Source organism: Acinonyx jubatus, chromosome B3 (assembly GCF_027475565.1).
Source record: "Acinonyx jubatus isolate Ajub_Pintada_27869175 chromosome B3, VMU_Ajub_asm_v1.0, whole genome shotgun sequence".
Classification (NCBI taxonomy): Eukaryota; Metazoa; Chordata; class Mammalia; order Carnivora; family Felidae; genus Acinonyx; species Acinonyx jubatus.
Genome location: NC_069386.1, coordinates 113,272,015 through 113,560,372, shown reverse-complemented (window position 1 = coordinate 113,560,372; position 288,358 = coordinate 113,272,015). Strand labels below are relative to the sequence as shown.

Here is a 288,358-nt window from a genome sequence, read left to right as displayed (position 1 = left end):
TTTAAATGGTCACTGTTACTGCCATCATTCAAGTCCTTTGTGTTGGGGCTTAGACCTTAGCCGTGGTGTCTGAATGTCTTTCATATCTCCTTCTGCTAAGACCTTCCTCCATGCCAACCAAGCAAGGAAGCCAACAAACAAAAACCAAACCAGATGTGGTCTCACATAATTTAAAGGACAAGCTTTGGAGACAAGTGGACCTGTGTTTGAACCCTGACTCTGCAGCTCCTTAGCTGTGTATATAAGCTTTCTGTTGCTGCATAAGTAATTACCACAAACAACACTGATGTATTATCTCTCAATTTCCATGGATCAAAAATCTAGATACAGCTGAGTTGAAGTCAGGGTGTTGGCTGGGGCTTCTGTCTTACCTGAGGCTTGGATCCTTTTCCAATTCAAGTGGTTATTGGCGGCATTAATTTCCTTGCATGGCTTGCTTCTTCAAGGCCAGCTACAAAGAGACTCTCAGCTCTTTTAAAGGGCTCTCCTGATCAGGCCAGGCCCACCCTGTATCATTTCCCTTAAAATCAAGATTTAAAAGTTAACTGATTAGGGACCCTAATTATATCTGCAGAATGCCTTCACCTGTACCAAAACCTTTACCATGTTCACAGAACCCACTCACACTTGGGGGATTCTACAGGGCATGTGCGGAGGGAGCAGAAAGTATCTTAGGGCCACTTTAGGATTCTGCCTGCCATGCTACATGACCTTAGGTAAATTGCCTAACCTCTCTAAGATTCAGTTTCCTTACCTGGATAAAAAGGATGACAAAACCAGCCATATGGAGTTATTACAAGGACTAAGCGACGTATATTATGTTGTAAAAAGTGGCAGGCAGTAGACACAAGCACATGATTTCCTTCCTTTTGTTGTTCATCTGTCCTGGTGTCTCTGTGATTTGAAATGCTGTAGAAAACCATTTTGAGTAGTCAAAATTGTGCCAGAAAGTATAGCTGACTCTCGTTATTTGTAGTAGTTATATTCCATAAAGTCGTCGCACACACTGAATTAGCGAACACTAAAGCATCGCTCCAAATACAGTTCGTTCCTGTGAGCCTTTCTCTGATAACAACATTTTCATTAGCTGGTGGAACTTTATTTTAAGTGCGTTTCTGTTTACGGACACCTTCTTTAATGTGTAACAGGTGTGTGGTTTTTTTCATGGCTAGATGGAGGCGTGGGAGCCAAGGCCAGAAGCAAGCACCCTTCCCCCTCTTGCCTTGCTGGGCCTCTTTGGAGAGCATTCATCCCCTTAATACCTTTCACAGCTTTTCTCAGGTACCATTAAAAGAGGGAAACTGAGTCACTACTGATTAAAAAAACCCATTTGCCTGTCGCTCGGTAGTAAGAGGCGAAATGTGATTGGGTGGCCTTTTGAAGACAAGGAGTAGCCCCTAGGCTTTGCTGCAGACCCAGATTCCTGCCAAAGGAGCTTTGGCTTGGATTTCCTGGACACGGCACTCTGGGTGCTACAGATCTTGCACTGCCCAGGGTGGGGCAGCATCCACAGTGGCTGTTACATTTCCAAGAAGATTGAAGAGCCGAAGCCCAAGTGGCTAGGGCTGGGTGTGGGTTGGCCAAGCAAAATGCCATTTCTCTCTTTCTTTTGCACGTGGTGAAGGATTGTGAGCATCCCCGACTGGTGGTGGCTTTGAGACACCTGCATAGCGTGCCAGTGAAAATCTTACACTGAGCCTGCAGTTTGGATCCTTGGAACATACTGTCTTTCGGTTCTGCCTTCCTTCCTTATACTCATCAGCTTTGAAACCAGCTTTGCTGAGTGCCTGTCTCTGCACCTCTTCATTGGTGACATTGGAACCCTTCCCTTCTCGCTACCCTAACTGTGGCTTATTCGAAGCCAGTAGCCACAGCTGCATGAGCTGGGCAGCAACCGTTGTGGGGCCAAAAATGGGTCTGGGGATTCAGGGTGGTGCAGAGGTTTTCTGGGGCAGGTGAGCTCATTTGTTCCTTTTGTCCTTCTTCTGTTCTCCTTCCCCCACCCCTTTTACTAAACCTAAGGAAGACAGAAACCAATGATCTGTTTGGCAACGTGGCTATTTTTGGGTACCAGGCCTGCCATCTGCGGGGAACCCTTCTGTATCGTCAGTTGGCAGAACAGAGGAGAGCCCTGTGTTTTGCAGCTGATGGAGGGGAGCACCATCTCTGCTGAGGGGACCAGGGTATCCATTTCCTTCATTAAGAAATGAAACAGCAGACCTGATTCTATATTTAGAAATCACACGTAGGTGCAACTGTGGGTGTGCAGACACCAAGCAACCCAGCTGGCACCGCAAGCTTTCCTCCGGAGCGACTTGCTGAATTTAATAATGGGGAGGTATGAAATCCAGAGGGAGTCGAATTGAAGCTTTAGAGGCTTGGTGTAGAATTGATCAACGAGGGCTTTGGAAGCAGATGAGGGACTCTTCCCTGATACTTCTCATTCAGTTTGGGAGCCAGGTAATCAAGCACTTACCGAAAGCAAATGAGAAGTTGAAACAGGATTTAATCGGAGAATTTCCAGGCCTCATACGAACCACGTCTTACAATAAGAATTATGCTTTTCCTCTTCATGCCCAGTCAGCGAATATGATTAGTGGGAACCTAGTGAGTTCAGGGCATCGGGCTAAAAGGGGTTACCAATTGTCTTCATTTAACAAAGTCCCGCTAAGCCCTTAACCTGTGCCAGCTCGTTGCCAGGGCCCGCCCCCACGAAGAGTAATGTCAGAGAGTGTCAGGCCTCAAAGAGCGGACCGTTTGTCAGGAGACATCAAACAAGTGAGCCAACAAAATGGCTTACCGTTTTAGAGATAGTCCCTACATTCGCGGAATTTACACTCTTTTACAGGTAAAATACAAACCTGTGAGCTTTAAAAAAAAAACAAAACAAAACACAACCATTGAAGACAGTAACAGAGGAACGCAATTGACAACTGAATTATACAGACTCTAATGACTATAAAAATTCACTAAAAGAGATCATTATGAGCTGGGGACGATCCAAGAGACTTCGTTTTAGAAGTAGGTTTGGAGCCAAATCTTGAAGGGTGAGTTACTTTTGTTTTTTGCTTCCTCTAAAAAGTCTTAGTATCAAATGGAGGTGAATGGAAGGAGAGGCTGTGGCACCAGAAAGAGACAGATTTCTCTACAGATTTTTCCGGTATCAGGTCTGAATGTATTCTTTCAACCAGCCTCACTCGAGTCCATCGTCCATGCTCCGTCACACGGCAGGGGTACAGGGAGAGTCCAGACCCAGCCTCAGTCCCCGTGTGGTTCCCAGTCTGGTGGAGGGTGGACTTACAGATATTGACAGAACAGTGAGATGAGTCCTGTACGGGGTGGGTGATCATGGTGTTGTGGGAACTTCCAGGAGGGAATGGCCAACCATGGGCAAGGGACAGGGAGAGGGGCACGGGTGGGGGGAAGAATTCACAGGATAAGTAAGCACCTGGGTGCCGTGAAATGTGTGTACAGCTAACAACCATGTTACATTTCAGCACTCAGAAGGGCATAGGTAGGGCTGCTGGCTCTCTGGGGGTAGAGAGAGGTGTGGGATTCTAGAATAGCAGCAGCAAAACCACCAAGTTACTGCTGCTGTTAGAACTCAGATCAGCTCTGGGGTCTAGAATCAAAACACTTTCCTAGGCATGAACTCAGTCCTTTCCTGTGGGTGAGTGGATCTAAGCCTGGCTCCTCAGTAGAATTACCCAGGGAGCTTAAAAAAAATACCGAGAGCTGGGTCCTACCTCCAGAAATTCCGATTTCATTGGGCTGAGGTGGCGTTTGGGCATCAGTGTATTTTAAAAGCGTCCCAGAGGGTTCTAATATATAGCTGGGGTTGAGAACTGCTGCTCCAGATTACCTGTCCACACTCCAAAGGTGCTTTTAGACCCACCCCTTCGTGGGTGGACAGGTTTTTTGCAGTAGGAGATGGAGAGAGTTCTGTGCCAAGGCTCTGGAACCAAGCACACCTGGGCTTAAGACTCTATGCTACCACTTAATGGCTGCCACTTAGGCAAATTGCTCAACGGTCTTAAGTTTAAAACTCTTAATTTGTGAAATGAGGACAACGATAGCACCTCCTTGAGCGATTACTGTGAGCTTTACTGTGTTCATAAATAAGCACTCACGCAGGTCCTAGGGGCTAAGGCCCAAAACACTTAATGTTTGAAACCAGAGGGAACATCCAAGATGTAAGGAATTTATGCCACCAAGTCAAAATTCCATGACCGCTATTGAGAAGTAAAAGCTTGTCCCCAACAGCTCTTATCTAGGGGACATATGAGCTGCAGAAGGAAGGATGAGCCCCGTGGGGTTATGTGAAGGTACCTGGGAAATGAATGGAGTTCTTCAGGAAAACCCTAGAGTGTCACACATGACTGTGCTCGGTGGTGAATAATAAAATGAGTGCAGGCCCCAGACCAAAACTTTGTTGGTGAGGCAAAGGCAATGAGTTAATTTTGCATCCACTGAGGGATAATTCTAGAATTGTGACTTCTTTTTTTTAGCAGAAGAGACTAGGATACATTTAATCCAAATCAGTGCATCAGACAGAGTCTTACCCTCTAGACTAGATGGGGAAAAAAGTCAAATTAGAGAAAGAACAAAAGAATCCTCCACTGAAATGGTAACATTTAGCTAACTGCTTTTGAGTGGTGTTTTTTGGAGAGCAGGTTGCACTCAGAAATGAGTAGATTTCTATCCATTCAATCATTGGAAGTCAATACTGGACTTAAGTGTGATTCCCAAGAGAAGATCATTCCTGTTTGTCTTTGAGAAAAATCAACCAGCCTATGCAAGATTAGTTGGGTCTAAGAATGTAGCTTTACACTAATTCTAGCAAAAACAAAAGCCAAAAAAAACCCCAAATGCCTTATTTTACACACATTTGTGAACAGCTGATGGAAGCTAAATCATATTTTGGGGAGCCCTGTACTCAAATGAAGACTCTTTCAGATAAACTGATGATCGTCTGCGTTGCCACGCTTATCTATCCCACCTGACTTTTATGTGAATCCGGATGATCACAGTCAGCCAGAGTTTCTGAAGGTTTCTAGCTCTTTTTCCGGATTCTGCAAGAATAGGGTACAGCATCTCTCAAGAAAGCCCTGGCTGATTGTCCAGGAGAGATTGGAATCCTGTCTGCTCATAGCAGTAAGGCCAATCAGTTAAAAAGTCACCCTATACATCAGACCTGTTGTTTCTTGAGTAGGGTGTCTGACTCAGTCCAACTCAAGTGACTGGCCCTTCCAGTTTTTCGCTCTGGCTCACATGGGACTGCATTGGCCATTAGGTGCTGGGCTGGGCTCTGTGGAGCTGGGTTCTATGGCAGGACTCTTGTCATTGTTGAGAGAGAGGCCACTGGGACCCTTGGGCTAGATCTATAGATCCCAGGGGTGGCAGCTAGGTGAGCACCTTTTCAGAGAGAGTGGCTTACAAGATGAAAGAGGTCAGCCAGGGAGAAAGAGAGAGAACAGATCTCAGAAAGGGACTGAGTCTCTGGGAATGTTAGTGGAGGATATCAGAGATAGCCCTCTGGGATTGTAATATTCCTGTATTATAGCACTTAGGTTTTAGTGGGGCATTAATTGATTTCTGATCAGTTGAAAGTTGGGACTATTTCCTTGGGTGTCACATCCAAAGCCTTACCATTCCTCCCACTAGATCTGGGGAGAGCTTGTCCTGTTGACAATACAAGTGGTTAGAAGCGGGCCCCATGACATCTTGTCCTAGGGAAGGGCTCCACAGGTTGAAACAAACAAGTGCTGTGTTTATGAACTGCTGCTTGGAGTCCTGTTTCTGCTACCATGTATTGGAGCTGACTGAGCTCTAGAGCCAGAGGGATCCCGCCTCCGTATTGTCAATCGTTAGCTACATACTCTTTGGAAAGTCCCGTAACTTGTTAGCACTAAAGCACAAGGATTAAGACTGTGCTTTGGAGGCAAACTTCAAAGGTTTGAATCTTGGATCTGTCATTTTCTAGCTCTGTGACTTTAAACAATCTATGTAACCTATCTATGTCTCTACCTACAGAATGGGTATGCCAGTATCTATCATATAGCCTTTCAGTGAGGTCTGAATGAGATAATACATATTGAATACACTTTGAACAGTGTCCGTGCTTACTGTAAGCTCTTAATAACTCTTAATTAAGCCAACCAACTAACTGACCCAGCAACAAACAAAACCTTTTAGCCAGGGTTGATGGAAGGAGTCCCCAAGAGAATGCATTTGAAGCACCTAGTACCATGCCTGACAAACAGTAAGTGCTCAATAAATTAATTGTTTTTCTTTTCAGTATCATTGTCGTCATCTTTCTCTTCCATAGGCCTCAGGTCTCCCCAGCTGTTTAACAGGTGACTATGTCAGGGGCACCTGGGTGGCTCAGTTGGTTGAGCGTCCGACTTCAGCTCAGGTCATGATCTCATGGTTTGTGAGTTCAAGCCCCCTGTCAGGCTCTGTGTTGGGCAGTTCAGGGCCTGGAGCCTGCTTCCGATTCTGTGTCTCCCTCTCTCTCTTCCCCTCCCCTGTTTGTGCTCTGTCTCTCTCAAAAATAAATAAACATTGCAAAATTAAAAAAAACCCAGGTGATTATGTCAGCAGAGCATAGATTGAATTGCTTTAGGATTTAGCTCTTACAATGTGTGTGGCTAGATGCTTTAGAACACAGAGAAGAGTGGATTTGGTTTCACCCTTAAGTAGCTTAGAGTCTAATTAAGGAGAGATGTAATCCAATGGAAAGGGCACTAAACACATGCAGAGCAGGTCACGGGAAGTGCCAAGTGTTGCAGATAAAGGATTCCTTCGAGAAGGTCTTACTGGTGCCATGTGAGATCAAGGGAGAAGGGTGCACCTTGAGCTAGGCTTTCAAGGAAATGGCTGCAAGAATTAGTCAAATATACCTACGTTACCTGCCAGCCATATGCAAAAGTGTTCTTAAACCCTCATAGCACCTCAGCCCAGACTCATGAAGTCATTTGTCCTGAATCCCTAGGTGTGAGGCCGTGGTGCCATGACACAAATCTGTTGCTGTCTTGCCCCGAATCCATGCTCTAAATCCCCCATGGCTTCTGCCTGCAAACACGTCCAGGGCTCAGTGCACAGGGAGGAATGGGGGAGACAGTGTTCTGCAAAAGTTAAGAGCACTGATTCCTACTCCTGTGTGACTTCTTCTGGCAAGTTATTTTACCTTCTTAACCCTCAATTTCCTCATCTGTTCACTGGGGGTTGTGTATCACACCTTACAGGGCTGTCATAAGTATGCAGTGACATAACATACGTGCAACTAGTTCATTAGGCAGTCTGGACTCAGTATATGGGACAGTTTTATTGTTCTTGACTCACTGTCTCCAAAAGCCTTACACTGACTGCCCTCCCCTCTGGGGCATATGCCTTAAACTGATTGATGTCTTGAACAGAATCCATGATTTCCTGGCAGCCTCTATTGTTAAAGCTATTCTGTCCATCGAGTTGAAAGCACCAATCTCAAACTTCCACCGTGGTTCTTGGGGGTACCACTGGAGATGCGGGGCCTGCCTCTGGGACACCTCCACCCTGGCCCACTTCTACATTTCAACTCCTCTGATGTTTTGGGTCAGGGAGGATGAAGAGGAGAAGTGTCTGGGGTTGTCACTCACTCTATTGACATAGCCTGTAGTCACTGTGGACCCTCTGAGAGAGAGGCACTTATATTTCCCTTAGGCCAGGCCCATTTCTCCAGCCCCTCTCCCATCACCTTGCTTGATCCAGAAGCTGCCTGGGCACCTTATGGCTCATTCCTGCCCTCTACCTTTACATTCTCCTTTGTGTAGCCATGGGAGCCTCTGGGTTCCTCTTTGATACCCTTGGAGGCCCAGAGGTACCTGGAGGAAGGAGTGGGGCATTGGGACATTGCACTGCCATCCCTCTTCAGCTAGCTGGCTCTAGCCATCCAGCAGCCTCCTGCCTGGCAAGAAGCAGCAGACTTGAAGCCCTGTGTTCTCATATGCTCCCGAAATGTTGGGGTTTCACCCTGGCTCCCTTAAAGACTCTCTCAGTACTCTGCTCTGCTCATTTTGATGGCGGCACCAGGGAGGGTGCAGACTGTCATCTGGGAGTGGAATGCCAGTGGCCCTTCTCGGAGGCAGCCCCATGTTTCTGAGCAGTTGTCTTGGCTCCCCTTTCGCTTGGCTTGGTGGGGGTGAGAGAAAGGTCTTCTTTCCTTTATTTCATGAAAGGAGTGGGAAAGGCCAAAAATCCCACTCTTCAACAACTCAGGCACCCCTCCCTCTCTTCTTCTCTGTGTTAGGGACTGGGAAGGGGGGTTGCTGGAGCAAGGGGAGAGAGAAGGGGAAGGGGTGGGCAGAGCCAATTCAGTGGCCTTTTGCCAAGTCCTGAGGGAGGTGTCGGGTCAGCTGTGGGCTCTGTCTTTACGTCTGGGGAAACTTAAGACCTCTCTGCCTCAGCTCTGTGCTCCAGCTGCCAGTGTTGGGATAGCAGAGAAAGTTCTGTCCAACATCCTGTTAAATACGTAATGCACATTAGCGTAGTGCCTGGCACTGGGCGAGTGTTTTCTAAGTGGTAGCCAATGCAAGGTTTACTGTATTATTTTCCTCTTTGCTTAACCTCCGAGGTGGCTGTTTGCTTGTCCCCACATGGCAGACAAGCAGAGCACTGAGACTGTGGTGCTCTCTGCTCTGTGTCCTTATCCCACCCAGGAGTCTGGACACCCTCATTCTCAAGTGTTTACCGGAGCCTGCTCTATGCAAAGCACTGCACTGAGCCACAGAGCCCACTTTTTCTGAACTCCAATTCAGGGCATGTGGTTGGGTCGCTTCAATTTGGGGGATCAAGGAAAGAGATGGTTGTTGTAAGCGGAGCTCTAAGCCGCTACCTTCTGGCAGCTTCCAGCCAGTGAATGACAGGAGAGGTTTGAACCAAGATTCAACCTGCTTGATGTAGGTGGGTGATACGGTGGCCAGAGCTATGCGCTCAGAGCGGGAAGAAACCATTGGTTCAAGGAAGGGTTCGTCACATCGAAGCTGCTTTTTATGGTTGGTGGGAAGCATGGCCGGTCATTCATTCATTCTTTCCTTCAGTCAACAAAGATGCCTAAGCCCTACTATTCTAGGTACTGAAGATGCGACAGTGAACAAAGCGGGTAAAATCCCTGCTCCATGGAGTCTACAGCCTAGATATTGGAAGCCCCTTTCTCAGCAGCTGCTGTCTTTATTTGAGAAACCACAGGCTGTTCTCCTCTCAGCCTAGAGCTGATTATTTCACAGAGTCACACAGGCCATTGGAAGCCCTGCAGCCACAGGCTCCCTCAAGGGCAGGGACTGCAGCTATTGGCAGTGTGAGTAGGGCCGTCCCCACCCTGCCGCCTCCCCTCGCCTGAAAGCCACATCCCAGGGAACATCTGCCACTCATTTCTCCTCCCCCCCCACATCTGCACCAGGGAAGGCATATGAGGGGACTCAGAGGTGTGATGGATTGGGGCACCGTGGATGTGAATCATTGCCCAGCATGGAGAACGAGGACAGGCCATGCTAAGTCATCTGTCCTCTGCCCCTGTGGAGGTGAACTGAAGATCCCATTTTCCCCAGAGAATGAAATCGATGAGATGTGAGAGATTTCCAAATTGGCAAAAAAAAAAAAAAAAAAAAGAGAGAGAGAGAGAGAGAAAGAGAGAGAGAGAGAAGGGAGGGAGGAAGGGAAGGGGAGAGAGAGAGAGAGACATAGAGAGAGGAAAGAAGGAAAAAGAAAGAAAGAAAGAAAGAAAAAAAGAGAAGGAAGACAAAAGAAAAAGAGGAAGGAAGAAAGGAAGGAAGGAAGGAAGGAAGGAAGGAAGGAAGGAAGGAAGGAAGGAGATGCTGAGAGATTTCCAAATTGGCAAAAGAGGGAGGGAAGGAGAGAGAGAAAGGAAAGGAAGGAAGGAAAGAAGGAAGGAAGAAAGGAAGGAAGAAAGAAAGAAGAGAGAAAGAAAGAAGAGAAAGAAAGAAAAGAGAAAGAAAAAGAGAAAGAAAGAAAAAAAGAAGAGAAAGAAAAAGAAAGAAAAGAAAGAAAAGAAAGAAAGAAAGCTTTCAAACCAGACAGACTGGTGGGTTGTTTTGTGGAACAGATCATTGTATTTGGCATCCAACCCTGAAAGTGGACTGAAGGCAAGGAGTTTATATGAAAAATTCATCCACCTCTGAGCAGGTGGTACAGATAAGCACCATTGTGTCTCCAGAGGCAGGACCCGTGGGTGTGCCTCGACACCAGCCACCTCTTAAGCACAAAGCTGAATTTTCACAACTTACGACTTCGGGAGTTGTTGCGCATTTTGCGAATTAGTTTGCCTCAGGATTCCTTTTAAGTGGCCAGCCTGCTCGGTACTTTAAAAACGTGACTTGCTTGATAAAAACTTGACATATGAACAGATTTTCTTGCTAGTCTTAGCATGAGAGTGAAAAAAAAAGCATGAGTTTTAAGTCTTAGAGGCCTGGTTTCCGATTCTGTTCCTAATTCCAATGAAGGCCTGGAGTCACCTACGCTGAGTAGCCCTTCTGTGCTTCATAGTGGGTGCTCCTGGCTTCATTTAAGGGAGATGTGCCCTGAGTGTAGCATTCACTGAAAACATATTTATTGAGTACCTCCCATGTGCCAAGCACTGTGAGAAGGATGTATTGGTGAACTAACTCTTTCAAGACAATGACTGCGAGCTCGGCTTAATACAGCAATCCCATTTTTAACGGTCCATGCCCTGATACAGCCAATAGTCTAGTGGAAGAGTAAAGTAGCTAACAATATTAAATAATCTTAGGTTGAGATGGATGCTGTGAAGGAAAGAAGCAGGGTGCTCTGAACTTACGTAGGTTGGATGGTCTGGAAAGGTCTCTCTGAAGTGCGGACATTTAAAGCAAAACCAAAAGGAACAATTACGTGAAGAGGTAAAAGAGCAATGTCCCTGGCACAGGACTAGTGCACTCAAAGGCCCTAGAGGCAGTGTGGGCTTCCTGTGTTCTCGAACTTGAAGAAAAAGACAATGTGGACAGCTCATCAAATGAGCTCAGTGGAGGGGGCAGAGTCCTCCTCACGCAGGTTCTTAGAAGCCACGTGTCTTGGCTTCCTTGGGCTGCTGTAGCAAGTGCCACAAACCAGGTGGCTTCGAACAACTGAAATTTGCTGTCTCACAGCTGTGGAGGCCAGCCGTCTGAAATTAAGATGCCGGCCGAGCCAGGATCCCACTGTAGGGGATCCTTCTTTGCCTACTCCTAGCTTCTGGTGGGTTGCTGGCAATATTTGGTGTCACTTGGCTTGTGGCTGTGTCACTCCAACCTGCCTTCATCATCACGTGGCATTTTCCCTGTCTTCCCATGGCCGTCTTCTTATAAGGACACCAGCCATGTTGGATTGGGGGCCCAGCCTATTCCACAATGACCTCGTTATAACCTAACGAATTACACCTGCAGCAACCCTGTTACCAAATAAGGTCACATTCTGTGCCACCAGAGGCTAGGACTTCAACATCTAAATCTTAGCGGGGCACAGTTCAACCCATATCACCATAGTAAGAGGTTGGGATTTTATTCTGCATGCAAGGCCTGAGTGGTCTCATGCAAGTGGATGGCGTTACGTGACGGGTGTTTGAAAGGCTGCTGTGTGAGGGTGAGCTGCTCGTGGAATAAGGGCCAGTGCAGGTAAGAGTTGGTGACTAGTCAGTGACTTGTAAGAGCTGTTCCAGGTGAGAAGTGATGATGGCATGGACCAAGGTGACAGCAGTGATTGGAGCCTAGATATCAAAGAACAGGAAGAATGACAAGTTGGGCCTATGGCTTGGATGTGGGACGAGTAAAAAGGTCATGGGAAGGGTGTTCAGGCTTCTTACTTCATTGTAAGGGGACGATGATATTGTTCACTTTCTTCAGGCAAACGTGGGGAGGACCAGGTTTGGGGCCAGAAGTGGTTTGGATGGGGAATCACAGAACGGGAAAAAAAAATGCAGGGATGAAAATCAGAAAGCCTCGCCCACTCCCGGTCACCATCATCTTGCTTCTGTCTAAAATATCGTTAAGTAAGAAAGCTTTCTTTGTGAGAAGGCTCAATCCCTTGTTAAGATGCAAACATCCCTGGGAGAGGAAACACGGCCAGCCAGAGCACCTTTCCCAGAAGCACCTATTGATTGGGAGATGAGACAGGCAGCAAATAAGACAGCAGAGAGAACGTGTTCGGGAAAGAGAGTGATGGAGATCCAAGGCAAAGTGTCCCAGTGTCGCAGTTGCTCCTTAGACTGTAGGAGTGTGTGCTTAATTTAATTCCATCTCCGTGCTGGAGGAGAACCAAAAGGAGATAGCCAAAATGCCAGCAAAATGGGGTTAGGGAGTGGGAGTTGCAAGTTCCCTTCATAGGCACCAGCTGGAAGAAAGTAAGACAGAGGGGAATTCTGGGGGGGGGGGGGGTGTGGGGGGGACAATGGGGCAGTAAGAGAACTACATGAAACTGAGGACAGGATAGGGCTTGGAGTAAAACGTGGGCTAAATGCCAGCCTTTTAAAAGCGGACTGTTCCCTGAGCTTGACCCCCCCCCCGCCCCCGATCTCCATGGCCTTCTCTCCCCCTGATCATTTTCCATACCTCAGCTGCCTCTGCCTTCCCAGCAATAGTGCTTCCAAGCTCCAGAAGCTTTGTGTCTACCAGAGCTGTTTTCATCACAGCATCCCTTTAAGCTTGTATTCTCTTATCCCTTTTTGTTTGAATTCTTGACAGATCAGTGAAATTTGGGCATTTGGGATGCTAACCATCAAGAGTGGCATGCTGGCTTTGGGACCTGGCATGGTGGGCCCAGTGGTTCCCAGCGTCTGATGTGCTGCGGCCCCATCCTGGGTTCTCCCACCCATGCCTGGACTTCGCCAAAAGACATGCTCAGTGTCCACTCCTCTCCAGCCTCCAGGCACCTTGCTCTGAATAGGATATTACCACCCAAGGGCATATGAGGGCATTTGCCTTTGCCAAAAGGAGTCCCTAGCCCTTTTGCTGCTTTTTTTCTGAGTGACGGTGGAGGCAGGGTGGCCGCGGGTCTGCTATTTCAGAACCTGGCATCAGGACCACTTGTCCAGCCTGTTGAGTGGAGGTTACTCAGCCGGAGCTGGGAGCACAAAAGCATTTGAGGCATCACTTAACATCCTATTTCATTGTTTCTTTCCTCTCTTCCTTTAAGGTCTCATTGTTTTGAGCTTGAACAAATGGCAGAGGCAGCCATCAAAGGCACCAAGCCAACCTTGCCGCAGTTTTATTGCCATGCTGGTGGGGAAGGAAGCCCCCCTCCCCCTTGTATAACTTCAAAAGGCATCTATTTGGTTTGGGAGATTGGAGGAGGGGGCGGTGGCTAGAGGAAGGAAGGATTTCCTAGCTCGCGTTTTTGTGGCTTTTATTGAGCGGCAGATCCCGGCAATACATTAGAATCAGAAGACAGCAGCCAGTGGTAGGCAGGGCCAGAGATGTTGCCTGGGCCAGGTAGCAGAGAAAGGTGAGTTGCTGGCTGGCCCCACTAAAAGGATCTGAAGGTCTCATTGTGTCATGTGGTGAATCCCCGGATGCCCGAGGATGGGCCGTGGACTCCTGCAGCTCCTGTCTCCTCTCACCTCCCTGGGGAACTGACAAAGAGCACACACTTGCTCACAGAGGCCGGGTGTTCAGCAGCAAAGCAAAGAGCTGAATTTATCTGGTCAATCTAGATACCCCTCTCGGAACACCACACTGCCAGGACGGCCACCTCCAAAGGCTGCCCTGAGACGCAACAGGGGAATGGGACAAGGAGCTTCCTATCTCTTCCCCGTTTGCCTTCTGAGCTACTTAGAGCCACAAGTGAAAGCCGCCAGAGCCGCGCTTGCCCCTGCCGCTGGGAGTCCGAGCACTGCCGCTCTAGCCTCAGGTTGGCCATGGATTCCCTGCGTGCTTGGCAAACTGAGGTCTTCATCTGTAAAAGGAGTTGCTGTTCGGTAACTTATTGTTTTTGGTTTTGTTTTTGGTGCTGAGACACTAGGACTCTCGCTAATAAGCTCCAATAGTGTGTAGTACAAAAGGGTGGCCCCCTAAATATAACGGTGAAGCCTGCAGCATTTCCCAAATTTGCTACTTTCTCTGACCGGAGGCGTTTTGTTTCTCAGTTTGGCTTCCTCTTTCCAATTCAAGTCCATCAAGAAGTGATCACCATAAGGGGAACTCACCCAAACAAGACAAGCGAATTCTTCCATTTTTAACTCATTTCAACCCAACAGATGCCGTAGAAAGAGCCAAGGGATCCAGGTTCTAGCTCTAGGTCTACCATTAACTATATGTAGATCAGCCATTCCGCCCTCCAGCTCTTTCTTTGCACGGCCAACGGGCAACCCGGTGACGGCAGATCATTCCCTTGCCTCCCAGGGTGAGAATCTGCTCCCTCGGGAACTTTCCCAGGAGGCTGTGTGGGTGTCTCACGGCCCCTCGTGCTGTTTAGAGTCAGCCCTCGGCCTCAGCCTCTCCTTCCTTCCCCGGGACCTTGTTTCATGGTTGATCTTCTTTCCGTTTTTTCCATTGTTCTCTCACTGTACTTATCACTTCCAGACTATCGCTGTGACCTTTCCTCTCCACTGTCCCTGAACTTCCGCCTGATTTTCACACAGACACAGTGCCTTCCTAAATAAACAATTACGGACGCTGTCACATCCTGTAACCGACACATTTCCTGTCATCAAGTGCAAGGGCCTAGGAAACTCATGATTTCTCCCCGTTTCAGCAAGAGAAGTGAGCAGCCCTTGAATGACACCGTTTGATGATACTAGGGCTGGTGTCTGAATTTACCTATCCATCCCTATCACTTCTGGTCTACCTATCTTTGAAAAAAACCTTTCCTATGACCCTGCGTCCTCCTCCGGCTCCATTTATTGAGCACCTACTGTATGCCCTATGGTCTAGCTTTTATTATGTTCCCCTTACTGATGAAGAAACAGGCTTAGAGGTGAGATGATCTACTCTGGGCCACACAATTGAATGGAAGCTGAGCATCTAGTTAAGCCTTGTATGGCTCCAAAGCATGGAAGCCCCATCCTCTGCCTCCTCTCCTATATCACTTCAGCTCCTTCCCTCTTGCACCTCTAATTCCTGGACTTCACATCCAGACTTCTCAGGCGTCTCACCATCCCTGTGTCCCCGTGTACCTTCCCGCCTCGGCCCTCCGCAGTATGACTTCTCTGAGATCATGTGAGGCTTCTCTGCTGTATTCGATGGTGCTGATCACTAGTCTTCTGGAAGTTCTGTACCCCCATGCACTCCAGAACAGAGCACTCTCCTGGTTCTTCTGTTATGTCTCCATCTGTTTCACTGGTAGCTTTTTCTCCATCATACCCCATAAATATGGCCCTCCTCAGTGTCCCACCTTTGCTTCCTTGCTGTATAGTCTTCTTGATCTATTTCATTCACTCAGGTTTTGTCCACAATTTCTGGATCGATGAGACCCAGATCTACGCCTTTAGCCACGTATCCCATTGCCTGCTGGACATCTGTGCCCAAACGCCCCACCCGTGTGCCTCACGGTTACGCCCCCCAGGGAGCTGCCTCTTCCTCAGCTGCTAACACCACCGTTCACCTGAGTTTCTTTCAAGCCAAGCTTGCTCTGTTCTGCATTCCGTCCAACCCCACGCCCTTCTTCCTAACAACTTTTTCTCACAGAGGGGTCTGAGTAATCCACCCCTTCTTTTGGCCGTCTGCCTGTCGCCGCCCCTACATCAGGCCTTCACCATCTTCATTCTGTTGTACTGCCATCACTTCCTAAGTGGTCTGTGTCATTAGTCTTTCCCCCTCCAAGTCTATCCTCCACACGGTCACCAAAGTAAACCCTGCTCCTGAAGTTCTTTAGTCACTAACAGAACGAGACACAGGCTTCTCATCCGAAAGATGGTACTGTCTGTGACCTGGTCGTGTCTACCCTGCCCACCTCATCTCCCTCCACGCTGCTTCAGGCTTTATGTTTTAGCTGCACATGACAGCCTCTGGTCCCTGCCCATAACTGGCTGTTTCTCATCTCTGTGCCTTTGAGCCGGTCCATCTGCCTTAAATGCCCTCTCCCTTTTCTTGCCCAGGAAAATCCTACCTACCCTATAAAACTCAGCTGTAGGTCACCTCATCTGGGAAAACTCCATGTGCGCGCGCGCACACACACACACACACACACACACACACACACACTCCAGGCTGCTTTGGGTATCCTTTCTCAGTCTTCTCGAAAATTCTTTGTCCAAAAAATAAAAATAAAAAAATTTTTTGTACAAATCTCCACCCTCCCACTCACAGTCCTGTACAACTCTCTGTTCATGTGTCTCTCATCCTGATCAGAGTGTGAAGACAATGACTCGTTCACCCCGGGTGCCTGACCCAATGCCTGGAACCCAGCAGGCACTGAATAAATGCTCGGAGGATAAATGAGTGGACGCACCAAGTGCAGAGCAGATCTTTAACTCGGATATCTGGATAGGGTTTCCTTTTCCTCTCTCCTCTTTTAACCTTTGTCTCTCATTCCAATTAAACCAAAACGCTTGAGAAGACTAGACCAAACAATCTTGAGAGCCAGCCTAGAGACAGGTGAAGAGTACTTTGAAACACACTAGGGCCTGGTAAAATATGTCACCTGTTTTCTGTTAGTACGTGAGCAACATTTCTGGATCTTCGGCTTTCTCAAATTCATGTATACGCAGATGAGCCCCTCCTGAGAGGTGGCTTTGGAAAAGTGAGTTCAGCCAAGGGGCAGAGTAATCATGATAATAGATAACCTTTAATAATGATAATAGAAAGCCTTTAGATGTAGTGGTTACATGTGCCAGGCACTGTATCAAGCAAGTTACATAGTTAACATAATTTGCGTAATCTGCAGAATGACCAGGTGAGTGAGGTCCCTTTGCTCCCCCATTTTGCAGATGGGGAAACTGAGGTACAGAGAACTTGTGTAGCTTGTCCGAGGCAACATAACCAATAAGTGGCACATATAGATATTCGGATATTTAGATAGCGTTAATCGCTGACGAAGCCAATTCTGCAGGTAGATTTTCGTGAGCCAGTTAGCCTCGCTTTACTCAGAACCACGTTGCATCTTGAGAAGGAAGAAAGGAAAAGAAAAGGTAAGAATTGATACTTTTGGAGCACCTAGTATGTGTCAAGAAGTGCCTTAGGGATTTTATACAGATTGTCTCACTTGTCACAATAGCCTGACGAAATAGGTGTTCTTATCTTACAGATGGAGAAACCAAGACTCGGCAAGGCTGGGCTCCTTGTCTGAGATTGCCTAGCAAGTGGCAGAGCCAGAGTGGGACACAGGCCTGTCTGATGGCATTGACGTTGCCCACAGTCAGGCCTCAAGGCAGACAGGGCTAATGCGTGGTTGCGCAATGGGGGGTGAGGGGGATGAGCTTCCCTGTACCAGGAAATGCGATTCCGAGTATGAGCCCTTGAGATGCTGGCTGCGTTGGGCAGGCTAGTCTCGAGTGCACCTGCGGTAACCAAAAACCCCTGCACTCTCACTAGCTTCATACCATACAGTTTATCTCTTGTTCACTAGACCGCAACCCCCAAGGCGGGACATATTGCCCTCCCTCATCTGGCGACTCCTCCACTTGGAAAGATGGGGAGCGAGGACGGAGGGGGAGAAAGAGGGAGGGGTCACACAGGCTTTAGACAGCCTTCACCTTGAATGGACACATTGCGCTTTCAATTAGAGTCCATTGGCCCAAACGGGTCACGTGGCCTGCTGCAACTGCACGGGAACCTGGAAAATGTAGCGGAGGGTGTGGCTGCTGAGCGAGCACTAGCTTTACCATAGTGCTTCAGGGGTACCTGCCTCTTATCCCCACGGGCTGTTAAACGGTGTTGCTTTGTGAACAGATGTTGATGGTATGGACGTGGAGGTGTGGAATCGCTGCAGCACCGTTCTCAGACCTCTTTCCTCCTCTGTAAAAGCGAATCCTGTGTGAAAGGGAGACCAGGAAGTCCCAACCGGGCAAATTAGCAGATGCCCCTTGAACCCTGTGCCCTCTGGCTCCTGGTCTTGTGAAATTCAGCTCTATTCCTTTGCATACCCAGGAGAGAGGGTGCCTGCTATAAAAGCCACTATGAAACCCACTATGAAATGCACTGCCCTGATTGTCCAAAAGGCAGGAAGAAGTAGGCCTTCGGATGGAGCAGGGAAGTGTTGGAGGTGGGGGTGGGGATGTGAGGATGGGGGGACTCCAGTCACCCTCACTCCACACCAGAGAGCAATCCTCTTTTATGAAGGCATCGTGCCTCTTTCGAAAATAATTTACAGCACAAAACCAAGCCTGCTGTGCGGCATTTCAATTTGTCATTAAAACTCCATTCCTCTTGCCAGAGTAAATGAGCCATTTACAGCCAGGGCGCCAAGATGGACTGTTGTTATGTTTTCTGCCTTTGTTATTATGAATGTTCATGGCTCTTCTCAGACAAGCCCCTGAGGATCCCCAGAGGACTTGCCTTGCCATTCGGGTCAATTAGCTAGGCTTGCCAGTGTTTTCCTGGATATAGGTTTCATTACCCTTGCAGAGGGCCAGGGGAAGCCAGACCTGGGTGCTCGCAGTGTGGAGGGTGATCCTGAGAAGTATCGCTTGCACCTACCTGCGCACTGTCGATCTCTCTGTCTCTCTCTCTCACACACACACGCACACGCGCGCGTGCTCACACGTGCGCATGCTCACACGTGCACACCCTCAGGATGTGCACACACAGCACAGAAGCAAACGCAGGAACCCAGCATCTCTGACTTCCTAGTCATCAGCATTGTCGCACGTCCATTAAGGGTGGGCACATGTGGGGCAGCAGATAAACCTCAGGTGAGTTGAGTATCATTAAGGAAGTTTATTACATTTCCTCTGAAATGTGTGTGTAGACAGGCTGGGTAAGTGACCTTCATGTACGTTAGGCTGTGAAGCTCTTTCCCAGGGTCTTTCTGGTCTCAGAATTCCATCCCCAGATGCTGTTCTGGGTTGTCTGATCCAGAGGAAGCAGAAGACCATCAAAGAAGTCAGTCAAGTATTCATTGAGGGAGAGAGGGCAAGGGGATCCCAGGGGTGTCTAGAGGAAGGCATACTACTAGTGACTAAGGGGAGGTTTGCCCAGAGGTCTGAGGGCAACAGCTCTGTGTTGTTTCTCTCTCTATCCCCCCCTTCCGTATGGCAGATACATTGTACCCTGGCAGGTACATTGAAGGTGCTTGATAAATATCTCTGGCACTGAATTATAAACAGGAGATTAGATTCTGCCCTCAAGTAGTTTACAGTTCAGTTCAGTGTGCAGAAAGTACGCGCCCTCCTATCTCTGCCTTTGAAGTCTGACCTGTCTTGCAACTCCACTGGCCCAAATTCTTTTCTCTAATTAAGACCACCGAGTCACTGCCAACCTCACCATCTCCCTAACAAATCAGGCTTACTTGAATGCTTAAGTGTCTCTTCCACTGGCCTGTGAACTTCTTGGGTCAGGGAGGGTATTTGATTTATCCCTGTATCTCCCACAGTGTCTAGCATAGTGGCTGGAGCACAGCGTTCAATAAATGCATTAAAACATTAATGAAGCTTACTTAATGCTTTTAAAGTTTCCTAAACTTTGCTTTTCTTCTCTGTAAAATAAGGATGAATAATAATAATTATAATACCCACATAGGATTCCTGGGAGGATTAAGGGAGATGATGTTTATAAAGCTCTTAGCATAGACACCTGACTTAAGTGACACGGTAGTTATTATGTAATGGTAGCCTTTGGGAGGAAGTTTTCTCAGTATTGTTTACCCCTCCTAAAAAGGAGTCCAGAACAGAATGGTCAGATTCCAGAACACCATGTTTTCTATAGGCACTTCCCTAGGAGTCTAGATAAGGTTATTCAGGTTTGCCCCATCATCATCTGAACTCTCTTCCTCTCCTTACAGGCGTTGAGTGTGGCCTGCCCAGTCTCGAGCAGGGTACCATCTGAGATGAGTTTGAGTGTAGGGGGATTCTATTCGGGTCTACCCTGTAGAGGAAAATGTGCCTTCCCAAGGTCTGTTTGGCCTTCTGTGGAGGAGTCACGCATGGGCATTTAGGCCCAGAGCCCAAGCCAAAAGGGGTCTGCTTCATGCAGGCAACCGCATCCTACTAGCACCATAATGAGGACTATGCCCATAACTACAACAGAGGCTAATTAACCTGGTGATAACATTGACAAATGCCAAGGCACCCCAAGTTCAGACTCCTTGGTGCTCTGTATGAGCTCTAAACTGGGAAGGAAAACTCTTTGGCCAACACCTATCTTGAGAGATGGATAGTAAGAGCTAACATGGAGGTACGACGAGGTACAGTGACTGGAGGGAGAAGGATTTTAACAGCCTGAGGCCTGGACCTTGATTGGGAGAAATAAAACATGTTAAAAGGTGTCACCCCATAACTACTTCAGGTTTTCCACGGTTTTGCTTTTGTACAGGTTCTTCTCATATCTTCATATCAAAGTCAATAGCCAGCATGTCGTCAATTTCACCTTAAACTCTTAACGGTGCCACTCTGTGAGAATGTGTGGGATGGGGGGTGGCTTTGTTAAAGAAGTGAGTCCTAAAGAACAAGTAGCATTTTGTCAAGATAATATGGGAGGAAGAGTGTGTCTGTTCAAGAGAAGGAATCACAGGGCCTGTGGAAGGAGGAGCAGGGTGGAGTGGAGTATGGCCACATTGTAGAGAGCCTTGATGATATGTAGAAGGGTTTGGACATTACTCGCTAGACAATAAAGTGACCATAGGAGCTCATTTGAGTAAGAGAATGACAGGAAAGATCAGTGTTCTTAAAGAGTTAGTCTGGCAGGGATATGGAAGACTGCTAAGGGGCAGATGGGGAGAATCCAGAAAGAGGACCACCGATGAAGTAGCTGTCGCAGTAATGCAGGTGGCGGATGATGGGGCCTGGGTTGTGTCCACTGAAATAGACAGGAGGAGACGGGTAAGAAGGCATTCTATGGTGAGAACCAATAGATCTGGAGACTGAATGCCACTATGGAGGGAAAATAGAGTTAGCCAAGGATGACTGTCCAGTTTCAATTCTGCATGGCAGAATGGTTAGGACTGCCCCTCAAATAGGTTGGAGAACCTGCAAATGGGGAATAAGCTTGTGAGGTATTTGGGGGTGTCAGTGATGAATTCCACTTACAGCATGTTGTTTTGAGATGGTAATGGGACACCCATGTGAAAATGTTGTAGGCAAATGGCAATATGGTCCTGGAATTCAGGATAGGTTCAGGGCGAGGGACACAGATTAGAGGGAGGTGAGAGTGGAGATGAGACTGAAGACCTGGAGGTATATGAGATCACCAAACGGGAGAGTTTCGAATGAAGAAAACAAGTCCAAAGGCTAAGTGTGTAGTGTCTTTTCTCCTCATGGTACCCTTCAGACCTGAGTACTAACCATCAGAGTGTCATGATGCTTGACACCACCTAGTGGGTGGCCCTGGGCAAGTCCCTACTCTGGAAGGGCCTGGTTCCTCATCTGTAAAATCAGCGGTTGGACAGGATGGTCCATGTTCTGTGAAGCCATGTTTGGAGAGAACATAACAAACCAGCTGCTATCAGAGAAGGACATTCTGAGGCAGAACTAAGCCAAGAAAGCCCACCACAGGGGAAGACACTTTCTGGTGCTGGTCCCAGGGAGGCAGGACCCAGCATAATTCCTCACCATCACAATCAGCAGCCTTCGGCTACTACTGGTCACACTCACTGGAAGAGAAACAATTATAGTTGAGAGTTAACCCTTGGGAGATGGCCAAAGAACACTGGTCTGCAAGACCGGTCAATGAAATGCTACTGGACAAGTTCAAAATATCTGCCTTGCGGTGCACTTACCACACAATGCCCAGATGTCTGACCTATACCAGGTCCACGTTTACCACGTCCTCCATGAACCTAGTCTCTGCACCACTCAGACTCACTTTTCAATGAATCAGACATTTGGTCCTTAATTGTGTCTGGGATACAATTTACTCCCCCACCCCAATCCTTTCTGTGACCCTGTGATCTAATTTGCATGTAAATTACTTGGAAATGAATTTGGGGGGCCATTACTAGGGGAGTAGAAGGCAGAGATGATGGGAAGGGTAGTAGATGTTTCTTGCTACTTCCTGCTGTGCTCAGCAATTAGGAGGCATTCTGGGAACCCCCACCCATTGCCAGGAATTAGTCATGGCATGAATAAACTTGATAGTAGGTTTGGGATGATACCAGCACTCTAAGGTCAAAGAGGCCTTGCTGGAAATGGTGGGAAGAACATAGATCTTTCCCTCCCCTGGGTGCCATCTGAACACTGTTATGCTGGGGCCCTGTATTTAGTTCTAAATTGTGTGTGTATGTGTGTGCGTGCGTGGACGCACGTATGTGTTGATTTTCTTTCCTCAGTTATAGTCTAAGCTTCTCTGGACAAAGTTTTGTGCTGCTTTGTATTTCTCCAGACAGCTCCTTGCATAGTTCTAAACAAAAATAGGGATTCATTCAAGTCCTTAATTTCGGCAGCTCTAGGTGTTCTACATAGGAAGTCTTAGAGCCAACAACTTGGTTGCAAGAGAAGTTCAGGAATTTTTCTTAAAGCATTTTTCACAGATATGAGAAAATGTCAGTTGTGCACATCTAAGGGTGGGTGAGGTTTCATGTCCCCCAAGTTACTTATCATCATTAATAGAGTTGGTTGGTTGATTGATGTAAGAAGCAATCTTTCCAATGTCTAGAGCAGGCTGGAAAAATGGGGAAAAAAAGAATACATCAGGCTTTCCATTTCTTGTGACTCTAGGAGCATCTGATGGAGGCTTCTAGATCCCTAGTATAAGAGCTGGACTCTACTGGTAGAGAAATTCTTTAGGAAGTGGAAGAGAAAACTGGGAGAACTTGAACACGCCTTAGATATAACACAGTCGCACTACTTTATTTTCGAACAGATGAAATGGAGACCCAGTGATTAGTTCATGATCACATGCTATTCAGGAAAAGCAGGACTTCTGAGTGCTATTGCCCTTCCCTTCAACCAGTGGTTCCCAACCTTGGGGAGCTTTAAAAAACTACTAGTGCTGAATCCTTTCCAGACTAATTAAGTCAGAACCTATAAGGGTGAGGCCCAAACATCAGTTGTTTTTTTTGTTTTTGTTTTTTAATATGTAGCTCCCCAGGGTTGAGAACCACTGCTCTATCCTATGGGGCTTCTGCTTTATTGTAGGTCAAAATGAGTTCAGAAAAATTTATGAGTCCATTTAAAAATGTTTATTGAGTATCTACTGTGTGCAAGGTACTGTTAAGTGGCTGCAGGGAAAATTAGATTGGGGGAGAAAAGTAAAGTTATGGCCTAGATGAACTTCATTCTAATAGAAAAGACCAGGGATACAAATGAAATGCCACCTTCTTCCACCTCTCCTCCTTTTAACGGTGGCAGATATTGCTAATTGATTTTGGCACCCTTTTTCTCTGACCCAAATATGTTTATAATAAGCCTCTTTAACCCAGGGCTCTAGGCAGACATCACCTTTTGATCTCTTGGCATCCGAGAAGAAACCCATTTATCATTTTGGGGCAACTCATACGTATATGGTTAGAGTTGAATGACTGATTTGGGGGAATCATAAGGGTTAAACCAAGGATCCGTAGATTCAGGAGCTAGAGAAGGGTCTTGTCTGTCAGGCAGTGATTTTCAACTTCATTTTGTAGGCAATTCAGAGCTATTGAGGTTTTTGCACTAGAGACAGTAAATAAGATTAACCTGGTTACCACGAAGGACCCAGAGATTGGAGTTAGTGAGACCAACTGGAAGGCTATCGAATAGCTGGGTCCTCAGTGCATATATGGCGGCATCCAGGGCCAGCACGTGAGGGGTCACAGTGGAAATGGAGGGATGGGGACAACTTGAGAGACACTGAAAGAGAAGAAGTGCGAGGGCTCCATGACTGACAGAGTGAGGTGGCAGAGAAGAGCACGAGAGAAGTCAGACGAGTACCAGGTGAGTGGGGACATGGTAAGGCCATCATTACAGAGAGGCTGGAGGAGCCACCGGATATGGGGGAGAGGTAGGTAATCAGCGTGGCTGTCCAGGTGTTTTACTCTGGGAGAAACTTGTCCTGAAGTGGAATCAGCACCCCTGGATTCACACTTCTACTTCCCCCATTTATCTAGTGACTGAAATGGCAATGGAATATGTAAGCCTTCTAATTTGTCTTGGTTGTTTCTTCCGTAAAATGGGAGTGATGATATTCGTTTCCTTATCACAGGGTTATTTTGAGGATCAAGTGAGACCCATGTGGTAGGGCTCTGTAAACAGTAATAGATCATGAGCAGTTGATTAATTATGGATTCTTCTGGCTCATCCACATGCATGTATGCTGGCCCAGGGGGCCCAAAGTCTGGGAGGGAAGCCAGGCCTGGAGGTGGAGACTTGAAAATAAATTTGCTGTCGGAAAGATGATTAAAGTTAGGCGATGTTTAAGACCTCTTAAATAGATGGCGGAAAGAGAGGTGGAGTTTACATAGAATGTTGAATAACACCACTTTTAAAAATATTTTATCTTATCTCCATCACAAAAAAGTAAACCTCCATAGTCTCCTACCATCATATGCACTGTTCACATTTTGCTGTAGTTCCTTCTTCCATGTTTTTTTTTGTTTTCAACATAAATAAATATTAATAAAGGAGAATAAGAAAAGGAGAGGGGCACCTGGGTGGCTCAGTCAGTTGAGCGTCTGACTTCGGCTTAGGTAATGATCTCGTGGTTTGTGAATTTGAGCCCCACGTCGCGGTCTGTGCTGACATTTTGGAGCCTGGAGCCTGCTTCAGATTCTGTGTCTCCTTCCCTCTCTGCTCCTCCTTCTCTCTCTCTCTCTCTCTCTCTCTCTCTCTCTCTCTCAAAAATAAACATTTTAAAAAATTAAAAAAAAAAGAAAAGGAGAGAATGAATAAGACATTAAAAAAATAGTTGAAATAATCCTAACCATGAAGGGTAGTCATAATAATTTTTTTTTTTTTTTTTTTTTTTTTTTTTTTTTTAGAGAAGTGGGGAAAGAAATCAGTTTCCTGCAATTGGGAAAACTATAAAATTTATTTAGCCTAAACTTATTTTTTTGGCTAGGTCTACAGTTATTTGTTTTAATGTTTACTTATTTATTTTGAGAGAGAGAAAGAGAGATAGACAGCAAGCAGGAGAGGGGCAGAGAGAGAGGGGGAGAGAGAGAGAATCCCAAGCAGGCATCCTACTGCCAGCAAGGAACCCGACATGGGGCTCAAACCTACAGACCGTGAGATAATGCCCTGGGCCGAAATCAAGAGTCAGACACTTAACCAACTGAGCCACCCAGCTGCTGCTAAATCTACATTAATTAAATATGGGTTATACTCCAGGTTCTTGGCTAAAGGCTATCCATGCAATAGATACTATTCCCAGTAATCCTATGGATAGGTAGTATTATCATGCAATTTACAAATGAGGAAATCGAGACTCTGAGGCTTACTATCCTGACTGAGGTCAAAGAGTCCCAGGCCCATCAGACATAATCAGAGCCCCCTTCCTGCCCTTGGCCAGGAAAGCCGGAGCTCTTCATGAGGGTTGGACAGGGGATGAGCTCCCCAGGGGTGTGTCTGAGTCATAAACAGCTGGCAGTAGGCGGAGAAATGAGTCTTCTGTGAAACAGAGCAAAAGGAAATATGGGTCAGGAGACAATAATCAGTGTCAACCTTTGTGTGAATGTGTGGTGTGGTGTGGGAGTCACGAAGGATTCTAAAGTCGCACGGGAGGCTCGAGGCTGCCCACTGTCTCCATTTATGCCCCCCTCCCCCTGCTCCACCAAATTGTCTCTAACATGGTTCCCTTTCTGGTTATCTCTGGCTTCTTCAGATGAGAGGTGCTCAGTCACCCTGTGCTGGTGGGACAGGGATGCAGCTGTACCAGTGGAGATGAGGAAACATCTTCTCAGTGACTTTGAGTCTTTACACAGACAACCCTACTCCATAGTCATTTGAAGTGAGCCTTGGGTCCTGGCCCCTTTTCTTGCCAGATGGGTAATGCCATGTACGAAGATGCCCTAGGGCCAGAGGCTGGGGAACCACTCCCAGCACCCCCCACAAGATTAGGAGTGCTGACGGAATTGCTTTTTCACAAACAGCCTTCCTGGCTCTTTGGCAAGAAAGCCCTCTCCCCAGCTCTGCTCCACGGCGGCCTCCTGCAGAGCATCCATAACATTGCTGAACTGTTCCCATGGCAACAGAGGAAGGGGCTTTTTGTTTTCCTCAGAGGGTGGAATCTTTTCAACCAGAAGGTGACTGTTGGCTCTGGCTCACAATCTGCACTCCACCCCCTACCCTTGTTGGGCTGCAGGACGAGTTTTGCAGTTCTGGAGTTTTAAACATAATCAAAAGAGGTATAGTATGTGGGAACTGAGCCTGGGAGACTTAAGGAAGCAACTGGTCTCAAGTGTTCTCAGCGACCGTACATCAGAACTATGGGCGTCCATTAAAGAAATCCAGAGATTTTTCCAAGCAAGGGGTCTGGGTGGCATTGCAGCGGGAGACGCTCACCTGGACTCCCATGGGTGTAGAGCAGGGAAGCTTTTTCAAATTTCCCTTCTTTTCCAAGGCCATGATCAAGATGATGGGCGAAGAGAGCCTGGACCTGATCTCATTTTCAGGTAAATGGCCTCAGATGAGCTATTTAATCTCTCTAGGCCTTAGTTTTATTTGACGAGGGAGTATGAGATAAGGGGCTCCTTTGGGGGGGCGTCTAAAATGCAGTGCTCGGGAGTCGCTAGGGGGAAAAAAGAGACTTTTCTGAATTGTTGCCATGTTGCAGATTCTGGGCTGCTCCAGAATGAACACCTTTCTTAGGGTACTTGACTTGTAAATAGATCTTCTCCCCTTCTGCCTTTGTATTTTATATAAAGGTGGTAAACGAAGCTCGTAAGCAGCCACATGGGCAGAGAACACAGCATAAAGGCCACCTCCATCACGCCTGACCCCACGACAGGCACTGTGAACGGTGAACATTTTTGAACATCTTCTGGACTGTGAACATTTTGAGGTCAGAGACCGTATCTTAAAGATCTTTGTCCATCCAGCACCCAGCTCAGAGCTCAATACATGTTTGTTGAATGGGTGAACTTGTAAAAGTCCCAGATCATTAGAGCCGAAAGGATCCTTGGGCCTTCAGTGCCTCGTTTTACAGATGAGGAAACTGAGGCTCAATTATGTCGCTAAGCAAGCTCACGGTGAAGGGAAGACCGGGCTGTCTGAGTGCCTCTCTGTCGTTGCCCTTCCTGCGGTGTTTCTAATTCTTTTACCAGTTTTGCCAGGGGTTTTACAGGAGCGTACCGCCAGGGCTGAGATCATTTAGAATCCTCTTATCACTCACCAGGAACGCTGTCAGTCTCCGGGTAGGACGGAGCCAGACTGGACTCTGCCGCTTTGCCCTCTGCTATTTAATAGCAGGAGAATGTAGGCCCTTGAGCATGAGGATTAGTGTCAGTAGGGGTGTTGCAAATGTACACCTTTCCCACCCTTAGAAGTTAAAGGCAAGAGTCACACTGGTTAGACCCTCCAGTTGCCCTCTCATCTTCTGAGCATTTGTCTACTTTAGTGATCATAGCAATAGCATATTGGTCAGGGTGCTTCATGCTAGCTGCTCTAACAACGCCCGATCTCATTGGCTTACACAGTAAAAGTTTATTTTTCACTCAAGCCACGTCTCATGTCCTGGACGGGTAGTGCTCCTCCAAGCCACTACTCAGGGATGTCGGCTGCTTCCATCTCACAGCCTCCATTTTGGGGCTGCACGGTTGTTCTGGCATAATCCAACCCGTAGAGGCGGGCAGCCTGTGCACCTGTTGCTTACCCAGCTGGCCCAGCAGTGGCACACATCGCGTCTACCTGCACTCCTCTGGTGATCACGCAGTCCTGTGGCCCTCCCTAGAGGCAAGAGGGGCTGGGAAATGTAACTCCAGGCCGGTCAGCCGTGTTCCAGCAACAGCTCTACACTCCAGAAGGGGAGGCTGAGTCTTTACTGGTCTCTACCACATGTAGCTAGCCTTTATGTAACACTTACTATCTACCAGGCAGTGTGCTAAGTATTATTTCAGTTACTGTTCACAACAACCCATAAAGGGTGAAAAACCGATTGTGAGGCATAACATGGCTAATGCAAGCTTAACACAGCGGTGGGCGGCAAATCCAAAATTCAAGCTGTAACTCAAGAGCCCTCCGTTCATGATGGTTACATGCCACTGTTGGGAGCTTCTGTGTGGTTTTTTTTTTTTTTCAGCAGTTTACGTTTCCCTTCTACACCTTGGTTTCATCCTTCATAAAGTCCAACTGGATGAGATCTGAGGTAGTCTGTCAGCTAAGACGTTGTATGATTCTTGGGGTGAACAGATCAGATGCGTTCATGTCTTAGCTTGGGCTGCTAGAGCCGAGTACCCTAGACTGGATGGTTTAAACAATAGACATTTATTTCTCACGTTTCTGCAGGCTGGGAAGCCCGAGATGAAGGTGCTGACAGATTTGATGTCTGGAGGGAGCATGTTTCCAGAGGTGTAGACAGCCGCCTTCTCACTGTTTCCTTGCATGGTGGAGAAAGAAAGCTGTGGTGTCTCTTCCCCTTCTTATATGGGCACTGGTCCCATGATGGATGTTCCTCTCTCATCACCTCATCTAAACCCAGTTTACCACCCTCTCCCCCATCACACGCTTCCTAATATCACTTCGGGGAGTGTTAGGCCTTCAACATACGAATTTTGAGGGGGAACACAATCTAGTCCATAACAATGGGATCCCCAGTGTTGCTTGACTATAACAAGGCCCTCACAAAGTTCTCTAATTCCCTATAGAAACATGAAGACTTAGGGGATCCATATAGGGGACAGCAGGTCAAATTATTCCCATTTACCTAGTGAAGGAATCAATATTCAGAAAACTGACAGTGCTTTTACCCCTAAGGCATGAGTGACTTAAGGGCATCCTTGGAAATCGAGCTTTTTATCCAGTGCTCTTGTCGCTAGAGTGGAGGGAAGAACACTGGTTTTGTGCCCAGATTGCTGATTTCCCAAAAGCAAAATGTGTCACATGGAAACGATTCCCAACAAAAACCTTTGCACTTCCGTAAGAGAATGGAGCTTCAGGACTTTACTGAGCAGTGTCCTGTAGGATCCCTGCATTGACAGCTCTTGAATGTTCGAGATAGCATGAACTGCTCAGCATTCCTTTCCCTTAGAGGTTTCATATGGTAGGAAAGTAAGTCTAAACTCATTCCAGGTTCAAATATTTAAGGGAAGGATAATATTTGAATGGCTATATCCAATAAAGCTATATTTTACTGTGTGCCGAGAAGACCAGTTGTGTGTGTGTGTGTGTGTGTGTGTGTGTATCTGTGTACACGTGCATATGTTCTTTCTACTTGCATCGCCCTGTTGCTCCCACCCACATCATCTTTGCCCCAACCCAGTTTCCTCTTGAGAGCCCCAGACTTGAGGGCGGGAGAACCTTCAAAAAGGCCTCTTATGATGTCTTTTGGAGTCTTCTTTGGTGACATGTTGGAAAGGTTGTTAAGGAACAGGCATCCTTTCTTGAGAATGAATTGTGCCCCCAGAAGGATTATCCGCAAGAAGCTAGTGAGGAGAAAATAAAGACTTGAACGTAGAGCTTACCAGTGGCCAGAGTTGAGGGGACTGAGCTATAGGCAGGGAGGAGTCAAGAGCAACTTCGGAAGACCCCAGAACTTGTTTGGGTGGTTCCTCTGCAGTAAGCAGTTCTTGTCCATCCTTGTTCCAGAATAAGAGAAGAACATAAGGAGTCAAATGTCAGCGGAAGCAGGGTAGGAAGCAATGGGTACTTGTGATCTGCCTGTTGTAGGCTGGGCTACTGGGCAGCAGGCAGCTTGCTGGGGAATGACCAACCCTGATGTCTTCCTGAAGGCTCCTCCGTCTGTAAGGGCAGGATGTACACAGGGACTGAGACATTTCGCTGGCTTGGAGAAGCTTCTCTTCAATGCCTTGTTTTAAAATGTGATTTGTTTGAAGCCACACTTACTCTTCATCTGCAACCACCTGTCATTTTCATATTCTCTTGTAACACCCTTCCCTCCTCCTGCTGGAGTTCCTGATTGTTGCTCTTCTAGTCTCCCTCCTTCTCATGTCCGGGCTTAGTAGCAGTAAGAGCAGTGTGGCTTGGTCAGTACCACCCGTGTGCCAGGGATTGTGCCAAGTGCCTCACATGAGTTAATCCACCTACTCCTCATAAGAACTTTGTGAAGGAAGAGCATTATTGACCCTGTTCTGCAGATGGGAAGACTGAGGCACTGGGATTCAAATCAAAAGAATCCTTTTTTTTTTTTTTAAATCTATTTATTTGAGAGAGAGAGGAGGAGGAGAGGGGCAGAGAGAGAGGGAGAGACAGAATCCCAAGCAGACTGCACATTGTCAGTGCAGAGCCCAACGCAGGACTCAGACTCATGAAACTGAGATCATGACCTCAGCTGAAATCAAGAGTTGGATGCTTAACCGACTGAGCCACCCAGGTGCCCTGAAAGAATCCCTTCTTTTAACCAGCTCACTACCCCAGACAAGTGGCTAGCAATGAAAATGCTGGTGTCTGGATTACTTTTTGCAAAAGTTTATTGTTTAGCACCTTATTGGAGGAAGGGGCTCCTTTCTCAAATTTTGGTGGGGGAGGAGTGGGGAAAAAGATTACACATCCTGAAGCTTGGTATAAGGAAAGCACATTGGGCACGGAGTGAAGTGCCATGGTGTCTAGGCCTAACTCTTGCCTCTCTCTTGCTGTTTCCTGGATGTCACTTTATCCCATGGGGTCACGGGTCTTTCATCTGAGAAGAAAAGGGCAGAGGTCTACAGATAAGATCTTTGAATGTTCTTAGAGCACAAGCATCTCCAGAATCTGTGACTCCATCTTTCAGGTCATCTCCGTGTAGAGAATTCCTGGTCATATCCTGCAGGGAACCAGACCCTCGTTCATCAGCCCCCCATGGAGGCTGCAAAGTCCACTTCATATCAGCCCTGCCTGGCCATGACACATAGAGAGAGGCTGAAATTAGGAAGCTCCACCTCTTGGACTTTGGAACATCTCCACACACACACACACACACACACACACACGCATACACACACTCCTGCCTAGGTGAGGCGTCTGTAGGTCTGAGAAATCCTCATCGCATCTGCAGACCCAGCAGGGATTTTGGCTTTGGGCTCAGACAGCACAGCCCCACCATAGTCATCTGGGGTTTGCTTGGTATGATAATACGTTCAGTTGAGGGCTTATATAATTGCAGAGTGATGATCTCCAGGCCAATTTCAAGTCAAAGCTATTTTTAATGGAATTGCCAAAGGATGGTAGGGATGGGAGCAGGGAGAAGAGATGTTTAGAGAATGCTTTTTCAAGCCAATAAGTCTCACAAAATCTTAGCCTTTTGCATTATTGGGCCTGATTTTTCAGGTGGGGGACAGGGATTAGAGAATGCCAATTAAATCATAGCAGCTATATGTGAGAGTTGCGTTCACTTTTCTGCACCTACATTTTTCTTCTGGATGCTGTTGCACAGTGGAAAGGTGACTGGTGACAAGGGACCTGAGTCCATTCCCTGCTCAGCTAAAAGCGCTAAGTGTGTCCTTGAGTTAGTTCCTTCCCCCATCAGTTTCCTCATCTGCAAAATGAGAAGGTTGAACTAAATGTCTCTTCCAGCTCTCAAATCCTAGATGATCCTCAGATATTAGCAGTGCTAACGCCCCACAAGTGCAAAATGTCATCTGGTTCACAAAGGGTTAAGTTCTTCCTGCTTAAACTCTTTTGCCGCCCCCAAGACTTATCTTTGTTCATACAGCCTAGCCTGTCCTACCAAGTATCCAAGAACCTAGGGCTCTGTTTACAAACTCTCTTGGAGAAAAAGGTGTCAAAAGTTTAGGGGGGAGAAGAAAGCCGGAAGTAAAACCAGTGAATCACTGATGTAATAATTAGCATAAGTTTATTGCGCACACGCTGAAAAGACAGGAACACTCCAACCAAAACATGGAATGAGGCTCAGAGATGTATTGTTCTAGGCAGCTTCTGTATTATGGAGGCACTGAGTGTTTATTCTCCATAGTAATTGATTTATATGAGAATTTTCTTAAACGGGAGGGAACTGGTTAGTGGTTACCTCATGTCAATTTGGGGGAACAATTTAAATTCCACTTGCAAGAAGCACCCAGGTCAAGTTAGCCTCACTTGTCTTGCAAAATAAGCTAAATTAAGCTTGGCTTGTATGACTAAACTGGTTTTGTCTGCTCAGGAAATTTTTGTCTGGCCTCCGTTTGTGTTTGATTTCAACAAAGGTACAAGACTTCTCTGCGTTATGAGGACCATCTAGGAAGAGCATAGTTTGAGTTATTCTAGCGGTAGGAATTCATGAGTCTTCAGAGAGGAAAATGCCACCAACACCTAGGAACATCAGAAAAAGTAAGTGTCCCCTGTGCCACCGTCAGGTTAGGCTGCCGTATTCTGGTTTGACCTTGAACTTGTTACAACTGAACAAGATGGACAAGTGACCTAATGGCACGCTTTAAAATGTGTTGCTTCCCTTAGCACAGAGGTGGATTTTTGAACCAATTTTAAGCGATCCTGGTTCTGTCTGTGCATGTTGATTTAGCCTGTGGTTATAGTGCTAACAATTTACTAATTCACCTCATTTTTAATCTCCCTTTCCCTTTGGCAGGATCATTTTCTCTGTGTTGGGGGATTAACACTGACGTAAGAATGGCTAAATAACAGTCCTTTCTGGAATACAAATGACTTTATAAATATGAGAGTATAAAAGGAAGAAGCAGGCAGGGTCTGCTCTCTGTTGCAGTGAGCCAGTGCCTTAGGCTGTCCCCATCCGCCACACGAGTCATCACGGCTGCAGGAGTCCAGTTCTAGACACAACATTCCAACACGTCCCCATGCTCGAATCGCACTGAGCACAAAGACCAGCGTGCTCAGTTGGAGAGTGTTCCCCAAAAGTTTATGTTCCCTTCACAATGTAATCTTATTTAGAAATAGGGTCGTTGCAGATGCAGTAAGTTAGGATGAGGTTACACCAGAGTAGGGTGGGGCCTAAATCCAATCTGACTTACATCTTTACAAGAGGAAAAGAGACACGGACAGACGGGATGAGGTCATGTGATGACAGACGCAGAGACTGGAGTGATACATTAGCAACGTGGGGGCCACAGCCCCCAGAAGGTGGGAAGAGTCAAGGAAGTATACCTTCCTAGAGCCTCTGGAGGGATCCCAGCCCCGCCTCCCTTTGATCTCAAACTTTTGGTCTCCAGGACCACTGAGACAATAGATTTCTGTTTGTTTAAGCCACGCAATGTGTGGAAATTTATGATGCGGAATTTATGATGTGACATTTAGGATACGAATACAACCAGGCTTGAGAGGCCACATGAGAACAAACTGACAGAACCAGAAACCCCCAGCCTTGGCTTGTCCCCCACCCACTTCCTTAAGAATCATCTGTCTGTCAGTCACTGTGCTGCGTGACGAGAGTGCTAGGTGATAAAAATAAAGTTCCTCCCCTTGAGGACCTTCCGGCCCACCGGAAAAGGCTGCTTTAAGTAATAAATAAATAGGTGTAAAAATTGCGATTTGTGAAAAGTGCTATGAGGAAAATGAAAGGGTACTAAGATGACAATTATGGCACTTTATATTGAGAAGACCCTTCGAGAGCAGCTTATAAAGAGCAGAAGTTACACAGGCAGCTATTGAGGAAACAGCAATCCAGGCAGAAGAAACATCAAATGCAAAGGCCCCGAGGCAGAGAAGAGCCTGGAGAAGAAATTAAAATGAAGGAAGGCCAGTATGGCAGGACAAAGGTTTAGGTACAGACCTAGACAGAGCCTCTGAGATCACGGTAAGTAGTTCAGATTTTCTTCTCAATGCACTAGGAAACCAGGGAAAGTCATAAGGTAGTTAGACATTCTAAAATAATATGATTGGGGGTGCCTGGGTGACTCAGTTAAGTATCTGACGGCTCAGGTCATGATCTTGCCCCATGTCGGGCTCTGTGCTGACGGCTCAGAGCCTGGAGCCTGCTTCGGATCCTGTGTCTCCCTCTCTCTCTGCCCCTCCCCAGCTCACACTCTGTCTCTCTCTAAAAAATAAATAACATTAAAAAAAATTTTAAATAATATGATTGCTGTTTACAGGGCGATTCATCTAAGGATGGCAGCTTCTTAAATAAACTCTTTGGGGGGCGCCTGGGTGGCTCAGTCGGTTAAGCGTCCGACTTTGGCTCAGGGCATGATCTCACGGTCCGTGAGTTCGAGCCCCGTGTTGGGCTCTGTGCTGACAGCTCAGAGCCTGGAGCCTGCTTCGGATTCAGTGTCTCCCTCTCTCTCTGACCCTCCCCTGTTCATGCTCTGTCTCTCTCTTTCTCAAAAATAAATAAAACATTAAAAAAAACCCAAAACTCTTCAGGGGCGCCTAGGTGGCTCAGTTGCGTGTCTGACTTCAGCTCAGGTCATGATCTCTTTGAGCCCTGCGTGGGCTCTCTGCTGTCAGTGCGGAGCCTGCTTTGAATCCCCTGCCCTCCCCCTCTGCCCCACCTCCACTCACGCTCTCTCAGAAATAAACTTTAAAAAGTAAATAAACTCCTGTATAACTTGTACTATGCCAACATAAGCAGTAGCTGTTCTAATTCAGAGCGGGTCCTCCTGGCAAACACTGTGTGGGACAGACCTCTGGTTCATAACGGGGGCATTTCTTCCCTGGGAGGAACCCAGCGATCTGCCTACAGAGACAAGGCAGCAAGGGAAGACAACCTGTTGGGATAGGGGTTTGTAAGGGTGAAAACAGGAATGGAGGTGCTGAGCCCTTTTCCCTAATCCACAACCTTCAGTTGGGTCACACAGTGGAGCCTGTCTTCACTACGTCCATGTGATGGCTGGAGAGAACTGGAAAGGAATCTCAAAAACAACAGCCTGTTCATCCAGTTGTTCAGTGGATTTTTATTGAGTGTCTATTACATGCAAGGCTGTACCAGGCACTGAGGAGATGACAATGAACCTGACGGGCAAAGCTCTTGCCATCAGAGAGCCTCCGTAGCAGTGGACATTAGGGGGTGGAAGACAGACCTTTAGGAAGTCATTGTAAGCACAGCCAAGAAAAAAAAAAGGCTAAGGACAGACACATCCATTGATGCCAAACATCTATCAGAGGAGAGCGAGAGAGAGAGAGAGAGAGAGAATTTTAAGACCTGACCTGAATGAGGCAAAGGAGGTTTTTGGAAAGGAAAATAGAGAGGAAGAACAAGGGAAATTATCCTTGTCCACTATGGTCCCTCATCCTCTCTCTAATCCTTTTCCACTCCAGCCCCAAATCTGCAAGGATTGCCAGGTGGAGCTCTGCTGGACTCATTTCTGGAATAAACAAATGAGCAGAAATGATGACTTCTGCCCTGAGTTTGCAGACTTCCCCATCCTGCATCCCTGTTGTAGAAAGCAGCTTACATAAAAGGATGTGCTCTGGTTTTCTGAGCTGTTGTGAGAATGTTAGGACCCCACTGAACAGCATTGGCATGAATTAATCTACTGCAGTATCTCTACAAATCAAAAGGCTGACTTCTGCTGGAAATGTCCCAAGGCTTTATGCACTGGGCCAGCCAAATATCTCCCCACGCTGAGACTGAAAATGCCTTGGGTGCCCTTGCTGATAAGATCTGATGTATAGATGCATGTCTACAAGCACTCAGTGGCTGCTGGCAACGTTTATTACAACCTGAGTGTGAGACATTCTATTCTATTCAAGGATTCTGATAAAATTTGTCAGCCACAGTAGTGGATGTATAAGGTAGCTGGCTCCACTGTGACTGATTGGTTATCTTCTTTCCTATTTATATACCGCTTTTAGTCTGGGGAGGAAGCAAGAAGCTGCTCACCAAATGCGGTCCCTTTTCAGTCATCAGGGCGTGGTTATTTGGTTTTCTGTAGGAAGAGATACAAAACGATCAGATTGAATAGTGTTCTGTTGATGTCAGAACAGCTGGTCCCAACTTAAACTTTCCAGCCTCAGCTCCTACCTATTCTTTGTTATGCTTGCTCCTCCAAACCAAACTACTTGTGGCCTCTTGTCAACTTTGTCCTGTCTGGTCCTTTCACCAGGAAGGCTCTAGGCAATTTTCTCCTAACATTTATGACCCAGCTGAAATCTGTGTTGCTGACATTCTTGCTGTCCTACTGGAAATCTTTCTTCTGGGTGCTCATAGGTCAGGTCCTGTGCTTGGCACTGAGGATTCAAAGTCCAGTAAATCCTGGGGCGCCTGGATGGCTCAGTCAGTTGAGCGTCCGACTTCGGCTCAGGTCATGATCGCACAGCTCGCAAGTTCGAGCCTCATGTCAGGCTCTGTGCTGACAGCTTGGAGCCTGGAGCCTGCTTCGGATTCTGTGCCTCCCTCTCTCTCTGCCCCTAACCCGCTCGCCTTCTGTCTCTGTCTTTCTCAAAAGTAAATAAACATTAAAAAAAAAAATTTCAAAGTCAAGTAAATCCTCACAGTCTGATAGGGCTGCAGACACAAAGAGATATACAATGTGCAGCTTCCTATAACAGAGGTAGAAGAGAGATATCGAATAAAGAACTGAATCACATCAAACATAGGGATCGTCCATCATTATGAAATTCCCAGTTTGCTCCAGTGGTGTCATGATCTTACGCCAGCACACTCCAAGGCACATTGGCCACATTTCTACAAAGTAATCTCCATTCTCATTACGATCGCAGCAACCTGACCACCATCATGATTGTCAAATTACTAAAACAGGGTTAACAATACATGAATTTTCTTTTTTTTTTTTTTTAATATTTATTTATTTTTGAGACAGGGAGAGACAGCAGAACGGGGGAGGGTCAGAGAGAGAGGGAGACACAGAATCTGAAGCAGGCTCCAGGCTCTGAGCTGTCAGCACAGAGCCCGACGCGGGGCTCAAACTCACAGACCGCGAGATCATGACCTGAGCCGAAGTCGGATGCTTGCTTAACTGACTGAGCCACCCAAGTGCCCCAATACATGAATTTTCTAAATCAACAATGTATGGGATGATTATTTGTATTATAAAGATGATTATTTTCTAAAGGCATCTCTAAATACTCAAATTCCTTCTATGATAAAACTTGAGTTCAATTTACAGATACTGAAAACAGTCTGTTTTTCCATGGATATTTATTTCATAAAAGAAAATTGAAAATGCATGGGAGAGTATTAGCACAAAGGAGCTGCAAAATAAATTTGATTTAGTCAGATAGGAAATAAGATGCATATGTGTTAAGAGTAGAAAGAGTGATGGTCAATGTTATCCATACAATTGATAGTTCTCTTTCAGTGTTGCTGTTCTTTGTAGTATTAAGAGTTGCAATTAATTATTGCACAGAGTACAAACTGTTCACATGCATTTTCTTCTTGTATTCCAGGTAACCTAATTTTCTTAGAACAATTTTAGTTATGATCCCTTTTCTATCCATTTGTCCTCAGTGGAAATGAGAAACTCACAATTATGTTACATTGATCTGTCGTTTTGCCAGTATCACACTAGCTTAATTACTGTGGCCTTTTAGTAAGAAGTGTTAATCCCCCAATTTTATTCTTGTTCAAAGATTATTCTAGATTCTTTGCATCTCCATATACATGTTAGAATCAGCTTATCAGTTCTTTTAAAGTTTATTTATTTTGAGAGAGACGCAGAGCACAAGCATGGGAGGGGCATAAAGAGGATGAGAGAGAGAATCCCAAGTAGATACCGCACTGTCAGTGAGGAGCCCCACGCAGGGCTTGAACCCATGAACTGTGAACTCGCGACCTGAGCCGAAATCAAGAGACAGACGCTTAACCACCTGAGCCACCTAGGTGCCTCTCAGCTCATCAATTTTTATTAAAAAGTGGTTATGATTATAATTGGAAATGTGATGTTGAATGTATAGGTCCCTTTCAGAATTAAAATCTTAAAAAGATTGAGGCTTCTAATCTAGGAACATGATGTGTGTCTACATTAGTTTAGATCTTTAATTTCCCTCAGGAATGTTTTATAGTTTTCACTGGAGATGTATTACGTATATTTTCTTAAATTTATTCCAAAGTATTTTTGCTTTTGATACTGTGTTAAATAAAAATTTAAATTAAACAGATTTTCATTTTCCAATTTTTTGCTGCTAGTGTATACAAATACAATTGAATTTTGTCTATTGACCTTTTGTCCTATGACCTTTCTAAATTCTCTTATTAGCACCTGATAGTTGCTTTATATTTTTCCTAGGGTTTTTATATAAACAATTATGTTGTCTGCAAACAGTTTTACTTCTTTCCTATCTTCATGAATTTTATTTTTTTTCTTGTTTTGTTGCACCAGTTACAACTTTTAGTATAATGTTGAATAGGAGTGATAAGAATGAACATCCTAACTTTGTTCCCAGTCTCCTTCAATATGATGTCTTCTATAAGTTTTTCATAAATTCATCTTATTAAATTGAAGAATTTTCCTTCTATTTCTGTTGACTGATAATTCATTTTAACCACTTGCATTTTTAAAAATTTTATCAAATTTTTCCAGTATCTATTGAGATGATCATATGGTTTTGCTTTTTTTTTTTTTTTAAGAGAGAGAGAGTACATGAACAGGGGAGAGGGGCAGAGGGAGCGAGAGAGAGAGAGAGAGAGAGAGAGAGAGAGAAAGAGAATCTCAAGCAGGCTCTACACTCAGTGCAGAGCCCAATGCAGGGCTCAATCCCACAACCTTGGGGTCATGACCTGAGCCAAAATCAAGAGTTGAAGGCTCAACTGACTGAGCCACCCAGGCACCCTGGTTTTGCTTTTTAAAGCTGTTAATATCGTTTAATTACATTGATCGATTTTCACATGTACACTAACCTTATATTATGGGCATAAGTTGTACTTGGTCGTTGATATATTGTCCCTTTTAAATGCTGATGGATTCAGTCTAATACTGTTTTGTTAAGGATTTTCTTGTGTCTGTTTTCATGGTGGATATCAGTCTGCTGTTTTCTTGTAAAGTTTTTCAGGTGCTTAGAGTGTCAAGGTTATGCAGGCCTCACAAAAGAAGTCAAGAAGTACTCTTCCATTTTGTTTTCTGAAAGAATTTTTTTTGTCTAAAATTTATTTATTTTGAGAGACAGAGTGTGTGTGTGTGTGTGAGTGGGGTAGGGGCAGAGAGAGAGGGAGAGAGGGCATCCCAAGCAGGCCCTTCACTGTCAGTGAAGCCCGAGGTGGGATTTGAATTCACAAACCATGAGATCATAACCTGAGCCAAAATCAGGAGTCAGATATTTAACTGAGTAAGCCACCCAAGTGCCCCTTTCTGAAAGAATTTGTGTAGCATTTGAATTATTTTTTCCTTATATGGTTGCTAGAATATACCAGTGAAACCATTTGAACTTAGTTTCCTTATAGGAAGGCTTTTTATAAAGAATGCAATTTCTCTAATACATAGTACTTATGTTTTCTATATCATCTTGTAACAGTTTTTTTAATTGTGTTTTTCAAAGATTTTGTCCATGTCCTCTAAGTTGTTAAATTTATAATATTCCTACAGTATCCTTTGATTATCTGTAGGATCTGTAGTGATATCCCCTCATTTAGTTTCAAGAATTCTTGCTAGATAGAGGCTTATCAATTTTATTAATCTTTTCAAAGAAGTACCATTGGCTTTGTTCATTTTCCCTATTTGTCTATGTTATACTGATTTCTTATCTTTATTATTTTCTCCTTTCTACTTACTTTGGGTTTAATTTGTTCATCCTTTTCTAGCTTCTTGAGATGGAAGCTTACATCATTGGTTTTGAAACTTTATTTTCTAACAAGTACATTTGAAGCTTTTTTATAAGTATATTTAAACTGATAAATTTCCCTCTCACAAATTTTGACACTGTGTTTTCATTATCATTAAATTCAACATATTCTAATTTTCTTTATGATCCTCTTTTACCCATAGCTTATTTAGATTGTATGATATTAATTTCCAACTATTTGGGAGCTTTCACAGCTTATTATTATTGATACATAATTTATTTCTGCTATGGTCAGTGTACATATTCTATAACGTTTCATTCTTTTGAGGGTGCCTGGGTGGCTCAGTCAGTTAAGCATCTGATTTCAGCTTAGGTCATGATCTCACAGTTGGTGAATTTGAGTCCCAATTCAGGTGAGTTCAAGCCCCACTTTGGATGAGCTTGAGTGCCACTTCAAGTGAGCTCGAGGCCCGCCTAGGGTGAACAGAGCCCCGCTTCAGGTGAGCCCGGCTTCTCGTGAGCCCTGCTTCTCTCTCTCTTTCCCTCTCCCTCTCTCTGCCCCTTGTGAGACTCTTTCCTTCTTTCATGCCCCCTCTCTTCTCTCTCTCTCCCCCTTGATCACTCGAGCCCTCTCTATCTCAAAAAAAAAGTTTCATCCTTTTGAAATTTATTGAGAATTGGTTTTTGGCCTAGCAGATGGTTTATCTTGGTGAACATTTCATGTGCTCTTAAAAATAAAGTGTATTCCATAGTTATTGGGTATAGAATTCTATAAATGTCAATGAAATGATTGATAATCTATAGATCATCTATATCCTTATAGAATTTTGTTTGTTTCATGAATTACTAATATAAGTATGTTAAAAATCTACATCTATGATTATGGATTTGGCCATTCCTCCCTTTAGTGCTATCATTTTTATTTCATGTAATTTGAAATTCTGTTATTAGACACATATACATTTATGATTGCTGTATCTCCTGATGAATTTACTCTTTATTATTTATGAAATGTCCTTCTTTATCTCTGGTAATACCCTTTGTCTTGAAATCTTTGCCTGATATTAATATTGTCACTTCATCTTTCCTGTGCTTATTATTTGCATAGTTTGTATTTTCCATTATTTTACTTTCAAACTATTTCTGTCTTTGTATGTAAAGTGCTTGTCCTGTAAACGGTATATAGTTATTGCATCTTGATTATTTTTACTCCTGACAATTTCTGCTTTTTACTTAACATGCTTCTTAATATATTGGGTTTAAGTCTACTATTTTGTTATTTGTCCTTTCTCTCATCTTTTTCATTGCTCTGTTCTTCATTTATCGCCTTATTTTAACATTTTTAAGTATTCATTTTAGATACTTTGTTGGCTTTAAAGCTATAATTCTTTTTTTTTTTAATTTGTTTTTAAGGTTTATTTTTATTTTTGAGACAGAGAGAGACAGAGTATGAACGGGGGAGGGGCAGAGAGGGAGGGAGACACAGAATCGGAAGCAGACTCCAGGCTCTGAGCCATCAGCCCAGAGCCTGACGCGGGGCTCGAACTCACGGACCGCGGGATCGTGACCTGAGCTGAAGTCGGACGCTTAACCGACTGAGCCACCCAGGCGCCCCTAAAGCTATAATTCTATGCATTATTTTTAATTGGTTTCTCTGGGATAACAATATGCATCTTTAACTTATTATAGTCAACTTAGAGTTTACTGTACATTACTTTACCTGAAATGTAAAAATTTGCAGAAGTCTATGCGCTTTTACATCCCTCCATCCTTTGCGCTATTGTTGTGATACATATTATAGCCACATACTTTATAAAACCCACAATATGGTGTTGTAACTTTTGCTTTAAGCCCTCATGTGAGTTGTAAAGATTTTATGAGTAGAAAAAATATATAGTACTTTGTTCTTACCTACGTGTTTGCCATGTTTTTCACTCTTACTTGTAGACCTATTTCCACTTGGTATCATTTCTTTCAGTCTGAAAAACTTCCATTAGCATTTCTAGAGCAGGATCATTGGCAACATTTTCTGTTTTCATTTATCTTAAAAAGCCTTTATTTTGCCTTCATTTCTGAAATATATATTTATTGGGCATAGAAATCTAGGTTGTCAGTTTTGTTCCTTTCCTTTGAGTTCCATTGTTTTCTGAGTTCTGTTATTTATGAAGGAAGTTATCCATTATTTTCTGCTTCTCTGTGTATAACATGTTGCTTTTCTTTGGCTGGTATCAAGATTTTTCTCCTTTTCTATAGCTATCAGTGCATTGATATGCTTAAGTGTTGTTTTTTGCATTCATTTAACTTGGAGTCCACTGAACCGCTAGGCTCTGCAAGTTAATTTTTTTCAGTAGATTTGGGAAAGTTTAAACCATCATAAACAATTATTTTATGCTTTTTTCTTCCCAATTCCTATCCTCTCTTCCTGGGACTCCAATTACACATTGATTATACCACTTAATGTTGTCCCACAGATCACTGAAATCCATCCTTCCTTCCTTCCTTCCTTCCTTCCTTCCTTCCTTCCTTCCTTCCTTCCTTCCTTCCTTCCTTCCTTCCCTCTTATCTTACCTCCTTCAAGGTTTTTCTCTGTGTTCTTCAGACTGGGAAATTAACCTTGATCTGTCTCAAAGTTCACTTATCCTTTCTTATGCCATTTCCAATGTGATAGCAAAGCTATCCAGATCTAGAATTTCTATGTTCTTTTTTATAGTTTCCATTTTCCTGCTAAGATCCTTCATCTGTTGATTCATTATAATACATTTTTATTTAAGCTCTTAAACATATTTGTAATTGCTGTTCTCAAGTTCTTGTCAGCTAATTTGAACATCTATGTTATCTTGAGGGATTTTTTCTTATTTATTGGTTTCTTTGCATGTCTAGTAATCATTTATTGTATGCTAGACATTGGAAATGGGATATTGTAAACAGTTTGAATAATGCCATCTTTCTTTAAAGAGTATTGAATTTTGTTTGGAAAGTAGTTACATTCCTGTAACTTTTGTTCCTCTCAAGCTTAGTCTTATTTTTTTGTTAGGATGGGCCTCTTTTAGTTTTAAATTTAGCCCCAGGGTATGGCCCTTGATCTATGGTATGGTCCTTTCTTCTACCACACTTATTCCTAACGCCTGAGATGCTCAGTAGGGTCTTACCACTCTGGCTGGGCTGGAGCTGCAGTGTTTCCCAGTGTGGCCTGATCTCAGTTTTTGTTACTCAGCTCTCAGGCCTGCAGGAGAAGATCCCTTCAGGCCTTGTGGAATCTTGCACATACTTGTGCAGCCCAATTCTCTGCGAGGGACCTGCACAAAACCTCCACGGAGACTTCTGGGCCCTCGGCCTTTGTATAACTCCCCCTTTTCAGGGACTTTGCCCTGAGGAGTTCTGCCACCTCAGCAACCCAGAATTCTAATCTCTGCCTCCTTAGCTGAGCTAAACTACCACAGTTTTTGGGCTCCATCTTCTTGCTCCACAACAGGAGAGTAGTCCCAGAAAGGAAGGCTGGATGACTGTGGTGCTTGGTTCATGTATTTTCTTTCTTTCAAGGATCACAGTTCTGTACTGTTTGTCATTCAGTGTGTAAAGAGAGTTTCTTCAAATATTTTGTCCAGTTTTATGGTTGTTTTCAGTGGGAGTCAAGTCTGGTTGTTCCAGTTACTGTGTCATGGCCAGACACACAAATTTAACCTGAATCTTGTTTTACATACAAATTGGGCCATATCACTTCCTGCCCCAAACCCACTGGTAGCTTTCTACTGCTCTTAGGATACATTTGTGATCCATAACATCATCTTCAAGGCCCTACATGACATGGACTCCGCCTGCTTCTTTAGTTTCTTATTGCACCACTCTTCCCCCCATATACACTACCCTCTTGTTAGTCTTCTTGCTTTCCGTGAACTTCTACCCCAGGCACTTCTCACATGTTGTTCTTTCCACCTTAAAAATGTACTACTGGGGTGCCTGGGTGGCTCAGTCAGTTAAGTGTCCAACTCTTGATTTTGGCTCAGGTTATGATCTCATGGTTGTGAGATTGAGCCCTGTATCGGGCTCCACACTGGGCATGGAGCCTACTGAAGGTTCTGTCTCCCTCTCCCTCTCGCTCTGCTCCTCCCCCAACTCGTGCTTTCATGCAGGCACTCTCTCTAAAAAAAAAAAAATTAAAATTAAAAAAGAATGCTTTACCATCTTCTTGCCTTGGTCACTGCAACTCTTCCTCAGATTTCATCTGAGAGATGTCATTTCCTGAGGATGGCCATTTCTGACCCAGCCAGTCTAGGTTACATCCCTTGTTATATGCTCTTGTTTCACCCTGTATTTTTCCTTCAAAGCACTTATTAAAATTGTAATTATGTGGTTATTTGTATGATGTCCGTCTTTGCCTCTAGAATGCACAATCCAGCAGCACAGAGATCCCATATCCCTTATTTATTCCACATCCCCAGTATTTATTAGTGCCTGACACCCAGTAGGTACTTAATATACACTTGTTGAGTAAATGAATTTACCTCTGTCTTTGAAATCTTCTACTGGGTTCATCATTTATAATAAATATAACACCTTACATTCTTATAGTCTTTTTTTACTTTTCAGAGAAGGGGTTCCTGCATGACACCTCTGGGCCTCACAAAACCCAATAAGGAAGGTTTGTGACCATTATCAGATAAAGATTTTGAGACATGGAAAATCCATATAATATGCTAAGCTTATGCTGCCAGAGACAGAAAGCTGACTAGAAGAGCCTCCTGGCATCTAATTGGGAATTCTTCATAAGACCCCTTAGTCTCCCATTCTCCTAGGGTTCTTTCTAACTTCATAGGGGAAAATGTGTATAAAGTATAATCTTCTTTTGGAAATTGGCTTTTTAAGCCCTTCAAAACCATCAGTGAGGACAGAGGATGCTCTATGTAGGTTTGCAGTCATTGTGTTCCTGTCCATTCCCACACTGAGCAGTCTCTCTGTTCCCATTCTTGGCCTTATAGAGCTCTTTGCCATTCAGTTATGATTTAAAGTTGCTTGGGCCTTTTCATTGCAATTATGTATTTCAAAAATTCGAATGCCTCTTTTTAGAAAAGCGAACAAAGACTGTGCCAAAAGTCAACCATCCGTCTAGAGAAAGCCTGAAGTCATTTGTGTGTTGTCCTTGGGTAGAAGTGAACGTGTTGAGGTCTACATCCTCTATCTAGCCACTTTCTCTTTCCAGCGCGGGGGTTCACAGGACAGCTGGCTGGGAACACCATCTGAATTTTTGACCACACAAAGCTGGGTGGCTGCTCTAGGTTTAACCTTGACCTTATCAGCTCTACTTTCTCAGCACCACTTTGACTCAGCACCTTCATTATTTCTTCCAAGGAATGACTGAATGCAGCGCTAGTGTGTCTTCAAGGGTTTTGAACTCATTTACCTATTCAATCTCCTATAAAAGGCGAAGATGAGAAAAAGGTAGGCCCGAGAAGTTTTGCACTGTGAAAGATTGTCCGACTTCTCACTGCATGTTCTTTGCCGCTCTTCTCCCATTTCACAATTCCAAAGACCATAGGTAGGTCAACTCACGATTCTTAACATGACGACAGTGGCTTTAGTAGGTCTTGTGCATAATGGGACGGGACTTAGAGCACAGCTGGTAAGGTGGTGATTGGGTGAGCAGCAAGTTCTGGCTTTAAATGCGTATCATCAGAGCCTTTGTCAAACTCCTTGTAGCCCAGGATCCCTGCATACATGAAATACCCTAGAACTCTGGGAATTTGAATTCCTGAACCAATGATGAGGATGCATATCTGATACTTAGCGCAAACCAAGGGAGCATTATAAGCATTTATGCAACCAGCATTGTGCTAAGCTGGTACCTACATTCTCTGTAAGATAGGTACTTTTAGTCCATTTTACAACTGGGAAAACTGAGAGGCAAAGAGATAAAGTCCATAAATTCATTGAGCTAGTCCATAGGGGAGCTGGGATTTGAGCGTAAATCTGTTCGTCTGATTCCATAGTTTTTGCTCTTAACCAGGGATTGGCAAACTGTTTCTGTAGAGTATTGATAGTAAATATCTTAGTCTTTGCAGGGATTATATGGTGTCTGTCACATAGTCATCTCTCTTTCTTTTACAACCCTTAAAAACGTAAAAGTTATTTTGAAATCACAAGCCACACAAAAACAGGTCATGGGCCAAATTTGGCCCAGGTTTGGGCCACAGCCATAGTTTGCTGATCCTTGCTTTTCATCAGTGCACGCACTGCTTCTCAGGATATGAAACTCAGTGTTTCCAGTGGAAAATAGCGAGAAAATAGTAAGGGCCTAGGAGAGGTAGCAGGATTACAGTAGGTGCTACCCCTGCTCTGGAGAGATGAAGACAGGGGTCATTTAACCACCTGGCAGCTGTGCCCTGGATGGATTGAGCTTTCCCTTCTAGATTCTTCAGGAGCTTCATGCCTCCAGCAGCACAGAGACACGCAGGCTGGATGGCAATGCCTCCTCTTGGGAGAAGGAAATGTACAGGGAAGAAACTGTCTTCACATCTGACCCTTCTCAACTTTTCTCCTTTGTATTTTCTTGGTTATAATCAGAGCACTATCAGGAACCCTAGAGTCAGCAGCTTTTATTTTTATGTTTTATTTTTTTTTTCAGCTGCCAAGTGTTTGATTGCTTCAGGAACTCCCGTGGTAAATATTTAACTCCTGCCCAGAAGAGGCTGAGGTTCCCTTTGCTGAACTCACACAATGTGGCTCTTCCCCTACTGCTGATGGGGCAGCTGACCATCTCCAGTGGGTGCAGTCCCCAACTATGGGGCTGAACACCTTCCAGAAAAGGCTTCCAGAAAAGGCTTCAGGGCCAAGAGGTTTTCTTTGACTCCCCACTGTCCCATCTAACCAACATCTCTGTCTCCTCACAACAAGCTTCCCTGCCCACCCCTTTTCCCTGGCTCAGACACATTCTTCTGCCTGGCAAAAGGAACCTTGTTTCCATGGAAGCCTCATTAAATCTTCATCTTGCTCAGTTTGGGTTTGATCACGGCTGCCAGAAGTATTTTTAGTCCATGCAGTTGCGTAATGAGATAGGGATTGAGAGAGGGAGAGGGGACAGTATGGACAGAGAGAAGATTTAAAAAAAAAAAAAGCAGGAAGGGAAAGAAAACCTCAAGGAGGAGAGGGTTTCACCAAGGGTGGGAAGGATGGAACACTCCTCTTGGATGGCTGGGGCTACTGCTCCTGGCGAGCTCCATCCCACTGGAGGCCTGTGGACACTTGCCATGACAGCTGTACTGGTCACATGTCAGGGGAACCTCTGATCTCCCTTTCCATGAGCTCAGTTGGCCCCAGCCAGGGTGTCACTTAAACCAGGGTGGGGGGGGGGTAGTGATTGATTGAGATGCTGCTCATGGGATTCCCTACCAGGGAGGGGAGGGGGCAGGGAAGGAATAACAACAGAGGGGAGGGCTGGTGCCCTTGGGGTCTATAGTGTGGAATGGCCCCAGAGTGATAGCAGGCAGAGGGACATCTCAACTCATTGCAGGTTTCCACCCAAAGACAGGATTTGGGGGTGAGAGAGGGCATAGAGTGTGATGGGAACCTGAAACCAAGTCCATCCCTTGGCTGCTGAGGTTCTCAGAACTGTTGCTTCTGCTCTTTGGCTGTAATATGCCCTCAGCCTGCCCTTGCACTTGAGAGAGCTCTTAATAACTGTTTGGTTGTTTGCATTGGAGCTGTTGGTGTGTGTTGGTGTGTGTGTGTGTGTGTGTGTGTGTGTGTGAGAGAGAGAGAGAGAGAGAGAGAGAGAGAGAGAGAGAGAGAGAGAGAGAGGGAGATGCGAGGGAGATGTATGCATATCCATGTGTAGCATAGAGAGATAAACACCCAGGGAGAGATGGCAGCTGATGTTTACTGAGCCCTTACTATGTGGCTACATGCTGTTTTAGGCATTGTATACATGTTAACTCATTTTTCCTTTTCTTAGGCATTTCTAATGCCTAGACACTTCCCATCTCCATTCTATAGACAGGGAAACTGTGGCACAGAGTAGAGAAACTTACTCAAGTTCGTCCAGCTAATGAGTGGCAGAGCCAGGTTTTGTACCCAGGGAGACTGATTTGAGAGTCTGCAGTCCTAAATCAGTAACGTGTCATTGGCCTGTCATACATTTTCCACAACTCTCTGTGCACAGAACCATTTATAGCAACTTTGTATTGATGAGCTGGACGTAGTCTGCGGATGTGCTGCTGGGATTTCATTCATCCTCAAAGAGGTGTTGTTGTTTTTTTTTTTTCTCAAAGGTTTTCTGAGGGCGGTATCCAAATTCATAAAAATCTTTACGATCAAGATTTCCATGAGCTTCCTTCTGACTCTCCTGCATTGCCATTCTTCCTGAATTTCCAGCTGGTTTTATTGCATTATCTCTCCTGAGCCCTCATGGCTCTCTAAAGTTGCTTGTGTTACTGAGCCCTGCCTTCCTACTCCAGAAGTGGGGGTTCCTCTCTTCGTCTGGCCCCATGGTCCTGCTTCTCCTGTCTCAGGACAGCATTTCATTTCCCTTTTCTCTCCTTGTACTCCTCTCCCAGGGGAGAGCTCTGGGGTCCTGCCTTGAACTTGGCAAGCTGCTTCCCTTCTTAGCCAGCCAGTCTCTTTGAGTATCTCTTTTTCAACCTGCCCTCTTGGTCTTCTCTGCAGTTACCAGCTTCCCTCCTCAACCCTCATAAAACCAAAGTGGAGAAGATGAAACCAAAACCCGTTCATGGGCCACCTGCCACAGCCTCTCCTCCAAGTGCTTTCTGTCTTCTGTGTAGGACTTGAAAACCATAGGGGACCTGTACTGATGATTTATTGTGCACCTCAGTCTTTACAATATCCTTATGAGCTAAGTACCACAAATATTCTCCATCTTACAGATGAGTAAGCTGAGGCACAGAGAGATAGAGTAACTTGCTCAAGGTCACACAACCAGTAGGTGGTTGAAACCGTGATGCAACACTGGGCAGTGTGGCTCCAGAACATATGCTTTGTTTTTTTTTTTTGAGTTTGTTTATTTATTTTGGAGGGGGAGGGGCAGAGAGTTAGGGAGAGAATCTCAAGTGCAGAGCCCGACGTGGGGCTCAAACTCACGAACCATGAGATCATGACTTGAACCGAGATCAAGAGTCCGACACTTAATCGCCTGAGCCACCCAGGCACCCTGAGAACCTATGCTTTTAATCACCGCTCTGTATTGCCTCCCACTTGGAAATGCCCAAAGAAATGTTTGAGAGAGCTTAGCTTCAGTCTTCTTGCCCAATAAAGCAGAGGCCAACTGTCCAGGAGCTGCACTGGCCTCATTGTCCATTGTCAGTGGCTTGTGTTCAGCTGTAGCCCCTAAAGTCCAGGATTTTGCTCGGGTGCTGTGACAGCTGGGCACCGCCAAGAATAGCCGATGGCTATCATTTCATTAGCGATGTAGCCCTTCAAGGGCAAGGTGGGAAGAGCACACACATATTATCCTTGTTTGGTTATAAGAAGCAGGAATCCACCAAAGCTAGCTTACATTAAAAAAATAAGAAGTTGAGTGCCTAATAGATAAGGGAATCTTGCAGAACTCAAGTTAGGGCAAATGTGCCTCCTGAGGTACTGAAAATAGGAACTGAGATGTTGCCAGCACCTCCCTGTCTTTTTCTCTGGAACTCAATGGGTTCTCACCTGCTTCCCTACATCTCGCCTCCTTCCCTACATCTCGCCTCCTTTCTCTCCATGTCTGCAGACTATCTTTCATTGCTTCGTCTTGCACATGGAAAAACCTGCGTCAGCACTTCCAACTTGACATAGCCCCATTTCAGGCAGCCACAGTAGCCTTCAAACTCCACATTCGGTGGGTCGGGGGCCCAGCCGAAGGGCACGGAAACGGAAACAAAGACATGGTGGCCAGGCCTCTGGCAAACAGGGAGGCTGTCATGGGGTAAGTGATGGTTTAAAAGGTCCTTTTCACAGATGGAGAAACTGAGGTGCAGGACGAGCCTGGCTGGTGGTGGGGGAGGGGGGTAGATCTCTGGCCTTTCTCCCATGTGACAAACCCTCACGAACCTCGCAACAACCCTGTGAGACTGGTGCCTTCAGATCCATGTCACAGACGAGCAGTTGGGGTCAGCAGCGAGTTCAAGGTCGCACAGCTGAGCCAGGATGTGAGCAGGGCTCTGATTCCCAACAGCCACTTGTGATACTCTGCTCTCTGCTTCATTTCCTCATCTGTCAGATGGGAACGATAATGCCCATCTCACATGGATATTGTAGAGGAAAAACAGATGAAAGAAGAGAAAGTGCTCTGGAAAGTGTAAGCAGCCTGTGCAGATGGGAATTATTTTTGTTGTTGTCGCATACTGCCAGCCCCCAGGGCTGGGCTGAGCTGTACCTAGCTCAGATCTCCTCCCCACCAAAAGCAGCAGACTGTCTCCATCCCGAGCAATGCCAATCAAGTGAGCCTCACTACCCCTCCGGCCCCTTCCCATGCCTGGAAGGAGCATAGCTCATACTATCTGTTCTCTTATTACCACGGGAATGCAGAACATGGCTTTTGGGTCTCAGCAGGTTGAGGAAAATGGATTCCCACCCCCCAAATTTATTTCGAAGTATTTTTATTTGTGGATTCAGGTTTGCATGCAAGTTTCTGCAAGAGATAGAAGGTCTCTCAATGATGGGGGCTCTTATAATTGAAGGATGGAAAAAGAAACATCAGTTACTGAGCACCTACTGTATACTGGGCAGCTATGTGATGGCTGGTCATTCTTGCAGTGTAATACAGGCCTTATTATCCCCATTCTACAGACTGGGAATGTGACCCAGAAAGGTTGTATTCCATGTGCTAGTTCTCACGGTCATGGCAGGGCTAGGATTTAAACCCAAGTCTCCAGAGGCTCTGTCTTTCTACCACTGCGTCCTGTTGGAGGGGAGGCCATGGAATAGGTGTTGGCCATGGAATAGAGATGTCCCTTTCCAGTCAAGCAGACTGGGAAGCTGCTGGAAACTACTTTTGCAGAGGTCAGCAAGGAAGGAAGCAGAGTCAGAACTGGATGGGGCTCCCGGGCAGCTTGCCCATGCTGGCCCACACCGTCTGGCCAGCTGTCATTACCGGGTCTTAGACTGTGCTGGCTGTGTTCTGCAGAGGCATCCTGGACATTGCGTAGGCTGATGGGAGCCTGTGAAGAAACAGTCTGTCAGGTTTCACTGAGGTTCAGCCCAACTCAGATACCTACGAGTGTACTCCAAGGGACGGAACCTGGAGACAGGAGACTCAGCGTCCATTTTCATGGCCACAGGCTGAGCTGAGAGGCTTTCTGAGCAGTGGCAGAGTGGGAAGTGTGTAGAAGCTTTGTATGACCACTGAGCCAAGAGGAGAGGAAAGAAAGTGGATATGTTGGACATGGGATAGCTCACCTCAGCTCCTTGCTCTTGAAGCAGTGACCCTGCCTTAGGCCATATGTTTATCAAAGCAGCCCTGTCAGCCCTGCAGTGGCCTCTGTGTTTAGAGAAGGGCCTGACATGATTCCCGTCGAAAGGATTTGACAACAACAACAAAATGCCACCAGATGTGTGTTCTCGTTTCATCCTTTCAATAGTCCCACGAGGTATGTGAGGCAAGCCCCTCCACTTGGCAAATGGGGAAAGCAAGGCCCAGAGAATTAAAGTTGCTTTTCCAGAGCCCCACAGCTGGTAAACAGTGTCCATCTCAACTGTCTTCTCTCCCACCATGCAAATGGAAAGCCAACTGGGGAGCGCCTGGGTGGCTCAGTCGATTGAGCATCTGACTTGGGCTCAGGTCATGATCTCATAGCTCATGGGTTTGAGCCCCACATCGGGTTCCATGCTGATAGCTCAGAGCCTGGAGCCTGCTTTGGATTCTGTGTCTTCCTCTGTCTCTGCCCCTCCCCCAATCATGCTCGCTCTCTCTCTCTCTCTCTCAAAAATAAATAAATATTAAAAAAAATTAAAAAAGAAAAGAAGGCCATTTGAGCAGTCACGTAGCCCATTATTGTAAATGTATGCACGCAGTCTTCCTCATTTTGTCTTTCAGGGCTGTATCCTAGAAAAGCTGATTGTTCTTGCTTGGACAACAAATAAGCAGTCAACATTTCTTCAGGCCAGTTGATCAGATACCAATAGAACAAACTCAGACCCAAACAGATGCTTGGAATGTGTATGGAGTCATCACTATAGCTCTAAGGTGTGACCCCGATACACTATCATAATATGATGTGTGTTGACTCCTGCCTTAGTCTTTGATTTCACATGACAACGAACATGATTTCAGGCTTTAAACTTAACAAGAGCAAAGTTTATGGAGTCCCTTTTGAATGCCAAATCCTGAGTCGGCAACTGGAGATGAAGAGATGAAAAAGGCAGGGAATGTTACTTGGTTGCGAATAACAGAAACACAACTTGCTGTTCTGTTGTTGAGGAAGGGAGATTCATTGGCTCACATAAGCAAAGCATGAGAATGGCAGTCCCAGGGATGACCGCCACCAGGCATTCAGATGCCTCTGGAATTCTTTCTTTCTTCTCCATTCATGCCAGCTTTCTTCTTTCAGACTGGCTCCCTTCACTGAGTTGGAGACAGTTGCAAGCAGCCAGCAGGCTCACATCTTTAGCTTAAATATTGGAGACAGGCTGTCCCTCTTGTGTCAGAAACGACTTAGACCATTCACTCTGCCAGGGATGTAGGATATGTAAGAAGATGGCAGCTTCCATTTCAACTACATGGTTAGAAGTAGAGGAATGAGCATACCCCAAAGCAGAGGGTTGGAAGAAGGAGGTTGATACTCTAGGTGATGAATAATACCCAGTCCTTGACCTTAAGGAGCTCTTGCTCTAGTGGGGAGTGTGGTTCTGGACAAGTAAGTCAATAGCTATGACACAGCACCCTAAGCCCTAGGACATAAGAGCCTTGAGAGCCAGAGGAGGGACATCCATATGGGTCTCTGTTGGAGTGAGGAAGGACATCAGGAAAGCTGAGGGACACTTGATGACTGGGAATCACTCAGATGTACAAAGGAGGAAGAGAATTCCAGCCAGACACAAACACATTAGCAAAAATCCACAGAGGGAGGGTGGTAAAGCCCTGATGTTAAGGATTGAAGAATAAAGTTCTTCAAAAATATTTGTGGGATTAGGACCATAAGAACTCTGAAAAAATTTGCTTGGGAGTAGAATCAAAGACTAACCTGAACGAAGTATGAGGGCTGGGAGGTGTTGGGAAGCAAGCAACGTGGTGAGAAACGTTGGCTTGAAAACAGTCTAACCTGATGCTGTTTTAGATGATTGTCCTTTGGGAAGAGAGGGAAAAATCTCAAGTCATCCCAGTAACGAATGAATTTCCTTGTACATATAAAATCTTAGTAGATGCAGTTCTGAGGGTGATGGTGAGGTAGACAGACTAGATTATGGTGCAGTTTGCAACCGGTGGTTACTAAGTTGGTATGTCCTTCAGGTCACAGTTTTAAACATATTTTCAAAAATTAAAGGTCAGCTAAGATAAAAAAAAATATTGAAGGAGGGAGATTATGTTGTCTCAAGTTGGGAAGGAACATCGGAGATGTTGACTCGAATGATCAAAAGCACCAAGCTGCCGCTTAGGTTTCAAGGGAATGGTGTGCGGCTCAGAGATCAGATATGTGCCGAGCAATATGGAGTGAGATAAATACCAGACGTTCAGAAGATGGGCACTGATCTAGGATTTTCAGACACCATCCTCAAGAAAATGAAATGAGATCTAATAAAGGTGAATAGAAGTCAAGGGAGTGTAAGATATTAGAGAAAGTGAGGAGCTAGAGGTTTGTGGAGAGCAAGGGGGGGAGTGGCAGAAAGCACAGATGTCCTAACACAGGAGCCTCCTTTTCCCCTCCCCTCCCTCTTGCTATAAAGTGCATTTGTTTTAGCTGAAGTGGCTGGGAGGCAAATTTTTGTTTGAAAAAAAGGAGCTGTTTTGTGCTGACGCCATCATCAAATCAGAGCTCTGCTGCCATAAAATAAAACCTCATAATGGAATGAGTAGAGCGCTTGATGCCCTGAAGAAGGAAGCATGGCAGCTCACCCAATGCCATGCTGGGCATGACGGTACACAAGCCGTGCAGCTCCTGCTGGGACTTGTAGCTAACGCCCAGCCGTTCACATGTTCACTGCAGCTGTTTTCTGCACTTTCGGAGGTTACTGAAATCCTCACCCATCAGCAACTGAACTTTAGCCCTTAGTCTAGGAGTTATTAACTTGGAGCCCAGGGACCTTTAGGGGATCAGTGGCTGATTTTTCACAGGATCTCGTGAACCCCCTGAAATCATATACGGAACGTTGTGTGTAAGAGTGTACGTTTTTCTGGTAAAAGGCATCTGAATTAGCAACACGGTTCGTGACTCCCCAAGGGGCAAAGACTCATTCCCTGGAACGAAGGAAGTTTTTGCTACATGTAGGGACTTTCAGAATTGACCAGGGCAACTCAAGCAACTGAGATCAGCTTCACACTTCAATGGCAAATCTACTTCCAACTGTACAAATTCATCAGGGATGTATTGTAGTCATTCTCTCTCTTTTTAAAATATTTATTTATGTATTTTGAGAGACAGAGAGAGTGTGTGAGTGGGGGAAGGGCAGAGAGAGAAGCAGAGAGAGAATCCCAAGCAGGATCCGCACTGTCAACGCAGAACCCGATGTGGGGCTTGATCTCATTAACCACGAGATCATGACCTGATCTCGCTCAACCGACTGAGCCACCCAGGCACCCCTGTGGTAATTCCATAAGGAGCAAAAATTTAGTACAGGGGATATATTTAGAGTAAGGACCACTATATACAACACGTTCTTTCCAAAGACCAAAGACTCTGTCCTGAATAGGAAAGTACTTTCTGAGATTCACAAAGTGCTCATGCATTTATATTTCAACCCTGAAAAACAATTGCGATTTCACTAAATAAACCTTTACACTCCAGTTAAGAAAATATTGGCTGATTTTAGGTTCGAGGGGTAAAATGTAGTCCTTGTGAAGGGCCAGTGCTTTTGGACTCGACAAGCAGGTGTAAGGATGTGTCCATATTATGTAATATGTTTGAGGACTCACAAAGAGTCACTGGAAATGGAGGAGAAGAAAATTCAGAACACAGACTTTATATGGAAAATCAACTTACAGGAGGCAGGAGTGAGAGTAAGCAAGAATGTATCTGGTAAAATGTGGATGGATCAATAGCCAGTCAATGTGTTGGTCAAAGAAATGATCTTTTGGGGGAAAACAGTAGAAGCCAATAGAAAAATAAGCATCTTGCTGCATAAAGCAGCCTGCAGAAGTCACAATGGCCTGATTGTGTGATGAGGTAATTAACAGCTGGAGTTAGGAAAATATGCTCAAAAAAAGGAGAAATAGTCATTAGGAGAAGAAAAAAAAAACACACAGCAGATCTTCAAAGTCAGAAACAACGGAGACAATTATTCAGAAAATTAAGGGGGAAAAAACCTCGCTTAGACCTGAATTATCTGGATAATTGGGAAAACTTTCTACATGCAGAAGCCTCTGCCAGCTGCTCTTCTATCTAAATTCGATATTGAAGATGCCATCTATGCAGATGGCTTCAAAGATCTCTTCTTTGTGTGTAAATCCCAAATCTGTGACTCCTGGGCCCTGCTCTTTTATGGCTAACCATACAAGTCAGCAGGCCCACATTGAGAGCCTCATGTTTATTCACCAAAGCCAAGTTCTTCTCCTTTTCTGGAAGTTCCCTCTTTCTGTCTAGTGCGCCATCATCCCCCACCTCCATCATCTAGTGTGAAACCTTAAATTGATCTTTTATTTTGCCTTATCTTCCATTTCTGTATTCAAAATGTTTTTCTTGGGGCGCCTGGGTGGCTCAGTCGGTTAAGCTTCTGACTTCGGCTCGGGTCATGATCTCACAGTTCATGAGTTTGAGCCCCATGTGGACTCTGTGCTGACAGCTCAGAGCCTGGAGCCTGCTTCGGATTCTGTGTCTCCCTCTCTGTCTGCCCCTCCCCCGCTTGCTGTCTCTCTCTCTCTCTCTCTCTCTCTCTCTCAAAAATAAACATTAAAATTTTTTTAAAAATTTAGAGCAAAATGTTTTTCTCATATATCTCTTCTTCCATCATTGATTTGTTTATTTCACGAACATTCATGAGCTTCTGCTGTGTTCTGGAAACTGCTTGGTGCTGGGGACCGTCTATAAACAAGAAATGTCAACTGAGTGTGATTAAGTGTCATCAGAGGCAAGCACAAGGTGCTGTGGGACAGTGACCTGAGAAACACACCAAACCAGTCCAGGGAGGTTGGGAAAGCGTCTTAGAAAGCATGATATCTGAGGCTGGGGGGTGCGTGTAGGAATTGGGCGAGAAAGAAAGAAAGAATTGGGCGTAGCAGCAGTGGAGAAGAGGGCCTTTGAAAGCATGCTGAGAAGTTTGAGGACAGTGAAGAACCATTCAATAAAGAAGGGGGGGGTGGCCTAGTGAGATTTGCAGCTTGACAAGATGGCTGTATCTCGGTTGTGAGAATGACACCGAGTGGGCACAAATTGGGTCCCAGGGATGGGTTTGGGAGGCTGTTACTGGAATCCAGGCCAGAGGTGGCCAGTGAATAAGAGTTTGAGAAGAGAGTGGAAAGAAGACATTGTATTTGTGAGCTCGAAGAAGGCAGAAAGCACAGGATCTGGTGCCTGACCAGGAGTGAGGGTGGCCCGGAGAGGGAGCCAGGTGCAGGAATGAATGCACGGTGCTGTGATCTACTGGTGTGGGGATGAAAGTACGAGAAGCGGCGTTGGTAAAGAAGATGGTAAGTTCAGCTTTGGGGTGGGTGAACGCGTTCTTCCAGAGACGGAGCAATTCTAGAGGATGAGAAAAAGCTCAGGGCCTAGGCTTGAGAGTGGGTGGCTGAAGTAGTGGTGAAGGTCATTAAAGATGACAAGGTCCGTGGGTCGAGGGGCAAGGATTTTTGGATTAGTCATTTTGGGGGGCCACTACCATCGGCCGGGATGCCGGCGGGAAGATTGTGAGCCAGGTACCAAGGTCTTCAATGTTAAGGCAAGTGACCCACATATCAGCAAACAGGAGGGAGAAACAGCAGGAAAGGGGTTTGTGGCCTTGCTGGGGAAGGAACCACTACGTGAGGGCGGCAGGGAGGACGGAATTGTCCCAGCTGATGCAGCTCCGAGTGTTTGCGCCTCTCAGGCAGCCCTTGGGAAAGAAAGGGCAGTAGCCATAGGAGGTGGTAGGCACTGGCTTCCCCAGAAAACAAGCCCACACGGATTCTATTCCGAAGGGACTGCTGAACATCACCAACCGGATGTATAAGCCATCACTTACTGGCTCCCACAACCTTTGTGCTCTGGCCACATGGCCTGCTGAATGCACTTTGCATTTTCCTCTTTGAATGCCACACTGTTTGTTTTTTCTTCACTTCACCTACCCGAATCATATGTATTTCTTTCTTTTTTTTTTTTTCAACGTTTATTTATTTTTGAGACAGACAGAGACAGAGCATGAACGGGGGAGGGGCAGAGAGAGAGGGAGACACAGAATCGGAAGCGGGCTCCAGGCTCCGAGCCATCAGCCCAGAGCCCGACGCGGGGCTCGAACCCACAGATGGCGAGATCGTGACCTGAGTTGAAGTCGGACGCTTAACCGACTGAGCCACCCAGGCGCCCCAGGAATCATATGTATTTCTAACGAGCAGCTCCATCCCAGCTCTTCCAAGGACATTAAAAAAAATTTTTTTTAATTTTATGTTTTAAATTTACATCCAAATTAGCATATAGCGCAACAGTGATTTCAGGAGTAGGTTCCCTATAGTGCCCTCTACCCGTTTAGCCCATCTCCCTTCCCACAACCCCTCCAGTAACCTTCAGTTTGTTCTCCATATTTATGGGTCTCTTCTGTTTTGTCCCCCTCCCTGATTTTATATTATTTTTGTTTCCCTTCCCTTATGTTCATCTGTTTTGTCTCTTAAAGTCCTCATATGAGTGAAGTCATATGATTTTTGTCTTTCTCTGACTAATTTCACTTAGCATGATACCCTCCAGTTCCATCCACATAGTTGCAGATGGCAAGATTTCATTCTTTTTGATTGCCGAGTGATACTCCATTGTGTATATGTACCCCATCTTCTTTACCCATTCATCCATCGATGGACATTTGGGCTCTTTCCATACTTTGGCTATTGTTGATAGTGCTGCTATAAACATGGGGGTGCATGTGTCCCTTCAAAACAGCACCCCTGTGTCCCTTGGATAAATGCCTAGTGGTGCAACTTCTGGGTCGTAGGGTAGTTCTCCAAGAACATTTTCATACCTACCAAGTAAGCCTTCTCCGCACTGCCTGCACATTTCCTGCAGTAGCTGTTCTATAACTATCAAGTACTATATATACTGTAATCTCTTGGTGAGCATAAAATCTGACTTATACTCTGTCAGCTTCCAGCACACTTCCTTGCAAATGTAGATGAACCATGAATATTTGGAAGACTGGTTAGTTAATTTCCCACTTGGAAATCGCACGGGTTGCAAAGTTCTGACCCTTGTGTTTCTTGTATAAAGTGGGGATGACAGATAGCACATGGAGCTCAAGTTCCATGAAGCCAAAGCGTGTAAAAGTTGGTGCTGAATTATTTTTGCCTTTTAGCTCTTGTAGCAATTGTTTTGAATTTGTTTGATTTGCCTTAAGAGCTAAAATTGTGAATGGCAGCTCAAGTGATTTTTCTGTGCACCCAGAAAATGGAATTGAATATTTGATAAAGAGTAGCTGCTTAAGACGGGAAAGAGAGGAAATTGTAGCACTCAGGATATTTTTTTTTTTTTTTTGAGCAAAGCAATAAAAAAAAAGTGAAGATAAATGAGATCAAGTGGCAAGTGCCTGAACCTGTTGGACACAAGCCCCTATGGCCATTGATGGACAGCATTTACGTGACTGCTGGGCCATCGATAGATATCGTGCACCCATAGCCAGTGGTCCAGGAAGTTTCAGGAGATGAACGGGAGTTGCACAGCAACCCAAGAGCCTTCTTAGGAAGGCAGTACTCCTTCAGAGTATCATCTGCCTGTTGGCCGGCTCCTTATTCTTTATTAAACTATTTTCCTTTTCTCATTTTTATGATGGTTATCCTAATAATACTCTAGCTTGGACTTTGGCCAGGACATGTGGAGATAGGAATGATCCTGAATTTTTTCCCCTTGGGCAGTTGTAATGGCTTTAAAAACTTGTTAGGTGGCTAGCGATCCTTGGAGAATTTTTGTTTTCTTAAATAATGATCAAAGATGGTGGGTGAGGCCTGTGCATTGGACGGTGGGCACCTGTGGAAGGTGCCAGCAGCAACAGCCCCAGGCTCCAGTCACTCAGGACCTTGGGAACCACAAGGGACTCCAGCTCTCCTAACTCAGCACTGGCTCTGTGGAGTAGGGGGCCTGGGTTTTGCATTCTGAGTCAGTATCAGCAAGACGTGGATACAAACACATTCCCGGAGTGAAGAATGTGGTGTGGCTGGTCTTAAGCCAAGGAAACTGGAAGATCTTACCTTACTGTTCTTGAAACTCCAGAATTTTGCGGGGGTTGGGGGGAGACATATAAACGTTCAGTCTGTGACAAGGCATAGTGTTAGCACCTGCCTCACTCGGTTGTAATGAGGGTTAAGTGAGATGTGTTGAAAGCACTTAGCATGGTGCCTGGCACATCAGGAATGTTCGATAAATGTTGGTTGAAAAGAAGCCAGAGAAACCCAAAGGTGATCGCGGATGACAGAGGCCACTATCTCCTTCTGTCTCACTGGAGAGCAACTTTTATTATCTCATCAGTGTGGTATGGTTGTTAAGGGACTGTGGAGCTAGGCTATCTCAGTCCAAATTCCGTCTCTGTCATTTATTAGCTGTGCAACCTTAGGCAAGTGGCTTAACTGCCCTGTGCCTCCATTATTTCATCTCTGAAAGGATAGTGAATAAAATAATAGTTTCTACCTGGTTGGATTGTGGAGATTTGTTAAGTCAGCACATGTAAGGCATGTGAAACGATGCCTGGAAACTATTGAATGATATGTAAGTAATAGGTGTTACTATGAAATGATGTGTGGCTTGAGACCTATAGGAACTTCAGAGTCCTTCCCAGTTTCGTAATCAGACTGAGTTTGCAGTGTAAGTATCTGCTTACGTGTCTGCCTTCCCCATTCGACTGTGAATTCTCAAAGAACTCTTTTTATTTATCTCTACCATCATATTATGATGCTTGACTGGGTGTCAAACACAGTACTGGCCTTGTTGTAGGGATTCGGTTAATGTGGGTCAACGCAGGTGAGGAGTTGGGCAGGTTAAAGTTAAGAGAAGGGCCTCAGGGACATCACACTAAATAGTCACCAACACAAACTACAAATACCATTATGCAGGAGAAATCAGGTCCGTGTTTCATCTTCAGTGTCAACGCCAAAAAGAGCCTAGGAGAGTGGGTGGAAAGAAAGAGAAAATTATAATCTGCTTTTATGTGTTTTATTATTATTATTATTATTATTATTATTGTTACTATTACTACTACTCTGTGGTTTTGTGTATGGGTTGTATGTTTCATTTCACGCATGGAAAATGGGGTGCCAATCCATTCTCTTTCCTAAGATTAGAGCCTGGGTGAAATGGCCACAGACAGGAATCCGTAACTCTGAATTTGGCCGGATCTTCTAGGCCAGTTTCTCTACATTTGTGATCTGCTTCATGCCAAGCTCCTTGAGCTAAAAAACAATGTCTTACTTATGCTTGTAACTCCTTCAGCCCCTAACACCTATCACACTCTTTGCCTGTAACACGCTCATAGCCATGTGTAAATGGACTAAGTTTCTGGAGCCCAGGAAAGCACTCACTTTCCCCCATTTCCTCCACCCCAAGTTTGTCTAGTCATGTCTTCCCTTCTATTGTCCGCCTTATAAAGCATGTCAGTGCCTCTTCTTCCTCCATCGTTGTACTAACATGTCCACTGTTCTTTGTCTTCCATTTCAAATGTTTCAAGTGTCATTTGGGAAACAGAATTCTAGAACTCTGGAGATCGAGGGCTCTTTACACTGCGCAGTCCAGCTTCTGACCTGAGGCGGGTCCCTAATGTCTCTCCCCAACTCCATTTCTTGTCTTCCTCAGTGAATATTTGATGAATCCCAATTAGGCAATAGCAATTCCAGAAAATATTCCATGTTCCGCTCTCTTAATGCCACACTCCCGGATACCATATTTCCTCTAGAGACTGAACCCAGGAGAGAGATGGAAAAATACTTTGAAAGTGTGTGCATGTGAGGAAAATGCTAAGTGCTCTGTCTGATGGCTTCAATGACAAGTTTGCTTTTTTAGAAACTTGACTAGACAGAGTGTGTGTGTGTGTGTGTGTGTGTGTGTGTGTGTGTGTGTGTGTGGTGGGGGGGTGGGGAATGAAAAGGCAGAAATGTGTTAAGCTTGGCTGAATAATGACCAACAGGGTGAAAAGAAAAGATAACAACCCACCCACAGGATTTCTATCCTCCAGCCGGAGAAAGTTGGCAGCGAAAAGCATTGAAACTACTCTTAATGGAGGGTATGGTTAAAAAAAGGCAACTTTATAGCCACTTGTAGGAAGCAAGACAGGGAAGTTTGTGAAATAAAGAAGATGCCTAAGCATGTGGGATACCACCTCCATCTTGGAAAATAACCAAGATGAGATGATCTTATTCAGGATCATTTAATTAAAACAGATTCAGCGACTAATTGTCAGTGCTGCTGTCACTGCTTCTGTTACCTTCAGAATCCCCAGGTATGGCTTGGGTAGAGCTCTTCGGAGGAAGGAAGAATAGAGTATTGAAAAGATCCTTGGCTTGTCATCTGAAGATGTGAGCCTAATCCGAGCAGTGCCATTTATCAGTTGTGTGACCTCGGGTAAATCTCTTCATTCTTCCTGGTCTCAATTGCCACACCCCTCAAATGTGAGTGGTGGTAACTACACAGATGTCACTAGGTGGTTGTGAGGATAAAACGAAATAACTCTGTAAACAGAAGCACCCAGTGCAAATGCAAAGAATTACTGGCATTCCTTCCTTACTCTTCCTGTGTTGGAAGTTGGTACTTAGGCAGCTAGGAATACAAAACATGGTCAGTTGTCTGCTGTCTGATATTATCACTAACTTTGGCTCATCTCTTTCTCCCCAAATTAAGACATTCGCCAGCTGCCTTTCTAATAGGATTTCGTTTTCCTTTGGGAGAGAGGAAATAGACCCAAACTAACCCCACAATTCCATTTTCAGCAGTAAGCAGGGTGCGGTCCCTGATAACTGCCCTGCCTACCCCACAGGGTAGTTGGGAAACTCTTGAATGGTCATACATGAAAGAGCATTTCATAAACTGTGAAGGGCTATCCAGAGAGAAGAAATCTCAAGCAGAGGGCCGCATGCCTGAGGGATGAATTCTTGAAAAAATGAATTACTGTACGTATGTGGCCAGAATCTGAGGGACACGCTGGGATGAGGAACCAGGTCAGTTTCCAAAATGGCACAGTAGAAACCAGTCATGTTGCATCTGAATTTAGGAGTGCTTTATTTAATTTATTTTTTTAAATATAATGTATTGACAAAATGGTTTCCATACAACACGGATGCTGGCGAGGATGTGGAGAAACGGGAACCCTCTTGCACTGTTGGTGGGAATGCAAACTCGTGCAGCCGCTCTGGAAAACAGTGTGGAGGTTCCTTAAGAAATTAAAAATAGAATTACCCTACGACCCAGCAATAACACTGCTAGGAATTTACCCAGGGATACAGGAGGGCTGATGCCTAGGGGCACATGTACCCCAATGTTTATGGCAACACTTTCAACAATAGCTAAATTATGGAAAGAGCCTAAATGTCCATTAGCTGCCGAATGAATTTAGGAGTGCTTTAAAACTAGAATCAGCCAACTTCCTTTGGATCATAAGCTGGGATCATGATTTAAGTTTAGGTCATGTCTCCTTCAGTCCTTATCCTCCTTTCTCTCCTACTTATCCCTTCTTAACCCCAGGACAAGTGATAAGTAGAGGAGATTATGATCCCAGAGAATCATACAAATGGGAAAAGAAAGATGTATTCAAGAGTGTTTCCACCTATATTAAAATTGCACAGGAAGCGGGTGAATTCAGGTTACCCGTTCTCACCTCCCCTTATACCCATAATTCCTTGGCCTCCTTCAATTTTGGTTTCCCTTTGTTCAACTTCCTGTTCCTTTATGAATGCTCAGTGGCTCAAGTTAACCTCACTGTAACCAAGCGCTAGAGGAACAGAGATGTACAACCTGGCCATGCCCCCATGGAGCTCACAGGACAGTAAGGATGGGAGAAGAGAGGTTGTGGGTGTTGGATGCCAAGTGGTTGCTACAAACTAGAAATGGGAGGCGGTGTGTGGGCCAAGTCACTGGGGAAAGTTTCTGGGGCAGATGGGACAGTGGCTCTGCCTTAGAGGCAGGACTTATATAATAAATGTATTGTAGTCCTTAGTTGTTGGGGTTTTTTAAAACACATTTTTTAAAAGACAGCTTTAAAAATGCAATCTGCTGGGCCACCTGGGTTGGTCAGTCGGTTGAGTGTCCGACTTCGGCTCAGGTCGTGATCTCACGGTTTGTGAGTTCGAGCCCCACGTCAGGCTCTGTGCTGACAGCTCTGAGCCTTGAGCCTGCTTCGGATTCTGTGTCTCTGTCTCTCCCTACCCCTCCCCCACTTGTGCTTTGTCTCTCTCTCAAAAGTAAGTAAACATTAAAATTTTTTTTTAAATGCAATCTACTGAAAGATCAGGAAGCAGAAAGGGGGGAAAATTGGGAAAATAACCTTCTTGGAGACATTCCTTCACTTACCCAGTACAGGATTCCTCAAAAATATCAGCTAAATAGGGATCATCCCCCCCGCCCAAAAATTGGGGAAAAATTGAAATAATTTGAGATTGAAAAAACCCTCATCATGATAACTTAATTGGACTTACACTTATTTTATGGGCTAGTTTTGGGTAAGAGTATTCATAGGCCTTGGCATCAGACCACTGGGATCAAATCCTGGTTCTGTTACTTATGGCTGAATAACCTTGGGCAAAATTACTTAACTTCTAATAGTTTCAGTTTCCTCACCTGCAAACTAGAAACTCTAATAGTGCCTCATAGGACACTAGGAAGGATTAAATGACTTATTTGTGAAAATCACAGTGTCTGGAGCAGAGGAAGCCATTACTTATAGGGGAGGGGGGCATCATTAGGTCTTTAGAACACAGGAAAGCTAAAAACCTTAGCTTAATCTTGACTTCCTCCTTCAGCTGCATCATTAGAACTTCCTTCCTTTGTTGTACAGTTCTCTCAACCCTTCAGTGAGTGAAAAATCAACGAGTGAGCTTTCACATCCCTGTATATTTTTCCAGACTTTGCTCTTGGCCAGTAAGTATATTTTAGTCCAAATCTCACATGCTCCTTTGGGACTTTTCACCCGATAAACATTACTTGTGTGCTCCTGCGTGTGGTACCCATTCTTCCTACCCTGACCTAGAGCTTCTTTGGATGCATATCTGCTGTGTTAGGCACAATGATGACCCACCAAGGTCAGACAATGGCTATGATTTCATCTGGACCCTGATGACCAGCTTGTAGTCTAGAGCCCAGGGCTTAGCAACTGGCGGAGGCCCAAAGGGCAGTTGGAAACCAAAAAACAGTCCAGCCTGATTGTTTTGAGATGCCTCAGGCGAGGCTGCTATAAATGCACTTGCGAAATCAGATAGGAAAAGAGAAAGAGGTCATACAGTTATGTCCCATCTCCCAATTTTTTGGCTCAAGAGTTTGCTAGTCTACCTCCAGTTAAGTTAGTGTTTATAAGAATCTCCTGGGATGTTTGTCCAAATGTAGTTTCCTAGGCATCATCCCCAGATCTACTGAATCAGAATCTGGGATTGGGCTCTGGGAATTAGCATTTTAACAGTTACCCCAGACCTTTGTAATATGGGTGCTTCCATGACTGCACTCTGAGGAAACTTTCTCTCCCAGCATGTGAGGCTGGGAGGAGAGGTTGTCCAAGAGGTCCCCCCCCCACTTCAACAGCAGCACCTCTGGTTTGACTGCTATGCTTGGTTATACTTCACTGTAGGCTTCCTTCTTGACACAAATTTCTTCAGCTTTAAGAAATTGTTTGTGACATTCATTGGTATGGAAAGAACACTGGATTTGGAGCGCAGGTGGCCTGGATTCAAATCCCTGCTCTGCCATTTACCAGCTCAAAGGAAACCGAGGGGCTGCTTGGGAAGAAGCCAAATATTTTCCCTCTCCTCTCTGTTCCCAACACACTCAGACGAATCTCACCTGGCCTCAGCTTGGTTATATGACTTTCTCAAAAAGCCCACTGTCCCCAGCAAGCTCTCCCACCTGCGCCTGTATATGTGGTGTGGTGGGAAAAACACATGACCTCTGGGGTCCCAGACACTGGAGTTAAAATCTTGTGTGGTTAAAAGTGTGACTTGGGCAGGTTGCCAATCTCTCTGTGTCATTTCCTCATGTAAAGATAATTCTACTTCATCAGGCCACTTTTAGGATCCAGTGAAATGATGTGTGAGTAGTACCTTTATGAAAACTGGCTTATTCTACAGTGTAAGTTTTTATCATCAGCTTAGAGCCTGCCACGCTCACATTCAAATCCAATGAGCATGTAGAGTTTTGATTATGGATAAAGGATCATTCTCTGCCCTTGTGTGGCTTTAGTTCCCCCTATGAACCGAATCCATGACAGTCCCGTGCTGTGATGTGGCTCCACTGATCTCTTTGTTTCTTCCACCAGTTCTTCAGAGCTGAGCGGGACAAGAGTTTCCCCACATTCAGCAGCAAGAAAGGGGACTTTCTTCTTGGGAAGGAGTCTGGTCTGAGCATCTTCCAAACTATAACATCATGATGCCATTCTCCTGCCAAACCCATTTTCTGATTCTGGACTTGTTTGATAGAGAAACCATTTGAGGAAGGCTCCAGAAGCTAAGGCTGTGACGGGGCCAGCAGGGCGAGCAATTTTCAATAGTCATTCTTCTTTATCTCCCCTTTTCTTAAGAACCTTTACTAGGCAGGGCCTCCTCCTGTCTCCTTGTGCACTTCCTGATGATGGAATACACCGTAAGGGTACTTGGAGAGCACCAGTTCACTGGGAGCAGTCCCCAGCCAGATCTACCCATCTTCATGGCTGAGCTCCATCTTCCCTTTCAGGCTGTCCTCCTCCTTCCCTCCCAGCCATCACCATAGCAACACAGTGGTGTAAAAGATAAAAGAGCTAAGGCATCTAAATATAGTCTGAGTCTCAACACTTCCAGCATGGAGTCTAAAACCTTAGGGGTGACAGTTAGAAGCATCCAAGGGATGAGTGGCAGCCAGGAGGGAGGATGAGTCAAAGGAAGGGTTGAGGATAGAAGAGAAGGGCAGGGAATAGTGATTTACTGAGCCTGCTGCTGTGTCTTCTCATTTAGCCTGCACACCACCCGATGTGGATGTTATCATCTCCATGTTACTGCTGAAGACACAGAAACTCAAAGAGCTTAGGAACTTGGCCAAGGTCACACAGCTGTAAGCATTAGAGCTAAGATTTTAACTCTGGTGTCTGGGACCCCAGAGGTCATGTGTTTTTCCCACCACACCACATATACAGGCGCAGGTGGGAGAGCTTGCTGGGGACAGTGGGCTTTTTGAGAAAGTCATATAACCAAGCTGAGGCCAGGTGAGATTCGTCTGAGTGTGTTGGGAACAGAGAGGAGAGGGAAAATATTTGGTTTCTTCCCAAGCAGCCCCTCTGTCTCCTTGAGGGCCGAGGGGCTCAGGCGTCGGTGAGACTGCCTTTCCCAGGTGCGTGATGACACAGAGTGGGAGCGGAGGCCTTTATGATGCCCTAAAATGGAACTGAAACCAGTACAACAAAGGGCATGATTAGAATGCTCGCTGGGATTCACACCGTCACTCATTCCCTCATTCAGTCATTCAACAAATAGTTCTATTACGCACCTGTACTTAAAACAAGTACCGCCCTGCCCTCCTACTGCTTAGGACAGTGGGGAAGACAAATGAGGCAATAATTACACGCTTGATTGATTCTTCACGACGGTGATGTGGACAACGAGTACGTAAACGAAGAACCTCACGTCCCTGATGGTATCAGTGGAGGGGAAATATAGATGCTCTTACAACGGAAGAAAATCCTCTTGATCAGTTTTTTTGTTTGTTTGTTTTTCCCTCTTGATCAGTGTTAAAGGTGATGTGCATTTTCAAGGTGAACAGGGGCGCTATCCTCGTAGCCTAGCCTCGACCGGGGGCCTGTGTGGTCAGCGCCCCCTGTTCCCTGACTTGTATCTTCATAGTAATCACGAAGTCCGTACAAATGAGCCTTTCAAAACTCAACAAACTGGACCCGAATGAAAGCCCACAGGAAGAACACGTATCACGTCTTCTTCCTACAGCCCTTGGCATCACTGGCATAAGACCAAGCGTGTGGCACGTACACAGGGTGAGTCAAGCTACGGTACTGGCTCCTGAGCGTTAGCGGGAGCAGCGCTGGGAAGTGCTTGTGAATTAAGCAGGGGCGAGGGAGGAGGGAGAAGCGATCAAGGTGGTGAGTGTCTGTGGATCCAGAGCTTTTCCAGACTACCTGCAAGGCAGCCAGTGTGGGGGCTGCCGTATGAATGAGTTAGAATTAGATAATCTAATGTGTGTGGAGCCCTTTAGCTCTTCAGAGAAATGCTGTCTAAATACATAGTATTCGCATCAAAGATAATGATACGGTACTCTATTTATAGCGTGCTCTCCTACCTACCTGCCAGCTATTTCCCAGGGATGCCGTACAGATGAATGGGCAAGATCTGGAGAATGTGCTTTGGAATCCTTGATGAAAGGCCCTCCAGGCAGACGCAGAATCTTAAATGTATTATATTACTGTCACTGTTGGTATGTTTTCTTTGATCACCCCGGAGTGTCACCGCCTTCTGTTTCAGGTGAACGACTCTGCCTGACTGTTTTGTGCCCCGAATGTCGTCAGAAAGGCAGCTGCCCACAGATGTGCGGTATAAACAAACGTGTCTTTAACCGAGGGTTCCAGAGGTGTTCTGGGCTGGCTCCTGTCAGCTGGTCCTTGTGCCTCTGTGAGGCCAGGCTTTCCCAAGCCCATTTTATTTCCACCGCCGGGACAGAAGGGTGCACGTGTTGTGCTCGAAATGCGTACTGACGGCAAACCTTCCAGCCCTGAACAGGGTTGAGAGGCGGCATTTGGAGGCAAAACAGATGTGTGGTGAAAGGGAAGCAGACCCTCTCCCACTGCCAAGCTGGGCTGGGCCAGCCAGCCAGGCCAACAGAGTGAGGGAGGGCAATCAGGGGAAGTCATTGGAGTGGGGGCTTCAGAAATTGGCACTGATTGGGACTACAAGGTCAAATTCTTGTATCTCTGGGAAAAGAAAAGGTGTGGATGCGGGGCTTAGCTGTCAAGAGGAACAGCCAGGATCAGGGTAGGTGGAAGTGAATTGAAATGCTTCCTCCACTTACCTGACCTCTTGTGGAGAACTTCTCCAAGGTTGAGGAGCCTTCAGTAGGACAGATTGGCACCGTTGTTTCCTCCACACAAACCCCCGTGGAGACTCGAACAAGACCCTCTCTCTTCATGAAATATGGGGTGGGATAAAAATATGTAAATGAACAGCCTCAGCCCCAGGAGAGAACAAAAAGCAGTGTTGGATAGTAGGCAAGGCTGCCCTCTGAAAGGCATTCAGTAACACTGGGGAGGGCAGGTGCTGGGGCGAGATGATCCCCGTTTGTGAACAGCCTTCCTAAAACAGGCTAAGATCAATATGCAGTGATGTGAAGTGACGAATGGTATTGAGGGGATGCTGAGTCCTCTCCAGTCCTCTCCTTTGTCTATAATTGTTCCTCAGGCCAACCATGGAGTTTGAAAATGCCCTGCCCTTGTCAAACTTCCAACCATCGCACCCTCTTCTGACCTTATCCTGGAGACTAGGGAAGGAATAATCCTTTTTAAAAATATTTTTTAAAATGTTCATTTATTTATTTTGAGAGAGAGTGCGCGAGCAGGAGAGGGGCAGAGAGAGAGAGAGAAGGAGAGAGAATACCAAGCAGGCTCCATGCTGTCAGCGTAGAGCCTGATGCGGGGCTCGAACCCATGAACTGTGAGATCATGACCTAAGCTGAGATCAAGAGTCAGACTCTTAACCAACTGAGCCACCAGGTGCCCCGGGAAAGAGTAATCCTTTTACTGGTCGCTCCAGTTATTACTTAAACAACAGACCATCACCAAACTAAGTGACATTTCTGACTGCTTATTATATGTCAGTTTCCATGCTACAAGCTTTACTTCATTGTCTCAATCCTCTCAAAACCCTTATGAGGTGGGTTTTATTATTATATCCACTTCAGACAAGGAAACCGAGACTCATAGAGACTAAGTAATTTGCCAGGTCCTAAAACTCTCGCATCCTGAATCCAGATACAGTAAAACCTTGGTTTGTGAGCATAATTCATTCTGGAAACATGCTTATAATCCATAGCACTTGCATATCAAAGTGAATTTCCCCATAAGAAATAATGGAAACTCAGATGATTCATTCTACAACTCAAACATATCCATGTAAAAATGATGACAATACTGTAATATAATACAAAATATAAATAAAAATAAATTAACCTGTACTTACCTTTGAAAACCTTCGTGGCTGGTGTGAGAGAGACAAGAGACAGGAGGGATTGTGGGTAGGACAGCTTTCACTGTCACAGAATCACTGCTATCTATTGGCTCAAAGGAATCTTTCTTTTCATGCAACTTTAACAAGGAACTTATCCAATGACACTTGGTCTTGCCTTCTTTTGAGGATTTTGTGGAAATGTGACATTGCATTGATGATCACCCACAATCCTGCAGCAAGAGAGAGAGAACCGTTGGTTCATTTATGATCATGTGACACTCGGCGTCATGTACTACTTCTGTTGCAGGACATGGCTCGTTTATCAAGTTTAAGTTTATTAGAAATGTTCGCTGGTCTTGCGGAACACTCACAGAACAAGTTACTTGCCATCTAAGATTTTACTGTATCTCTGACCATAGGGCCCATGCTCTGAACCACTAAATGACAGAATGAATGATTATTTTCATGGCATCAGTCACTGGAAGGAACAATGGAGAATATACTTAAATGAAGTCATGACTGAGTAATTGAAGTGACAGCAGAGCCCGGTTCTAGCCAAGGTGACTCCTTTCATGCATGTGTTGAAGGCCAGGAAGGGAGTTTAGACTTGCTTGGGAAGGGAAAGGAGAGTGATTCAAGTGACCTTTTCATAAGAATATCCCAGTGTCTGTGCTCTGAAGGGAACTGAGTTGTATGGGCAAGAATGGAGTCAGGGAGACCAGCCTTAGCTCTGCCACAGCACTTGGACGAGTGTCATCACATGGGAAGTGTTAAGGGTATAGGCTCTGCAGTCAGTCCTTAGCTCAAATTCTGGCTCCCCCACTTGGTAGTATCCATTATTCATTCATTCATTCATCCATTCATTCATTGAACAAACAAACATATAGTGGGTACCATCTATGTGCCAAAGATAGTTTAGGTGCTGGTAAATAAGATGGTCACAGTTTCTGCCCTCATGGAACTTGCATTAGGTTGAGGGAAACAGGCCATATACAGATAAACAAATAAATAAACAAGATAGAAACAAAACAGGGTGATTTGATGGGTAGTAGCTGGAGAGCCAGTCACACTGGGTGGACAAGGAAGTAACATTAAGCTGAATATCTGGAGGAGGAAAGCTCCAGGCAGAGGAAATGGCTATTGCAAAGGCCCTGGAGCAGGAATGAGGTTGATGGGTTTGAGAAAGCAGAAGGCAAACACAGCTAGGATAGAGTATCAACTGTCTTGGAGGAAGAACGGTAGAAGGTGAGCTGTGGGGAAGCAAGGTTGAGTTTTCCAGGCTTGATTAGGTTCTCAGTGTGGTTTTGGAGCAGGAAGCCCAGCAGTTAGCATTGCCTGGGAACCTGTTTGAAATGCAAATTCTTGGACCCTGACCCAGACCTCCTGAATCCAAAACTCTGGGGATGGAACCCAGCATTTTGTGTTTTATCTAGCCCTCTAGATGATTTTGAGTATGCTGGTGTCTCAGAACTCATGGGCTACATTATGCAATTTTAATTTACACTGAGTGCAAGGGGAACTTATTGAAAGTTTAAGGAGGGAATGTTATGATTTTCTGTAATAAATTTGTAACAGTTTATTCTGGCTGTAGAGGGGAGAATGGACTGCAACAGGGCAAGAGGAATGGAAACAGAGAGCTGGGTTGGATGGCTATTGCAAGGGTCTCAGCCAGATGTGACGGTGGTTTGCGTTGGGCAGAATGGCAGAGAGGAAAAGTGGACCAGGACCGACAAGGTCAGGGAGGCAGAAGCGGGGGCCACAGAGAGCTGGCCGCCATCTGTCCAGAGCCCAGTGAAAGGCAATGTTCTCAGAGAAGACATTCCACCCTCCCCCCACCCCCTCCTTCCCTATTGTCTAAAAATAGGGAGCACTGTGGAGATCCGGCCTGTCCCACAGGGCAGGTGCTTCCTCAGCTAAGGAAGGACAGGTGAGGGGGAGCTGTGATGAAGTGATGGACTCTGAAAGGTTGAGGAAGTTGGCTGGCTTCCCGGAAGCCTAAAGCTGTTAGCTCCGGAGAGTGAAGTAGGAGCCCTACTTGACATCACACGCAGATACATACACACTGAGTTGAGTGGGACCCACAGTTTCCAAAAGCAAGGGTTGTGTTTTTCCACTCATATCATGACCCACAAAAAAATCCCAGGAGAGAAATGAGGCCTCTTGCCCTCGGATACGCACAGAGAGTGTGCATGGCTAGGGAGAAAGCAGTAAAGATAGGGCAGTAAGTTAAGCCATTGAACTCAGACTCCAGTCTTTTGCTTCTCAATCTGACAATCTCTCCGTCACACCAGAAGGCACCCAATGACCACTAGGGTAGATTAGGGTCAGGGTGAGGTGGGTCCTGCAAGTGGATTGCGATATTTTGTTCGTCGTGGACTTTTGCATTAATTCTGACTTTGAAAAATGGTGCATTAAATCACTCCTCAGGGAAATACAAATCAAAACCACACTCAGGTATCACCTCACGCCAGTCAGAGTGGCTAAAATGAACAAATCAGGAGACTGTAGATGCTAGAGAGGATGTGGAGAAACGGGAACCCTCTTGCACTGTTGGTGGGAATGCAAACTGGCGCAGCCGCTCTGGAAAACAGTGTGGAGGTTCCTCAAAAAATTAAAAATAGACCTACCCTCTGACCCAGCAGTAGCACTGCTAGGAATTTACCCAAGGGATACAGGAGTACTGATGCATAGGGGCACTTGTACCCCAATGTTTATAGCAGTACTCTCAACAATGGCCAAATTGTGGAAAAAGCCTAAATGTCCATCAACTGATGAATGGATAAAGAAATCGTGGTTTATATACACAATGGAGTACTACGTGGCAATGAGAAAGAATGAAATATGGCCCTTTGTAGCAATGTGGATGGAACTGGAGAGTGTGATGCTAAGTGAAATAAGTCATACAGAGAAAGAAGGATAACGTATGTTTTCACTCTTATGTAGATCCTGAGAAAGTTGACAGAAGACCATGGGGGAGGGGAAGGGAAAAAAAAAGTTAGAGAGGGAGGGAGCCAAACCATAAGAGACTCTTAAGAACTGAGCACAAACTGAGGGTTGATGGGGGGGGGGACAGGGGAGAGGGGAAAGTAGGTGATGGGCATAGAGGAGGGCACCTGTTGCGATGAGCACTGGGTGTTTGTATGGAAACCAATTTGACAATAAATTTCATATTAAAAAAAAACAAATAGATAAATAAATAAATTAAAACGGTGCATTAAAATATCACTTATCCAGGGGCGCCTGGGTGGCTCAGTCGGTTGAGCGTCTGACCCCGGCTCAGGTCGTGATCTCGCAGTCTGTGAGTTCGAACCCCGCATCGGGCTCTGTGCTGACAGCTCAGAGCCTGGAGCCTGTTTCCGATTCTGTGTCTCCCTCTCTCTGACCCTCCCCTGTTCATGCTCTGTCTCTCTCTGTCTCTCAATAATAAATAAAGGTTAAAAAAAACTACCACTTATCTGATTGCTGATCAAGGGTTTGGCGTACCCTTAAATTCTGCACCATTGCCTCACTTGCCCCCCCCACCCGGTCCTGGTCCTGGATCTGTTACTCTCTATTCTGTATTAGCCTCTTCTGTTGACCATCAGCAGAATGTCAGAGCTTTAAACACAAAGCAAATAGGATTTTTATTCCCCTTACCCTTGTGAAAATCTCAGCTTCTGCCTTTAGACTGTGTCCTCCAAGAAGTTTGCCTACTATGTTCCTGACAAGATCGCCAGGTTCTGTGAAATTAGCAGCAGGCTAGGTTGTCACATCAGAGCAGGGGACACAGTGCTCAGCACTCCTGCAGCTGAGATGGAGCTGGGACTCAGGCCCTCTGGCTCCCAACCTTGACAGCCTGGGCCCCGTTTTGCCTCTGTGTGGTACAAAACAAGAATTTGCCATTTGGCTGGCAGAAGAAGGGAAGAGCCATTTCCAGTGAACTGGAAAACAGTTCATTCAGAAGTCTTACAGGCAGAAATTTCTAACAACTCCTTTGGGACCCACAACACAATACACTCACACGGTGACAATGGCTGACATGTCACCGGTGTGCTGTTTCCTCACCCAGAGCCGCTGCTACACTGCACAACCCCAGGGGGCGGCATTCCGGCTGCCTTGTGTGTGAACAGAGCCACCGCCGTTGTTCAAGACTGCGGCTTTGCCTTAGTTTAGTCCCTGATTGATTCAGTCAAGAAAATGTCTGTAGAATAAGCTGATCTTCCATGTAGTTAAGTCTCTAATTGAAGGATTTTCTCCCCCCAGCTCGGGGACAGTAATCTTCCCAGAACTTGTTATTCACTGGGATCTCTAGAAATTATCTACCAACAGTATGGACTTTATATGTGCTCTAGTGGACAGGGAATTAAGGAGGACGTAAGGAGCTTTGACAATGTTTGACTCAGGTCCTTAGAAACCAGCCCTTCTCTCTTCCTAATTACTAGAAGGTTTTTCTTGGATCTGAAGTTTCATGTCCATACAATATAGTCTTCTCTCTTTTCTGCTTGGATCAGAATCATTTTTTTTTTAAGCTTTATTTATTTTTGAGAGAAAGAGAGAGAGAGAGCATGAGTGGGGGAGGAGCAGAGAGAAGGAGACACAGAATCCGAAGCAGGCTCCAGGCCCCAAGCTGTCAGCACAGAGCCTGATGCGGGGCTCGAACTCACGAACCATGAGATCATGGCCTGAGCCGAAGTCAGACGCCCAACCGACTGAGCCACCCAGGCACGCCGGATCAGAATCATTCTTAAAAAATGAGATCCCTGGGGCGCCTGGGTGGCTCAGTCATTAAGCATCCGACTGTGGCTCAGGTCATGATCTCACAGTTCGTGAGAGTAACTGGACAAGGCCCTTACAGAGACTACTTTCAAGAAGGCCAAATTCTCCCCCTAACATACAGTGGAACTTCCTAACCCTCACTCCACCCCATCATGCTCCCACTCACCTGCACACACGCACAATCAGGAACACGAAGCACTCCCCGCCACAGCGCAGCGAAGAGGGAGAGAAATCTGTCTCACGACTTCAAGAGATGAGAGCACTCTTGTAATTGGACAATGCACAAGCACATTAATTTTCCCAGTATGCGAGCACGCGCGCGCGCACACACCCACACACTGTCATCTTTGCCTGGTGGCCATGAGAAGTAGTCAAGCTTAGAAGCCTCCTTGAGGTCTGTGATATGGTCAAAGCAAGACTGACCTGGGGCTGCCTGCGGCACGTGAGTAAGCTGATTTCCTCTATCGAGATAGTACATTTCCTAGAGCTGAATAGCACCCCCTACCTTGTGGAAATTCCACACAAGCAAAGGGAAGCAGCAAAAGGGATGTTTTCTGTGCACGTTCACATCACAAGAGTGTAAGATTCATGAGAGCAGGAACATGCTTGTGATAAATAATGAGTGGGTGTGTTCCCGGGGGTGGTCGGTGGTAGGATTCCTTAGTCCTGGTTTTCTCCAAGGAAAGAATTCAGTCAAGAGACTCAACAGAGAATTAAAGTAGCAGAGGGTTTTTATTTGTTTGCTTTATAGTTTATTTATTTTGGGGCACCTGGGTGGTTAAGCGTCCGACTTCAGCTCAGGTCATGATCTCACAGTTCATGGGTGCAAGCCCCAAGTCGGGCTCCGTGCCCACAGCTCAGAGCCTGGGGCCTGCTTCGGATTCTGTGTCTCCCTGTCTCTCTGCCCCTCCCCCATTCACGCTCTGTCTCTCAAAAATACATAAACGTTGAAGAAAAATTTTACAAATTAAAAAAATACATAAAGTTTATTTATTTTGAGAGAGAGATAAAGAGCATGTGTGCAAGCTGGGGAGGGGCAGAGAGAGGGGAAGACACACAGTCTCAAGCAGGCTCCTTGCTGTCCCCTGAGCCAAAATCAAGAGTTGATGCTTAACCAACTGAGCCAGCCAGGTGCCCTGCAAATGGTTTTTTATTTAGCAGAAAGCGATAGTACACTCCAGAAGCAGAGAAGCTTGCTGACCTTAGGGCAGGTGGCAGCTTGCAGAGTTTCTCACTGTGTTCTTTTATGGGTTGTTTTTTTTTTTTTTTGGTCTCCTCTCCTCCATTTTGTTATCATTGCTCCACCGTTGAATCTGCCTTGGTTTCTTCCCTTCCAACCTTTTGTGTCATCTTCCCATGAGCCTCCTAAGCACAACCCGCTGGGTGGGGGTGGGAGGCCAAACCACAATGCAAATGGTATTGTAATGATATAATAGCCTCAGGGTTACTAGTGGATACGTGTGCATAACTTTCTTAAGTGTGCATGATCCAAAGTTGGGCAGGTCTCTGTAGCCTGTATCTTCTGCCTATCAATCTGTGCTAAACTGCAAAAGGGGTTGGTATAAGGGAGATGGGGCTGTGTCTGGGCAGAGACCGGGTGGTGCCTGGAAGTTGTCCATGTGTTATGCTCCTTTCTCTCCTCCTCCTCATGTCTATTTAATTGCCTACTCTAACAGGTGAATGGATGGATGGGTGGATGGATGGATGGATGGATAGATGGATGGATGGATGGATGGATGGATGGATGGATAAATCAGGAGCCATCTATCCAGCAAGCATTTTGGAACTCTGTACCCAGACCTGAGCTAAGCCCTGAAGAAGAACCAAAGAAGGAGGTGGGAGCAGGACATATTCTGAGCCCTTGAAATCCAGCCTAGCTCAGGAGGCAAGATAATTACTTGTGAAGCTGCCAGGAAATGCATCAGGCAATACATGATTAGTCTAGTGCAATAGTCAAAACCTTAGAGCCCAGCATGGGCTGGATATTCAAGAGCCTCCTCCAGATCTAGGCGGTACCTAGGTAATATTTAATGGAATAAGGGGAACCTAGATAGGTAGAGAGGAGGGCAGGCTATCCCAAACTCCCTAATGTGGCTCATAGGGTCCTCTATGTCCTTGACCTTGCCTTCTCTCCTGACTCATCTATTCCCACTTCCTCCCTCTCACTCTTGGTGCTTTAGCCAAACTGAATTCATTTCATCACCTTGAAGCCACCATGTATATTTTCATCACCAAGCCTTTGCACATGGCATCTCCTCTCTCTGGAAGACTCTTTCTCCTCCTCTTGGCCAAACCAACTTGAATCTTCATTCAGGACTCTGCTGAAATATCCCTTCCTCTGGTGAGGCCATTCTAGACCATGTGCTTCCTCAGCTCTATTTTTCCCCTATCGTCACACCGATCACATTTTACTGTAATCATTTGGTTAATTCCCATTACACAGAACTCTTAAGGCAGAAATTCTTGCTTGAGAATCATGTCTGACATGCATTAGGTGCTTAATAAATACTTACTGAGTGAAGTATTTTATTATACAGTTTAATGCAGCTTCATTAAGTGGTTTCATTATTCAGTGTTATCGTTATGAAGGAATAGATGGATGGATGGATGAATAGATGGGTCCATAGAGCGATGGATGGAGGAAGGAAGGGAGAAAGGGAGAGAAGAAGGAATATCTCCAGGGTGAGCAGAAGCATGGCATGTTTTGAGCATAATGAGGAGAATTGAAGTGTAGAGTTTGTGTGGGGAAGTGTGAGAAGATAAAGGGATGGATGGATGGATGGACGGACACTACAGAGAGCTTTCAATTCCTGGGATGAAGGGTTCAGTCTTTATCCTCTATGAAAGAATGGAGAGAATAAAAATTTATTATGTAAAATATTTTCTACTGTAGAGCTGCCCTACAAGGCCTGACAGCTTTCGGAAGAAAGGATGCCTATTTTAGAAGACTGCTTTTCTGGGGTGCCTGGGTGACTCAGTTAAGCATCCCACTTCAGCTCAGGTCATGATCTCACAGCTCATGGGTTCTAGTCGTGCGCCAGGCTGTATGTGATAGCTCAGAGCCTGGAGCCTGCTTCAGATTCTGTCTCTCTCTCTCTCTCAAAAATAAATAAACATTAAAAAAACGTTTTTTCTAAGAAATAAAAGTTCCATCACTTTGCCCTGACCTTTGGGAAACAGAGTGAGTGGGCCCTTTGGGGATTTTGGTACCACTTTGCCTCTGACCATATCCTAAAGCCTAGATCTGTAATCATACAGTCATCTCAGATGTGCTTTTCCCTTTAGCCACAGGTAAGAAGCTCTTCAGGCATTGGGGAAGTGGATATTTGGGAGAGCAAGTGAATCAGTCATGAGCTACAGTGCCCAGTTATGAGCCCAGACATTCCAGAATGGACAGAATGACCACCAAATCATCAAACTTGTGGGTATGTGCCCATGGACATGCCCAGCAGTCAGGAGTTAACTAAAAGTGGAGACAAAATGTTCCTACAGTTTTGCCTAGGGGAAGCCGTATCTTTGTGGGTTTTCTCTGATCAGCTCAGGTAGTCATAGCTATAAAGAAGCTACAAGCAGCTTGGAAGGGTCCAGAATAGATGCCAAAGAGCAGAGATCATGTGCATGCTCCTCCATGCACACCCAAACCCCCTCCCTCCCAATTTGCACCTCCCCGCCTGCCCACCCTCCCACCCACTTGACCACCCGCCCCCCAAGTTGTAGTAAGTTCTTCAGCAAAACCCATCTCTCTGCCTCAGCCTGTCCCATGTGGCTGTTGGTTCCGGTATGTGTGTGGAGTAGTGAGTGAATCACACAAGAGTCTGCCAAGCAGGGCTGCTGCTTACAGTTGTGCAGGCTGTGCATTGCATAAAGACCCTTGAATGGAGGCTAAAAATCCAACCAGTTCTCTCCATGCCAAGCCCAGCACCATGTGTGGCTATGCAAGCCAGAGGAAGACGCCCTGCCCTTGCCAGGCTGTGTATCTCCAGGGCTGTATCTTTTCTCCATTTTGTACAAAGGTGCTGTAGAGCCTAGCAGTGGCCCTGCCATCAGGACAAAGTATTCTGATTACAAAATAGATACAGTAAGACAGTTTCAAGAGATCATTTGGCTCAGTTCCTGACTTTGTAAAATAAGCAAGCCTCCCATAGTCCTTGTCTATTGTTGTGTAACACGTTGTCCGTAAACTGAGAGGCTTAACACAATATCCATTTAGTATCTCACAGTTCTGTAGTTCAGAAGTTCTGGTACTGTGTGGCTAAGTTCTCTGCTCAGGGTCTCACAAGGCTGAAATCAAGATGTTGGCTGAATTGGGCTCCTGTCTAGAAGCTCTGAGGAAATGCCTGCCTCCCAAGTTCACTCAGGTTGTTGACAGAATCCTATTTCTTGGGGCTTTGAGCCTGAAGGTCTCATTCCTTGCTGTCATTCAGGGACCACTCTGCTGCTGAAGGCTGCCTGCATTCCCGCTCATGTGACACCCTTCATCTTTAAACTGGAAACAATGTGTTGAGTCCTTCTCATGGTTCAAATCTCTGGCTTCCCCTTCTTCTTGGGCCAGAGAAAGCTCCCTGCTTTTAAGGGCCCATGTGATGGAACCAGGCCCACCTGGATAATCTCCTTATTTTAAGGTCAACAATATACCATATCATATAACATTATGGGAGTGATATTTCAACTGTGCTATATAATATACTATATCATATAACATTATGGAAGTTTGCCAGACTTTATTCATGGGTTCCAGGGATTAGGACAGAACATCTTCAATGGAACTTTCAGAAATTTGACCTACCACAGCTTCCTAACCCACCCACATTCCTTTTAAAAGCCAAATCTCTGTTTTATTCTCAAATTTTTAAATTCTAGTTAGTTAACATACAGTGCAATATTGGTTTCAGGAGTAGAATTCAGTGATTCATCACTTACATACAACACCCAGTGCTCATCGTAACAAGTACCCTCCTTAGTACCCATCACCCAGCTAGCCCATCCCTCCACCCATCTCCCTCCATCCACCCTTTGTTCTCTCTCATTAAGAGTTTCCTATGATTTGTTTCCCTCTCTTTTTCCCCCTCCTATAGTTCATCTGTTTTGTTTCTTAAATTCCATGTATGAATGAAACCATATGGTATTTGTTTTTCTCTGACTTGTTTCGCTTAGCATAATGCACTCTAGCTCCATCCACGTCAGTGTAAATGGCAAGATTTCATTTAAAAGCCAAATCTTCGAGTCTTTTTTCCAAAGGCTTGTTTGAATAAACCCAGTCATACCTTACTTTATCAGATAGTTACCCGTTTTGAGGAAACACTAGCATGGGTAAAATCTTTTGTAAATCAATCAGAACCACCTTGTGTCATCCTAACATCTCTTAAACACTTTAGTAGACTCTGACACTGTCAGTGGTGTGCTGGAACGAAATCCTACTAGTTCATAACAGCTTATTGTTAAATGTTTGGGAATTTTGTAAGTTGGTTATTAAAACTTAGTAGCTTGAAATTGACTACAGTGGGAGTATTTACACTATGGAAGGCGTATGCCACAAATCAGAGTTCCTATTTTTTTTTTCTCCCCCAGACACCTGGTTTACCAGTATACCACTGGGTATGGACCTTTACAGGTCATCTACTTGACTTTCTATAGCATGCAGGAGTCCTTTCCATGACCATTTTCATGCATGGTCACCAACCTACTTTTTAAAACCACCAGAAATGGGGCAGCCACTCCCTTATAAGCCAGTTCATCTTATTGATGTGATGATACTTGGTAGAGTCGAAGCCTGCCTCCCTGCCAACGGCCTCGGTGCTTTGGAAACAGTATTTGTGACAGCCCCAGAATCGTTTGGAGTGGTGTCATCTTCTGCAACAGACCTCTCTCCCATGGGTCCACACATCAGACCTCATTTAGAAGCACAGTCTTGAGACCCACACTGAGTTCAAATCCCAAGTCTGCCCCTTATTTAGCTATGGCCTTGGGCAAGTCTCTTAACTGTTCTGAGCGTCCAGGTCCTCAGCTATAAAATAGAGATAAAAATAGTATCTAATTCATTGGTTGTGGTCAACATTCAATGAGATAGTACACGCAGAGAGAATAGCACCTTACCTGGCACGTTCCTATCTTACGGGTTTGTCGTGAGGATTAATTTACTAATATAAGTAAAGTGTCTGAATAGGACAGTGCCTGGCATGAGGCGAGCACCATATAATTATTAGTAAATTAATTTGAAACTTGGTTTCTACACCCTTCACCATACTAGTCACCCTACTCTGGGTGCACTCCAATTTCCCCCTCAAAATGTAGTCTCAAAATGGACCTGATAACTCCAGCCTTTGGCTGAAACGCTAGCCTTTGATTCCAGCCTCCTTCTCCCTGACTGGCACTAACATTTGAGAAGCTCTCTTATTTTCCCAAAGTTTTTAATAGAATCAGAGAGACTTCTCCAAGGAGTCTTGGGCCCTAGACCAACACTAGCATGGGGGTGTACTGGTTGCTTGTTAGAAATGCAGGATCTCAGGCACACCCTGGACCTACTTAATCCGAATCTGCATTTTAACAAGATCCCAGATGATGCATAGGCAATCAAAATTTGAGAAGCACTGTTTTGGGGACCCTTTGGACACCTGTTTTCAAGAGGAAATCAATCAGGGCACTATAAACCTTTTCATGAGACAAGGAATCTTTCCCCCAGACCTTGGTAAGGGCGAGGGGGAATGTCAGTGTTGGGCTGTCAGGGTGTGGTTGGAGATGGGAGGGGCTTTTCTGCCCCAAATCAGGGCCAGAAACCTGCCAGGGGAAGAGGAGGGGTCTGCTCTGGTGCCCAACTAGAGAGAGAAAGAAGACTTAAAATATCTCAACACAGAGATGTGAGGCTTCTGAACGCTGCCCCAGAAAAGCTGAAAGGTCCACGGTCAGCTCTGTCCCACAGCCCTGGCTCAAGGAAGCTTTCTGAGCATTAGCTGGCCTGGAGCAGCCAGGATACATTTAGAAACAATGAAAAAGGACCCTTCTCGATGTGGTGAAGAGTCATTTAGTAGAAATCAGAAGGGAAGAAGTCACCAAGTCAGAGACTATTTAGAGACTACTTCTAGCAAGGGAGGCCAAAGGGTTAGGAAGCCACCTACTCATCAACGCAATGCAGATCCGCATGTTAACCTTAATTCTCATCTGCCGCCTGAATTTAAATGGGAGACCTCTGTGGTTCCTCACTGTGGGCACAGCTCAGGGCTGGCATCCAGAGTTGATCCACCTGCTTGTAGGAAACAAACTGTAGGAGTAATAAGGTACATGTGCTAAAATCCCAGTTCTGCTGGGTACGAGCTGTGTGACTCTGGGAAAGTTAGTGAACCTCTCTGAAAATTTGTTTTCTCCTCTGTAGAGTGGAAGCAATAATACCTATGTTATTCGGCTGACGTGGGAATGAAATAAGAAAGTTCCCATGGTGTTGAGATTGTAAATGTATATATTATCTTAGATTCCTTCCTTGTATAAAGCCAAATCCACAGGGCCCTCCTCCAATACAGTATTCACCATTCAACAAAGAAATGCTGCCTCCTCTCCCTTTCACCCTAAAGGAACTCAGTGGCTAAAGAGCGCCTTTCCCTTGGCAGTACCCTGAGGACCAGAGGCCTGATTTGGAATTGGGTGTCCTCAAGGCAAAGGAATGTTCTGAGAGGCCAGCCAGGCAGCCCAGAAGTGGGTTTCCTAATCCCTCTGTTGTTGGTGGGAGATTCCCCCGGGGACATCTTTTCCGAGCAGTGTAGCCCGGTCTTAGCTGGACGTGCTACGTGCTTTGGCTCCTCCCTCAGCAGAAAGTTGGAAGGAGAAGCAGGGCAGGTCAGAGCCCTGCCCAGCCTCACCCCATGCATTCAGTCCCGGCTTGTTGTTGTAGAGCTTCTCCCATAGACAGACAAATGGAGCGGACTAGTCAGCTGAGGGTTTAGATGGATGACATTGGGCTTCTGGTCTCTTTGTCCCTCTGGAAATCCTGAGGCGTTCTATCAGAATAGCCTTTTGTTGTTGATCCTAATGAGTGTTTGCTGCAAAGAGGCAGATGTGTTCTCAGGCGTGTTTGAAATCCACCTTTAGTCCCTCAGCAAGTCATGAGCGAGGGCCTCCTCCGTGCCGGGTGCTAGGACGGGGGCAGCAAGTGACACAGGCTCCCTGTCACCGTGGCCCTTACCTTCCAGTATGGACAGACTGTGGGCAAGTAAGTTAACAAACTAACCAGCTAACTTCAGGCTGTGATTAGTGCACTGGAGGAAACAAGCAGGTGGGACACGAGGGAAAGTGACCTGTGGCGGGGAGGTAGAGACAATGGAGAGGAAAGATACTGAAGAAGGTCACATGGCCGTGGAAGGCCTCTCCTAGGCCTTCCATGCTTACATGGAGACCCAAAGGTTGAGGGTAAGGACAGACCCAGGCACAGAGAACAAGCAAGGACGATGCCCAAAGTCGGAAGGGGCTTGATTTAAGGAACAGAAGCAGGGGCACCTGGGTGGCTCAGTTGGTTAAGCATCCGACTTCAGGTCAGGTCATGAACTCACGGCTTGTGAGTTTGAGCTCTGCATCGGGCTCTGGGCTGACAGCTCAGAGCCCACAGCCTGCTTTGGATTCTGTCTCTTTTTCTGCCCCTCGTCCCCCCTCAAATATAAATACATGTAGAAAATTTTTTTAAAAATTGAAGGAACAGGAAGAAAGACCAGTGTATCTGGGTCTCACAAGCAAGGGGAGAACGTTATGAATGGAATCACTGAGGTCACCAGCAGCTGATGATCTAAGATACTATAGACCATGATAAGGACTTTGTATTTATTCCAATTACAGGGGTGTGATGGGACTCAGATTGCATTTTTAAAAAAATTTTTTTAACGTTTTTATTTATTTTTGAGACAGGGAGAGACAGAGCATGAACAGGGGAGGGTCAGAGAGAGGGAGACACAGAATCTGAAACAGGCTCCAGGCTCTGAGCTGTCAGCACAGAGCCCGACGTGGGGCTCGAACTCACGGACCGTGAGATCATGACCTGAGCCGAAGTCGGCCGCTTAACTGACTGAGCCACCCAGGCGCCCCCAGATTGCATTTTTAATGGACAATCCTGGGTTGTTATGGGGTTAGGAATTGAAGGAAGCGGCAAAGGCAGGGATCTCTCTTAGGAGGCTATTACCAAGTTCAAGGGAGAGGCAATGTTGTTTTGCTCTAGGTCTTGGTAGCAGAGGGAAAGATGGTGGCAGATGTATTAGGGTTGAGGTGGGGTCGAGAGGGAAGGGTGAGGAAAAGGAAGGGATCAGGGGTGATCCCAGGTTTGGATAGACAATGTTGCTGTTGACTGAAATGAGGAAGAACACGCCTGGAAAGAGAACTCAAGACCTGGCTGGTGATTCTCACTCAGTTTAAATGTTCTTGTGGCTTCATTTGGGTTGGGCAGAACTGAGAGCTTACTTGGTTTTCTAGAGCTGGAAGGGATTTCTTATGCTTCCAGGCAAGGTAACGCCTTAACTCCAAACAGATGTGATGCCTTCCCCGTGACTGATCTGAGTGAGGGAGTCTCACACCCCGTCTCCTCCCCTCACTACACCCTCCAGCCAGTGGCCCCAGCCAGCTACCCTCACTTCCTTATGCCACCACTAATGTCTGTCCTCATTGCCCTGTCTTCCACTGAGTTGTCGATGGCATCTCTTATTCTATTTATCCGTTCACTAAAAATCACAAGCACAATGTCTTATGACATGTGGCCTGTCCAGCCCAGAGCTTGTTGCTGACAAGGCCACAATTTGAAAAATGTGAGTCAGTATCTATGCTCTCACCCTTAACATTACAAGCCCCTCTAAGAGCTCATTTGGGGTCCATCATCCTGTATTAGCCAGTCCTTTCTTGACCTGACTTCTGTTTCCAACCTGTACCATGTCTTGGGTCACCAGTTCTATGTATTGATTTCCCCTTATTTTCTGCCTTAATGATTGGAGATATAATACTTTCAGACGCCAAATTGGGGTCATATTACTTTTAAGGAATAATAGTTGCTATTTAGTAAACACTAAGGATCATGCACCCCACCAAGCACTTCACATGCGTTATCAGGGTGGGAGGGAGGGGAAAGTGGGTGATGGGCATGGAGGAGGGCACCTGTTGGGATGAGCACTGGGTGTTGTATGGAAACCAGTTTGACAATAAATTTCATATTAAAAAAAAAAAAAAGAACGCTCTGAAGTAGATATTCGTACTCTGCTTTACATATGAGACTTGAAGAGTCTTAGCAAGTTGTCCAAGGTCACCCAGCTAGTGAGAATTGGAGGCTGGATTTGATCTCAGGTCCTCATCTCTAATACCAGTGCCACTGCTCTCAAGGAAGAAAGGCCAAAGAGGCCTCTCAGAGCTTGAACGTTCATGCTTTCTGTGGTGGCTAGCCAGGATTGTATGGGATAGGGATGGGTGTGGGTTTGGAGTCTTTGATTTTGAAACAGTGGGCTGGCGGGGGCCAGGATGTATTAGTAACTGCTATTAATTCACTTCAGGAACGACAGACCTACATTTGTTTCTGTAGGATCCACAATGTGACAGAGGAAGCTCTGTAGACATCCAGCAGTCTTAACAGTGACTCAGGAAAGCTTGGGAGAGCAGAGAGGTTGTCCCAAGTCAGAGTATAAAGATATTCCTACTTTATATGAAAATAAAGGCAGGTGCTGAAGGCCTCAGCCTCCTCAACAAAGGGCAGGCCTCGGGCCCCCCCAAGTCTGAGAGAGCGCATGCCCAGGGGCTCCTGTGTGCATCCCTTCATCCCGCTGCTGAGGGGAGACTCAGCTGCATGTGCGTCCCTCCACCAGTGTCCCATACCCTCTGCGAAAGGCCTCAGGTGGAGTCTGGTCCTGAAATGTCCCCATTATTAAGCAAAGGTTGGGAGAGGCCCAGGTCCATCTTTGTTTTTAAAGCTTTTAGTAATAGAAAAAGAAAGAAAGAAAGAAAGAAAGAAAGAAAGAAAGAAAGAAAGAAAGAAAGAAAGAAAGAAAGAAAGAAAGAGGGAAGGAAGGAAGGAAGGAAGGGGGAGGGAGAGAAAAGAAAAGAGAAAAATGCAAATCAGGACTACTAAAATTGGTTTATATTTTTCAGTGTTTAAAATAATGAAACATCTTTTAACATAAAAACAATATAATTGTGTTAGTCACAAAATCACTGTAGGATTTATAAGGCAGCCGTGATTCGGAGCATCCTAGAGTTAATGTGATCCAGTCAGCGCATCCCTGGGGCGGCAGCGTTCATTTGCAGGTAGCCTTGTAGTTTCTGCCCCCAGTTATGAATTACCAGAATGCATGACTTGAGCCACATGGCCCTCCTGGCTTCCCTGTGGTAATCACTGCCACAGAGAAAGGGAAAAGTCCTTCTATTTCCAGGCAAGACTCCCACAGGCCATCGTGCCCCCCCATCCGTGTCCCTTCTATAACATGAGCCTTTCAGAGCAACACCTGCTCATTTCAAAAGTCAAAAACTTAAAAAAAAAAAATTCTCTCTTGTCCTCAAAGCAAGAGGGCTAAGGAAACAAACGCTACAGAGGACCTAAGTGCTTGAGCTGTGATATATCTTTAATTCAGTGCTCTGACGACTGCCCTGGGATGCTGTAAGCATTATTTAGCCTGTTTGTGTATCAGTTACGTTATTTGTCCAGGGTTATGTGGCATATCTCAGATTAGAACCCAAAACTTTTGACTTTCCAGTCTTTGAGTCTGACCATGCCACGAAGCCACACAAAGCCTAAGAGGAGCCCAGTGAACCTGGAAGGGGATCTGGGGCAGCCCCTCTCCTCTGTGCCCTCGTGGTGTTGGGGACACACTTTGACCTTTCTGGATCTTTTCACTGTTTTCATTCTCTTCCTGTTCCTTCTCCCAGCTGGCTGGCCCCCCACTGTGCTCCTTGCTTATGATACTTATTTTTCCATCCACAGCAAAACAATTCACATCAAGGTAATTGATGATGAGGCGTATGAGAAAAACAAGAATTACTTCATTGAGATGATGGGCCCCCGCATGGTGGATATGAGTTTTCAGAAAGGTGTAGTACCCTGTCCTCCACACTAACGTTAACATTCTTCTCTTCCCTCCTCTTCTGGTTCTTCCTGTCTCCAATCCGTTTGTCTTCTCTTCCCCTTTCTTCTACCTCTCTGGTTCACTTTCCTTTGTTTTCTTTCTTGTTCTCTCTTTTCCTTTCTTTCCACCTCTCCCTCTCCTCTCTCTGATCCTAGCTGTGTCCTAACACCTGCCAGCCTGTCACATGGTATCCATAAGAAGGATGTTCAAGAGTCGGTGGTAGTTTTTGTGGGATGGGGAAATGGATATGGGGGAAAACAGAGAGTGGGGAGAGAGAGAGAGAAAGTCATCCAGAGCCCAGAGTATTATATGTGCGGCTCTCTGCTTCTCCTGGATGGCTTTATATATGGGAAAGAAAAAGACCATATAGCACAGCACCAGCAGGAGGGCAGCACTTGAGAAACTGGCCCAGATGCTCAGCACAGATGTCCATGGGCAGACATTGAGAATCAATGTATTTGGACTTGGGTTCTATTTGTGGTTCATCCCATTCCCCAAAGCAGCCCTTAGGAGCCATCCTTTTCACCATAGTCCTTTTGTCAAGGTGTGTTTCTCTCTCTGACCTTGATTGAGCTGAAAGTACAGGTTTGAGCTCCAGGTCTAGGTCGCAGGCCTACCTGTTGGACTCTGTTTTCCCTGCAAAGAGCATCCAGGTATGGTGGCAGACGAGCTAGAATAGTGGGAGAGGGGATTCTGACTTGAGTGGAAGCTTTCCCAAAAGATCACAGGATTTCTCAGAGTAGATGGAGCCTTTGACTTCAATGTAAATGACCACACACATATCCTGGACTTCCAATGGGCAGGTCAGAACATCCTCTTCTGGACAGACCATCTATGTAGAGGGGAGCGGCCAGTATTCGGGGAAGCATTCCTTCCCTGGCAGGGCCATCAATCATGTCCCTCCAGGCCATGCCCTTGGTCATAGAGCACCCCATTTCCAACCCACAGCAGAGTCCCTGCAGGAGAAAAACTGCCAGGCTCCTATTTCTTAGACAGCCCGAGGTTCCCATATCTAGAGCTTAGAGAGAGGTTCCTAGAAAATTCTTGTTAGTCATTTAGCTTTGTCTTTTGTCTACTCAGCAAGGTATGCAAAGGTGTCCCCAAATAGTACCAAAAAGGGTGACCGAAAATGTACTTGTGAAACACGCACACACAAAACACAAACACACACCAAATCTTGTGTTCAACAAACCATCTCAGATCAGTCTACCACTTTATAGATGGCAAAGCTGAGCACGTCTTCAGAATGGAACGGGAACATCAGAGGCTCTGATTAGACATCTTAGGTTATTGTTTGTTAGCACCTCTTTGCCCGTTAGAGAGCATTTAGGTCCCAGGCCAAAAACAAAGCAAGCAGAAAAGAAAAATCATGGCTCACTACTGAGGCCCGCCAACCCCACTGTGGTTCCATGAAGGACCAAGATGGGAAAGAAAAATCATGGCTCACTACTGAGACCCACCAACCCCACTGTGGTTCCATGAAGGACCAAGATGGGGATGATCCAGGCCCCATAGCAACTTCTCCCATGACAGCAGGGCTGAACCAGCGTCATGCCAGTCTTCGGAGGGGAGTGATTTTCAAGGAAACTTTGCTTCCCTGAATGATTTGTTTTTAAAAGACAACATGCTTTGTTGAGATAACCCAGAAATGAATCGGAACCTCCATCACCTTTTCCCCCAGAGCCCAGATAATCAGCATTTAAGGAAGCCAGCCTTGGGACATATCACCCTATGTGATAGAAGTATAAAGGTGATTTAGAATTTGATGACTTCTATCATTTTCTTTACATTTTCCCAGGAGTGCATCAGCCATAAATATTAAAACAGTCCTATATCATATTGTAGTTAATACATACTTATTTTAGTTCCCACCACTGAAGCCCTGAGGTAAAGAATGACAAAGATAATAGAATTCTGCCTTCCTTTCTCTCTCTCGCTGTCTCTCTCTCTCGTTTCCCTTCCTCATAAATACTTTAAAATTTTCTTTATGAGGCTCACATAAGAAGTGAGTATAGACACAAGGAAGGAAAACGAGACCCCAGCTAGGCACTGTTGACACATTTCCTGTTGTAGAAAAATCATTTCCAATGGGCCGGTAATTTACCTGCTTCCCAAAGAAATGCCAGTTACCATGTGACACCCAATGGAATGCGCTGCCTGACTCACCTCCTACTAACTATCAGCAGGATCTAAACTGACTCCTTCCCACCATCACCCCCTTTGTCCTTCCCCTTTCCCTCCTGTCCCCCTGGAACCCTTCCTTTGCCTACTTTTCCTTGTCCCCTGGCTCCCTTTCCTTCATACCCAGAAGGACAACTACGACCAAGGAGACAAGAAAAGCTGAGACCATTTTTTTTATATGAGAAATATACAATCCACCATAGTCCCGTCAAATGCCACCATGGCGGGACTGGGCTGCATGTACCAGGAGTGATGGGGAATGATTTTAAAGGCTGTGCTCCAAATGACAAACCAACCTACCGACCCAGTCGACACACTCTCTCTCTTGTTGTCCCTACAGGAAAACCATAAGGGTTAAAATAGTAGATGAGGAGGAATACGAAAGGCAAGAGAATTTCTTCATTGTCCTTGGTGAACCGAAATGGATGGAACGTGGAATATCAGGTGTGAGATTCTTTAAAAAACAAAACAAAATAAAATGACAACAACAAAAAGAAAGATAAAAAAAATTTAACTGAAAAGCAACAGCAGCAAAAAGCAACTCTATTTTTCTCCCCCCATTTTCTTCCCTTTTCCTTTTTCCTCTTTTTGACCAATGGACTTTTTTATTCTTTTCCCTCCTGTATTCTCGCTCTCACCCTGTTTCGGTGTCATCTCTGCCTTCTTAGCCTTAGCTGATTACCAAGTCCTCCTTTCCCACCTTCTGGACAGCGCTGCAGCCTGAACTCCTCATTACCCTACTGAGTTACTTCCTTCCGCCTTGTGCTCCAATGATCTGATCACCACTGTCCCCTGCACTCTCCCCCACAGCCCCCACACATACATGTAACCTGTAAATGTGGAAACTCCTTGGTGGGTGGGGAGGAGAAGAAAAAGAAAGGAATGTGATGCCATGCATGTCTGTGCCCCTTCCCTGCCTTCTTCCCCTCCCACCCCTTACCCTCGAGCCTGGATTGAATGGGGAAGGGTCTGGGCTGGGGGCTGGGGCCCATGTTGCAATGATGCTTTGACAGTTTTCTGCTGCATTCCCCTACCTTCCTTGAGTGCTTGGCAGGTTATTCACTTGCAGAGGGGTTCATAGGCCCCTCTGCCCTTCATGGAGGTAAGTGTTTTATCTGACTATTTCACAGTTGGGGAGACCATGGTATGAAAGGGTATACCAATTGTCAGAGCCCACAGCTTCTGAGACCTCTCTGAGAGACAGCTGGCTTCTGAGGTGGTCATACAATCTGGAGTCCTGAACTATTCTTCCTCCACTTGATATCCATTCCGTCTCATTCCACCTCTATTCCTAGCCCAAGGTAGAGAACTTTATTTAGACTACTTGAGGACAGTGCAATCCCTAAAGCAGAAAATTGAGAGTCTGCAAAAAGAAGGAAGTAATTCCAGGTATGGGAATCTCCCCAGCCAGAGGGCCTCGGAAAAGGAATGACATTGAGCAGGCCTAGAGTGTTGACTCAATGGGTTTTCTAATAGAAGGGCCTCTAAATGGTGTAGTTGGTGTTGATCCCTGAGAAGCAAGACGGCCCACAGGAGTCTGCCTTTGCTTGGCATCTGCAAATAGGCATGTCACCCAGATCCCAAGATAACCCTCATCCCACACCAGAGAAGTGGCCTCATCTCCTCTCTTCCTCAAGACATGCATCTTGGAATACCTGCTAGGGCTCCATTACTCAGGGACTGATTATGTTGCAACCAAGGAAGATGTAAGGAAAGATTTCCTCCCTTGAAGAAAATGATTGGAAACCACTACTTCAGAAGTGTTGGAGGAATCTATGTGGGAATGGAAAAGGGTGCTCTTGGGAAATACCAAGAGAAGGACTTTCACACTCCCCTTCAGAAGAGGTATGCTTCTGGGACCCTCATGGAAGATGGAACAGTGAGACCCACTTGTTTTTCAAAAAAGGATGATTATTCTTCAGTTATTTCATATTCACATGACAGAGAGCAGCATAAAGCCTTTCATTCAAGGACAGTTGCTAAGAAATCCAGCAACTGTACTCCTGAAGGCTATCGACAGGTATGATTGATCAGTTTTCACTGTCTTCTGGGGACTCTCTCTGCAAATCTGACCAGTTCTATGTCCACCCAGGTCTGGATATGCCTAGTGTTCTAGAGACAAAAGCCATCTCCATCTTCCATTACTCATCTTCCCCTCGCCACCTGATAAGATGTCGCCATGAACCTGGCTTCCAGAGTGCAGGAAAAAAAAACTCTCTAGTTCCATTGCTTAGATTATGTTCCTGCCGATCCTCCAGTTACTACCACTGAGAATATTCTCAGAAATCGTCTCAACACCTGCCCTACCTCATTCCCACCTCCCTTGTATCCATTGTAAGCTAGTTTACAATGGCCTTAGATGTCTGCTGCATCTTCATGATTGGTTAGATGCAGCAGACATCTAAGGCCATTGTAAACTAGCTTAATCAATTTCCACAGTCTCTGCTACTTAGGTGCAAATGAAAGCAGCACAAATGATCAGGGTAGCTGGAAAGAAGGCAGTGGCTCCAGACAAGAAGAATGGGTTACAAGTCCACCCATGACTTTATTCCACCATTAAAGAGGCTTTTCTTTTCTGCCTCCCCAATAAACCCTGATCAACAGCAGGACAGAGAGTGACCCAAGATACACCTTGTGCTCTTCAAGAGACTCAGCCAAATGCAAAAATGCCTTTGTCTACTCTCCATTTGAGACTCTCCCACCACCCCCACCCCCTTTTCTGAACTGGGCTTTTTGTCCAACGAGATGTCAGCAAAGGCTTAGTGGAGCTTAGTCCTGGAGAGGGAGTAGGTGAGCAGGCAGGTATCCTCCAGATCTTCCCGGTGACCAAGATGCCAAAATGGAAGATGCCAATAGGAAATATGTGCATTTCCAGACGTGGTCTCTTGTCTAATTTCAGTTTCTTCAGATTTTCCCATATTTTGGCATTAGACCATAAGGTAAAAGGTCATACAACTTGATTGTCTAGACTCAGAATCAAATGAAAACCCATCCTGATTTTCAGAATTCCCTGGTGTTCTCAGGGTAAGAAGCTGTACAGTAGAAATTGCTTTTCATTATCACTGCTGCATGGGAGAGTCTCAGGCATTCAGAACAGCATAGACTTTGCATGGTCAAAATGACAATTGCATTACAAAAAAAAAAAAAAAAAAAAGCCTGTATTTGAAATAGCAGATTCTATTCTTGGCAAACAAAACAGACTTGAGAGGTGAAATTAAATGCTCTAGACGAGCTAGAGGAGGGGAAAAGGGAGGATGAATAGGAAACACGGTTGCCCTGGCATAGAGTAAACACCCGAGTCCAGAAGTAGGCATCTGAGATCAACACTGAGCAGCATGGTCAAGGCTGTTGGGCCTGGACACTGAAAGCCTCATGTGGAAAGGATAGCATTCTCTCCCAGTCATAGGGCCTGTTCGTGCCCCCTCTTACCACATCAATGGGCTCACCCTGACAAGCTGCCCAGATGCTTCCAATTACTCACAGAACTATGCTATTTCCTGTATGTCCCTGGGGTATGTGAGCAGGGATAAATGATGCTCACCTGACCCTGGGGATCAATACAGGGGAAAGTTCAGCTGCAGATTCTCTCATCAGCAGCAGCAGGAAAAACACCCTGGAGGTATTATGTCACTCAGAATTGGCCTATCTGGATCTTGCTGACCCATCTATAACTGCTAAATGGAAAGTCTCAAATCATGTAGACAATGACCAGAGAGTAGTACAACTCTAGCTGACTGCAAGCCCTCTCACTGTGGTAGAGATGAGCCTGGTGTTGGGAGGGACATCTGAGTGAAAACCAGGGCATCAGGGACCTTTTTGGAAGAGCTACCCCTTGTCTTGCCAACGTGGGTACACTAATGTGTTCAGGTTTCTGGTTTCCACTGGAACTTGGGGGCCAGGAGAGGCTCTTCCATGCAGATCCATAGAAAGAGCAGAATGAACAAGCTTTCTTGCTATCTATCTATCTATCTATCTGTCATCCTTCTATCTATCTCAATATAGCAAGGAGATTCACTCATCAATTACTCCCTTGGACTTCCATATGGGAGAAAGCAGAAAGTCGACCTGTTGGCCCTGTTTATATACCGTAGAGATTCTTGATCCACATGTGTCTTCAGTGGTTGCAACTGTGCGATGATGGATCATAGACCTGAGTTGCCTTCCTAGAGATTTTTAGAGGAAACAATTCACAGACACCACCCCCACTCCTTCCTCAGCACCATCAGTCACCAGCTGTACCAAGACTATGTGGTAGGATGTGCCCAGACTTTTATTTGATAAGAGCTAGGGAGTGTGGGGCTGTGCTAAGACACCAATGAGATGAAAATGTGGTATGTCACAATAATTTTTTAACATAAGTACAGTCCAGGGGCTAGGGATGCCCTGTGTTAGGTACGTCTAACCCAGCTTCCCAGTCCATGTAGGGGCCTTGCTATTTGTCATCTTTCATCTACAAATAGCTTTCAGTATGACTCTGGTTTAGCCTGTCCTTTCTGGAACAAAAAGACCAGCATCCAGAGATGCAGCACCACCGGATCTATTACAATTGCCAAAATATGTGGCAAAAAACAAAGCTTTATTGAACACCTCCTAGTTGCAGTGACTTTGCTGGGCACAGGTGATACAAATGGTAGGAGTCCATGGCCCTAACCTCTAGGCTGTATCTATAAAAAGATAAACCATTCAAAAAAATACTCTGCAGAACTTAGCTTTTCACTAGGTCATTCTTTGAGGGGAACTCAAAAGTTCTGGCCAGTGTGGTAGCTAGGAAGCTATTTGTGGCCATGGAAATGTTACAGTCCCTGAGAAGCTAAGCATGATCTGATTATAAGGTTAGGGATAGAAGCCGTGGGACTGAGCACTGTTCACTATTTTATGCCACTGCCCACGCTGAACTCCTGTTCAAGGCCCAGGGTCATATTCTCCACTGACAAGCCAGCTACGCTGGCAAGGTTGCGACCTCTACAGTTTTCCTGGTAACTGGATTCTCATTCCTTCACAGATATGATATGACATGGTATATGATATGATATGGTATGATATGATAGCCTGATAACCTGATATGATAACCTGATTCCTTAGAAGATCATGAATGACCAACTCTGTCCCTGCTCCACTCAAATGGTCCTCCCATCCTCATTGCTTTTTCCCTAGTCCCCAAGAGTTACAGGGAAGGTCCGGGGGGAAAGTCAGGCTGCAGGGCTCTGGTGCTCAGCAGTCCCTCCAGTGGCTCATACCTCTTGCTGCTGCTGCTGTTGCGCATGCTCCAAATGCTGCCTTTTGCATGTGGCTGCAGAGCTCTCACCCACTAAGCTCGCTGCTTTCCTTATACTGCTGCAACCACAAAGCCTGGGGACACTTTCAAGATGGGACCTTAATGCTCTTTCCTTTTCTTTCTTCCCCTTGTCTGGTATCCATTTGCAAACAGCGCTCCTGTTGTCTCCAGGTAAGAGGTGTCTTGCCCCATCTTTTCTACTTCTTGCCAGTGCCATTATTTAGTTTAAGACCAATGTCCTTTGATTTATTTAATAGGAACTGCAGGCTCGAGCTAACCTGACAAGTTCTCCTAAGGACTGAGAGGTTTATTTCCCTACTTGAAGTAATTGTGAGGAAGTTGACAATTCACTGAGCACCACTTTTGTCAGCGGATGTGCGTAAAGGCATAGCTGGTCTTCTCTAGGACCAGGAAGAGAGTTGAAACTTACCAAAGAGATAGTGGGTCAAGACTTCTGAGTCTTAATCATCTGTCATCTCATGTTGTGGGGCAGGAGCGGATAGGGTCATGATGGGATTCGAAAGAAAATACTCTGATCTTGAGGGAACCGGGGAAAAACAACCAGGAGCTGCTGTGAGAACATGAAACGCACTTTTTAAAGAATCTGGAATTTTACTGATCCTGGAGATGTTGCATCTCATTACAGCTGAGACCTAAATTGCTAGAACTTTGGTTCATTTGTCATTTACCCTTGAAGTCACAGGTGCCGTGAACAAGAAGAAGAATTAGGATATGATGGGTGGTGGGGACAATTATCTGGCTGAAAATAGAAATCTTGGAGAATTTACTGTGGACATATTCGCATGCAGAATCTAGGTTCTGTTGTAGGACATACACCTTCTTTGAGAGCATGCTTGCATCAGTGGAATCAGATCATAAACAACATCCAACTTCACGAGCAGATAGACAAGCATTTCCAGTATATCAGTAATACTCTAACTCTCAGTATAGACAGCGTGAGCTATACCAGATGTCTGAATGTAAGTTAAGATAACATTTTAAATTTCATCAGTTCTTTGAGCATGCAAAAAATTTTTAAGAGCATTTGAGAAGCAAAACAACTTACAGAATTCGCTAGTATTCAAAATTACATACAGGCTGCAGCCTGGTTTTGAGAAGGGGCAGTGTATATAGTAAGGACATTTGCCTTCTTGGCAGCCTTATACAAGAATAACAATATAAATAGGGAAACCCCTACATTTTTACTTTCTGGAAAAAAAATGACTCTAGCTTCCTTGGCCACTTGCTTCCTCTCTAGACCAACAGGATAAGAACTACCTCTGACTCCATATTTTCCACTATTCCCCCAGGGTATTAATGCCATGGCATTGGGAGTTACTTCTCCACTTACCTTCTTGCCTGAGAAGGTGTTTGAGCTTCTTTGTTACAACTCTTGCTTCTATGCACCCCCACCGCCAACCACACACATACGCACACAACAAAGTTTGTGATTCAATTTAGGCTTTCTTGTACTTTTAACATATTTGTTAAAATACCAGTAGAAACTGAAATAGGAAAAGAAGGTGTCATTTTCTAGATCTTTCAGTCTGTAAACTTTTCATTTAGGAGCCCATGGTTAGACTTAAAATTCATGGTAAATCTCCAATTCTTGTTTCAATTTTCCTGGGTGGACAGGCAAACATGGTTAACAATGCCTGGTGGTGAAAGATGGAGAGTAGATACGCTTCGTTCTGAGCTACCCTGCCCAGCTCAGGAACCTGGGAGTGAGGGCATTAGTTACATCGCCCCATTTCTTCCTGAGGATGCCTGTATAGCATTCGCAACATCTGTTCTTGTCTGGCCTGGCAAGCTCTTTGTTCCTCCAATATTTGTTCGATTTTTCATCCTATTCATATTCTCTCTCTATCACTCTCTCTCTCTTCCCCCTCCCCCTTTTCTGAGATCTGAGAGTTTGTTCAGTCAGCCCAAATGTCAAAATCACCTATCATTTATTCTCTTCACTTGAAATTCTCAGTAATTACATAAACAAATTATCAGAATCATTATGGTCTTTTAGAGTTGAGACTTATCACTCTCTCAAGAAATTAATTTAAATGTAAAGGAATGATAATTATAAAAATAGGAAAAGGCAGGAATTACTACCAAACCAAGACACTAAATCAGAGTTGATTTAAAGGCATGTGAATCAATCACTTAACCGATCTATATGGAGTACCTCTGTGGAGCTATGGGAGAGCCAAAGATAAAGGATTGGTATTTGTCAAAGAGATTTTTGCAAAAGCCAGATGGAAAAACTGACTATCACCACAGGGGTGGACAGGTCAGTAGGTAGATCAATATCCTGCCAGATGGATGTAGTGCCAGATTGATAGCTAGACAAGGGGTTAGACAGGTACATTTATATGTCACTGGAGAGCTCACTATATTGGTATAATAAAGTTCTTGTGGCACATGTAAAGTATGACATGGGGGAATTGGGGAGGGAGGAATAGAATAATACGGTCACTGCTAGGATAGCCATTGTGATATGGTGCCAAAATGTAAAGTCGAGGGAAAAAAAAAAGTACCCACGGTTTTAAAGAATCTGTAAGTCTTTTCCTAAAGGCTTTTTCTCAGAGTGGCTTGCAGTCTGGCTTCTAGGATCACTGACTTCATAGCCAGAACCCTGGATGCACCCAGATTTACCTTCATAATTAACTCATTAAAAACTCAGAATCAATGAATTGAATAAAATCAGGCTGCTAGAGGGTGTCTGTTTACTTAGAAATAGACAGGACATTGATCCTTGAGAAATAATTGCTTCCGAAAGCCGTCACCAACACTACCGGGAGGACAGCACCACGGACAGCTCCCAAACATTTTGGGATTGCCTTCTGTGTTTGTTGCCAGAAGCACTGAGTAAAACAGCCAGCTCAGGAATCGTCCACATACTTTCTTACCATCTTCATTCACGACAACTAAGAAAATCCTTATGTAAAACAGCCTCTCTGGTAACCTATACTCTTGGCTTATCGTCTTTCCGGTGAATTCCTTTCCTTGCAACTTCAAGAGCTCGAGTCTCACCTGTCCCTACGCTTCAGCGATTCCCAAATTAGAGAGAAAAGAAGACCTCCCTGGCCTCTGACCCACTTTGTCCTTGAGATTATCCAAGGACCAAAGGATTTCCGTAGGAGATTCACTGTGTGGAATGAAAGCAATTAAGGAACTCAATAAAAGAATTAATTGCATGTAAGAATGTGGACTTGGAAGGAAAGATGTTGAAATGATCTCTGAAAGAAACAGGCTGCCAAGAGCAATTTCCTAATCAAAGGGGAATAAAAAGATTCAATCTCTATTTCACTCTAATCCAGAAAACATGTCTTCATGGAGAAGTGGTCTCAAAATGGACTCACCAGCTGAAGTGGAAAATTTTTCCCACCATTTAACATGAGAAGGGACCACTGGTAAATGAGTCAAGATGCTGAGGGATACAGGGAATGCCTCAAAAGAAAGTAAAGGAAGAGCTTCCTCTGGGTTTTGATTGAACAAGTATTTCTGTTCCAGAAGAAATGGGCCTGGTTCCTACAGAAATCCTGGGGATCTTTCATTGGAAAATCATGAAATCTTTCAGGAAATCTTCCAAGTTCTCATTATGAGGATGACATTCACTTGTATGGAGTGTAGATATTCCTCCTTTCTCCTTTATAGAGGGCACAACCCCAGTGGTGTTGGAAACAGATGTTAATGGGAACCAGTAGACATACCCTTTGGATTAACGTGTGGTTCTGACCCCCAAGAATTTTTACATTAAGTAGTTGAATGGTCAGGCCCAGGAATTCAAAACTGTTAGAGCCTTTTGTTCCCAACTCTCCAATATCTCACCAGATGACATGGTGACTTTACTAGGTGCTGTTTCTCCGAAGGTCTTTGGGTCAGGTTGCTCACCCCGGTATAAAATGGAAATAGGAATGTTTATCCCAGGCCTGAAAGGGACCCTCTCATGGTCTGATGGCTATAAAATGTTCAGCATGGTGTAGAAAGAGTCACTAAAAAGTACACAAAGGACCCATTCTCAAGAGCAGTTTGCTTTGTGCCCACTACCCATGCCTCACACTCTGACCTTTAGACTCCTAGGGAGTGGCGAATGTGCTAAAGCTAGTCTGATTTTGTTTTGTTGCAGAGGTGACAGACAGGAAGCTGACTGTGGAGGAAGAGGAGGCCAAGAGGATAGCAGAAATGGGAAAGCCAGTACTGGGCGAACACCCCAAACTAGAGGTCATCATTGAAGAGTCCTTTGAGTTCAAGGTCAGGCTATAAGAGAGCTCAAATTGAATAATAGGGTAATGTGGTGGGAGATAGAAGTTCTGTTCCAGTTTCACCACTGAATGTGTGAAGTTGAAACTGAACAAATCATTTAACCACCCAGGGCCAGTCTCCCCATTTGTAACATGGAATGAATAGTGCTGGCCATTTAGATCCTAGGAATATTGGGAGGAAACAACATATAGAATAAATGGGCTATAAAGCCCCTGGATGTATTATCACTATTGTTAACTGCATTTTAAAAACAGAAATTCTAAAATTTTCTGCTCTGGGGCAAAGTTTATTGATCTCATTACCGTTACACTCTACTGTATTGCTCTAAGTATCCAATATCCGTCATCACAACCAAAGAAAAGGGAAGTGGAAAGACTGACCCAGCAGATATCATCCAAGGCCATTACTTTGAGAATCCATGTAGACATGCCTGGAATGCAAGACATTTTCCATTCCCTTGAAGCACCAGACTCTTCAACAGTTCTGAGCGTTCTAACCTCATGATTCCAAGTTTTTCTCTCCCTGACAGAATACGGTGGACAAACTGATCAAGAAGACAAACCTGGCCATGGTTGTGGGGACCCATTCCTGGAGGGACCAGTTCATGGAGGCCATCACTGTCAGCGCAGGTAAGAGGGTCTCAAGACGGGCACTAGCCTCACTGGGAGAAGCAGGCAACACCAGAGAAGGGAGACCACAGCCCCATCAGCAGCTACCAATTTCTGGGAAGGCTTCTGTGCCCCAGCTCTAGTCCTTGATGTCTGCCTGTTTCACTGGGTCACTTTGGAAAAGAACCATGGGGTAGCTAAAAAAGCATGGCTATTTCTGGTTTCAAATCCTGGCTCCACTGTGTGACCTGGAACAAGTTATCCTCCCTGAACCACAATTCCCTCATTCGAAAAAGGAACCATTTCGACCTTTCTCAGCAAAGTAAATAGAATGATAGCATCTGGTACCAACACAAACTGATTAAAATCCTGTTTCCATTATTACTTCCTCTCATTACTTTGGTCCTCCTTTTCTGTAAAATAGGGGACTCTTCTGATTAGACATGTGGGGGTCTGGAGTTTGTAAAATCTATACCTTGATTTCTGACAGACCTCTACCCTGGATGATTCCAGACCTCTCCTTTGGCATGTACTGACAGATTCCCTCAGTGGTGGCCCACAGCACAGCCAGGGTCCCAGGCAAGGTCTCACCGCCACCGCCAGTAGCGCCTCCTGGCATCACCAAGGCCCCCTTGTATTGCCCAGCTCCACCAGCCTTGTCTGCTTTCGTGAGGCTTTGCTGTCATCGCAACAACCCACAGGGTCATATCCCTAAGGCCCCAGAGCCAGAGCAGAAGTACGGCCAGGATGACAGGGTGGCTGTGGCCGCGGCTGCCCCACTTTTCATGTCGCCCGCTTCAGATACTCCCAGTTTCCTCTCTGGTGACCTTGCTTTGACCCTCCAGAGACAATAAACAGAGTACAGGCCACGTCATGTAACCCCCTCCTTTCTCAGACGGGGGAACTGAGGTTCAGAAACAAGAGGTGATTTACTCCCAGCTTATGGATGCTCTTCCTGGCAAAGCTGTGACTGGAACTCAAGTGTCCTAACTCCTGCTCTTTCACAACCCAGCTTCCTCCGATGGTGTCAAAACCTTACAGAGGTTGCCCTGGACAAGGTGCCAGCATGCCTCAGCGCATCCTCTTCTCCCAGACTGCTGAATGGGCAACTCTGCCCACATTTCCTGGCAAGGACCATGGGGCCCATGCCTGCTCTGTCCCATGGGATATTTGGAGGATGGCGCGGGCTCTCTGGTATGCCTGCATGATCTGGAATGACAGCCGCCCCTCTGGGGACGGATAACAACCAGAACCACGAGGTTATTGCAGCAGTCCAGCGAAGAGGGGACACACAGCTGATGTCGCTGTTCTTCACGCAGGCAACCTGATGCAGCCGGCTCCACCCTCCTCTCCTTCATTGCCTTGGCCCTCCTGTGTTCTTCCCCCAGTCTCTTTCTCTCTCTCTCCCTTTTCTCCCTATTCCCCTGTCCTCTGTTTCCCAGTCTCCCGCGGTGCCCTGCATTCACATTGACCAGTGGGGCACCCCAACTCAGGTCCCGTTTCCCAGCTGTTTTCTGGTGCCCGTGCCCTGGCCCACACCACTCCTCAGGAGAGAGCGGAGGTCTCCTGCCAGCCAGTAATGCTTGTCATGTGGGTTGACTCGACTTCCTCATGAGTGGGGATCTGACCTTGCTGCCCTCTCCTGGGCCTGTTTTCTCTTGTCTCCAGCAGGGGACGAGGATGAGGACGAGTCAGGAGAGGAGAGGCTGCCATCCTGCTTTGACTACGTCATGCACTTTCTGACGGTCTTCTGGAAGGTGCTGTTTGCCTGCGTGCCCCCCACAGAGTACTGCCATGGCTGGGCCTGCTTCGTTGTGTCCATTCTCATCATTGGCATGCTCACAGCCATAATCGGGGACCTGGCCTCCCACTTCGGCTGCACCATTGGCCTCAAGGACTCAGTCACGGCTGTTGTGTTTGTGGCATTCGGCACCTCTGTGCCAGGTAAGAGTGAGGGGTGCTCGGGTTTGCAAAGAGGATATTACCAGGGTCAGGTGACCCCTACACTTTGCCTCATTATCTTCCTTGCTGCCTCAGATCTGAGCTTAGCAGAGCCTCTGCCCCCTAAGGTGCACAAAAGTCAAAGGGATTCCTGATGATATTGCCAACGAGGGCTAACGTTTCTTGAGTACTTCTGATGTGTCACCCACTGTGTATGCTAAGCAGTTGACATGTTTTATCCCTGCGATGCTCACCAAAACCCTATTTACTAGACATAGTGGTCATCCCCACGTGACAGATGAGAAAACCGCGGCGCACGGAGTTAAGTCAACTGCCCATGTAAGTGGTCCACTCTCTTAACCTCCACGTTGTAGGAGCGCCGCAAACAACGCAATTCAAAGAACAGAGATCCTGCTCTTCTTCCATTTCCCTCTGGCGGTCTCTGAGATAGAAGTTTGGCCCAGCTGAAGATGCCACGTTCGAAACGTTTCCAAGCATTCTTGGCCTCCTCCCTTCGAGGGACACCTGTGGGGTACAAAGTGTCTCCTGGCGGCACAGGAGAGGCAGCTTTAGTGAGCTGTTGTCCTTGCATGTGATGAATTACACCTTCTTTTTTTCTCTTATAAACACCCAAAGGCGAACAGGAACAGGCATGAATTTATTCATTCATTAGACAAATATTTACTGAGTCCGATGCAGTTTTGTGCTAGTTGTTGAGGCAATCGTGGGAGGCAGGGCAGACGTGCTCCCCTCTCTGAGTGGAGTCCGTCAGCTCGTGACAGAAACCACACGCAGCTACTGCAATTGAAACCATCTCGATAAGTTCAGTGAAGGGCAAGTAGAGGTGCTGTGCCAGCATAAAACAGGGGGCCTGGGCTGGATCAGGGATGGCTTCCAAGAGAGGCTTATGGAAGCTGGGCTGGAATGACAAGGAGCAGTTAGTAGGCAGAGGGCTGTGTTAGCTTCGGCTTCTTACTTGGTTCAGTTGGGTGTCCAAGGCATCTGAACCTGAACTCCTGCCAGGGTGCCTCCCGACCCGCCACAGCAAGGAAGAGAGAGCATCCTCTGACAAGCGGGTTCGGCTGAGTCCCATCAGACAAGACCCTGCTGGCTGGACCTAGGGAACCCCTTCCCGGACTGAGAGAACACATCCTTTTGGAGGGTAGCTAAATTGACGTCACCCTCCAGGGAAACCTCTTCCCCAAGCCCCAGCACAGAGCAGTGGGATTATGTCTACATTAGTGATGCAAGAGATTTGGCTCTCCTGGAAATGTGTTGGGTGGTGGGAAATTAGACAGATGATCCATGGAAGGCTTTGTGGAGGAGATGCCCTGTGATCCCTGTTCTCCGGGCCTCCGGGGACTGGAACCATCAGAGGGGAAGGAGAAGAACTATCACAGGGGAAAAGGAACACATGTGGGAAGAAAGTGCAGAGGATCAGAGGTGAAAAATCAAGGTCATAGGCAAGAAAAGGCAAGAGGTTTTCTCTAGGAGATCTGAGAAAATTGGCAACAAGGAGGCAAGCTGGGACAAGCGGGCAAGGAGGGAGCTTGGGGCACTTCCAAGTCCTTGCAGTTGGTCCAGGGAGCAGCTGGCAGCATTAGGGGCTTGAAAAAGGTTATGTGATGGTGCGCTTCGCTGATTTCGTGGCTTGGCCTGAAACTCTCTGGATGAAGGATGACGATAGACAGAGGACCCTTCCATGAGGTTTTTAGGGCCGAATGTCTTGTTAATTTCCCATGTGACCTTGGGTAGATTCCTTGACCCTTATTTTCCTTACCTGTGAAGTAAAAGGGTGGCTAGATGTCCCTGACAGTCCTTCCAATGCCTACAATCCATGCCAGCATCTGAAGTCAAACAGCTTGAGGGGCTCTGTGCCACACATACTAACTACAAAGGCAGAGCCCTGTCTTCTTTGAGCCCATACCTCACAGTTCCCTGGCGTGTCTTCTGTCCCCGTAAATCCAGCACCTAACACACTGCTGAGTCCAGGGGCATCGGGTCACGACTGTGTTCCGTGAGAATGCCCCACGTGATGGTTATAATCAGGCATCTACACAAAGCAGCTTCCCAGGAGGCCAAGGTTCCCTGGGGGAGATGGTAGGATAGCAAACTCCCCTTACTAAAAAAATAACCCCAAAGGAACAGCAAGCCCACTCAGTAAATATCAGCACCAGCAGGCCCTCAGGGACCTTTCACACTCCAGCAAATGAGGAACCTGAAGCCCAGAGAAGTGAGGTAACTTGTCCAAGGCCACACAGCCTGTTCATGACAGAGCCCTTGCCTCTCCTTCCTGAGCTCAGCCTTCTGGACACACAGGTGGGCCCTCTGCATCTCAGGCTCCTTCCAGCTCCTGCTGTCTCTGCCCTTTTTCAGATATGTTTGCCAGCAAAGCCGCTGCCATCCAGGATATGTACTCAGATGCCTCCATCGGCAACGTCACGGGCAGCAACGCCATCAACGTCTTCCTGGGCATCGGCCTGGCCTGGTCCGTGGCTGCCATCTACTGGGCCCTGCAGGGACAGGAGTTCTACGTGTCCGCCGGCACGCTGGCCTTCTCCGTCACCCTCTTCACCATCTTCGCGTTCGTGTGCGTCAGTGTGCTCCTGTACCGTCGGCGGCCCCACCTGGGCGGGGAGCTGGGCGGCCCTCGTGGCTGCAAGCTGGCCACAACGTGGCTCTTTGTGAGCCTGTGGCTCCTCTACATACTCTTTGCCACGCTGGAGGCCTACTGCTACATCAGGGGGTTCTGAGCCACAGCGCGGGGCCTCCGCAGCGCAGGCCCCAGACTCCTCCTGAGGGAAGGGCGCTTCGCCCCCCTCTCCGGGTGAGCAGCCCCCGCAGAGGCAGGGGCCCAGCCCCAGGAACCTCACCCGACCCAGGCCCCGGCCGCGGACTGAAAGGGCAGAGTCTTGACCAACCGAACAGAGTGGAGGAAACACCCACTTTACAAAGTATTTAATTCAGTACAAACCAACAACAGCAACAAATCCACCGCCTCTCCATCTTCCCACCCATGTCCCCGACCCACCACAAAGGTCAGAGCCTCTCACCGCCTTTGGATTATTCCTTTGCTTCTCCTTCCCCGGGGACAGGGCGTCCCCTGTCTGTCCGGTCCCGCTCAACCCTGCTCTCTGACTCGGCTGGCCAGGATGGAAATGAGGCCTATCCGTGTGGCTGCTTTGGGGCTCCCTTTTCGTTTCATGGTATTGTTGCGGTTGCTTTCGTTTTCATTTTCCCATCAGGTGTTGCTCACTGTTCGTTGTGTCTTTTCTTTCCGAAGTCAGTAACAGGTGCTGTGAAGGAGCTCGCGGTCTGAGCCGACAGGTAGAGGCAAGGATTCTCACCCTCACTCTCTCCCTCTTGCTGGGTCTCTCGGCGTCATCAGGGTCCTGCCCCCCAGGCTCCTTTTCTTCTGAGCAGGAGAGTGAGGGTGTTTGGGTGGAAGTATGTTTGCACACCTACGCGGGGCGCGGAAGAACGGGCTCGGCCTGAGATGGGGGCAGGAGGAGCCTTATGTGCTTATGTCCAGATCCAGTTTAAAACACAAGGTCATGGTTCCCTTCCCTGCCTTTCCAGTTGATTCTGTCCGCCTCGCTGTGTCTGCCGTGTCCGTGTCTTTATGTTTATCCTTCTGCAGGAAGACCCGCCAAGCAGGAGATGCGGGACAAAAATAGGAATGGTATGTGATGACAGAGGAGGGCAGCTGGGGAAACAAAAGGAGTAGATGGCGTCTCGAGTATCTTTGGCTTCGCATCGGAGGCAGAGAAGAGCTGTCCACCTAGCGAGATCTTTAAGAGGAAAGATTGTATTTAAAATGTCAGTGCTTCGGAGAAATGTCAGTTTCACCACCCCCTTGCTCTCTAACATGCCACACCAAGAGGTCTGTGACTGTATTTCTCGAGGTAATGCAAAAACTTAGAGGTTGGTAAGAAAACAAGGGGCTCCTTCCACCTCTCCTGGACCCTCCGGTCACGTCTGAGAGCATTTTCTCAAGAGAAGAACTGGAATTTCTCATCTCTCCCACATTCCTGCTTGTTTTTAAACCTCATGAAGCTCTTTTTCCAGCCTGTGGGCTGTTTCTTGCCCCAGTAAAGAGGAATCTTAGTTGTTGTCATCCCATGGAGACTGGGTTTATAGAAAAAGAGATTGCCGTGGCCTACAGACCTTTTCCCAACAAATTTGAAAAGGACCTGGCTTTAAAACACACACACACACACGCGCGCGTGCGCGCACACACACACACACACACACACACACATGAACACACATATGAAATCATCACAAAACTGCCCACAGATCTTTAGGCTTTCTGCATTGACATAAATACATTTTTTAAGGGGGAAAAAAATTAAAAAACACCTGTTTAATTTTAAACACATTTTTTTAAGAAAAAAATAACTAAAAAAGAAACAGTGCTCATGTCATAAGCTATGTTGACAGTTGCCAGTGGAAATGTTGGGTTGGTTTAAAAAAAAAAAAATAAAAGCTATACTTATATCTCTCTAAATACAGCTTGCTTCTCCCATGTTTCTTCAGGAAAAGGTCCAGGGGGCCACGTGGGGTTTCTTCTGGAGCAGATGTGGTTGAGGTGAAAGTGTCTTCTCCTATTTGTATCTCCTGTTGGCATCTGTTGTCCCCTCAGATGCCGGTGTGCCAGATCCAGTATTTTTAAAGCAAAAAAATCCTTCAGGGAAATGCCACCTGTCAGAAGCTAGACGTTTGGACACTGGGATACAGAGGTAGCAGAACTGTGGTGATTACAGGAAAGAGCCTTTTGAATCAGAGAGGCATGGTGGGGCAGGAGTCCAGCTGGGCAAACGGCGCCCTGCATTGATTACCACAAGGGCATTCGTTCATGCGTTTACTCATCGCCCATTCCACAGGTGGATTTTGAACACCTTCTATGCACCTATCTACACTCTGGTGATACAAGGAAGACCTCAAGCAACTCATAGTCCAGAGGGGGAGGTAACACTTTTTTAACCAAGACTCTTTTGGTTATAAGAAACAGAAGCCCATTAACTTAGCCCGAGAAGTGGAGGGGGGCAGTGCTGCAAAGGGCCGGTGGGGGCTCTCGTGGAAGCCAAGGCAGAACCACAGCTGGTGATGGGGTGCTGAAAGCCCTCAGGAACCAAGTCCTCTCTCCCCATTCCCCAAGTGGCATCGTCTCCCCGGTCCTCACTTCCTTCTCTCCATCAGACCCAGCTGCTTCCCCTCCCTTCTGAGGTGCTCCCTCTACTGTGCTTGTGTGACACAGGGCCAGGCACCGCCACCAGCCTGACACTGTGTCGTGAATGTACAGCTCCATTCCCCCAACCGACTGGGACATCCCTCTTTTTCTCTGGGCGTGAATTCTCAATGGAGTGAATGTGACCAATCCCCCCACCCCCATCCTCAAAGGGCCACTCCCAAAAGGCAGAATCCTCTGTAGCCGGCTGCATCATGGTGCTGGAGTGCCTGTGGATTGGTAGCTTTGTCCGAATTCCTGGTCTGAACAACTCAGGCAAGAAGAGGGGTGACAGCATTGTATATGCTATTGCCCTTTCTGAAAAGCGAAGTGATGGGAAGGAGCCTCTGAAGCATATGAACCAGCAAGGTAGAAATAAAAATTACCTTTCTATGCCATGAGTGCTCTAGGAATGGCATAAACAGGTGCCATGGGAAACACCAACTCAGCCTGGAAGCACTGGGGAAATCATACAGAGAATGTAACCTTTAAGGAAGGTCTTGAAGGAAGAATACAGTGATTACCTTGGTGAGGGGGTTTGGTGCTGAAGGAGAGGCAGAAGGAAGCGGCACGCTCCAGGGCACAGGGATAGAACAGGATCTGGTGTGGTCCTGGAATAATGATGGTTGGCATGGCTGGCAGATAGAGTTCAAGAGGACACAGAACAACACAAGAAAGTAGGCGAGGAGAAGGGTTTGGCTAATGGGCTCGCTTCGTTCTTTGCCAGCCACCACCTTGGCAATGAAAAATGCCCTTTAGCTGATTACATGGTAGGTGTAACGTCATGAAATCCATTCATACCTCTCATTCCCCCCTTTTGAGTCATTTCTGGGTTATCGCGATGTTAGACTCTGTCAAGGGAGAAGCTGGGATAAACCAGAGAGAATAGGAAAGAGGGTTGAGAAGAAGAGCCTGGGAATCTGAAGACCTGGGTGCTGGTCTAGATGCCACCACTGCTTAGTTCCATGGACTTGCACTGCTGTCTCCATCTGGGTCAGCTTCCTGAACTACACATAAGGTCCTAAGAGATGGCCTCGGAGGCCTATTGTATCTTTAACACTGGCATTCTGGAATATACACACTAAGTTATGTGTGCGTGTGCGTGTGCATGCGTGTGTGTGTGTGTGTGTGTGTGTAACATCAAACTGCCTATCCACCTTATCTGACGGCACTGCAGATGTCCTTTTGAAATACCTTGGCCCTATGGTCTGTGTATTAGTGTGAAAAAAGACACTTCCGGCCATTGTGCACACATCCATCTTCAGCACTTTTTACTGCCTGAGACACACATTCCCATTCCCTTGATTCGTTTCTTACTTAGGCTAATGGTAGCTGCTATAACAAATAAACCCCAATATTGCAGACCCTGAGCAAGATGAAAGTTTGTTTCTCACTCATGTGATAATCCAGTGAGGATGTTCCCAGGTAGCAGGTGGCTTTCTCCCACATGATGATTCAGGAACTCGATTTCCTTTCATTTTGCGATTCGGCCACTCTCTGAGGCCTTAGAGCCCTCTTCATCCAGTGGAAGATGGGAAGAAAATTAAAGAAGGAACACAGACTTCTAATCACCTTTGGCTCTGAAGCGATACTCATTTACTTTTGCTTATATCCCATTAGTAAACACTAATCACTTTATCCCACCCAAATGCAAAGGAGACTGGAAAATACAGACCTGGCTGGCCAAACACTTCTCAGTGACCGCTCTATTTTATAGGAGGATGAACTTTTTGTGAATGTGTGCCTCTGCCACAACCCCTCCGTGATTAAAGATAGAATTTTATAAAATTTCTTTCTTTCTTTCTTTCTTTCTTTCTTTATTTTTGAGAGAAACAGAGAGACAGAGAATCCCAGGCAGATCCCGAGCTGTCAGCACAGAGTCTGACACAGGGCTCAAACTCACGAACCATGAGACCACGTGGTGACCTGAGCCAAAATCAAGTGTTGGACGCTTAACCAACTGAGCCACCCAGGTGCCCCAGAATTTTTTTTTTAAGGAGGCTTCACAGCCAGGGTGGAGCCCAACATGGGGCTTGAACTCATTACCCTGGGATCAAGACCTGAACTGAGATCAAGAGTCAGTTACTTAACCAACAGAGCCATCCAGGCATAGTATCAACGGCCAAAAGCAATCTGACCAATGTGTATGTGAAGTTTTATGGTTTACAAAAAGTATCTTATATACATGTGTTTCAGCTGGATAAGAACCACAGAGGTAGATATTATTCTCATTTTATCAATGAAGTTCTGAGTGGCTAACTGATTGCCAGGAGTACATAGATCATCGAAGCAGGACACAAACACAAGTCTTCTGATTCCAAATCTAAGCTCTTCCCAGAATATCATGGCCTTTGACGACAAACACCAGAACAGAGAACAAGACCCCCAGGAGGCTGATCTAGCCAGGGAGGGAGTCCCTTGGAAGCAGCCAGGGTCTGAAAGGGAAGGCAAAAGAAATCAGCCAGCAACTGGCCCTCTTATCCTCCTTCAGTTCCCTTCTCCTCCCTTTTGTCTCCATCCTTGCTGATCAAGGAGCTTCCTCTAGAGGCAGCTGAATGGACTGATGTTCCAGTAGGAGCCAAACTGGTAGAAATTTCCAAAGGGGAAATTACACCATGGTAAAGTGATTTGGATCAAGGAGTCTAATTACAATTAATGATGGAGAGTTACCAGGCCCCAGAGAAGGGGTGATTCAAAAAACATCTTGGGAAAGAGTACCCCAAAGAGATTCCTGGAAAACTGCCCTAGTAGGTAAATCATGTGATACTTAATGACATTTTCAGAAGACTACGGGGAAATCAAACTGTCTTATAAGAAATGAGATTAGCTTTTACTCATAAACTCAAAGGGAATTCATCATTCTTTCTTTTTTTTTAAGTTTATTTATTTATTTTGAGAGAGACAGAGAGAAAGAGTGGGGGAAAGGCAGGGAGAGAATCCCAAGCACTGTCAGTGCAGAGCCTGATGCGGAGCTTGAACCCGTGAACCGTGGGATTATGACCTGAGCCGAAGTCAAGAGTCAGACACGTAACTGACTGAGCCACCCAGGTGCCCCTCATCATTCTTTCTTAAATATCTGGAAAGGAGGTGACCCAAGGGAAACTATTCTGGTGCCTCAAAATCCTCAGATTCTGATTTCTAGTCTTAGTCCTTTTTGCTGTATCTCAGGTTCATCCTGATATCCACATCAGTGGAGCTGGTTGTCACTCTGTTTTTCCCCAGTCCCCTTTATTAGAATTGCATATTACATGAATGACGTTGCTTCTCTACATTGTGTGATAACTATTCACTCTTCTGCTATGATCAACATCTCTGGCTTGGATCCTCATTCAATCAAATTTTTCTTTCCACGACCATAGGATAGCAACGAAAACCTGGTAGCCAGGAAGCTTGACACGTTTGGTCAGCAAAGCGGGGTATTTTTGGGGAATAATTATTAATGTTTTGAAATTAAAATGTTTTGTGTAAAAACGTGGACTTTGGCTTCTTTGGCCATACTACATGGGCATTATGGATGACTGAGCCTGGGTGGCTCAGTCAGTTAAGCCTCTGACTTTGGCTCAGGTCATGATCTTATGGTTCGTGAGTTCAAGCTCTGTGTGACAGCTCAGAGCCAGGAGCCTGCTTTGGATTCTGTGTCTCCCTCTCTCTCTGCCCCTTCCTTGCTTGTGCTGTCTCTTTCTCTCTCAAAAATAAATAAACATTAAAAACTTTTTTTAAAAATACTACATGGGCATTATCATGTGGAAATCCAATGGAACTGATAAGCGGCCACCCCACGCAGACAGGGTTTGTGCTGTCAGATCACTAGAGACCCTCCCAGCCAACCTCTATCATTCACATGACCCACCTGGCCCCTGTAAGTATTTGTACATGTGACACCTGCTATGGGGTCAAGGCTTGAGGTATCTGCCTTTTGGCTTTTCACATGTTGGTGCTACAGGTTCTACCATTTTTACACTTGTGGGATTTTAAACAAGTGACTTTAACCTCCTTGTGCCTCAGTTTTCTCAAACAAATGTACAATTGTTGCAAAGGTTAAATGAACCATTTTTTTAAAGGCAAATACCATAGTGCCCAGTACCTGGCAGGCACCCTGGCAATGTTCCTTTCACTTTATTTGTGGTAAAATACTTTATAATTTGTGTCATCAAGTTCTGAAATGTTTGAGAGGTCTGGCAATGCTCCAGGGAGGTAGGTGGATGGCCTCAGACCAAGGCCACCATGCCATCCCTCCATGTGTCGGGCCAGGCCGGCTCCATGAAGATGGAGAAAAACTCCATAGTCTTGCTACTGTGGAAGGAGCAAGCCTGTATGGGACACAGAAGTTAAGATTTGGAGGGACGACCGATGGGCACCAGGACCCCCAAGTCAGGGATGCCCCTTGGCACGGTGGAAAAGTGAGACCGCTATGTTTGATATCAAAGAAAGAGTGATACGTAATAAATAAGGTGGATAATGGTGGACAGAAATACCTGTGGGCTTACAGAAGGAGGTGAAGCCTTGAGAGAATCTAAGTAGTCTCTCCAAGGTCATCCCACAGGTAAGTAGCAGAGTTGGATTTAACGTCTAGGTCTACCAGATTCCAAAGTAGCCACTCATTATCTTCACATGCACCTGTTGGGTATGTAAGACAAGCATTATTTATTTCATGGTATTTATTAATGCAGAAAGTGAAAAGCATAAATAGGATGACTTATTCTCATTTTCCAAGGACTTTCCTGGGTTCTGTCACTGACATTCCTGTGTCCTAGGAAACCCTGAGTCCTGGGAAACTGGAATGTCGGTCACCCTAAAATATTACAACCATCTTACATGGTGAGAGTATGGTACCATGGCTACCTGTGAGTGGTAGTCTCTATGCATACACCTCTTACTGTGTAACGCTGTCATCTTTTACCAGCCATTCCATGGGACCCCAGCCAGCACCTCAGCTGGCAGGGTGGCTCCAACCTTCATTCCCACAAAATCTGAATTCTTGGTATGTTGCTCCTGTTTTTTATTGACCAGGTCTTTCAGGCAAGGGACATCCCTAGTGAATCCCCAGGTTCCAAACATAGTCCTTCTTTTTCTCATTGTGTAGCAGGAATACAGTTTCTTCCAAGTAATTAGTATAATCCCCCCACCCAATTCAGTGATCTTCCTCTCTGCTTATTGGCTTATTGGCATAAAGTGCCTTGAATGATTAGGAGACAGACTCAACTTTTAAGTCGTGAGAACCGTAAGCGTTCCCTGGTGGAAGCATTTCTCCCTTGGGCATTAGGGCCTCCAAACCTACTGAGCCCAAGGTTGTAGGAACAAAAAGCAGAACTCTTCAAGGGCTTAATTAGGCATAATCATGAAAAGGGTCACCCCGTCTCTACCCCTTGGTCTCCAGACCTATGCATCCTGTCTAAGGGGCAGTCAGCACTATATGCTGATCTCTAAAGTATAAGTGCATTCAGTAGGAGAGCAACTCAACAAGGTATTATCTCTTAGCTGGTACTGTATTTGAGCATCAATCAGGCCATTCCAGTATTATGTCAAGCTAGCTGCCTTTGAGTAATGGATAATGTGCCAAGACTAGTGCCTCTGATCAGAGGCGATATTGTGAAAGATCTCTTGCAATGGATAAGGCATTCTGAAGTCCATGAATGGCGATGTTAGCAGGAACTCTATGGGCAACCCCACACCCAGAATTTGTGTCCATCGCCTGTGAAAACTAACTACTACCTCCTCTATGATGGGAATGATCCAATGTAATCAACCTCATACCAAGTAACTAGTTGATTGTTTGGGGAGATAGTACCATATCAAGGGCTTAGCAGTTGCTATTAGCAGGTTGTCTAATTCATCCATGGGTGCGCCAGATGAAACTCAGTGAGGGGACCCATGTAATTGAACTCAAGCATAGCTTCCATCCCTATTGCCAAGGCCATTTTATACACGGGTCCACTGAACAAGCATCAGAGTGACTAGGAAAAAGGCCAACTAAGATCCACAGCATGAGTCAGCTTGTCCACTTGATTATATGGAGCCTCCACTACCCTGATTGTTCTCAGGATGGCATTCATGCAGAACACCGGTATCTTGACACTATGGGTCTCATTTAAGAGGTCCATACATACATACCTTCCCCAAACTTTATCACCAGTTAATTTTCTTTCAAAGCGTCAGTATCCAGTCACCCATTCTCCATTGCATATGAGTCAGTGTAGATCCACAGTTCAGGCCAAAGTGGAAAATCACACATACTGCCTGATGTTCTGTCCCCTGGGAGGATCTCCATTGACTACAGTCTTTGAAGGCTGCCCAAGTGGGGCTAGAGCATGGCGCCGTTCACTTCTGGCTTGTGCTGGCACACTGTGCAGATCCACTCCCAAACTGGTTGTGTGCTTTTTCCATGTTGTTAACTGGTGGTGGGGACTTCTCTATGAAACTATAGTGTGGTTGAAGCATAGGCACCACAGTTGCAGGTACAGGTACCACAGGAGTCTAGGTCATCTGTTTTTGCAGCTTACTGGTGCCTTCTTGACCTGACTGGCCTGGGTTCAATATTTGTACCTTCCATTTTATAATGGAATTCTGCCTTGCAAGTCTAATTTTATAGTTTTTGGGGTAAGGGACCGGTTCTTCCTGAGTAATGTAAGCCACATGTCTCTTGGTTTCTTCCCCATTCATGTCCTTAAGAGAACTAATGATATTGAGCACATACTTAACGCAGTGACTTGGGCTTGGTCTGTATCTCCGTCCTCCCAGTGCCTACAGGAGAGAAGGGACTGGTTTAGAGTTTTCTGGGTGTACTTCCACTTGCCCTTGTGCACATTCACAGCTTTTAATTTGTCTTTTCCCCCTATGTATGATGTGTAAGGTCATACAAAGAATCAGGCGACTCCACACCTTTTATAATCACTGTTGTTACCCTGGTGACTAGGTGCTAGAACCACTTGATCTCCCAACACTTTGCCCTCCATCTTATGCCATGTTGCCTTCAGTGATATTTTGTTATCATGATGCCACCATCTACCATGAGCTACTCGTGTCCCATTTGCCCTCATCAGGGAAGTTTTCCCTGGGCTGCTCACACATGACCAACCCAAACCAGAGTCCCATTGTATGAGTTTGCTTCCTGGGACCACTTCTGTCAATTCTGTCTCCGTCAGAATCCAGTAGAAGCAAATGGAACATTGAAATTGGGGTAGTCCAACGGTGGACAGGGTTGGAAATCCAGGGCCAACAGCAGTGGAGATGTCACCACTGCTTGGTACAAGTTTCAGAGGTGAAGAGGTTTTGGGACCTGAGAAGGAGAGTCATGTAGACAAGCCTCTGAGAGGGGAGCAGTTTCAGTTGAAAAACACAACCAGCCCAAGGCAGCCTCACTGGAAGAGCCAGGAGAATAATTGCCTTGTCCTCCTTCCCCTCCCACTTCCCAGCCGTTTCCTGCTGGACTCCTGGCATCCAGAGGGCACAGGAGCTCCACTGACACAGTTCATACAAGCCAGCCTCCCGTGGCAGAGCAGACAGCAGGTAGAGAAGGGGAAAGAATGGACCTGGAGAGTCAGGCAGGCGATTTCTGGCACACCATATGGAGTTGTTGCAATGATTTTATGAGAGGACAAACCTAGCCAAGTGCCTGACATATAGTAAGCACTCACAAGTGCAAACATTGAGGAGGCCCAGACAGGTGATGCTAACTGCTCAAGGACACACGACTAGGTCATAGCAAGGCCAGATGGAGACTCCATACTTGATGCTGTCTTCACTGCCCCTTCCCGCCCTGATAGTCCATGTGGCTCTGCTACTGACATTAAGTTGTCCCTTCACCCTTAGTTTCTCCTCAAGGAGTTATTTCCTTATGATACAGCTTTTCGCAATGGGATGCACATCTCATCACGCTATTTCTACCTTATTTCATTGCCTCGGCGAATATATCTCATTAACCTCCTTCCTGAACATCTCGGGTTTTAGATACCGACGTGATGCACCGCTCAACATCATAGTAGACATACTCCTTTTGCCACGGTTAATGGATTTTTCTGTTCATAGATGTCATACCCCTCTTTCGATACCAAAGTAAGTGCTATTAAGAATACTAAATTAAGCATCACAAGAAATGGGTTATAATTCTGGCTCTGCCACGAGCTAGGTGCCTGATCTGGAGAAGGCCCCTTCACTTACGGGGGGTCTTGCATTTTTCATGTATAAGCCATAAAGCAGGTGACTTCCTAGGTTCCTCCCAGAACCAAAGTTCACTGATGATGCAGAGGAAGAGGGGGAGGAGGATGGCTCACAGAATGAGCCCCGGCTTTGTACCAGGCACTGTGCACAGTACTTTACCCTCATTGTCTCACTGAGCCAGCGTGACCACCAGGTGAGAAAGGATCATTATCCTCATTTTACAAATGAGGAAACTGAGACTCAGGGCAGACTAGTGATGTACCCAGAGTCACCCAAATACCTTTTAGCAGCACCAGAATGTGTACTGGAATCCATCTGATACTAGAAACCAAACCCTAAACCAATGGTTCTCAAAGTACAGCTCCAGATAAGCAACAAAAGCATCACCTGGGAATTTATTATAAATGCAAATTCTCAGGCTCCACCTTAGCTCCAGACTACTGGGGATGGGTCCCAGCAAACTGCGGTGGTTAACAAGCCTTCCATGAGTCTGATGCATGTTCAAAGGTGGAGTCCACTGTTCCAGTCATTATGTCTACTGTTCCCCCACCATCAATCTCATCATATGCATCTCATTACATGCTCAAATATGCAGCTAGCAATATTGCTCTGTAAATACAGCCTCAGTGTCTTTCTATTCATGTATCCAATTTTACCACTAAATGTGCTAATTGCATAATTCTTCCTACATTAAGATCTCAGTATCTCTCATACTCCCTTTATTTTTCTTAAGTTTATTTACCTTGAGAAAGAGAGAGAGGGTGGAAGGGCTACAGAGAAGGAGAGAGAATCCCAAGCAGGCTTCACACAAATGAGCACAGAGCCCGACATGGGGCTCGATGTGGGGCTTGATGCGGGACTCACTGCAGGGCTCCAACTGACAAACCGTGAGATCATGACCCGAGCCCAAGTTGATGCTTAACCAACTGAGCCACCCCGGTGCCCCTTTCATACACCCTTTAAATGCTTTCCTACAACTGCCCTCATTCAGGTTGGGAAGACATTCTAAGCCTCAAGTTGGTGGCTCCTGTCTAGCAGAAGGAGTAGACATGAGAATTGATTATTTCCTGGTAGGGATATGTGCTAGGATGGATATAGGAAGCAGCAGCATTAGATTCTAAAGCAGTATGTTACGAACAAAGAAGTTGGGGATTTTTTCCAAACAGAAGTGATGCTTGGATAGAGTTTCAAACAGTAGCAAGAAGAATAGTTACTGTTATTGAGGAGATATTTTTGTGTTAATCTTGGTTCATTTCAAAAAAATCAAACAAAAGAGAAAATCATTTCACCAACTCAAAGATTTTAGCTAGCTGCCCCCTGCCATAACTGAGAAGGGACCTTAAAACAGAGACTCCAGTTTTAACTATCTTCCCCCCAAAGCTCAGGATTATAGCTGAGGTTAGAACAGGGTGGTTTGGGGGCATTCAGGAAAAGCACCGAGATTCAGATGGGGTGGACAAGTTTTGAAGGACCAGGCATCGTTAACCATAAAGACAGATGAGGGCATTCATTCCAAGCAGGTTAATAATGCTGTAGGGAGACGCGATTGAGAGCAGAGGGTGGTTTATTATTTGTGAAGATCTGCTCTCACATTATGGCAGGGTGACCTTGACTGTGTCACCTAAGGTACTTGAGACTTGTATTTTTCACTTGGTTACATACTTAAGATACTGCTCTTTAGAGTTTGGGAGGGACTAAAATACATAACTGCTCTAATTTATGCATCACACTGCATCGTAGATTCGCGATTATTAGGTTGTTGTTGACATTGCAGTTGTTTAGGAGAAATGGGAAGGCGTTGAGTAGTAGGTGGCCCAGGGCACTGTCATACGACTTACAGAGTGTGTGGCTGTGCACCGGAGCTGCATGTCAATATCACAGTAATGAGACTGTGTATTTTGCAGGAAAAGTGTGCGTGGGAGGAGTGGCTGAAGAAGAGGACCAGACAGAATTTAGTTTCTTGGGCTAAACTGAGGCTATTGTGTTAGTCTGCTCTGGTGACCATAACTCAATACCACAGGCAGGTGGCTCAAACAACAGAAACTTATTTTCTCACAGTTCTGGAAGCTAGATGTTCATGGTCAAGGTACCATCAGGGTTGGTTTCTGGTTTGGCCCCTTCCTGGCTTGCAAATGGCCACTCTCTCACTTTGTCTAAGTGGCTTTTTCTCTACACAGAGACATTCTCTGGGGTCTCCTCCTCCTCCTCCTCCTTCTTTAATTGAGAGAGCACATGCCCACAAGCAGAGGGGAATGGGGGAGGGCAAAGGGGGAGAGACGGAGAGAATCTCAAGCAGGCTTCATGCTCAGCATGGAACCCGGCACGGGGCTCAATTTCACAACTGTGAGATCATGACCTGAGCCGAAATCAAGAGTTGGATGCTTGGGGCGCCTGGGTGGCTCAGTCGGTTAAGCGTCCGACTTCAGTTCAGGTCGTGATCTCATGGTCAGTGAGTTCGAGCCCCGCATCCGGCACTATGCTGACAGCTCAGACCCTGGGGCCTGGAGCCTGCTTCGAATTCTGTGTCTCCCTCTCTCTCTGCCCCTCCCCTGCTCATGCTCTGTCTCTGTCTCTCAAAAATGAATAAAGGTTAAAAAAAAAAAAAGAGTTGGATGCTTAACCAATTGAGCCACCCAGGTGCCCCTCTTCCTCTTCTTATAAGGACACCAGTCCTATTGGATCAGTCGCACCTTTCTGACCTCATTTACCTTAATTACCTCCTTTAAGGGCCCATCTTCAAATACAGTCACATTGGAAGTTAAGGCTTCAATACTTGAATGTTTGGGGACACAATTTGGTGTCTACACCCGCCCCCCCCCCCCCCCCCACTGAGGGACTCTAAAAAGGTGAGTAACATGATCTGATTTGCCTTTCACTTAACTCAGTCCCAGAGGTGGGGAGTGGGTAGAGACCAGAGGCGACTTACAGCTATGGACTCCTGCAGGAAGCAGATGGAATGGTGGCAGTGTGGGAAGGAGGGCACAGAGACTTAGTGGGGGGACGATTTACAGGACATGGTGACTGAAGAGACAGGGAAGGAAGGGCAATGAAAGGAGGAGGCACAGAGGGCTCTAGGGTGCCAGGCTTAGGGAGGGACTGTGTCCAGCACCAGTGAGAGGTGGGTAGGGATGATGTGTCCAGTTTTAGGCATATTGAGTTTTTGGGGGCTGTGGGGCACCCAAGGGGAGGTGTCCAGGGGCCTGGACTCTGCAGACACCCGGGCCGGAGTCTGAGACGGGGACAATCTCAGTAGCAGATTTCAAGCGCAGTCACAACTCTCCTGAGCATCTATTCCGGACTGAAAATAGCCCACACACTGCCCTGCAAGCCTTCTAGTCACAAATGTGAAAACACCAACAGCCTAGCGTGGGCAACACCTTAGCCTATTTCTAGTTTGTTTTTCCAGTTGGAGGTGCCTCGTTCCTCCCACCCCTCTTCCTCCACCCCCACCATGCCTTTCATCCCCCCTCCCAGGCTTTTCTCCTGGGGCCAGCCTGCCAGCCTCTCTCGGCCCCTCCTCCGACTACTCCCTGCCTTTCTTCTGTACATCTCTACCTCTTGTTCCGTCTGCATCTTATCTCCTCCCTAAGCATGCACATCTCTTGTCTTCATTTTCTTCTTCCTTCCCTGCTAACGGGCCCCTTAATGTGGATCCCCTCCAAGGGGACCTACTCACAGCCGCCCCACTTGCTGAGGGGCCCTAGCCCCTCTTGTCTCTGTTGGCCCTCAGCCTGTCTGGACCCCTCCCCTCTCGGTGGCTGCCTCCCCCGCCCCTGAAACACATGAGCCTTGGATGCAAGACCAGCTTACTGGTGCAATGGAGCACGGAGCCCGGCCAGAAGGAATCCAGGTCTGTGAAGGTGAAGGGAGCTACCCAAAGCCAAAGGTGGGGGTGCAGTGGCTAAAGCAGATGAGAAGCTGATCTTCTGACTCTCAGTCCAGAGCTCATCCGGAGGCGCCTGGGAATTATTAACACCACAGGTGTCTAGGACCACGCAGAACCGTACTCTCTCACCTCAGCGGGGCATTCGCTGCTGCCCTGGGGTCCTCTTCATCATCTGCTGATGCCCCATCGCCGCCCCGCTCCAGGATAATGCTGCAAAGCTTTCCCGCCCTCCTGCAGCCAGCCTGTAGTCCTGCTCTGCTCTCTGGCTGTGCGGCATCCTGGTCCCCACCGGGCCCGTCCCATGCCCAGTTGAGGGTTTTGAAGGGACTTGTGTTCAGGGAGGTCAGCTCAACCGTCCTGGAGTCCACTCAGCCCAGCACTGCTCTACCTGGGTCTCCAGAAAGCAGAGTTCCTGTGTCTAACAGGGAGGAGGTCCGCCTAAAGGAAAGAATCGCTGAACACTGGGCAGCGAGGAGCCTGGAAAAACTGAAAAGACTGGGGCTCCCTCTTGCAGTTACAGGTCACATGTCTAAAAGGACTCCCCTTAAAGAGATCCAACTGCTTCCACTGTGCCAGCATCGCAGGGGGTCACTTGTGGGAATGTTGGCCATGTTTTTACACAGCCCAGAGGGCAGTGTGAGGAGTGAAGATGAGTGGGTCCCCAGGGGTCCTAGCTGGCCTCGGGGTAGACGCCCTAAAGGACTGTCTGGGACAGCAGGCCCACTAGCGGTCACTGATGATGGGAGCCCGGTGGTCCCTGGTCCTGGGGTTGGAGCTTCTGGGGGATTCTTTCTGGGATCTTCTCTTGCATTTATCCCTCAACCCACAATAACAGGACTTTGACGAGGGACATCTCTATTTCCCCAGAATTACTGATTAGGGTCCAAACTAGGAAAAAAGATGCTAAGTATCCCATACCCTAAAGAGTGACAGCTGGGGCCTGACACCCTCCCCAAAGGGAGCATAACACTTGAAATAGCTCTGCACTTGGCTACCATTCCCCACTCCAATCCATACAAGAAGGTTGGGGAAGAGCGAAGAGGGAGCGGGCCAGGAATCACTACATTGCTTCTTCTCCTCTCCGTGAAGCCGAAGAAGCTGGGAAACTCAGAACTGCTTCCGGAGATTTAGGCCAGTGACACCTCATTTTGCAACTGGACGTCTGTGATGCAGCAGAATTGCTGACCAGCCTCCCCAACCTGCTGCAGCCAGGCAGGAGGGAGGTGGGAGAGAGGCAGGGGAGAGGTGGGAGAGACGCAGCGGGGAGGTGGGAGAGAGGCAGAGCCAAGACAGGAGGCACTGAGGATCCCCCCGCACCCGCGCGATGATGTGTGCGTTTCTCAAGGGTGAATGGACGCCCCAGAAGGGAGCCAGGCACGAGCCATATCGCAGATACAAAACCAAAGGCAGGCTCCTTAGAACGAAGTGGGTGTGGGGAAGTATAGAAGAGGTCAAGTCTGGGCTGAATTTCCCACAGAAAGGCCCTACGTGGTGGGGAGGCCCCACTCTAGGAGCTGCCTTGGGCCCCCTACGAGAGCCAGCATTGGGGCACCTACCACACGGCCGTCCATGCTAATCTGTGAGGCCTCCACAGTGAACAGAGGGGCACGTGACTGTTGTCATGGTTTCCGCTCCCTCCACGGCCCCATCACTCAGAAGAGCGGAGTCATGAGAAGGCAGAGGAGGGGTTGTCTCAGAGCCTGAGCGTAGCCCCCGATCTCCTCCCAGAAGTCAGGGTGCCCGCTCAAGAATGTGCCAGGGTGGGGGCGGGGGGAGAAGGATCTAGATCAAGCTGGAGATTGAAGTTTGTAATGGGCAGAACTGGGCTTATAAAGAAGCGAAGTAACCAGGAGGTTCCCAGAAAGGAAGGCACATTCGTACTAAACCATAAATGTGATCTATCAGAGCAGTGGACACAAAATGCATAAAATGAGCCTGGGTGGCTCAGTCAGTTGAGCATCTGACTCTTGATTTCAGCTCAGGTAATGATCCCAGGGCCGTTGGGCTCCCGGATGAGCAAGGGGCCTGCTTGTGATTCTCTCTCTCTCTCCCTCCCTCTCTCTCTCTCCCTCTGTCCATCTCCCCCACTCCCACACTCGCTCTCTAAAATTAAAAAAAAAAGTCCTTTTCTTCTTGGATAATGTAGGAATTGCAAATGTTTAATCAACATAGAAAAGAAAACACAAAGATAATCTACACTGTGAAACTCACCAGGTTGTTCACTAAATGTTTCTAATTCTACTCTGGGCACTTACCAGCAAGCACGGACATACTTAGTGGCAGGCATATAACCAAGGTCATGACCCTTCTCTGTATCAATTCATGGAAGTCACACAAAGGGGACCAGTGACCCAGGCCGTAGGGGTGAGGGCTTGATTTGGTGGCACTGCGCGAAAAAGTCAAGTTGCACGTCCCCGCCTGAATAATGGAAAAAGAGGGAAGTGCCACAGGGCAGACGATGGGAGTGCCCCAAAGGTCTTCAACCCCACTGGTGGCTTTATGTGGGTCATTCGGGAACTTGGGAGTAAAAGGCCAGATGATCAGTCTGGCTCTTTCTGGTTTTTTTTTTTATAAGGCGGTGGGTGTTGCCAGCTTCCCATCCCACCCTGGACCCCCAGAGAACCAAGGGTAGGTACCCATCCGGAGGCCCCTCCTCTGATGCGAGCGCAGGCCCACATCCCGACTGAAAATGTCCTCAACCCTTCCCTCCCTGTAGAGGCTAGGCATGGCTCAGGAGCCTCTTGGTGAAGGAAGAAACAGGATAGATCCTTCTTTTCCTTGACTGCTACTGGTGATGGCCCTCCTGTCCTCGGAGAGAACAGAGGAAGGCCGAATGAGGCTGCAGGCTGGCCCTGCACTCAGCCGTGAGCTCGGGCCCGTCCTCTCCCACGCCACGCTGGGCATCTCTGCTGGAGGCTAGGTCTGCCCCAAGTCTCCCACTGATGTCCTGCATGGCCCAATGCCCCCCTTCTTTCTCTCCCCCCAATCCCTGAAGCATATGATAGGCCTCTGCAAACCAGTAGGCTTTTAACGTGACTCTAAACTGCTCAGAGAGGGGCGCCTGGGTGGCTTCGTCGGTTGCGTGTTCAACTTCGGCTCAGGTCGTGATCTTGCGGTTCGTGAGTTTGAGCCCCGCATTGGGCTCTGTGCTGACAGCTCAGAGCCTGGAGCCTGCTTCAGATTCTGTGTCTCCCTCTCTCTCTCTGCCCCTCTCCTGCTCACACACTCTCTCTCTCTCTCCCCCCCTCAAAATTAAACAAACATTAAAAAAAATTTTTTAAAAAGTTGTTTTTAACTGCTCAGAGAAAAACTGCGCTCGCAGCTGAATGCAAGCACCTGGGGTCTGAGCTGGATGGGAGGGGAGAGAGGTGGCTATTCTAGCTCCTCGAGGAAGGAAGGCGGCAGTGGGCAGAAAAATCTGAGGGTGGGTGCCACCAGTAAGTCACTGGACTCCTGAGTCTGAATCCTGTGAAACAGGGAGAAAGACATACGCGTCACTGGGCTGTGGCATCAGGTATAGCAGGGCCTGTAGACACAGGGAGCTCTGGAGCCTGGAGCGAGCCTGGAGACACAGTGTCAGCACTAAACCTGTGTGACAACATTGAAGGGCTTAGACCCTTTCCCAGAACACTTAGCTGCAGAGAGGGTTAGGGGAGAATTTTCGAGAGGAATTGTCCTCTGTTCGCCTACAAAGGACAAAGGGATGGGGTGTGGCAAAAGAAACCTTGGGGAGTTTCTCAGAGGGTGGTGGGGAAACCATTTCCAGGCACAGCGGTGCACGGGGAGAGGGGGCGAAAGAAAGAGATACCAGTAGCATCGGAGAAAATCTAAAGCCTCACCTTGGCCGCCAGTCGCCACCCTGAAGCCCTACAGCAATGTGAACCAGACTAGCAGCCTCTGCCTGAGTATGTAGCCCCATCAAATTGGGGCAGAGACAGCATGCACCCCTTTGGGGGCTGCACCCTGTCCACAGCCGCTTCCCACCTGGGGTCTTAAGATGGGGATTGTGGCCGAGGGGCCCACCTCCACCAGCCTGAAGCCACAGGGCAGGTTTCCCCCGCCGAGCCCTGCCCCCGAAGCACTGCCAGCAACGTTCACTATGTTCCAGTGAGGGTTTGTGGGGGCAGCTGTCTGAGGAGGTAAGAGGGAGAAGCACAGAGATCACAAACATGGTAAGCGAGGGCCAAAGGGACCGGTCAACGTCCTCACGGCAAAGCGTGGGGGCACCTCGTAGCCACTCGAGGGTTCCCTTCTGGTCTGACAACTCGGACCTCCTAGGATCAGAGCGAGGGCACCTGGACCAGGGAAAACACCAAACTTTTAAGAGAAAGCAATCTTCCCATCAGAGTAAGCCCCCCAAAGAAAGAGGCAACGGCTACCAAGGTTTACCCATTTTTATTTTTTTATAAAACCAGCTACAAATAGTCTCCTTCCCTCCTCACAAACGAAAGCCACACAACACAGCCTACACGTGTGTGAGAGAGAAGATGGCAGGGTTGGGTGGGTGGGTTCTGAATTTCCACAGGGAGGCACCCCCTCTGTGTTTTCATGCTTCCTCCGGGCCCGGGAAAGGGGCCGGGGCATTGAGGAAGGTTGATCTAGCTCCAGCACACCAAGTCATCTGGTCCAGGCCAAGGGGGATGGCAGGGTTTCCTTTCCTCCCTACCATGTTGGGATGGGGCCTCCAGTCACCCCTGAGATACCTTCTAGGATTTTCTCCATGATAGCAAGAACCTTCTCTAGCCCGAGGCCCCACCAGAGCATGTCTTGAGAAGGTGCACTCCCCGCTCCGGGCCCTCCCTGAGCACGGCCTTGAGTGGGCCAGTGCTTACGATGCCAATGCCTTCCAGACCCAAAATGGGGTACACAGTCCGCCGAGGTGGGCGCACTTATGGGAATGCTGGCTGGGATATGAGAGGGGCAATCCAACAGGGGCATCAGTCTTGGGCTACCTGCCTTCCTTCGAGGCCACCATGGCCGCGCATGGGAAGAGAGGCTAAATGTCACTTGTTGCCCTCTGACAGCTGTCTGAATGGGCGCAGCCACCAGGCCAGAGGAAGGCTGGACAGCCCACAATGGAATCCCAGTAAAATGCAGAAAGCTAGGCCTCATTTCCTTCTAGCTGGGCTATTATCCCTGCACTTCTACAAGAGGCAGAGGCAGGAGGCCTGAGATTAGTTTTACTCTGGAATTGGCCTTGAGCCTGGGAGCCCTTAGAAGAGCTTGAGAAACAGGAAGAACTTCAGTATTGGGTTAAAAACCAAATAAACCATTGAGTTTACCAACAAGGTGGCTGCTGGGCTCCCCCCTCCAGCTTGTGGTAACCACTGAGGACAGGATGGCAGGGGAGATAGAGAATGGATGGGAAGCCCCAGTCTGACCTCGCTGCTGAGAGTCTGTCTTGGGAAGCCTCACTCGTGCATTTGCAGGAGGCCGGCACTGCACTCATCAGTGTGGGCCTTCTGTCCTCTTCCCTCCACTGCTTAAAATTGTCAAAAATCGACTAAATAGAAGGCCCCACTGTGTGTCTTTTTCTTCTTTGCCTCCCCTCTCCTGCTTTACAGAGTAGATGCTGAACGTGGGTGAAAATGTTTCAAGTGGCTTCATGCAAATGGTCTGAGGGTCATTTGCTCAGTGGGTCATGAGGATACTGGTGTGCCCACAGATGGATTCTGGGCCACCCGACGGTCTGGAGAGCAGGAACATGTGAGCAGGGGGAATTGACACCAGTGCTGGCTACTGCCTGCCCTCCAGGGGCAACTCCCACCTGCCCCCCAGCCCAACCTCCCTTGAGAAGGCCAGCCTCCCAGTGACTTGCCAGATCTGACAGCCAAATCAAGGGGCAGTGCCCTCCTCCCACCAGAAAAGACCCCATGGAGTCTACAATATGATCACAGGGCTCCCATCTACATGCACACAGGGGTCGGTCTCCAGCGTGGCTGGGGATGCAGTTCTGGGTTCTAGAAAGCCGGGCCGTGTGTCCGGAGCCCCACAGCAAGAGCAGGGAAGGGGGTGGAATAAACAAACAGCAATGCCAACACCTGTACAAAAGAACTATACAATTTACATATATATTTATGTACAGTATATAAATCTCTTTCTTCTCAGTCCCAGCAACAAACACCTTCCCCCCCCACCCAAAAAAAAAACCCTCAAAGTTGTCAGTAGCAGATCCAAAAACGTACAATAAGAGAGAGAATAAACAGTCTTTTTCCCTTTCCTTTTCCCACTGTGGTATTAGATATTGGTATTTAAAAATGAAACCAAAAAGAAAACACGCAAATGGGAGTTATCAAAAGTGCAAACATGGTGGGCACCACTTATGTTACATGGGATGTGGCTGGGCCGGGGTGGGTGGGGAAGGGGGAGGGGGGGCGTCGCGGTATCGGTGAAGGTTAGGTGTGTCGGATGGTCTGGATGGTCCGTCCTGCCTCCCTGGTCTCTCCACCTGCCCATTGGTTTTCCACTCCTTAGACGAGGCGTCCTACTGGGAAAGGGAATAAGCAAGGAGTTAGAGGTAGGTTTACGAGGAACCCAACGACACGCATCAACTACTCCCAACCTGGGAGTGGCAGCGGTGGGCTTACAGGTGGGGACAGCAGGACCCTGGTAGTGCTAACGGCACAAAAAAAAAAAAAAAAAAAAAAAGGAAGAAGAAGAAAGAAAATGGGAGCCAAAGTTACTTGGCTGATTCCTCCACTCCTGCCGTACTACAACGCTGCATTTAGGGGGCCCATGGCAGGGACCCCAAAAAGAAGACAACTTCCTGAATCGGTTTGGACCTGCTCATTTTTCCTGGGGGAAGCTGCCAACACTACCACCTGCAACAAACAGGAACATACGACACTCAAGTGGCCTTGGCCCCGAGAACTGGTGGAGCTTCCTTTCTACCTGGGTGCCTGTCTCCTGCAACCCCCTGAATGAGGAACGGACTCGAGATAGAGCCAGAGGTTGTGTGGGTGTGCCTCCTGCTCTGGGGGTGTCGGTGGCCCTCTTCTGCCCCGGTGAACCCACTGCTGGCCAGCACCTTTAAACAGAGTCGCTTTTCCAAAAGGCCAGGCCCTCGTTGGGGTATCTCTCTGAAATCCCCTCAACTATTAGCTAAGAGGGCTTTGGTGCTGAGGGACATCGGCATAAGCTTCTTGGGTCCTGGTTCTCCAGGTCACAGAACATCAGGGTGGAGAGAATCTTGGCCGTGACCATGTGGTCCAGCCTCATCATCTAGAAACTGAGGCTTGCAGCAACTGAGGGACTTAGCCAAGGCCCAAGCCTCCCCCTGCTAACGCCCACTCTGCCCCACTGGGGGCTTATGGATCTTGGAGGCTTCTGCAGGGCCCAGGTCTCCTCGAGGAGGAGTGGGAGCTGAGAGGCGGATGCACTAAGAACTGGGCCAGCTCTGCGTGACCCCTGGAGGCCGCGTGACTTTGTGCATGTACCTCAACGCCACTGGGTCAGTCTACAGACTGGGAATCGGGGCCACGGCTGTGCTGCCTCTGCTCTGCCTCTGACAGGATCGCCTTGAGGGCTGACTGAATTCATGAAGTGGAGAAAGGGCTTTGAAGAGCATGAAGTGCTGAGGGGACCCGCGCCCACCCAGCCGGTCACGCGAACCCACAGCTCAATGCTCCCGCCCCCGGTTTTGCTAACATTCCTAAGCCCTGAGAAAGTGACACAACCCAGGGTGGGGTGGGTAGATGCTGGTATGTCTGATTTGACAGGTGAGGAAACCAGCCTGGAGAGGGAGTGGCGGGCCCAGGGCAGGCAGGTGGGCAGTGACGGGATCCGGCCTGGCTCTGAATCCCATCGCTCATCCACTCGGCCCAGCAGCAGAAAGATTCCCACAGAGAAGGAGGGCCCTCTAATCGTGCCGCCCGCCGAGCTGAGAAGTGCAGGGCCCCTGGTGTCCAGGCCTGGCTTGTGGAGGCTCCCAGCACTAATGCTTTGCCTACATCACATGGCTTACTCCTCGGGGCAATTTTATACGATTGTTATAAAATGACCACGTTGTCTCCATCGTATGACGGCAGAGCTGTGGCTCAGAGACGACACAGCTTTTACGTGGTGAAGCAAACTCGGACCTGGCTACCTTCTCCCAGGACCGTGCTTTGAACCACCGAGGAGGGCAGGGGACAGAAAAAGCCTGAAAGGGCAGGCGGCATCCTTGGGCAATTCCAAGGGAGGGCTGGGATTTTTTTCACCAACGGAGGAACTAGTCTCCACGCTGCCTGTACTGACGCAGGGCGGGGACGATAATCCTGATGAAGATGTTTTACAAACTGAGGAAATGCGGACCCTCGGACCCAAAGCCACACTCATCCCTAAACTTCGTGCACTCCCCCAGCCCCCGTGAGCCCCCCACCTAGCCTGCAAGCCTCTCTCGGCCCACCAGAGGGCACCGCATGACACCAGATGACCAATGCAGGGGCTCATTCCCCACATACCTTCGGCCCAAGCGACTTTTCTGGGGCTCTCCAGAGCAGAGCGACCCAGGGACGCTGCCTTCAGCCCCTGGGTGTGTTCGTCCACTACTAGCAATTTCTTTTGCGCGTTCACTACGAACCGGGTCACTGGGCTAAGTTCCTCACGTGCACCATCTTGTTAAACCTTCGCACCCAATCTAGGAGGTAGATGCTATCATCTCCATTTTGCAGACGAGGAAACTGAGGCTCAGAGGTTCCAGAGCTAGCAAGCGGCAGGGCTGGGATTAAAAGCTAGGTCAGGTTGCCCTCAGAGCCTCTGCTCTCACCCCCAGCTCCTGCCCCCACCTCCCCGATGCCTCTCACTAATGCTCCCTTCTCCTGCAGGCACTGCCTGCTTGGAAGCTACGGGTCTCCCCGCCTCGAGTTTGAAGGCGGTGCCCCGGGCCCAGCAGCCTCTACTCCTGCTCATGTCACCCCCAGCTGGGCCTGCTCCCCCGCTTTCCCAGACTCACCGCTGGTCTTGTCTCCCTTGGCCTTCCTCAGGCAAGCAAAACTGGCCTGCTCACACAAGGGACCACCTTCAAACACTCTGGGGTCCTTCTCATGGAGGGGACAGCATTCCGGCCTGGGAATCCTGAGGCTGGGTCCAAATGCCAGCAATGATGCCACCTCACGTGGGCCCTCTGACCTCGAGCAAAGTGCTATTCCTCTCTAGGCTCGTCTAGACTCCTCGACTGCAAAATGGGTTGAGGACGCACACACACAGAGACCTGCTTACATTCGTACGCAGACACACACACACACACACACACACACACAGAGGGACACATGTACGGACATGCACACATGCATGCACACGCACAGACCATGTACACACATAGGGAGACATGCACACAGACACCTGCACACACACACACACAGACATGCTCGCAGGGACACTCACGGACATGCCTATGCATGACACACGCAGAGACACGCATGCGGACACAGGCACCCCAGCCATACTTTCAACCAGGCAGTGCATTCAGGGGTCAGCGGCGGCCGCAGAGCTCTCGGGCCTCTCTGTCCCACTTCCGGGGCGAGGAGCTCAGGGGGAGGGTCGAAGGTGTTGGGTGAGGAAGGATGGCAGCTGCACTCTAGGGGCCTCCCTGGGCACAGCTGTGAAGGTAACTTGAAACTAAAGCTTGTTCTCAGCTGAGTCCGGCTTGAGGAGGAGCAGTGCTCCCTAAATACCACAATCCAGGGGACAGTTTTCCTGGGTGCGTGCTTCCCTCAGGTCCCGTGTATCGGCCAGGGATGGCAGACACCTGGGGCCTGGCAAGGCTTCAGAGAAAGCCTAGGAAGCCCCTCTCTGCTCTGTGGCCAAGAGGTCACCACACTCGGCCTCCCCTTGGCATCTGTGTGCTGGGTAGACCAGAGGGGACTGAGGGCAGAGTCATTAGAGATCCCTGTGGGTCCATCCCTCCTCGATCCTTACATGCCCCTAGGTGGGCCTCGGGTCTACGCTAACGCTGGGTGGTCTCTTTCCAAGACTGGTCCTCTGCCTATGCTCTGAAAAATGGGCACAAACCCCACGGGTGTCAAAGCGTGATGTCACCACAGGGTGCAAGCCTCTCATTCATTCATTCATTCATTCACTCGTCCGACAAGGATCTAATGGCACCATGCACCGTGCTGGGGGTAGAACCGAGGCGACTCAACCCAGGGCTCCACGGGGGAATCAGAAAAGTCAGCTGCAACACAGTGTGAGCAGTGCTGCTGACCGAGGCAATAATCTGAAGAAGAACAGTAATGTGGAACTTCGATTCAGTTCCTTCATTGTCTCGGGCACCGTGATAAGTGTTTTCGCTCACTGTCCCACTGAGTCAGCACAACAGTCCTTTGAGGTAGATACCATGGTTGTTCCCATTTTACAGATGAAGAAACTAAACTCCAGAGTGGTGGAGTAATTTGTATTTGGTGAAGGAGCCAGCCTGTGGCAGAGGCGGGGTTTGAGCCAGGACATTGCACTGTGTCCTGGGGACCCAGAGTACTATGGGAACACAGAGAGGCGTCCTCAATCAGACAGGAGTGCCCAGAGCCATGAGCTCACTCACCCAGGGTCACACACCCCAGAATGAGGGCCAGAACCAGCTACGGAGGGGGCAGGTCCCGAGACACGGTACTTGGTGGTAATTCATCCACTTCCTATGCTATCCTTTGGGTTCACCGAGGGTTACGAGCCAGAAAAAGCCCTTAAGTTTTCTCCCTGGGCAATCTCAGCTTTTTTCAAAGCTTCCATTTCAAGCAAATCGGTGTCACCCAGGTTGGCATCTTCAGCCCTGACCCTTCGCCTGCACTTAGAGAACCACTGGTCCTTGAGATGCATCCAACTTGACACGTTCAATCCATACCGGTTGTCTTCTCCATCCCCCTATGCCTGCTCTGTTCGTCCTTCCATGTTGCCCAACTCGGTGAACAGACCCGCCCTCCAGTTGCCCAAAGCAACCTCCATCCCTATATCCACTCGGTCACCAGAACTGCGGCTCTATGTTTCTCAAAAGCACTCACTTCCCTTCACTCCCACTGTGCTTTCATTAACTCAAGCCTCTGTCGCTTCCTGCCACAGCCTCCTGGGGGCACCTTGCCTCGCTCGTGTGCTATCTTTTTTTCCCACACTGCAGCCAGCATGCATTTTTGAAGCAAAAACCAATCCTATCATTTCTTGGACTGAACCCCTTCCATGGCTCTCTGCTGCCCTTATGAAGTTGAGACGCTCCCCTTACCTCCTGTCACCCCCCAGCTCCTGCCACCTTTAAGTACGCATTTCAGTCCCACTAACATCTTTCAGTTCCTCTAGAGCCGTTCCTCACCGCTACATCTTCACTCTAGGCTGTAGCTTAGAACACTTCTCCCTCTGCTGACCCCTTGCCTCGGCCATATCCTACCCATTCCGCAGGTATCGGTTTAGATCAGGGGCTGGCAAACTCATCTGTAAAGAACTAGGTAGTAGATACTTTAGGCTCTGCAGGCCGTGTACAATCCATCCTTTATTCCTCTTTTTTGAAAATGACGTCCCTTGAGAAATATAAAAACCATCCTTAGCTCACAAGCCATGCAAAAGTAGGCCAGCGACTAGATTGAGCCTGTGGCCCATGGCTGGCTTAGACATCGCTTCCTTCACAAAGTTTTCCGAGGCTGTCTGCCCCTGAGCTAATTTAAGTGCCCCTACATATGTTCCTACAACACTCTGCACTTGTTCTATCATGACAGAGATGATTAGGTTTCCACCAGAAAACCTAATCCACGTTCTCCTCCTCTTCCGGGGCGCTCCCAGACTTCCTTACTATTGGGTGTGGTCTGGTGGCAGTTCCAGCCACTACGAGGTATGAGAGGTAACGTGTGTCACTTCCTGGACTGGAGCATAACCCCCCCCCCACCCCCCACCCCCCCCATGAGCACTGTTCCATGCTTTACTCCATCTGGTTTACTGAGAATGGAAACAACCGCCATGGTGACCTTGGAAGCCACCTAATAAAGAAGGAAGAGTCATTCTTAGCCAAGATAGATCTCAGAGTGACTGCACAGTACAGTCTCCATTCCTGTTCCTCCCCTTGCATGCACAGGCACGCACACACACGCACACATACACATGCACACACCATGACCTGGAATCATGCTGAACTATTACAAGGGCAAGATGAACAAATTTCTCCTGTGTTGGGCCACTACATGTGTGGGTCTGCTTGTCACTGCAGCCTGGCCTCTCCCAATACCCTCTCCTAGCGCTTACCACAATGCACATAAACACTTTAAGATCTATGTCCTCAGTAGGCTGTGGAAGGACAGGGACCTTATCTGTCAACTGTACCAGGCATCCGGCATAAAGCATAACACACTCTTCATAAGCAGTTGAATAAATGAGTACCTGGGATCTCGTCTATCGAAGGAGCCCGTGGTCCCTGTGCCTGGGTGGGGCACGTACTGGAAGGCCAGGAACACACAAGTGAGCACTCACCTTCTTTGCTAACACCCAGGCAGCCCTTCAGCTCAGGCAGTGAGATGACCTTGTCCTTGTTCAGGTCACAGTAGTCAGTGAAACGCCGGGCACACTTCTTGGGCTTGGCTTTCTTCTTCACGTAACGCTTGAAGGGCTTCATCTCCCGCTTGTTAATGTCATTGCTGCTGTTGCTGTCCAACTGGCTGAAGTACCAGTGCACCACTCGCTCCTCCAGCGTGTGGCTGGGATCTGGTTCTGAAAACCTGGGCCACAGGCAGACACCCCCCACCCCCACCCCAGACAGCACCACTCAGGATCCTGCAGGAACCAATGGCCCCACTGCACGTCTCTCCCACGTGGGCAATGCCAGGGTGGTCGTGCTGAGCTGCCAGCAGTCAGGTAGCGAAGGCTCTTTCAAGCCAAAGACCTCCCAGCCCCACTCAGCCTGTAGCAGAATCAAGCCAGCCTCTCCAGCTAGACTCTCGAGACCGGATAATTTATTTCTCAGGGGTCCCCGAGTGGGTCACCCTTCTTATGTGAACCTGCCTCACCCTCTACCACAGGCAGGAATGTTCTTGCATAAGATGGGAGCTCAAGATATATTGAATGGATTTCATTCACCTGAGTAAACCACAGCTGGGATGCACGTTGTCCTCCTGGCCTAGGGTTCATCGCCAGACAAGCTGCGGTTCACACATAAACGTGTACGCTCACTCAGTCAACGTGACTATGGGAAAGGGCGATCTGAGCACGCACACACACCCAACACCAGGCCAGGTCCCGGGAGGCATTGCCCCCAGCCTCAAACTGCTCAATGTCTTGGTAAGACTGAGCCAAATACGTTGAGATCAGCCAGTGACAATTCAGTGTGAAGTTCCCAGGGCCTGTCACTGTCGGGCAACAAGTGCAGTAGGAATCGAAAGAAGAAGACAATTGTGATGGACACAAACAGAGCAAGTCTAAAACTGGCGAGTCCCAGACCTACTAGGGGTGAGTCTCTCCATGGAGAGGTTTTAAGTCTGGAGGTCTGGGATGGACCTAGGAAACCACATGTATGCTAGAACCCCAGGGGATTGTTCTTAAAAGTACCAGACTATAGCAACCAAGAAGGCTTCCTCGTGTCAAGGTGCACAGTAGTGACCACATCTAACACAGCCCACGTATGCACAGTACTGCATCTGGCAGGTAGAAACTATATCTTGCAAGAAAAATATTCACGGCACTTGCCAACACCTTGGTGTTCTTCTCTGGGGTTTGCCAAGTTTTCCAGAAGGGAGGGGACCATCTCTGACCCCACCCCTATGAGCGAGCCAGCAAACTCTTTCCCTTTCCCATCCCCAAGTGCCCTCAATGTTTAGGGAAAAAGAAGTTTCATTACCAAAAAAAAAAGCCAAGCATCCCTGCTAAATGCCCATTCCTAATTAAGTGGATTGCAGTCTTGGGCAGCCCCCCCCCTCCCCCCGGGCACCCTGGGCTGATTCCAAGGCAGTACAACTGGTGGATCTGCCAGCAGGATGTCTTCTGGACAGGTTTAATGCAGGGAGTACCTGGGCAAGGTGTGAGGGACCATCCGCCCCTGGTTCTTTGGGAATCTGCCTGGTCTGTCATGGAAAGCAGGCTCAGAGGGTCCTTCAAACAGGAATGGAGTTATTTGTCGTAGAGCTCAAATTTTTGTTTCTGCCAGTACGTGGTATTTTGGCGTGTCAGAGCTCCCTCTATTTCACCCATAACATTTACTCTCAAGCCTGCAGGGTATACCAGGGGAGCAGCAGAAAATTCTCTATCAAGATGCTTGTGGCACAGGAGGGAGGGTGGTCAGCTCCCTCTCTGAGCACCGTGCCTACCTGTGTTTCCCTGAACGCGAGGGAGGGCGTGGGCTGCAGAGGACAGCCAGGAAGAGCCCCAAGGGAGGTACTCCAGCTATTCCCACTGGGGACTCTCCCTTTGGACCCCTCCTGCCAGAGGCCATAAGAGCCCCATGGCGGCAAAGGCAGATCTTTCTCTAACCTTTAGGCTCAGCATAGCGTCATGTCTACCTAGAGGCTGGAATAATAAAGCCTCCGTCGCTGAGCTGGGAAGGGATGAGGTCATCCCGCCCAGCCGCCCTGCCAGGAGAGGCCCACTGCCTCCGACACGTGTTGCTGGGGCTCCAGCCTGTCCGGTTCTCAGCAGCTCCACCGATGGAGCTCCCGCACCGTCCTTTGGGCTGGTCTTCTTCCGACTTTACAACCTCTGGGAGTTTCTTCCCATGCACAGAGACCATCACTTGGCTTTGCTAACCTTTTCCTTCCTTTCCTTCTGACTCTCCCTCCCTCCCCTGTCTCCTTTTGTCCGCTTGGTCCTGCCCTCCTCACTCCCAGCAGCGTCTCACAGCCATGACCACTGGCCTGACCTGGCCCTGGAGACTCCGAGGATCCTTCCTTCTCCCGGGAGAAGTCTTCTGAGGCCCCTCCGAGTGGTGCTTCTCGCTCCCCCGCACCCTCAGCCTGTCCGGGTCCTGCCTCTTCCCCCTTCCTCCCCCTTCCTCTGCCCTCCACGTAGGGCTCCCTGCTTCTGAACTCCTTTGACTTCCAGAAACCCACCGTTCCACCTCCACTCCTGACAACAGAGCCCAGCTCTACCTGTGACGCTGGCAGCACTAGGGGCCTACTTTGGAACCTGATACTTAGCGCAGGCCAAGCTCTAAGTACATTTAAAGCAAGAATTTCTTAGCCTTGAGGGCTCATGGACCCTTCTGAGAACCTAAACAAAGCTATAGTCTTCTCTGGAAAAGCGCACATGCACATAGCACTGTGCTGACTTCCAGGGTTTAATGGACTCCCTAAACCTCATCCAAGCTCATGGACTCAGGTAAAGAACGCTTGATCTGCAGGGAAGGATCTCCAGCCCTGGCCCCAGAACACTGTTTAACCATGAGCCTTCTGGAAGAAGATGGGGTGAGAAAAAGGACGGTAGCTAGAGGGGTTTAGGGATAGTTTCCATGTTTCCAACAACACATAATAAAAAACTGCAGAAGGCATTCAGCTTAAAACTCTGAAAATCAGGTTCTGAGTTTGCAACAATCTTAAGTCTCTGCCATACTTCATACAAGGTCGAGTCAGGATTGAGCTGTGTCAGGAGTCCGGGTTTAGTCACACCAGCAGCAGGCACGCATGTGCAAAAGAGCCAAGAGGCCTCGGTTGGCTCAGGAGAAGCTGAGATTTTCCCAGGGGAGTGCCCGATGGGCGGGGCCAAAGGGCCTCCCGCAGAATTTCCAGGAATCTCTCAAGCAGTTTTATTAGAGCCCTTTCCATCACAGTGAGACTCCCCAAAACTTACCCCTGCCCTCAAAGCCATACCCCCCCGATCCCTCCAGCTCCTGCGGCCTTCTAGAAGTATCCTTTAAAAACACTGGGAACTTGCCCTCCCAGCTCTAGGCTTCCTTCCGCTGGCATCAGACCTCCAACCTTTCTCTCACATGTGTACACACAACCCCTGCTGGAGACTGGGACTGTTGGGATTCAAATCTGCTCATCAGGCAAGGGCTGGGGACCCTACATCAGAGGGTGCAACGGTTCCTTAAATGACCTAACAGCGCTGGTCCATGCCATGGGCCTCCCTACAGGTGAGGTTCCACTCTACTAAAAGGGCTCACTGGGTGTGTAGAGTTATCCAAGTGTCCTTGGAGATGGTGTGGCAGGTCACACCCAAATGATACCGAATTCTAGATTTTGGAAAAACAAATCCAAAGACTGGTGTCTGCTCTGTCTCTGGGCTGTTTTGGTGGCTGTCCTGTTCACTTTGACCTCCAGGGATGACGAAACACACTAGAGCTGGGTGCCTCCCTGGCCACACTGACTGTTCTCCCAAATTCAGAGGTGACAGGTGCTGCCTTTCTCCTGCATTCAGTTTTGCTTCTGCATCCTCACTCTGCCAGGCCTTGGCTGCAATGCACAGCTGGAGAGCCAGCCCATTTGCCACAAGAAAACTTGCTTTGGCCAGGATCTTGGGCCTTGTTCTGCTGTCCCAAGCAGTTTTAAAGAAGGTGAGGCGGGACGGCCTGGAAGCACTGGCCAAGCCAAGCAGACCAACGGAGCCCCATCTGGAGTGGGGTCCGAGCCCTGCCAGCTGTGCAGGGGGGTGGGGCTGGGAAACGCCGAGTCAGCCATATTCCACACTTTGCCTTACAAGGCCATCAACAAGTAACCACTCTAGGCAGGAAGGAGGAAGCCACAGTACAGATGGTCTCTCCATGGGGGACCGCATGAGGGGCCAGAAGGCTCACGCAGCCCATCCCACCTCCCCGGAAAGTTCACGTTTTCTGGGGCGAGATGGAAAAAGGAGAGGGCTCCCCTGCTTGAGAAGACTGCCAGCTGGGATCTCAGAACTTTTCCTTTGGGTCTGATGAATGCTAATGGGTGCCATGGGAGGGCTGATCTCAGGAGGAGCTCACCTCCTAGAGCCCTGGAAGGAAGGAGCATGAGGATAATTCAATCATCCTGCAAACTTTCATTGAGAACTGCTATCCTTGAATGATACTTGCAGGCTGCCCTTCCCATGTACTAACCACGGATGTTTCTATGGACACCCTGTTCTACTTTGCCTATTCTTAGATTTGGGCAGGACCGCTCCCCTCCCCCCCCCCCGGTCCCCCAAATGAGGCTGGAAGCCCAGAAAAGGGAGCAGACATCTCCCTCCATGCCATGTCCGATCACTAATAAGTCTTCAAATCTGATTACTTTCACTGCTAAAGCTTCAGAAAACCATCCCTTCCCCCATAGCTGTAGTGGGGCTCCCCCTTGCCTATCGCTCTGATGATGGCTGGAATCCTCCCAGCCCGTCTTGCTCTCTTCCCATCCAGCTTCCCTATGGCCTTCGGGATGATTCTTCAAAAATGCTCATGGGGCACCTGGGTGGCTCAGTCGGTTAAGCGTCCGACTTTGGCTAAGGTCATAACCTCACCGTTTGTGAGTTCGAGCCCCATGTCAGGCTCTGTGTTGACAGCTCAGAGCCTGGAGCCTGCTTCAGATTCTGTGTCTCCCTCTCTCTCTGTTCTTCCCCCACTTGTACTCTCTCTCTCTCAACAATAAATAAACATTAAAAAAAAAAGCTCACCTAATCATGGGCATCGTCCTGCACTTGGTGTGAATCACAAGGCCTGGCATGATCTGGTCTCTGCCCCAATCCACAGCCCCACCTTCTGCCTGCCTCCCAGATTTAAGGCACACTTCTTACAACTCCTTGCACAGGCCCTGCCTCATTACCCCGAGGGCTTCTTTGCCCTGGTCCATCTAGGTTGGGGCATTACCCCTTTGTTCACAAAGATGTCGCTCAGGTGAAGTATCATCTCATATATAAAGCCTTCCCTCACGTGCCCTCCTGCCCCTGAAGCCCCCCAGCACTCTCTCTGCCTCTATTACCCCACTGACCTCATAGTGCAATCCTGTGATTCTATACCCCTTCTCTCAATCAGATCGGAAGCCCCTCCAGGCAGCGACCATGACTTCGTCCCCGGAACCCGACCCAGAGCTTATACCAGGGAAGAATGGAAATGTAAGAGTTGGTGCGAAGCCAGAATCTGTAGGCCTGACAGGTGTTACATTGCGGGGAGGGGGGGAGACATGACTTCTTTGTCCCTTCTTCCCACTGGCCCCAGCTGATGTCCAGCTTTAATTGCCAGACCCTGAGAGGATGTAGGAGGGATCAGATGTGCCTTCCCTGACTTCAGTCTTCCGTACCTATGATCCCAATTCTGCCCGAATTCAGAGCAAAGGCCAAAACCCAGCCTGGATTCCTGAATTCTCTTCAACAGCCCTACTCTAGCTGTGCTCCCCAGCCACCAGCTGCCCCGTGCCTTTGCTCTTTTATCATAGAAGAGTGCCTGGCCAGGGTCTCTCCACATGGGCTCCCAAGTCTCTTGGGCCCATCCAGGGTGCTGTAGGGACAAAGAAGGACCGTGGTGAATTTGATGGCTAGATTTGGCCTCTTGGTCTTCCAGTAGTTGGTGAAACCTCTGATGTGAGGGATAAGGATCAAGAGGCCTTATCAAGACATGTCTCTTTGTATCACATACGGATCTATCCATCTATCTACCCATCCTTCTAGCTGTTTATTCATTCAGCAAATATTTATTGCACCTCTCCTATGTGCCAAGGATTATTTTGAGTTCTAGGAACACAGCAGGGAAGAAGACAGGTAATGCTCCTTCTCCATAGAACTTAAATTTTCATTAAGTAGGGTAAGCCAGACAATAAATAAACAAGCCAGCAAAATACCAGTTAGGGTAAGTGCCTGGCTGAGAAATTAAAAAGAGGTGTGGCGACAGAGGGTGACTGGCAGCCCCTTTAGATGGGTTGGTTGCTAAGAAGTTGACATTTAAATGGACAGTCGGGACCAATCACAGGAGGATGGGGCCTCATATTCCAGGCTGCGGCAGCAGCTGGCATGGAGGTCCTGGGGCAGGCAGGAACCTGGAGGGTTCTTCAAGGCCTGTTTGAGGGACTGAGAAGGACCAGCAGCTGGGACATGGCCAGTGAGACCCTCCTTGCAGGGCCAGTTCAGGTGGGAGCTACAGCTTAAAACCTGGAGAACCTGCTACCCCTGGCCGTGGCCTCCCCATGTAAATGCTGCTCTTTCTTCCTGCATTCCCCAATTCCTGCCACACCCCCCGGCCCCCAACTCTCCTCCCGGATTTCTAAACTATTTCTTGGTTCATGTGGTGTGTCTTTTGATTACAAGTCCAGCCTCCAGGTAACACAGTTACCAAATGCATTTCAAACTTTTCATTCTCATCAACACCAAACCCAGTTTTGGCATAATATGAGCTTAACGTGAAAAATGTGTTTAGGAAAGAATCCTTTTTTAATCTTCTCCCCACTCTAAATTACACCTAAAAGAGAGGGTTTTTAAAAAGAAAAAGAAAAATCTCTTCCCTAAGGATACGTTGGTATTAAAAACTGGTATTAAAGACATTGTAAACTTCTTAGTTTTTATTTTCTGTAAAGATCCCTGCAACCTGTGATTTGAAGGCAAGGCATCAGTCCTGATGCCGCCTGGCCAGGGGGACCTACCTGTGCCTTTGACCTCCATGGACCCCTCACCCACTGGCCCAGGACCCAGCCGGATCTGGTACTTTCCTGGCACCCTCAGTCTGCCTGGGGCTGAGGCAAGGCCCATGCTCGGAAGCTGGGCTGGGCTCCCAAAGAAGCAAGTGGCAGAAATTTGAAGTCTTGTCTTCTCAGGAGTGCGGAGAAAGCACCAGGCAGTCTCCCTAAGTGGCTGGTCAGAGCCAGCAGCCCCAGGTGGTTGTGGATGGGAAACACTCAGACCTGGAAGTTTTAAGCCCATGTCCCTCCTGTTTACTTTTTCCATTTTCTTCTTCTTCTTCTTCTTTTTTCTTTTTTTAATGTTTATTTGTTTTTGAGAGAGAGAGAAACAGAGCGTGAGCATGGGAGGGGCCGAGAGGGAGGAAGACACAGAATCTGAAGCAGGCTCCAGGCTCTGAGCTGTCAGCACAGAGCCTGACACGGGGCTCAAACTCACAAAGCACGAGATGATGACCTGAGCTGAAGTCGGACGCTTAACCGACTGAGCCACCCAGGTGCCTCTCCATTTTCTTCTAATAAATATCTCATCCCAATTTTTGCATGAAACGACAGGCGTTTTTCATATTCCGAGCATGAGTAACAAAGGCAATAAATACTGAATATGCTTCCACAAACTCCCCTGCCCCCTCTTCTTGGAGAAATGGATACAATCCTCTCTATTTTAAATGCCCAGTCGCTGAGCACCGTCGGCTGCCTCCAAGCTGTTCCCATCTCCCAGCCTATCAGACCCTGTCTCCATCTTCTCAGACTCAGTGCTGTGTCCCCCTGGGGAGGCCTGATGTCATCCACAGGGTGTGCAAACCCAGAAACCAGCCTGAGAGCTCACATGGGGCTGCTGAGAGGAAGTGCACCAGACCAGCACCTTCCAAGAGTGGCAACCAGGAGGCAACCTCTGCGCTCACTTGGACGTGACCTAAAACTGGGTCTTCCGGACAGCCACCCTCGCCTGCCGCAGGATGCAGCACCCCTGAGCTTGCGGTCCTGGTTCCCTACGCCAGACACACACCCTGTCCTCCTGCGGATCGCCGGCAAGGCGGCTATGCCGGGGCCTCTCCCCAGGCCTGGAGCCTGGACCTGCCACCGTGGTGGCACTCCTTGCCTTGCTGATGACAGCTCTATCTCTGGGCAGATGCGGAGGAACTGGGCCTCAGAGCTCAGAGACAGGTGCCCGTCCCTGCCAACATGGGTACTTCCTCCACTGCTGTAGGAGCCCGACACCCCCCTCCCCAACACACACCCCTTCTGTGCCTCCCCTCTGGCTTCCTGGTCCCTGGCCGTCTCTTCTGTCTCATCTGTCGCTGCTCTCCTCTCCTCCTCACCCCCTCCAGCCCAGCCCAGCCATACTGGACGATGGGTGTGCCCTTTCTTGGAGCCACAGTGTTCTTTTCCTTTTCCTGGGGTGGTTTTCCTTCTTTCGCTGGCTAAGTCCTACTTGTCTTTCAAAACTCAGCTCAGCTATCACCTCCTCCAGGAAGCCTTTCTGATTCCTCCGGACTGAGTTAGCAAACCCTTTTCTGTTCTTCCACCGTATTCTGGCACTGACCACGCAATTTGCAAGTATCCCCACTAAGCTGCATACTTTGCAGACATGAACATGCCTCACATCCCTGGGTTCCTAGTCCTTAGACCAGTGCTTGTTCAACAGGTGCTAAATGTGTGGATGGGTGGATGGATACATGCGTGCATGCGTGCGTGCTCCAACCACTGACCTAATGGGCCCAACTAGTGAGGCCTGGGATGCTGGTCACTGGGGAGTGTGTGCATTTGAGCCTCACGTCAGGACTGCCTCAGCCAGCGTTATCAGCTGCTGAACTAAGTTGTATTTGGATATGGCGATGTCCAATCCCACTGCCCAGAGCCCTTGGGGTTCTCAGGAAGCCAAAAAGGCACATGATTCCTGCCTTCTCAGAAGAGAAGAAAAATCACCAAGTGCTGTGTACTCCCTCCCTGCCCTCACTGCCCGGTTACATGCCCCTCCCCCTTCCTGCTATTCAGCACTCTCACCCCAGTGCATCCACTCCTGAGGCTAAGGTGCTGGAAGTCTCTAGACATCCCTAAACTTGCCTGTAATCAGGTAACTAAAAGGCAGAGAAAAGCAATTCCCAAAGAACAGGGACGGGAGAGGGTGGGAAGACTTTTGGCAGAAGGCAGGACCAGTCCTTGCCCTACCCAACTCGTAGCCCCTCTCCCAGCCTCCTGAAGCATCCAGAAAGTCAGGCACCCACATCCCCGGCTGGGCCTGCATCCTGCTCACGTTCTCACCTCCCACCTCCAGTAGGCGCTGCTGAGTTAATGGCCTGCACCATGTCGGTGGTGAGGGCATCCAGGAGGCTGGTGATAAATTCCATTTTCTTCCCTTCTGGACACCCTGAAAGATAAAGTGAGATTTGAGGGCAGATCCCCGGGCCCCTGTGATGCCCCACCCAGCACCCCCATCTCCATCCTACAGAAGGGGAAGCAGAGCCAGAGGAGGGAGCTGCTTCTGCACCACAGGAGTTGGAAGAACAGAAAGAGGTGGGGGGACCAGCAAGGGGCAGCCTCTCCTCCCACCTGGCAGCTCCCTGTCCTTGAAGGGATCGTCCACCTCTGCACTCTTGGCCCTGGCGTCGCTCTCACAGCTGGGCATCACGTAGCTGGGAGGAGAGAGACACAGGGGCGGGTAAGGAGGGGCTGGGAACTGGTGCCACTGCCAGCCGCAACCACCCTGTTGTCACTAAGCCTGGAACTCCTGGGGCCAGCAGCAGAATGGCGCCTGTGCTGTCCAGCAGCCACCCGGCAATCCCAGTACCAATGTTTCCAGAGGCGTGTTCAGGCATGGCATGGCAACCACTCAAGCAGAGTGGCGCCTCAGTCACCTGAGGTCTGCACGCAGGATGTTTGGGATCCGCAGAACCTAGGGACTTGGGGCGATAACCTTCTCGCCGGTAAACTGGAGTTCGGGGAGGTTACCTCCTTTTCCGAGGTCACCCAGCGAAGAAGGGACAGAATTGTTACCGGAATCCGGGACCCAGGTCTTTCTACCAGGACCGAATCTGCCCAGGAGCAGAAATGTTCTCCTCGTGCCTTGATTCCCGCCGGGCCGGGCCGGTAAAGGAGGGAAACACGAGCGTAGACTAACAGGGAGCTGGGTCTCCTACCCCAGGGTCCCCCTAGGGGCAGGATGGGCTCGGGGGCGGGGGGCAGAGCGGGCTTACCGTGTGGAGGTCCCGGGCAGTGGGCGCCCTGTGTCGACTAGCACACACCAGCAGTAGCCAGTGGACTGGTGGCACTGCACTGGCTTGTAGAGGCCCCCGGGGGCGCACTCAGGGATGACGATGCCCTCCCGGGGATTCTGCCTGGCCTCTTCCAGGGCACTCTGCCTCTCCTGGTCACACGAATGGACCTTCTCTGCAAGAGAAGATGCAGCCTTTGGGGGCGCTCCCTCCCGTGGCTTCTCACCACTGCTTTTGGGGTAAGGATCCAGCCCGGCCCCCAAGGAACTGATGGCTGGTGAATCACCACGGAGAGCTGTGGCTCCCACACCGGCCCACGGTGGCGGGGGCTGGCTGCAGCCTCTCCACGGCCAGGGCTCATTAGCATTCACACCCAGTAGGTTCTACTGCACGCGCAACCAGCCGGCCCTGGACGGCAGGGCTGTTCCTCATCCGAATGGCAGTTTGCCCCCGGGGGTGGAATTTCCCCGACTGTTTTCAGAGTGGCTCCTGCTGATGCACTGTCTCCTGGCTCCTGGAGGTGCAGAAGCCTGGCCCCTGGGAGCTGACAAGCTGACGCCGGAACGCCTGTGTGTGCGGACGCTCTCCCGAGCCCAGACACAGCAGGACAGCGCCCCAGCCGCCAGCCTCGGAGAAGCGATGCTCAGTGCCCAAGAGGAGCAGAGACAGGGCCCATCCCCACTCCTTCTCAGGCTCCAACAGGAGGCTTGACAGGCCTGAGCCGATGACACAACACTGCCCCATCCAGCGGGAGAGAGAAACGCCCACAGGAAGCGTCCGCGCTCAGCGGCCTCCGGCAACGCGCGAAGGCGCCTTACAGCCAAACCCGGAGTCCCCGAACCGGGCCCAGGCTGTGTGCGGTGCCCCTCGCCAGGCAAGGCCGGCTTGGGGGGGCCTCAGCCCCACAAGGCCCCTGGCCTGAAAATTCCACCCAACAGTCTACCTGCCAGACTTCCCTTTCCTGTTGTGTTGTTGCTGCTGTGTTTTCTTTTGTCTTTTAATTATTAAACATAAATAGCACTGGGTTTCCTTTCTTAGTATAAAGAAAATTTTGAAAAACCCATGATCCCACCAAAGGTAAACACTACCTTTCCTAGACCTTTTCTTTTGCACATACAACATGAAAATACATATGTACACACCTACTTCGTTGTTTGGGTTGTTTTTTTTTTGTTTGTTTTTTTGTTTTTTTACAATAAAAGATATCACGTCATAAACCGAGTACTATTATTTCCTCTTGTCTATTTTTTTAAAAATGTTTATTTATTTTTGAGATGGAGACAGACAGCATGAACAGGGGAGGGTCAGAGAGAGGGAGACACAGAATCTGAAGCAGGCTCCAGGCTCTGAGCTGTCAGCACAGAGCCTGACGCGGGGCTCGAACTCACAGACCGTGAGATCACAACCTGAGCCGAAATCAGAAACTCAACCGACTGAGCTACCCAGGCGCCCCTCCTCTTGTCTATTTATTTACTTTATTATCTCTTTAACGAACACGAGTCTATAACTTTCCTCTTGAAGATGACAAGAATGGTCTTGAGCGACCCATGAAGTTTCACAGTGTATTATAAAAATACCATTCTTAGAGGGGCCACGGAGTGGCTCAGTCGCTTGGGCGACTGACTCTTGATATCTGCTCCGGCCATGATCTCACCGTTCTTGGGTTCAGAACCTGCACCGGGATCCACGCTGATGGTGTGGAGCCTGCTTGGGATTCTCTCTCTCTGCCCCTCCCTCACTCGTGCGCATGTGCACTCTCTCTCTCAAAATAAATAAACATTTAAAAAAATTTAAAAAATACCATTCTTAGAGCCAGGAAGTTGGTACCAGCAACCTGGAGATTCTTGCTGCTCACTGAACAGCACAAATGGTCCAAAAAACAGCAACTCAACTCTAAAGGAGCCAAACCTCTGAATTAAGGGCTCTGTGAACGATCGACAAATGAGCAGTACAGATGCTTGAATGAAGCAGGTGGACACAGAGATGCGAAGCAGCCCAAAGCAGTCTTAGAGAAAAGTCACACAACGGGGAAAAGATTCTTTGTCTCACTCCTAGGAGAAACGCTGAAAAGCAATAGCCTACTGAGTCTCATTGCAGGGAGAGGGGGATGTTTCCTTAGGGGCATAAAAATATCTAAGGGTCAGGAGGCAGCTATGCTAAGCACGTTCATTATTAAACTGTAACTCTGATTTTGGAGAATGAAAAAGAATACTACTGTTTTCATAATGTAAACACACACGCACACACACACACACAAAACTAAACAGGATCTCCTCGGCTGGAGGAACAGAAGTTTAAAACAGTTGACAGACTTTAGACTAGGGATTCTAAACCTGATTAGAACTACCACCAGGACAGCCTCTAGAGGCAGCTTAAGTAAGAGACATAAACTGGTTTATCATAGACATAAAGCTGGCTTGAAGATCCAGATTTTTGGCTTTGGCCCCTGGCTGGGATGGAGCCATGGCCCCTTTTAGGGATTACACAAGAGTTTCTCAATACCTCCCCCAACCCCAATTTGGTTACCTTATTTCCCGACCTCATATTTCATGCCACGGGAAAGGCGACAGAGAAGCAAAACCCAAAGAAAAACAGCTTTTTTACTGGCACCACGTTGGTGTAACAACCTCTGACAGAGGCTTTAAATTAAGGTCCTCCGGGCCAACATTCTAAAGCCATAAATCAGACGGAAAGGGAGAGGTGCAAAGAGAGTGGGGGGCAGAGCGAATGATAACCTGACTTCACACCGTCGGGGATCCTGGAACTGCAGAAATGTGGAGAGAAGCCATCTAAGAAGGTGGGACCCTGTGGTTTGGGGGCCGTCGGCAGACTTCTGGAAGCCCTTGAAGACTGTTCTGAAATGTTTCCAGCCGGTTCCCATAGAGGCTGCACTGAGTGGTATGGAGAATAGAAACCATACAAGTGATAAAGCTCGCTAATTTGGAAAAATGGGGGCTAGCGTGGAATTAGAGAGAAGGCCAAATGTAGGGTTTATTGCTTGTTTGCTTATTACTTTATGACAGGCCCTGAAAATTCCAGATGCTCCTCTAAGAAAAAGACAGGAGAGGTTTATAATAAATCACTAACCCTCTGTGAAGAGTACCCAGGGAATTTGTCTTCCAACAGAGAGAAAATCTCCCTTAAAACAGTCTTTATACTAACAGTCAAAGCAAATATTCATTGAGTATATGTGCCAGGTGACAAGACAGCTTGCTTAATCTCCTTCTGTGTGAGGTGGGCACCATTATTTTATGCCCATTTTGTAGACAAAGATGCTGAGCTTTGGAGGGATTCATGAATTTTCCCAAGTGCGCTCAGCCAGAGGGAAGAGAGCTGGGACCCCAGTCAAGGGCTTCTGACAGTCAAGCCTGTGTCTTGTGAAATTTTATACAGAGGTTACTGCCTCTAATCGGTTACCCTGGGAGAAAAATGCATTTCTTTTTAGTGTGAACCTCTTCCGGGTCAGTCACTTTGCAGACTACCCCAAATCTGCTGCATTTAAAACCAAGTGTGTAAAATCACATCCTTGCACAGGGACACAGCACAGCCTCTTCTGAACCTCTGATTGTTCTCGGCCTAAATACACTGCACATCTTGCACCCGAGGATTTTTGCCCACTTTGCTCTGGAACTGAAAACTTAAAGCCAAATTTGCCACTTGCCTGCCATCACAGAACAGCAAAATGAATACTAAGAGCTCGCACTCTATCTGAGTGTTTAGCATGTGCCAAGCTTGATACTGGGCACTTGACTTGTATTAACTCACTTCAAACTCATCACAAACCTGAAGACAGGGGTCACTATGACCCTCACCGAGCAGAAAAGGACCCAGGAACACAGGCGGACTGCATGGTTTCCTCAAGGTCATCCAACCGGAAAATGGCAGAGCTGGGGATCCAGCCCAGGGAGCCTGCCCCCGGGCTATGCTGTCCACTCTTCAATACCATCTCTCACTGCCACATGCTCATCTAATTTTTATTCTAACCCATATTTTTATTTTCCTTGGTGCGGCAGATGGTTAGAAAATGGTTCCAGTGAATCGCACCTCTCTGTATCTGCGCCCTCTTGCAGACCCCTCCACGTTGACTCTGATTCGCTTTGACGAATGGAAAGGGCAGGGGTGACAGTGTGTGACTTCCAGGACTAGGCCTTAAGGGGCCTTGCAGTTTCAACTTTCACCTTCCTGGAAGCTGCCCTGAGGCTACCATGTAAGGAAGCCAGTCCAGCCCACCGGAGGATGAAAAGCATATGAAAGAAAACAGGACTGACGCAGTCCCCAGCCAGCACCAACAGCCAGCTGTGTGACCTTGATCATCGAGGCCGCTCCCGCCCCATGGACCCTCCAGCTGGATGAGTCCAGGAGTGCGTTCAGACACAGCCAGTCAAGGAACCACCCAGCCAATGCACAGAAACATTCCAGCATCTATTGCTGGAACACCCAGTGCAGAAGTACGCCACACCCTTCAGCCAATCGATCACTATTAGATCGATCAATTGATTATTCCTCCAGTCAGTGCTTTTCCAGAAGTCATGAAAATATGAATCAGTAGGTACCAAGGGACATAAACTCATTCTGTGTCTGAGGACCCAGAAACCAGCCCCATCCTTAGGGTCACTGGCACCCTCTGCCCTTTTGGGTTACCTCCCAAATGAACCTTAAAATTCACCACTCTCAGTCTTCCCAGGTACCAAGAAGTCACCTTGCAGTAACGTAAGGCAAAGGGTCTACTTCAAGGATCTCTTCTTGACCCTCGGTTCAGAGAGGGAGCTCCCCAGAAGGAAACGCCCCCTGCTCTAGAACATTCCATCTCTGCTTAACGAAGTTCAGGGAAGGATGACAACATCACAAGTTCTGGCCTGATGGTGATGAGAAGGACCAGGTCCATCGGCAAACACTTGCAAGGCGTAATCAGCAGCACAGAGGAGCAGTCAGGGCTGTCCAGGGGACATGCGGATACATGACACATTGTCACACAGTCATGTGCCCCACCCCTACAATCCTACCCCAGGAGGGTACGGAGCAGAGATGAGAGCCAGGTCACTCCCCACCCGGCAATGGGTGCTCTGAGTCTCACAAACGTCTGACTGCCTGAGAGAAGAAATACAACAGAACGGTATCCCGTAGAAGACATGAGGACACGGTCAGGCCCTTGTCACCAGAAAACACACAGCCCTCTCTGTCACCATGTATACTCGCACCACAGCAAAGCAGGCCTGAAGCAGGGAGGGAGTGGCAGGGAGGGGTAGAGGAGAGGGAAAGACTAGGCTGAACCAGACAAACCTAAACTCTGTCTGCAGGCCCAGGGCATGGGTTCTTTGTGTCCAGCCAAGACAGGATAAGCATGGAGAACCACTCTGTCTGCTTCGGCTGGCCCCTGCCCCTGTGCTTCTCAATTACTCGTGGTAATGAGGAGCAAAGGAGAGCGCGGACAACCTAAATCCTCGGCTAATCCCCAGTCCTGATTTTAGCCCAGAGTTTATCCTTTTGTCCTGGGAACTTTTTCTCCCTTATCATTTTTTTTTCTTTTTTTCTTCTTTACTTTTTTCCTTTTTAAACAAAAATGGCCAACAAACATAAACATTAGAAGATTCAAGTTTCAGGTCCTTGGGCTGGGCTTTCTCTCCGGTTGCTGCCTTCCAGAAGAGGAGCTGCTAAAGAAAGAGACAGACAGCAAAGCTAAGACACTGGGTAACCTGAGTCAGCAGGGATCCGTGAGCCAGTCACAATGTGGACTCTTTGGAGAAAGAGCAGGGGTGACGGAGGCAGTAGGAAGAAGGCAGAGATCGGGCAGGTCAGTAGCATTCAGGGTTCTACAGAGTCACGGAACCAAGGACAGACCTACATCTACATCTCTATCTGTATCCGGATATCTAGATCTGTCTACATTTAGAGCCACCTATCTATATATGTGTGTATATTCATCCGTATATAGATATAGACAGATGTAGATACAGAGAGAGAAAGCGGAAGAGGCAGAGAGATATTTATTTTAAGGCATTGGCTCACACGATCATGGGGACCTGGCAAGTGTGAAATCCGCAGGGCAGGCTAGAAATTCAAGTAGGAGTAATGGTACAATCTTGAGTCCAAAATCAATAGGTCAGGCCAGGAGGCTGGAAACTCAGGCAGGATTTCTATGCTACAGTCTGGAGGCAAAATCCTTTGTTCAAGAAATCTCAGTTTTTGCTTTTAAGACCTTCAACTGATTGGATGAGGCCCACCCATGTTATGGAGGGTCATCTGCTTTACTTAAAGTCAACTGATTGCAAATGTTCATCTCATCTAAAAAATAACTTTGCAGCAACATCCACACGAGTGTAGGAACTAGTCTACTAGTGTAGAAACTGGGCACTGCAGCCTAGTCACGTTCACCTACAAAATGAACCATCATGACGTCCATATGAAAAATGAGAGTAAGAAAAAAACCCCAATCTTACAGAAAACCACACCAAGAAGGGCCATGGGCCATAGAAATGTGCACTGGGAAGGTGCCTTGATGAACAATGCAGTATTCATGGAGAAAGAACCAGAAGCTCTCCTCCCAGGGGAGGTGCAGTTGCTAATTAAGGGCAGCTGCTCAGGGCGTCCTGACGGAGGGCTGCTGATCTGAGAGAAAAGGAAGTGGGAAGCTGATGGAGTGGAGGGCAGTGTCCTGGGAGAGGACGGGGCTCCTGGAGTCTCGGACCTAACGTGGGATCCTGAGAGACCCACGAGATGAGGGCACACAGAGAGGATGCAGAGGAGGTCAGGGGCCCCCGTGGACACAATTCCTCCCAACGTCGTACTGGCTGTGTGCTGGCACCATGTCACGCTATGGAGAGGTCAGAAAAGTTCTGGAAGACATAGCAAGAAGGAAGAACCAGTCCTGAGATCTTAACCTATCCTTACCCCAGGCATTCCTCCATTCCTGGAACTTTCCCTGAGGGCCCCAAGCTTGAGCGCAGTCTCCCTGTGCTGAGTCTAGGACTGAGGATGCCTCCCGTAGCCCTTACCCTTGGGGCTGTGACTTGCCAGCTCTGTACGTTCCCGAGAGCGAGGCCTAATGGCAGCCTTTCTCCCCCCTTCCTCATCCCCACCCCCGGCCCCCAGCTCCTCCTTCGTAGCAGAGCCATGGAGTCTCCATTTAAAGGACACATAAAGAGGATTTCGTCCAGGAGCCCCCGTACTGCTGGAATCCCTGCAATGCACTCTCCAGCCGCGGAATTCTGCTCCAGCCTGACATTTCAGAGACGGGGCCACCCATTGTTGAGTAAATGCCCAACGGTGGGGATGAGACCACAGAGGCTGAGAAGAGAATGCCTGTCCCCTTGATTCATCCTGGAAAATGCTACACTCAACCCTCAGACTATCAAGCATTGGATTTTCTTGGGGGGGAACAAATCAGCAAGAGGTTACCCGCCTGGAAAGTGAGAGGAACTTATTTATGCTTCGCTGCGAAAGGAACCGTCCCACCAGGCCAAGAACATTAAGGAAAACACTAGCGTGGTGTCGCCTGCAATTATCCTGAAACCCCTTCAAACACCGCACGCCCACCTAGCCTCTTATCAAAAATGAATGAAATGCTGAATGATAACCCAAAATAACAAACTGTGCTGTGAAAAACAACCTTTCCTCAATCACAACATGAAATTCCAGAGGCGGAAGAAATCGCGTGGCTCCTGCCTCGGGCTTCTCTGAGTCAGCATGTGAGGGTGGGAGTCGTGTGCGCTGCCGAGGAGGGGACCGCAGACACGAGAGGAGGGGCAGGTGGGCCCAGGTCCGAAGGCACTGACCTTCCTGGTGTTGAAGGGCCAGAGATGTGGTCTCCGGGGGAGGAGATGCCGCTGGAGCCCATACTCTTCAGGAGAGATTTATGGAACGTCATGGAACAGGCCCTTTTTTGTTGACTCGGCCACACAGCGTTTTAGCACCTATGGTTTCAAGCCAACTATGTGAAGAAGTTATTTTTCTTACTTGTAGACTTCGCACTTTTTCACAGGAAGGGCCAAGCAGCCCCCCGGGGGACCATTCTTCCAAGCATCGTGTGCTGGGCTGGCTCCACCCTTCCACCGTGGACCCTTGCATCACACCCCACACTGACCTGCCATGTGGCCATCGCCAGTTCCCGAGTCTGAGTCATCCAGGGACCTAAGCACCCTCTGGAGGGGAGGGGGACGCGCAGAACTATCGCCCAGGGCTCCCGTCAGAACAGAGGACAGACCAGAGGCCTAGAAAAGGACAAGCCCAGAGGAGAGGCCCAGGCGAGAAGCAGCAGACTCACTGACAAACAGAATTGAGTCAAACCCCTAAAACCGTGTTCAGGTGTGTATCAAGTAGAGGTGGGAGTGGGGAGAACAGAAACCAAATAGGCACAAATTTAAAATAGTCACCTCTTCCACTGGAATGGGTGCCCCCATCTCTGTAATCTAAAGGCCATTTTCCCCATGGAGTGGGCGGCCAAAGGAAGTAAAAATGATATCATCACCCAATCTTAACCTGCAGAGGGACTTTGGACCCCTTCTCTGGAGGAGGGCACCCCTTCTGAAGGACTCACTGGCCAAGAGATGCTCTTTAGCTCTGGCCCGTTAGAAGTGACGGTGGCATTAATCCTCAGCGGGTCAGCCGTTCCCAAATGCCAGAGGGAACACAGGGCAGTCAGAGGAGCCAGTGTGGGGACACCCGGGCTTCTTGGCAAGGCTGAAAGCGAGAGCAAGGGCCTAGAACTCCCATCCTGCACACGTCACCAGGGCCTGGCACATAGAAGGCTCCATCGCCATTTCATGGGAGTCAACAACGGCTGTAACAGATGCAGTGCAGCATGGTGGCCAAGGGCATGGGCTCTGGGGTCAGATGGACCAGCCTCTACCACGTGTTATCTCTGTGACCTTGGGCAGTTTCCTTCAGCTCTCTAAGTCCCAGCTTCCTTACCTGGGAAAATAGGGTAACGATAGCGATCTCACAGGGTCACTGTGAGGCTGTGATGAAATAGTGTATGTCAAGCATCTCACCTGGTCCCAGAGTCAGTTGATAAATGGCCTAAGGTCCTAGCTGGTGTAAGGGAGCAGTGTCCTCAGCCAATGTGGAGGGAACCTGGGCTTCCTGACCCATCCTCGTGAATAACTAGTCTCTGCAGTTAGCCTTCAGGGATGGATCAAGGGTGAGTAGTGGGCACAGTCTTCCCCAATGCAGGCAATAAAGGGGCACGCTGGCTGTAGGCAAACTAAAAAATATAATAATAGAACTAAGAATCAGTCTGCCTTTTATGATCGCCATCCCAGCAACTCAAAACAGTATCAGTGACGGAACATTTCCCTCCACTGGAGTGGAGGGCACCACTGCCCCCCTCCCTCTGGGACCCCATTGCTCGACAGTTGGCTCCTTCCTTAGACACCCCTTGTATTTCTTCCCCTTAGCACCAGGCAGAGGCCTTGGCACACAGCAGTTGTTGATGGGCCTGTGACCCTGAACAAGGCCCTCAACCAGCCTGAGCTCCTTTCTGTCATTTAAAATGAAGCGGGGGGTGGGGCACCTGGGTGGCTCAGTCAGTGAAGTGGCTGACTTTGTCTCAGGTCATGATCTCACGGTTCATGAGTTCGAGCCCCGCACTGGGCTCTGTGCTGACAGCTCAGAGCCTGGAGCCTGCTTCGGATTCTCTCTCTGTCCCTTCCCCATTCACGTTCTGTCTCTCTCTCTCTCTCTCTCTCTCTCTCTCTCAAAAATAAATAAACATTAAAAAGTAATAATAAAAAGATACGCTCTCTTGGCCCACAATTTTATAATTAGGCAACATCGGGTGCAGGTCCCCACAGCTCAACTGCCTGATCGACATTCAGTCTCCCATGTCCCAGTGAACCCAAGCACCAGGAAGGGGTTAAGTGAGGGGCACTGTTGGGGCTTTCAGGTTCTCCTTTGCACCACTCAGCCCCCTCAGGGTCACGCTGCGTGGCCTGACCTGCTGTGGCTCAGAGGCCCCGTCTCCAGAACAAAAGTAACCGTGCCCGTCCCACATGCCTGACACTGGCTGAGGGCACCTACTCACGCGGGTGTTTGCAGTAGGCTCTGTAAATAGGGCGTGTTGCTGGGATGAAATGTCGTGGGTGAGGACGTGTAAGGGAAAATTACAAACCAGCCAGCCTGTCTAAATAATTTCTCTCTGTGGAACCCAAAATGGCCAGGCATGGCTCACCATTGTCGGAAGCAGTGACCTCTGCCTTCCCACGCAGAAGAAACTGAGGAGTGGAGGAAAACAAGATATAAATTCTATGGAAGATATTTCTTTGAGAATGGATTGTCCCAATATAGCATATAGGCACTTTTTTTTTTTTAACTTTTCCCCCAAAGCATCACTGACTCATATCCCTTCAAATTTTAGAAAAGGCTCCATCTCAACTGCCTCATGCCATTCCGGGAGCTCATATGACCCTTCCACCAAAAAGAATGTGAAATGCTTCCCAGTGGTTTTGCAATGACATGTACTGAGAAGGGGCAAGCTGTCTTCTTTCTAGTTTTGCTCAGTAACTTCATTGACCTTGATCTGACAAGCTCTGTCCTTTAAGGGCAAGAGCTAGCAAATCAAACTTCAGGCGAGACAGGAAGGAGGGAGCCCATGCCGGGGGGTGGGGAGTGGTGATGGGAGAGATAGCCTTTGTCAAATAAAGTATCATAACTTCACCCTTCATCTCCTGAAACACTAACGCATGAGTGCGCTTATAAGATATGTACCCTGACTTCTTCCAAAGCCATTTTACAAATAAACACAGAATGAGGATCCTCACACAGGGAAGAGATGGTATTTGACTTCTAGTAAACTGGAAGGAGCCAATTACAATACCTCAGCAGGACCTCTGGGTTCAGGTTTTCAGCAGCAGAGGCCAAAAGGAAAACGCTGGGGCGCATGGTTTTGCTATCAACACCAAAAAGCATACAGACTCACCTACAGAAAAAAACCTTTGCTGTTCGAGCAAGTCCCAGATAGATGCTGGTCATACTTCCACCCAGCACCCTTCTGTCTGAAGCAGATGCGGGGGGTGAGGGAACAAGACAGGGAAAGCTAATTTGAAAACAGGGCAGTAATATACTGTGGGGCTGGGCTCTCTAGGGCCTGCAAACGTGTTTATGTCTCCTCTCTGCAAAGGGAAAGCTTGAGAAAGGCCTTTGTTGCTATGGAGAGAGCCATAGGGATGACCACCCTTCCCTGTCCCCAGCTCCCTTCTACTGGCCGTGAGTGGCCAAGACACCTGCAGAAGATAGATGGGCAGACATCCAGGAGGCCAGTGATAGAAATAAACATCAAGGGTTTGTTTTTATACAGATACTTTAAATGCTCACAAGCCCAGACCCGTCCTCGGCTGCTAACGTTAGCGGATTACTCATTCTTCCTTCCAATCACGTCATGTGCAAGGTTCCAGGTGGCTGTGGGGTATTTGCTCACAACGGCTACCGCTGGTTTCCCTGAGAGCTGTTTATTTTTCCAGGCCTCAGGTCATTACATCACCCCGCGGTTTCTGGGCAGGCCAAGAGTGCTGGTTTGGGGGGGTGGGGGATCCGGCCGGGAGGTGCAATTGCCTCAGTGACCCCACATCCCAGTCACAGCAGCTGTCCCGGCAGGAGCTTCCTGGCGAGGAAGGAGCAATCCCAAATGCAGCCAAGGGGACCACAGCAGGCCCAGAGGAGCAATGCTCTGACGCTGACACCGGCAGGTAAGGGTCAGGGGGCTGCAAATCCCTTACCTAGGACATGGATGGTGAGTTAGGCAAACGCTCCCACGTAGGAGGAGACAGGGTCGTTTTCATGACAAAACTTACAAGAAACGCATTTCCACCCTGTGTCCCTGCTGACAGCTCTGTCTCCCGGAGACAGAGTTTCCACAAGACGCTGCCTTCGGGGACACCCGGAAGGAAGCTGTGCGGGACAAAGAGGCAAGGGAGGAAAAGCGAGTCCTTCTGGATTTCACCCACAGTGCCAGGTTCTAGGGCCTTCCTGAAATCCCAGATGACATCGTGAAAGAAGTTAACTAGGAAAGGTGGCAATAAAGGAAAGAAACAGATGGACAAGGAAGAAGGGAAGTCAAATGACTCCACCAGTGGCCCCGAGAGCTAGCCACGTAGGGGCAGAGGGAAAGGGCCTATGTGCCTTGAGGGCATTGCTATGCTGCTCCAAGAGAAGAGTTAAGGCTCACACGACCATACGTCCTGAGAGTATTTTCCCAGGCCAGAAAGCACAGAATTTTGTCATACTGGGGAATGGGGGTGGGGGTGGGGGGTGGAAATCAAGAGGGAGAGAGACTTTTGTAAATCACAGCTGTACGACAGTGTCTGCACCCAGTAAAATTAGAAGCCGTGGGATATGGCGTATGGGACGGAGAATGAGACAGCCTAGTTTTCGTCATTTCGTTAATCTCTCCGCTCTTTCCTATAAAAATGCAGATGACTAAAAAGACTTTTAAGTTCTAGTTATATCAAGAAATGCCTTAGTAGCTAGCCTCTGATACCAAAAACTCCGCAAGAGTTCATATTTTCTTACAAAAGCAGAACAGAGTCTCTGGCCAACACTCATATGTGGGAAGACACCTGCTCTCAGGTTCTAGGGTGTCGGCTGGCCAGGTACGTCGTCCTCCTGAAAGTGGGAGAGCTCCTGGTGCAGCGGAGACAAGGATCCGAGAGAGAAGTCTGAAGAGGCAAACCCGTCAACGCTGAGGCTGCCAAGTACTCAACAGGCGACACTGACCATGGTGAACACAAGACAAAGCCTTAAAAACAAGGATCGACACCTCCAGGAGGAGAGAAGGAGACAGGATAAGTCTGCAGGCGTATGCGTCATGTTATTGCAAAGCTTCAGCTGCCCCGTGGAACCTTTCCAACATCAACAGTCCCCAGGCCAGAAAACAAACCTGGCGTCACAGGGTCTGAGTGTGAAAGACGGATGTTTGGGGTGTAGAGGGAACTGGGATGGCCTTCTTGCCTCCGAGAGCGAGTGGGAAGAGCTCTCACCTAGACTGGCTTCTGAGGCCCACTTCACCCTCCCCAGAGGTGGGGGCTGAAGCTCACCTAACCCAGAATCTTCTGGCAAACTCTGACGGGAAACCTGCCTCAGGGGCTTGACCCAGAGGCTCCAGTCCATAGCAGAGCCAGCACCCCAGACATGAGTTATCATTAAGGTAGATCTGACTTCTCAACAAACCAAATGGAATAGCATGACCGGTGGCTAGCAGAGAAGCCGTTATTTTTTAAATTGTTTATGACACACCTACTATGTGTTAGGCATTTCATATATTGTTGAATCCTCAGAAAAACCCTGCAAGGCGCTAATAACTTTGTTTCACGTACGAACTTTCTCGAGGTCACTTAGCTCTCACGGGAAGCTAGCACTGGAAGCCAGGTCTGTGCTATCCCATTTATTTACATATTGTCTATGGCCGTTTTTGTGCTGCGACAGTAGAGTTGAATAGGTGACAGATTGTCTGGCCTGCAAAACCTAAAATGTTTACTATCTGGCTGACCCTTTACAGGAAGCAGTTTGCTGGCCTTTGGCATATAGGAATGAAATAGAAGCATTTGGATGGGAATGTGTGCCTGGGGGGTGTCTTTTTTGTGGTTTTTGGCCCCTCTCATAGACCAGGCAGAAGGAAGGGCCATACCTCCTGAGATGTTTCCCAACATGCCCAGGGAAGCCTGACTCAGCCCAGGAGCTCTGGGCAGCTTACGTAGCCCTGCCCAGCACCCCCACCCCCCAACATGAACCTTTGCCAAGCGTTAACATTCTGTTCTAGTGCACACTCTCACAAGTGAGAGGTCTGACTTTTGTGGGCAAGGGTAGGGGCTCATTTGTACGTAGAAGGTGGTAAACCTTGTAATGGCAACAGCATGGGCTTTGGTATGGGACAAACCTACAGACCTGGCCTGGGCTGAGTCAGGCTTCCCTGGGCACGCTGGGAAACATCTCAGGAGGCATGGCCCTTCCTTCTGCCTGGTCTATGAGAGGGGCCAAAAACCACAAAAAAGACACCCCCCCAGGCACACATTCGCATCCAAATGCTTCTATTTCATTCCCATATGCCAAAGGCCAGCAAACTGTTTTCTGTCACTTCCAGTGAGGTACCACAGGCACCAAAACCACCTCTCTTTGACTTATATTTGCCTGACAGCAAGAGGGGAGGCGGGAAAAGGTGCTGCAAAGAAGCTTTTGCTCACAATGACAGTCACAAATTCTTTCCTGATTGAGAGATTCTCGCGGTAAGCAGTATCATTAATATTTCCATTGTTCCCTACCTACCATGATGATGAGAATAACAAAGATAGGTACTTACCGTTTATCCTGCACTTACTATCACTTAGCCAGGCATTGGTTAAGTTCCACACAGACAGTAACTCAGCTAACCTTTAACCACAGTCCCCTGAGGGAAAGATCATAATCCCAGATGAGAACTGAGGCTGGGGGGGGGTGGGGTGGGATTATGCGCCTTGACTGGGTCACTCACTAAGTGTCGGAGCCAGGAAGTGAATGCAGGTTTTGCCGATTCCAACGTCTATGCTTTAACCATGGCACGATTGTGTCAAAGACTCTGGCCCACAGGATTCACAAGGTCTTCTTCCCACCCCACCATCCCATACCTCCATCTTTGATAAAAAAGGGAACCAGAGGGGCGCCTGGGTGGCTCAGTAGGTTGAGCGTCCGACTTCGGCTCAGGTCATGACCTGTGCTTACAGCTCAGGGCCTGGAGCCTGCTTCGGATTCTGTATCTCCGTCTCTCTCTGCCCCTAACCCATTAGCATTCTGTCTCTGTCTCCCTCAAAAATAAATAAAACATTAAAAAAAAATTAAAAAAAAAAAAGGGAACCAAACACATGTAGCCCAAGTCACAGAGAAAATCAACCAATGCTGTACGGATCTACCTCATGGGCTAACTCACTTCATGCACTCAAGTTTCCCACTACCACCTTTAGGACAAAGCTGGCATACAAATAAACCTAAAGGGGGCCAATGAGAGCCCACTCATTAATTAATGGTCTTGTAAAACTGCCCATCAGTTCAAAGGCATGTGTCTTTTGTTTATAGACCTTGATATCCATAAGGAAAAAATGATATGGCTGAAATGAAATTCACCAACCAGGCATAAATTATGCAGAGGGGCATTTCTCACAATGAGGTCTTAGGCTAAAAGAAGGATGATTTCCCCATGATAGAGATACAGATTGGGTTTGTTAATACATTTTCCTGTTGGTGGACTTCTGGTCTTTACTGATGGTAGATGAACTTTATTGCTTTTGTCTTCATTGATGATCAATGAACTCTACAAGTGAGTCCTACAAATCTAATCACCCTTCAAAAATTATCACCTTTCCACAAGGGGTTCAGCCAGCACCAAAACTTGACCACTCATAAGACCCTCAAAAGATCATATCAGAAAATACATGACTGTAAGCAGCCATTTTGAGCCTTAAAAAACGCACAGAAGCAAGTCTCTTATGGCTTGAAGTCCAACTTTTCCATGCCAGGCCATTTTTAAAAATTCTCTGCCTGGCATATAAAGAGCCACTTGAAAGTATTAAAACATGTAGTCAAAAGATTTTTTTGCTAAAAGGATCAAATACTCATGAAAGACGATCCCTGACATACTAACTGAAGAAAATTAAAGTTGGAGGGGATTAACTCGTCTAATCTCATTTTATAGCTGTCGAAATTGAAGATAAGACAGGTTAAAGGACTTGCCCAAGCCCACACAACATGTAGTTGTGGAGTAACCACAGGGCAACCACAGGCGAATCGGCATGTATACAATCCCAGGCAGATCATTTACCTGAATTTCTTACATTGGTGTTGTTCAGTTTGGAGTCCTTGATTACCAAGTGCTTAATCCATAGAGTGGGGGCCGTAATTTCTGAAAAAAAAAAAAAGAAGAAGAAGAAGAAGAAGAAGGGAGAAAATAAAGTCTGGGCAAAGGGAGTAGATAACTTGTAGTGCAGCCCCCAGATTTCAGGAGCTTTTTCTGAAGCCTGGGGCATCAAGGCTTGGAGCTTTCTCCCTCATTCCACATCCACTTTGTCCCAATGCCCTCTCCCTTCTCAGTAAGGAAGCTCCTCTACCCGCCAGCTCACAGGAGCCAACGAGGGCCTCCCATACTCAGAGGCAGAGTGGTCTAAGTCCAGAGGCGCTGAGCCGCTCCATCCAGGAATAAAAATATTATCCCAGGAGGTGAGGAGCATGGGCCCAGCCAAGTCTCTCTCAGCTGCTTCCCTGGAAGAAGATTTAAAGGGGATAAATCAACAAACGAATGCCAAACAAACCACAGAGACCATTTTGGAGGAAATGGCTGAGCCACAACAGATTTCAGCTTGCTGAGACTCTGTTCCACATGGGAAGGAAAGTGATGAGTCCAACGTGTGCATCAATACCTTTCCTAATGGATTCTCACTGAACAGAGGCTGAATCCCTCCATCCAGAGAGCTTGGGGGAACCTCTAGGGCCTTCAGGGCTTGGGTCGCTCAGTGGACAAGTGGTATGGGAATCAGGAGAACCCTGATCAACTTTAGAGTCATGAAGTCTTCAGTGGGATTGTTGGGGCGATCTCCCAAGGTGACACGGTCTCCACCTCCCACCTGATCCCCCAGGATCCCAGACCTGCCAATAATCCAGGAGATTTGTGGATCACAGAAACATCTGAATTTCTAGGCATGAACACACATATGTTCCACTAAATGACCAGTTGTAAAGGACAGCTCACATTCAATCCTATCTAGAGCTGAGCCTGTGCTAGAGACATCCCTAGCCACAGTACCAACCAATGGCATAATTTCTTTTTACTCCTGTCTCCCTGTCCAGTCTCGTGATTTAGGCCTGGATACACTCAGCCGAAAGCTGCTCAGAGGTCGCTGCATGTTGCACTCAGAGTCAAACCTCATTGTCAGACTTTCTAGAAATTGCACTCTGCCAAGCTTCCTGCTCTTCTTCATGGGAACTTGGAGTACACAGCAAAGCATCCTGAAGAATGCAGGCCAGGAGCAACCAAGCTCAAAGAGAGGCCAGCCTTCTGTACTCCACACCTCACCTGTCATTCCTCATACCTCCAGGGACATCCAGCCTCTATCTTGCTACCAGCCACACTATTTCTCTTGCCCTAGAATTCTCTTCTTACAAATGTCTTGACTCAGCTCTCACGGTCCAACTTAGCTAAACCAGGTCCACTAACCAATCCCTTTCCCCCTACTTTCCTACAATACCCCATCCCCACCATATGCTCCCCTCCCCACCACCCCAACTACAATGCCCTGATTCTTCCCATCTCCTTTCAAGATCCAGTCCACGTTCCATCTCTTGACACAGTCTTTTCCCAGACCATGGTGATCTCTTTCTCCCTTAAATGTCCATTATAATAAAAACTGAGACCGTGTAATTTAACACATAAAGTTCTCTGATAGTTGCCATTGTCTTGAGAGCAAAGGCTTCATCTCATCTAATCCTCCATCGTCCCCCACAGGCCTAGCACAACGCTGGGCACAGAGAAGGAACTTGTAAGTGTCGGTTCATCTACTGAAGGGACAGTGCTGGCCTGTCTTTCTCAGCCATGGCTCCTTGGTCTTGGCAGCTCAAAGGGTCCATCCAGGCTGTGTTATTGTTGGACATCAGCAGCCAGGCAGGAAGCCTGGCTAGAACAGAGGACCTTTCCAGAAGTAGAGAGTGTACCAGTTCCTGGGAGGATTTGCATTTTTTAAAAGGTTAAAACAACCCAGACTAAACTGGGAAAAAATTGAAATTAAAAAAGAAAAAACTAATAATAAAGCTTACACAAACATCCAAAGAAAGGATGTTCCTCAAATCTAAACACGGGTGGGAGAATTAGAGTCATAAGTAATAAAAGAGCTTACCATCTCCATCGAATACTGGCTGAGTCTCCATCGTGGGTGTCGGCTTAGACCCGTCATCTGAATTGAGGGTTAAAAAGAATCGAAAAGAGACTACCATTATTGAGGTAAATACTATCTACTCTCCAGCACTGTTGAATGGTTGGGGTTTGCACATGGCCCGGCCAAGTCCCAGTGAAGAGACCAAAGAGAAAGGAAAGATAGAAAGCAAGAACAGGAAGGAAAAAAGAACAACAGAGACACGCCAAGAGTAAGACAAACCCAGCTGTGTGTTCACCATTCCAGGGGAAGGACAAAAGGGAGCTCAACTGTCATGGCTTTGGAGGGTCCTCCCTCACTAACCTGCATGTACCAGCATGATGACTCTGTCAGCCCTGGTCCTCCCCGCAGGAAAACTGAGGTGGGGGGCAGGCATCTTCCCCAGCAGCCCTGGGTTTTGCCCAGGCAGGTTAGGATAAGGTTAGCATACTTGGTGGCATAAAATTCTGGTGTCCCTAGTTCCGTCCTGCCCTCTTATGAACGGTACCAGCATAGTACCTAGTGGCCCTCGTTGAAGAGCTTCAGGAAAACACCAGACCGTGGTGCTATTCCCTCTTGAACACCTAGCTATTTCTCTGGCCTCACCTAAAAGGGAAGAGAAGGGCAGGAGGGCCCATCCTGTCTCCAGGATGCCAAAGTGAAGAGAATCAGGAACCCTTAGAACATTTTTTTAACTGTGAAACATCATGCCCTCCAATTCCCAGTGAGGTGGGGGCAAACAAAATGGAAGGGGATGTGGGAAACTGCACCCTGGATTTGTTCTGAAATTTGTACCAGAGATGATGGGAGCAGGAGGTGCCCAGTAACAAAACGCTAATCTACATCATTCCAGCAACATTGGCAGCTCCCTGCGGGGCAAGACCCTCCGTGGGTCAGGAGCGAGTGTAGACTTTACCCACCTTTCAGAACTCTTGAGTTTTTTTCATCAAGATCCCCAACCTTAGTGTCGGGCAGTGTCTCTCAACTTCTTTTCATTATCGCCCACCTAGACCTTCTCTCTCTCTCTCTCTTTTTTTTTAATCATCTACCTAATGAACTATCAATAACACAGGTACACTGTGTTTCTGTTGATGTGGTGTATGTATAGCTGTGCTTTCTATGTAAAAAGAGCAAAGAGTTCTTTTTCCTCCTGCCGCCCCCAATCCATTTTCACCTGCTTGGTATCTCTGCCCCCATTGAGAATGCATAGATGAGAGATTTCTCTGTGTTCTCCCTGGGCGGGGGTGGGGGAAGAAGAACCCCAGGGTCTCAGGCAGTGTGATGATTACACCATCCCCCAGAAATCTTCTACAACTGAACACTCTATTCTCCAAGCATCGACTATTTTGTTGTCATTTTATTCAATCAGTCATTTATTTCTATTTGCTTGCTTGTTTTGCCAATGGCTCTTATTTTTAAGCTTTCGGTTTTGTTTGTTTATTTTAGCAGAAGAATAATTCACATGCAGTATTGTATTCGTTTCAAGCCTACAGTAAGGCTAGTGACTGTCACCACACCAAGTTGTTACACTATTATTGACTATATTCCCTATGCACGTTACATCCCCGTATCTTATTTGTTTCATAACCAGAAGGTGGTACCTCTTAATCCCCTTCACCTATTTCATTAACTATGGAGAATGCAAGTTCTCAGATAGTCTCTGCGACGCCAGTCAGATCACCCATAATAACAACCCTCCACCATTTGGAGCTCCCGAGACCTTTGGCCGACTTCCCTGCATCTTATCAAGGAGGGAGGAAGAACACAGAGTTCTGATCCCTTTCTTGCACCAACAACCCACGCTTGGTATCTTAAGACTGGAGAGCTATAGAGACCCTAATCGTGGCTGGAGGCTGAGGCCAGCAATCCGACAGTTGTGTGACACCTGACCCTGCTACTATTCCCCTGTGCTGACACCAAGACCCCACTCCGACAGGGGCCAAGGCGATCCCCAACTATGTGACAATCATTCCAAGGAATGAGATATAGCAGAGGGAGAGGAGTTAACTAGCTGGACATCTTATTTGCCTCACACTGGAGTCCTGAACAGGCATCTTTTGATGCAAAACTGTGGAAGTTTGATCTGGAAGTCGTTGAGGGAGAATAAACACAGAGCAGCACCACACAATGTCATTTTGTTTAAGAGCATCACTTCCCCTGACTCTATTAACACCTCTTTCCATTGAATTCAATGAGCCACTGAATGAAGTCTTTTGGCAGCTGCAATGCACATTTGGTTGCTCCTGCCGGATGCAGAGTTCACAGTCTAAATAGCCTAGTGTGGTGTGCTCAGCCTCTCCACACCGGGTGGCTTCACTTTAGAAGTCTTAAGGGCAACAAAGGGAAAGTGAGAAATCAAACATTCCCAGGAGGACAACGGTGAGAACCCAAGTGAAAAGCGGTTCATGCAGCATTTTCATATTCAACTAAAATCCTCCCGTATTCCAAGAGCTGTAACTCTCTCTGCAGCAGGATAAGAGAAAGCATTCTGCTTATTTCGCCCGTCATCCAGATGAGAGTCTGGGACTGCCCATCTGGTGTAGCAATCAGCAGAGGTCTGTTGCTCGAGGAGAGGAAGAAGTGTTTCCAGTCTCCCGGGGGAAGTTCTGCACTTCTGCAGGCCAAGGACCTCCCCGATTACCCAGATGCAGGCCCAGAGCCCACATCGCATGAAGCCACGTGCAGGGAGTGGATCTTCCTGCAGCGTAGGGTCACCAAGGGTGAAGAGATACAGCTGCGCTGCCACAATGGAGGCCCTAGATGGAAATCTTTATGAAGTGAGAAAAGACAAAGTGCCCTGCCGCCAGGAGAGCCACCTGTGAAACTCAGCTGCCCAAAGGCTGAGAAGCCAAGCCAAAGCCAACAGGACCCTCTGACCATCATCTCCGGGCACCTGGGCACCTGGCTTCCAACCCAGCAAACAAGCGCACCCTTCTACCAAACATAGGTCCAAGGCCTGGGTCCAAGGTCCACATCAGTGCTGCTTCCTGGCAAGCCTTGGGACAATACCAGGTCCCACACTGGGCCCCGGGGAGAGGGAAAAGCTTCCACTCAATTCCCCAGTCTCTAGTGGGGTCACACTCCAGATTCTGGCTTTACATCCCATAAACTGAAAACTGAACCCTGCACTTTTCTTCTCTGGGCAGGGATATCCTCTTCTAAAAATGAAGTATGCCTGCCTTCCCAGTCTCAGGATACTGTGCAGGAGTAAGGACTTTAAAGGCCTTAGGACACTAAGTATGAGCAAGGACTTTAAAGGTATAAATACCACGAGAATAAACCATTTTATCCAACCACTTACTTTTAAAATTGGATTTACAGAATTAAAATCCTATCAAAGTTTTTAATTAAAAAAAATAAAGTAAACCTTACAACTCAGTTAGAAGATGAACAGCCTAATTTTAAAGTGGACAAAATATTTTAATAGACATTTCACCAAAGAAGATGCATGGACAGCTAATGGATACATGAAAAGATGCTCAACGTCACTAGTTGTCAGGAAAATGCAGATTAAGACCACAATGAGGTGCTACTATGAACCTGCTAGAATGGCTAAAATTTTAAAAAATAGAAAATACCAAATGTTGGCAAGGATGCGGAGAAACTGAAACCTTCATTCATTGCTGTGGAGTAGCCATGTTGGAGAACGGTTTGGCAATTTCTTTTTTTTTTAATTTTTTAAAAAATGTTTAAAAAAACATTAGACACAGAATCTGAAGCAGGCTCCAGGCTCTGAGCCATTAGTACAGAGCCCGACGCAGGGCTTGAACTCACGAACCGTGAGATCATGACCTGAGCCAAAGTCAGACGCTTAACAGACTAAGCCACCCAGGTGCTCCTGTTTTTGCAATTTCTTTAAAATGTTAAACATAAACTTATCATTCTACCAGACATTCCACTCTTGAGAAGCCAACCAAGAGAAAGAAAAACATGTCCACTCAGAGGCATGTATGCCAATATCCATAGCAGCATTATGTGTATAGCCTCAAACTGGAAACAATCCAAATGTTTGTCAACTGGCAAACACATAAACGAATGGTGATATATCCAGATGATGGAATATTAGTCAGCAATGAAAAAGAATGAATTACTAATACGTGTGACAATATAAACCTCAAAAGCATTATACTAAATGAAAGAAGCCATAAGCCATGTGCAAATACTACATATTGTATGATTCCACTTCTATGAAATGCCTAGTAAAGATCAGCCCATAGAGATAGACAGCAGCTGTGTAGTTGCCTAGGACTGGAGGAGGCAGTGGGTTATAACTATAAATGGGTACAAGGTTTCTTTTTGGAACGATGGAAATGTTCACCAGTAACGGCTGCACAATGCTCTGTGCTAAATCCAGTGAACTGGACGTTTATGATGGGTAAATTTTATGGCATGTAATTATGCTTCAATAAAGCTGTTAAAACAAAAGCGGAGGTAGTGCTGTTATTTCAGTGATTCTTAATCTGGGTGGAGACCCTCCCATGTACTTTAAAGAAAAACGTATCTGAAATCTCAGTTTACATATATGCAGAGGACGATGTGATGCCTGATGCTCATTGTCGGTGGTTCTTTTGGACCTCAAATAGTTAAGACTTTAGTTCTCTTTAATACCACAATACTCTTCCAGAACAAGGAGAAAAGGAGAGAACACTGGAAAAAAAAAAAAAAAAAAGCCAATTCAAAGATTATCACTTTTCTTCCAGGCCAAAAAAAGAAAAAAAAAAAAAGTAAGTTTGGAAACACGAAAAAAGTAAAAAAATAAAACAATTAAAAAAACAAGGCAAGCTTACACGAATGAATGAATGAATGAATGGGGCAAACCTGACAGAGCATCTCAAGGATAACATCAAGATCAGCAATAATGGTACCACATTTTGCAACACTCAAGTTTTTGGCAGGTGGTTTTCCCCATCTGTTCTCACCACTGGCCAGCACAGAGGAAGCCACCAGGCAGATAAAAAGAGATCGAGTCTTGGGGATAGAAAGTGATGTGCTCAAGCCCCAAAGGAGTGAGCAGCAGTGGAAATGGCCCAGCCCCAGAGCCCTGGCAATTTCTTCAACCCCCAGCCATGCCTCGGCCTCGAGGTGCGGCCCCAGAGAGTTACAGCCCCACACGGGCTCTGCAAGGCTGTCCAGACAGTGGGTTTGTGTGACAGCATGATTCCTTGCCCTGCGAGAAGGCCTGGCCCACGCACAGACAGCTGGAAGTCACTTCGACCCCCGATGACACCGTTCAAAGCCTCCTCTGTTTGGCTTTTTGATTCCTGATTGACACTCGCTGGCAAGTGGAGATAAATGCGGGCTGAGGACAATGTTGATCCGCTCTGACTATTCTCAGCGAAAGACTTTTCAGAATAACAAACAAAACAAAACAAAAACTCAAAAACATTGGTGTGCTTAAGGGATTGAATAGAGCCCAAGAGGTCCAGGGAAGCAGGGCCGCGCCTTTCAAGGCGCTGGCAAGTCCATTGAGGAGTTAATTGTTTGGGTGTACAATGAGTTTATTCTGACCACATACAAAGAGCTTTCTCTTCCAGGTCCTTCAAAAGCAAATGTGTCAAAGGGGCCAGAGGAGGAATCTGTATTAATGGCATCTCTTGGGGTCTCTGAGACTGAGGAGCCTTGGAGAATGAAGAAAAAAGAAATCACCACCCCCCTCCTGAGATTCGGAAGGTCTCTCAGTAATCCCAAGTCCCCCTTGGATTCTTGGGCTCTGCCCAAACCATGTCCATCACGGGTCACGCTCCCTCTTGAATTCTTTTTAGGCTGCCTTTGGTCATCTTTTCCAAAGACACAGAGATAAACTTCAGCCTGGTGGAAGTACTGGAAGGTTCGCGCTTTTGAAGGGACCACATTTACACCAGAGCCACCAACCCCTTCAGTGTGTGACTCAGAGACCTTGTGTAGAAGTTGAAATGATGTAATCTGGGCATCACAGGGTGACAACAGTGCCTGTTTGCGAAAGTCCTGTAAGGCACTGGCCCAAATCATACCAGGAGGAGGATGGAATTTTAGTCAACCTCAACATTTCCTAAGATGCATATCCCATGACCACAAGGCTCAGAAATGTACTGTGAGCTTTCCTAATCCTGACCTTTGAGAACAGAGGTTATCTGGGCCCTTCAGGTCCTTTCCAGAGCAAGAGATCAATGTTTTGCATTCCATCTACCCACCTGCACACTCCCTCCCAAAAGAAGTAAAAACAAGCTTAAAGTGGTCTTTTTGCAAACAATTCCCTAAGTCCTCAAGCTCCACATTCCCATGAATAAGAGTAAAAACATGATGCTGGTGGAAAAAATAGACCAGACATGGAAGAAGAAGAGGAGAAAAAGGAAGAGGGAGTGGAGCGGGGAGAGCGGGGAGAAGGAGCCACCAGTGGCAAAGTGAGTTCAGAGCTGGGTGCACAAAGAGAACTGTGCTGATTTTTTTAACTCTTTATTTTGAAATGATGATGGGTTCCCAGGAAACTGCAGAAATAATACAGTATGTTTCACCCAGTTTCCCCAAGGGTAACATATTTATAGTTAACATAAATATATAGGTAACCTGAAATTATATAGGTAACCTCATTATTGTACAGTATCAGAGTCAGGGCATTGATACTGGTGAAATCCACAGAGCTTATTCACACTCCACCAGTTTTACACGTACTCATTTGTGTATATGTGTGTGTGTCTGGGGGGGGGTGTGTAATTCTATGCAATTTTATCCATGTGCGGATTCGTGTAACCACCATCAATAAAACACAGAACGAATTCATCACCACCAAGATCTCCCTCTACTATCCCTTTATAATCACGCTTCCCTTCGTGCACCCCATCTCTCACTCCTGGCAACCACTAATCCTTTCTCTGTCTCTATAATTTTGTCCTTTCTAGAAGGTTCTCTAAATGGAATCATGCAGTATATGACCTTTGGAAATCAGCTTCTCTCACTTCGCATAATGCCCTTGAGATCCATCCAAGCCATAGTTGTGCATACCGACGGTTTATTTCCTCCTATGGCTGAGTCGTATTTCCTCCTATGGCTGAGTCGTACAGACACCATTGTGTTTCACCCACTGAAGGATGCCTGCGTTGTTTCCCTCTTTGATTACTACAGGTAAAGCTGCCGTGATCGCCCCCGCACAGGTTTTTGTGTACACGCAAGTTCTCTTTTCTCTGGAATAAATGCTCAGGAGTGCAATTGCCAGACTATATGGTAAATGGATGTTTAGTTCTTTACTTTGTAAAGAAACTTCCAAGGTATTTTCCAGAGTGGCTGTATCATTTTGCATTCTTACCAATAATGAATGAAGGACCCAGTCTCACCACAGCCTTTGGTACTGTCACTATTTTTTATTTTAGCTCTTCTAACAGGTGCACAGTGATACCGTATCATGATCTTACTTTGCATTTCTTTTTGGTTAATGATGTTGAGCATCTTTTCTGTGTGTTTATTTGCCCCTGCATAGATGCTCTGGTGAAATGTCTATTCGTGTATTTTGTTGAGTTTCTGAGAGTTCTTTACATGTCCTAAATAGAAGTCCTATGTCATATATGTGGTTTGTAAGTATTTCCTCCCAGTCTGTACTTTTTTTTTGTTCTCTTAACAAGATCTTTCAGAGCGAGTTCTTAACCCCAATTAGGTCCAATTTGTCAATTTCTTAGATCATGTGTTAGTTGTTCTAAGACACAAAAGCTCTAGGTTCACCTAGCTGTGATTTCTTCTAAAAGTTTTAAGAGTTTTTACATTTTACATTTCGGTCCGAGGTCCATTTTGAATTAATTTTTGTATAAGTTGTGAGGTTTGGGGTTTTCTGTTTTTGCCTATGGATGTCCAGTCACTGTGGTGCCTTCTACCTTGGAACTACCTGTACACCTTAGTCATGTCAGTTGGCCACAGAAGTGCAGGCCTGGGTTCTTTGCTCTGTTCCATTCATCTCTGTGTCTATCCCTTGGCCAAGGCCACACTGTCCTGATTACTACAGCAGTATAAGTCTTCATCAGAGTACTAGGACGTCAACTTTGTGACATTCTGAAAAAGGCAAAATTATGGAGACAGTAAAAAGATCAGGGGTTGCCAGGAATGGGGAGTGGGGGTGAAAAGGCATATACAGGCAGAGCACAGAGGATTTTTAGAAGAGTGAAGCAACTCTGATACTATAACGGTGGATATATGTCATTATACATTTGCCCATTCCCATAGAAAGTAAAACACCAAGAGTGACCCCTAATGTAAACTATGGACTTTGGGTGATAATGATGTGTCAGTGAAGATTCACTAATTGTAACAAATGTGCCACTCTGGTGCAGATGTTGATAATGGGGGAGGCTGTGCCTTTATCGGGACAGGGGCTATATGGGAAATCTGTGCACTTTCCTCTTAATTTTGCCGCGAACCTAAAAGCGCTCAAAAAAAAAAAAAGTCATTTTTAAAATAGGAAATGAAACAAACATATCTAAAAGGGGAGAGGTCAGAGCATTTGTTCAGAAGAACACAGGGAAGTATGAGTTGGAAATTCATAACAGGACATGGGGGAGTAAAGCACTAAAGATCTCTTTGTTTAAAAAAAATCAGATAGAATGGTCCCTCCCACGTAATTTTTCATTTCAAGATTGTTTTACCTCTTCTAGCTCCATTGCCTTTCCGTAGAAACTTTACAACAAGCTGCTTTTGAATCTCAGTTTTCTTTCAGCAGTCACAAAATTGAGAGAGGAGGACCTGAGAGCCGCCCCTCCCCTGGGAGCTCCATGGCGCTCAGAGCTGGCGATAAGTGGTTCAGACGTGGTCCTGAGGCCTTTGCACCCACTGGCTGAAATCCCTGCCTCTATCCAGGTTGCTGGGCCATGCCTGGAACTGAACTCACTCAGTCAAGGGACAGTGTAGTCTCGATGGCCTGACAATTTCTGAGCCTTCACCTGCACTCCGGGGGGTCCCACAAAGGCACCAGGCAGAGGGATCAAGACTTGTGAGTGGGCCATGCTCATCCCAGGCAGCCTCCTCCGAGGGCCTTTCCTGAGAGGCTCTGGCCATGGGAACTACCAACCAGGGCTGCTTGAAGGGGTCACCTGCTTTGCCTCCCTGCCCAGGTGACAGCTTCCCAGCATCTAGACGTCTGTGCTCCCTGGGAGGCTTTACCTCCATCTGAAGATAACCTCTGTAAGAAGAGGCTAAGAACCATTAGAATGGTTCCACAGGGTAAGGCCAGGACTCTCATCATGTTACTTGTCACTGGGTCCTCAGTGACTGCAACGAGCCTGACACTTAGGAAGCTCTCAATAAATATCTGCTGAATAAAAGAATAAGAAGCCAAGTAGATACCCCGAAGGTTACTAGTAACACCAGGGACTCATAAGGATCTATGACTAGGAGGCTTTTCCAGATGCCTAAACCCCATTTCCTCTCCGGTCCTCGGAAGTGGGGATATGGCAGGGATTCAAACTCTTTGTTTAGTAGCCTCCACACATAGCTTTCTTTCAGAGACCCCAGAATAGGGACTGAGACGGAGGGCCGGGATTGAGTGCCATGAGCCAACTGGGGGGTGGGGCAGGAAAGAGATACAGCACACGCATGAGCACTCAAACACACCCAGGCACACCCCTCTGCAACCGAACCCCACAAAGCCGGTACACGGAGGTGCCAGGCTTGGTCAGGGCGGCTCGGGACACCAGCAAACAGCGGCCAACACACATGCAGAGAGCAAAACACTGCCTCTCACAGGCCTGGAGCTGCCGAGGCACAGTTCTGTTTCAGCAGGCACCGAGGCACAGTTCTGTTTCAGCAGGCACCGAGGCACAGTTCTGTTTCAGCAGGCACCGTATCAGAGAGAATGCTTCTCCCTGGGGAAATCTGATGTGAGCAGAGGCCCGACCCCTAGAGGTCAGCAGCTGCCCGTCTCCAATCAAATCCAGCCCCAGACGGTGGGCAGTCAGACTTTTGCCATCTGATGACAATGCCGACAGGTCGGCTATTGACCCAGCCTCTCCTTAAGTGCTGGGGGAAGAGAAAAGAGAGGTAGCTGGGAAGAGGTTAAAGTCATCTGAGCAGGAACGATGCTCCGCTTGTGGAATGTTCTGAGACAGCCAGCCTCGCACACCTCAGCTAGGCTCAGGGCGGCGAGGTGAACCTCCTTTAGGTGTGCCGACCACAGGAGGGCCGAGGCTGGAGGCCACACAGTCCCCTTTGTCTGGGGACTGCCAGACTCTGCCCTAAGCACATCCCTCAGCCCTGAATGAGAGCTCTGCTTCATCCACCACCGCAGTGATAGGTCCTCTGAGCCAGCACCAACCTGTAGACCAGGCTCTGTGAAAGATTCTAAACACTGAGATGCAGAGAGGGACCCACGACAAATAACTGTGACTCACTGTTTACTGAGAGCACACAGTATGGGGCAGCTCAGGGGGGATAACAAGTCTCCACAAATTAAAGGTGGGTTGGGTTTTGGGAGTACTGCCCCTCTCCAACACTGGCTTGACAAGTACAGAAGTCTGTGCAGAAAATGTAGGCAGAGCCTGCTAATGTTTTCATTTTTCTCTCACTTTCCTTAAACAGCTAAATCCTAGACCTCTTACAAGTAGGAAATACTCAAACTGCAGAAAACTCCTGACAGCCCTCAACTTTCACTCGCTGTGCACAGAAGCACCAGCCCGGGATCTCCGTGGTCTTGGGTGCACAGAAGAAAGCTCCCAGAGAACTGGCAGAAAGAATTTTACAAATGCTCTCCGGCCCTCACCCCCTAGAGGCTGAGTACTCCCCTCCTGCACCTCACAAGCAATCAAGCCCAGGACCAGTCCCTGACTCCGTATTCAGCAATCCTGGAAGCTCCCCCAAATCGTCCACTTTCATTAGCATCAAGACCCCAGAAAGAGGCACCTCGGGAAAATCTGCAAGCCTTGGTTGGCCGGGAAAATCTGCTCTGGGTAAATTCATGATCTCTAAACGCATTTTGTCTCCCAGCCTCTGCCCAGCTGTCCTTCGACCTGCTTCGGTTGAAACCAAAAATTTATCTCTACCTCAACTTCTGCGGCCTCCAACTGTTTTAGCAGCAGATTGTCAGAGCTCAAGGGCGGCCTTCTTCCTCTCTTCTGATAGTCCTCTGAGGCACCAATAACACACATGTGGAGGCACGTGTGCCCCCCCAGCTCCCCCTTGCCCCCCTCCCCCCCACCGCATCACTCTTCAAGGGCAAGGACCAAAGGAGAAGAAGGGGAGGGGAGCCAAGATGGGAGTGCCCCAGATCAATGGATATTTGAAACTCAAACACATGGCCCAGGACCTACACTGCACGTGTTAATTACCACACATGTGCCCATAAAGGGGTCCGTGAAACACAAGGGGCCCAAAGAACAGAGCGAGGAAAGGACATTCCAAGGGATTAAGTAAATAGTCTGAAGTTCTGACCCTCCTCCCCTCCCAGAGCACGTGCATCTGGGTAAGATAACAGCGCCTCCCTCCCTCCTTCCCCCACTTCTCCCCTCGGGCCTCACACCTGTGGACCCAGGAGCCGCAACCCAGGCCTCCTGTCTGGGCCAGCCGCCTGTGACCCGCTACCGCCCGGCCTCTCTCCCTCCTCCCTACCTCCTGTTATCTCTCTGAGCCTCCTCCCCCAGCCTCCTCTGCTCGGCCTTCTCCTCTTCTCCTCCGCAGGACTAATTCCTGGCTGGCAACCAGACCTTCCTTCTTCGCACAATACACCTTTTCATTCCTTCCAGGCAGAGGGAACCGATCCCTCCGAGCCCTGTCGGCAGAGCGGGCTCCAAAAGGCAAGAGGGCGGGAGAGGAAAGGTTGGGCCTGCGCCTCTCCCCTCAACCCCCGCTCCCCGCTGCCACCCCCTACCACTCTCACACCCAGACCCGGGGCCTGGCTTGTACCCCTCACTCTGCACAAGGGCCCAGGCCTCGCATCTCTGCAGCAGGCCTCAGGGCCGTGAGCTCCAGCTCCCGGGAGATGCCGTCTAGGAGACCCCACGTGTGGGCACCAGCTCAGACAAGGGGCCTTTGTGTCTTCCCACCTGCTGCCCTTCGGAGCACATTCCATTCTTAAGTGGCAGCCGAGAGAGGGACCTCAGCGGCCGACACAGGATATTACAAATGCCCTCTCGCACCCTGTCCCCCTTCAAACCCCAGCTTCCTGGACAGGTGTGGCTTCAGGTGGCCCTTCCTACAGGTGGCCTGAGCCTGCTTTTCTCTGCACGGCCTACAACAGACAAAGAGGAGAGGGTTAGCACCTATGTAGGTCCTCCAAAGTAGAAGGAAGGAGAGGCTATGGGCAAAAGTCAAGTCTCCAGAGATGAGCGAGTCCTAGCATCCCCCACTGAGCTTCTGCACCACAGAGGAAGCCTCCGCAGAGCCATCTGGGAGGCAGGAACCCATCTGGAGTAGGGGAACAAAATGCTGGAAACTGAGCAACTTGTCTCTGAGAGGAGGCGTCAGACTCTACCCCTATTCCTTGCACCATCCCTGGAGGAATCAGGGTCCCCTGCCCTCTTCCAGCCGGATCACCAGGAGGCCACAATGACCACAGGTCTGTTTCTTTTGTTGCCCATTGGGTGCAAAGCCACATCAACCTGGAAAGTACTTCTCTGTGCGGTTTAAGAACTAAAATCCCATCGTCTGCCTTTCTCAGTGTGGGGGCTTCATGCAGCCTCATGCCCTCAGTTCTCTCTGGTGGGGAAAATCTGGGTGGTATGTTTTGCACGATTGCCAAGCGTTTTTTCTACTACCACGACCTCATGCCTCAGGATAGAGGCGATGTTCCTGAAGTCTTTAGCTGCAACAAGCAAAATTAAAGGCAGCTCCCCTTTCCAACTCCAGCAAACTATAGACGGGCACGTGCCATTCACAGGGTTGAGGAGTTCAGGTCTTTGCAGGAAGAATGATTCACGCCCTTCTCCCACTTTCCCACCCAAAAGGGAACCACCAACACACACGGCTACCTCTCCCTGTCCTGGGAGAGACCTAGAAAGGCATTTGCTCCCTTCTTTTTACCCACTTACTCATTCCTGCTTGAGGGAAGGCCCATTAGTCCACGTTTTCTAGTGGTATCACTATGCTCCACTTCTGTGACTTCTCGGAGCACCTGCACTAGAGGGCAGCAGGCTCTCCAGATTCTCGTTTCCCGCAATCGGGCAGGGTGACCTTGCCTCTTCTTCCCACCCCCATGGAATAAGGATTCGGGGCAGGGGGACAGGGTCTTGCCTCAGTCTCCTCGTGACAGCACATGCAGGACAAGCCCGGGGAACCTCACACTGATCCTCTGTAGGCCCGGCTCTCCACGTGGGCATTTACAAACATGAAATTCCCGAGGCCCAGATTCGGATGCAATCATCCCCCATCTGGATTTTACCCAAGAGCCCGAAATGGAGGTTCTAGAGTGCCTGTGCACACAGTGAAATTGATACTTGTTCTGCATGCAGCTACAAGTTGTGTGTGTGTGTGTGTGTGTGTGTGTGGTCCTGAAGGTAAGCGGTGGTGGAGCTTAGTGTCCTCCACGCTGGAAATTATGGTCCGCATATCCCAGGGACCTGTTCCTCATGTCGGCGGCTCCACTAAATAGCACTCAGACAGATGCCTTAATTGAGGTTAGCCACATAATTTGTAGGGCCCAGTGCAAAATGAATATGCAAGGCCCTTTGTTCAAAAGGCGGGAACACCGTGCCATTAAGGGCACTAAACTATAAAGTTTTATCCTCTCTTTCATGGCGTCTCTCTTGACTTGTCGTGGTGTTTTACATTTTTCTATTTGATGTTGTTCTGGGGAAAGCATACTGCGTGCATCACAAAAACCATAGGCCAACAGGGTGACGCGGATGTGCACATGCAGGCTTCACTGTCTTGCTGGACTTAACAAGACACAAGTTTAAAGACAGGATGATTGGGAATCCCAAGACAACGGCTGCCCAGGTGGCAAGCCCGTGCAGCCAGGCTAGTCTTAGCGAAGAAAATCCAGATGGGCTGGAACAATGAATTATTAAGGAGAGTCGGGGAAGGGAAAAAATGTTCAACCGACTTTCCAAAGCAAGAGGGTCAGGGCAGACTTGGACATGCCTGCCTTCATCGTCTTTTTTGGCGTAATGCCGGCTACGTGGTAGCTGATGGACTGAACTGCCCAGGAACCAAGATTCTCAGGGGCCCTGCCAGCTCTGTATGCCGTACTCACTCCCATCCCTCAGAACGCCTGCGAGCTTGGTCCCCACCACGGTACGAGCCTTACTTACCTCCGGTGCTTCTAGGAGGAAGCCCAGAATAAGAATGGAGGTTTTCTGTGGGGGACTTTTAGCTTACACCCAGGCTCCTTCCATCTTGTCTAGAACTCTCCTTGGACTGGCTTTAGAAGCAAACATTTGGATAGAGCATAAAACTCTACTCACCTTTCCTTCCTGAGTTACCCTGGCTCAAGGGCTTGTCGGTGACTGAACCTTGGGCGAAAGGGAAACAAAAACATAGACATTCAGAATGCATTGTGGTTGTTGGTTTCTTTCAAAGAGCTGGCAAAGCCTCATGTTATGAGCGTGTGGTTGGTTATGTATATACATACATTGTATACACGTCTAGGGACATTATATACAAAGCTAGTACATACATACATGTCAAGTGGGGTTTGTTTAACATCAATGTCACTGATATCACAGTACCAGTGAGGTGAACCATGATTTCCAGGCAACAGCCGTGACCAGATTTTTTATAAAACTCCACATCTACATAACTCCCTGGTGAGTAACGTTCCGATAACTGCCCCTCACCTTCGCTCCCCATCTCCCCCAGTTCCCACCACCTCCATGTTCTGAGCCATGTCCACTCAGTAGGGCCAACTGAAAAGAAACCTCTCTTACTGCAAATGCAATGATTCACATCCCTTGCTGGTTAGGGCAGGAAATCGGTGATTTTCCATCTGCATTAAGTAGAAAATTGTTGGCCCAATTGTACTGAATGGGCCAAAATAGTCTGAGGCATGGAAACAATTTTCTAGACGCGGCCTATTCCTCGAGGAGGGGGTGGTGTGTGTGTGTTTGGCCGAACGCTTCGCCCTGCATGTGCTAGGATGCCACGTGCACCCATCCCGCGGTCCTGACCCTGTGGCACCTGTCTTCCTCATGGAACCCACAACATGCAGCGCAGGGGCAGCTCACCCACATAAGGGCATATGCAGAGAGGTCCCACCACCAGGAGAAACAAAGAATCCCTATTTTCTCACTCCATATCATACCCCTTCTCCATATACTAGTTTTGTGAGAATTCAATTATATTCCCCTGCGTGGCCTGTTTCTGGTGCATTTGTTTGCTTTAAATGAAACTTTCCAGGTCATTTGCAAGGAGGGCTCATTCCTGCCCTGCCCCACACCAACCCCAATTAAGGTTTCCAGTTTCCATGTAAACCACAAATAAAGTAAACTTTCCATTTTGGCCTGCAAATCTTGGTTTCCTAATGTAGATGCTCACTGCCCTTTCTTACCGCTCCCTTTATATAGCAGGGCCAGTAGAAAAATGAATACGTTTTATGAAAACAGAAAAACGTTAGGATAGCAGGACTGCTAACCCTTGGAGTTTCCCATAGGTTTTAGAAAAATGTTTTATAATTTGCTTGCACTTAAAAATTAAAAATAACTAAATAAATAAAACCTTATACACAGAGATACAAAGAAATATGAAGCAGCTTGTGGCTGGACAGGCTTTCTTGAATGAGGACTGAGCCACATAGTGAATTAAGGGAGTGACTCCCAAGTCCCCTACTATCTGAATGGAAGTGGAAAGTGTGGAGCTTATATAAATCCAAAATGCACAATCCCACGAGGCTGACCTGAGAGCAAAATGTCTCTATGCTTATAGAGTTTGAAATAGAAAGGAACTTAATTATGCTATGGGCTTATGTAATGGGTCACTAGAAAGCAATGATTCCCTAGCTTGTCTAGTCACCAAAACCACCTGAGAAGCTTTGCGAACATGTGGACTCCAGGTCTCATTCCAGACCTACTGGATCAGACTATACGGGGAGGAGCCTCAACACCTGGGCTCTTTAATTCCCCAGGCACTGCCGATGACAGCCAGAACTGAGGGCCACTGTCATGAAAGTTTTCCATTACTCTACATTACATTTGTCGGGGGCGGGGCGGGGGAGGGCACTCTCCTCTCGTGTGCCCATGACAGACATCACTAGTTGATCATTCAGCCTCTGATGCTGAACCCCCATACAGTCTTAAAATCTACCTCAATAAAGTGCTCCTGAGGCCACCAGCAAGCAGAGCACCCAAGCTAAAAATTTATATGCCATTCTCGAGGGGTCACAGCCGATGCTTGGGAAGAGAGCACTGAACCAGAAACCTAAACTCAAAATAAAGAAATACATACACATGGGCCTCTACGGACCCCATCATCCAGCTGACTGCAGAGCAGCGTGTTCGAATGGAATCCTCCCTGACCTGGAAGAGGGCTCCTAACCACCACCCGTCTTTCAACCAGTTTTCAAAGGTTCCCCCGCGAGAGGCAGGAGACCAGCTAAGGGTCTCTCTCCAGCTCTTTTCTTTCTTCCCGCCCCTCCCTACGGTACCTGAACATACAGGAGTTTTATTCTGCACAGAAGAGCCACTGATGGGCTTCCCATCTGGGGTGACACACCAGCAGTACCCTGTGTAAGTATGGCACTGCACCTGTTCGGGGAAGCAGGGAGGGGAAGAGAACCGTAAGTCTGGCGTCGCCATATCAGCAGTCATCTCCCACCCCTTCCAAGGCGTTGCCACCGTGGCAAAGGAGCTCTTTCCTCCTCTCACCCAGCCTCTGTCCCCACTGTCTATTGCAGGTGGGTCAGTCGGCCAACAACATGGATTATGCGTCTTCTGTGTAATTCCCAGGCACAACCACACAACCTACCTATTTCTTTCTCGTGACTTTGAATGATGAATAGCCTATCTCATACCCAGATATATCCACTTCGTCCTCCCTGTGATGGTTCTCACCAAGACCTGCACATTTTCCCCCCTGAGCACTGGCATACAGCCCCATCCACTCGTAAACAATTCTGGCTGGTGAGCTAATTTGGCAAGTGCAAGTTGGAAATTCACCGCTGCAGGCTGATAAGGACTCTTCGTTAACAGGCATCGACAAGTAGTGAGCTCTTCTTCTTTTTCTAGCTTTTCCCAGCATCCGTTTGTTCATATAGTCAGCCTGCCTACTGATCGGGTGGCACGTCACTAGCAGTTGCCCGCTAGATGACGGGGTTAAGGTAAGAACAAAGCCACTTCCACCTGCAGGTTCTAGAGGCCCCGCTGTAACACTGGGCGATCCACCTCAAGCCTCCATAATCAGGCCCACCCTGTCTAGGAATAGTAAATAAAAATGAGGCTTTTGCCTCATTCAGGGTGACTTTTCTCTCTCTTGCAACAGCCGTCACTCTGTCCATTTCCTCCCACCCCACCCCGCCATCCTCTTTCCCATCCGTTTCCCAACACGGAGCTCCTCTACACAAATCAGGGCATCACCCCCCTGGCTGAAAACCACTCGGTGATCTGCCATTGGATTCAGGATGGAGATTAAGCTCATTTGTGTGGAGCTCAAGGTCCCCCAAGATCTGCCCCCTGCCTATCCCTGTGACCTCATTTTACACCCATGTCTCCACAAGTGCCCTCCACTGGAACCACAGCAAACCCTTTGAAGCCGGCAAACGCCTCACAGGATTTCATGATTCTGAACATTTGTCTGCTCTGACTAGTCAGTGGTCCAGAATACCATTCCCCAAACCATCCCCACCCCCTCCTAGCCCCTTTGTATTCCCACCCTCTTCACGATGCACCTTCTCCACCAAGTGGTCCCCGACTCCCCGCCTTCTCTCCTCTGATCCTCCATACACCCTGGCTCCTTAAATTAGGAGCCCTTCTCTCCCCCTCAAGACTGTGACCTTCCTAAGGCAAGGGATTGCATACTGGTTATTTCTATCTCCTAAGCATCTAGCATAATGTAGGCATCTGATGAGTTGAATAAATGCTTGAATTAACATATGGCCCCGTTCTTGGTCCCCATCAGTTCTAAAAAGGTAGCAGCAATTTAAACAGCCCCACTACTTTAAACATAGACCTCAATGACAGAATGGGTGCCAACTGCAAAGACATTAACATGTGAAAAAAGTGCCTCTGGGGATCAAGGGCATAACTGGAATCAAGGATGGACAGTAATAAAATACACATTGACTGGGGAAGAAGAGAGAGTGTACACGGAAGAGAGATCCGATGGCCTGGGTGAGAAAGGCAGAAAACCGCGGAATGGCTTCGGCTCTTGTGTGTGTACCAAACGCTGTAGTCGTCCCCAAGACCGGTTGTCTGGCTACAGGCCTACCCACAGAAATCAGGGTAAGACCAAGATGGAGGACGTACCAGTATGATGACTGTGTATCAATGAGGTGCTCACCTTGACTGCCCACGTAGAGAAACTACACTCAGTGCCTGTACTCCAGTGCCATTTTCCACTCCCATTTCATCTCGTGGAGCTATCCATAAACTCCATGGCTGCGGTTGCTGCCCTAGATGCTCAACCCCCCGATCAATATCTTGGGTCGAGTCGGTGCTACCCTCTGAGAAAGCTAAGGATGGAATAGGAGAAACCCATTCCTGGGTTTGCATCCGGGTCTGGCCAGTTACAAATGAGGCACGTGACTTAGCTCTTTGAGCCCCATTTATGAAATGGGGATAACGTCGCCAAGCCTGGAGGGCTCTGGCAAAGAAAACAGACAGTGTGAGTCCAGTCCTGGCACGGGAGATGGCTGGATACAAGGTGGCTGCAGTGATGATTGCTCTCAGCTGTGTCAGAAACACCTGGCAAGCCGGCCTCCTCTGGGGCCAGAGCTCCCTTAGTAACCTCCAGAGGCTTCGGTGGGAAACCCTGCTGGAGACTTGGGAGTTTACCCCTCCAGACTCTGTCAGCCCTGCAGGGGACAGTTCCTAGATGATTCCTTGCCCGTGGCAGCATTTTAATGGAGCCTGGCTGGCTGCTTTCTCCTCCCTGGCCAATAATCACCTGTGGAGAAACCAGTCCTCAGGGCTGGGCGGCCACACTGACTCACTCCAAGGCCCCACGGTTCCCCTGGCCGTGGCCGGCCTCCCTCTCTGCGAGGACTCTGTCGCCAAAGTCCAACACTGGAAGTCGTGCCTCTGGCCAAGTGCTGCCTGCCGGGGCTGGATGCTGTGGTCACGCAGGCCCAGGCCATGGAGAATGGCTGGATAAAAGCCCCCTCCTTCTGGGCATGCAGAGTCCCAGCCAGAGCTACTGAGGAGCTAACGAAATGCATGAGTAGGAGGCTAAACCCAACGCTTTGTTTCAGGGGATATAATCTGACCTCTGGGCTGAAGCAGGTCCCCAGGGCCACACGCCCACTGAGTGTGCCCATTGTATCCCTACCGGCATGGGGACGCTGCCTTCCAGCCCCCAGCCAGGCCCACAGGCCCAAACACAGACCCTTTTTCCTCAGGGCCCTCAGCATTTTCCTCAGACCAGGCTCCGGGAATAGACTCCAGATTACAAAATCCTCAGGTTGGGAGGTGCTGCTGAGTCCCAAAGCACTGGACTTGAACAAGGAATTATTGTCACACTCCTCTGAGGCCTGGGGCACGCATCAACGGGCGCTCGGAGGAGCCGAGCGAGATCTCGGGCTGCCGGAACTCAAGAGGCGACCAGCACGGTCACCTCCCTTTGCTCAAGGAGCCCCAAGCTATTCGTGGGCTGCCGGAACTCAAGAGGCGACCAGCACGGTCACCTCCCTTTGCTCAAGGAGCCCCAAGCTATTCGTCCGTGATTCTTCATCGAGGGGCTGCTTGTGAGTTGTCCTGGGGAGTTTTCAAGATGTCTTCTTGAGGAAAAAGAAGTTACAGGGAGACAGAAAGCATGGGTCATGGAGTCAGACGGTAGCCCAGCTTGACTAACCAGCTCCACCACGGAAGCTAACCACTTCTCTTTCCAACCCTCTGCGGCCTGGGTACGTCTCTTCATCAAACCAAGCCTCAGACTGCCCGTGGCTACTTGTAAACCGGAGACCATTGTACTTACTTCACTCGGTGGTTGCGAGAATTAAATTAGAAAAGGTAAATAAAGCACTGAGCTCACATGGTAAATGCCCAGCGAAGCTTAGCGATTTATTTTTATTATCATCGTGTTATTTTTCACCAAACTATCTGTACACTCAAAAAGGGCCCAGCTAGGGGCGCCTGGGTGGCTCAGTTGGTTAAGCGTCCGACTTCGGCTCAGGTCATGATCTCGTGGTCTGTGAGTTCGAGCCCTGCGTCGGGCTCTGTGCTGACAGCTCAGAGCCTGGGGCCTGCTTCGGATTCTGTGTCTCCCTCTCTCTCTGCCCCTCCCCCGTTCATGCTCTGTCTCTCTCTGTCTCAAAAAAAATAAACGTTAAAAAAAATTTTTTTAAAAAAAGGGCACAGCCAGATTCTCTGACGGAAACCAAAGAACATCCTAGTCTGACCAGTCCCAGGGGGAAGAGGTAGTTTAAAGTCAGCAAAAAGTTCGAGAAAGTTTTAGTGGGAGAAGGGAAATTCTGTTTTCATATAGGAACATTCAATTAGTCTCAGAGGAGAGAAGTACAACTTCCTGCAGAAAAGCAACCAGGCTGTAAATTCTGTGGAATTAATGGTTTATATACACACAATCAACATGTAAATTCTACTTAGTTTGGCTTCCTCCCTTGAAAACTTAAAGCTTTAAGTTAATAGGTCATCCCCTTTGTTCCAACTCGCCCCACCCCAGCCTCAAATTAATCAACTCTCATACTTAATTTATGGGAAAATCCGGGGCCAAGAGGAATTGAAAGGTGATTAGCTACTTCTAGTATCTCGCTACGCAGGTTTCAAAGCTCGGGGTCGTTCCAGGCCCAATGGTATTGATAACAAACCATGGGATTTGCTCCTATTCCACTCTGGAGCATCCTGGGAAAGCTGAAATATTAATTGATGGGTCTTCCCTCAGAGACACAAAGTGTTTGCACATCAACCTAAGTGAGGCTACTCACTGCTTAACTATACTGTTGAATGTAACTGACATACTTAATATAGGCTTTTATACACCAAGGATACTGTATATGAACTTCACAGTAACCACAAACCCAAAACCTATAATTGATACACAAAAAATAAAGAGAAAGAAAGCCAAACAGAACACCACAGAAACTCATCAATCACAAAGAAAGAGAGCAAAAGAGTAAGAAAGGAACAGAGAAGAACAAGAAAACAATCAACAAAATGTCAATAAATACATACCTATCAATGATTATTTTAAATGTAAATGGCCTAAATGCTCTAATCAAAAGACACAGAGTGGTGGAATGGGTTAAAAAAAAATACAAAACCCATCTAAATGCTGCCTATAAGAGACTCATCTCAGACCTAAAGACACATATAGACTGAAAGTGAGGGGACAGAAAAATATTTACCACGCAAATGGGAGTGAAAAAAGAAGCCAGGGTAGCGATACTAATATCAGATAAAATAGACTTTAACATGAAGACTATCACAAGAGACAAAGAAGGACATTACATAATGATAAAGACATTAATACAGGAAGATAGAACAACGGCAAATATGTATGCACCCAACACTAGAGCATCTAAATACATAAAGCAAATATTAATGGACATAAAGAGAGAAATTGATGGTAATATAATAATAGTAGGGGACTTTAACTAATCTCACTTGCATCAGTGGATACATCATCCAGGCAGAAAAATCACTAAAGGTACTTTAAAACAGTGTGTTTTAGGTAAGCAAATTTCATCTCTGACTCATATACTTAAATATTTTTGGCAAGAGGCCCTTTGCATAAACAGCCCAATGGTATATTTCAGGTCAACCTCTGTCTAAATTAAGACAAATGTGAAATTATTTTAAGCCTGTTAGTCTTCAACATTAGCCCAACTCCTGGACATCTGGAAGAATGTGGGAGGCTAGCACGCTCAACAAATGCATTTGAGTAACTGAGGAGTACAGAGGAGCAAAGCGAATACCAGCTCACAGGACAAAGCAGACAGGGGACTGAAGGCAAGGACAGCAGTGAGAAAAACAAAGGAGACTAACAGACTACACATATAGACAACTATCACCCACTGCCGCCATGCCCCAAATGGAAAACACCACTTCAGCTTTACGGGGGCTCCTCACTCACCACCAATGATCTATGCATGATCTCACTGGGGCGTCAGGGTCACCCTGTGTGCCAATCCTTTATAGGAGAGGCACACAAAGCAGAAGTTATTTGTTCAAATGTCGCAGCTAGTTCTTAACAGCACAAGAATCTGGAGCCCTGGCTCCCAACTGTTATAAAATTTCAGAATTGAGAGAGCTGGAAAAAAAGGAAAATCTTAATGATCACCAGTGTAACCCAAACATTTCACAGAGGAGGAAACAGGTCCAGAGACAGAGAGGTGGCATGATTGCAGCACCTAGTCCCAGCAGCTGGCAGTCCCCCAGACCTGGAAGGGAGAAGGAGAAAGACGTGACTCCTTGTGCTGGCATCTGAGGGAACTGACAGGGTCTCTTTGTGCCTTGTAATTCTCTGGCATATGGAACTCTTTTGGGGAAAGAGGAGAGGGAGATGGGATACATATTCAAATCAAGGAGGTGGCCGGAAGAGTCTCTTGCTCCAGCTTCAGTGAGAGGCTGTCTCGGGAGTGGGTTGGGTGACAGCACAGGGGCCTCTGCTGCACCCCATTGGCTGGCCTGCTTGCCTCTGGCTGTTCTTGGGGGGCTTCTGAGAGGGGTGGGACCTCATGTCCCAGAGCAGCTTCTCTGTTGTTGGACTTTGCTCTCCTTGCTACCAAGGGCCCCCAGCTGTCACCCAAACAGTCCACACCAGTCTCCCCTGCACACGTCCACCTGCTTCTAACTCCTGCCTCTCTGATACAGTCCTAAATACCACCGGTGTTCTATGGGGTGTGACGAGCAATTATTGGGGATGAAGGGGTTCTCTAGCCAAATAATTTTGGAAATACTGGGTTGAATAAAATTAAAAGATTTCTTGACTGCACCACTTCTCAGAGTCTTAAGTCAAATGATGATGATTTAGCTCTAAGAGGAAGATGTCGTTGGCTGCAATTCCTGAACTTATTTAACTGGAGGACCCTCCCTCGATTTCGAGTGGGGAGCATTTCGTGGCACTAGCGTTCTCTGAAACACGCTTTCAGAAGAAGGCAATGTAATGAGGTGCAAGGCCTTGCTGTGTTTCCTTGCTTTTTTCCCAGTCCGACTTGCTTCCAGCCCAGTGTCAGGTTCTCATTTTAGCTCAATCTTCCCTGAAATGATTTCCCTCCAGCAACCCCCCGCCCCCTCCCCTCGCCCCCACCTTTTTTGTAACGCTTTCTCCAGCTCTCTATCTGCGAAGAAATCCATCTTGAATTGCCTCGGACCTTCACTGACAGCTGGGATCCCCTCCAAGGCACAGCACCTTCCCACCCCGTCGCTTCATTTCCCCCCTTTCTTTGTGCCTCGTTTGTGAACTAGAAAATGTGAGCCATATGCAAAGGGACAGGCTTGATCCAGCATTCTTAGTAGCAACTCCCAAACTTGTCATGAGATGACTACTATCATGTACACGAACATTTCCCAGCGGGGGCAAAAAAATGAAACTAAAAGCAGAAGGCATGCGGATATTTGTCTAACTCTTTTGGCAGTGGGAGTACGAGACTTTTTTTTTTTTTTTCCTTCCTTATCTGCCAGTTGCTCCAAATCAGTTAGCAGGTTCTCTGGATTAAGTTAATGCACAGTGAAAGTTAAGCATCGTGCTATTGGTCCGACTGATAACTTTGTTTCGGGGCAGGATTTCCAGCTGCCCCACTTTCCTTTTGTCCGCATCCTCTAAAGGACCTCTGAGAAGCTGTGTTTCTCCATGGGCGCCACGGGCCCTGGCTGAAAGAATGAGTCCCCAGGCCATCTGAGACCACCACGTGTTCCCCTAGAACATCTCTCTCCATCAGAAGCTGCAGGAGAACATTGTTTATTGGGTGTGCATTAGAGCGCCTGGAGGACTTATAAAACAAACTGGCTGGACCCCACCCACAGAGTTTCTGGATTCATTAGGTCTGGGGTCAGCTGGGGAATCTGCATTTCTAACAAATTCCCAGGCGTTCAGGCCGCTAGTCCAGGAACCACAGTTCAAGAGCCACTGATTGAAAGGAAACTTCTCCCACCCCACCCTTTCTGGCATTTATCACTAAATGCTCAAGAAACAAGTACTTTTCTAGGTGGGAATTTGGGAACGAGGAGCCCTATGACCATACTTCTCTCCAAAGTTTTTACGTTCCAGTTGTTTTGACGACATGTGGTCTTTTAATTCATGGATTTAGTGATTGCAGCATTAAATTGTCTGGGTGATTTCACACATGGAAGAGAGTTTGATTGCAGTGAGAAGAAAGAGGGAAGAGGGAAGGGATGGTATAATTCTTTCAGTCTGGCTAGCATGAGCTGTTCTTTCCTCAGTTTGGAAAAGCTTATCCCACAAGCGTCCCCCTCCTCTTTAGTCAGGTTTGGCTCAGAAGGAACAAGATGCAGAAGGAAAAACATGGCTTTGGAGTCAAAATGACCTGGGTTTAAATACCAAACTCTGCCAAAAGCTGTGTGACTCTGGCAAAGTCACTTAACTTCTCTGAGCCTCTCTATGATACAGGGCTAAGGGCTCCCACCTTGAAGGTTATTGAGAAGACAAAGTGAGACAAGATATATAAAGCATCTAAAATGGTGTAGGGAGTAGTTTGTGCTCAGCACTGCTGGTTTTGTCTTTTTCCCCTTCCCTTTGCACGGAGGATGGGGTCAGAGCTTCAAGGTTCTGCTCTTCTTTGGGGCTGTCTCTTACCTTATGCCAGGTTAGGGAAGACAGTATGTTGGGGAATGAGGGATTTTCCTTTTAGAGCATTTACATCCTCCTCCAGAGTTTAAAGAGTGGGGGGGATGCAGGGAAGGAAGATAACCTTACAATTTTAAATACTCCTAAATATGGGAGTCTTTGTTGACTCTGGTTTCTATGTATTGTTCATGTAACAGAGCTGCCAGCATGATATTTGTTAGAAGTGGTGTGTTTAGAATGAGAGACAGAGCCATTCATTCCTGGGCTATTTACGTCCACATCTGAAATACCGTGTCCGGTTTTGGGAAGGACACTCTAAGAGGGACTTTGGCAAATTGAATCCCAAGGAAAGAGAGACATAAATCCCCATTATATAGGAATGACTGATAGAACTAAGGACTTCTGCCAGGGCAAAAAGAAATATTTGTTGGCTAAAAGAAAGAATTTCACAAGGACTTAATGGTGTCTGTCTTCAAATCTTTCTGTGGAGCGTGAGATTTCTGTGGGTTCAGCGAGTCCTATAGCTAGAGCAGGGGTTGGTCATCTGTTGCAAATTATAGCTCTCCCGTCAGTGTAGAGAAGGACTTTCCAAATAAATTGCCCCGAAATGCATTATGTATGTTGTCTTTGGTGGTAATAAGCTTCCTGTCTCTGGTGGCAATCAAGCAGAAGGTAGGTGACTGGGTCTTGAGCCCTGGATTGAGACAGGGTAGGGAGAGGAAGGAGAAGATGAACTAGATACTTGTGAGGTTTCCTTTGACCCAAAAGTTCTGTGATTCTACAACCTTGCTCCAAATTGAACTTTCGCTGCATAGGAGTAAGGTGAAAATCTATAAACTAGTACCTACTTAGCAGTTAAGACTACTCCTCCAAATATATGGCACATATTTTTTGTATTTTTCAAAATGTTTAAACACCATCCCCTCAGCATACATATAAGGGATGTTTAAAAAACCTGAGTATTAGAACTTCAGGGATCCAAAGAACTTTATTTTCTCCATTCCCTCTGTTTGGTGCCTAGAATAGCCCAGGCTTGGTGAACACCAAGTATGTCACCTCTTGTTTACTTGCTTACATTTCCATTTGGGGGAAACTATCAAAGATGCTTTCTTTCTTTTTTTAAACTTTTATTTCAGTATAGTTGACTCACATATACTGTTTTGTTTAAAAAAGAAAATGTACAATAATAAAGCCCCACAGGGATTGGAGCTTTATTCAGAGCAGAAGGGTGAAAATCTGGCCAGCGGAGGGCTGAAGGCGGGCTGAGGGCGGGCTGAGGGCGGGCCGAGGGTGGGAGGGGGCGGGGACAGGGGCGGGGTGAGGCTAGCTGAGGATTGCTGAGGGGCTGGCGAGCGTGGGCAAGATGGGTGGGCGGGGCAAGGTGGGGCAGGACTGGGGCAGGAAGAGGGCGGGACAAAGGTGGCCGGCTGGAGTGGACCTCTTCCTTGCTACCGACAGCAGCTGACTTCACTTTTAATGAAACTTTTCTGTCTCCATATCTCCCTCTCGTGTTCTTATTTATCACCTTTCCCTACTATGATGAAAAAAAAAAATCCCACCCCTTAAATTTTGTAGAAAAGCTTAGTTGACTGATCCGCAGATCACCTCCTGGCTTGTGGTGTGCGCCCACAGTGGAGTGGCAATGGCCCTAGATGGGCATGTGTTCATGGCCCTGCCTGAAAGCTTCCTTAATAAGCGTTTGCTGTAGGCCAACTTGTGCCTTCCCCCCACCCCCCACCCCGGATTGAACATTACCTAGTGTCTTACAAAATCCAAAGTTGTAGAGGTCACCTCCCAGAGGCCATCAGTTGAACCTCCCTCGCAGGGCAGTAGCACTCTATCCCCTCACCAAGAGCACCCCTGCTGGGTGCCCATTCAGTCCCCAGGATGGGAAGGTAAGTTCTCTTTGAGTCAGACATTCCATTGGTGGACTGCTCTACTTGAAAAAGCTTCTTCCCTATTTTGAGTCAGAATCTGAGTCACTATAGATTTTACTCAGTGATCCTGGGTCAGCTCTGTGGCACTATTCAGTAAAGCTTATTGTGGTCCACAAAGGTGTGAAGACAGTTCTCTGTATTGCTTTGGTCATCCCTCTTCCCCCATCTGTTGGTTCTTCTCATGTGCAAACCAAACATGTCTGGCTCCTTTGAGTATTCCTCATGTGACATAATTTCCCGACCTTACTCACCTGAGTCACCCTGCCTAACCTGCAGTTAGGCAACATCACTTTAAAAGATGGCAATGTCCTTTACAGAGGCAGTAGAGAGCAGTGGTTAGGACCAAGTGCTGAAGCCAGGCTGTTTGGGTCTGAATCCTGACTCTACACTTGCAAGCTATGTGACCTGGGCAAGCGTACAGGGTCTGGGTGCTCCCAGCTGGGCATCTGAGCTCCCCGTGGTCCCTGGTGAGTCCAACCCTCTATCTGTCTACCACAGAAATCAAAGGTGCAAGAGGGGGTGTACTTGGGAAGAAGGGGAGGATAGAGGCCTGCTCCTCTAGCCTTCCTGCTGCCTGTGGGAAAAGTGAGGCTCAGAGATGGGGGGCTTCAATCACCCTCTCCTTCTCTTTCTAAGTGCCTGGGCTTGAGCTATGAAGCAGTCTGGATGTTCCTTTTTAGCTCTCCCTCCTCCCCATCCTCCCATTACAGAACTGTGCTTCCTGAAGTCACCTCTGCAGGCCTGAGTTGTGAGACTAGCTTGCAAAGCAAACGATGCCAGCCAATCTGGGAGAGGATGCTAGGTGGCCATTCAGCATTGAAGAGGAGGACAGAGCAGTGGTTGGGCAGGAGAGTCCTCACAGAACACAATGGATAGATACAGTGTTCGAGCGTAAAGCAGGCTCCATCCACCCACATTGCCCTGCACTCATTGAAAAGAGGAGAGCATTGGCTCCCACCGTGTATGAGCGAGTAGATGAGCCACTTGCTAGACAAGTCCTTCCTGCACCTGGAAGGATCAGGCCCTGTCCTTACCATCATTTACAAAAGTAAAAATTCACTTTCACTGTACCAGTGGGTACAGGATTTGTTCTTAGGTGATGACAGTGTCCTGGCATTACGGTGTGAAGGTGACTGCACAACCCCGTGAATGCTAAAAGCCACCGAACTGTGCACTTGAAAGAATAAATGTTATGGAATGTGAATTATATCTCAAGAAAGCTGTTACTTTAAAGAACAAAACCAGGTGGCCAGCCCACAGGTTACAGTTTGCCGACCTCTGAAATAGCTCAACTAGTTCTCCCATTTTAGAGTTGAGCAAACCAATACCTAAAGAGGAAGAAAACTAACATTTGCCTAAGAGCAATTATGTGCTAACTCATGGGCACTTTCATGTAAACTTTCACATGCAACATCTGGTTGTTTGGAACAAAAGCAATGCCATGAAAAACACACGCAAAGCAAGGAATAAGATGCCGTTGGCACAGTAGACGTTCAAATTATAACAATAATAATATGGTTATTGAGTATTTACCCAAAAAGAAAAAAGAAAAGCAACAACTTGACCAACAGTGGGTCTATTTACCATTATGCCATTTATACATAAAGGATGGGCTTGATTTTTTTTAACAGTGTAACTGCTTTAAAAAAAAAAAAAGAGAGAAGTTGGCATTGTACACGCTATAGGAGGCTTAGGAAGCCTAGAGCAAGCCACCATCCACTAAAACATACAGAACTGGCTTTGTTTGGGGGCTTCCAAAGGAGCCATTTATGGCTAGAGAAGCTGAGAACACTCGAGCTTATGGAAGCAGCCAGGGTTTCAGTACTTTACCTAGAGAGGCCTCTGCACTGAGCCGAGACCCACATGATCGCTCTAGGTAACACAGTTCCACACGAAGACAAAACGACATAGCTTCTAGAGTCAACAAAGACAGGACAAGCCCTTCCCCCATGACAATGCTTAGCACTCCAGCCCTGCCGATGTTCAATCACCAGGGTCAGCAGACCATCAATCCCTTCCATACGTGCTGGGAACCTGGAAGAAGAGGGCCCAGGTGGTAAACCTGGGTGCTTCCAGGTCAAGCCAGTCACACAGTGCAGGCCTGCAGGGGTGACTTCAGGAATGGCAGTTCTGCATGATGGGGGCGGGGAGGAGGAGGAGCTAAAAACGAACACTCACACCTGCTTCATAGCTCGGCCCAGGCACTTAGGGAATAATTTGTAGTTCCCGAAGTTGCAGGAAATCGAACGGTAAGACAAGGGGAGCACAGAATGTTTTATTTGCACTTCCAACTTCAAAACAAAGCATCATCAAAAAAAAAAAAAATTACAGCTCCCCAGGCCCCTCAAGGCCAAAAAAAAAAAAAAAATGACCTCAGGAAATAAAAAAGCATGTATATGTGTGCGTTCGTGTGGGGAGTAGTGATTAGAACAAGTACAAGTGAGAAAAGTGTTAGTGCCAGATAAAGCTTTATCAAGGAAGACTGTTCCTGGAACATGGAATCAAAGATGGGAAACAGAAAATATTTTTTCACATAGAAATAACATTACAGGGGCGCCAGGGTGGCTCAGTGGGTTAGGCACCTGACTCATGATTTCGGCTCTGGTCATGATCTCACTGTTCATGAGACTCAGCCCTGCATCAGACTCTGTGCTGACAATGTGGAGCCTACTTGGGATTCTCCACCCCTCTCTCTCTCTCTGCTCCTACCCCTCTTTAAATAAATAAAAACATTTAAAAAAGAAATAACATTACAAATGGTGTTTTATATTCCATAATATTCTTAGAACTACAAAACCATCTACACAAAAAAATTTAAATGGCTTGGGAATACATTTGATAACAACCACAAATCAACCACACTGTGCTCAACACTATGGAAGGCAATCTGGTCGTATGTATCAGATGCCTTAAAAAGTGCATGTCCTTCCAGGGTGCCTGGGTGGCTCGGTCAGTTAACTGGCTTCAGTTCAGGTCATGATCTTGCAGTTTGTGGGTTCGAGCCCCACGTCGGGCTCTGTGCAGACAGCTCAATGCCTGGAGCCTGCTTTGGATTCTGTGTCTCCCTCTTGCTCTGCTCCTCCCCTGCTCATGTCTCTCTCTCTCTCTCAAAAATAAACATTAAAAAAAATTTTTTTTAATCCATGTCCTTTTGACCCAATATTCAGCTTCTGGAAATTGAATCCCTGAATTTCCAGGATTCATGGTACAGTCATACACTGGAATGCAATGCAGCCATTAACAATGAGGTAGACAAGAGGTGTCCGAGATGGTGGTGTAGGAAGAACCTGAACTCACCATGACCTCCTGTCATGGCACGTATGGATCTCTAGCTGCAAACGGATCGTTTTTCTCTGAAAAAGACCTGAAAACTAGATGAACTGCTCCTCTACAACAAAGGATAAAAGGACCACATCAAGGGGCGCCTGGCTGGCTCCGTCGGTTGAGCGTCCGACTTCAGCCCAGGTCCTGATCGCACAGTTCGTGAGTTTGAGCCCCATGTCAGGCTCTCTGCTGTCAGTACGAAGCCCACTTCAGATCCTCTGTCCCTCCCTCCCTCTCTCTCTCTCTCTCTCTCTCTCTCTCTCTGCACCTTCCCCGCTGGCATGCTCTCTCTTTCTCAAAAATAAACATTGAAAAAAAAACAAAAACAAGAACCACATCCAAATGGGTTGGAGAGGCAGAGACATCTCAGCATTTCTCTGAGAACCCTGGGATCTACACCAGAGATGAGCCCCCCAAAACACCTGTCTTAGAAAACCAAGGGGCTGATACAGAAGGTACCCAAAATGCTATCGGAAACTGAGATTCCCCCTTTTTTAAAAAAAAAATTTTTTTAACGTTTATTTATTTTTGAGACAGAGAGAGAGCATGAATGGGGGAGGGGCAGAGAGAGAGGGTGACACAGAATCGGAAGCAGGCTCCAGGCTCTGAGCCATCAGCCCAGAGCCCGACGCGGGGCTCGAACTCGCGGACCGCGAGATCGTGACCTGAGCTGAAGTCGGACGCTTCACCGACTGGGCCACCCAGGCACCCCTGAGATTCCCCTTTTAAGAGTCCCACGTGCAGTCTCACTCATGCCAAGAATCCAGTGCAAAAGCAATTTGCAAAGCACCTCGACTATACGTAAAGGAGACTCACTTGCTGGTCTGGGCATCTGTTGGAGGGGCAGGTGACAGTTGGGGCTCTCTCTAGAGACAGAAGTGCTAGCAGATGCTATTTGGGTACTCTCCACCTACCCTGCTACTGCAGGCAGGGCTGTGCAGACACAGCACCTCCCCCTGCCTGCACTGTCCCATTGCCTTGCTGAGGCCAGAGAGCACAGGCAGGTGTCGCGCTACCCTGCTCTCTGGCTGGGGTGGACGAGCACGAACAGTCATGGCATTCTCTCACTCCTTTCCTAAAGTCAGCAGCACAGGTGGTCGTGACACTCTCCCATACCCCAACCGGGGCTGGGGAGTTAAGTGGTCATGGATTTCTCCAGCACCCAATCTGGAACCAGCATGCCCAGCGCAGACAAGGCCCTCTCCAGTCCCATGGCTGAAGCCCTCAGTTGAGGCATTATCCTACTCCATTTCTGAAGTCAGAGAGCGTGCCCTGACCCCTACACTCTCCAGCTGCCCTGCTAAAACCAGTGCACACAAACCACACAGGGGATACCCCTTGTTTTCCTGGCCCCAGTGGCCCAGGGGGCTGGCTTTCCTGAGCTCCCAGGGACTATAACAGACAGTTATAAATTCTCAGACAGTTCTTGGCAGGCCAACACCTTATCCAGGACTGCAAAGACTCCAGACTGAAACACATACCCAGTCTTCCTGTGAAAAAGGCCTATTTACTTATCCTGGAGCTTCAGCCTGAGGGACAAGCTTCAGGTTTCCCATATATCTAGAGGCTACTAAGGCACTCCTAGAAAACATAACCAGGGAGACACCATTCTTGTGAAACTCTAGGGCTTGCTACATCTTGAGAAGACCTCCCAGGAAGAAGTTTGTACACTCGTCTGGAGTCCCAATTTTTGCAACTGCCACCCAGGGAACACCTCCAGATATCCTGACCTGGAGGTTGAAAGGTATTATGACTGCAGCCCCAAGAACCACACACACACACACAAACACACACACACACACACACACACACACACACACACACACACACATATATGTTCTTTAAAAGCTGCTGCCTGAGAATCTGGCTTCCAGTCAGCCTGAAACCGGTGCTAAATGAGATTCTTTCCCTCATAACATTGACAGCTCTTGGCATACCTTCAGCAACAGGGGCATACCAGGAATAAATCAGGCTATTTAAATAATCACAAAGGTTTAAGAGACAACCAAGAACTCGGGCAAAGTTGAACTATCAGGTTCATCATCTACACAAGGCCATTGCCTCAAGACTGGGAGAGGTGGCTGTTTTGCTTAAATCATTGAAACAAACACAGAGAGTCAACCAAAATAAGGAACCAGAACTATGTTTCAAATGAAAGAACAAGACAAAACCTCAGAAAAAGACCTCTGTAATTATACAGAGCTAAGTATTCAAATTGGTAAAGAACTCAAATGATCATAAAGATGCTCACTGACCTTGGGAGAAGAATGGAGGAACCCAGTGAGAACTTTAACAAAGATAGGAAATATTTTTAAAGTGCCAAACAGAAGTCACAGTACAGTGCCAAAGAATACAAAAGCTGAGCTGAAAAATACACTACAGGGGTTCAACAGCAGGCTGGATGAAGCAGAAGAATGGATCAGCGAGTTGGAAGACAAAGCACTGGAACTTATCCAGACAGAGCAGCAAAAAGAAAAAAGCATTTTAAAAATGAAGATAACTTAAGAGACATATGGGACAACATCAGGCAGAATGACATTCATATTATAGGAGTCCCAGAAGGAGAAGAGAAAAAGAAGAAAAGAAGAGCAGAAAACTTATTTGCTGACAACTTTTTGACCTGGGGGAGGGGGGTGGTGGGGGAGACATCCAGGTCAAGGAATCCCAGAGAGTTCCAAATGAAATGAACCCAAAGAGATACATGCCAAGGCACATTATAATTAAAATGTCAAAAATTAAAGAGAGAATCTTGAAAGCAGCAAGAGAAAAGCAACTTGTTATATACAAAGGAAACCCCAAAAGGCTATGAGCAGATTTTCAGCAACTTCCAACCACAAATACTCTACCTGGCAAGATTATCATTCAGAAGTGAAGAAGAGACAAAGTTTCCCAGATAAACAAAAGCTAAAAGAATTCATCGCCATGAAGCCAGCGTTATAAGAAATGTTAAAGAGACTTCTCTAAGCTGAAAATAAATGGCACTAATTAACAACAACAAAAAAAAAATGCAAAAGTAAAAAGTCTCACTAGAAAAGGTAAATATACAGTAAAGTAGTGGATAAGTCACTAATAAAGCTAGTATGAAGGTTAAAAGGCAAAAGTAGCAGAATTAACTAAAACTACATTAGTTATAAGATATATAAAATGAAAGAAGGTAAAGTGTAATGTCAAAAATGTAAAACCTTGGGGGACGGTGTACTAAAAATATAGTTTTGGAATGTATTCAAATTCAAGTTGCTATCAGCCTAAAATAGACTGTTACATACATACATAGAATGCATATGTAAACCTTGGGGTAACCACAAAGCAAAACTTATGCACAAAAGAAAATGAGAAAGGAATTTAAACATAATACTAAAGACATCATACCACAATGGAAGAGAGAAAAAGGGGCAGAGAGAAACTACAAAAACAGCCAGAAAACAATTAACAAAATGGCAATAATTACATACTTATCAATAAGTACTTTAAATGTAAATAAACTAAACTCTCCAATCAAAAGACATAGAGTGGTTGAGTGGATTAAAAAAACACACAACAATAAGACCCATCTATATGCTGCCTACATATAAGAGACTCACTTCAGAAGTAAGGACACACACACACACACACACACACACACACACACAAAGTGAAGGGATGGAAAAATACCTTCCATGCAAATGGAAACAAAGAGAAAGCTGGTGTAGCAATACTTAGATCCAACAAAAGACTTTAAAATAAACACTGAAATAAAAGTCAAAGAAAGGCATTACATAATGATAAAGAGATTAACCCAGCAAAAAGATGCAACATTTATAAATATTTTTGTACCCAACATAGAAGCACCAAGATATATAAAGCAAATATTAACAGACATAAAGGGGGAAATCAACAGCAATATAAGAATAGCAGCTTACATCAATGGGCAGATCATCTAGGCAAAAAATTAATAAGGAAACGATGGTCATAAATGACATATAAGACCATATGAACTTCATAGATATATACATAACAGTCTATCCAAAAGCAGCAGAATACACATTCTTCTCAAGTGCACATAGAACATTCCACAGGATAAATCACATGTTAGGCCACAAAACAAATCTCAATAAATAGAAGAAAATTAAAATTATTTCAAGCATCTTTTCTGACCACAATGGTATGAAACTAAGAATCAATTACAAGAGGAAAACTGGAAAAACCACAAATACTTGGAGGTTAAACAACATGCTACTGAACAACTACCAGGTCACAGAAAAAAACCAAAGAAGAAAAAAAACCTCAGATACAAATTAAAACAGAAAAATAACATAGCAAAATCTATGGATGAAGCTAGAGTGGCTCTGAGAGAGAAGTTCATAACAATACAGGTCTACCTGAAGGAACAAGAAAAATCTCAAATGAATAATCTAACTTTACACTTGAATGACTAGAAAAAGAAGAACAAACAAAGCCCAAAGGTAGCAGAAGAAGATTAGAGCAGAAATAAATAGAATAGAGAATAAAAAGACAATAGATAAGATCAGTGAAACCAAGAACTAGTTCTTTGAAACAAATAAATAAAATTGACAAACTTTCAGCTGGACTCACCAGGAAAAAAAGAGAAAGAACTCAAATAAATAAAATAAAAAAATGAAAGAGAAGTTACAACAGATACCACAGAAATACAAAGGATTATAAGAGACTACTATGAACAACTGCATACCAACAAATTGAACAAACCAGAAGAAAGGGATAAATCCCTAAAAACATACAATCTTCTAAAGTTGAATCAAGAAGAAATAGAACGTCTGAACAGACTGATCACTTAGTAAGGATACTGAATCAGTAAGCAAAATCCTCACAACAAGCAAAAGTCCAGGGCCAGATGGCTTCACTGACAAATTCTACTAAACATTCAAAGAAGATTTAATACCTATCCTTCTTAAACTCTTCCAAAAAGATGAAGAGGAGGGAACACTCTCAAACTCATTTTATGAGGCCAGCATCACTGTGATACCAAAACCAGACAAGGACAACAACAGAAGAAAAGTGAAGGCCAATATCCCTGAAGAACATAGAGGCAAAACTCCTCAACAAAGTATCGGGAAACCAAATTCAACAATACATTAAAGGATTGGAAGGAGCCAAGATGGCAGAGCAGCATGGAAGTTTTTTGTGTCTCGCATCCATGAAATACAGCCAGACCAATGCTAAACCACCCTGCACACCTAGAAAACTGACCTGAGGATTAACACAACAATCTGCACAACCTGAACCACAGAATTCAGCAGGTAGGCAGCGTGGAGAGGTGAACTTGGGGAGAGAGAAGCCATGGAGGGCAGGGAGCCGCTTTTGGGTGCGGAGAGAGAATGGATACAGGGGGCAGGGGGGAGAATACGAGAAAAGCACCCTCCCCAAAAGCAGCTGGAGAGAAAGTGGAAAATTGGAAACAGCCACAGGGACTGAACTAAAAAGGGAAAAACGAGAAAGGAGAGGGTTTAAATTCCATTAAGACTGTAAACAGGGGGAGCGCAGTCTGCAACTCTGTAGCTCAATACCTGGTGGTGCTCTGGTGGGAAGGGCGAATCCCCAGGAGAAGAGTGAGGTCCGGGAGGTTCTCAGACCACATGGGGAGAAGTGGTTCCACTGCCAGAAGGACACTTGGTAGAGGCTGTGAGGCCACCTGGGCCCAGCAGACCCCAGAGAACGGCCACATTTGCTGGTTCTGGAACAAGGTCGTTGGGGGCGAAGCCTGGTGCCAGATGTGTGTTGTGATTTTCCATAATCCCTGAGGTGCTGCTGCTACACTGTCTCACGAAGTTTTACTGGGGCAGGCTGGCACCTGGCCACAATCTCTGAGCACCGGCAGCAGCACGGTCCTGCAAGCGTTCCTGGGTGCGGCCAGCACCTGGTCACTGCTCTGTGAAACCCTCCGCAGAGGGGAAGAAGTGGGGGGCCAGGGAAGGCAGCTACATCTGAGACAAAACTTGGGAGGGAGGCGCTGCCTGGGGCTCGGCCACGGACAGTGTGGAAGCGGGGAGTGGACAGAAGCCAAAGATGAAGGACGGGTGCATGACTGCTGATCAGGGAGAATAGAGTTCCGATACTAGAGACTGGGTAGCTGGGTGATGCCATTTTCACCACTCTCCAGCATGTGTGTACACGCCCACAAGTGCCACAACAATCCACCCCAGTAAGCTAAGCAGCCCCATCTAGTGCAGAACAGAGCCATTACACTAACCCCCACCTAACTGGGCCAACCTCACTCTTCAAGAACACAAGTCTCACCGCTGCTCAGTTTATGGACTATAAAGCGCTTCATAGTTTGACTTCTAGGGGAAAACGAAGTAATTTTAGTAGTATTTCAGTCTGTTAGCTGGTCCAACTATTCAATTTTCTTTCTTTTTTTTTCTCTTTTTTGTTTCTTTTCTGTTTCTTGATACAGAAAGAGAAAAATTCATTTTTATTTTCAATTTTTATTAACAATATTTTTAACTTTTTTCTGCTATATTTAAAAAAAATTTTTTTTATAAATTTTTTTTTAACGTTTATTTATTTTTGAGACAGAGACAGAGCATGAACGGGGTAGGGGCAGAGAGAGAGGGAGACACAGAATCCGAAGCAGGCTCCAGGCTCTGAGCCATCAGCCCAGAGCCCGACGCGGGGCTCGAACTCACGGACCCTGAGATCGTGACCTGAGCTGAAGTCGGACACTTAACCAACTGAGCCACCCAGGCGCCCCTAAAAATTTTTTTAATGTTTATTTATTTTTGAGACAGAGAGAGAGAGACAGAGTGCAAGTGGGGGAGGGGCAGAGAGAGAGGAAGACACAGAATCCGAAACAGGCTCCAGGCTCTGAGCTGTCAGCACAGAGCCCGATGGGGGGCTCGAACCCACGAACTGTGAGATCATGACCTGAGCCGAAGTCGGATGCTTAACCGACTGAGCCACCCAGGCGCTTCTGTACTATATTTTTTACTTTTGTGTAAATTTTTTCAAATTCTATTTTACTTCCATCATTGCACTTTAGTCTACTTCAGTGTATTCATTTTTTCAAATTTTCAAACAATTTCCTTTTTTTCCCTCTTTTTCCCCTTTTTTCTCTAATCTATCAAGCCACTTTCAACACCCAGACCAAAACACACCTACGATCAAGCATCATTTATTCGATTTTGTGTATGTGTGTGTTTAATTTTTTAATTTTAATAGTTTTTTAATTTTAATTTTTTCTACCTAATTAATTCCTTTTCTCCCTTCAAAATGACAAAATGAAGAATTCACCCCAAAAGAAAGAGCAGGAAGAAACGCCAGCCAGGGACTTAACCAACACAGATACAAGCAAGATGTCTGAACCAGAATTTAGAATCACGATAATAAGAATACTAGCTGGAGCCAAAAATGGATTAGAATTGCTTTCTGCAGAGATAAAAGAAGTAAAAGCCAGTCAGGATGAAATAAAAAATGCTATAACTGAGCTGCAATCTTGAATGGATGCTGTGGCAGCCAGGATGGATGATACAGAACAGAGAATCAGTGATATAGAGGACAAACTTATGGAGAATAATGAAACAGAGAAGAAGAGGGAGATTAAGGAAAAAGAGCATGATTTAAGAATTAGAGAAATCAGTGACTCATTAAAAAGGAACAACATCAGAATCATAGGGGTCCCAGAAGAGGAAGAGAGAGAAATAGGGGTAGAAGGGTTATTTGAGCAAATCATAGCAGAAAACTTTCCTAACCTGGGGAAAGACACAGACATCACAATCCAGGAAGCACAGAGGACTCCCATTAGATTCAACAAAAACCGATCATCAACAAGGCATATCATACACAAATTCACAAAATACTCAGGCAAGGAGAGAATCATGAAAGCAGCAAGGGACAAGAAGTCCTTGACCTACAAGGGAAGACAGATCAAGTTTGCAGCAGACCTATCTACAGAAACTTGGCATGCCAGAAAGGGATGGCAGGATATAGTCAATGTGCTGAATCAGAAAAATATGCAGCCAAGAATTCTTTATCCAGCAAGGCTGTCATTCAAAATAAAAGGAGAGATAAAAAGTTTCCCAGACAAACACAAATTAAAGGAGTTTATGACCACTAAACCAGCCCTGCAAGAAATTTTAAGGGGGACTCTCTGAGGGGAGAAAAGATGAAAAAATACATACATACATACCAAAAGCAACAAAGATTAGAAAGGACCAGAGAACAACACATTAAAGGATCATACACCTTGATCAAGTGGGATTTATTCCAGGGATGCAAGGATAGTTCAATATCCACAAATCAATCAAAGTGATAGAGCACATCAACAAAATGAAAGATAAAAATGATATGATCATCTTAACAGATATAGAAAAGGTATTTGAAAAAATTCAACATAAATTTATGATTAAAACTTCTCAACAAAGTGGATATAGAGTGAATGTACCTCCACATAATAAAGACCATATATGACAAACTCAATGCTAATATTATTCTCAATAATGAAAAGCTAAAAGCTTTTCCTCTAAGATCAGGAGCAAGATAAGGAGCCTTATCTTCCCCCATTTTTATTCAACATAGTATTGGAAATCCTAGCCACAATAATTAGGCAAAGAAAAGAAAGAAAGGCCATTTAAATAGGAAAAGAAGTAAAACTTGCAGTATTTGCAGATGACATGATACTATATATAGAAAACCTTAAAGCCTCCACCAAAAAGCTGTTAGAATAAGTGAGTTCTGTAAAGTTGAAGGACACAAGATTAATATACAAAAATCTGTTGTGTTTCTATGCAGTAATAACAAAATATTAGAAAGAGAAATCAAGAAAACAATCCTATTTACAATTGCATCAAAAAGAATATATATTTACAAATAAATTTAACCAAGGAGGTGAAAGACCTATACACTGAAAACTGTAAGACATTAGAGAAAGAAATTAAGAAAGACACAAATAAGTGCAAAGATATTTTGTGCTCATGGATTGTAAGAATTAATATTGCTTAAATGTCCACACTACCCATAGCAATCTACAGATCCAATGCAATCCCTTTCAAAATTCCAATGGCATTTTCAACAGAAATAGAAGAAATAACTATAAAATTTGTATGGAACCTACAAGCCCCTGAAGAGCCAAAGTAATCTGGTGAAAGAAAAAAGTCAGAGGTACCATACTTCCAGATTTCAAACTATACTACAAAGCTATAGTAATCAAAACAGTATGGTATTGGCATTCAAACAGACACATACACCAATGGACCAGAATCGAGGGCCCAGAAATTAACCCATGCCTGTATGGTCAGTTCATATATAACAAAGGAGGCAAGAATATACAAAGAGAAAAGGACAGTTTTCAATAAATAGTATTGGAAAAATTGGACAGCCACATGCAAAAGAATGAAACTGGACCTCTATTTTACACCATATACCAAAATAAACTCAAAATGGGTTAAATTTTGAATGTAAGACCTGAAACCATAAAAATCCTAGAAGAAAACATAAGCAATAAGCTCCTTGACATAAGTCTTAGCAATGTTTCATTTTGGGTTTTTTTTTTTTTTTTGGTTTTTTATTGGTTTGTTTTTGTTTTTTGTTTTGTTTTGGATCTGACCCCAAAGGCAAGAGAAACAAAAGCAAAAATAGACAAATGGGACTATATCAAACTAAAAAGCTTCTGCACAAAGAAGGAAACCATCAAGCAAATGAAAAGGCAACCTATATATTCAATAAGAGGTTAATATCCAAATATATAAAGAACTCATGCAACTTAACAAAAAACACAATCCCATTTAAAAATGAACAAAGGATCTGAATAGACATTTTTACAAAGAAGACATACAGATGGCCAACAGGCACATGAAAAGATATTCAATATCACTAATTGTCAGGAAAATGAAAATCAAAACCACGGTGAGATAGCATTCAGAATGGCTAGTATAAAAAAGACAAGAAATAACAAGTGGTGGCAAGGAGGTGGAGAAAAGGGAACCTTTATACTCTATTGGTGGGAATGTATATTGGTGCACCACTATAGAAATAATATGGAGGTTCCTAAAAAAAATTAAAAATAGAACTACCATATAATCCAATAATTCCACTTCTGGGTATTATCTAAAGAAAATTAAAATATTAATTCAAAAAGATATAAGCACCCCTATGTTCACTGCAGCATTATTTACAATAGCCAAGATATGAAGACAATCTAAGGGTCCAAAAACAGATGAATGGATAAAGAAAACATGGGGTGTGTGTGTGTGTGCGCGCGTGTGCACAATGGAATACTATTCAGCCATAAAAAAGGATTAAATCTTGCCATTTGTGACAACATGGATGAACCGTGACAGTATTATGCTAAGTGAAATAAGTCAGACAGTGAAAGACAAACACGGCATGATTTCGTTTATATGTAGACTCTAAAAAGCAAAACAAACAAACAAAACAAAACCGAGATACAGAGAACAGACTGTGGTTCCAAGGGGAGAGGGGTTGGCAGGTGTGAAATAGATCAAGGGAACAAGAAGTATAAACTTCCAGTTATAAAATAAATAAGTCATGAGGATGTAATGTAGAGCATAAGGAATATCATCAATAATATTATATTAAATTTGTATGGGGATGGATGGTAACTAGACTTATTGAGATGATCATTTCACAATGTGTACAAAAGTTGAATCATTATGTTGTACACCTGAAACTAATATAATATGGTAATGGTACGTCAATTATACTTCAATAACATTTTTTTACATTAGGTAGATTTATATGTAATTAACCTGGAAGTAAGTCCACAATGTAATTAGTTTAAGAAAATATTATTAAAAGACACATGATATCACACCATTTTTGTCCTAAATAATGATAATCCTGCACAAAGGAAAAAAACTGGAGGGTTAGAGAATTATTTGTTGCTCTTCCATGGAGATGAGATCATCGGCTCTACTTTTTTACCTTATGTCCTTGTGCATTATCAGAATTCTTCTCTTACAAAGTAGGTGTAACTTTTCTACTTAGAACAAAATGAAAATATTTCTATTTTAAATTATTTGATTAATGAAGTTCCTACCATACCCACATACACCCACTACATGAAATGAGCCTCAGTAACACATCATTTTACTAGATGCAGAGTATGGCAGCCGTGAATTGCATATAAATTATGTCTAATTTATTTACGTAAATCTCTATTACTGGATATTTGCATTGTTTGCAAATGTTTGCTACTATAAGCAGAACTTAGATAAAATTCCTCATGGCTACGGATTTGCACAGATTTTTAATTGTTTCCTTAGAGTAAATTCCTAGAAGTGGAAGTATAGGCACAAGATGTGGCCACAACCAAGGACTTTTGACCCATTTTGCAAAATTATCCCACAAACTGCCAATGCCAATTTACTTTCCAAACTGCAGAGTGGGGGTAGTTTTTTCCCTTTAGCAATTCTCAATAGTTAATAGTATTCAAGCCTGAATATTACCATCTTTTCTCCAATTTTTAACAATTTGGTCAGCAAAATGACATTTTTTTTAAATGTGTATTTCCTTTATTACTAAGGAAAGTGACAGGACTCATATTCATTCATTGGCTATTTGTTATTACTGTGTGGCTGCTGGTTGATTATCTCTTGTCTGCTTTTCTACTAGGATCTCCTTCCTTCTGGTGTGTAAGAATTCTTTATATATTAGCCCTTTGTCATTAAGGCTAATATATGTCATGTGTGTTTTAGTACTGGTTAAGGTTTTATGTTCAGAAATTTTAATTGGTATTTATTTTCTCAACAATAAAATGTGCTCAGAATTCCAAATTACTGACTTGTAAATGGGCGTTTGAAATATAACCAGTTGTACATGTATGGCCTTGTATACTAGCTACCTTATTATTGGTTCTCGTATCTTTTCTGCACATAAGCTCCTTGAAGGCACAAGTCGTGACATTTCTTAAACCCTCCATGCCAACCAGCACACGGTGCACAACACAGAGGAACTCCAAAATGTTTGAGATGAAAAAACACCGTGTCTGGGATGTGCTTTGAAGCAATCCAGTTTGGGATGTGAGATGAAAACGAGGCAGAAATGAAACAGAATCGGCCACATGTTAATTATTGTTGAAGCTGGGTGACAGATACATGGGGTTCATTATACTATTATTTCTTTTTTGTATATTTGAAGATTTCTATAACCAAAAGGATTTTTTCTTTTTTCTTTCTTTCTTTTTCTTTTTCCCTTTCTTTCTTTCTTTCTTTCTTTCTTTCTTTCTTTCTTCCTTTTCCCCCCCATTATCGATTGATCACCAGCATCACAGTGGGGACTTCTGGAATAACAATGGTGATGAAAATGAATTACATACGCATCAAGGCCACTTTTATAGCATAAAAAAGTCAAAAGCACAGGCCTTGAAATTAGGTAGCCCTGGGTACAAATCCTTTCTAGTGCAGTGACCTTGAACCAGTTATTCAACCTCTTTGAAATTTAGTTTTCTTTTATAAATAAGGGTATTAGTAACTACCTCAAAGGGTTCCAGTGAAGATTAATGGGTGTAAAACCCAGTGCCTAGCACCAAGTAACACTCAGTAGAGTAGATCATCACTACTCAGTGATGCACAAGCCTGACAAACTCCAGCCAACATTTCCTGGTGGTGCTAATCCAATCCCCTTCTACTACAGGCCGGGCTTTCAGTTCATCAGTTTGGGCATCAGACAACTGCTTGGCAGAGGACTTGGCAGAACAGATGTCGGGAATTTCGTTCCTGACGCCCAGAAGAGAAAACAGATAAGGCCGCAGGAAAGGACAAAGCACTTAACTCCCAGCCTTACTCAGCAGGTCACCAGAGAGCCTTAACTCCACATTCCGATGATGCAATCAAGAACAAGAGTGATGAAGTCCCTCCAACAGCAGGTCATTCAAAACCTTGACCAAACACTATCATCACCTGGGGAGCTTAAAATGTTTGGGGTCCCACTCCTAGCATTTGGGGGGCAGACTCGGTATCAAGGTTTTTAAAAGGCACATGTGACCTGATGTGCACCACCCTGCTGTGTTAAGTTGGGGTGGGGGCTGGGGGCACACAAAGAGGACAGGGAAAACAAGGAAGAGAACAGAGACCTCTGTGTCCCACATGAACCCCATTAAAACCAACCAACTCATGTGGTCCCAAGCTGTGTCCCATGCCAAACAAATCCGGTCCCATTAGGGTCCCCTTGCTCCCTCCATAAACCTCAAGAGCGTGATACTGTGTTACAATTCACAGGGCCAAGATACGGTAATAACATCATGATGCGCGCATATCAATATTCTAAAGAATACTAAAGCAGCACAGCTGGTCGCTGGATTTGGGTCTTAAGAAAACAAAACAAGACAAAAGTCCAGCTAAGTGACAGTAGAGGCTGGGGGAGGGAGAAAGCATTTTGTCTCGCAGCCCTTGGGCAGCCTGTCGTTGCGACTGAAGCACACTCAAAGAGGCAGCCTCATTTTGTGAAGTTGTCGCAGCGTCTTTGATCAAGGGAAAGAGCACATCCATTTCAATCACTGTAACGAGGACGGGCCGGCGGGCAGGCTGTCTGGCTGCCCGGCTGCCCACCGGGGCGAGCCAGCCTCGAGCCTGGAGACACATGGCAGTGCTTAGCGTGTCAAACAAATGAAGGGGTTCTCGACTGTCTACCCAACCTCTGCTGAACTTCAGAGGCCCTCTCTTTTAGCAGTTCTGCCCCGACTAATCTGGAAGTTCCTTTCCGGCAAACACCACCTGGCCTGCCCTGGCCTCGCCAAAAGAAAAGCTGGCCAGCAGCTGTGTGTCGCGAGGCAGAGGACACTTCAGAACCAGGAGGGCAGGGGTCAACCTTCTCATAAGCAACACACTGGCGATTACACAATCCTAGAGAAAGGGGGAAAGGACGGCCATCCACTCCGCCTCCTCCCTATGACCTCTACCCCCATCCCAGCCCCAAAGTGGTAGAGGGAGGTCTGATGATCTCCCCTGCACGTGAATTCCCAGCAGTGCAGTTTCAAATACGTACGCAAACGTCACCTGCGTTCTTTTCACCAGAAGACATAAAAAAATAAAACACTGATGAGGGGGGAGGCTCAACAAAAGGCTTCATGTTCCTTAAGTGACGTCACCCGTAACACCTCAGGGAGACGTGAGTAGAACCAGAGTAGATATGGGAGTAATGATGACGAATGTGCAAGATGCTTAAATAGCATTTGTGTGTTCCCAGTGTCGTGCACATGATAACATATTTAGCCCTCACCCCGGCCCTATGAGGGAAGCTATAGCGACTCTCGTTAAGAATGGTAGTCACCGTAGTAACATGTAATGATATGTACAGTGTAATTATTATGGTTATATAGGATAATAACGGAGATCATAATCCCCGTTGCTCACAGAAGGACACTGAAGCCCAGAGATGCTCAGTGACTCGCCTGACATGGGGGGCTGGGCATCACACCCGGGGGTTGTGGCTCCAGGGCCCACGCTCGAACCACAGCATGAGACCGCCTCCCTGCACTCCTCACCTCAGTCTCTCCCTGGCAGCTGCCAGTTTAGAGGGCACCAGAACACGGAGGACCAGGAGGACATGGGCGCTAGCGGGGTCTGAGTGTGAATCCCGGCTCTGCCACTCCTTGTCCCTATAAATGGGGACACCAACACCCACCTCACAGGCCTGCGGTGAGGCTTACGTGAGAAAATGAACAAGGGCGCCTCTCACAGGGTCGGTAGCCAAGGTCGGTGTAATCTAGGGGCTCTCAATCCAGGCCAAATGTGTGAACTGGCTACGAACTTTAAGAAATACGACGCCTAGGGGCGCGTGGGGTGGCTCAGTCAGTTAAGTGTCAGACTCTTGGCTTCCGCCCAGGTCATGATCTCACGATTCGTAAGTTCAAGCCCCACGTCTGCGCTGTAAGTTCAAGCCCCACGTCTGCGCTGACAGCTAGGAGCCTGCTTGCGATCTCCTCTCTCTCCCTCTCTCTATGTCCCTCCCCTGCTCACGTGCACACTTTCTAAGTAAATAAACAAACTTAAAAAATATGATGCCCAAACCCTTCCCCAACACCCGTCCACGCTTCCCAACAAGCGTCAGTCTGAAATCAGCAAGCCCCAGGCCCAGCCCTGAAAAGAAACACGAAACCCATGAAACCAAAGGCCAGGCTACACCCTTTGCCCCCTTGATTCAGAATTACAGAGAAGCTTTGAAACCTCTGAAGCCTCTGCTTCCAGCCCTAAGGTAGTGGGACTCCCCCAAATGGGGCCCTATTCCACAAAGGGAGAAGCAGACACCACGATCACCCCAACCATGTGGCTGACTCACCTCGTCCAGTGAACTTCCCTACTTTCACCCTGACAACACCTTCATCCAGCTGCCTCCCACCCCCCCAGACGACATCCCCCATCTAGCCTCAAAGCTTCGTAAAGGGGCATCCTATTGTCCCCATGCTGCCTGTTTTAGAAATAGTTGTGCCAACATCACTATTACACAAAGCAGTAGCCAGAAGACAATGCAGGATGAGAGGTGGGACTGCCTGAAAAGAAATGTTAAAATCTGGGTGCGTGCATGCGCACACACGCGTGCACACGCTCGCACTCACACCAAGAATCGTGGGACAATGGGTACGCAGAGGGAGCACTGCTTCGTTCAAGGACTGGGGGTAGGAAGAAGGGGAGTGCAGAAGGGGTAGAAATAAACAGTGATGGGATTACCAGGGGTTGCCCATGGAAACTGGCTGGGATAAGAAAAATAATCAGTCAGCATTTGACAGAAGAGAAAAATGGAGACAGCCAGCAGGGAGCATGGGGACCAAGCAATACCAGTTTCCTGGCTCAGACTTCCATGCCCCTTTTTCAGGACCCACTGCCAGCTGGCAAAGGGTGGCATGGAGAGCCCAGGAGGGGGAATGCAGGCACCAGAAGGTAGTACCAGAAGGTGTCAAAGAGCCCTCAGCTGTTTCCCAGACAGCAAAGGCTCTGAGGGGCCCTCCCACTCTCAAGCGCCTCCCCTTGGCCTCAGTCCAGGAAATCGAGCTGAGAGACTTGGCCAAGGCTTCACCTGGGTAAAAGAGCCATCCTCGCTGCACTCCGGGACAAACACCGCCTCCTGGGGCTTCTTGGCTTGCTCTAGGGCCTGCGCTCGCTCCAGGCGACACTTGCTCTGGCCAGCGTCTATAAGAGGAGAGGAGGAGCACATTTCATATTTCACCCGGATCTGCACTGGAGCCATGGGACAAAATGGCTGCCCAGTACTAGGAATGCTGAGAGAAAACCTCTCTGCCTGTGGGTGAGCCCACAATACCACCAACTGGATTTTCTAACAACACAAAGGCAGTGGCTAATAAGTGCTGCTCGGCCTCATCGTCCCCTTAATGTTGACCTTAGAAAAGCCAGGGAGGCGTATTTATACCAGATTCTGCTTATTTTTTTCTCCCAAGTACCTTCAGCCACACCCACCTCCAACTAGGGGAAAATTTTTTTCACTGGGCGTATTAAAAAACTTGCAAGCCCAAGGGGTCTCAAAGATGTTTTATGGTTTAAGAATTGCAAGCACTTTCTTTGGAACACCAAAAGCTCTAGGGCAGCCTGCTCAGTCTTATGCCATTTCCAACAACAGCTCGAAGCAGCCCAGAGCTGATTAAATCACAAACTCCAATCTCCACAGGGCCTAGGAAAGTGATATAAATTAGGGGACTGAACTGGGTGTGCAAAGAACGGCACTCAGCTTGGAGACACCACAGGGAGTGCTGGGGACTGTGGCAAAGTGGAGAACGGGCTCCCCATTAGAGGAGGAAGCTGCTACTCAGGTCTAGCCATGTGTTTCCCTGTGGGAGGGAACACAGACCTAACATTACCAGGGCTTCCAATTATTTATGAGAAGTACCAAAATCCAGATTTTTATGTTGAATCTCTCAATTTTGAAATGTTGCCTCAAATGTTTTTAATATTTTTAAACACGCGAGCAGCCCAAACAAAACCCATCTGTTGGCCAGCCATTTGGAATCCCTATTCAGGAGCCAACAATAACGTCTTGCCATTTTAAGCATCTCCATTTACAAAAACGAAAAATACAAATAAAGGGCACCAGCCAGATAGCAGCACGTCTCTCTAAGCCCTAGCCTGGTGGCAGTGTTGGAAGGACAGAAAAGTACTCATTCCTTCAGGTAGGCCAGTTCTCCTTCCCATGTTCCCTGGTGGGAGGGCGGAGGGTTAGTGGCAAACAAAATGAACAGACGCATTCTGAGTTTCCCACGAAACTTCAAGCACAGCACGAAGGGAGCCATGCGGCCCGGGAGCCTCGTTGCGGCTGGGCGAATGTGCCCATACTCACCTTTGCATCTACCGCGATGTACCACACCCAGGGTCGGGTCTCTGCACTTGGCTCGCTGGTACTCACACATGGACTCGTAGGACCTGCCATCGGAGGCACAGATGGGTTTGGGCTGGGTCCTGGAGCAGTGGAGGTTGCACTGCGGGTCACGGTCACTTATGAGGAACTAGGTTGGAGAAAAGTGAAAGAGTACAGAGGTTACGTTTGCAAGAAAAGCAGGGGTGAGCCCGTGTCTTACAATACTGCCTCGCCTTGGGGCGCAGGTCCAGAATAAACCCAAAGTCATTAACCCCTAGAAGTGGAAGGGAACTCAGCCGCCACGAAGTCTAACCAAGGAAAGCATCTTGTGCTAAGTCATTCACAGGCAGGATCTCATTAATCCTCACAACAGCCCTATGAAATAGGAACTATTTATTTTGCAGATAAAGAAAATCAAGCCAGAAAGAGGGAACTTGTCCAACGTTACACAGCTAGAAGTGACGGATTTGAACCTAGATCGGTCAGAAGTCAAATCAAAGCTTTTGCCACTGGGATATTCAGCCTCTCCATCCTTGCATGTAGTCACATGACCCCTGTTTGGGTACTTCCCCAAATCAGCAACTCACTAGCAATCTCTGCATCCCAGCTTTGGGGAGTTTCATTTATTAGAGAGTAGTACTGAGACCCAACTCCATCACCCTTCAACTTCTGACCATTGTTCTCTGGCAGAGGTAAGTGATTTTCTCTGAGAAAAGGATTTCCTGATTTAAAAAGATAATAATCGGATTGGGAAATACTGAGTTAAACAGGTTTCCTTGCTTCAGGACTGCTCAACATCTTTGATATATTCTTATACATTGTGATAGCAGCAAATTGTGTGCTACTCTTCCTGTTGAGCTAATTCCCTCCCTTGAATCTGGGCCAGCCTCAGTAATTTGACCAATAAAATGCTGTGGAAATGATGTTTGGGGCCTTTTGAGCAAGGTCATAAGAAGCTTTACAGTTTCCTCTCAGGCCTCTCACAACACTCACTCTGAAGGAACTCAATCAGTACATAAGAAGCCAAAGAGCCCTGAGACTGCCATGCTATGAGGAAGCCCAAGCTAGCATGTGACAAAACCAGGTGCAGAGAGAAATGCCCAACCAACCCAGGCACAGAGATATGTGAGTGAAGAAGCCATTAGATGAGTCCACCCCCACTATCATCTGATTGCATAAAAATAATAAAAATAAATAAAAATAATCGCATGAGACACCCCCAGTGAGAACCACCCAGCTGATCCCAGTCAACCCATGGAACTGTAAGGGATGATAATAAACTGATGTATTAGGCAATTAAATTTTGTGGTAGCTTGTTACACAGCAATAGATAACCAGGTCAAGGGGCATGCAGAATGATGCATCTCCCACTTACCTGACCATGAACCCTTTTTTTAGTGAATCCCTGTTAGCAAGTATAGGATACAGCTGGAAAACAGTAATTGGATCACAGAATCTGTGAGCTTCTGTTGAATAACCCATGATTAGGCTGCAGGGGCTGCATCCACTCTTATCTACCCCTAAAGAGCAGAGCTCTAAGCCCACTCAAGGCTCTTCATCAGTACAAGTTGACAGAATGCATATTCCACAATAATGCACGGCAATGTCGTGAGCACACATCTGGCCACTGGTGATACTGGAGTGACTGAATAATCACACCAAACTCATAGGATCTAGGGAGGGTGTGAATACAACCCCTGTTTCTGATGTATCTTCAGGCCCTTTGTGCAAAGCAAATAAATGAGAGTTTGACCCTTTTCCAGAACAGCAGAGGGAGTCCGCAGGCAGTACCTCTCCCTTCAAGGGAGCACCAGGAAAACATACCCCACCCCGGCCAAATTCCAGGAGAGTCCAAGCCTGTCCCCTAGGGCACACACTGTCCCCCAAATGAGAGACCGGTTCCTCCTGTGACCCTGACCTCCTGCCTGAATGCTGGCTGGTCAGCACAGGGAGAGAACAGCTGAGGGCTGAAACCATGCAGCCCTCCTCAGGATGGACAGTGCAACTTGCCTTCCCTGCAGACCCTCTGGGCTCCCACACACACGGGTTCAACCCGAATCCTGCCCAAGCCCAAAAGGAAATGTCCTGATAGCATCTCATAGTAGAGTCTAGTGCTCTGGGAGGGAAACCAATAATATAGAGAACCATATCCAGGGGAAGCCCACTGCCTCCCAGGCTGCCACACAGAGGAGAGAGCTTGAGCTGACAGGATAGTGGAAAGGGGTAGTCCACACCTCAACCCTGCATGAGATCCTTGGCCTCACTGCCCTCAGGTTCACCCTGTTTGAAGTCCTTGAGTGGTGTCCTATTGCCCCTCAGGACCTTCACACAGTCTCACAGGCCTGACGGAATCTGACCTTGGGGCCTCCTCCCCAGCCTCAGCTCTTACCGCTTCGTCCTCACCTCGCCCACCGCTGGTCAGGCACACTGGCCTGCTTTCCATTTCCCAAACGAGCTTCATTTGCTCCTACTTCCAGGCCTTTGGACACACTGTGCCTTCTCCCTTCCCTCCCACCCCTACTTCAGATTTCAGCTCACATCATCTCTTTTAGGAGGCTTTCCCTGACTCTCACAGATGAGCACAGGTCTCCTAGAATAACTTCTCACACGTCACTTTTCCTTCCTGGCACTGAATACAGTTTGTGACGATGAACTGTGTGAGTTGATTAACAATGGAATCCCCAACTCCGAATCCCGCAAAGACAAGGAGAATGTCTATTTGGCCTGTGAATACATCCCCAGCATCGAGCACAAGGCCGGGGCACTCAGGCATCTGAGGGGTGAATGTGTCCCCATAGCAACATCTCCCACGTGCTATTACCTCAGAAGCAACTGGTGTAATGTGACAGGTCTGGCCTTGAAGGCTCCTGCCATAACCCCAGGGGATCACTGGGCCACTCCCGCACCCCCATGCTCTGAGCTTTCCCCTCTGTGCCAACCCCACATTCTATGGTGGCTGAGGTGGTCCACAACTTCCTGCCCCAGCTCCACCTCAGAACTTAAGCTGGCTCTGAGATTGAACGGTGGGTCTTTTCTCTCCTACCCCACCCAGGCCCGTCTGCCACTACAACTGTCTCTGCCTAAAGCGACTGCCCGCCATGGAAAACTTAGACCCCAAAGGTCCAGCTGAACGAGGCGGGTTTGGGAAGCCCTGGCCACAGGCTCCTGGATGGACACAGGACACAGGGGGCTGCAACCCACAAAGCCGGTCTCAAAACATCTCTCTTCCCCCCTCTGGATGGATGGCTCTCCCAGACCCATGCCTAACCTGTCCGCAGCCTAGAAATGCAGCCAGACCTGGCTCTGTAATTCTGCCTGGTGAGCAGCCGGCACCTGGGCCGAGGGTGGGATCGGTGTCCTCACATCCAGGCTTCTCCAGGCCAACCAGTGACCCCGAGACCGTCTGAGAGCGCGGGCCATGGCTCTGCTGTTATCACCAGTGCCTCATCTGTGGACCCACATGCTACTTACCTGCAGTGTGGCCTGCCTTTAAGACCTACTTGGTTAGGTTAATTTGCCACGGGAATCAGCAGGATCCAAGGAAAAACATGCCCTTTCTTTCTCAGGATTGGACAAGGACAGAACTATCTGTATCTCCTAAAGCCTGGGAAAACCCGGGAACTCATCCTTGGTCACAAAGGGATTTGGTAGCCAGACCTTAACTCTGAAGATCGGTAACAACAGGAACTAATAATTAGGTATCACTTCCACTGTGTTCGCTAATTTAGTCTTTGCAATAAGCCCGTGATAGGCAGAGTAAGCTACAAACCTAATGTTACAGATGAGGAGACCAAAGCCCAGGTAACTCTTCCAAGCACAGGGTGTGAGTGTTGGAAGTGACACCCACAGCCTGGCTCGAAACCGTGCTTCCAACTACACCAAAACCGCCATTCTTTATTACAGGGCAAGTCTGCAAACAGAAGGTCCGCCCCTCCTGCACAACTGGATTCCCAAAGTCAAAAGCCACTTACCAAAAGCCTACTGTGTGCCAGCCACCAACCGCTAAAGACCCAGACAAGACAGGACTGCCTGGGAGAAGAACCTCACAGGGCTCATGTTCACCTTAAAAAGCAGGCATCGAAAGAGACAAAGTTCCTTTTCAAACCCAAGGAGATTGCCCTGTTCTCTCTTCCTCAGCTCACGGGAGAGGAGAGCTGTGGGCGTCACCGTGGCATTGAACTGCAAGCCATAAATTTGGTTTGGAAATGGCTTGCTCTGGGCCAACAGAGACGCTACGACAGCTGTGCCAGAGACAAGCTTAATGACTAGGGGAACATTCTGTCTGAAAACAGGTTAAAGAGCTTCAGAGGAAGCCCCACCCACCCCCAACACACGGAGATCCTTCCCACCTCCACAAGGGCTCCCCAAAGGTTCCATCTAGAAGTTACTGGCCCCTGAGGCCAAGTAAAAAAGTTCCGAGACAGCGCGGGGCCATTGCTAAAAGACTGTCTTGCCCCGTCTGTGGTGTCTCATTTTCATCTGTTTTAGGAACTGTGTGTATTTGTGGTTGTTTGAAAAAAAAAAAAAAAAGGCAATGAGTTCTATAAAATGGACTTTTAATAGGATGACTATGCCCTAATATGATCACCCAAACCTCCACGGCCTGAGGGGATTACTTTAGGTCCACAGACACTGTTTATTGAGCCATCCATTCATCTACTTCTGTCCTCAATAAGCCAGCACTATGAGCCCAGCACTGCATGAGGCATGGCAAACAGAACATAACCAACATAGTCCCACCCCCCAGTGAGCTTACACTCTAGGGTGGAGACAACAAGCAAGCAGACAGTGGCCATACAGCAAGGGAACAGGATACTGCAGGGCCTCGAGAGGATTTAGTCCTAGGGACTCTGCAAGGCTAAAAGCCACACAGTCCAACAGAACTGTCTGCAATGACAAACGAGTTCTATATCTGTGCTGTCCAACACAGTAGCCACAAACCACATGTGGCTATTAAGCCCTGAAATGTAGCTAATGCAACCGAGGAACTGAATTTTTAGTTGCATTTAATTTTAGTTAAATTTGCATAGCCGCATGTGGCTAGGGGCTACCATATTCGCGAGCACAGTTACAGAGGTGGGGGCGTGGGGGGAGGGGACAGAGACACTCATCCTTGCTGGAGTTTCTCCTAGTTGAGCCAAGCTAAGACTCACCGGACCATGGAAAAAAAGAAGCAGATCATTTCTGCATTTTGAGACTGGACATGAAATCAGTTCATTACTTATTGGTCAACAGCAGGACTGCCTAGGAGTTCATCAATCTACCTGAGGTCACAAAGTTGGCTTTTTCCTCTCTTCTGCAGGAGTTAGGGGTTCAGGCTACAAGTGCCCAGCACCGGCGTATGGCCTGGGTCAGTTCTCTCAACACAGAGACCAAACTCAGAGTCTGAGTCACCCTGTTGTACCTGAACCTCCAAGCCACAGACATCTGCTGTAGGCTCAAAAGCCGCCATGGTTGAAGGAAGTTTTTGGTATTGGGTTGGGGGCCGGGGGAGGGCAAGTTGTCTCCCCAGCTAGACAAAGCCTGGACTATTTCCTTCTGGGGGGGGGGGGGGAAATAGTATTTTCATAAAAATCCTCACATACATTCCCTTCCTTCTTCCTAACCAAAAGACAACAAAAACAAAACAATTATGCTAAATATGATTGCATAATACGGAAACCAAACAAAAGGGGCCAGGACAATTGTGAGTTTGCAATCATCTGCTACTCCCACCCTCTCTCTCCTTGGGGAGTGAATGATTCCAAAGCAAACACAGCAGTTTATGTTTTGCTCACATTTGTAAAGTAGGACAAGCACTTGAAATACATATAAACAACCCATCCTTCCTAGTGGAAAAGTAAGCTACCGGCTGGGGACTGTCATCTCCAGAGAAGAGACGGAGGTGGATGAAGCCGGTGTCAGACTAACAATCCCTTCTGTCCGAAATGCACACAGGCTCCAGCAGAGTAGAATGCAAACCTTTTGCACTGGGAGACCACTCCAATGCCACAAGCTGTGTTAGGTTTGACTGACTTCCAAGTTTCCATGACAATACAGGGAACAACAGAGGCAGCCTAAGGTTCCATCTAGGAGGAGATATTCGAGTCTATAGAATATGGAATTGGTTTTGCAGTCTTCACTTCCACCTGTACCACGCTGATTTAACCAGCATCTGAAATTCTTAATCGGCATTTTTCTGGTAACACGCGTATCTCTCTACTTTTCCCAGCTATAGAAGAGGGGGCAGGAGCCCTTCTAAACAGCCGGGGCAGCGCCCCAGCCACTGTGCCTAGAAATGGGAAGGCCACAATTTGGAGTAGCAAGTGGCTTTCCCCTTTATGAGATCAGAGCCAAAACTCACAGGCCAAACTCAACTGATGTGAGGTTTTCTTCAGTAAACTTCTGCATAACACGGCTCCAGCTACTCACTTTTAATATTTTTGCTTCGCTTATCTGTTGCTGCGAAGCAAACCGTCCCCCAACTTAGTGACTTTAAATAACTGATCATTTCTCTCGAGTCCATGGCTTGGCTGGGCTCAGCTGGGAGATTCTTCTGCTCCGCGAGGTGTCACCTGAGGTGACACATTTGGCTACCTTCAGTTGGGAGCTTGTTCGGGGCTGGAACATCCACTGTGGCTTTACTCACTGGTGCCTCCGTTGGAGTGTCTGAAAAAACTATGGTGCTGGCTGGGCCTCTCTCTCCAGCAGGCTTTTCTCGCTTATCCATAATGACTTCATTCAGTCCTTTACCTTCTGCCTAGATGTCTGACCCTGCCACCAACGTTTTCTCCCCATTCAAGTTCAAATTCCGTACTGCGCTGAGCTCGTCATCCCAAAGAGCAAATGTTTTCATGTTTTAAACACCACCAGTAGCTCCTTGGAGCTCTTGCTGCATTGTGCTCAGATTTCCATCAAAACCCTCAGCACACCGCACCATCATTCGTGTGTTTATATGTCTGTGAAGGACTGTGTCCTGTGTCTCTTTACATACATGGGGCCTAACACTGCCCAATCTAAGGCAGTGTTCAGTAACAAACCTTACCTAAAACATATCCCGGATAAGAAGCTCCCCCCCCCCTTTTTTTTATCACTTACTGTGAAAAGAGATCTTTGTCCAACCACCGCCAAAAGCTTAAAATTCTCAAACGCATAGAGTAACGTAAGCTGTTTGTTCTTGTCTTTCCTTTGAAGGAACATCTATTAGATAAGGAAAGCCGTACATTAAACACAGGATTTTTTCCCTTGAATTAAAGGAAAAGGAGTCACAAAGACATTGAAGGGGATGTACCGGAGTGGCTGAGACAGGACCCATATACCCACGGCAGATATCATCATTAAGCAGCCAAGCAACTCATTCCCGGTGAGGCTGCCCCTGCAGGAATCCTTCTCACATGGCCCTCCCCCAGCCTTCCTACGACCCTGCAGATAAATTATCCCTTCCCTAAGTTAGGCAGTAATCTGAGGGGCCCAGGGTTGCTGAGCCTGAAGTGAGTATGTGTCAAGGTAGAAAACTCTGATAATGGTATCAATGAGTCCTTTATAAGTCAGATTTTTGGCACCCTGAATTCACTTTTCCACAGAATGAAGATTGTAAGTAATGGTGAGTTTCCCGGCCCAAACTGCAAACGCTTACTTGGAAGGACTGGGTAGGGGAATGATCCCTACCTGTGCGCCTGCTCTGTCGGTATTGGTATCACAGTACAGGTCCCTCCCGTCCGCGCCCCCAGCTGCATAGGAATGGTTAGCCCCCACTGCGCTGTTCCTGCCTCAGGACTTGCTGGCCCTTCCCCTGGACTGGGCCCCAACCTCATACCTCCCATCCATCCTTCCAATTTCAGCGCAGATGCTGCTTCTTTGGGGCACTGACTTCCCAAGTCAATCAGGACCCCTGTGACGAGTCTCCTTAACAGCCTCTGCTTTCCACTGTGCTCTGTGTCACAACTGCAATTAAGTCACCAGCAGTTTAATTGTATGTTCCTTGCCCAGGAAGCAAGATTTGGGTGCCACGCCGCCGGATCCCCAGTTCCCAGCAGGGGCCTTGCCCCAAGCGGGCACTCGATAAGTACTTATGACGGAATAAATGAGGAGGAGGCCGAGGCCCCGCTGGGTCAGGCTAGTTAAGTGGCGGGCACTCTTTCTGTCTGCCTCTAAAAGGCCAGACTCCTTCTGCTACACCACACTGCCTCCTTTGGCACAGGGTAGAGCACTGAGCCCAAGACTGGCTGGGGGCGGAGGGGGCTCTGTTGATAGCTCTGGTAGCAGTAGGCAGGGTCTCCGGCCTTGGCTCCTCGGTGGCAGGAGAGGAGAAGGGTCTACAGGCAAAGCGAGCTTTCCCAAGGGAGGGATGTTTTCCCGTCACGTTTGTGACTCAAAGTCCAGCTCGAGTTTTTAGAACCCAGGCACCACAGAGCATTTCCGGGAGGTAGCTCTGCCATTGAAAAAGGCAAAAAAAGCCACTCCTAGAGCCAGTGCCTGGAACAAAGAGTAGAGAACCACATTCCAGATGCCGAGCCAGGGCTCAGCCTCTTACTCTCCGGCCAGGGACTGTCCACCTCTTGTCACTTGCTTCACCATCTGCAAAGCCGGGCTTTGGTCTTTTCCCCCGGGGGCCTGCGTCTTTGGGAACAAAGAGCAATTTCACATTAAAATGTCACTCACCCACCCACTATCTAATCCATCATCTGCATGGAAAGTCCACATCCCTATTTCTGCCAGCTCGCTCTCACCCTTCCTTGACCCCACGACCACTGCATTTACACAGGTGCAACGGAGGGTCTCGATCTGGGGACTGCGAGGTGGGGCGCGAGAAGATGGAGGAGGGGAGATAAGGGAGGTCAAAGGGAAGGGGAGGTCTGCAACCACGGTGGTGTCTGCTCTTCTTCTACACGCTTCCACCGCGGGGCCTGACAACAGCATGCCCCCCGATTAAAGGGCTTTTCACGCTGCTGAGGGAAAGCAGACATCCCCCTCCAGCTGTTCGGCAGCTGGAACCACTTCTGTTGTTTTAGCCAGGAGAGGCCTGACCTTTGTCACCCCACTCCCACCCCCTCCCCAAGGGAGGAATTTAGTGGTCACCCCACCCCATCCACCCAGCTTCCCTCCTCCCCTGTGCCCCCCACCGCTATGGGGATGACCGGTCAGGACCCAGGGGAGAAGGCTGTCCCAGGCCAGGTGCCACAGTGGGGGACAGGAAGGGAGGGAGGGTCAGTAGGTTGGACAAAGCATCTGGGACGCTGGGTCCAAAGAGGCACTGACAAGGTAGGCACTAACAAGAGGTAGGACTGACTCAGATGCTTGCAGTTCACACAGACCCATCCACACCCCGCTACGTGCCCCCTGCTCATCTATGAGAAAGGCAGGGCAGACAAAGTGTGGGTTAGGGTCCACATTATCAAATTCCAAAATAGGAAGCGTGATTCTAAGTGAAAGGAACCAGACTCAAAAAGCCACATACTGCATGACTCCCTGTATATGACATTCGGAAAGAGGCAAAGCTATTCGGATATCAGTGATCGCCAGGGATTGGAAGGAGGCAGAGAAGCGTGAGAGAATGGGGGTGGGTGGAATATTCTCTATCTTGGTTATGTTGGTGGTCATACAACTACATAAACATTAAAGACCATAAAAGTGTCCACCTAATAAGGGCGATTTCTACTATACGTACATCATACCTCAATAACCAAAAATAACCCTAAAACTAAAGAAAAATAATGCCAAAGCATGTTTGTTTTGAATGGCACATCAGACCTCCTAGAGGCAGCCGAAGAGGTTTCTGGAGATTTCTTTGCCCACTCCCTCAATTACCAGGCATTGCTCCGTGCATTGAGGGTTATTAAAAAAAAAAAAAAAAAAAAAAAAAAAAGCAAGAACAAAGGCCCTGCCCCCCTAAAGCTGAGCTGGTTGCAAACACTGGCATGCACACAGCTAACTCCATAGGGATTGCATTTGCAACAGCAGCGACCAGGAAGCAAAGACTAAGTCACAGACAAAAGGGAGGCATGTTTGAAAATGGGATGCCAAGAAGTCTGAGATGTGGTGTGGCTTACTCTAAAGAAGAGAGAGGGGAAAAGAGGAGAGGGGAGAAAAGAAAGAATAAAGAGGCATCCATTCAGCAAAGAACTGCTGAGCGCCTATTCTGCCCCCAGACTATGCTGAGTGCTGAGGACAGACCAGCTGCCCCCTTGTTCTAGGGGGTCAGAGGAAGAGGTCCATTCAGACTAGAAGGATCCAGGAGGATTTCTCAAAGAAGGGGCCATTAAGGGGATTGTAAAGAATTTCCATAAGCAGGAAGGGATGTCGCAAGGGCATCTTAAGCAACAGTGATGGGTACACGGAAATAAAGAAGCAAACTCATTGTAAAAAATAGATTAGAGGGGCACCTGGGTGGCTCAGTCAGTTGAGCATCCAACTCTTGGTTTTGGCTCAGGTCGTGATCTCACGGTCTGTGAGTTCAAGCTCACTGCACAGAGCCTGCTTCGGATCCCCTGTGTCCTTCTTTCTGGCTCTCTCCCACTCGCTCTCTCTCAAAAATAAATTTAAAATGATTAATAATGATAATAATAATAATAATAATAGATTAGAAATGAGCATTTAGGGGAGAAATAAGGCTCTTGGGCCAGGTTGGGAGGGTCTTGAAAATTCCCAGTTGTCTTTTTTTTTTGTTTTAAAGAATTGGAAACCAGTGAAGGAAGTAAAAGGCAAGGTCAGACAAATCTGTGGTAGGGGTATGAAAGACCACAGAGACTGATCGGGAACTTATGGTAGCTATATGCAGCAGGAAGGGAGAAAGGGGGACATACTGGGGCCAAGGAAGTGGCCGGGGAAGGCCACTGGATGAGCTAAGAGCATCAGGAACCAAACAGCTGTCTATAGAGAGTAGGCGTGCTTGCTGCCCAGGGGGGATGGTCTGTGGACTCTGTCACAGCTCTGTTGGACTCCCACAAGCGATGAAGGGACACGTGGGGTGCCACAGGCATGCATGTTGGCAAGGAAGAAGAAATGGAGGATGAGTGGAGATAAAAATATCTTTTTGAATGAGTGGAGTCCTTACAGCTTAAAAACCGTTTCGTTTTCAGCCCTCCCTGGTCACAAACAGGGAATCAGCCTTTCAATCAGAGGCAAACAGCATTGATTTTTATTTCCTGCCTGCACTCCTCATCACTAAATACTAGCCAGTGAACTTATGAAGTGAGGGCGTGGAGAGTCACCTGCCTATCTGCCCCCCATCTCTGCCACCAGCATAAATAAAAACTCCGTCACTACAAATAAACACAGCACTCTCCAGGACCCAGGACCCACATTTTTTTCACTTCTCTCAGCCCACAAGCACTGGGGAAAAAATAAGTAAAGGTTAAGTTGATGGCTAATAAGGCGCAACAAAGTGGTCTCGTATTTGGACTGTACCCAAGAGATGGTGGGTTACAGACAGAACCCAGACTTGGATGCAAAGCCAAGAGCACAGGGAAGGAGCTCTTAAGTGCCTGCTTGGGTCTAGATGCCCAGCCCTTCAATCAAAGAGACACACACATCTGGTAGTAAGGATCTGCTAAATTAGCACTATCTCTCCACCTGGCAACAGCAATGGATTCTGCCAAGGGGAGTGGCTCCTTACAAGGTTATCCTGAACATTCTTACAGGCTCCGTCCAGTGACATGCTCCAAGTTTTCACTGGGTGTTACTAAGAATGGACTAACATGTCACTGAACATCCTGGCTAGTGGCAGTGGGAACCAGACAAGGCTGCACACCCTGGCCCCGCCCCCCCCCCCCCCCCATATTCTGTCCCACTGTCACTAGCAGCATTTTATGTGATATGTTACATGTGTTTTACAATGGGGAGCGGGGGTGGGGGGTAATGAGTGAGGAGATTGGTCAGGATCAGAGCTACCAACTATGGGGCTGGAGGTTAGCTGGGGTCAGTCCCCATATAGCTGGGTGCTGGGCAGTGACTGAGCCCCTCTGGTTGGAAGGACAAGGTCCCAAAACAGAATTGTTTTCACAAAAGACTTGAAGGGATTCTGGGCAAAGTGGGAGGTGAAGAATCTGAAAAGGCTGTTCAAGAGACTCAAGAACACTCTGAGAGATTCTAGGCATGCACAGAGCTACTTGAGGGCCTAGGTGACAAAGGGACACAGAAATGAGGCAGGTCTTTCCCCCACTTGTGCATGAAACCCAGCCCTGCTCTGGCAACTGAATCAACAGCTTTGGCCGCAGCTGGAGAGAGTTCCATTGGCACAGATGCTGGTGTTCTCATGGTGGGAACTGCCAGCAATGAGGTTCCTTTGGGCAAAGGGGAAAATCATGACCAATTTGTGGAAATATTTAAAGCACCCCAATGCTGTTTGAGTAGATGAGGGTCTTGAAGTCATTGCAATTTGAGAGTAAAGGTAAATGTGGCACCATTTTGTAATCACAGGCAGAAAAGGTTTGGAAATACCAGTTGTAGGAATAGACGCTAATGGGAGTGAAGTCTACTTAGCAGGCTGTGGGAGTCAAAACAAGCAGCCCCGAGCTTAGGAAGAATTTGCGAAGGCCAAATGAAAATCTGAAGATCAATTTTCCAAAACAGTGACACTGCGTATGATCGTCAGGCTCCCAGGCTGGTCAACAAAATGCCTCAGTAGCTCATAATATGGCTGAAATAAAGCTAACAACACTTGGCCCAGAGTAGGCCGGAGAGTTTTGAGGTAGGTGGGAGTTGGATAGTCTCCCCCAAAAAAGAGCTAGTCAACTGAACCTGTTCGTGACTGAGGTATGAGTATATCCACAGTATGGATGCCTGTACACACGTGTGTGCACATGCACAAACACTTGGAAGTATCTTCAGTGGGGTGCACAATCACTAGCTTTTGTTCAAGGGTCCAGGGTCAAGCACGTTGAAGAAGAGAGCCGCTAACTAAGTTACTTGAAAAAGCAACAGCACTGGAAGTCTATTTCCCTCTCCTGGTGGATTTACCCTGCACTCTCAGATGGAACAATATGTTCCTCAAAGAGGTGAATTGAGACCCTATTTAGTGAGCCCTCACACCATCCACAGAAGTGATGATCAGACACTCCTAGTCCCTCCTACAACAGGCCAGTTGTGCCAAGTGAGCCCCCCCTCACACAGAGTGCTCTCTGCCCCCACCCCTCACCCCAACAGCCCCCTTCTAGCAACCTGGGTGGTGAAGAAGCCTACGAGCCTCCTTTAGGACTAACCTGCTTCACCTGAAAGACAGACTTTTGTGTTGGCCAAGTCTCCTCTCTCATCCAGCCCCTGGGCCGCCTTTAACCCTCTCAAGCCCACCAGTTGGGATTCCTGGTGCTGCTACTATTAGTTTTCTGACCTTAGGAGATATTTGTCCACTCACATTTGTCACAGTGAATCCTGCGACTCTTACCACTGACTGCTCCCATTATCAGCACAAAGGGCCCCAAACCATCCCCACCACGGCCCACCCAAGATAAAAGACTTCCACACTAAGTCTAAACATGGTGGGAGGAAGAGGCAGGAGTATTACACCCTGGGAACTACTTCATGGCTCCATAATAACTAAATGGAGAAACCGGTGTACTTCCAAGGTCATGGGATTATCACGAAGAAAAATGTCATCGTAATGCCGGTCTCATTTGGTCAAGATACGGTGGCATTTGTATAGGCTCATCTTCGTATCCACAGACACGGTGGAGCAATTTATACCGACAAGGGAGATAACAGAGGAAGAAGCACTTTATCCACAGCACTTGAGGAAATCCACTCCCTCCCAGCACTAAGCCCTGGGGATGAAAGCTGAGCAAGTACAGACTGAAACAAACAGAAGAGGAAATCCCAGGCTTGCTATGTCATCGAATTATGCTGGGCTGTGTGTGCTTCCACTGTGTGTGTCCTTTTATTGCTATTTCCACAGTCATCTTGAGATCCTGCTATACTGGTTCTGGGCACCAGATCACCAAGCACACCTACACATACATACGCGTGCTCAGACGTAGGCACGTGCATGTGCGCACACACACACAGCCCGCAAAGTCACTTACAGACAAAAGGGAAGAAGAAATAGTTTGGCCCACGTGGGATTCCCCTGCGCCATGTAAAAACCTGGTGCTGTCAGACCATCTTGGGCTGGAAATCCCCACTGTGTCACTCAGACAAGGATTAATTACTGCTGTCCAGAGCCCAGGCTCACATCTTACTTCACACAAGTGTGAGGCTGTTCTGGGCAGGAGAGAAATCCTGTTGACCCAAACTGGGCCAAGGAAAAGTAAATAGAACCATGTCAAATTCTACAGGCAGGAATGGAAGATTAGTGGAAAACCAAAGCAAGCCCACTCCTAAGGGAGAGAGAGAATGGTTCTTCCGCTTTCCAACCCTTCTGGTTTCTGGGCACAGAGAAAGTCTTTCTTTTAAGGATAAAGCCTGTATTTGACTTTGGAGGATCTTTTTCTTTTAGTCCAGACATTCATAATATTTCCCTCAAACATCAGGTCAGACAACACGATGGGGAGGACATCTACCTTTGCAACAAGCAGCTTGTGTCTGGTAAGCAAGCCTGTGGAAATGACACAGCAGAGGGCAGGCTGAATCTACCTGGGAGAGCCTCAGGACGCACCAAGCAAGCCTGCACATCCCTAAGGATTGGGACTTCTCGGGCTTTCTGACATGATGTATGATGTCCAATGCCCACAAAGACTCAGCACCGAAGACTTTTAATCCAGCCTCCAAAGGGGTTCTCAAGACTTTTTATTAGCCAAGAAAATGTTCACAATATAAAGTTCAGTAAAACCAAAACAGAATATCAAATATATATGTGTATAGATAGCTAGATATAGATAATAGACATGTGAATATATACACACATACGCATATATATGCATACATATAATACATACATGTGCACATATATACATATGTATATCTTCCGCTCCAGGGAGGGGCAACGAAAGATAGAAGGAAATACACCAAAACGTTAATAGTGGCTATCTCTAAATGGTAGAAACACAAATAGGTTTGTTTTTTTCCTTTGTACTTTTTATTTTCCAAGTTTCCTATTAGGAGATTGGGGATGGAGCACACACAAAAATCCAGATAGATGGATCTAGACCTGCCCCTTAAGCACAGCTGCCCCCAAAGCTCTACCGTGAACTCTGGTGTTCCCTCAGGCTCATCAAAGCCTGACAGCCACAGGCCCACACGAGGCTAGGGACTGCGAGAAGCTTGCCTCTGCATGAAGTGGGAGGACAAGGTTCTTTCCTCTTGGCTTCTTTCTCTCCCGGAGTCTGATCAGGTTTCCTGTTCTTCTGTATCACACACACAGCTCCCATAAGCAGGTGCAGAACTTTCCAGAGGGTGTCATGCTGGGCCCAGATGACCCTTCGGCAGCATCCATCCAGGCAACAGCCTGGTCACCAGGTGGTCTCCCTCTGTGGTTCAGGTTGCACAGCAGGCAGTCCAGCCTTCTCCACAGAAGGAACTCTGAATCTCACAGGTCAGGTCAGAATGAACTCCCATCTTCCAGTCCCAAGCAGCGCTGTGACAGGAATCTGCCAGCAGCCTCCAGCAGCCTTTGAAAGGCACACGTGCACCTGCACCAACCATCACAATGCAGGGTGATGAAGGGTGGTGACTATGCTGTCATCTGGGCGTATGGGAGAGGAATGAAAAATCACATGGCTAAAAATAAGGCTTTGCAGAACGAGCAGCTCCAGCACCAGGTGTACGAGAGGGAAGCAGAGGGCTCTCTGCTCTCCCATCATGCCTGAAAACTGCCTTTAGAACAAAAATGTCCTTGCCTTTACTTCCTTGCAAAACAAACCAAAACCTATAAGGCAGTTTTGCAACCTTCTCCCCAACCTGCTGCATTCATTCATTGGATAGAAATTTATTAACCCCTCTATGGGCCAGGCATGGCGCTGGGCACTGGGCACACTGCGTGGAACATACTGGCCCGGTCCCCACCCTCACGGGGTGTGCTGAGTCTCTACAATCCCGCAGTTCCTATTTCACATACAGATGCCGTCCTTCGAAGCCCTTGGTGCCATCAGGTTACAGTCAGGACCCAAGCACAGACTTCAAGGATGGGGTGAGCCGAAGTAGGATGTGCCACCCACACACGGCAAACTCTTTGCAGAAGGTTCTTCTGGGTCTGAATCACAACACGACTGCCCCCCCCCCTCCAAAGACAATGCTATTCTTCAGCTGATCCAGAAAAACAGATTGACTCTAAGGAGAACCCAGAGGCTTTTCTGGAAGAGGGACTCATGAGGCGCTCAGACCAACTCCGGATGCTGCTCAAGCTAGCCAGTGCACTCAGGCTGTGTCAAGATCCGGGGATGACTGTTTCCCAGCCTGGCCTCCAAGAGGATAGGGCTAAGGGTAATGTGCTGGAATGCCTGGTGTTGTACAAGAAACTATCCTTGTAGGGAAAACAGAAGAAGACAATTTCTAAACTGCATTCTTTTACCTCAATAGATATATCCTCCTAAGCCCTGATGCATTTTATTTATTTTTTAAAATTCTTTTTAGTGTTTATTTATTTTTGAGAGACAGAGAGAAATAGAGCACGAGAGAGGGAGGGGCAGACGCAGAGAGGGAGACACAGAATCCAAAGCAGACTCCAGGCTCTGAGCTGTGAGCACAGAGCCCGATGTGGGTCTCGAACCCACAAACCGTGAGATCATGACCTGAGCCAAAGTTGGTGCTTAACCAACTGAGCCACCCAGGCGCCCAGCCCTGATGCATTTTAAAGCATCTTGGAAGAAGAGGCTTAAAGTAGAAGTTTTTTGCTTCAAATAGATTCTCTATGCCAGATCTAAATCTGTTAGAGTCTCGGCATCCACCAAAAAACTGCCTAAAAACTATACTGTTTAGCACAGAAATTCCAAGAAAAAAGAGTGTATTTATATAACCTAGACTAGAAAACACGTAATTGCACAGCTACAATTTCAAAGCCCTCAGAGCAAAAGTTAGAGGGGAAGAGGCCATAGCAGAAATAAATTTAGGGGCGAATCCTCATCTATTGTAGGACTTGTGACTGCCAGGTACAGTGCTGGACATCTTACACAAATTAATGTCATCAGTCCTAACAATGACCCAAGAGGTAATGTTTTCCATTCCACTTTGCAGATGAGCAAACTGGAGCTCAGAGAAGTTAAGCGATTGCTCCAGGCCACACAGTCAGAATCCAAGCCCAGACTTATGACTCCACAATATCACAGGCCAAAGCACTGTGTGAGGACCCACAACCGTTCCCTGATCTAACTTTGGGCTACATAAAGACTCAGAATTTTATTTAATTTTAATTTTTAAAAGTTTTATTTATTTGAGAGAGACAGAAATAGCATGAGTGGGGGAGGGGCAGAGAGCGATGGGAGAGAGAGAATCCCAAGCAGGCTCCCTGTTGCCAGCCCGGAGCCTGCTATGGGTCTCAAACTCACGAAACCAAGAGTCGGAGGCTTAACAAACTGAGCCACTCAGGCACCCCAATTTTTTTTAAGCTTATTTATTTATTTGGGGAAAGAGAACACAAGCAGGGGAGGACCAGAGAGAGAGACAGAGAGAGAGAGAGAGAGAGAGAGAATCCCAAGCAGGCTCCAAGCTGTCATCCCGATGCGGGGCTCGATCTCATGAACTATGTGATCATGACCTGAGCTGATATCAAGAGTTAAACACTCAGGACACCTGGGTGGCTCAATCGGTTAAGCGTCTGACTCTTGATTTCACCTCATGAGTTCCTGGTTTGTAGGTACGAGCCCCACATCAGGCTCTGTGCTGACAGCTTGAAGCCTGCTGGGGATTCTCTCTCTCCCTCTCTCTCTGCCCCTCCCTTGCTCACGTTCTCTTTCTCTCTGTCAAAATAAATAAACTTAAAAAAAATTTAAAGAGTCAAACATTCAACTGACTGAGCCACCCAGGCACCTCAACACTCGGAATTTTAAAAATTCACTCTGACATGGTTATGTCCTTGCACAACTGAGTCAAGAAAATACAGACTCCTACCACCCGGCCACCACATTCTCACCTTCTCCTGACCACCCCCTTAAAAAAAAAAATGGTACAAGAGGGCAGTGGGGCAGAGTGGGGAGAAACAAAGAGTCTGGATCCTTCACAGGCCACAGCACCTGGTCCCCAGCAGCAACTTTCCCAGGACCCAACACTTCCAGCCCCCGTAACCAGCTCTACCCCGTCTCCTCATCTCGCCTGGCTGGGAGCTGCTCTCAGCAGGTAAAAATATAAAGCACAGAGTTCAGAGCACATGCCATTCTATTTCTGATGGGGGGGTGGGGTGGGGGGGAGGGCAGTCCTCATTTATGAGCTGGGGGGAAGATGTATACCAGACTCGCTCACTACCCCAACTATCAGGCAGCTGTGATGTCTTTTAACAGAAACCAAATCTGAGCCTTTCACAGGACACAGTAAAGGTGTTGTTTGGAAAGTCACCTGTACCTGGCAGAAAATGCATGTGTAGCACGCCTATGCCATGTGGAGTACAGACTGGATAGACAGACCCGGGATCCCATCCCTGAACTGTGGGCCTCATCCAAGATACTTACCTCTATGAATCTCTGTTTCCTCATCTGTGAAGACAAGGAAATAGAGCGGTTCCTATCAAAGGTTTATCTGGGGGCGCCTGAGTGGCTCAGTCGGTTAAGCGTCCGACTTCAGCTCAGGTCATGATCTCATGGTTTGCGGGTTCATGCCCCGGATCAGGCTCTGTGCCGACGGCTCAGAGCCTGGAGCCTGCTTCGGATTCTGTGTCTCCCTCCCTCTCTCTGCCCCTCCCCCGCTCATGCTCTGTCTCTCAAAAATAAATAAATGTTTAAAAAAATTTTTTTAATTAAAAAAAAAAGGTTGATCTGAAGATAAAAGAATAGGTTGGCACATTAAAGGTTCTTGATAAATCTTAGAAATCATTATATTATTACTTCTGTTATCAATTCAAATCAGATACTTATTCTCATTGGAGATCCTAGGGATTGTTTTCCAAGTAAAGTTCAACTTTGTGCAACTTGTAAAGTAGACACTTTCCTTTGTATTTTACATTTGTGTGGGCGCATTTCTTTCTGATTTCCTATTACGCTGATTTTCAACCCACACAGCACTATCATCAAGAACCACGGCAAAAAGAAGTGGAAAATATTTGTTCTGTAAAGTTATAAATTAAAAAACAGGAGCTCCTGGGTGGCTCAGTCAGTTGGGCCACTGACTGGCTCAGGTCATGATCTCATGACTCATGAGTTTGAGCCCCGCGTCAGGCTCTGTGCTGACAGCTCGGAGCCTGGAGCCTGCTTCAGATTCTGTGTCTCCCTCTCTCTCTGCCCCTCCCCTGCTCACACTCTGCCTCTCTCTCTCTCTCTCTCTCTCAAAATAAATAAATGTTAAAAAAATTTTTTAAACAGTACAACCGTTCCTAACTATACTCAAAAAAGTCTTTTACTTGTCTTATGGAGATGGCTACAACGAATGTTTTTAATGAGAAAATAATGTGATCACAACTCTACGATCACCATCTGAATCTCACAAGAAGTAAATACGACTTCTTTAAACACTTGATTTTAGACCTCATTCTTTCCAGTAAGGGTCACTTGCCTGAATTAATGAATAAAATAAAAACTTTATCTTAAGGATTCATTTCTCAATAAAACTATACTCTTTTTTTTTTTTCCTGTCTATGCCTTTCTATGGGCAAAACCCAGAGGATCCTATCAATTTCAACGCTCTGCTTTGCATATTGCAGTATGCAAACCCTACACATAGTAAAAGTGTGGTTTGGTTTAATGTAAGAGTTCTGTGTCTTCAAGAAGTCTGAAAAGTACGATCCAAGGCTGGTCTCATCTTGTGCCTCTTACCTCACAATTGCTCGAACTCCTTGCAGGGTGACAGAAGGAGAACCGGTGTCCCCGTCCCCTCAAAGCTTTTGGTCCTGACAGGGCACCTAGGCTCCCTCCCTCCTTCCCATCACCACTCCTGTGGTCACCAGGAGACAGCCAGCGGCATCCCTCCCTCGTCCAGCACAGGAGGTCCCAAAGCAAAAGGGCCTCCCTTGAATAATGACAGCTGTGGGCCACTGAATGCCCCAATCTGGGCCATCGAGAGCAGGAAGAAGGAGGCACCTGTACGCACAATGCCAGTACACGTACATATGTACGTATGTATGTACGTACACCTACTTAAGCATCTGAAGCCCCAACGGCACCAAAAGTCCTGGCTCCCACCGCCCCCTTCCTCCTGACTCGTTTCTGGCTGCCTTTGTCTCACCTCTGTTGCTCCTTTCACTCAGTGCCCCCCCGCCGGACCTCCAGGGAGACAGAGGGCACGGGGGCTGGGAGCAGCCTGGCGGCGGTCTGGGAGTGCCCTCCGCAGAGGCGCCCAAACAGCAGAGGAAGAGCATCACCTGTGTCTCAGGTATAGTCCCATGTCGCAGGGGCACACTAGACTGCACAATATACACCCACGTTTACTACAAAACCAGGGTCCCACCGCCTCCCCCAGTGAGCGAGCCCTTCTGGAAGCTGTGCCCGCTCAGGCACTGTGCCCCTGGCTCCACACATCTCTGGCAACCCAGAGCAGCCTTCCCCACAGGCTGCTTGTGTTCGGGAGAACACGGGGCAGTGGCGATGGGGGGGTGGGTTTCCATTCTTCTGAGCACGCCAGCCCCAGGTACCCAAGTGTACTCCTGGCGGCTGCAGGATGGCAAAGCCACTCTTCGGCTAGGGACTCCTGGGACAGGTGAGCGGCTCCGTGGCTCTGGCCCTGACGAGGCTGGCGTCCCCTCCTCCCTGCATGCCTCCTGCTTCCCTTCTCGTTCCACACCTTGAATCCAGTTCAGCTATGGCCTCAGGATGGCTGGGCAGCAAGTGGGAAGAGTGCAGAAAGCCCTGAGCCAGTGATGAGAATCAGAAGTAGAAGGGTGGATTGCAGCCAAAAATCTGGAGTCCGTAAAGGAGGCTAAAACGAGGGTGGCCATTCGTTTCTTTCCTGCCCCACCTTTCTCTCTCTGCCCCCCCTCCCCCACCCTTGACGGCTGCCACAAACTCCCACCACACACCTACCAGCATTACTCAGGGGAATTTTCTCTTATTTTCACAGACAGGACAAGACCTAGACTGCTGCAGCCTTCCTTGGTCGTCCTTTCTAAACAGCTAACTGCTCTCTAAAAATCTTCCCTTTAGGCTCATCTAAGTCCCTCCTGCTGCAATTTAAGCTTATTTCCTTTTGATCGATTCAGCAGTTATTTCTTGAGAACCCATCGGAGGCCTGACCCAGGGCTGCAAAAACAATGCAATCTGGCTCCTTCCTTCCAGAAGCCGATGCTCTGGTTGAAAAGATCGACGCGTAAGAAGAGGCTGACCCGGCCTGCCTCACTGACTAACTGTCAAAAGCAGTGAAGGCAGGCGGGGCATAGGGTCTGGGAGAAGGATGAGTTGAGGCGGCAGGGGACCCTGCAGAAGGCCTAGCACCTGGCTCCTTGAAGGGTAAATGCTGTTTGTGCTCACGGCTGAGAGGAGGAAGGGAGAGCACTTTGAGCAGTGGACCGCGCATGTGCAGGGAACCAGGCACAGACCAGCTTGGCTGCAGCAGAAGGTCCGAGTGAGGACGGAGTGGGGTGCCTCTTTCCTTCGGGCCAGAAGGACCCCTTGGAGGCCCCGGGTAGGAAAGTCACTTCATAAAACTGGTATTTTCAGCTAGTTAATCTGGCTGCGGCAGGGAGAAGGGACGGGAGGGAAAGAGAGTCAGTGCAGAGTGGACAGTTAAGAGGCACTGGCAGAAATCCAGGCATGAGGTGTTGACAGGGGCCTGGGCTACCCAGTGGCAGTGGGGCTGGAAAGTAAGAATCAATATGGGAGGTGGTTCAAAGGAAGGTTCTGGAAATGGCTGTCACCATCCTCGGGTTCCCGCCTACTTCAGTAAATGCGATGTAATTAGGTCACCTCCCGCATTCCCTGCTCCAGGCCAAGCTCCTCTTCCGCTTCCGGTGCGGGGAGGGGGAGTGGGGGGATGAGCGTCCTTGTCAGGGAGTGAGCTTCAGAAGTGCTCTCTGGCCAGTCCGGCTCCTCTCGGGAGAGTCTCTCCAGGTCCTCCCAGAGAGGGACCTTTCCCGAGCCCCAGTCCTGGAGGCTAGCAGCTCTGACTCTTGTGTCCCCGGGGGTGGGGGGCCCTCCTCAGACCCCTGAGCCTCCAAACTCCACCCAGGGCCCCGGCTGCTGGCTCCTACCCAAGAGGGTTGGGAAGTGGCTGGGTGATGTTACTCTGCACCCTGTCGGCTGCCAAAGGGAAAAAAAAATCCTTCCCCAAAGCCACACTTTGGTTCAGGCAATTTAAACGGATGTTCCACAAAAGACTCCACCTCCCCCGCCCCTCGCCCCAAGCACAGACCCATCGACCCTCTGAACCGCGTCTGGCGCAAAGCAAGTGCCACGCGGACCTCCTGAGGGGTGTGGCCCACCGACCGTGGAATCACTCCCGTGACCTGGCTGGAGATGTGCAGAGATGGGGAGGGCACCATCAGGGGTGTCGGTCGGCAGGGGCTGGAACAGGGTTGAGGCAGAGGATGGAACGGAGCCAGGGGTGACCCAGAAGCAAGGCAGCAGAAGTACGTGTGCATGTTGCAGCCCAGTCTCCAAGGTGGACCTGGGGGTCAGGCTGCTCTCTCCGGGGCTGTGAAGCCCCCCTGGCCTGCCCCCCGACCTCCTGAGGGGGAAGACCACTGTGGGCCCCTGGCGGTTGTGCACCAGAGCTCACTTGAACCTCCAGAAAAGAGACTATCGCCAGCTTGGCCCAGACACCACAAAGAGGTTTCCCTGAAGCAAGGCTTCTCTCCTCCTTTGCCAGCCTGACACCCATGGGCCTGCCTCTTTCCATGGCCACACCGACGAACAAGCCCCACGGAGTCTGGCCAAACTCCCAGTTACTGCTAACAAGTCCCACCTGTGTTTAAGCCAGGCCTGAGACAGTCTTTATTGACTTGTACTTTTCCCCTAGAGATCACGTAGCTGTCTCTCTGTCCCCCTCTCTGGGGGCTCAGATTCCTAAAGAAGGCTCCGACGTTCAGTACCCTTTGTCCCGGGATTCACTTTCAAATGGCTTCCAGAACATCTCTCTCAAACACTCATCCCAACATCCTGGAAGGCACTCAGTTTCTTCAGGCATTTCTGTGGCCAATGTAGCACACTATTGAAGAGCGTGACCTTTAGAATCAGACCAGGATTTCCAATCCCAGCTCCAGCACTTACCTGCTGTGTGACCTCAGGACAGTCACTTAACCTCTCTGAGCCTCAGCTTCTTCATCTATAAAATAAGAATGCCATTCCACGATTTGTCATGAGGACTAGTGCGGTGATGCTCATAAAGCACTTAGCACAGTGCCTGCTACACCATAAACACTAGACGAAGGGTGGCCATCTTTATTAGGACCACTCCAAAATTGGATAGGGGCAAAAGAGGCCGTAGGGAATGGAAGAGAAAGACTTCAACGCGTGGAATGGCTCCAGCTTCCTCTTCCTCCTCTAACCGGTCAACCCAGAGCCCCCAGGGACCTTGGAGGTGGCAGACACTGGCCTCAAGAAGGTCTCTTCCTGTGCAATGTGTGAGCTTGTCTCTCCCGGGGAGGCTCCAGTCCTGCAAACACATCTTCCTTCGGAGAGATCCAGGCCCTCCAGGGAGAGTGCAGACAGATTTCCAGATGGTCATTTCCTCTCCAGAAAGGCATCTGTCTTTGTCATACATCCCGGCACCTACACCACCTTTCACTTGGGGCGTTTAAGAGGCACACTTTGCTGACCCTCCTTGGTGAATTTATGATAAAGGTGGAAACTGAGAACAGATATAAGCATAGGAAATAGGTGTATGTATGTGTAAATACACATACAGACGTATCTATGTGTGTATGCATATATGTGTGTTTTTATATAATGTATGTATACATGCATGACTTAACCCTTTGGGCTCTGAAGATATGTAATATGAGTAACTCTACCCCGATGAGCACATTAGTTGGACAAAATAGATGAACATAGATTTTCTCCCAAATCGTTGTTAGGTGGTTCCTAACACTCTGAAATACAGGTCCCAGGAAGCCGATAAAGGGCCCACTGAAGAGAACCCCACAAAGTAGGGCACCTAGGAAACCCAGGGCACACAGCCACACTACATGCACCAATGACCAGAAAGATCCAGACCTGGAGCCATGCTGGAGTTTGCAAATCCAGCTACAAAGCTGTCTGGGCTGGGCTGGACCCTCACCCCTGGCTGGATCTGGCGCTGGCCTCAAACACACTGAGCCTGCATAAACAAACGGAATTACGCTGACCCAAGCTACGAGGAGACTGCATTTTTGCTTTCTGAAAAAGTTGCGATTTGCCAAGAAAAACCATCTCTGATGCAGATGAGGAAAATCTTGAAATAAATCAGAGCTGCGCATGGGCACGGCGCAGCGGAAGAAGCCTGCCTGCTTCCTGGAGGAGGAGGAAGCGGACTCCAGGTCAGCCCGACCTCCCGTTTCCCAGACTGGGTGCCAACTGCGGACACTCGGACGCGTCGTCCTCCAGGCCTTGGGCAAGTGTCTTCTCCAGTCTAGGCCTCAGGTCTGAAGCTTTCTGGGTTTCCTCGAGGCATCTCTTGTCTTCTGGCAGGAATCCTACTACATCAAACCCCGCGGCTCTCCTTATCCAGTTCCCGGTCACCTTCTCTTCCCCATACTGACCCCTGCCTTCTGTATATTCCACTTCTCGTTTCCTCAAGTTACAGGACACCCCCGGCCAAGGTGGCTTGGAGGTCCTGCTGGGTGATCGGTCCCGCCAAACCCTTGGTTCACAGGTGAGCGAGGAAGGGGGGACCGGGCCCATCCAGCCTCCCTCCAGAAAACCAGAGCAGTGGTTGGAGAAGTGGCCTCACCCCCATGCAATCCTGCACCCCCTCTGAGGTTTTCTGGCGGGGGAGAGAGGTTTCCTCTTACCCATGTCACTGAGCTCAGCTCCCTATCCTGCCAGCCCCTTCACATTCTCAAGCAATCGCAAAGCCCTTCCTGTCTGGCGTTTGTGGGTCCCAGCACACACGCGGCAAATGCTCAGATGTCAGTGACCTCCAAAACCAAGCCCCGGGGCCTGGACCTCGTGAAGCCAGCCTGGATGTGTAATACTGAAACAACTGGAAGCTGGCCAACACTTACAAAACACATTCTGCATATATTATCGCCACTGGTCATGCGAAATAAGCACACAGGCTCCATCCCTAGCTCCTGTTTGCGGCCTTGGCCGTGCTGTTTGACTCCTCTCTGCCTCCATTCCCACAGCTGTGGGATGGCCACAACAGAACCACCCCAGGAGGATGTCATGAGCAAAGTGAAGACTTGTAAAGAAAGCAGAATCATGGCCGCCACCGACTGAGGCCTCAGTAAATGTTGGCCATTATTGTTGTCGTCATCCTAACCGCATTCTGGCTCCCACAGCAACATGCGAGCCATCCTGGGCACACTGACCAAGGTTCAGAGAGGTCAAGCAACGTCCTCGAGGTCACCGCACAAAGGAGTGCTAGAACACGGCTTTCAATGAGATCTTCTTACTCCAACGTACTTTCCACCATTCAACATCCAGGAATGGTTATTTGGTACCTATGTGTCATTCTGCCCGAGAACTGCCGACCGTGAGCAGGGCAAGTGTGGTCCCCAACTATGCCCCAGTGAGGAACAGAAAGTATAAAGAGAGGAAGCTGGTCTGGGAGTGATCTGACAGGACTGGTCAGAGTGCTGGCTGCAGGACAAAAGCAGGGTTCAGCTGTCTCTGAAGGAAGGGCCATTTGATCCTCTGCAGAGCCTCGAGGGCTGGAGGCCACGAGAGGGAGATACGACAGGAGAAGGAATCCAAATCTCTCCTGCATCCGCTGCCCGGCCCCTAGAGCCCTCTTTTTTCCACTTTCCCTTCCCTATGCTCTCAAAGTTATCAAGCCCATCACCTGACCTGAAGCTTGAAGCAGGGAGGATGGCTCCGTCCTCCCTGGCACAAAATCAAACACTAAGACTCAACCTAGCTATCCCTTGGGGAGTGATTGGTCCTGATATCGAGGCTGTTCCTTCCGAAACTTCTCAGAACACAATGCGGAGGCCTGAATGGCTTGACTTCATTATGCCCCAAGAATCTCCCATCGGGGAAAATCCTGCTTCTCGTTCTGCACACAAAGTTGTCATCCAGGAGAACGTAGTTCATTTGTGTTTGTTCCCTAGCCGTGCGATATCCAGACTTCATCAGGGCTTTGGTTAATACCAAGCCAGGAGATGGAAAAAAATGTAAAAGACTGTGATATTAACCAGCTCTGCAGGCCTCCATGCCAGAGGGTTCCTGAGACGAGCCTCTCATGGAGCCCTAACAAGTCCCCAGGGAGGTGAGTCTTCATTTGGGAAGAGCCAGCACACCACTCCGGGGTATGCTCAGATTTTTCCAGAATTTGTCTGTCTTTCCTGGTGGTCTGAGGTATAAGCAGGAAACTGGGTTTCCTTTCCTGCTTTGCTTATTTTGATAAGAAGAAAGTTGGAAAAAGGACAACGTCTAACCTACAATGGAAGATTCCGGAGAACTGGCAGGCCTCAAGTCTCTTCATTCACTTCTCCTAGGGTTCAGTCACTTAGTCCACAGATATCTGAGCCTACTATGTGCCCGGCACTGTTCTTGGTACTGGTGAGACAGCAGTGAGCCCCTGCTCTCACAGGCTTTACATCTCACACACAAACAAAAGGACAAACCATTTCAACAGTAATTTATGTTCAGAAGGAAACAGAACAAGGTGATGGCACAGCAAATGACTGGATCATATGGTCAAAGAAAGACTAGACAGTGGGGGTGGGGTAACACTTGAGCACAGACTTGAATGTCAAGAATGTGCTACCCACACAAAATCCAGGGAGGATCATGGCTCCTCCACTCAAGAACCTTCCAGTCGAGGGGCGCCCGGGTGGCTCAGTCAGTTAAACATCTGACTTCGGCTCAGGTCATGATCTCACAGTTTGTGGGTTCGAGCCCCACATCGGGCCCTGTGCTGATAGCTCAGAGCCTGGAGCCTGCTTCAGATGTTTTAGCTTCATAGTAAGGATGTTTTCACTTATTAAGTGAAAGAAGCCAATCTGAAAAGCCTACATACTATATGACTCCAACTATATGCTATTCTGGAAAAGGCAACACTGAGGAGATAGTAAAAAGATCAGTGGTTGCCAGCGATTGCAGAAGAGGGATGAATAGGCAGATCACAGAGGATTTGGGGGGCAGCGAAAACACGTAATACTACAATTGCAGATTCACGCCATTAACCATTTGTCCAAACCCATAGGATGTACAACACCAAAAGTGAACCCTAATGTAAACTATGGACTTGGGGTGATTACAATGGGTCAGTATGGGTTCACCAGTTGTAATAAATGTGCCACTCTGGCAGGGGGAGGCTGACAATGAGGGAGGCTGTGCATGTGTGGGGGCAGGGACTATATGGGAAATTTCTGTAGCTTCCTTTTAATTTTTCTGTGAACCTAAAACTGCTCTAAAAAAATAATAATAATAAAGTCCTTAGGAAAAAAAAAAAAGATTCACCCAGGCGTGCTTTCTGAAGAGGGTAAGAAAAGAAGCAGGGAAATTGATTTTGAGGTTACTGATGCTATCCAGGCCCAAGATATGGGGGTAGCAGTTTAAAGTAAGACGGTATACATGGAGAGAGAGAGGACAGTACGGAATGGATATAGTCTGGAGGCAGACTCCACAGGATTTGCTGATGTTCCAGATGTGGGTGGTTAAGGGGGGAAAAATGGACCAAGAATGATCTCTAGATTTTTGGCTTGAGCAAATAAATGGGTGAGTGGTAGTGCCATTTACTGGGATAAGAAAGTCTGGGTAGGACTCAATTTGCAAGGAAAGAACAATTTAAGGCTTATTAAGTTGTAGATGTTTACAAGACATCAAGAGTAGCTGCTAGTGATGCCCCACTTAGATCCCGTCTTCTGGCTGGTGCATCCATTGCCCATTTGCTGAAAGTACAGAAATGCCTTAGGAAGGCAGCTGTTCCACCAGGAGACACCAGGGAGGTTATGTGCCTGCCTTCCCCACCCCCACCCAGGTGATCAGGCCAAGGCCAGACATTGCCTGGCACCACATAGTTTTTTTCCCCAGCTTTACTGAAATATAATTGAAAAATAAAAATTGTATATGTTTAGGGGGTACAACATGATGTTTTGATATATGTATATACTGTGAAATGATTACTACAATCAAGCTAATAAGGTAACCTCACATATTATCTTTTTTTTTTTTTTTTTTTGCATGGTGAGAACACTTAAGACCTACTCTTAGCAACTTTCAAGTATACGGTACATTATTAACCATAGTCACCACACTGTACATTAGATCCCCATAAAATATATTTTCCTCTTCTAACTGGAAGTTTATACCTTTTAGCCAACATCTCCCCATCCCCACCCCCAGCCTCTGGCAACCACCATTCTATGAGTTTGATTTCTTTAGATTCCATGTATAAGGGAGTGGATCATATCTTGCTAGCCAGTTCCCCTGCCCTATCCTGCTTCCCTCACTCTCTTTCCCCTCAGAGCATCCTCTCAGTAAATCTCATGCACCAGAATCCCTGTTCCAGGCTCTGTCTGCAACTCTTAAGACAACCCTTCAATGGGGCACCTGGGTGGCTCAGTCAGTTAAGCATCCGACTTCGGCTCAGGTCATGATCTCACGGTTTGTGAATTCAAGCCCCGCATCAGGCTCTGTGCTGACAGCTCGGAGCCTGGAGCCTGCTTTGGATTCTGTGCCTCCTTCTCTCTGTGTCCCTCTCCCACATGTGCTCTGTCTCTATCAAAAATAAATAAATGTAAAAAAAAAAAATAAAAAAAATAAAAAAAGACAACCCTTCAATGAAGATGTCCAAGCAAGAGGCAGCTGCCATAGGAGTCTAGAGGTAAGGGCTAGAGATGTAAACGAGGGTCACCAGGACACAGATTTAAACCCATCTAGGGGAAAGGGTACAGCTCCAGACAGAAAGTCCAGGAAGGCAAGGGGCAATGCCATACGAAGAGGGGGGCCTCCTTCCAGTCCATAGCAAGTTACCCCTTGCACATCCATTGCCCTCCCCCGCCAACCACCACCTCCTGCACCTGGCTTTCAGAACCAATGAGAGGAAACACACCTCCTAGAAATCATTTTGCTGCATTTACTCAAACATATATTGAGTCCTACTGTGAACCAGGCAGTGAGCTGGCACGGAAGGTGTATGGTGAGTACCTGCCCCAGGAGCTCACCTGAAGGAGGAGTCAACAGGAGAATGAGGTTCAGTGTGGCAACCGACTCAAGGCAGGAAGTTCCAGTCAAGTTCTGTTGGCTTTCAGTTGTCTCATCTGCTCACTCCTCTCCCCTCCTCTGCCCATCTGCAGCCTTGCCCCCCGCCCCCCACACACCAAAAATACAGTGAGGGTTCTATCCCCATGAGCTGATATGAGGTTAAGCAGGCTTCCTGAACTTTAAGGTGCATATGAATCACCTGGGATCTTGTTAACATGCAGATTCTCATGCAGTGGGTCGGGGGGGGGGGGGTGCCCGGATGCTGCATTCCTAGCAAGCCCCTAGCGATGCCAACGATCCTGGCTGGCAGACCACACCACACATCAAGCATCAAGGGCATAAAGAACACATTTCACCCAACAGCGATGGCCAAGGGCAACAGCAGGAGGTCAACTCGAGGCATGACTTTCCCCAGGAAAGCCAGTTCCTGTGGCAGGAAGTGTTCAGAGAACCCTGGGCCTCATGCCAGCCTTTCTGCCTGAGCATATAATGATGCACAGAACCTTTCAGCCTAAAGCGTGACGGGAAGGGTAAAAGAACAGGTAGCAACATTCACCACTGTTTACTGAGCTTGCCAACTTTATGCCAGCCACTGTGCAAAGAACATTACTCGGGGCTTTCTATCCACACAACGTGCGGTATTCGCACTTCTATCGTATAGCAGCAAGAAAGCGCCAGAGGCTTTGTTACTAGCCCAGGACGACACAGCCAGGCAATGCCACTCTAAAGCCTGGCTCTGTATCATGACAGACGAGCTGCCTCTCCAATGAGCCAATTGAGTATAAAGCCCGGTGGCTCTGCCTGATTCTGCAACAGATCGCTGCGGGTCCTCCGAGGTTGTGGCTGATAGGAGCAGCGTGCCCAGGTGGGCATCCCATGAGCACAGCCAGCCAAATTCCTCCGGAACACCCCGGGGTCCTGGGGCAGACACGGATATCACCCCCACCGTGATGCCTAGCCTGCTATTTCTGGTTGCCACTGCAAAGCACTGCGGGCTTCAAGACCCTTGGAGCCATTTTATAAAAGGAAAGGAACACATGAGAAGCACCGTTTCGTGGTCCGGCTGGACGATGCAGTGAGACCACGCAAGTTAGGACCCCAGCCCAGCCCCGGGGAATGCTCTTTCGTAGCACACGGAAAACTGCTAAGGTTGCCCTGGGGTTTGCCAGGCGTCTCCCTCCCCAGAATACAAAGCCCTACATGATATGGGATTTCATTCACCCTCCTCACAGGCTAGTTGAGAGAGGTGAAGGGGGCTGCTACTGTCACAGTCTGGGAGCCCCCGAGGACAGGGGACAGAGCCTGTTCACCTCTGAGGCCTTGGGCCAGAGCGCCCAGGTACTCGGGGCCTGACACATCAGGGTGTGCAGTAAATGTTGGCTAAATGAACCGATGTCTCCCGCTCTACTGGGAAAGTTGGCCCAGAACAGAGGAGGACTCATCACTCTAAATTCTGCAGTGAGTAAGTGGAAATGAAAACCAGCACAGACTGTGAGCCTCATGTCCTAATGGCCTGCCCTGGGACGGGTCAGGCATCCTCTGCAAGGCATGAGGGCCGGTTGGGCCAGCCTGTGAGATCTTGCCCATGATGGAATGACCAAGGCAGAAGTCTGCGGGGCTGGGGCTGCTCAGGCAAGCTCGCTCCCTCCTAATCCTGCCCCTGGCCTCCCCAGGCTGTGACTCAGGCAGGAGGCAGAGCTCAAGAGGCATCCTGCCAGCCCTGCGGCAGGAAGCTGGTGTGAGAAAGGATAGTTCGTGGCCCTTCCGGGCAACCAAGTGTGGACCCTCGCCCCCAAGGAACTTAGACCCTCACAGGAGCCTGGGTGTATCAAACACCATAAGTAACCCAGGGCTCAGGAGCATACAGCAGGGCTCCCCATGTAAATGGTGACTGTGAATTGGCTTGAAGAACGGGAAGAATTTTGGGGCGCCTGGGTGGCTCAGTCAGTTAAGCATCTGACTTCGGCTCAGGTCATGATCTCATGGTTCGTGGTTTGAGCCCCACAAGAGGCTATTTGCTGACAGTTCAGAGCCTGGAGCCTGCTTCTGACTCTGTGTCTCCCTCTCTCTCTGCCCCTCCCCAGCTTGTGCTCTGTCTCTGACTCTCAAAAATGAATAAACGTTAAAAAATTAAAAAAAAAAAAAAAAAAAAGAATGGGGAGAATTTGGGGGCACCTGAGTGACTCAGTCAGTTAAGCGCCCGGCTCTTGACTTTGGCTCAGGTCATGATTTCACAGTTCATGAGTTCAAGCCCCACATCAGGCTCGATGCTGACAGTGCGGAGCCTGCTTGGGATTCTCTCTCTCCCTCTCTCTCTTCCCCTCCCGGGCTCGTGCTCTCTTTCTCTCTCAAAATAAATAAATAAACTTAAAAAAAAAAAAAAAGAATGGGGAGAATTTCAACCGCTCACCTCTAGCCACCAAGCCTATCCCTGTCTGTCCCGTCCATGCCCTCTGGCTACAATGCCTCCCTTTCCTCCGCCCACGCAAGTCCTCCTCCTGCCCCTCCACACCCCACTGGAGCATCGCACCCTCAGGGAGCCCTCGCTGCCCCCCCCCCGACCTTCCAGGTGGGTCACAGCGGCAGGGCCAAGCAGTGCCCACTCTGAAGCTGTATTTTACCTGTGCGATTGTCTGCCCCTCCCCGCAGATGGAAAATCTACAAGAGCACTGGCCGTGTCCATTTTGCTCTCATCATTGTATCCTCACCTGGCTGTGTCTGGTTCACAGCTGGATGAATAGGGCAACGGACCTGGGAGGACAGAGCAATGGCACTTGGGGCGGGGCGCATCATGTGCACGTGGCGGGAGGCTGTCGCGATGTCTCAGCACAGGAATTAGGACTGTGAGTCCCAGTCCCAGCAACAGCCTTTCATCAATAATGATGTTGATGTGCTGCCTGCTCCCAGGGAGGGCTCCCATAGCTCATCTGCACCTGTCTAATCTGCATATCCATAAAACCGACAGCCAGGTGGGTGGCAAGCACAGAGCCAGCAACCACACTCACCGTATCCAGAATCAGCACATTAGGGTTCATTCATTCACAAAGAGTCGATCGTGGCAAAGCCCTGGAGAAGCCAATCCCACAAAGAGCTTCCCACGACAGCATATAAGGGCCCAGGGGCCTTCACAGCTCACAGTCCTTCTGCCTGTGGGTCCAGTCCCCGCTAAAGGCTCTGGGCTTCGCTCTGAAGGGGTCCCTTAAACCGAATCCACTCCATGCCAACAGCCTTGGCAGCCACCAAGGAAAGAGACCCATACCTCCCGGGAGACTAGGGATGTGGCAGAAAGCCACCTTGACGGTAAAGATAGGATGTGGGGTGTGTGTGTGTGTGTGTGTGTGTGTGTGTGTGCATGCATGTGCACACATGTGCGCACATGCACACGGTAGTTATCTTAATAGGATGATTTCGTACAGATGGTTATACTACTTCTATATTGAATAATACTTTTTTTTTAATTTTTTAATTTTTTTGTTTTTTTAACGTTTTATTTATTTTTGAGGCAGAGAGAGACAGAGCATGAACGGGGGAGGGGCAGAGAGAGAGGGAGACACAGAATCTGAAGCAGGTTCCAGGCTCTCAGCTGTCAGCCCAGAGCCCAACGCGGGGCTCGAACTCACAGACCGCGAGATCGTGACCTGAGCTGAAATCGGACACTTAACCAACTGAGCCACCCAGGTGCCCCGATACTTCTACAAACCTATATTGAATAACTGTGTAATAAAAACACACGTTTTGAAGAATCTACTTCTGCCAGGTTTCCGCTGACTTTGCCAAAGCCAGGAGCGTGAACAAAGCAGGTTTCCCTGCAGGTCTCAGGCGTACCCGATCCCAAGTTCAGCTTTGACAACGATGAGGGAAGAGGATACGATCTGCGATCATGGTCAGAGTTGCAAGCCCAGCTGTACATTCACAAGCCAAGTGATCTTGGGCTTAGGTCACATTTAATATGTTTCCTCTGCATGTCCAGGAAATGTAAATAATCACAGGTATATTAGGATATTGCATGTGCCTTGCACCTTCTAGGTCTCAGTAAACAGTAATAGTAATAATTCCTGTGGTAAAAATAAAAATCATTATTTTTTAAAGTACAGAAAGCTGAGGCTCCTGGGTGGCTCAGTCAGTTAAGGGTCTGACTCTCTATTTTGGCTCAGGTCATGATTTCTCGGTTCTTGGGATCGAGCCCTGCATGGGCTCTGTGCTGACAGTGCATAGCCTGCTTGGGATTCTCTCTCTCTCTCTCTCTGCCCCTCCCCTCTCACTTGTGTGCTCTCTCTCTCTCTCTCTTTCTCTCAAGCAAATAAATAAACATTAGGGGAAAACGTACAGAAGGCAAAGATCCAGGGTCTGTGTGGGAAATAACTTGCCTCTTGGGTGGGACATAAGCTGGACAAGGAGACACGATGCTGGGGAGGCAGAGTCCAGATCGGACAAGGGGGCAGGAAGGGCTGCACCAGGGAGATGGGTGCCATTCTTCACCCTCCACAGGAAACACCCAGGTTTCTAAGCATCCTCTCTGTCCCAGAATGGGAGACGGTTGCTTAGTCCAGCTCTTCCCATAGGCCCGACCTGGCTGTAAGAGGCAACAACAGAGTTTCCCAATGGGAAATCAGCCCCATGGGAAAGAAGATTCTATCCCCTTCTACAAAAAATAACCCTAAATCAGCACTTAGGCACCCCATCCCGGGGCGGGGGGGTGTGCCCCGAGAAGCAACAGCAAAGAAAATCTATGCCTTAATCTCCAGAGAAGCAGGAATCAGAGACCCCCACAACGCCACTGCTGATTCACATTGCCAGAAAGAGGATGTGTCCTCACCCTTGTATCATTTGCTTGGGTGTGTTTGATGTCCTGAGAATCACCTGAAACACTCCAAAATCTACAAGTTCAAAAAGGACAGAGAATCTTCGTTCTAAGCTCAATGTCCTGTGGTTTCTGCCAGATGGGCAGCTATGAAAACCATCATCTCTCATCATCATCATAATAATGGTAATGATGGCACACATTTTTTTCTTATTGCCTGGTATTATTCTAGGTGTTTTAATACGTTAATTCATTTAACCCTCAAAACAGTCCTGTGAAAAAATATTTTTAAATAGGTATTTTTAAATAGATTTTAGAGAAGAAGAAACTGAGGCACAGGGAAGTTCTGTGACTTGGCCAAGGTCGCCACCTGGTAAGTGATGGTGCCAGGAATGGAATCCAGCCCATCTGACCCTAGGGTTCATGGTCAAAATCACATCATATAGGGAGAAGGGGGGGGTGGGTGAGGCAAGGTTTTATTTTTTAAAGAAGACACTGCATATTTGCTCCCCTTCTGACTTCTGCTGTGTTCCTTCAACATGTAACATTCATTAACTGAGTGGCTACCGTGTGCTTAGAAATTGTCTTTGGAATCATTCCTAACGGCTCTTTGGAAAAGACACACGAGTTCACTGACCTCCAGCATCCTGCTCAGTAGATTTTCTTCATATAGACACCAAAAAACAGTATTTGCTATTTAAAAAAAAAAAAAAAAAAAGCTTGAGAGAGTGTAAGTTTGAAGAATCTGTTTTAAAAACTATTTTTAATGTTTCTTTTTTTGAGAGAGAGCATGTGCAAGTGGGAGAGGGGCAGAGAGAGAGAGGAAGAGAGAGACTCCCAAGCAGGCTCCACACTGCCAGCACAGCAGGGCCAGATGCGGGGCTCGATCCCACAACCATGAAATCATGACCTGAGCTGCAATCAAGAGTTGGACGCTTAAGTGACTGAGCCACCCAGGTGCCCCTAAAACCATTTTTTCAATGGCCAACTGATGCATCCTAAGTCCAAATGTTAACACGCTGCAGCCTGCCAATGAGTTGTGCTGTGCTCCCAAATACACTGCCATGTGCTCCCAAGGTGTTTGCACAACACTCAGGAACAAAACTTCTCCCAGGCCATCTCTGTGTGTCTATTTAAATGTTTGTTTTCTAAATACACCATTCGTTGATTAATGAAGAAGCTGCGGCTTTATGTATTTTGTTTTGCTTTTTAAAATTCAGGCTGCACATGTCTGTTCCTGTCAAATTCTAGAATCAAGCAGTGTTCCCTACAGCAGCACGTGTAAACCACATTCAAATGCTCAGGCACATACTCAGCAGCTACTGTCATCATGCATCAATTGTTTAAGAGCCCATGAATGTGTAACTTATTGCATCATAGTAACAGCCCATTAATAACAGTTTAAGACATTATAAATCTGGACCCTTCTTCCCTGATGGCTTGTGTGTGCTCCCACACTCATGCAATAAGAAACAACCAGTTGTTAAGTGCTGCTAATAATTCCACTTTGAAATAAAAATATCTGACTACACTTCCTTTAAAATTTCTGGGTCAGTTCAACTCATGAGTATTCTGCTATCACAATGTAAATCAGGACTTTCTCAACACTTCACAGGAAAGACAACTAAACAAGACTACCATTGGATGAATTCTAATATCGTTGATATCTGTCCTACAAACTGAGGTTTCTTCTTTTTTTTTTTTTTTTTTTTTTTTTTAGTGTTTATTTTTGACAGAGAGAGAGAGAAAGACAGAGCATGCGTGGGGGAGGAATAGAGAGACAGGGAGACACAGAATCCGAAGCGGGCTCCAGGCTCTGAGCTGTCAGCACAGAGCCTGATGCAGGGCTCAAACTCACAGACGGTGAGATCATGACCTAAGCTGAAGTCGGATGCTTAACTGACTAAGCCACCCAGGCACCCTGCTATCCTACTTTTCAATGATTAATAAATCAGGTATGCTTATTTTTTTAAGTTTATTTGTTTTTGAGAGAGACAGAGTGTGAGCGGGGGAGGGGCAGAGAGAGAGGGAGACACAGAATCTGAAGCAGGCTCTGGGCTCTGAGCTGTCAGCACAGAGCCCGATGCGGGACTCGAACCCACGAACCGTGAGATCGTGACGAGCTGAAGTCGGATGCTTAAATGACTCAGCCACCCAGGCGCCCCTAAACTGAGGCTCCTTCTAAATGTGTCTGGGAAAAGCATTATTGTGATTTTTTAAAGTTAAAAAAAAAAAAAAAAACTAAACATGGAGGGAATTGGATGAAGGTGGCCAAAAAGTACAAGCTTCCAAATACAAAACAACTAAGTCCTGGAGACGTGACGTGAACATGACAGCCAAAGCTGACACTGCTGCTTGGTGCGCTTGAGAGTTGCTAAAGGAAGAGATCCCCAAAGTTCTCATCACAAAGGAAAAAAGAAACATTTTTTGTATCAATATGAGGGGATGGATGTTAACTAAATGTTACTGGGCTGATGGTTCCGCAGTATATAGAACTCAAACCATTATGCTGTACAACTTAAACTTCACGGTGCTGTAGGTCAATTTTATCTCAATCAAACCGGGGGTTACAATAAAGTTTAAGTTAGTCTGAGAAGGGAGCGTTCGTTCATTCCACAAGCTTCTGTCTGTTCTCAAGCTCGGGCTCTGTTCCAGGCACCGGGGTGCCGGCCGCCATGAAGCTTCCATTCCACTAGAAGGACACAGCTGATAATAAACAGGAAAATACATAATCCGGCAGATGGGGATGCTAGGGAGAAAAGTAAAGCAGACAAAAAGTAAAGGTACAAGGAGGTCGGGGGATGGCAGTTCTTACACACGAGTTGGTCAGGGAAGAGTCTCTCGGAAGGTGACATCTGAGCAGAGGTCTGAAGGAAGTGAAGGAATGAGCTATTTGGTTATCTGGCGAGAGAACATTCCATACAAAGGGAAGGGCAGGTGTAAAGGCCCCGAGGAGGGACTGTACCTGGAGTGCTCAGGGAACAGTAAGGAAGCCAGGGCAGTTGGACCAAAGAGGCAGCATCAGGAGGTCAGATCAGAGAGGCAGCAGAGGAAGGCATCACAGGGGCCTTTGGAAGCCACTGTGAGATGACAAGCACGTACAGGCGACCCTCCCCGAGAGTTTTGCTGTCAGAGGCAGCAGAGAAATGGGGTGGCGAGAAGGATATGTGGGAGAACTTATAGCAGTTTTGACACCAAGGAAATGATGGGGGGTGAATAGTGATACAGAATGCAGGGAGGCGGCTGTGAAAGGAATGTCCTCAAGGAGGCGGGAAGAGATGAGGTCTGGTGCAAAAGTAGAGGGTTTGGTTCGGCAGCTCATCTGGTGGGACAGGGGGACAGAGTCCTGAGGCCACAAACGAGTAGGTTCAGAGATACCGGGACGGCAGCCTGAGGAAATGCTCCTCTCATGCCTCTGGCTTCTCGATGAAAGGGGATGAAGGCCGTGAGCCAAGTGCAAGGAGGGAGAAAGACGTGCTGGGGGTTGAAAGGAGAATGTGTAGACCAGTCTCTTGGTGAGAGAAACAGAGCAGGACTGCCAGGTGGCACTAGGGACACACGGGAGCGAACTGCTGGTGAGAACAGTCAGGACGGTCTCATTAGTGAGCATTACAGCTGGAAACAGGGTAGGGCTCACAGGTGGACAGAGACACCCTAGTCACCGGGCCGGTTGAGAGGGAGCCTCCTCTAATGACGGCAACGACTTCACCAGACCCGGCGGCTCTGTTTTGTTTGGTTTCCTCCTTCTGGTATCTCTCACGTCTGACTGGCTGTTTAAGAGCACTTCCCATCTCTCAATGAATAGAAGAGACAAGTGACAAGCAAGTCTGACTACTCTGCAGGTGTCTTGGTTGTCGCAGGGGTCAGGGAGCTACGTCTGGCCCAGCTCCCTGTTTCTGTCATCGAAAGCTGTACTTAACTTTGTAACAGAGCCACGCCCGTCCGTGCACATCTCGTCCGTAGCGCCTTTTGCACCACCGTGGCGGAGTTGAGTTAGTAGAGACCCTATGGCCCCCAAGCCTAAAACATTTGCTATCTGGTCCTTTACCAAAAAAAAAAAAAGTTTGCCTACCCCTGATTTACAGCCACCTTCTCAATTTACAGCCACGCTTCTCAATCCTTACCGTGCATCAGACACCTCCAGAACTTGTTAAAAACAGACTGCCGGGCCTAACACTAAGAGTTTCTGATTCAGTGGGTCTGAGGTAGGGCCCAAATTTACATTTCTAACAACTTTCTAGGTGGTACTGATGGTGCTGGTCCAGGGACCACACGTGGAGAACCACTGGCTTAGAGGAAGCCCCAAACATGTCAACATTGGCCTATTGTGCTCACATCGAGAGGGTCCTATTCATGACTCTGCAGTGAACTGAGCTTTCCTGTTCTAATTCTAGGTCCAAATGCATAAACAGATATTCAAAGAAAGCATACACAACTCGAAAAAATTCTCTGGACCCCACAACCCAGCAATTGCACTAGTAGGTACTTATCCAAGAGATACAGGTGTGCTGTTTCGAAGGGATACATGCACGCCCATGTTTATAGCAGCACCATCAACAATAGCCAAAGTATGGAAAGAGCCCAAATGTCCATCCACGGATGAACGGATAAAGAAGATGTGGTATATATATACATACATGTATATACATATATATGTATATACACACACACACACACACACACACACACACACACACACACACACACAATGGGGTATTGCTCGGCAATCAAAAAGAATGAAATCTTGCCATTTGCAACTACGTGGATGGAACTGGAGGGTATAATGCTAAGTGAAATTAGTCAGAAAAAGACAAATATTATATGACTTCACTCATATGAGGACTTTAAGAGACAAAACAGATGAACATAAGGGAAGGTAAGCAAAAATAATCTAAAAACAGGGAAGGGGACAAAACAGAAGAGACTCATAAATATGGAGAACAAACAGAGGGTTAATGGAGGGGGTGTGGGAGGGGGGAATGGGCTAAATGGGTAAGGGGCACTAAGGAATCTACTCCTGAAATCACTGTTGCACTATATGCTAACTAACTTGGATGTGAATTTTAAAAATAAATAAAATTAAAAATTAAAAAAAAATTCTCTAAACAGGCGAGGGAGTAGCCAAAGAGATAATAAACCCCATGTCATCCCTACGTCTCTTCAACCTGAGCGACGCTATATTCAATTAGCTTACTAGCTGCTGTGAAAAGGGAAACTTCTTTTCCCTGCTCCAGAAGGGCATCCGAAGTCCCACACTCAGAGCAAAATTAGGTCAACAAACTTTCTACCATTGTGCCAAGTGTGGGTGTGTTTCATTAAAATCTATTCTATCCCTCCAGCTACGTCAGGCCGGAAGGTAATCAGGGCCTTCTCCAGACACCCATGTGCTCCAAGTAGGGTTACCAGCTTTAACAAATAAAAATAAAGAATGCCTAGTTAGTATGAATTTCAGATAAGCAGTGAACATATTTTTAATATAAGTATATCCCAGGGCGCCTAGGTGGCTCATTAAGTTAAGCGTCCAACTGTTGGTTTCAGCTCGTCACGATCTCTCAGTTTATGGGTCCGAGCCCCACGTCAGGCTCCACGCTGAAGGTGCGGAGCCTGCTTGAGATTCTCTCTCTCTTTCTCTCTCTGCTCCTCCCCTGCTGGTGAGCTCTCTCTCTCTCTCAAAAAAAAAAAAAATAAATAAAAATAAACAAACAAAACAAAACAAACAAAAGCAGGTATATCCCATGCACTATTAGGGACATACTCATACTAAAAATGAACAAAAAACATTGTTTATCTGAAATTCAAAGTTAATAGGTGTCCTATGTTTTATTTGGCCGCCCTAACTCTATGTTCTGCAAAGCATCCAGTCTTATTTCACTTTATTTGGTCTTCCTAGAAAGCTGGCAAAAAGTACATAATTTTCATGTACAGGTAAATAAAACGTTGGATACACAAGTATAAGCTACCATGTTCCTGCCCTGGGGTTGGGGGGAGGGAGATACAGTCTCACAGAAAGGAAAGATACAGAAACTATTTTGTTACACAGCAAGCCTACCCTCCAGGTACACAATCCAGGTGCCAGAGGCTTTGAAGCCACACACAGCTATCTGCCCCTGCCCTAGCTAGCCTTCGGCTATCCCTTGGGTTTGTTCTGCCTCTCCCTTCATTGTCAAACTGTCAGTGATCTGTGTCCCCACAGGCAAGCCGTTGGCCGTCCCGCCTCCAATTTTCTCAGGCTTCCAATTCAAGGCTTCCAATTTCCAAATGAGCAAAAGTAAAGGACTCGTTCAAACTGTATTTTAACTGAAAATAAACAGGTCCCAGGTGAAAGTCTGGATATTTCTCCTAGACAGAAAGTAGTTCCCAGGTCTGAAGGATACAGATCAACGAAGGCCTGAGCAGGGATACAACGAGGAAGGTGAAGACATAAATGCACGTTCGTGAGGCATGGGGAAAAGCTGAAAGAGCCATTCTCCATTCCCCATTCCCTCTCTCCTGCCTGGAAGGTACTGTGATAGCCAGAGCTCTAAAAACTATCTGTGACCTTGGGAAAGGAAGCCACCATTGAAGGATGGTGGCATAGAAAGACAGAAGAAGCTGGGTCCCTCATGCTTTTAAAACCACCATGCGTCTAGAATTCCTTCGCATGAGAGAATAAACCCAGACGTAATTAAACCTCGCCTATAGTTCAGTACCTGTAATCGTAGCCAGACACCGTTTCTAAATGCTGCAGGCTCAGGGTATATGAAAATAGGGAAAGCCAAAACAAGGTTACCAAAATTGTGTTACATTTTAAGCATATACACTTCACAAGTTGGTGGTGGGGGAGGGTTTCCCACATACGAAAATATAATTTAATACCATTGTGCTATTTGCTTTTTTCAATCCCGAAAATTGTGACTGTATACGTAACCTCATTTGGAAACAAGGTGCAAAACGTTGACATAGAAATGCAAGTTAAAACCACAACAAGATGCCACATACCTATGCTAAAAATAAATATAAGCGCACACACACACACACACACACACACACACACACACACACACACACACTATCCAGCACTGGTGAGGATATAGAGCAGCTAGAACCTCACACACTTGATGAAGGGAATGCAAAATGGTCCAGCCACTCTGGAAAAGAACTGGGCAATTTCTCATAAAGTTAGGTGTTCACTCACTCATGAGCCAACAATCCCACTCCTAGAAATGAAAACTCATGTTTACGCAGAAACCTGCACATGGATGTTTCCAGCCGCTTTATCCATAATCTCTAAACACTGAAAACTACCCATACTCAGCAACAAAAAGGAATACATAATTGATACGTGCAGTAACACGAATGAACCTCCGATGTACTACAACACACGAAAGAAGCCACACTCAAAAGACCACGTAATTCCATTTACACAATGTTCTGGAAAAGGCAAAACTATAAGGAGAGAAAAAAGACCAGTGTTTGTCAGGAGTTCAAGAAGGGTGGGTCAGTTCAAAGGAGCAACTCAGGGGGCACCTAGGTGGCTCATTGGATTGAGTGCCCAGGACTCCTGACTCTTGATTTCAGCTGGGGTCATAATCTCATGGTGCATGGGTTCGAGCCCCACATCGGGCTCGTCGCTGACACTGAGGAGCCTGCTTGGGATTCTCTCTCTCTGTCCCTCCCTTCAAGTGCGTGCACACACACGCACACACACACACTCTCTCTCTCTCTCTCTCTATGAATAATAAATAAATAAGTAAAACTTTTAAAAAAAGGAGCAACACAAGAGAATTTGGGGGGTGACAGAACTGTTCTGTATCTTTACCGTGGTGATTTACAACTCCATGCATTTGGCAAATCTTACAGAACTGCACACCAGAAAGAGTAAGCATTTCATCTACTCTATGTAAACTGAAAAATAAATTTTTAAAAAGTTTAAATGAGTGCCCCTCGGGAAAATAGTCCCGGGCCACATGGCTTCCCTGGAATGCCCCCCCCGGGCCCCAGTCTCCGTGTCTGCCCCAATCTATTCTCCCCCCACCCCCTGAGACCAGACACCGTCTGGACTTCCCTCCAGAATCCAATGCAGTGGTAGGCAGAGAAGACTCTCCATCCGAATCCTGAACACGTTTTAACACCAGCCACTAACTGGCACCCCTGAAATGCAGAACAATAGCCATACTGTATGCAGCTCCATACAGGCCACTGCATAAACATTAGCAACAAGTTCCATGGTGACTCCCTGCCACTGGCCTTTGCAGCTGCCCAACTCATGGGGCTTGAGGACCCGCCCAGGGTAACACAGAGTCTGGATACAGCTCCACGCGTCAGTCTTCAACCTATAGTTCAGAACAGTCTCGGTCCTCGGAAACTCCCTGGTAATAATACAGACCACAGGCCCCTACCCACCAAAGTTCCCAGTTTCAGGCTTCCTATTAGTCATCCCTGATGACCTCCCAGAGGACACTCTGTCCTGAAGCCGTGAATGTCCAGGGTTAATCCCTGAGAGTCAGGCCATGGAAAACCCATCTTTTCAGGGGGGATTCTGACCGGGGGCGCGTTTGACTTGACACCTCCCCAGCGTAAACACAGTCTGTCTCTCTTGACCTTATGCAACTACTCTGCCTGGTTTATTAAACAAACTGAGAATCCAAGGCTTATAGCAATAGGAGTATTTTTGTTGACAAAAAAAAATCTTTCAAACATAAATCATTTAAGGCACCCTCCACGTTAGCTGGCATGAAATAAACAGAGCCTGTCTTGTGGGCAGAAGGTGCCAGAGAAGCTTTGCCAGCTTTAAGCCTCCCGCTTGGCCATCACGAACTCCACCCTAATGCTTCAAATATAGTAAAAACCTTCAGAAAGGTTTCTTCCCAACGATTTCTTTCCACTCACCTGTGCTGGGTAACCTGAACCCATAACGTGCTATTAATGCACCATCATGTACTGGAAGGCATAGGACTTGGTAACTAGACAGACTTGGATACAAATCCAGTCCCTTCCTAGGGGCCCTGAGCACTTTTCTTAAATTCTCAGTTTGCCTGCCTATAAGTGGGGGTAATAACTGGTCCCCTTTGTAGGACTGTTAGCTGAAATAAATGAGAGTCTATGTAAAACACCTGAATGGGACTTACTCCTACAGCACGCCCAACCCATTTAAGCCCCCCTTCCCCAGAGGTAATCTGCTCTATCTGGAGTTATCCCACATCAGCCCTAAAAACACAGCTAAAAACAGAGCAGAGGCAAATGATCAGACAGCAGGAAGAAGCCATCTGCTCCAAGTTGGGAAACCTGGTTCAAAGAGGTGACTGATTTGTGAGTGAAGAAAAGAAATCTGGTCTCCAATTGTGTCACTTGGACTAGTAACCCAGTGGCTCCCTCCCCAGGGAGTGAGACCAAGAATCCACTGCTCTCTCACTCACACTATCCTTATTCACACCCAGCTGGAATTCTTTTTGGCCCAAGAATCAATGAAAAACAAATTAAATGGCCAACATCCATCAGAATACAGATTTTTTTTTTAAGTGTTTTAACGGCTCCCACCTCCTAGGGTGCTCTTGGAAAATGCCCTGACATTTTCTGGAAACTTTTTACACAGCAGAACTTAAAACCCAAGATTGTTTTCCAATGGAAAATAGCTCCTCACAAAAATAAGGGACTGAACATTCATTAAAGATACAGTCACAATTTTGAAAAGCTTTTACATAAATCCTTGCCAGAAATCATGTTTCCCCAATGCTACACCCTGAACTAGAAGCTGTCTCCCTCCACAGCCAAACTTTCCATCACCCAGATACTGCAGTGGGAACTCTGTACGTCAGAATTTGATGTATCAGTCCATAAAGTCAAAGTGAAGTCTGTCAGAGGATTTGTATTTGCTTAGAGACGCTTACCACAGGCAGGGAGGAACATCAGCCAATCTCTGCTATCAGATGTACTTTATTACACATTCAGGCTGTAACACAATATTTCATACACTAGTTAAAGTAGAATTACATACTGCATAGAGTCAATGCATACTATGATTCGGAACACAGGGAACTCACATACTTATGATGAAATGCTGGCTGCTGCCATTACCAATAGATGGTTATTCAGCACTTGATGCAGTGTTGGGCGCTGGGAATACAGAGATGGAAAATAAGTTTCTGTCTGCTGAGTTCTTTTGATGCAGCTGGTAATATGGGGTTCCTGCCCTCAAGGAGCCCACAATCTAGTAGGCAAAAAGATAAATGGCCAGTGAGCAAACCAATCCATCACCATAGAGGGCTTTAGGAGACGGGAGTATAAAGTGCGGGGGACAGAGAGGAAGAGGAGAGGGACATTTCAAAGAAACAAGCTAGAAAGAAGAATTCCCCCAAATAAAATTCTCCCCACCCCAAATAAATAAATAAACACACACACACACACACACACACACACACACACACACACACACACCAATAGGATTGACAGTCACAGGATAAGGAAAGAGGAGGAACATAGAAAAACAACTTCCCTGTGCTGTTTCAGCCCAGCTGCCCCAACTCCTAAATGTATCTGAGCAGGTTACCACAATACACCAGAATGGTCTCCTACTTCACCTCCAACACTAACAGAAGACCATCTCAGGGCACTGCAAAGGTAGCAGGGCACCCAAAGAACCCAAGGCACTGTTGGAATTAGAGAAGCATCCAACATACGCGTATTTTTCAAAGAAAGGGGACAGAGGCCAGATGAAAAAGAGGACAGAATGGATGCTGAGGCTCAGGCCCTCACCGTCCTGGCTAGCAGATTCTCAGGGCTGTGGCTGTGTTCTTTCCTTTTCTGTATTTAAATGCAGACAGTCCTGCAGTCAGAGTCTGTCTTGTTCCCACCACCCTCTGACCAGCAGCCATCAGGAAGGTACGGCGTGGCTGCATTCAAGGGGGTGAAACATCAGGAAAGTTAAGCTGACAGCTAGGCCTTACCTTCTTGCTATAGATAACTGAGCAACACTATTGGCCAGCTTTCACATTTGAAATGAACAGACAGATTGGTTGCTTCATTTTTACTAATTGTATTTACACACACAAGAAATGCATGCTCCTTTTAAACAAGGAAAGTGGAAAGTCTCCTCATTAATCCCACTACTTTCTTACACCACACACAAAAATAAATTCAAAATGGATGAAAGGCCTAAATGTGAGACAGGAAGCCATCAAAATCCTAGAGAAGAAAACAGGCAGCAATCTCTTTGACCTTGGCCACAGCAACCTCTTACTAGACATGTCTCCAGAGGCACTGGAAATAAAAGCAAAATGATCTATTGGGACCTCATCAAAATAAAAAGCTTCTGCATAGCAAAGGAAACAGTCAACAAAACTAAAAGGCAACCAATGGAATGGGTGAAGATATTTCCAAAAGACAGCAGATAAAGGGTTAGTATCCAAAATCCATAGAGAACTTACCAAACTCAACACCCAAAAAACAAATAATCCACTGAAGAAATGGGCAAAAGACATGAATAGACACTTTCCAAAGAAGACATCCAAATGGCCAACAGACACAGAAAAGATGCTCAACATCACTCATCATCAGGGAAACACAAATCAAAACCACAATGAGATACCACCTCCCACCTGTCAGAATGGCTAAAATTAACAACTCTGGAAACAACAGAGGTTGGCGGAGATGTGGAGAAAGGGGAACCCTTTTACACTGTTGGTGGCAATGCAAATTGGTGCAGCCACTCCGGAAAACAGTGTGGAGGTTCCAAAAATAATTAAAAAGAGAACTACCCTACGACCAGCAATTGCACTACTAGGTATTTATCCAAAGGATCCAAAAATGCTGATTCAAAGAGGCACACGCACCCCAAGGTTTATAGCAACGCTATCGACAATAGCCAAATTATGGAAAGAGCCCACGTGTCCATCGATTGATGAATGGATAAAGAAGATGTGGTATACACACGCGCGCGCACACACACACACACACACACACAATGGAGTATCATTCGGCAATCAAAAAGAATGAAATCTTGCCATTTGCAACAATGTGTGTGGAACTAGAGCATATTATGCCAAGGAAATAAGTCAGTCAGAGAAAGACCAAGTATCAAATGATTTCACTCACGGGTGGAATTTAAGAAACACAACAGATGAACATAGGGGAGGGGAAGTAAAAATAAGGTAAAAACGCAGAGGGAGGCAAACCATAAGAGACTCTTAAATACAGAGAACAAACTGAGGGTTGCTGGAGGGGAGGTGGGTGGCAGGATGGCCTAAGTGGGTGATGGGCATCTAGGAGGGCACTTGTTGGGATGAGCACTGGGTGTTATATGAAAGTGATGAATCACTGGGTTCTACTCCTGAAACCAATACTACACTCTATTTTAACTAATTTTAATTCAAATAAACAAATTTTAAAAAAAGAAAGAAAGAAATCAGCCACCATGGGAATATTTACACCACGGGAACTGGCAAACACTGACCAAAAAAAAAAAAAAAAAAGTCTCCATAATCCCCCACCAGAGAAAAAGAAACAATTAACTTTTTAATGTGAACTTTTTCCATATTTATCATTTACAAAAAGGGACTCTATAATACAACAAATCATGTTTTAAACTCCTTTTTTCCCCATACTGAATCCACTGGGAATTATCTATGTCACAAACACAAGACCATTTTTATAGATTGTGGCATAGATCTGTGCCATAACTTACTCACCTACTTTCTTTGGAAAAAAAATGTTTTAATGTTTATTTTTGAGAGAGAGAGAGAGAGAGAGAGAGCGTGCACGCACAAGCAAGGGAGGGGCAGAGAGAGAAGGAGACAGAATCCAAAGCAGACTCCAGGCTCTGGGCTGTCAGCACAGAGCCTGACACAGGGCTCAGACTCACGAGTCATGAGATCATGTCCTAAGCCTAAGTCGGACGCTTAACCGACTGAGCCACCCAGGTAACCCTGAATGCCTACTGTTTTGTGTAGCTCTGAAGGGAGATCTAGGACCAATGGGTAGAAGTCTTAGAAAGGTAGAATTACATTTAATAATCAATCACTTATGCACTTAAGAAAATAGGCCTTCAGTTAAGGATGTTATAGAAATAATTTCTTAATCATGGTAGAAGCAAAAAAGATATGCAAGATTTCTTCTGATAGATTTCACCTTTTATAGACAGTGAAGTTACCTAAGTTTTGCTATCAAATTCCTCAAAAGTAAGACATTAAATGGAATAGTACTGCCTCCTGTGGCGGTCAATCCCTGAATTCTAAGCCAATGTCTATTCCACCGAGTACCTCACGACAGCCACCAAAGTAGAAGCAATTATGATTCCCAGCCTCAGAAACTATCTCCACCACCACCCATTCAACCTCCTTCCCTCTTCACCAAAGGTTGTTCAAGACCATTTCTTCACAAGAAGAATTGGATGTTCTCATCCAACCCCTCCTGTCTCCTTTAAGACCTTCCTCCAATTCTGCATCTCTAACCTCTTGCTCCTCTCAGTAAGGAGTTATCCTACCATCTTCCAAAGAAAATTCTTTGACCCTGAATCTCCATCTAATTCTTACCCTTCCTGTCCCATGCTTCATGGGCAAGCTTGTTGAAAAGGTGGCGTGCGCTCCCTTTTCACTTTTCTCCTCCATGGCCATCTGACTTGGGCCTTCACGATGCACTGAAAGTGCTCCTGCTGAAGTGGCCAGTGGTCTCCTGGTGGCCAAACCCGCTGGACACCTCCTATGTGTTAGCCATCTGGACCTCTTCCAGGTTTCTCTTTCTCTCTCCCGTAGCTTCCAACTTCTCTGACTCTTCCTTGTTGTCCCTGTCCCACACCTATTACTGTGCAGCATACTGTGCCACGCCATTGTCAGTTTGGGTTACTACCACAAAAATACCAGACTGCTGTCTGTTAAGCACACATCTATTTCTCACAGTTCTGGAGGCTGGCAAGTCCAAGATGAAGGTGCTAGCAGATTCGGTGTCCGGTGAGAACCTGCTTCCTGGCTCACAGACAACCATCTTCTCACTGTGTCCTCACATGGCAGAAGGGGAGAGAGAGTTCACCAGGGTCTCTGTTATAAGGCACTGATCCCATTCATGTGGGCCCCGCCTTCATCACCTAATCACTTCCCAAAGGCCCCAGCTCCTAATACCATCACAGTAGAGATTAGGATTTCAACATATGAATTTAGTGGGAGACACAAACTCAGGCCATAACATCCTAAAAGTTGGTAACTCTTTGTCATGCTCACAGATTCTGTGGGTCAGGATTTCAGAAAGGGTACAGTGGGGATGGCCTTTCTGTGCTTCATGAAGAACTTAAAGGCTATGGGTGAATTGACAGCTGGGGCCAGGGAAAACCTGGAAGCATCCTCATTCACACGTCTGGCAGTTGACGCTGGTTGCCATTGGGGACTTCAGCTAGCCGAAACATCTATACATAGCTTCTCCCCGTGGCCTGAGTTCTTCAAAACATGGCAACCTCAGGTTTTCTGGGCTCCAAAGGGGAATGCCCTAAGGGAACCAGTGGAAGCTGCATTTTTTTTTAATTACCTAACCTTGAAAGTCACCCAACATCACCTCTACTGGAGTCACAAGTGTGCCCAGATCATGGGAAAGGGACGTAGACCCTCCCTTCTCTAGGAGGCACGGCACTGGTGCTGTAGGATAGAGGGTATTGTTACAGTCACCTTTGGAAAATGCAGACTGCCACGGTTCTCTTCCATGGCTTTTCTTCTATGCCCAACTTAATGGAAACACCATCCAGAAATTGATCACACATTTTCCCTGGACCATGTTATTCACACCCATGGCTTTAACACTCCTCTACACATTGGTAGCTGCTCAGTCTACAGCTGATCTAGAAGCTGTCCCGACAGCTTCACCCGATAGCTTCATCTTTCTCAAGATGCCTCAAATTCAACAAGTCGGAAACACTCCTTCCTTGTCCTGCCCCAGGTCTGCTTCTTTTCCTGTATGCCCCACGTGGTTTGTGGCACCACCTAATTTCTGGAATCTAAGTAAGAAAACAAATGGGCACCCTCGATTTCTCCCTGTCTTTCACCCACATCCAATTGGCCACCAATTCCTAGCACCGCTGCCCTCTTTAGTCCTTCATCTCTCCCACAGTCATGAGAACAACCTTAACTCGGATCCTCATTATCCCTAGATGGACTTTTGTAATTAGTGCATAACTGGTCCCACACCTCTAGCCTTGCACCCCTACAACTCTTCACTGCCTGGACTTTTATGTCACTCCCCTGCTTAGGATCCCCCAACGATGCCCTACGATCCACAGTACAAAGTCCAACTCCTTAGCAGATAGAGGCATCGTCCCTCAAGATTGGCTGCCACCTCTCTGTCCAGCCTCCCTCCTTCCCAATCGCCCCACCTCACAGCATACTGAACTTCCTGCAATCTCTAGAACATACCACTCTCTCATACCTCCATACCCTTGCCTGGAAATTCCTCTCCAGTCCCTGCCTTGGAAAGTCCCACTCAGTGTTAAATACCTAGATCAAGTGGGACTTCTTTGATGCTGCTCCCAGAAGAATTTTAGCCGTTCTTTCCTACATGTTGCCATAGCACCCCTTCTCACCATTATCATATTTTTATTACATACCTTATCACATGATGCTATAATTTGTTTATATCATCACCATCCTTTTTTAATGTTTATTTATTTTTTGAGAGAAAGAGCACGAGCAGTGGAGGGGCAGAGAGAGAGGCGAACAGAGGATCTGAAGCAGGCTCTGTGCTGACAGCAGTGAGCCAATGTGGGGTTTGAACTCCTGAACCATGAGCTCATGACTCATGAGTCGGACGCTCAACTGACTGAGCCACCCAGGCACCCCTATATCATCACCATTCTGATCATTGAGATTATATGCATCATATTTGAAAGGCAACAAACAGATACACTATCAGAAAAATTCTCTTTATTAGAGACAACCCATTACAACCTTGATTCCAAACCAAACAATGCATGATTCCTTCCAGTGTTAACTATGAACTAAAGGGAGAAGGAAAAAAATATGTTCTGTGACACTCTGCCTTCAACAAGAGAGACAGTGTTGAAGGCCACTGCTAAATGTGGGCTGTCCACACTGCCTGCTAAGCACTCCCCACACCTTCCCTCCCAGAATGGGCACCACAAGCCCATGAAGTAGGATTATTACCTCCCACTGTACCTGTAAGGAAGCCAAACTCAGATGACAAAGTGATTGCACAGGGCCCTCGGCCAGCAGGTATAAGAGCCAGCCTTTGATCCTACATATGTCTAACTCTAGGGACTATGCTATTTCACTGCCTCTAGGTTGTTCCCTAATCTCAAATCACTGATGCTTCATATCGCCTAAGCATTTTAAGGACAGACCAGAACCCCAGAAGTCATGTGTGAGAGTCAATAAAAAGGAACTACAACTTCAAGAAGTCATCTTGGAGACAACTTCCTCCAATGAGGTGGAGGAATGTCAGGTGTCAAGTCACATAAGTGACCAATAAAGACAAGTTGTCGAACGGTCTCCCCGCCCTTGCATGTGCTGGAGAAAGCCACCTCTTTGGGCACAGTGGTACTATCATTCAGATAAGTTATACAACCATGAGCAAGAAATGGCTTCCACCGAGTGAGCTCACATGTGCACATCTGACAAGTGAAGACACAGGTGGAGGCTGCTGTTCTCACTGCCCCCGTGGCACAGGTAGGAAGAAGTTCTGCAAAGGTATACTTCTGCTAAGGCTCGGTATATTACATAAGTGTATCGGTCAGAACTGTTGCAAAGCAGTCTCTGTTGCAAATGACAGAAAATAAAATCAAACTGACTTAAGCCAAAAGAGGAGTGTATCAGCTACGCATCGGTGCATAACAAGCCACTCCAAACTTTAGTGGCTTAAAATACCAACTTGTGATGCTGTGGACAGACTGAGAGTTTCCTCTGCTGGCTTCTCCCAGGCTCATTCATGCAGCTACATTCAGCAGGAAGGTCAATTAGGCTGGAAGGTCCAAAATGGTCTCAAGGTCATGTTAGGCAATTGGCACTCATGATTGGTGCTTCAGCTCTCCTATCCATGGCCCCTTGTCCTCTAGTAGACTGACTTTCTTACATGGTGGCCTTGGGACAGAGGTCCAAAGGGGTGAAGGCATAAGCTTCAAGTCTCCTTGGGGCCCAGTGTCCAGAAATCAGTGTTGCTCCCACCAATTTCCATGAGGCAAAGCAAGTCACAGGCCAGCCCAAGTTCAAAAGATGGGGAAACAGACTCCACCCCTTGATGAAAGGAGTCACAAAGAAACTGTGGCCATATTGAATCTATCACAGGGAGTTACTGGCACATGTAATGGCAGATACGAAGGAGCGTCAGTATAGCTACATCCAGATGCTCACAATATATTATCAGAAACCAGTCTCTTTCCTTGCTCACCTTTGTGAGCTTTTCATTCCTAGTGACCAAGGGACCGCCAACCACCACAGCCCTACCTCCTCACAGTGTCCCAACCCCAGACATTCTCCTCCCTAGGAGTTGCACTTCAGAGTCCCAAACCTGAATTCATTGGCCCAGCTTGGGTCACCGGAGCATCCCTGACCTGAGAGAAAGCACACACTGATTGACTAAGCCCAGGTCACACACCCACCCTGCGACTGGGAAGTGGGATCAGTCCACCTAAGTTATGGGGACTGAGAGTGAGGGAGGGGCTTTTCCCCTAAAGAAAGTAGAGGTTTTATTACCGGAAAAGAGAGAATAGATCTTAGGCAGACCAAAACAACAGATGTTTACTATAATAGGCTTCTCAGGATGGTGACGGGGAAAGAACCACTACAGAATGCGTTGAATTTCTCACTCCCAACGCATCACACAACTTTGCCAGCTGACAAGCCCCAGCTTCCCGGCGGGGTGGTACATGACCACTGAACAGTTTGTTGTGCATTTGAAAAACAAAGAATTAGGACAAAGCCTTTTGCAATGAGCACTTGCACAATTCTTCCATCTGGCCACAGCTATCCTTTCTCTGACATTTGTCACGTTGGTCCTGAAGACACCCCTCCCTGATAGGAATCACAATGCTTTGTCTTCTAACTTAGTGGTTTTTCTAGATCAGATGCAAACAATTTCCTTCCTGCCTCCTACAGCCCTATCAAAGGCCAACTCGTCAATGAATAAATGGCTGAGAGAATGAATCACAACGTCCCTGCCTAGAGCTGTGCTCACATCCAAAGCCCCCAGCTACAGGAGAGGCAAAGATGGTTAATGGAGCAATCCAACTAGCAACCCAACTCTTTGGAAGCTCTTGGACTCCAACGTACTAATTTGCATTGTAGCGCTCATTTTCCTCTCACCGGACATCTCCTGAGTACGGGACAAGGGGCTGGGGAAAGAAATTTCATTTTAAATTTCATCTCATGGTATAGCAGGTTCACATGGCCCTAAAGACTTGGTCTTCCACGGAATTGGACGTCACCCTTTTAGAACTGCAGCTACCCAGTTACAATGCTCAACTTCTTGTCAGTACACAAATGGCTCTAACCCCAAAACGAGATGCTTTTCTACCCTCAAATATGAGCAAAACATCTGGGAAAGAAGAGGCCAGAGGCTTCAAGAGGCTCCCTTCCTTCCAAGGGAGCTTGTCTTGATATATGTAAGTAGCCATTAGTGAAAGCAAGTGGAATTTGAATCCATTTACGTTCTTTAAAGTCACAGTTCGCATAGGCCCTGGGTCCAGGCCTTGCCTGATAGATTTTATTCCCTTCTATAATTTTAGCCTAAAAAAGTCCCAAACTAGAGTATGCATGAGAATCACCTGCAGTACTTTTTAGAAATGCACATTCCTGGACCCCGCAACATCTCAGGTGAGCTACGGACTATTCTTTAGGAAATAGACTCTTTGAGAAATATTCTCTTTGAGGATGTAACAAGAGTCTTAACCGCTGGGTCTCGGCTCCTCAGAGAAGAGGCCAACATTTTGTTACTGACACCCAGTTACAGGCTGACGTGGCTGAAGGTTCCATGAACTGGATCAGGCCATTGTGGTATGTGGTCATTAGACCAGGAAGCATGGTGAGCACAGGGACAGACAAGCACTCTTCACTGGGATGTGTAACTCATGTTAGCACTGGGGAGCACCCGGTTATTGGTTTTTCACAATTAACATGAAGAAAGAGACTTTGGGTGTTGGGGAGAGGCAAGAACAATGTACCAGGGTCTCAATGATTATCAAAGAAAAATCTCCCGTGCTTCCAGCAGGGAGCACAGCCATTATGAAATAGCCAGAGCATTCAGTTCTTTTTGACAAGGCCTACCATCAAAAGAAACCATTTAATCAGAGCCTAACTTATTGGGGTTTTATCAGAGCCTAATCAACCTGAGTTGGGAAAATAAATACCCAACTCCAGCCTGCTCTAACTATCCTACCCCATCTAATGGGAGGAAAACACTGAGACACACAAATGAAGTTCACAGTCCAGAAGTCCAGGCTCACTAAAAGACAGATCTAATCACAGGACAACACAATGTTTCCCAACTCCCTACACCTGACCAAAACATCACTGAAGGTCTGTTTACCACAGTTATTTTTATGCAATACATCATGTCTGGTTTCAATAAAAAAAATTACAAGGCTTGCTAAAAAGCAAAAAAACATAATTTGTAGAGACAGCTACCATCAGAACCAAATTCAGATAATGAAAGAGCTGTCTGAATTAGGACATCAGTGATTGTAAAGCACTATGATTAATATTCTAAGGGCTCTAATGGAAAAAGTAGACAACACGCAAGAACAGACGGGTAATGTGAGCAGAGAGGTGGAAATTCTAAAGAAGAATCTACAAGAAATACTAGAGGTCAAAAACACGGTAACAGAAATGAAGAATGCCTTTTTTAGTTACTATTGAAGTATAATTGACATACAATGTGATATTGGTTTAGACATACATCAAAACATGCCTTTGGTGGGCTCATTAGTAGACAAGACACAGGTGAGGAAACAATCTCTAAACGTGAGGATGTATCAATAGAAACTTCCAAAACTGCGAGGGAGCCTGGTTGGCTCAGTTGAGCGTCTGACTTCAGCATAGGTCATGATCTTGCGGTAATGAGTTCAAAGCCCTGCATCGCGCTCTGTGCTGACAGCTCAGAGACTGGAGCCTGCTTCAGATTCTGTGTCTCCCACGCTATCTGCCCCTCCCCTGTTCTCTCTCTCTCTCTCTCTCTGTCAGAAAATAAACATGAAGAAAGAAAGAAAGAAAGAAAGAAAGAAAGAAAGAAAGAAAGAAAGAAAGAGAGAGAAACCTCCAGAACAGAAAAGCAAAGAGAAAAAAGGACAGGGGAAAAAGAAACAGAATATCCAATGACTATAGGACAAGTACAAAAGGTGTAACATACATGTAGCAGGATTACAGGAAGGAGAGAAAAGACAGAAAGGATCAGAAGAAATATTTGAAGCAATAATAACTGAGAATTTTCCCCAAATTAATGTCAGATATCAAACCACAGAAAGTTCAGAGAATAGCAAACAGGATAAATGCAAAAAAAAAAAAACAAAAAAAAAACTACACCGTGGCATGTCATATTCAAACTGCAGAAAATCAAAAATAAAGAAAAATTCTCGAAAGAAGCCAGAGGGGGGGAACACCCTTAAATTATAAAATGGCAAAAATAAGAATTGCATTGGGGTTCTCCTTGGAAACCACGCAAGCAAGAAGATAGCATAGTAAAATATTTAAAGTGTTGTTAAGAGGGAAAAATCCATCAGCCTAGAATTCTGTATCCTGAAAAATTATCCTTCAAAAGTAAAGAAGTAAAGACTCCCAGACAAAAAAAAAAAAAAAAACTAAGGGAATTTGTTGCCAGCAGACAAGCCTCATAAGAAATGTTAAAAGAAGTTCTCCAGGGAAAAGAACGAGGATATAGGTCAGAAACTCAGACCTACATAAAGAAAGAAAGAGCATTAAAGAAGGAAAAAATTTTTTTTCAGGGTGCCTGGGTGGCTCAGTCAGTTGAACATCTGACTCTTGATTTCAGCTCACGTCACGATCCCAGGCTGGTGAGATTGAGCCCCCACATCGGGCTCCACACTGAGCGTGGAGTCTGCTTAAGATTCTCTCTTTCTGCTTCTGCCCCTCTACCCCACTCACACACACTCTCTCTCTAAAAAAAAAAAAAAAAAAAGAATTAATTAAAAACTAAAAAAGGAAAACTTTTTTTTCTTACTCTTAATTGATCTAACATGTAACTTTGTTCAAAACAATAACAACAATGTATTCAATGATTATACCTTATGTATAAGTGAGATGAATTACATCAATGACACAAAAGCCAGGATTGAAGAATTAGGGATATTTTGTTATTTTAAGGTACTGACCCTGCCCATGAAGCAGTAGAATGAAATTTAAAAGTGGATTTTGGGATTGGGAAAATGGGACAGGTACATGCAAAAGAATAAAATTGGACCACTATTTTACAGCACACATACAAAGAAACTCAAAATGAATTAAAGACCCAAATGTACGACCTGAAACCATAAAACTCCTTGAAGAAAATGTAGGCAGCAATTTCTTTGACATTGGCTCTAGAAAAAAATTTTCTAAATATGTCTCCTCAGGCAAGGGAAACAAAAATAAAAATAAACTATTGGAACTACATCAAAATAAAAAGATTTTCACAGCAAAGGAAACCATCAACAAAATGGAAAGGCAGCCTACGAAATGGAAGATATCTGAAAATGATATATCCGATAAGGGGTTAGTATCCAAAATATGTAAAGAACTTAAACAACTGAACACCAAGAAAATAAACAATCTGATTAAAAATGGGCAGAGGGCCTGAATAGACATTATGCCAAAGAAGACATACAAATGGCCAACCAAAGCATGAAAAGATGCTCAACATCACTTATCACAGGGAAATGCAAATCAAAACCATGATGAGATATCACCTTACACCTGTCAGAATGACTAGAATCAAAAAGACAAGAAATAACAAGTGTTGGCGAGAATGTGGAGAAAAAGAAACCCTGCGTACTGTTGGTGGGAATGTAAAATGATGCAGTCCCTGTGAAAACAGTATGGAGTTTCCTCAAAACAATTAAAAATAGAATTACCATACGATCCAGTAATTTCACTAATGGTTATTTACCCAAAGAAAATGAAAACACTTATTCAAAAATATGCACCCCTGTGTTTACTGCAGCATTATTTATAATAGCCAACATATGGAAGCAACCCAAGTGTCCATCAACAGATGATTGGATAAAGATGATGTAGTATATATATAATATATATATGGAATATTATTCAGCCATAAAAAAAGAGTGAAATCTTGCCATCTGCAACAACTTGGATGGACCTTGAGAGTATTATGCTAAGTGAAATAAGTCAGACAGAGAAAGACAAATACCATATGATTTCACTCATGTGTGGAATTTAAGAAACAAAACAAATGAACAAAGAAGAAAAGAGTCAAACAAACAACAAAAGGACTCTTAAACACAGGGAAAGAACTGGTGGTTGCCAGAAGGGGGAGGCAGGCGGGGGAGGGTGAAATAGATAAAGTGGATTAAGAGGTACGAACTTCCAGGGGTGCCTGGGTGGCTCCGTCGGTTGAGTGTCCGACTTCAGCTCAGGTCATGATCTCACAGTCCGTGAGTTCGAGCCCCATGTAGGGCTCTGTGCTGACAGCTCAGCGCCTGGAGCCTGCTGTGGATTCTGTGTTTCCCTCTCTCTCTGCCCCTCCCCTGCTCATGCTCTGTCTCTCTCTGTCTCAAAAATAAATAAAAACATTAAAAAGAATTGAAGAGGTACAAACTTCCAGTTACAAAATAAATAAGTCATGGCGATGAAAAGTACAACATAGGGAATGCAGTCAAGAAATAATATTGTAATAAGGTTGTTTGGTGACAGATGGGACTATACTTACTATGGGGAGCACTGAGTAATGCATAGGATTGTTGATTCATGTTGTACACCTGAAACTAATATAATAGTGCAGTTTAGTTATACTGCAATTTTAAAAATAAATAAGCAAACATGTTTTGTAAAAAAAAAAAAAAGAAAGAAAGTGAACGTGAATTCGTTGCCAATGTATATTGCAAACTCTAAGGCAACTACTAAAAAAAGTTAAAAAAAAAAAAGAAGTATAATTGATAGGCTAAAAAATGAGTGAAAAAAGAATCACAGAAAATACTCAATTACAAGCACGAAGGTAGAAAAAGAGTGGAAGACAAAAATAGGAACCAAAAATAGGAAGAAGGAATAGAAAACTAAACAAATATAGTAGATACTGACCCAACTATACCAGTAATCACTTTAAATGTCAATGGTCCAAGTATATCAATTTAAGCTATTTAGAAGGGAGGATCATCTGGGTGGCTTAGTTTGTTGAGCACGTGACTCTTGATTTCAGCTCAGGTCGTGATCCCACACTGAGTGTGGAGCCCACTTGAGATTCTTTCTCTCTCCCCCTATGCCCTTCTCCTCCACCCATGCACGTGCTCGCTCTCTCTCTTTCTCTAAAATAATATAAAAAAAAAATAATTACATAAATTAAACTATTTAGAAGGGAGAAAAAGTGTATGCCAACGGCCTAAGCCACCTTATCTGGAACTATCCCTCCAGGAAGCCATGCTGACAGCCAGGAGTTTTCCTTTCTGAAATGCTGTTCTAAAAGCAGCCTGGGGGATTGGGTTTGGGCCCACCCACAGGCCCTGCTGGGATTGGCTTTCCAACTCAGGCCAAGGGAAAAGGCTGGCCCAGGAATAGAGGAAGAGGAGCTCCAGAGAAATCTGGCACCGCTCCTCCGGCTCCTGGGGGCAGTGTCTCGGGGACCCAATCTAGGAACATCTTGGGCAATCACCAGCCTGACCCCTGAGCCCAGAAGGTACAAGAAGGGCACAGAGGCATGGCCCTCCAGTTGTCTCCTAACAGCAAGACTGCCTCCCACGGTCTTAGAGAAAATAGGGAAGGTGATCAGGCTCACTCAAGCTTCCTTCAGATGCTAAACCCAGGAAAACAACCTCCCATCCAGGGAAAGAGAAAATGAAGGAAGATTTTAGGAAGCAGAGTGTGTCTAGTTGCCAGCAGGAGAAGAAACGGTCACAGAGCAAATGGAGAAAGATCACACCAAAGAGCATCTCTCCCCCATTTGAGAGAGTCCTCCTGACCTGTGTCTGGTTGGGAAAGGAGAGGAATTTGATTTCTCTTTCCCTCTCTCTCTCTCTCTCTCTCTCTCTCTCTCTCTCTCTCTCACACACACACACACACACACACACGACTAGTTTCATTTTAAACAAAAGATAATAGAACCACAGGGTTGAAATCTTCCACATATTGATGGGCTTTATGGCTTTCATTCCAAGGAGGAAAGCTAAGGGAAACAAAACAATTTGGGGTCCTTCTATGAATCTCTCACACTTTCCCATTACAGCCATTATTTTTACAAATACTTAACATCTCCTGAGCATCCTGCCATTATTTCATTTAAGCTCCACAATGACCCAATGAGGCAGATAAAATCTTCAGTTTACAGCTGAGGGAGCTGAAGGTCGGAGCTTACTCTGCCCAAGCATACACGGCAAGAAAGCACTGGGCCTTGGACTTAATCCAGGTCTCTTTGGCCCCAAAGCACTGTACTATGCTGCCTTCTCGATGGGCAAGAAAGCTCCCAACAACTCATGGGATGGTCACGGCTCAGACTTCTCTCGCCACCTAGCAACGATATGGGTGATGCATTTCATTCTCAAGGTAGATGTAGCTCGAGGGAAAGAAAAGTTAGAAGCTGGGAATCAGCAGTACATGGAGCCCGGGCTGTGGGCCCCATCTTTCAGTAGGCCTCTATCTTGATGGAGAGAATTTATAACAACATACCAACACAAGTGAGGACATGATCCTCAAAGCCAAAGAGAAGTCAAGTCAGGTAATGAAGCATCCGGTCTTCCATTCACCCCATACCTTCAGGTCGCCTGGGCCAGTGCAGCCCCAGATCTGCCCTAAGGTTTTCTGAAGTCACTGCCCAAGAGGCAAGGAGAACGTGTCCATCGAAGTGTCTAGGCACCTTCAAACCCTCTTCAACAAATACAAAGGATTTCCACTTCAACCCTCAAACTGGATATTGATTTTAAAAAGGCCTCCCAGGAAAATATTGTACCAACCATAAAACATGCTTCCTATACTCCAGACCATTTGCCCTTTGACTCCGTCCATGTCTTCACTGACTGCATTGCTATTAACAAGCATTAAGAGTCTTACACCAAGCTCAACCTTTACTTCTTCACATTATATCACTGGTTACTTGTTCTGTCTGCTCTGCTGCACATTCCTACCTAAAACTTTCAGCATTTGCTGAAACCAGGAATGCATCTCTTTCAGGGGCTGAGAACCCAGAGCCCTATGAACTGGAAGATATGATAATGCCAACAGTCAGATGGCAAGAATGGTGAAGTTGCCACCTGTCCTGAGTTTTGGGCCACATGTTAATCGGTGAGCTGGCCAAAGGCAACTCAGAAATACAATCCTCTACTGGCATTCAAACTATCTCCTCCCCTTGGCTGGACCTTTGCCACTTCCCCAAGTTCTCCAGGGCATCTTTAAATGCAAAAGTCACAGAGCAAGAAGGCAGGGATCTGGGTTCTGGCTCTGGCTCTGCCACACTGGTTGGCTGTGTGGGCTGAGGACAGGTCTCACCCCATGCATAAAAGCAAGGCGCCCCTGAGACTTCTTCCCACTGTAGGACTCAGCCATCAAGCTTACCTCATTTGGGGGGCCTTCTGGAATCCTCTTCATTTGGCCTATTTATCCTACCCTGGAAGTGTCCAAATTTTTCCTACGTGCCCTTTTTCCTATCAGCTCCTAATCTCAGAACATCTGTGCCCATAGTCATTTAATCTCCCTATAATAGAGGAAGGAACTGATCCCACTGTAATAGGAGAGCTCCCCGTTTGCTGGGCTGTGACCATCAGTGCCCAGCACACTTCTCACCACACATCCTACCCCACTACTCTCAGCAGAGTGCTACAAATGCTACAAATCCCAAAGTGGACACTGTGCTTGCTGCCCTCACCTCCCCCTCACTCCCCCGCTTGTGCAGTCATGTGGTCAGGGGGGACGGAAGAGGAAAAACCTGAACCCCAGCTCCAGAAATGGGTATACTGTCTCCTACCCTTCCACAGTAACCGCCCTAAGGAACCTAGACCTACGTCACGCGCAGCACGGCAATCTCCCGGCAGAAGGGACTGGTGAAAAGAACGGGCATTCGATCCAATTTAGATGGATAAGCTAACAGCAAAAATTTCCTAACATCATCTAGGAATGAAGGTTGTCCCTTTTGTGAAAGGGCTACTTGAAGTCAGCTCTCTCTTCTGTAGCCTAAAAAGCAGGATGTTTAGATACGAAGTGTAGAATCGTTGCAGCAATTCTGCCACCATGAAAATCTAGGCTTGAAATTAAACACACAACACAAAAGGCAGAGGGGAGAAACAAAGACAACACAAAAGGCAGAGGGGAATGTCTGACAGCATTAATAAGCTGCTGAATCAAACCAATCCTGAAACCCACCTTGGACCTTCATTGGGTAAGCCAGTTCAAAACGTAGTTATCAGTTCTTTTAAACTCCTAACTGATGTGTACATACCGATGACCATACACAAAGCTGATCTACAATTACACTTTAAAGGCACTAGAGAGTAAAACCAGCTCATGCTCTTACTGCTTCTGCTAGAAACCAGGAAGATTCTCCTTCCTAGACCACCGACCAAGAACTCAGGGCAGAGTGTCCCTCTCAGGGCTCTGCAGTCACACACAGCCTCCCTGTCAGGTCAGTGCTGAAAAGAGAACATTGGCACCTAAGCCGCTTTCTCTGTAGGCAACACCAGACCCAAGAGAGATGGCAATGCCACACAAAACTTAGAAGCCTTTTTCAGCTTAACCTGTTATTTGTCTAAAAACCAGTGATAACTCAGGGCACCTGGGTGGCTGAGTCGGTTAAGCGTCTGACTCTTGGATTTCGGCTCAGGTCATGATCTCAAGTTTGTGAGTTTGATCCCCATGTCGGGCTCTGGGCTGAGAGTGCAGAGCCTGCTTGGGATTCTCTTTCTCTCCCTCTCTCTCTGCCCCTCCCCCTCTCACTCTCTCTGTCTCTGTCTCAAAATAAGTAAATAAACATTTTTTAAAAATCAGTGACAACTCGGGGCGACTGGGTGGCTCAGTCAGTTGAGCATCCGACTTCGGCTCAGGTCATGATCTCACAGTTTGGGAGTTGGGGCCCCATGTTGGGCTCTGTGCTGACAGCTCAGAGCCTGGAGCCTGCTTTGGATTCTGTGTCCCCCTCTCTCTCTGCTCTTCCCCCACTCGTGCTCTGTCTCTCTCTCTCCTTCAAAAATAAACACTTAAAAATTTTTTTTTAAAAATCAGTGACAACTCCTAATAAATTAATGGATCCCCCGAACGATACTAATATCACAGATGTTTATATGCCTCCTGATGGAAGTTCACACCAACTCCTATGAAGTATACTTGCCAAAAAATATATCAAATCTGTATCTGATCAAGTCTCTAGATCTACCTATCACAGGACAAGAAATATAAGGGATAGAGGAACACGTTACACAACACTATGGGAATGCAGTCAATAAAATCTAGTATAGGAAACCCTAGAACAACCTATTGATTCAAAACTAAATTACAAATTAAAAGGAGACGGAGGGGAAACTCACAGATTAAAAGAGATTTAAGATACAGATTAGCCAATATGTGGACCTTCTTTGGATCTTGATCCAAACAAATACAAAACCGTATCTAAGAGACAATCAGGGAGATTTGAATGTTGATTGGATTATATTATACAGGTTTCCCCTGCTATCTCAAAGTAGAGCCTTCCTATGAAACATCTCATAAACAGAAAAGGCAAAAAGTGAAGAAGCAATTACTAGTAATTTATGTGGAAAAGTTCTTCAGCATTCCCAGACCCAAAAAATAACCTCTCAGGCTTTTCTGATACCTTAGGACACATCGTGTTAACGGATGCACAGAATAAACTGAGATAAAGCAAGATGCTCACAGACAGAGTTCAAAGCTCTGGTGGCTTGATGCCGAGATGCTGAGTGTGGTTCCCGGGGAAGGAGCTGCACCCTGCCTCTAGAAGGGTTGGCTGCAAAACAAACGCTAAACGCTACTTTTGCTTTTTGCCTTCTTTTTGTGAGGATAAAAATCGTCCTGGGATTTCTGTCGGTTAGCAAAAACCGGTACCGCTGCAAGTCTTTCAAAAAAGCAAAGCGGCCGAATGCCCACTGTCCAAATATGGGAAATACCTGTACTAAGCAATTAGTATTCTTTGGTTGTGATACGGTATTGTGGGTAGGTTTCTTTTAACATCTTTGTCTTTTACAGATAGATTTGAAAATATTTACAGATGATAAATATATAATGTCTGGACTTGCAAAACAATCTGAACAGGAGCCTGGGGGATGGGTGGAAGAAACGAGATTGGCCAGGAGTCGTGCGTTATTGAATCCGTGTGTACATTCTATGGGATTCGTTATACTACCCTCTCCTCTTTGTGTATATTTGAAAGTCTTCATAATAAGGAAAAGTCTTTTTAAATGAATGGAACAAATCCAAAGATGAAGGAGAGTCCAAATTCTTTGCCAAAACCCTGCTGTCTTTTCCAGGATAGTCTGCTTACCCAAAGTAACACTTTCTACATAAATTTCCCCAAGTAATTACCTTGGATAAAATACTTTTAGGTGACACATCTTCTTTCCAAATATTATAGGGAATTTCTGAAATACGAGTGCTCTTTCCATAGGGTTACATAAAGAAGTTTAGTTCACAGAAAATACTATATAAAGCCCTATCAAATATTAAATCAATGACCAGTGTGATGGATTTCACACTGCTTGTGCATCTTTAGAAACTTATTCACCTTAATTTCTACAATCTTAGCAGGGGAAGACCTTTCTCATCCTGATCCCAAAGATGATAGAAACCATAAAGATGTAAAATTTAGTAGATTGAAACCACAGTCTTACCACAGTGAAAGGCATTTGCCAGACATGACAGAAAAACAGATTAATATCCTTAGAATTAAAAAACAAACAAACAAAAAATCTCTTCCAAGTCAGCCAGTGAGGCAGGGAAAAAAATTACCACTGTTGTTTTTAAAATGAGCAAAAGATCGGGACAGATGATTCCCCAAAGAAAAGAAGTTAACGTAGGATTGCCAGATACAATGCAAGATACCCAATTAAATTTGAATTTCCGATGAACGACAAACAATTCCAGGGGCACCTGGGTGGCTTAGTCGGTTAAGCATCTGACTCTTGGTTTCGGCTCAGGTCATGATCTCATGGTTTGTGAGTTCAAGTCCCACATCAGGTTCTGTGGTGTTGGCATGGAGCTTGCTTGGAATTCTCTCTCTCTCTCTTTCTCTCTCTCCCTTTCTCTTTCTCCCTCTCTCTCTGTCCCCTGTGCACACATGTGTATGCTCTCTCTCTCTCTTTCAAAATAAATAAACATTTAAAAACAAACAATTCCAGGTAAATAATAAGTTTTTATTTGGGCCATACTTACACTAAAACATTATTTGTTATTTATCTGAATGCAAATTTCTATAATTTATATTATTTTACATTATATTATTCAATTTCATTATTCAAATTTATGCAATTTACAATTTAGGTAATCCTATATTAGTATTTTTATTTGTCAACTCTGGCAGCCCTAAGCTAATGACCAGTAAATTTGAGAAAATGATCAACCTCATTTCCAATCATCCAGGGACAGCAAGGACAACAGGCAGAACAGCAGAAAGCACCAGCAGGGAGAAGGAACCACACAGGCACCAGGCCCTGGGCTGTGGGGAGGCGTGGCCTCAGGGCCCCGGGAGGACAGGAGGGAGGTGGCCAGCAACACAAGGAGGCAGGGGAGGCTGTATGCTTGGTTCAATGTCCCCGAACATGTTCTTCAGGGGAAAGGAAAAGTGTGATCAGCACCCTGGAACAGAGGACCCCTTAGAGAAGCATCACTTTTATTATTTGCTCTTAAAACTTTGTTGTGATGTATCCAAATACATTTTTATCTTTTCTGGAAAACGTTATTATGTATCATGTAATGCATAGAAAACAGAATTTAAAAACCCATGTACTTCCCAACTACTTTAAAAATGGAAAACACTGGGGCACCTGGGTGGCTCAGCTGGTTAAACATCCAACTTCGGCTCAGGCCATGAACTCATGGGTTCGTGAGTTTGAGCCCTGCGTTGGGCTCTGGGCTGACAGCTCAGAGCTTGGAGCCTGCTTCGGATTCTGTGTCTCCCTCTCTCTCTGTTCCTCCCCCACTCGCACTCTGGTGCTCTCTCTCTCTCTCTCTCTCTCTCAAAATAAAGATTAAAAAAAAATTAAAAAAATTTAAAAAAAGGAAAACATTACCAATTCAACGGGCGCCTTCCATGTCCCCTCCAATGTGTCACTCACCCTCCTGGCCTCACACCTAAGTAATCACTAACCTGAGCTTCAAAGTTATCATTGCCCTTAATTTTCTCATGCGTTTTTTACATAGGCATGCACTCCAAACAATGTATCATTTTTGCATGCTTTGTCCTTTATATAAATAGCATAATGCATGTGTTCTTGTACATTTTGCCTTTTTTCACTCAACATTTTGATGATGAAATCGATCCACAATAATGAGTATAGATCAGCCATTTTTGGTACTGTGTAGTATTCTACCCCTTGTATATACCATAATTCTAGTCTCCTGTTGAAGGGCATTTAGCTGGTTTCCAATTGTTTTATTGTTGCCAAACAATGCTACTATGAACGTCCTTACACATGGGTCTTGGTATATGTTTAAGCACATTTCTCTAGGGCATATATTAGAGTAAAATTAAAAGGTCAGTGCTGTGAAGTGATCGTGCAAATTTATATTCCCACCAGCAGCAATAAGTACATTTTATACCTATGTCCTGCTAAGGTTAATTGGAAACTCTCCTTTAAAGCAGATTGAGTTCAAAGCCTGCTGAAAATGAATAGGAGGCCTGGTCTTAGTAGTTACGAAACCTGAAAATCAGCCCCAAATGAGCACAGACTGACTGTCAGATGTATACTGAATCCAAGGGGATTTGGGCTGCATTGAGACAGGTTTGGAACTTTTTTAAAATCACGCATGTTTTCATCTTTATTATTGTCCTCTAAGATTAAAAAATGCTCATTATAAACAAAACTAGTTAAATAATACCTAAAACACATCTCATAGAAATGTAACATCTCTATGATGGTCACCATGAGCCACATGACTTACAATCTATGTGATTTTTTTTATACACAAACCAACTTTTTTTTTTTTTTTTGCACAAACAGGATCAAATATTCTGATTTGCAGTTTACTTTTTCTACTGTTCAACATATCTTTTCAGGGAAAGAAACAATCTACATTTATTGAAAATTCTACTATTCAATGAACATTTACCAAGCACGTGTTCTTGGGCAGGATGGAGTCTATAAAGAAAATTAAACAACTCCACCATTAAGAGACTCCCACTCTAAAAGGAAAGAAACTAATACATGTGGATCGTTGTAATGGGACCCTGTTTATCAAGCACCTTGTGTAAGCCAGGCACTGTATTTGACCCTTAATGAATGTGGTAAGCAGAAAAATGGCCCCCCAAAGATGCCCATGTCCTAGGCTTAATAATGGTATGTTACATGGCAAAGAGCAATCAAGATTGCTAATCAGCTAACCTTAAGATAAGGAGAACATCTGGACTCTGGATTGCACCAGGGACCCAGTGCAATCAATTGTAAGAGTCCTTGGGTGGGGAGGAGGGAAGCAGAAGAGTCACAACCAGAGAAATGGAAGCATGGAAAAGACTTGGTCATCTATTGCCGGATTTGAAGATAGAAGGGGCTATGAGCCAAGGAATGCAGGCACTTTCCAGAAGCTGGAAAAGGCAATAAAATGAATTCTCTCCCCTACAGCCTCCAGAAAGAACTCAGCTCTGCTGCTTTTTTAGCCCATTGAGGCCCACGTCAGACTTCCGAGCTCCAGAAATGAGTGTTACTTAAGCCAACGTCTGTGGTATTTGTGACATCCCACTAAGCATCCTCCCTGCCCCCCTGGACATAGATGCTATGGCCTCCACAGGACAAATCAGGAAACTGAGGACCCAGGAAGTTAAATTACTAGCTCGGGATCACAGTGGCAGAACCAGAGTCAAACTTGGGTCTGTCTACCTTCAAAGCCCGCCCTGAGGCTGCCGCACCACCTTCCTGCATGTGGCCGGCTGCAACACCAGGCAGATGGGGACACGCACTGCCCCTGGGGAAAGCAAAGTGCAGGGTGCATACAGAACTCTGCTTGGGGCCAGCCTGGGAGGGCTGTGTGGAGCCCTTTGAGCCTTTCAAATGACAGGCAGAATTTTGACAGACAGAGATGGGAAGGAAAGGAAAGGTTAGGAAATGCAATGGAGCTCGGTGAGGCCGCACTTTGGGACACGTGGTAGTATCCAGCAGGACGCGAGGCTGGGCACGATGGCTAGAGACCGATACGCTTCCTGCGGGATAGCCACTAGCCATGTGTGGCTAGGAACATTAAAATTTAAATTAACTGATACCAAGTTAATTAAAAGTTCAGTTCCTCAGTTGTGCTAACCACATTTAAAACTTCAACGGGGGCGCTTGGGTGGCTCAGTCGGTTAAGCATCCGACTTCAGCTCAGGTCACGATCTTGCGGTCCGTGGGTTCGTGCCCCGCGTCGGGCTCTGGGCTGATGGCCCAGAGCCTGGAGCCTGCTTCGGATTCTGTGTCTCCCTCTCTCTCTGCCCCTCCCCCACTCATGCTCTGTGTCTCTGTCTCAAGAATAAATAAATGTTAAAAAAAAAAATTTAAAACTTCAACAGCCACATGTGTCTAATATTGGACAGTATGGATACAGAACATTACCATCCTGGCAAAAAGGTCTACTGGGCAGGGCTGCTGACAGTGGGAAGTCCTTGTGTCCGAGCTGGTCAGTGGCACTGTCCCTTGAGGGAACGATTCGTGGGCTGCCACAACACTCTCCACCTCACCCCTCGACTTACTATCTATCTTATTTTGTGCCCTCTCCCCAGAAGCTCTGCAGACTTCTTCAAGAAAAGATACGCAATAAACATCCACAAACCTACTTAAAACTCCCAGCACTGTCCTAGAGATGCCTATGTGGTCCTAAAAATAAACTATTCTGGGAAGTAGGTCCAGTTTTTCTCCACTGTCAATACTTGAAAAAAAAAAAAAAAGAACACTCAGCCCTTTTCTGAATCAGATCCACGCTGCCCTGTGAAATGGTTTTTAAGGAGGAGGGACAGAGCCGCTCACATGTGTGGTGTATTTGTCAGGTTACAAAGCACCTGACACATTGCCTGCCCAACTCCCCCAACCTCATTCAGTACTGTCCTCCCCAATCAGGGGAGGGGCTGTACCGAAGCTCCAGCTTCCCCCCCCCACCCCCCCCGCCCCGGGGGCCTTTCCTGTTCCGCAGAGGCTGCCCCATTCTGGTTCCCAAAAAAAGGAGGCTGAAGTCTACGTCTGGGAAGTACGCAGGGCTCCACACCTAACAAGCTTAGATTTCTGCCAAAGGTAAGATTATTTTGTGATCTAGCAATTGAGTTTAGAATGATGTCAGATGCAAAGGGAAATCCAATTAATTGCCATAATGACCTATGTTGCTTTGGGGTCTTTATGGGGCTGTTGGGAGTGTTCTTGGAGATCCGATTTTCCTATCCCCTCAGCGACTCTGGATGCGTGCAGAGCATGTATGTACAATGCTAACCCTGTTTGGCAGGCCTCGCAAGCAGCTCTGATCGATTTCTCATCCGCAACTCAACCCTTGTCCTCTCCCAAACAGCCCCGCAGTGACAAACGAGGAAGGAGGGAGACTCCACACGGACATTCCCTCCCCTCCAACAACCACCAACCCCCCCCCCCCCCCCACCCTGCCAGCAATGCCAGGAACTTGGCTGCTTAAACAATAGATCTCTATGTGGTCGGGAGAGAAAGGGTGCCCTGTACCTGCTAAGCAGGGCCATGCCCCCCCTCCCCCAGCCCCTGCCAGGGGGGTGAGGGAGGAGGCCAGAATGCAGACAGGCATCAAACCAGAAACACGCCTCCCCAGCCCCCCACTGGCAAGTAAGGCTTCTGACCCAAGCATCAGCTAGTGAACTTTTCTCCTCTGCGGGGCTGAGGACTTAAGATGTACAGGGGTGATCCCCCCTGAGCAAGGGAGAGGGAAGACTGCCCACTGCCGACTCATCCTTACAAATGAGCCCTTTGGCCAGCTGATGGAGATGTTGATGCCAGGGCCTGGGCCTGCTCTGGGTCTAACCGGCCAAAAATTGAAACGAAAGCCAATAATCACTCCCCAGTGTGGTATTTTAGGTAGGGCCATGCACATCTGGAGTGATGGGGGCGGGGGGGGGGGGGGCGGTGCGGTGGAACAGAAGGAGGCAAGATAGGAGTTCCTAGTCTGGGAACTTTTTGTCTGATCACAGGTGCCAAGAATTGAATGAATCATAAAGTTTGGTTCATGACACTCAGCACTGGTCTACACAGGGACCACTTTTCCTCTTTCATTTAATCAGCCACTCCTCTTTACTAATGGACAAATACCTTCAAACCCATCCTTCCCTCCCCCTAAAGGTAGCCTACTGACACTAACTTACACTCACTGTGTGGTTTCCCCAGCCATACGGTTTCCAACCCCTTGCTCCCCCTAACTTCACCCGGAGCCCCATGTCCAGCATTGCCTTGCTTTTCTTTTCATAGAGCAGTATTGTAGCTCTAACTAAGTATTCTAAGAGATTTTTTTCCCTTGAGGTTTAGCTCTTTTTGAGCTTACGAAACATAACATGTTCCATCTTTTGGTATATTTTACATTCATGTCACATTCCCAAGGTTCGTCCATAGGTTTGTACGTCACTGTTGCTCATTTGTTTTGCCTTAGCGTAACTCTCCACTGTGTGCGGGCATCAGTTCATCTGTCCTCCAACTCACAGGCTGGGCTTTTTCCAGGCTTACAGCGTTATGAAGAAGGTTGCAAATGTCCCCTTCTGGACACGAGTTTCTCTTGGGCATATGTACCTAGGAGTGGAATTGCTGGGCCCTAAGAAATGGGAATTTCAACCCTGGGAGATAATGAGATAATATCAAAGTGCTTTCCACTTGATAACATTTCCTATAGTTTCTAAGACGATTAGTTCCTCTTCCTGTCCTTCTCAATTTGGTTTCTTTAAATTTCCCATGTCAGCTCTATCAAAATGTTTCTGTCGTGTTCTTTGCCTACCACATGAGTAGCATCTTGGATAAATCCTTCAGGTGGGAAAGAAAGGTTCCCGTCAGGCACACAAGTAATAAGAAGGGTGTCTACACAGACACAAGGACCCACCCCGGTCTAGACACTGAGACAGACTAGTCAAATGGAAGGGAATGGTCTAGAAGCTGCTTCACATTTGGCAAATGCAAGATAGAAAAGAGAATGAGGGTGCAGCCAAAGCCTGTCCCCCATCCAAGTTTGTTTGCTCAGTCTCTCCTCCCCCAAACCTCCCATATCCACCACACTTACTAATTTTTAAACAAAGCACAAAAGCCTACAAATGGGGGGAAATCATTTGTGAAGTAACCAGTTTCAGGTTTCAATGAGAGCAAGGCAAAAGTTGGTTCACCCAAGTGAACCAGATACAGGAGTCGGTCGAAGGTAAGAGTGACCAATTCTCACCAAAAGGCGGTCTGCGGTAAAGTGCCTGAAGAGTCACGCAGGAGTCAGGTTTTGAAGGTCAAAACAAGCCAGCGAGGGCAGAGAGAACAAATAATATACGTAAAACAACTAAGAATCAAATTCCTTGCTCAGGCTTCTTGACCTTCCCATTTTTTTTCCTATTTTCAAACTTCTTAAATCCACTTCCTGCCTCCGGTCATGCTAAGCGCTAAGAAAGTGGAACCCGTAGAATGCTGTTAAACATGCACTATCTGAATGTATTTGTTTTTTCCATCAATACCACCAGAGTCCATCCCCACCAGGCACTTGGCCCTATGCTAAGCTCTGGGGATGCACTGGCAAAGAAGATGGGCCCAGTTCCCACCCTCACCCAGCTCCTGGTCTTCCAGGGCAGACAGAGGCTTAGACAAAGACAGGCAGTTGACTTGGCCTGACCATCAGCCAGACTCTCTCAGCCTGGGAGAGCCCCTCCCCCATCCCATCCTGCCCTGAAACATTTTCAGTAAATTGTACAGGATTAAAGAAATGGCTGCCTCCTTGGTAATTAAAAGGATCCTGACCAGCGTCCCAGGTAGCCAAGGGGCTGCTCAGAAGTCAGAGACCAAAAAATCAGGTGCTTCCTACATAATAGCCTCCAATCTGATACTTGATAGCTGTCGGTTTCCAGAGTCAAACAAATGTCAGGAATTTTATGAAGGCAGGAAGCACATAAGGGAACAAGGATTGGGGTCTAGGCCTCAAGGGAGCTCAATTAGTGAGCCAGATAAAGTTAAACCCAAAGGGCATGCTCTCAGTTTCCTAGAAAGCCAGCTGGAAAAGATGCCAATCCTTAAGCCTCTGTCACTCAAAAGATTAACAGAAGAGACCCAGGGGTGCCCAAGGGAATACTGCAACAAGCCAGATGTTTCTGCTCCTCCTGTGATACTGCCACTAGCAACCAGAGCCACACCTCTCAGGCCACCGAGAAGCCACAGAGGGGAGCTGGCGACTTTGGGGCTAGGTTGAAACTCAAAGACATCACCCTTTAGCGATTCAGACACCGAGAAATGCTATCAGCATGTTCTTACAGACTCCCCTGCTGCCTCTGGGCTCAGTGGTCTCACTGAGCCACCCTCCTCTAACAGGAAGGGCACCACGAGCAGGAGAGCACTCCCTGAGCACTCCCTGAGCACTCCCTGCAGCTGCTCCGTGGCAGGGAAACCACACCACCTGTAAATCCATAAAAAACTGGGATTTGGTTTCCAGCACTACATATGCACCACGAGTGTTTCAAGCCAGCCATTGAGCTTCCCCGAGACTCACTTGCAAAAAGGGCACTAAAAAGACTCACCTTCTTGTTCTTACAAGCGTAAGCCATCATGGAAGGTGCCAGCCCCAGCGTTCCTAAATGACAGCTCTTATTGTTGCCCATAAATGCACCCAAGTAACCACACGATCAAAACAACAGCTTCCCCTTGGTACTTTCTAAACGTGTGTGTGTGTGTGTGTGTGTGTGTGTGTGTGTGTGTGTGTGTGAGAGAGAGAGAGAGAGAGAGAGAAAGAGAGAGAGAGAGAGAGACAGAGAATGCAGCTGGGATACACATAAGCCTATTTACAGTTCTTGCTTTGTTTCATCATGCCTATCAAATTCTTAAACTAAAGAAGCTGGAGGGAAACCTAACCAATGTCCCTATTTTCCCCTGAAGTCCCTAGCTTTCCCCTAAAAGTTGCTTCCTCCAATTTCAGAAGGCAGTTCTAGAAGGAAAGCCATATGGCTTGAGATGCTAGACATGCCCAGCAGCAAACCAGCCCCCCACCATTTGTCTCCGGGCCTCTCATGTGGGCGGGCATCCAGATTTCAGTCGGGGCGCTCTGCTCTGCGTCTCTGTCTTGACTGTTCCTAATTATTGGAGGGAACGCTGTGGCTCTCCTGACCTCGGAGTTTAAGAGCTGCGAGCCCTAATATCAAACCAAGCAGCTTCATTTAAAAGGCATCCTCATCTGCATCCATAAAAGTCCCTCCCGGAGCCCTTACTTGCCCCAGCTTCGGGAATGCCTGCTGTCGAGGATTTATGACACGCCCTGGATCTAATCTGCCGCACCTTAACTGCTGCTGTTGCACATCTGGTCATAAAAGCAAGGGCCGGCCCAACACGGGGACAAACACTTTTCTTTCCTAAGTGGCTGCAAATCTGATCTCACAGTGATAGCTGGGCTCCCCACCTCAGCAAGCCAGCATCTGGGCAGTCATTAAAGCTTGTCAACCTTTGCAAGGCTTTTTTTCCTCCACACACGACAGCTATAAAGATGATTCTCATACAGCAAGAGTTACGAATAAAGAACCTGCAATCTGAACAGGTGGGAAGGGGGCTAGGCCCGGAGATATCCAGGAAAGCACGCGCTGGTCAAGGAGCCAACCTTGTTTTCACAAAGATCCCGGCTACTTGCACACGGACACTCAGGCTACCCGTGGAGGCAAGCGGCTATCCCGAGAGGCCGCCCTGACAGACACTGCTTTTTGGCCAGAGATCGCCTGGATTAAGTTTGATCAAGTGAGCCGCCGGGTTTAATAGTACATTTTTTAAGGCAACGGAATCCATCATTAGACCAACTGGGGGGAGAGGGGGGCAATAATCGAGGCCAGCAATGAACACAATGCGGTCAGTTCCAGGAGATTCTACAATGCCCTGGGCAGCCTGTCCTGTGCACAGAATTGGCACGTTTCGTATCGTTCAGAGACTCCAATCAGACCAAGGTTCAACAAATAGTTCAACCTCCCAGCCTCGCAGCCAGGGGAAGAGACTCTCGAACACTGCGCGGCTCCTCTCCACAGCCGCCACCCCCCCCCCCCCGCCCGCGCCTCCACCCCTCCTCCCGGGCTGTGCCCAGCAGGAGGGAACATTAAAATTATCTGCTGTGGGTTTTACGAGCAGCGATCGCTTTTTAAAACAACAACAACACAAGGTCCTTGTGTGGCTCTCGGGTAACCTAAAACTCTGCAGGCAGAGCTGCCCACCCCCCCCCCCACCCCCCCGCCGCCTGCCAAGAACGCCAGCGCTCTGGGACCCGGACCGGGCGCAGCATGAGACCACAGGGCAGCCGACTGGAGCGGAGAGCGAGCCTCTTTCGGACGCAGGAGGCACCCTCTCGGAGCAAAATGCCCTGGGAGAAGAGACCGGGAAAGAAAACCCACCAGTGACAGTTCGGGGGGAGGCGGGAGGCAGAGTCGGCGCTGCAAGAAAGGATGGGGGTGGGGGAGAACGGGAGAAATTTTTATTTCAGCAACTTCGCCCAGAAGCCCGCGATGACTAGGTGGTAGGTGCGGGGGGGGGGGGGGGGGCGGGGGCGATACCTCCTCCCCCCTTCCCCCTCCCCCAGCCCCGAGGGTTGTGGGCCGGGGACCTCAGTCTCCCTCCGCAGGTGGGCGCGCGGCCGGGGGCGCACTTACCCTGGGGCCCGTGGTGCGGTGGCCGCGAGCCGGGGACAGCTGCACCAACACGAGCAGCAAGTGGGGCGTGAGCAGACGGGCGCAGCGCGCGGGCAGCATGGTGCCAGCCGGGCCGGGCAGCCGGCTGCGGGCGGGGGGCGCGGGCTCCGCGGGGCGCACGGCCGCGCCTGCCTTCCTGCCTTCCTTCCCTCGGGGGCCCTCGCGGCGGCGGGCGGCGGGGCGGCGGGGCGGCGGGGCTGGCGGGGCTGCGCTCAGAGCGCGCGGTCATGAACTGCGCGGGAGGGGAGCTGGAGCGCGAGCGTGTGCCCTGCACGCAGCGCTCGCTCGCTCGGCTCGGCCGGGCCGCGGCGGCAGCAGGTTGGACGCCAGAGCGCGGGCCATGGGAATTCCCGTTATAAACCCCCGGGAGGGGCGGGGCGGAGCCCGGCGGCCCTGATTGACGGGCCGAGGGGCCCGTAGCAGCCGTCCCTTTGGCAGGTGAAAGCCAATGAGAGAGCGGGAAAAGGGGCGGCTTGCGGTCAACCCCACTGAGGAGCGACACCCGCTTGCTGTGCCAGAGTCGGCTCCCGGAGAGGCTGAGAGGGAGAGGAACTTTCTCTCGGCCGTTCTGTCTGAGGCAGCCTCGGAGAGCTCCGGCAGCCCCAACTCCCAGCATGCCCACCCGGCTAAAAATCATGCCTTAAGCACGTGTAGTTTTCATCATAAGCCCACGAGCTGTCACAACAGGCCTGTAAAATAAGCAGGAAAAATACTCCTAGCCCCCCTTTTCTGATGAGGATACTAGGGCGCAGAGGAACTGAGAAATCTGCTTCCCCGCCGCATCAACGCCAAGAACAACCGAGAAGGTGGCCCACGCAGGCCAGGCTGTGACTTGCGTTGGTAGTGGGGAATGGGTGCATTCATTTGTTTCAGAGAAGCTTCGAGGGGGTGACACCCCAAGTCCTACAGCATTTTCCCCCAGAGAAGTGTCGAGAATATAAGGTGAAGTGGGTCCTAGGCATCTGCCTGCTGGAGAGGGCCCCTGTGGGTATGGGGTAATGCCCACCTGTGGCCCTGTGGTGGCTCCAGGCCTCCTGGCTCCCCGCCTTGGACTGGAGGGCCAAGGGGCAGCCACTCTGTGGCCTAGTAGTCCTGAAGGAGGAAGTCAGAGGAGGGCTCTTCTGTGGGGGAGCAGAAGAAAAAAGTATTGACGGGGAGGGGTCTGTGGGTGCAAAGACCCCACGGCTGGGTCAGAGTGGGGAGAGGAGACCTGGGTGCCCAGCCCACTTGGAGATAATAGCACAACACAGGGTCCAGCAGATGTTGGAGGGCTCTCCCCAAGGTGGTCCCCAAAGGGCCATCTTGGGAACAGTCCCAGCTGCTTCACACCAGCTCCTCGAATGGAGCCTGATGATCCACTACCCTCAACCCAAAAGAACCCCAGTTTCTCTTTTTGTGTGGAGTACAACCCTTAGTGTTTACTTCCATTGGTATAGACCACTCCGTTCACGAGGAGGGAATCTTTTCTCTAACCAGACGGGAAGCGGCACCACCAGAGCTTAATTCCTCCTCCCTGTCTGCGCCTAGAGGTCCTAACAAGGGTCAGCTCTGCTCCCTTACACCTTCTCTCCCGGACTGTGTGAACATGCTTCCTGTCCAGCTCCTGCGTTCAGTTTTGCCCATTCCCCTTGCCTGCCCCCATCCAGCCTCCACCCTGCATCCTTCCAAAGAGCAAACCTGAATATACCACTCCCTACTTAATAGACTTACACTCTCCCCAGTGCCCTCAGATGAAACAGCTGAGACTGGATGCTGGAACTGTAATGGAGTGTTCGTGGCTCTCCAAACAAAAGTGAAGAACATCTCTAAGAGAATTGCCTGTCTTCCTCTGCTGAGAAATAACACAGTGGTCAGACAGGCTTTCCGACAGATAACACAATCCTGGGTCTGCCACCTAGTGGCATAACCTTGCACAAGTCAGTTTCCTTGTCTGGGGTGCAGTCTTCCCCTCTGTAAAATGGGAATGAAAATAGTCCCTACTTCATGAGTTGTCAGGATCTAAGGAAATGGTTAAGTGAGAAATAGCGCATCTAGCGTAAGAAGAGGGCAAGGCAAATGCCTCATCCCACTTTATCCTCAGAATGATCCTGTGAGATAGATCCAACTTTACAGGTGAGTAAATTGATATGCCACGAGATTGTGACTTTCTTCCCTCATTTGGCTGCTAAATTCCATCCACGATTCAAGGCCAGGTGTTCAGATTCTAATCCTGTCTCTGTCATGTGGTGACTACAGTGTCCAGTCTCAAATGCCATAGGGCTCGGTGTTCCCTGTGTGCACACTGGGAATTTCTTGAGCGATCTGCAAAGGACCTGACACTTGCGAGCTTCGCTGAGCTTCTGGGGAAGAGCCTGGAAACAGCCTCTGTGACCTGGCATCCTGGGGATTGGCCCCAGCTGGACTTGTGACATTTGTCCAGTAATGCTGTGCCTCATGCAGCCCTTATATCAATTTCCGCGTGCCCCATGTATTTGCCTAGCAGGGGTCGGCAGGGTGGAAATGTTATCTTTGGGCTCAGCGGCCCGACAGGTTTGTTCTGACTCTACCACCTGGCCTTGTGCGCACCATCGAGCTGGTCAACTTCTTTCCGTCACTGGAATTATTGAGAAATCTGTTGGAGTAAGTAAATACGCCTGCAATGGCCCCCAGTATCTGGCAGCACAATGCACCCAGGGAAAAGGCATTGCAATCGTCCTTTTCATCCATAACACCACATGCTGCTTTCCAGCCAGAAAGCCTATTTCCAAGCGGTTGCTGGTCCAAAAGTCTACATTTTCTGGATTTCAACCATGTAGCTCAGTTTAAAATATGAGCAACTGCTTTCCAGTTACTTTGGTCAGCAAGTATTTTCTTTCCCTCCGGTTGGCATGCAGGCCCTGTCGTAACCATGGCCATCATTCAAATGATGCATTTTCTTCTCCCGACTCCTCCCAACCCCAGAGAAGGTTAGAAATTCCAGAGAACTACTAGTCCCAAACAGCGTCTCTCTGCCAGGCTCAATCTTCTGAGCCAAGCAAAAAGTGAAATTGACAAGTTCCTTCTTTCCCTGGAGGCCAGGCCTACGTCCAAAAATAAATCTAGGTATTCTGGCATCTGGTCTGTCCAGTTTCAGCCATACCCCTTGCCCCTGGGACTTCTATTTGCAAGGGGATATTTCAGTAGAAGAAAAATAATACTTTATATCTCATATTGAAGCCCGAGGGCCTCAAATATTTAGTACTAGCTACGGATGCCTATCAGGTCTATCTGTGTTTCTGTATAATCCAGAGGAGTCTTGCCTTGCCTCATTTCCATTTACTTTAACAAGCAGTTTGGTGCCTCTCCTCCTGGGCCCCTGTACCATGCTCATTATTATGAGGAATCTTTGGACGCACGCCCTGCCCTCTGAGAAATTACAATCTAATTTAAAACACAAAGCAGACAGATACTTGGAAACAGATATTTAAAAGCAATGTGTTTGGGGGACCTAGCGGGCAGGGAAGGCCTCATGGAGAAGGTAGGTCTTGAACGGGGCTTTGGAGAAAAGTGCTTCTGTAATATAAATATACCTTGATTTATATTTGCTTCCCTTGTGGCAACAGCTACCGACAGGAAAAGGTGAGTTGTGTCCGAGGTCTTGGGCTCTTTTCACATACACTGCTGCACGGAGAAACCTGGGACACCAAGAATCTTGGGTTTAAAGAAAGAAAGGTAAATACGTGAGGTGATGGATATGTTAATTAAGCTGATGGGAAAAAACCTTCACAATGTACACATATAACAAATCATCATGTCGTACCCTTCCAATATCTTATAATTTTATTTGCCAATTATACCTCAATGAAGCTGGAGAAACAGACATGTCAAAAAGAATTAGAGTGACTTAAACAATTTGGAAGCTTACTTATCTCTTTCATACACAAACTCCCTTCAAAGTCAAGGGTAGCTCCCTCTAACCCAGGTTTCTTCTAGCATCCCTGTCATTCTTAATAAGCAGCTTCTGCCTCAAAGTCCAAGATGGCTGCATAAGCTCTAGCGATCACACCTCTTTTCTAGTCAGCGGGGAGGAAAATGGGTAAAAGAAGAGAATGCCCCTCTCCCATTTTATTGTATCCAAATGACCACATCTAGCTACCAAAAAAAAAAAAGGTAATCTTAATTTGAGGTGGGCACAGCTGTCCGGCTAAAACTCAGGGTTTATGTGACCAAGGAAGAATCCAGGAGACAGTTAACAACAGGGGCTATCATCATTGTGCTACCTGGAGTTGCCAACCAAAAGAACCACGGACAACGCAAGAGAGTTCAGAGTGTTCAGTTGGTGCCTTTCCTCTACCTCTGCATGTGCGACTCTGTCATGACGAAAAATATTAATAGGCTTAAGGCCAGACACATAGACTCTTTTAAAATATAGCTGACGAATAGTATTGTGCTAACACAATGATTTGATACATGTATGTATATAAAATGATTACCATAATAAGTTAACATCCATGTCCTCAAAGAGTTACCTTTCTTTTTAATGTTAAGAACTTTATTTCTTTTTTAATTAAAATTTTAGTTAGTCAACATACAGTGCAGTTTTGGTTTCAGGAGTAGAATTCAGCGATTCATCACTTACATGTAACACCCGGGGCTCATCACAAGTGCCCTCCTTAATACCCATCACCCATCTAGCCCATCCCCCACCCCCTCCCTCTGTCAACGCATAGTTTGTTTTCTATCATTAAGAGTATTTTGTGGTTTATTTCCGTCTCTTCTCTTTTTTCCCCCTTCCCATATGTTCATCTGTTTTGTTTCTTAAATTCCACACATATGAGTAAAATCATATGGTATTTGTCTTCCTCTGATTGACTTATTTCGCTTAGCATAATACATTCTAGCTCCATCCACGTCATTGCACACGATTTCATTCCTTTTGATGGCTGAGTAATATTCCATCGTGTGTATGTATACCACATCTTCTTTATCCATCAGTCGATGAACGTTTGGGCTCTCTCCATAGTTTGGCTATTGATAAGAACTTTTAGGATCTATTCTGTTAGCAACTTTCGATACAGCATCATTAGGTCTCATTATGCAGAGGAGGAGCTGAGGCTTAACCACAAAGGTTAACCTTACCAAAGATGGCCCTTACATTTTACATGCACATCAAAAGTTTTGGCATCCTCTTAAATCTGTTAGTCCTAAGAGTCGGAAGCACATGCTATATTCACACGTGCTATTTTGCATATTAGTGAAGGTTATTTCCACATGTATGACTTTTCCCCACTCACCTACTTTATCTTTCATTTGCCTGTTTTATTGGTCTGTATTTTTTACACTGGAACCCATGAGGCAAGGAGCCTTTGTAATGTCTTCAAACCCATAACCGCCATGCTTCAGTACTCCAGAGAAAGCATTGTTACAAGGACCCTGTTTAGACTGGGGTTTAAGACTCCATTGCAAATCATCACCATTTAGTCCTAATCTATTGACAGAAACAATCCAGTCAATCAGACAAATGTTACTGCTTTCCTACAGTGTGCCAAACGCTGCACTGGGCTCTGGGTATACAGTGGGAACAAAGAGAGAGAATGACTGCTCTCACGGAGCTTACAGTTTAGTAGGAAGACAGACATTAAGCAACTGATTATCAACAATCAATTCACGAATTCCAGTGTCCACAGTATGGCAAAGATGTACAGGGTATTTGGGGAGTTATAAAAAGGAGTGTCTAACTCATGCTGGAGGGTCAACTTTCCTGAGAAAAGTTGAGATCTAGAGGATGTCCAGTTTAAGCTGGACAAAGAGAAGGGGAAGAACATACCAGGCATAGTGAACAGCATATGCAAAGGCACCAAGGCAGGAGAAAATGTGGAACTAAATTTACAACTAACTGGATCATTCTTTTTTTTTAAAGTATGCTCTGCATCCAGTGTGGAGCCCAAAGAGGAGCTTGAATTCACAACCCTGAGATCATGACCTGAGCTGATATCAAGAGTTGGACGCTTAACCGACTGAGCCACCCCTATGGGTGCAGGATCATTCTTACCTCTTTAATTCTCAGTAGCCCAGGAAAAATAGTTATCATCATTCACCATCTGGGGCTGATGGACTCATTTCATGTTTTTACATTTCTAAGTCATTTTACAAGTAATTTACAGAAGTATGAATAAAAGGCGAGTGTATTAGTTAACTAGTGCTACATGACAAATTACTCCCCAAACTTAGCTTAAACAACAAACATTATCTTAGAGTTGCTGTGGGTCAGGAATCTGGAAGTGGCTTAGCTGGGTGGTTCTGGCTCAGGGTTTCTCAGGAGGTTGCAGTCAGGGTTAGCCAGCTTCATAGGCATCTGACCTGTACAATCATGAAAAGTCCCATGCTTCATAGTCATCGCCATCTTGAAATTTTTAATAATTTTTGATCAGGGAGCCCCCCATTTTCATTTTGCACTGATCCTATAAATTATATAACCAGTTCTGGTTGTAGTCAACCTATTAGCCAGGACTATAATCATCTAGGGCTAGAAGACCCACTTTCTAGCTCACTCTCTGTTAGCAAGCTTCTGTTCCTCACTGGCTATAGGCCAGATATGTTCCTTCTTCTCCACATGGGTCCTCACAGTGGGATATCTGGCTTCCCCCGGAGCAAGTGATCAGAACAAGAGCCCAAAATGGAAGCTACAGTCTTTTATAACCTAGTCTCAGTAGTGACATACCATCACTTCTGCCATATTCTATGGGTCACATGGATCAACCCTGGAACAATGTAGGAAGGAACGACACGGGTGTGAATACCAGCAGGCAGAGATCCATGGAAGCCATCTTGGAGGCTGGCTACCACAGGTAGCTAAAAACTTTGTTAGTTGTTGTTTGTTTGTTTGTTAGTTTGTTAGTTGTTGTTTCTAACTTTGTTAGAAATGTTAGTAAGAACTTAAATACGACAAAATTTTATTTCGTATTTTCCTAGTTTTAAAAGTAACACACTGAAGTGACTAAAAACTTCCACACGTCAAACGTCATGAGCTTGGAACATATTCATCATGCAAACAGTGATTCCAGATTTCAAAAGTATGTCTGAATGACCTAGCTTATTATTCCTTATGGTCCTTCTTCACAAACGCAACCCTTTTGAAAGTGGTGCCGCTTTTGGTGGCTCATAATTTTGTTGAAGAGAGTATGGCCATCTTCTTTGGTCCACAATTGCAAAACATTTTCATTTCCAGATTTACAAACATAATTTGAAATCTTCATGGGGCGCCTGGGTGGCTCAGTCATTTGGGCATCCGACTTTGGCTCAGGTCATGGTCTCATGGTCTGTGAGCTCAAGCCGGACGTCGAGCTGTGTGCTGACGGCTCAGAGCCTGGAGCCTCCTTCAGACTCTGTGTCTCCCTCTCTCTCTGCCCCTCCCCTGCTCATGCTCTGTCTCTGTCTCTCAAAGATGAATAAACGTTCTTTTTAAAAAAAGGAAAAAATAAAGATAAAATCTTCAACCCAGTTAATATTTCCATTTCTTCACCGTCTATTTCCTCTTTGCACCTATACCTCTCTTCAAAGTCTATCCACTCACAAACCACCTCAAATACATGTTGGTGCGCAAAGAATCTAAATGTTTAAAGAATATTGTCGGCCTTTTTTTTTTTTTAGCAAAACAGGAAGGTGCAGGCTCTTCTCGGTAAATATTGTATAATCAAGCCCATCTTGCTGAGTGATTGAATGAAAATATATTTCCTCTTTGTCTTTAAAAAACATATTCTTAATTCATTGATAACTGATTTGGAGAAAAATCCACCAAGATCTCATTGTCCAAAGATTCCTAGGCTAAGATTTCTCTTACATAATCAATTTCACCATCGTCATTTGCTTATATTCTGGAGTGCCAGCACCTCTTTTCATTCATGTTCTGATTTATGTAGGAACCGTGAAACCTCTTTATCAACTTACTTCTCTTTGCCACTAACGATGGAAAAACTAAAAATCCAGAATTTTCATTTATATGCAATGAAACTAAAAGCACATCACAAAGATGGTACTTCCTCCTGTATATCATCTTGGAAAATGATATAATACTTTAGGCAATGAATTAAGAAAACCAAAGGATGATAAAATACCAGTGATCAATGACACTGCTACCTTCTCCTTCTAGGTAATTCCGCCATTCTTCAGCTTTCTTATTTTAGTCTTTTTCAGCATAGTTGGGGATAAATGATGAGCAATGATGAAATAATTCCTAGGATGACAAAATAAATGTTTCAAGACATAGGAAAAACTGGGATCACTAAGAGCTCGTAATGTATCTTACATTTATAAGAGGGTTCCAGGGCACCCATATCATAATTGCAAGATAGAATGAGTTTTGGTCTCTATGGAAAAAAAGGTAAATTTTATCTTTGTGTTTTGGAAGACATCTGAAAAAAGACTAAAAACCAAGGAATGTCGACGCTTTGCAAAAGGTACAAGTGCTTTTTAAAATCAACTAAAATTGGGTCCTATTGATCCCAGGCGGGATTGACACAACTCATCTAGGGGATTTGGGAGAAGTAGCACCCCTGAAGTGACCCAAACAGGCACTCCTCATGCCCCACCCCCATTCTTCCAGCCTAGAAGTCTCCTTGTAGGTGCCTCTTCTCTCTGCCTGAGGACTTCCTCTGGCTGCAGGTGCCTGCTCATCCGATGCAGAGGGCAGCCAGAAGTGCCTTGGGAGGTAATCCCCCCAGGAGCAACCCTCACCCAATGGAGACCCAGAATTAGTGGGCACATTCCTCAACTTCCTTACCGCCCAGCAAGACAACTCTGAGGCGTGCTCCACAGTCTCTCAGTGGGTCCCCCACAGGATTAAGTCCCAGCTGCCCACAGCAGTAGCCCTCTCGTTAATGAACCATTAGCTGGCATTTCTCCCTTCCCTGTTGCACGTCCACATTCCCTGATTGTGCTTCCTTGGATCACCTCCAAACAAACTACTCGACCAAAATTCCTTGTCTCAGACTCTGCCATTGAGAGAACCTAAGCCAGGACACGAGGTGAAACCACATCACTACAGAGCAGCCGCAGCTCCAAAACTCATTGGTAGCGCTATCCTTGCTCTACCAGAACCCGGGTGCTATCTACACAGAACGAGAAAAGTGGGCTGATGCAAGCAAGCCAAACAGCGAGGAGAGTGGCTAATGATGGCAGATTGCAGTTTAGGAGAAATGCCTTTAGAGGTCATTAGAATAAGAAGCTGTCTAAAACCATCAGAAATGCTTTATCCGTTTGACAAAAAGTTGGAAGAGGCTCCCAGGGGTGGCAGATGGACAGTCTGATCTCATTTAAGAAACATCCTGGGGCAGTGGACCAGCCCTGGGCATGGAGACAGGAGACTTGGATTCCAATCCAGACCTCCGTAGCCATTCCCGCCACCACTGCCACGGAAGAGGAAAGAGGGGTATGGACCCTTCACAGAGTTGCTGTGAGGAATGAATGAAACCATGAGTTGTAGTAGAATGCTCTGTGGTTTTCATCTTCTTTAGCAAGATAATTTGCCAGCTCCCTTGGGGTACAGGCTGGGGCAGACACTGGCCTCCAGCAGATGG

The 288,358-nt window shown here is 47.1% G+C and overlaps 2 protein-coding genes across 12 annotated transcripts in view; one reads left to right on the top strand and one right to left on the bottom strand.

The window, feature by feature from the left end:
• SLC8A3 (solute carrier family 8 member A3) overlaps positions 1 to 104,983 on the top strand; it is a 143,407-nt gene extending 38,424 nt beyond the window's left edge. For 2 of the 9 annotated variants that reach the window (XM_053224621.1, XM_027066044.2), the window contains exons 3-8: positions 86,080 to 86,186; positions 93,831 to 93,848; positions 97,798 to 97,922; positions 98,464 to 98,563; positions 100,211 to 100,486; positions 102,860 to 104,983. In XM_053224621.1, the coding sequence (XP_053080596.1) occupies positions 86,080 to 86,186; positions 93,831 to 93,848; positions 97,798 to 97,922; positions 98,464 to 98,563; positions 100,211 to 100,486; positions 102,860 to 103,236 (1,003 nt within the window). In that variant the 3' untranslated portion in view covers positions 103,237 to 104,983. Of the gene's footprint in view, positions 1 to 86,079; positions 86,187 to 88,742; positions 88,847 to 93,830; positions 93,849 to 97,797; positions 97,923 to 98,463; positions 98,564 to 100,210; positions 100,487 to 102,859 lie in introns of those variants that run through there. The other 7 variants (XM_027066051.2, XM_027066052.2, XM_027066046.2 and 4 more) reach the window with 7 other exon arrangements.
• Positions 104,984 to 122,148: 17,165 nt separating this feature from the next.
• Positions 122,149 to 279,153, bottom strand: SMOC1 (SPARC related modular calcium binding 1). Of its 3 annotated transcripts, none has more exons than XM_027066042.2 (12): positions 278,787 to 279,153; positions 205,614 to 205,779; positions 204,342 to 204,454; positions 174,830 to 174,929; positions 172,656 to 172,703; positions 158,293 to 158,382; positions 156,228 to 156,308; positions 140,435 to 140,627; positions 139,791 to 139,873; positions 139,503 to 139,608; positions 130,174 to 130,418; positions 122,149 to 124,240 (listed from the first exon to the last, which is right to left on the bottom strand). In XM_027066042.2, exons 1-12 carry the CDS (start codon positions 278,883 to 278,885, stop codon positions 124,227 to 124,229), a joined length of 1,338 nt encoding a protein of 445 aa, XP_026921843.1. In that variant the 5' UTR covers positions 278,886 to 279,153; the 3' UTR covers positions 122,149 to 124,226. The 3 variants fall into 3 exon arrangements, with proteins under 3 accessions (XP_026921843.1, XP_026921842.1, XP_026921844.1); XM_027066041.2 differs by having other exon boundaries at positions 122,149 to 124,243; positions 278,787 to 279,152; XM_027066043.2 differs by having other exon boundaries at positions 122,149 to 124,243; positions 158,293 to 158,349; positions 278,787 to 279,151.
• Between the last annotated feature and the right edge of the window lie 9,205 nt (positions 279,154 to 288,358).

Excerpts from the sequence above, each read along its gene's own strand:
- SMOC1 (XM_027066041.2), bottom strand. The coding sequence starts at position 278,885 with ATGCTGCCCGCGCGCTGCGCCCGTCTGCTCACGCCCCACTTGCTGCTC. Across the intron at positions 204,455-205,613 it reads ACATCGCGGTAGATGCAAAG|ACGCTGGCCAGAGCAAGTGT; the intron begins GTGAGTATGGGC and ends CTCCTCTTATAG. Across the intron at positions 130,419-139,502 it reads GCGCCTACTGGAGGTGGGAG|GTTTTCAGAACCAGATCCCA; the intron begins GTGAGAACGTGA and ends CCTGTGGCCCAG.